The 238,131-nt window shown below is 41.2% G+C and overlaps 12 protein-coding genes, 1 long non-coding RNA gene and 1 other non-coding gene across 32 annotated transcripts; 9 read left to right on the top strand and 5 right to left on the bottom strand.

Moving 5' to 3' along the window:
• The first annotated feature begins 17,268 nt into the window (after nt 1-17,268).
• ccni2 (cyclin I family, member 2) lies at nt 17,269-19,951 on the top strand. Its single transcript, XM_044041439.1, has 5 exons — nt 17,269-17,576; nt 18,379-18,535; nt 18,698-18,832; nt 19,229-19,303; nt 19,407-19,951. The coding sequence occupies exons 2-5, from the start codon at nt 18,422-18,424 to the stop codon at nt 19,554-19,556; spliced, it is 474 nt and encodes a 157-aa protein (XP_043897374.1). The 5' UTR covers nt 17,269-17,576; nt 18,379-18,421; the 3' UTR covers nt 19,557-19,951.
• Nucleotides 19,952-21,289: 1,338 nt separating this feature from the next.
• Nucleotides 21,290-49,787, bottom strand: sept8a (septin 8a). 2 transcript variants are annotated; one of them, XM_044041437.1, is made up of 10 exons: nt 49,596-49,787; nt 41,253-41,367; nt 40,829-41,024; nt 39,727-39,913; nt 35,039-35,200; nt 33,856-33,952; nt 29,964-30,132; nt 29,719-29,851; nt 29,320-29,489; nt 21,290-22,248 (listed from the first exon to the last, which is right to left on the bottom strand). In XM_044041437.1, the coding sequence occupies exons 1-10, from the start codon at nt 49,623-49,625 to the stop codon at nt 22,083-22,085; spliced, it is 1,425 nt and encodes a 474-aa protein (XP_043897372.1). In that variant the 5' UTR covers nt 49,626-49,787; the 3' UTR covers nt 21,290-22,082. The 2 variants fall into 2 exon arrangements, with proteins under 2 accessions (XP_043897372.1, XP_043897373.1); XM_044041438.1 differs by lacking the exon at nt 21,290-22,248 and adding an exon at nt 25,656-26,687 and having other exon boundaries at nt 49,596-49,784.
• A 2,054-nt stretch (nt 49,788-51,841) lies between these two features.
• On the top strand, nt 51,842-54,216 carry LOC122779471 (ankyrin repeat domain-containing protein SOWAHA-like). Its single transcript, XM_044041874.1, has one exon. It carries the CDS (start codon nt 51,967-51,969, stop codon nt 53,383-53,385), a length of 1,419 nt encoding a protein of 472 aa, XP_043897809.1. The 5' UTR covers nt 51,842-51,966; the 3' UTR covers nt 53,386-54,216.
• Nucleotides 54,217-55,413: 1,197 nt separating this feature from the next.
• shroom1 (shroom family member 1) lies at nt 55,414-80,842 on the bottom strand. 6 transcript variants are annotated; one of them, XM_044041868.1, is made up of 10 exons: nt 80,636-80,842; nt 79,859-79,901; nt 62,604-65,491; nt 62,332-62,518; nt 62,050-62,102; nt 61,051-61,677; nt 60,358-60,948; nt 59,893-59,986; nt 59,132-59,404; nt 55,414-57,639 (listed from the first exon to the last, which is right to left on the bottom strand). In XM_044041868.1, the coding sequence occupies exons 3-10, from the start codon at nt 65,267-65,269 to the stop codon at nt 57,385-57,387; spliced, it is 4,746 nt and encodes a 1,581-aa protein (XP_043897803.1). In that variant the 5' UTR covers nt 65,270-65,491; nt 79,859-79,901; nt 80,636-80,842; the 3' UTR covers nt 55,414-57,384. The 6 variants fall into 6 exon arrangements, with proteins under 6 accessions (XP_043897803.1, XP_043897804.1, XP_043897808.1 ...); XM_044041869.1 differs by lacking the exon at nt 79,859-79,901 and having other exon boundaries at nt 80,732-80,842; XM_044041873.1 differs by lacking the exon at nt 79,859-79,901 and having other exon boundaries at nt 60,358-60,945.
• A 1,467-nt stretch (nt 80,843-82,309) lies between these two features.
• On the bottom strand, nt 82,310-112,920 carry aff4 (AF4/FMR2 family, member 4). 8 transcript variants are annotated; one of them, XM_044041665.1, is made up of 22 exons: nt 112,608-112,920; nt 102,820-103,340; nt 97,443-97,572; nt 94,319-95,131; nt 94,028-94,066; nt 93,799-93,885; nt 93,418-93,445; nt 93,249-93,312; nt 92,928-93,020; nt 92,336-92,480; nt 91,450-92,209; nt 91,109-91,257; nt 90,558-90,646; nt 89,998-90,232; nt 89,419-89,516; nt 89,005-89,068; nt 88,260-88,396; nt 87,970-88,041; nt 87,712-87,805; nt 87,499-87,542; nt 87,100-87,320; nt 82,310-86,181 (listed from the first exon to the last, which is right to left on the bottom strand). In XM_044041665.1, the coding sequence occupies exons 3-22, from the start codon at nt 97,566-97,568 to the stop codon at nt 86,051-86,053; spliced, it is 3,489 nt and encodes a 1,162-aa protein (XP_043897600.1). In that variant the 5' UTR covers nt 97,569-97,572; nt 102,820-103,340; nt 112,608-112,920; the 3' UTR covers nt 82,310-86,050. The 8 variants fall into 8 exon arrangements, with proteins under 8 accessions (XP_043897600.1, XP_043897598.1, XP_043897597.1 ...); XM_044041663.1 differs by lacking the exon at nt 102,820-103,340; XM_044041662.1 differs by lacking the exons at nt 102,820-103,340; nt 112,608-112,920 and adding an exon at nt 101,656-101,782.
• A 913-nt stretch (nt 112,921-113,833) lies between these two features.
• zcchc10 (zinc finger, CCHC domain containing 10) lies at nt 113,834-117,803 on the bottom strand. Its single transcript, XM_044041399.1, has 4 exons — nt 117,724-117,803; nt 115,825-115,986; nt 115,674-115,715; nt 113,834-114,580 (listed from the first exon to the last, which is right to left on the bottom strand). The coding sequence occupies exons 1-4, from the start codon at nt 117,762-117,764 to the stop codon at nt 114,349-114,351; spliced, it is 477 nt and encodes a 158-aa protein (XP_043897334.1). The 5' UTR covers nt 117,765-117,803; the 3' UTR covers nt 113,834-114,348.
• Nucleotides 117,804-118,886: 1,083 nt separating this feature from the next.
• camlg (calcium modulating ligand) lies at nt 118,887-122,877 on the top strand. Its single transcript, XM_044041954.1, has 4 exons — nt 118,887-119,222; nt 120,010-120,470; nt 120,673-120,738; nt 121,187-122,877. The coding sequence occupies exons 1-4, from the start codon at nt 119,072-119,074 to the stop codon at nt 121,376-121,378; spliced, it is 870 nt and encodes a 289-aa protein (XP_043897889.1). The 5' UTR covers nt 118,887-119,071; the 3' UTR covers nt 121,379-122,877.
• A 394-nt stretch (nt 122,878-123,271) lies between these two features.
• ddx46 (DEAD (Asp-Glu-Ala-Asp) box polypeptide 46) lies at nt 123,272-151,550 on the top strand. Of its 2 annotated transcripts, XR_006361575.1 has the most exons (24): nt 123,272-123,392; nt 123,572-123,742; nt 124,750-124,875; nt 125,024-125,111; nt 125,207-125,375; nt 125,503-125,744; nt 125,865-125,975; nt 126,716-126,881; nt 127,011-127,131; nt 127,237-127,412; nt 127,507-127,628; nt 127,982-128,060; nt 129,084-129,166; nt 129,671-129,835; nt 129,970-130,132; nt 130,238-130,431; nt 130,521-130,658; nt 130,894-131,043; nt 131,151-131,384; nt 131,477-131,695; nt 131,959-132,103; nt 132,276-132,349; nt 132,465-132,952; nt 151,528-151,550. XR_006361575.1 is itself a non-coding variant. In XM_044041945.1 (23 exons), the coding sequence occupies exons 1-23, from the start codon at nt 123,376-123,378 to the stop codon at nt 132,510-132,512; spliced, it is 3,201 nt and encodes a 1,066-aa protein (XP_043897880.1). In that variant the 5' UTR covers nt 123,272-123,375; the 3' UTR covers nt 132,513-133,207. The 2 variants fall into 2 exon arrangements, 1 of the variants encoding a protein (XP_043897880.1); XM_044041945.1 differs by lacking the exon at nt 151,528-151,550 and having other exon boundaries at nt 132,465-133,207.
• LOC122779512 lies at nt 134,477-145,967 on the top strand. 4 transcript variants are annotated; one of them, XM_044041946.1, is made up of 4 exons: nt 134,477-134,563; nt 135,927-136,386; nt 138,486-138,926; nt 142,705-145,967. In XM_044041946.1, exons 2-4 carry the CDS (start codon nt 135,952-135,954, stop codon nt 143,332-143,334), a joined length of 1,506 nt encoding a protein of 501 aa, XP_043897881.1. In that variant the 5' UTR covers nt 134,477-134,563; nt 135,927-135,951; the 3' UTR covers nt 143,335-145,967. The 4 variants fall into 4 exon arrangements, with proteins under 4 accessions (XP_043897881.1, XP_043897884.1, XP_043897882.1 ...); XM_044041949.1 differs by having other exon boundaries at nt 138,489-138,926; XM_044041947.1 differs by having other exon boundaries at nt 135,946-136,386.
• On the top strand, nt 146,316-149,614 carry txndc15 (thioredoxin domain containing 15). The gene is made up of 6 exons (XM_044041951.1): nt 146,316-146,519; nt 147,068-147,387; nt 147,585-147,722; nt 148,493-148,656; nt 149,004-149,134; nt 149,218-149,614. The coding sequence occupies exons 1-6, from the start codon at nt 146,438-146,440 to the stop codon at nt 149,412-149,414; spliced, it is 1,032 nt and encodes a 343-aa protein (XP_043897886.1). The 5' UTR covers nt 146,316-146,437; the 3' UTR covers nt 149,415-149,614.
• A 7,932-nt stretch (nt 151,551-159,482) lies between the features above and the next one.
• Nucleotides 159,483-161,813, top strand: LOC122779516 (pterin-4-alpha-carbinolamine dehydratase 2-like). Its single transcript, XM_044041957.1, has 2 exons — nt 159,483-159,551; nt 161,666-161,813. Exons 1-2 carry the CDS (start codon nt 159,483-159,485, stop codon nt 161,759-161,761), a joined length of 165 nt encoding a protein of 54 aa, XP_043897892.1. The 3' UTR covers nt 161,762-161,813.
• Nucleotides 161,814-167,761: 5,948 nt separating this feature from the next.
• LOC122779517 lies at nt 167,762-226,954 on the top strand. Its single transcript, XR_006361576.1, has 6 exons — nt 167,762-167,810; nt 169,042-169,132; nt 186,532-186,693; nt 194,615-194,699; nt 195,428-195,482; nt 226,910-226,954. It is a non-coding gene; the product is annotated as an uncharacterized LOC122779517 (long non-coding RNA).
• pitx1 (paired-like homeodomain 1) lies at nt 174,357-185,044 on the bottom strand. 2 transcript variants are annotated; one of them, XM_044041952.1, is made up of 5 exons: nt 184,908-185,044; nt 184,375-184,429; nt 180,120-180,278; nt 178,906-179,108; nt 174,357-175,707 (listed from the first exon to the last, which is right to left on the bottom strand). In XM_044041952.1, exons 2-5 carry the CDS (start codon nt 184,418-184,420, stop codon nt 175,159-175,161), a joined length of 957 nt encoding a protein of 318 aa, XP_043897887.1. In that variant the 5' UTR covers nt 184,421-184,429; nt 184,908-185,044; the 3' UTR covers nt 174,357-175,158. The 2 variants fall into 2 exon arrangements, with proteins under 2 accessions (XP_043897887.1, XP_043897888.1); XM_044041953.1 differs by lacking the exon at nt 180,120-180,278.
• trnal-caa lies at nt 200,241-200,351 on the top strand. The gene is made up of 2 exons: nt 200,241-200,278; nt 200,306-200,351. It is a non-coding gene; the product is annotated as a tRNA-Leu (tRNA).
• Nucleotides 226,955-238,131: the final 11,177 nt, after the last annotated feature.

The following is a 238,131-nucleotide window of genomic DNA, read 5'->3' on the forward strand; positions in this document are numbered from 1 at the left end:
GGTTATGATGCTTTTGAGTGTGTAGACATATGGGAAACTACTGAGCAGCCTCGGTTGAAGTTTGTTTTTGATCTTATTTCCCTATGTGATCACATGGGTCACAGTTCCATTGAAGTGAATGCTTCCCAATTATCCGGAGTGTTCCCTCGTTACTGAAAGGGTGGATTTCATTTATGCCACATGCATTAATCCAGCTTAAAAACTTCTCCCCATTTATTCTCCTATTTTGTCAGCTTCATACTCGAAATAAACACTCATATGTATTCTTATATCGAGACGTTTTAATTATTTAATCCTTAAGTTAACTGATGTTTTTGTATTGTTTGAATATTATATTATTTATATATTATTATATATTTTATTATACATATGCATATATATATCTATATACTGAATGTATATTATTTTTATGATAATTTTATATATTTTACTATGTTGTTAGAAACTGCACAGCGCCTCAGTCACATCTAAAGAGGCTCATATATCTGAGGGTTCCTTAAATGCTTTTTAAGGCTTTGTTAGAGATTACTCACAAACTGTGCTTTTTTGTAAAGGTTTATTGTGTTGGGATGCTGCAATTTACTAAATGCAGTGGCTATTACTTTGCTTAAGTGCTTCTTCGTGAGGATCATATTAGATTGTGAATAAATGACTATAGGAAAAAACTAATAAAAACAACAACAGTAAGATGAAATTCATGGCAGAACATGGTTTTCATTATTTTTGTAAAACGAGATTACCGAAAAGGCAAATTCTGTTTCCCTTCCACGTCGATGGACTTATTCAAATATCTCTGGTGTCTCATTCAACGAGTTACACCTTGTCTTGTTTTCCCTCTTGGAGTCGCTCATTAATCATTTAGGCCACAACAGAGAGGTCTCGCATTAGTTCAGAAACAAAAATGTCTGGTGACTGATGTAACGGAGTGTGTGTTTTAGTACACACACACAAAGTAGACGCACGGACAGCAAAAGTAGAAAAGTGAAATAAAGCCTTAAGGCTGAACACATGTGATCCATACAGAGTGAACTGTTGACACTTCATGGACACTGGAAACTTTCTGTGTGTAAACAGAAAAGAAACCTTGACAGGATTTGTCCAAAGGGCACAAAGTCAATACCAGTGTGATCAATAATCGATCAATTGATAAAGAAGGTGGAAGGAAGGTGTGTTTGTTTATCGTCGGTGTGCATGCACGCATGGGCCATATTTTATTTTATAACTCCCGGTGAAATCCACTCTGTTTGCATGTGGGTGTGTGTGCACATGACGATGACTGTCATCGCCGCACTGTGCATACTAATGAGCACATTTTTCATTTATGAAGTGAAGTCATGCCTCAGGCAAATGCATCAAGCTCCACATTATTTCTCATGTGGGACCGTGTTGCAGTGATTCAGTGGAAAAGGGCAGAGCGTTAAACGCTGCACAGCTCCGACGGGGAGTGACACGGCGGAGCTCTGATGTGAGAGGAACATGAAGAGCGATGACGCAGGTGGGGGATGTGGGAGCAGTAATTGTGCCAGTGAAGTCATATTTGACCTGTTCCTCTGTTTCACTTTGAAACACAAACGTAAACAGATAAATAAATGAAACATACTACATAACTACCCTGCAGGAATATACGTATATCTAGACTGAGCAGAGTGTGTCTTATCACAAGCTCTGTTGTTGAGGAGGAAATAGGAAAACAGCTCTGAGGCAGTTTTTCATTTTCATTTTCAAAATGTGCTTTCCCACAAAACATTGAGAAAAATGTCCTTAAGCATTTCACAATTAGGGTCACAACAGGAGGGAATAAGATTGGACAAATTACTCTATTAATGAATCAAACTCAGATTTTATTGCCCCCACCCCCTTATTTATACATTTTATACACGTATTGTGTCTTTTTATTTTACTTATGTGCAAAAAAGTGGAGTTTTCAGGTCATTTTCACTCATCTTCTACCACTTTATCCTCTATGTGAGGCGTGGCAGGGGACGTTGGTGCCAATTCCAGCTCACACAGGGCGAATATGTACTTACTTATTGATGATCAGTGCTTAAAGTCCCCACACCAATAATCCTGAACTTCTTCAGACAGTACAAGGACTGAGGGAGTGTTATGCACTACAGTTTTCAGACAATGGTTGAGTTCCTGAAATGCTTCTTGGCCCCCTGGGGAAATTTCTTGTGCGGCACCCCAGTTAAAAAAGCAAAGAGCAGAAGAGAGAGAGAAAATATTATCATATTTGTTTTGGATATTAGAGCCCTGTGGTCACATGTGTTCATGAGACAGTGGAGTAAGCAGCTCCAGAGTTTCTCGGGGGACAGTCAGCCTTTCTAACTCGTCCTGCTCAGCATCTTCATCTCAACCTACAGGGTTAAGTCTCTGTTTTGATATTCCTGCCTCCGTGTGGGTGTTGTGGACATGTTTGCGGAGCAGAGTGGGCTGAACCACCTGCAGCGGTAACACCGCGAAGAAAAAGAAGATTGCACTGGACTCCAGAGGACGAGCGCTTCCTTATTCCCTGCATTCATCCGATACAGATGTAGAGGTGGTTGAACTACAAATACCAAGACGTACAATGCCTCTCAGTCCCTGTAGGTCTCTCTGAATAAACACACAAACACCTGTAGCAATAGAGTGAACCAGCATGAAGCTCCAGTGAACACCACAGGAGATTATTCTTCCCAGTGGCCATCAGCAGCTCCTCTCTTAGTGCATGGGTGATAAGGGTTGTTGAACATAAGTGGATGGGAAAGGTGGTGCAGGATGTCGGCCGCAGGGAGGGAAAGCTTGGCCGAGGTTCTGACGGGGTTTCTGTGATTGGCAGGTTCCCTGTGAGGAAACTGGGTTGAAGAAACAAGAACCAACATACAGGCATACAAGGCAGGAACGTGTAGCGTGACCATGCTCCTGAACTGCAGCAGTCATGTAACATGTGGCGTGTTTCCACTGATATAGTACCTGGTACCTGGTCCGACACAGACTTAACAATCCTAAAAAAATCCTAAAAACGTGGGTTAATCTCCAACAATTACAAGGGAAATGTCTAAAATCTCAGAAGTACTGAACAAATAGTTTTAATTAATTGATTCTAATGATTCAGTTACACTGAAAACAACTGCTTTACAAGTCACTAGTCACTCGTTTGTGTGTGTCATAGCAGTTTCATGCGCCCTGTGCGTGCCGTGCCGTGCCGAGCTGGGACCATAGTGGAAAAGAGTATTTTTTTATGTTCTTACAACACTGTTTCATTAATGTGTTGCACAGTTTGCATGACACATTGTTTTATGTCTCCATTTTCTTTTTATATTATCTGTGTGGCACAGAAACTGAAACTTGATCACCGTCAGATTTGATGACCCTTTTGGAGGAAGTCACTGCACGAGTGAGGATCACAGTCAATGCAGTGTTGCTGCTGGCTCTGACCTGTTGATCTGAAACCTGGATTTCCAATCAATAACAATTAACAAGTAAATAAACTGAAAATACAGTGCCACTGTGATCAGTTAAAGGAATAAAAATCTGCAGTTCAAAATCCATGCTGCAATCGTGAGGCTGGAGGCTCTGAGGTACCGTGGTGTTGAGATGATATTAAATACGATGCAGTTCTATGCAAATTTAAACAGGTCATGTTTAATCAAAGCAGCCAAAGGGGCCGCCAATCTTGAGATTATCCTCGTGGTTATTTTTAGGCTGCCACTGTTTTGCAGCTTCCAATTCTGGTAAATGGGAAGTGTGGAATCATGTCTGCAACATGTTTTTCATTAAAATAAATGAAGTCAGAGACCATAGAAAATACAAAATACGAGAACGCAACCTCGTAAATTTGAATAGGAAACAGACTTGGCTTCCTGGCGTGACAGATGATGGCGTTCATAAATCATGGTACAGTAGTTAAAGGTTGTCCTTAAACATTTGGGGCATTTCTGTCCTGCTGGTTTTTAAATGTACAGACATTTATTACGTTCCAAGGACGTTTTTTTTTTTTTCCTTCACGCTTCATTAGTTTTGGGCTGTCAGCCACGGAGCAAACTTCCCCTCCTCCTCAGCAGGTCTCTAGTGTCTCACTCAAGGCATCTTTATAGTAATGTGATGTGGAAAACTTTCACTTCTCCCCAAGGTTTGAGACACACACACACGCACACACACACAGTCACACATGCTCTTAGCCATTATTTATTCAAAGGAGATCATCTATTGTTTAATATTCTAAGAAGTAGCAGACATCTCCTGACTTCTTATTTGCCAGCTTTAATAATGGCGCCGGCGTTGGCAGGTAATGATTTCAAACAAACAATATTATGATTGCTTTCTTTTCTCATTCTCACATTTATCCCAGGTGAGTAATTTTCCGTGTACATCTTCCTTTTAAATGGTTCTGTCAGGTCATTTGAAACATCGCACCGATGGCAAAGTCATGAATACAAATGGCAGCCGCTTCAGAAACAGAGCCGTGCCGGTCAAATGCCGATTGGAGGATGGAGAATTAAATTCCAGCATGACTCGCTTTAAAAAAATCATGTCATGTTTTCATTAAATGGCAGAACAGCATTGTTTCCAGAAAAACACTCGCCGCCAGTAGTGCTTTAGAATCACACAGCGTCTCTGCAGATACTTCACAGTGACCATGGAAACAGGCAGCAGCGCTACTTTAAATCATGGATCACAGGACGCCGGCTGTAGCTGGCCTGCTCAATGTTTTCTAAATCCTGAGCAGTGAAGAGTGAGTGATCATGGCGACAGAGAAGGAAGGAATGAAATGAGTGAATGCTGATCCCGTGGATGATTGTAATTAACAATCCTAATTTACGTTATCAGGCCAAACTTGTGATAACTTGTCTTAAAACCCCCCCATATCCCAAAAGTCATCGTGTATTACGTGCTATGACTTGAATCTCCTGCAATGTCTTTTCCTCACGTTTGCCCGCTCTTCGATGACAAGCAGTCGAAGAGAAGAAGTTTTATTTGAGGATTTATCTGAAGTTTGCAGAGAAACAGGCTCCGGGAGTCGTTAAATATTGAGATTTTGCAGATTAAACCGCTCTTTTACTCCTTTTTACCTCGGCATAGAGTCATACTGACAAAACCCCGAGCACTTCTCCACCTCTTGCTCCACTCGCACAAGATGGATGCCGTGCATGGACGACTGCAGATGTGTCACAAGCACTAAGTGAATAAATCATCAAACAGGATGAGACACCGCTGGCATGAAACGCAGTTTAGCCACTGATGTTGAATAATGTATTCTGAAATTAAAATGATGTTGACCAGTCATGTTTTTCTCCTCTCGCTCCCTCTCAGCGTGAACCATGACCATGAAAGTATTTTCATTCTCCACTCTGACGCATCCTCAGTGCACTGTTGTTTTTAGGGAAAATGTCACCGTTTCATAATCAGATGAACCAGAAACGACCTTCTCTCGTCGAGTAACATTAGATTTTAGGTCTGAACGCTGATTGATATCATATTAATACTGCGACATGAAATATTGATTATATACCACCGTTTTACCACCTTTGTTTAAATTCATTTGCTGACTGGAATATAATGTGTAAATGACCCAGGGAGCAATAAATAAATGTATATTATGCAGTATATAAACATCATTTCTAGGGCTGACCTCCCTCACATGATGCTCAATCCTTGCACAGGCTGTCCTGAACAAATTGTGCTCATTTTATTGAATCCCCCTTGGAAAAGTCTACACATATTGAATCAGCAATGAGGAATTATTTCCTCTATAACAGAAGAAACAGAGAGAGAGACTGGGTCTTTCTGTTCAGGCTAAGATGGAAGCAGAGTCGTGGGTCATCTGAGAACATAAGTTAGTTTCCCACTCACCTCACATGGGGTTAGTGCGAGAGAGAGAAAATACAGCGGGAGAGAACAGGAGGTGAGTTAATGGGCTGGGGAGTCACTGTGAGTTGATTTGCATTTTCTTCAACATGGGCCTGAAACTTTGAGCCAAATGACGAATTAAACTCTAAACCAAAAGGGAGGAGCACGTTTAAACGACCAATCAGTGACGTAAGAGTCGATTCATGTGATTTCTGTGGTGACATTTAATTGCATTAGTCAAATTTTCTCTGAGTGACAAGCACCATTAACACAGATCTGGTTTGCAGGTATAATGAATCAGAATACAAGGCAAACTTTTGGTGCTCAGGGAAGCTCACAGACAGCAAACTAAGACTTCTTGACACGCTGTCACTGAAAACTTTCTATTTTCCGTCTCTCGGCACACATCCCTATTTTTGCCTGCCACGAAACATGGAAGCCTCACGCACACACACACACACACACACACACACACAAAATGTAACTTTTCACCCAGAGTCAGGAAAATGAATCATTAGTCATCACCTCTTCCCCTGGTTTTGGTCAAGTTCACGCCTCCGCATTAGTTATCCGTTTTGCTGACTTGTGGTTAACGCTGCCATGAATGTGAAGAGGTGAATAAAAGTCACGTCACTCCATGTGTTTGACCTGCATCACAGACAAATACACACACAAACTTTTTTATTGTGACACAGGTTTTAAAGCTGCAGTGCCACATTTTTAGATCGATGGCCGGGAGAAATGGCTGAGCCCGTTGTTGTGTCTCATAACACTAAATAAAAAAACCCGACAGGAGACCAATAGGATTTGATGCAGCTCCATGTTTTGCTCTAATGTGGAGGAAACAGAAGTTGTCCTGCATTAACATCACCGTTTGTCTTCGTCTTCTCCTTCGGTCATTTTTTATGTAGCGCCGCCACAGGCGAGGAGGGGAACACGTTATTCAAAAGATTTGGTTTGTTTGGGACCAGCCGAATGTTGCGACTCCCAATTAACTGAGCCCCCAATAGTATAGTCTTTATTGTCATTGTACGGGTATAACGGACGTAAGGGTGCTCCCACAGAGCCACCGTGCACCACAACAAGTCACAAACAATGACAAACAACACAGGAAACATCATAGACAAGTTTAAAAAGAGGCATTTCTCCTAAAATACATCGTAGCGAGTCTGGCGGAGACGATTAGGTGTGAAAACCACCTAAGAAACACAGAGCAGCATTGTGTGAACTCGTTTTGCAATGGTTTGAATGAAACAGACATTTGTTTATGTTTAAAAGTTATTCACTACAATCTTAAGAGTGTCCTGACATTAGGAATACATTTAAATCTTTAATAAAAGCATCTGTTCTGCCTGCAGCTAACGTTTACACGTGAGGTTGTGACTTGTTAATGTATGAATGAGTATTTCTGCAAAACAGAGGCTGATTTTCAAAGGCAGGAGAGGACACTCGGATGATCTCAGCAGTGGATTTAATGTAGTTTTGCACCAACAGAGGTACTTTGTGTCAGGGGTCTCAGGGGGATCAAACCCCCTTCAGTTCTTCTTCACTCAGACCCTTGCTCTCTTTTAGTTTTCCCAGGTTTGAACCAAGTGTTGCCTCATCCATTAATATTTATTCCCCTTTACATCACTTTGATGGTGGAGCCTTTAAATGTTTCATTTGCTTCAGAGCCGTTAAACAGTAATGTCAGTAATACTCTTTTAATTCTAATGTACACATTATGGCAGAGCCTGAAACCGGCTGCATGTCAATAACCCGTATATTCTGCAACGTGGTCTTGATTTCTCTGTTGTGTTTTTGAAGTCCCTTTAATCATAGATGTTTGTTTTTATCTGTATCGCTCCTGCTTAGTAAATCCCTGCAGATTTAAAGTATAGAATCAAAGATATGCATTAGTCAAGTTTGTTTAAGAGCAAAAAGAAAGAAGTATCACAGTAATGTGATTAACCGACTTTTCTCAGTAACAGTCGAAAGTAATTGATGACATAGTTGTTACAGCGTATGTTCCTTTTATAGACTGTATATATATACATATATATGTATATATATGGCACTACTGTAGCTGTCAATCACACTGGGGTTCACTCATATATTACATTTAGCTTAATTGTTGACTTTCCTTTAAACGGGGACATCATTTATGAAATGATCACCATTAAACTTCTCAGGAATATAATTAAGAGTGAGAAGAAGACTGTGCCGTGCTGTGCCGTGCCGAGTTAAGGCACAGCTTGGACCATAGAGGGGAAAAGGGGCCAATAAGCTTCACTTTTCAAACTTGTAGGCGTAACGTAAACTCTTACATACAGGCTACAGTTACTTTGCCTGTTGCTTGTTTGAAAAGCGTACGTTTCTGGCTCCTGTTACAAATGTTCCTGATGCAAAAGTCGCCGTTTTACTCGCCGTTTTACATCTGCTTCAACGGAAAAACCAAAAAATAAAAACCTCATATCAGCGATGATTGATTAAATAGCACAAACACGTTCAATCCGTCAACCATGTTTAAACCCCTTAATGTCCCTTAATTGTCTTGTGCCTTTCTGTGTGTGTGTGTGTGTGTGTGTGGCTCTTTCTGTTCTAAATCCTCCAGGTAATAACATCTGCAGTTTTCACTCTTCACCAGTTAATTCCCCAGCCCATGTGACCACATCAAACACATGTCCCATTACTTCCCCATTAGCCTTGTTCACTCTCAGTCCCATGTCTCTCTCTCTCTCTCTCTCTCTCTCTCCCTGACAACACATCATCTTTTCTATTTATGGATCTCAGTCTTCAGCTCCTCTGTTGAGGTTCAGCATCTCAGAGGCATCAGCTGGTTAAAATGCAGCAGTTTAAGAATTCTGTTTTATGAAATAATATTGAGTTACAGCCGTGATAAAAAAAAAACAACCTTTGAAAGAATTACAAACGGCGCTCATGAAAGCATATAATCCATATTGCATACAATCAGTGTTTTATTACGATTGCAGCATCTAAAATCACCGGCACATGACCTGTGTTTGGTTTGAAGGCATCAGCTGGCTCACGAGCTGAGGATCGTTGTTTGGTAATTGCTGATCTGAAAAATGATTATTATTATTATTATTATTATTTTAAACAGCAGTTTAATGAAACGACAAAAATGTTGTGATACTGTTTAGTTTAAAGGGGCAGTGTCATACGGTTCATAAAGGAATCAGAATCCAACAATAAACTATTATAATTATACTATACGGCTGGGGTTTCTTATTGGAACATACTCTGTCTTTAGGAAAAGTTGAACTACGATTACGCACGGAGAGCGACGCGGTCGATAGCTTCCTTAAACCTGAGTGCAACGTGATAATTAAAGGTATCCAGATTTCCTCCTCATAGCACGTCTTTGTTGTGTCTCATCATGCACAGATCGCTGGGGCAGGTGTGAGTCGACAGCTGTTTAAAACCTGTCCTCGTTTCAAAAATAGGGCAATAATTATTTAAGCTGCCGGAGTAAATAAAGCAGAAAGGGCCCATGAGTGCAGATGTGAGTATTTCTCTCTGTGCTTGTGTGTCTGTCATCTCATTAATGAGCACCTTCAAGGCAGGTTGCTGCGATGACAACTGGTGCTCGCCTCTCCACAGAGAGAAGAGATGGCAGTGGCAGCCCAAAGTCTAATTATAAAGTGGGTCTAACAAACACGCCGGGATTTTCCTGTACTTTTATTTGGGTTTTGTTGTCTTTGGAAAGATGACGGCTGTTGTTGCATTGTTTCTCCTCCTCCTCCTCCTCCTCCACCGACGCTCTTTGATGCCTGATGATCTCTCCACCAGTGAAGAAGTCATGACATCACCAATGGGGTTGTCATGGTGATTAAACTGTAGCGATGATGAGACTTGGAGATTTCCAATCGTTTCCTTAAGGTGCACACGGGAGGCCGTTGAAGTGCTAAAGTATTTTAACACTTTAAAGGACCAGAATGTAGAATTCAGCGTTGTTCACTTGTTGTTTGTTTTTGTGCGTGCGTTCATTTTGTTTTCATGAACAAGCTCCACCCACACATATCTGCATCGAGAGCAGCTAAACAGCCTTGTTTCCCTGGCAGGTTTCAGCAGAGGTTAGTTACCGCAGAAGTGAAATTGGCTTTCCGTGGCCAGGGAGTTGTGAGATGATTGGTTTTCTGCTGGTGTTCAATCTGCAACCTCATGATGAAGCAATCGCTTTAACCTGTACGCTTTACGCAGGGTCATTGTAAGAAAAGAAGAAACTTATAATTCGACCTTCTTTAAATTAGCAACTTACAACTACCCTGGCACTCATAATTTGTCTAGTATATCTTTGTTGAACTTAACCTCACTGGGGCCACAGTCCCTCCCGCAGTTGACTCTTGACCTGACGCCTTTCTCCAAACCAAAGATAAACCTTAACTCTGAGCAGAATGACAGAATTGCGTCCAACTGTTAACATCTCCTTGCTCATGCTTGGCACGTCTCAGTTCTCCGAGGATCTGAGCCGCCTTCACTAAAGCTTTTCAACTCAACTCATCGCTGACTCCAGCCAGACACTCCGTCCTTGGTCGTCTCACCTGATAATCAAAATCCCAGCAGCAGTCGTGACGCTCAGTTAAAGCCAAGAAGGTGTTGCCAACCCCTGCCTTGCAGTGAAGAAGGCAAAAGGGCTTTTTCAGACTTCCCTATTCCCTGCCTGCACTTCCTGGAGACACCCCGACTCCTCTGCCCGAACCAGACGTGTACGGCTCCCAATGGTGAAGTCAGATACTGCAGGACCCTGACGCGCGAGTACACCAGGGTTATACTGTAAATATTCTGGAAACTGTCTATAATGTACATTCTACATTCTATTTTAACTAAAGTCTCAGTGTTAATGTTTTTATATATTGTTTTTTTCTGGTAATGCATGTTTATTATTTATTATCTTTATCTTTACTGTCTTTGCTGCTGTAACTATGTAAATTTCCCCACTGTATACACATAAAGGACTATCTTATCTTACCTTATCTTATCTTATCTTATCTTATCTTATCTTATCTTATTTTATCTTATCTTATCTTATCTTATCTTATCTTATCTTGCCTTACCTTACCTTATCTTATCTTATCTTATCATCTTATCTTATCTTATCTTATCTTATCTTATCTCATCTTACCTTACCTTACCTTACCTTACCGTATCGTATCGTATCGTATCTTACCTTACCTTACCTTACCTTACCTTACCTTACCTTACTTATCTTATCTTATCTTATCTTACCTTATCTTATCTTATCTAATCTTATCTTATCTTATCTGATTTGACATGAAGAGGCCCAGTTCCACTCGGAGCTGCAAACTCTATCACACTAAGGCTGAGCCCAGCCCCTATATGGAAGAAACTTATTAGGGCATAAACATGAATTTAAAAAAAAACAAAAACAAAAACATCACTGAATCCTATCAAATAGCTTGCTGTTCAAAAAGAGTCTTTAATATTTCCTCAGTGACGTGCAGTCGGCTTCATAAAGGGAACATAGATTGTGCAGAGAAACTGCTTTGGGGCCTTGACATGCAGATTTCATACATGAGCAGAGTTTTATTGTTCCGTGCAGATAATGAAAGTGCTAATAATTCACATAATGAGTTAAATTTCCCCCTAGACTCTGGAGAAGTCAGGATAAGTATAAAGCAAGCCCTTGCAGGTATTGCTGCTATAATGATACGTACAACAGTGGACAATTAGCTTTGCAGTAATGATTATTATACACTGGGTGGTTTCCACCGAGCAATCTAACACCATAAATTTTAATTTGTTTAATGCCTGAAGTAAAGCCCTCACTCAATACTGATTAGGCCTAAATTTAATTCTTCACCCAAGGTGCAATACAACAGAGAAGTGATTTAAATGGAAATTTGCTTATTCCATTTTAAGCACTTCTACGAGACCGGTGATTTAAATTTACTTGGAGTCAACAGGTAATTCACAATCGCATGACTCAGCCACAGATTTCCACACACGGATATTTACTGTTTTTTGGTGGTGGGTGCTCTAAAGTACTACTAAAGTACTGCCTATTGACTCCTTCTTTCTTTTTCACTGTATCAGCAAAAGGAGAGTTTGATGCACTTGCGAAGCAGCCCGGACAAGGTTAAATCGAAAGGCAAACATCCAAGGACTACAGAGCAATTACAGAATCAAATGTCAGTGGAGAGAGACGGCAAACACTTGTGATGCTTGTGATGCAGCGCTCTCATTCCAAGCTGTTTTTACACAGCTGTTGAGCACAATGTCACCTATGACTGCTGTGTGATTCAAACTGATTATGTGATTTGTCCGACCACGACGAAGACCAGAGTCTCTTTGTTTGTCTGCATGCAGCTGGAATAAATGAATATTATTATTTCACCTGAAGACAGAGAGCCGGTGGGTGTCTGCTGTGTTTAATATCGAGCAACCCATCTGGGATCCTGTTTTTAGATTAGAGCAGTATTAAGATAGGTTTAATATAAAAAGCAGATGGAGAGCACAATCAGGCACAAAGTCTCACTCAGACAGTGAACGATATTAGTTTCTGGAAATTCCTAGGCAACTACATCTCTGTTTTCCACGGTGATTTTATTATATAATATATTTCTGCCTTTGTACTCAAGAGAGGGCTTTTGTGCAAGCGTATAGTGGATGTGGAGGCTTTTGTGTAACCACACTGCCCCCTGTTGAAACACCAGCGTCACACGCGCTCCTCCGACTGCAGAGCAGGGCAAACAAACAGCTTTCCATCACAGAGTAGTTCATAAAATCCAAATGAATGAAGATGATGGAATGAGAGCAACGATGGAAAGCGTACACAGTTACACTGAGCAAATAAAACAACCTATTATATGACATGTTATGATATAAATGCAGCCTTCTTACTTTGAGAGTGCCTGTTTATCTTCCCTAAATCGTCATTTAATGTCTGTTTTCTGTGCATTTTCTTGCAGAAATGAACGACATGTGCAGTATTTTGATTGATTTGGGATGTCGATGTTCACTGTTTTTATCAGACACATGAAACTGACTGCACTGATGTTTCCTTCCTCTTCAGTGTTTTCTGTTATTCCGATAATGACGGGCAAAGCGTAGCTGGGTGAGCAGTTCAATGTTTAATTTTTGATGATAAAAACATGACTTGGGTAGAGGGGATGCTGTTGAATAATAATAAAGTGTCACTTCTAACATCATGTGAACAGGCCTCTGTCTCCCTCCAGTGGTAGATGGGTATATATACCTATGTTATGTATAGCTCTTTAAAAAAAAATCTGCTGGATATTAATTATTACTGTGTCAGCTGGCAGGAAGTCAGCTGACACGCCTGAGATGATTCCAGCAGCAATTTTTATGGCCAACTTCCAGTCACCCTTCCTGTATCTGCATTAAGGAGTCAATAAGTGCAGAACACACATTCTGCTCCGTCGGCCAGGAAACATCTGCTAATCTGCTTAAATTGTTTTACGGTATTTATGCAACAGATGCTCGCGGCAGAGCTGGAGGCCAAGATATTTAACATAGTCTGGGCCTGCATTGCTGCAGTGTCCCTTAAACATCCTCCTTTATAACAAATGGATTAAAACTGGGTTAGAGGTCAGATGTGTAAGAATTGGCGACATCTAATGGTGCGTCTGCAGAAGGACTCTGATGTAAACTTCTCTGTTCTCTCTCTCTCTCTGCCGTTTAATCCTCCTGTGGGTTAATGTGAGCTTTGCTGTTCTTCAAAACAAGCAACTTAAGATAAGATAAGATAGTATAGTCCTTTACTTGTCCCGCAGTGGGGAATTTTACATTGTTACAGCAGCAAAGTAAAGATAAAGATAATGAATAATAAACATGCATTACCAAAGACAGAAGACGATTGTTAAAATAGAACGTAGAATGTACATTATACACCATAAACAGTATGGACTTGATATTTACAGTATAAATAAACAAAGGTTCAATATGGGAAATTATATAAGTATAAAAGTATGTTGCAAAACAAGCAACTTGATAAAGAACTTATGTAATACTCTGGTTATTTTTTTTATTTTAAAGTACTTTCATTTAAATTAACCGATACCAAAACTGTGCGATAACATTTGACATTTGCAACTTTCTGGAAAAACAAAATTGTTCTAAAAATCAAAAGCAGGGAAAGTCATTAGAACTCAATCCTTGGGAGTTTCGTGGAACTATACTCGAGGACAGTCGAGAGTCTGAAGCAAAGGGATGAAAGACAGACAGATTTGTGGTACGGGTCGCTGTCGTCAGAACACGCCGTCCAAAAGAGAAGATCTCAGCAGATCTCTGTGAACTCATGAGTTCACACACACATGCAAGTTTGTCTGAGCTGGAGACGAGAGGAGAGGAGAGGAGAGGAGAGGAGAGGAGAGGAGAGGAGAGAGGAGAGAGGGGCCTCAAAGGATAAAGAGGACAGAAAAAAACATCTGATTTAGCCCGGAGTGCAGTGATCAAAGTCAGAGATCAGAAGTGACTCTGGAAACATAATGTGCTCAGCCGAGTGAACAAAGCATTCCTGACAGGACAGAGTTGGTTCAGGGTTGACATTGATTTACGGTGCTGCTGTGCAGAGTGTTCTCTGTCGCCATGTTTGTGACTTTGGAACTTTGGAACTTGTCACCCATGGGGAGCGAGGACAGTTTGGGAACGTGAGGACTTTTTTTTTTTGGCTGATCTTCATGTTCTTAAAGACTTGGTTCTATAGGGTCAGGGTTAAAATGAACGTGTGTGTGTGTGTGTGTGTGTCGTTTGATGCTCAAACTACCACTGAAACATCAAACTAAACATGTAGTCCTCCTCTTGAAGTCACTCCACCCCCAGGCTCTGTAGCGTGTTTTTATTCAACTTTGCTCCCTCGTGAACTTACTGTCGTGCTGGCAAATGTCTATACGTGAATTCCTTTTGAATAATTCAGCGTTTAATGGTCTTTATCGTTAGAATTTCATAAAGAAGAAAAACAACATTGATGCAGGATGTTGCTGTGTCACTCTGAAAACTTCTTCACTGTGTGATCTATGATGATTAAAAGGGGGTGGGAATCATGAGGTATCTCATGTTCTGATACGATACGCGATATAATGACATTTGCGATACAACAAATCTTTGATAATCAATATATTGTAAGACAAGCACGATACATCACGATATCTGTCTCACTGAAGAAAACAAAACGTTAACGTTAAAAGTTAGTTCAAGTAAGTTGCAGACACTTTACATGACATAGTTCATGTGTAAGGCACAGTAAGAGTAGTGTAATGTTATTTCCTATTAGCAGTCATCTCTGTTGCCACAAACAGGGGGAGCAAATATTCACAACTGTGCTGTTACATTGCAGAGTTTGGTCTTTTTATGGGATTCACTAAATACAGAGTCGTCAGTAACAAACGTTTCCTTGCTTGAAGAAAACGTTTGGAACCAAAAAGCATTTATAAACCGTTTATTTTTCACCTGGCTCGAGGCAGCGATGTTAAAAACACTGAACCGCAGAAATAACTGATCTGAAACAGATACTTAGTGTTTACTACTGGGCCACCGCTTTACTCCCAAAACCATGAATATCAACAGTTTACGTGCCAGTCAGATTCACAGCCGTGATTGGAGAGCGGTGGAATGTAAATACACGACATTATATATACAAGACATTATAAAAGAAATAAGGAGAGGCAGTGAATGAGCATGATGTTGTGTATCAGACACAGTTCAGATTACAAGGAATCAGACATCTATGCAGAAACCATGAGATGTTCAAGAACAAGGACAGAGATATGAGATGATCTGAGCTTTAGAACGTCTGCTATTAACCCTCACTGAGTACAGTGCGTGATTTCATACATCCCAGCGGCTGTGACACTGTATGCTGTACACGTTATGACCCTGGCTCGCACGCATTAGTCAACAGTTTTATCAGGCAGCTGCATGAGGTGACTCAGGGTGAGGGGAGAGAACACTGCATGTCTGTTGCCTGCGTGGTTTGTAGGAACTGTGTGTCGACTGTACATGTGAGCTGTGCCGTGTGGACGGAGAGAGGCCTGACTAACGCGTCTGTTTTCAGGCAGAATCCAAAAATATCATGGTTTGAACAGAGCGGAGGAGACGCTGCCAGGGATTTTGAACAACAACAACAACAACAACAACAAGGAGCTCTGAGGAACAAATGAAAAACGGCAGAAAACAGAACAGGAAACACGTCAACACTGTTGTGTGATACGTGATAAGTGGATAGAGCAGGACAAACTTGGCAGATGACAAATTTGCTACAGATTATGTTGAGCTAAAAAACAACAAACCACTCATTTCTGAGGGAGGATTGCAACAGTTGCCTGTGTCGTAATCTCACACATGAGGTTTAGATTCATTATCGGTGCAGATGGTTCTGTTTTTAAGGTGTGAAGGATTCACAGAATAAATATTTGTAGCACTCTGCTTTGCCTCTAAATACGAGCCTACATACAGTGTACGCTGTCATTATTTTACATTATTAACTATTAAATGATACTAGCCCCCCAACAGTGTGCTATATCGACCCTCATTTGAAAACCACTGTGTTACAGGAAGCACAACTTAAGGAAAGATCAGTAATAAAACCAAACCTCAGTAATTCTTTATCGTTAATGCTTCAAATGAAAATCTGAATGTAAGTTTCTTGGCTCTCTGCCTGTCGATGGTATCGGCCTGCTTCAGCTGTTCATCCTCTTTTGATGTTATCAATTATTTCTTCATGAACTACTGTTTGATTTGAGCAATTGAAGATTATTTTCAGATTATAATTTTTTTGTTGTTATTTTGTAAGATTGTGTGATGTTGACGTCTAAGTATGTTAGACGTCTGCATACAAAACACATGTTTAAGCATTTCAAGCTGGTTTATTTGCCGCGTACACTGCAGCGACGACCCGCTGCTGGTTCTGAAGATACATGTGTGCAGTGTGTTTATGTTTGCCTGTTTTCTACTTTCACTTTTACTTTGGCTTTTACTACAACATGATGGTCCACCCACTTCTGAACTGACCCGCCCCAACAAAGACATTGCTGCCAATGCCTCTGCCCTGTGGGCAACACAAAACACGTATTATTTGCTTATATTTAAGAGTTGTGCAACAAATGACTGACAAACAGTCACCAGAGGTTGACAAGGAGCAAGTAATGAGTGCACAAAGTCAATAAAAACAGTAAATCAAGACAGACTTCCACATAAAATGCAACTATCACTACAGACACACACTGTTAGGCTGATGAACCAATGAATTAACGCACAGAAGCTTATAAATGTGTGTAAATGAGTGAGTGAATGTGTGATGATGACTGATAATCTTCCATTTCCAGTGAAAGCTCGACCATTTTGTGTGACGGGTCCCGTATGTCTGACCCACTAACACATTTCTATGGATTAGACGCGGGGTGACGTCACGGGGGAGGAGCCGGGGGGCGTTGAAAACAGACGCTGCCTCCAATCCTCTCAGATTTTTTTTTTTTTAGTTTCGTGCTTCCTGTCTCCTTGTTTTGCGCTCAATTCTCTGCCTTTCGCACACTTAACGCAAACACTGCGCGCCTTTTAAAAGCACTCTCGAGTCTTTTGTAGTAGAATGCGGCTTCTTTGCGAATATTCGTCGCAAAACACCTTTTGTTCCGAGCTCGTTTCCTCCGACAGGATCCCGCTGCTCGTTGTTTGTTGTTTTCCAGTAAACATGGATCACGTTTAGGTGAGAAACAGCCGTTTAAATGCCCCTGTCGTCGAGGAGATACACTGCGTTTGAAAACAAAGAGGTAAGACACAGAAAGAAGCCCAGAGGAAGAGGAGAATGTGTTTGTGTGTCTCCTGCACAGTTGTTGCAGCAGCTGCAGCTCGTTATCCCGCTCAGACTCTGTGTCTGTGTTTCACACACACAATCTCACACAACAGTGATTTCAACTTTTGCAGTTTGCATCCACGTCTGCTTTATTTATGTATGTATTTATCTCTGTTGGTGGTGTAAAGTCTGGGAAAATGGCGATGTGTGAGTGTATGCGTCACCAGTTTCCTGCTGCAGAATATTTGGCTCCTGCTTCTGCACACAAGCTGAACAACAACAACTGTGTCTCATATTATTGTTGTTGTTGTTGTTGTTGTTGTTGTTGTTGTACTAGTACTACTACAGGCGCCAAACACCGACCCAGTAAAGAACTGTGAGACCTTTTAGGGAGACGTTGCACTTTCATGATGATGAAATCTGTTTTTATGATTATTTTTCCATGTGAAAGTAAAAGTAAACGATGAGTGGAAGAAATGGGCATAATGTTTTGTTTTTGTCTGAACCTTTGCTTATTGTGGCATCAGAAAAAGGTCTAATCTAATCTAATCCAGCACCCAAGGTTGCTCAGTTTCCCACAGATACACTTACTCTTTCAGCTTATCATTATACCCAGAGGTTGTTATCAAGAGTCCATTGTTTACTTTCTGAATTCTGCTCACAAACACAGCAGAGGTGATAGAATTATGTCATCATGACACTTGGACTTTTTGTCTGAGCTCCAACACAACAATCTGTCTTCACTCCTCCTCCTTCTTCTCCTCCTCCTCCTGCTGCAGGTGTGTGTGCCCTGGGTGCAGCCTGGCCTGTGCTGTGGTTGCGATGAAGAATCCAGGAGCTGCTGGGAGCCGTCGGCTGATCGCCTTGCTGGAGGGCGCCTTGGTCAGAGAGGCCCGCTTCTGGAAGGTGCCGGTCTTCAAGAACGGATGCATCCAGGTGAGACGCGAGTAGAGTAGAGTGGATGGTTGTTTGTCTCTGTGTGTCCCTGTGATGGACTGCCGACCTGTCCAGGATGAATCACTTCAGCCTGGCCATCTCCACAGATCCTTGGTCACTTGTGTTTTAACCGATCTTCCGTCGTTTCCTTTGACCGCTCAGGGCGCTGATATCTCTTCGTCCCAACACCAAGAAATGATCCTCTGGCTGGGAGAAATGAGCAGACTGTTCCAGTTCTGTCCTGAGACGTTTGCACTAGGAGTCTGTGTTCTCAACCGCCTGCTGTCCACTGTGAAGGTAGACGCCCGCTGTCCAGTGTCTTCATTTACCTCTGGGTCTGACTGTAAAGTGCGATTAAAGTCACAGCACTTCCACAACATTATTCTCTGCTATTCTGCTATAGTCTTCTTTTTAAAGGCATAAAGGAGCAGCTGCTTTGTCACAGGGTGAACTCGATTATCGTGGCAGATCTGTTAATCCTCTGCAACCTAGAAAAAAACACAAGCACTATAAATGTCCCATTAAAATCCTATTAATGCAGAGAGATTAAAGCCTTAAATGCGCTTGCTTCCCGAATCCACTTAACGATTCAAGTTAAAATCTGTGAAAGCAGCCAGAAGAAGGCGTCCCTAGATATCAGTTTCTCTGATGTTTGCTCTCAAGTTAGCTTTTCTTTTTTTAATTTCTTAACAGGCCCAACCAAAGTACCTGAAGTGCATCGCTTTTACCTCGCTCGTCCTCGCTGCCAAAATCAATGAAGAAGATGAGGTGAGATCACATTTAAAAAAAGAAAATAAAGAAAGAGCACACTTTGAGTTCAATGCTATTTGAAAACAGTGTGTTTATTTGCGTCCCGTCTGTGTTTGAACAGGTGATCGGTTCTGTCAGAGACCTGGTCGCGCAGAGCGGCTGCAACTTTTCAACGGCGGAGATTCTGCGCATGGAGAGGATCATTCTAGACAAGCTGCACTGGGACCTGTACACCGCGACACCGGTCGACTTCATTCACATAGTAAGTTAGACTTCAGCAGACAGACAGACAGGCAAACATGTTTTTCTTTTTTTAAACTGGACCTGAAGCCTCTGAGATCCTGGTCTTGCCTAAAACACAGTAGTACAAAAGCACACATCATGCTTGCATCAAGGTGGCACACACACATACCCTCGCTCAGCGCTCCTCCCCCTCCCCCCCCTCAGTAAAGAATTGGTCCTAGTAGAGATTGTGCATTTATCCAATTTTGACTCTTTGTGCCCTTTTTAATGATTATAAAATCCAGATTATGTCCAACAGAAAATCACTTCTAATGATAAAATCAAAGATTAGCTGTCGATTTCCATCTGTTGCAGCGTGACTGCTGTTCCTTTCTGCTTGTTTCAGGTCTAATCTAATGGAATAAATAAGAACTTATATTTAAATCTTATGTTTGGAAAGTTACTGCAGATTTGCGTGTAAGGTTTGGCCGTTTCTTTGTGAGTAATTGGAATACGGAGGACGGCGAGGAATGCTAGACGCAAAAAAAGAGACATCTCTGACAGCAGCGCGAAGGAGAACATAACCCTGATAATAACCGCTTTTAGTCATGTCTTAGTCTAAATGCAGTGGTCAAGGTCAGCCCTATTCTCGTAGTCACTTTATTGAAGACCATATTGCGTGAGACAGAGTTATATAATTGGCAAATCGTCTCTATTTGGCATAAAAGCAGCAGACACGACTTCATACAAGGTGTCAATAGAGCTGTACAAGCCATATTAATGCTGCATTTGCAAGCTGCCCAGCAAAATAACAGGTGTGCTGCACGTCAGGCCAAGGCACTTCTAACTGTCACCCGTGGGCCCGCAACGAGACCCAAACCCTGCTGCCACCGGAGGTAACGACGCTATCGAACGTCAACAAATGGACGTTTTTATCCATAAACGTCTGGATTGTGGGGCCCTAACGAAAATCACAAGTTTATGGCACGATATTGTTTCCTGGTGTAACCGTTCACCGTCTCGCCTGTGGCTGCCGTCCACAGAATAAACCGCTAACAGTCACTTCAACCATCTGTGCTGTGTACATAACAACGGGTCAACCACGATGTAATGACTTGAATGTCAGTATTTAAATTCCAAAGGGCTACAGGGGTATGAATGTTCTTTGCAGTGCATCCAAAACAATATTCTCATGTGTAAAGTGTGGTTTTCTGGGTGAAATGTCTTAAAATGAGTTGTAAAAACAAAAGTTTCCATTTGAAAAACTACAAACGAGATGAAAGCGAATGAATGCCGGAGCCATAATGTTGCAGGCCTGCAAATCGGAGGCTTTATGAACGCAGCGCCTGATTTTCCTGACATAAATAACACACTGTAGAAGATATTCTAATCTAATAATAATCCCAGTAGAATTGTGAGAGGCCTTGTTGTAAATCAATAATCTCCCACAGTCCCAGGAGAAATAAATAATAGTTTTTTTATGGCATTGAAAGTGTAGGTTTTTCTTAAAGCCACAAACCATCAATTGTTACCTGAAAGGATTTGGCACATTTAACTGGACTGATTCAGAGGAAAATGGCACTTTTACCTTTTTTTTTAAAGTTTGACTGACACCTATAATTGTCCGAGCACTTCACTATAAGTCGTACAAAAATCCAAGAGTTTTTAAAATAAAGAGACAAAGGTGTATAAATAATAAAAGATATAATAAAATAAAGACTCTCTTTATGTTCTCCAAATAAATACTTTGTCAAATAAATATTCTAACTATACTTTTCTTAATTACACGAGTTCCCCCCTCCTCTGCGTTGCCATTCACAAATAGTAGAATTCTTCATTGTCTATAAAACAGCGATTCACACAGACTCTGCACAATGACACGTTGATATGAATAAACAGGATTTACAGCAACGCCTCGTCACTTGGTCTCAACATCTTATTCTAAAACACCCACGTGAACGAACCTCAGGAACCTTCACCTTTACAGTGTTAAACTCTGAAAATCACTTACCCTGAACTACACGGGGGGAAAAACCAATTGCCACATCGCTGCAACCACCCGGCAGCTTCCACTTCCTTTTTAAAGAAGCCATGGCTTGTGTTTGCTACAGCGTAAGAGATGAACAAAGCAAAAAAAAACAATGCACATTTCATTGTTGAACTGTAACTTAAAGTCAGTTTTAAATGGACTCCCCCTCAGGTTGTGAAGTGTCTTCTCCCTTCATACGGGAACACGGAAAAGCACTGCACGATACGACACGAACAAGATCACAATGATTCCTAATCTGTCGGTCAAAGGAAAGAGAATAATCACAGACTGCTGGTTAGATAAATGTCGTGGTTTACCTAATATGGATATTATGAAATCAATGCAAGGGGTGACGAGACGAAGACATTGTTATGCTAACGTTTTGGTGTCCCCTCTCTCTCTCTTCCTCTCCTCGTTCCTCTGTTCCTAGTTCCACGCCCTGCTCGTCTCTGGCCACCCCCACCTCGTTCCGTCCATCGGGCTCGCCTCCGGCGTGAGCTGGGACGTGGACGCAGACCCCGATCTGCTGTGCGCGGGGCTGGGGCATCAGAAGAGGCCGCCCGGCTTCCAGGTGGCGTTGTGGACCAGGCAGGTGCAGCACTGTATGGCCTGCCACCAGCTCTGGCAGTTCAAGGGCTCCACGTTGGCCTTGGCCATCATCACTTTAGAGCTGGAGGCGCTCACGGCCGACTGGTTCTCCGTCTTCACCGACCTGCTGAAGAAAGCACAGGTGAGAGGAATGCAAGAGGAGGAAGTAACGGTGTACATGACTTATGTTGAATAATAAAGGGTAAGAAACTCCCTTTTAACAGGAAGAAATATCTGACTGACTCTGAGTGTACTCTGCCTTGACCTGTTAGGGTAGGAGAGAGGAGAGGAGGGAAGAGAGGGTTGAAGGAGAGGTGGGTGGGAAGGAGGGGAAGATTGAGGAGACCAGGAACAGTTGTGTAGAACCATAATTATCATTTTCATCATCGCATCCAGTGCGACAGTTCCTCTCGCTCCAACTTCCCGTCATCTGGGATTCGTCCTGACACATGCGACCCTCGGAAAAGGATATGAAGGATGGATGACAATAGTAGTAATAATAATAATAATAATAACGATTTTAATAGTAAAGCAAAGTCTGGATGTTGAAGCCCTGGAATCAGGGACATACCTGTAAAATAAGAACAGAGAAAATAATGGATGTTCATAAGCATAACTAAGCGATGGTTCAGAGGTCACTTAGAGGAAAGTTGAACTTTAAATGCAGGGCAACAATGACAATTTAAGTTTAATGATCTTGCCTAGACGAAGCATGTTGTAACAAATGTTTTGATATGGTTAAAAACATAGAAGGAAAGAGGTTATTTTAATGCAATATGAAACAAAAATGGAGGCCTTGTCATCTCTAGATATGAACATTGACCAAGTACATCCATCTTCCCCTCTCTCTCTCTCTCTCCCGTCTCAAAGGTCGACAGCGTCGAGTTCATCCACTGCAAAGAGATCGTGGACGAGTATCTGCGCAGCCTGGAGTTCTCCCTGCCGGCCAACGCCATCTACATCTTCGACAGCAGCCAGATCCCAGATGGCGAGCGAGTCTGGAGCCCGGCGCGGCAGCTGCGGCAGGCGGCCAGGAGGGGGCGCAGCAGCAACAGCAGGGAGCAGGGAGACTGCGACGAGTATTACGATGGTTTCCGGTGCTTGTACAGTGAAGACGCGAACCCTGAGGCGGGGGGAAGTGACGAGCCCCAGCAAAAAGACTCCTCCCCCTGTCCGCCCCTGCATCCTGCCGTCAACTAGAGGGAGGTTCGTTCACGCTGTCCATCAGCTTTCCCAGGTTTCAGTTAAGATGAAGTTAACTCAGCACATTAATTCTAAGTTTAATAAGTAGCTAAGGTGATAGATACAGTGTAACCCCCTCATGTTACTACTTTCATCGTGGTAAAGTTTTGGTTCTGTGGATCAGTGTACGACTTCGTCTTCTCTCCTGACGCCACGGCAACGGAGGAGAGATCGTCAGGAATCTTTTTGAGCACGACAAGTGAAATGTGAATGTTGGTCCATTTAAGTTCTCGACCTTATCAATGATGCCACTTCTTTCTTTCTTTCTTTTTTAAATCCATCACACTTTGTGTCATAAGTTTGTAAAGGATGAGAATTTTGCAGTCGTGTGTGTTTTTATAAAACGTGAATTTGAGGCCAAGACATTTTTTATGTTTGAAAGTCGATGCTGGTTTTGTTTGCGAGACATTTTTGGTGCTCGGGTTCCCACCAGAGCCAGATAGCACTTTTTTTTTTTAATTCAAATAATTATATATATTTTTATTATTTTAATCTTTTTACTTGTACTTAATAACATTTGTGCTGTGTCAACTAGTTTTATTTACAAAAGCTACAGTTCACCAAATGAAAGCTTTAATTTCTGTGACTAAATGCTGCACATTTCTTTTTTTAAATATCTTTAACGCTTCAGTCTGGAAAGATTTACTTTACATATCAAACACGAGCACCTTTTCGAAAAAGGAGTTCAACGCCAGACTGTGGGACTATCATGAGATTGTCTGTTTACACCTGAAATGTTGACGTGACCCAGCTTTGTCAGATCTGTGGTCACTTTCATTATTACTGAATTCTCACGTGTTTTCATTTTGGCTGATTTCTGGATCCGAGGCTGCTGCAGTCCGTGTTCAGAGGAAGAAATCTGAACCGGTGCTTTTTAATGTGAACTGGGTACTGTCGATTTCTTTTCAAAAGTTAAATATGCTGCGGCTGGTTCAGCCGGCGTCTGAGTGGACACTGCACCAGTTTGTTTTGTTTGTTTTCCATTTTACTCCAAATACTGAGGCAGCTATCTCTTATGTTTTTTGTTTAACACAGAAATAAAGCTACGACTTCAAAAGTCAAAAAGTGTCATGTTCTGGAAGGAGACTCCGTATAAGCCAATCCGATCATTTCTCTCACAATAAATCACTATATTGAACAGTAACGGACATCATTCAGCGTTTAAGGCCAAACATTGAAAGTATTTATACTTTTGTTGCAACAGACTTGTTTTCTAACCCTTTTTTTGGTGACATCTCTGTTTACAAACATACATTGTAACATCTGGTGCAACACATCTCTTGAGGTGTTGCACCAGATGTTGGGTGAGCGCTTACACAGTTACTGACGAGCCTTCACAGTAAAGAGAACATTTGACTCATATTGCATGTTTTTGGACTGGGAGGAAGTCGGACAGGATGCCCACGTACATGCAAACTCCACACAGATAGGCCCTTGCATGAGTTCTGACAATAAATCACAGCAGGCTTAAGACATTTATACTTTTGTTGCAACAAACTTGTTTTCTGACACATTTATTTGGTGATTTTTGTGTTTACAAACTAGATTTTAACATCTGCTGCAAGTATACCCAGATGTTGGGTGAGAGCTTACACGGTTACTCTCTGTTAGCCTTCACAGTAAACAGAAGACTAAGTGAGGATGTCGTCAATACTGTGCTTTCACTTTCTACTCGACACACAAATAATGATCCAGTTTGAAGAAGTCACTGACATCTATGACATAATGATGGTAAAGTTCCCTTTTTTCCCCCGATTGTCAACACAGCTGCTAATAAAAGCCAGTTGAAGGCCTGATACACACTCAAAAATGTTTCCTAGGAAAAACTTGAGTGTAAAACAGCAAGTGAAAGCAATAATCTCAGTTCTTGATAACAGTCAATATTTAAGTGAGCGCATTATGGAATATTAACACAAACACTATCAACAGTTTGTTACAAAGACACGGAGACGGTGCAGAAGTCGCTCTCGGCTGTTCAAATGCAGTCATGTGGTTTCTCAACAACCAGCTGCAGTTTGTGTACTCGCATACTACACACACACACACACGCACACACACAGCTAAGGTCAGCAGTGCCGTGATGAATGCAGAGAGAATTATGTGCAGACTAAGCAAACATTACTCAGCGATGCAGTTGGCAAACACCAAACAGGAAATCCTGTCTCAAGCAGACGACCGCGTGTGTATACGTGTAGAAAACATAAAAACACACGTTAAAAAGGACTTAAATACTGTCAAACAAAACAAATGTAACAGAGACATCAAAGCAGAAGACGGCGGCGACGTTGGTGGTAGTGGGTGGCTGCATTTATTTCCAACAACAGACAGTAAATAGAGCTGCTCTCGTCTGCGCCGTACGAGTGTGAGGCTTGTATGTTTTCCTGGATCTGTGTGTGTCTGTGTGTGTGTGTGTGTGTGTGTGTGTGTGTGTGTGTGTGTGTGTGTACATATACATGTATATACTGGCTTCATGTGTCCGTGTGTGTCCACTGTAACAACGCTCACGTCAAGGTGATCGCTCAATGTTTACAACAGAATGACATCACTGACAACGTCACGTGTGCTTCTTACAAATATCACCGTTAGACAAAATTAGTACATTTTGCATATTAAGCCGCGTAAAGCTCGAGGAAATATTCACATACATTTACTGAGTTAATAGGAAACAGCACCAGAATATTGCATAAGTTTCTATTTATTTAAGACTGGGGTTGTCAGTACCTACGTATATGCAATAATATATACAGTATACAGGTACTCAGTTTTATTGTTATTTATATGTATTATCTGGACTCTTTTCATATAGGGATTTATTCTACTGTTATTTGAAGTCATAAACAAAAAGGTAAACAGACACACCTGCACGACACATCGAGTTATTTAAAAAAAATGTTTTCTTTAAATATACACTGAACTGTTTCAAATATTTGACTGTGGTGCGTCACGCTGTGGTTCTAACCTCTCGTTTCTGTGTCAATAGTCGGAAACAAATCATCTCGGAATCACGACGTTCAAACAAATTGCATATTTATGTCAATATAAAAGTGTCCAAAACAAACAGAATAAAAAGGTCCTGACTGAACATATTTATCTCTCTCACCATCTTTCATTCTTTTCTCCCCCTGTGGCTTCATCATCGTGATCATCATCATCCTCAGTGTCTTTGGTCCATGTGCACAATGTGAGATGGAATGTCAAGAAAAAAAACAACAAAAAAAAACAAGTAAAACAAACACAAAAAAAAGGTGTTGTCGTTGCTATGGTGATGGAAGACAAATCCATGGTCGTGTGTGGGAGGGGCAAACAGCACCCATAAATTAACTGAAAAACAATAAAGAAAAATAAATTAAATGAGTCGACAACAAATGAAATAAATCATACGTTAATAACAAAGACAGATAAAGCAAAGATGAGTCGTGTCACTGTGAGTGTTAGTGAACGGAAAACCTCAGGTCATCTGCGATTAAACAATAAGTTACTTTTTAACGTGTTAAAAAGCAAAGGATAAGTGGGAAAATAACACACAAAATGGAAGATCAGCATTCCTACAGCCTCAATAGTAGAAAGGTCTTTATGTGGCCACAAGGTGGAGCCACAGATCCTCACATAAATCCTTCCTGAGCCTCATACAGTCCAAGAGTAGCGAGTTTCATCAGGAGTGAGACTGTGCTGACTACAAGTCACGTGCAAATCACATCAGGGAAGTTTCATTTAAAGATTCAAGTTCAAGGGACTCCCAACATTCAAGGTCTAACAAACGGCGGCAGATATTTACTGTATTCACAGACTCTGTAAGACCTAAAACAGCTTTACTTCAACAACAACTAAGAGATCATCTTATATCTCGGGTTAAATAAAAACCCAGATCACATACACACGTGTCCTCCTGTGCTACAATGACCTGAAACCAGCACCTAATATCAAATAAAAATTTTGTTATGAAGTGAAATTAGGGCTGAGTAATCGTTTGGTCCATAAAATGTCCGAAAATGTCAAAATATGTCAGTGTTTCTCAAAACCTAGAAAGGACGATGTTCTCAAACGTCTCGTTTTAATGATTTCTTTGTTCTATGGAGCAAAGAAACCAGAAAATATTCACATTCAAGAAGCTGAAAAAAATCAGTAAAACTTATTTTAAGTCCTTAAAAATACTCAAAGCAATGAATCGATTGTCAAATAAAAATTATTTAAAAAAAAGTTTTTTTTCTTTTTTCATGGATCTAATATTTAGTTTCTGGGAACTTTACAGTAGATTAAAGAGACAGAGGTTGTTAGTGTTATATAATATATAATAACTGGTCACTGAAGTTAAGCCCAGATATCTAAACATCGCCATCAGTCACCCTCTGATATCTGTACGCACCATCGGCATAAACCTATTAAAAACAGGCTGTGTTCTGCCCTTTAAAGGGGACATATTATGCAAAATCAACTTTTTAACCATTTCAATACTTATATTTGGGACTCTGGAGGCCCTACCAGTCGCCAAAGTGTGGAAAAAGAATACTCAGTCATGTTTTCGTGGTCCCCCTTAGTGTAAGTATAGGCGATAAAACACTCCATGTTGAATTCCCTGCGCTTATGACGGCAGCATGCGCATTTCACCGCGAATGTTACCGCCCACCAGTAAGTTTACTTGGAGAGCTCCACCTTAGCTCCACCTTGTCCCTGCGAGAGTGCAGGCGAGGGAGGAAGAGCGGTATTATGTCAACGCGGAGGGACAAGTGTGCTGTTGGTGGCTGCACAGTGGAGCACAGTGTTTTACAGAGGATTTTATATATGAAGCTAATGTGCCGGATAAAGTCAGCAAACGTGTGTTCGTGTGTTCGCACCACTTCGCATCAGACTGCGGCCAGCGGTTGCCGTATTTAGTCAGGGGACGTATTTCACCGACGTACAAACACACACATTGTTAAGAAAAGGTCACACAGAGCTCATAACTGACCATTCTGACACGTCCTAATTAAAAATATTTGTTCAGTACGTCCTCCATGACCGGAGCACAGACTCAGTCTGATACAGTCATATACAGCAGCTGTTTATGCAGCTCGCCTCGCGCTGCTGGCGATCAGCGGTGGCGATCAGCGGTGCTGTTCCTAAGTGTTTTTAACTGATTCACAGTTGGACAGTGTTCGGCTCGGTCCTTATGTAGGACGTCTCTTCCTGTGACGGCACTCTCGCTGTTTTTCGCGCACGCTGCCATGTTGATATTGTCAGAGAACTAGTGGAGGGAGGGGGAGACGAATAGAGCTGTAAAGCGCTGTAAAGAGGACAAATCAGAAACCCCCTGGAAGAAGTGGGTGTGTGTTTGCCTGTGTCATATTTGCATATAAAGGGACCATGCACGAAAACCGACTGTTCTGAAAGGGGCGGGCTTAGCAGGGTTATTGAACTGCTATGATGCTTCATCCTTATGGTATTTTGACTAAGGCATGTCACTGACATGTTCATTAGGACACCAGTGAACTATTTTAATTTGGGGAAATAGGGTATAATATGTCCCCTTTAAACAGCAGCAGCCATTACTGAGCCAAGCTTGCCATTGTCTCACAGAGAGGGTTCACTGCCTCCTCCCTGGACATCCTGAATAATTAGAGCGGAGCCAAAGAGAAAAGGGGGAAAGAACAGGAAATGTTAAGCTTGGGCCAGACAGAAAGGGAAGTTTCCTCAGCGCATGCCAGGCCTTTAGAACGGCTGAAATACTTGCGTGTTGGAGATAAGTTGACAAAAAAACCCAGCAGAGCACATTCAACGTAAGGTTCATTAGTGTGAAGCAGAATAAAAAAAAACATGCACCTTAAAGACTCGGAGAAGGAAAAAGACAAAGTTAGAGGAGAGAACTGCATAGAAATAGGGAGAAAGAAATCATTTCAGGATTTAAGTCAAGTGGATTAGTCAGAGAAGGAAAAGAAGAATGAGGTGAGTGTGTGACAGAGAGGAGGGAGCGCCTTACTTTTTCTTGTCCTTGTCCTTTTTGAGGGGCTGAGATAAAGACAGCGTCTCAGCTGCCACCTTCTTCCTGTTGAAGGCGTTCATCTCCTCCTCCAGGTCCCTCCGCTTCTCCTCCACCTTCCTCTTCTCCTCCTGATGCATTCGCTTCAGCTGCTCAAACTTGTCATGCAGCTGCAGAGAGGGAGGAGAGAACAAGACAAAGATATGAGATAACAGATGGACGGCACTGATCCTTTTTTTTTCCCTTCCTCTCTTGAACAATCGCGTGTTATGTAACAGAAGGGTTTGGAGTTTAAAAAGCTCTAAAAACATCAAACATCAGCATGAAGGATCTGCCTAGCAAACGTCTGATTCTGGGTGTTTGGGTGTGTTTACTGCGCAGTCATTTGCCCAGACTCACCTCTCTCTCCTTCTCCTTCAGCTCCGCTTCTGTCTCTTTGACTTTATTGACAAACATTTGTCGCATTTCCTCCTCCTTACGCTGCAGGTCCCCCAGGAACTCTTTCCGCTTGGCCTCATACGTCTCTTGAAGACTGGAGAGAAGAAGAAAGGATGACAAGGATGAAAAGGATGGAATCTAATTTTAATTAGAGCGGGTGCTGTCTCTGTGCACAATAGAAACTCTGTCTCGGTCTCTGTCTCTACCTGAACGGCTGACTGTCAGGATCTGTGTCTTTGAAGCCCATCTCCTCCAGCTTGCAGCGTCGGTACAGCTCGTAGTGGCGGGCGTGGGTCTGCTCCCTCAGATCCTCCATGTTGACCCTGATCAACATTTCCCTGAGCTTCACAAAGTCGCAGTGGCTCTCATTCTCAACTGTGGACAAACAGAAACAGCAGCACAGCTGTTTATTTACAGCACATGACAGACACGACACGAAGTAAAGTTATTCTACACTTTGAGTCAGAGCTAAATGAATTTGTGTTGGGTAAAAGACAGCAAGAGCAGAGCAAGGGAAGCATCATTTCCATTCAGATGAAACCTTCTAAACCACAGGTCACCTCATTTAACTGCACTTAAAATTAAGAGGATGAACATCTTTGTTACGTTTGAGTCCAGAAAAGAGGTCAGTGTGGGGCAATCACATGACCAGAGAATCTGTGCTTGATGAGAAAAATACTTTAAATTGTTGTATTTAACACCGTTTAATATCTGTAGAAACCGGAGCAGTGGAGGATGATGGGATGTTTAGGCTCTGAGAATGTGAAGACAGTAATGAAATGACAATGCTCGGTTATCGTAGCGTTTAGCTTCTCCTCATGGAAAACCACGGTGTGTCAAAACAACTCAAACATCCCATTGAGGGTAATAAGATCATTTTTGTCATTAAATGGAGTCGAAGAAGTTAATTAACTACCAACTCCTCCTCTTCTACTTCCAACATATTTGGACCCAAGCTTTAAACTATAAACATGAAATGATAGCGGTGATGCAGCTGGGTAAAATCACTCTTTTATTTTTATAGCTCCACTTTGCTGGCTAACCACACATCAGTAGAGGGAGAGTTAAAAACAGAAATCCGGGCTGCATGTTCACTTAGCATCAAATTAAGAGTCTCTTTGCATTGTCCCCCTGCTGAGAGCTAAAAAGAGGGCCAGTCCTCTCTCTGACTGCTACGCCCTCAGGAAATCTGAGCGCACACACACACACGAAAAGAAACACAGCTGCCAATCAAATAAAATTATCTCTGAGCATCAGCCCTGCATTGGAATGTTTTGCTTTTTTATGAATTACAATGTTGAATGGAGAGAGAAAAGCTCAATATCTTGAATTACACTTTCAAAGTCAAGATATGTAATAAATGAATGACAAATTCTGCTTATTAATATTGTGGCTTTTGTGAACGTGTTCAGGTATCGTCAAGTTACTGAGAATGATTTTATGGATTCTGAGGACATCTTCATGACTTCACAGACAAGTAAACCAATAAAGGAACTTTGCTGACGTCCACTAAGAGTGTGCAGATTATCTAAATATGTGTTGTTGTATACATCAATTTGTGCAAAGACAACACTGATGTAACTGTAAATTTGACCAAAATGCAGCTAAAACATTTTACTCTTTGGTCCATCGATAGGAGCAACATTGCAACAAAGTGAGGTCAACAGCAAAGCACAACCTTCCAAACATAAATGGCATATTTCTTGCACATAGTCTAAATAGTTTCACATTGTCCATAATTTAAGCTTTGACAGGTGCTTGTTAACTGTCATCTTGTTGTGCCTTCTTCTTCTTAAAGGCAACAAGTCACCACCACAACCTGTTCTGTAAACATGTTTTAAATATTGACATATTCACAGCAGCCTGCAGAGAAGAACCATGGGTTTGCTGATACATCACAGAAATCTTTGAGTTCAGAGAAAACACAGCATTCCTCTTTGGATCTCACCAAAGACGAAAAAGATAAACACCTCCTCCAAACGACTCTGTGTCAGTGCACAGCCCATCCTCTGTCTTCTCTTCAAGTCAATGGAAATTTCCCATGGCTCTTAAGAGAGGTTACCATAACCCATCTCCATGACATTTGGCATCTACAGACTGTTTCCAGCGATACACAACCCTCCTTTCAGTCAGCCGAGTGTCATAACACACAGACACTTCTGTCTTCCTTTGGCCCCCGTCCTCCACACACACTGTGTGCCATCAGTTTGCAAGCGTGCCCGACAATGAGCAAAGCAGTTATCTTGTATTACATCCCATTAGACACTAATATTTGCTACCAAACAGAGGTTCTATTCAATTTGTATTAAGGGGCATTGTGACTTCTCATTTGTTCACATTTGGCTGAAATAGAATTCCTTTATGAACGCGTATTCTTGACGTGCAGCATCAATATTTCTGCCTAACATTTCCCATTTTCTCCACTGCTGTTGAAAAATGATAAACTCAGGAATGTCCCCGTTGCAAATTGAGACAAACCACAGAGAAATGACAGTGAAGTCGAGATAATGTCTTGCAGATTGTTCAATTCACTGTGACACTGGACTGGACTGCAGCATCTTAGTGACTGATGGAGCCCCAGAGGGACGCATCCCCCGATGAGACACACAGCGGCAGACATTATAAATAACTACAGCGTCTTCCGAGGATTGAGGAATGAGAGTGGTCAGAGGACGAGCGAGAGGGAGAGCAGCGAACAAAGAGGGGGAGTTAATGAGAGGCAGAAAGCATCAGTGAGAGTCTAACTCCCATCTGAGCTGTATATATTCTCACGGCACAACTCCAAGCCAGGCTTTATTAAATTAAATGAAACCGTTAACTCTGTTTAATTGACGAAGTGCAGCAGAATGAACCTTGGTAAAACAAAAGGTCCCCAAATCCCTGACACAACAGGTGATCTTTGCAGGGGGAAAGGTGTTTAACAGCATATACTCGGCATCACATGCAGGCCATTTCCTTTAAAAAATAGTCACTCACTCGCCCTTCATTTCAGCGTCACTCCACATGGAGTCACACTCGCAGCTGTGCAGGGTGCTTCACATGGAGAGGGAGGTAAAAATAAACAGGAAAACCAGAGGACGCACTCGCCACTTTGCCAAAAGCAGGAAACATCGCTCACCATGGATACTGACAAAATAGTCATGCATGTATATGTATAAAACAGATCCCACACGTTAGAGCTGAAGCAATTACTCGATTAATCGTTTTGAAGCTTTTTTTTTCAAGATTTCTGATTGTTTCCGCTTCTCAAACGTGAATATTTTCTTTGTTTCTTTGTTTCTTTGCTCCATAAAACAAAGACATCATTAAAAGTCCATCATTTTGGTTTGTTGACAAAAACAAGACAAAATGACAAATACTCATCAACATTTTTTGGATTTCTGATATTTTATAGACCAAGCGATTACTCTAAACTAAACTAAACTAAACTTAAAGCAGGAAGGTGCTACTTTGTCCATTCTCTTGCACGTGTGTTGTCAGGTAAAGTTGAGCAGCATGTGTTTATCAATACAGGTTTTGGTCTTTGGTTCTTCTCAGGGTTACGGGTTATTTACATGATCGACTCACCTCTTGTTTCTTAACCAATTATTTGGATATCTAGTCTTTAAAAATGATATGAATCCTCCACATGAACAGAGAAAACAGAGTCAAGCCCACAGGGGCTGGAGAGACTCTGAGCCATCTATTTCCTCTAAAAATATGACACACCCATGACCGCATGAAATCCCTGAAGAACCCTGATACATGATGCAATCTCATTGTGCATTTGCTGGTTAACAGGCCTCTGGAATAATAATGTGCCATTACCACATAATACCACATTGAAATGTACCAATTAAATTCCCGCCACAGTAGGTTGTAAACAAACTAAAACACCAGAATGAATTATACCAGGGCAACATGACTATAAATCTAAGGATTTGGGGTTCTATAGGCAATGATGATGTCCGACTTATTCCCATTCATTACTGTATCGCTGTTTGATTGAATGGATAACTGTTTTAAACCATTTTTGCGAATTAAACCAGACACATCAGCTGCTTCATGCGCTCACCGTTGCATTTTCCGCGAGTTAATCGTACATCAAACGGTTCTCACCTTGCACAACGCCCCAGGGATACTGCCTGGCCCTCACGGTTTTGTTCCCCACTTTGACCTCTTCCACGCTCCCCACCACAGCAAACGGCAGATGGGCCTGCACAGGGGGGGAAAAAGTGTGGGATAAAAAGTTCACAATGTCGCAGAGGCAAACGGAAGAATCAACAGAAGCTTATATCTGTAAAAACAACAGCGTGAACGTTTCCAACATCCACAGAAATCTGTATTTTTATTCAAACTAAGGGACCGTCGTCTCATTTACAGTGGCTTGTAATTTTCTGGTATCTCTCCCCGTAAAGCACAAACACTGTTTGTTGATGTTTCGATTGGGAGGACCCCCGTAGCGCCTGATATTGCATATTGTGCGCTTGAATCCAAAGGAAAACCTTTTTCCCACCGTGGCCGTTGCCTCTCTTATCTTTGGCAAACAGACCACACCAAGGCGCAGAGTAACCATGCTGACAAATGAGCTGCTGCAGAGCTCTGTTTTTAGTTTAAATGCGGCCGTGTTGTGGCTGTAAGGCCGTTTCTGTTGCAGTGATTAAGCGCGCACACACACACACACACACTTTCTAAATGCACCAGGAGCTATGCCCTGGCGACAGGAGCGAGGCATCGTGAGGGGAAAAAAGTGCCCGACGGGAACCTCAAAAATTAGGTGGTGATTTGGAACCAGCTGGCTGTTTACAGCTCAGAGGAACACGCTGTTGCGTGTGGGCGCTGATGTAACTGACTATGAATAGACGGGGGGGATACTGTACAAGCACTGCCTCTGTAAGAACCAGCATTATCTTTTTTATCCTCGTGAGAATGTAGCTTCTCCATTTATTTACAATATCTGTATGTAATTAGTTTATATTGACAAGGAAAAACATACTATACTGGTATATTTAGACAGAGCTGGTGTATGTATCACATTTGTGTATAATATACTATATCACCAAGCACATGCACATGTTAATTAACAATAATAGTGTTTTTGTCACGTATGCAGTGACAGATTTGTTTGATTTCAAAGTGTCTAAGCAAGAGAAACTTTAACATTTGGGAACATGTGTTAAAAAGCAAATAAAACTGTGTCAACACACGCTGCCATTAACAGATGTTTAACACGTGTGCTGCTACAGACACGACAGTGCAAGTCTACAGACACACAGAGCTCCAACCGCACGTCACGACTCACATTCATGGAGGAGTTGATCTCGCTGACCGCTTCGTCGTCGGTCGGGAACTGATAGATCTGCACGCCGTTGCTCACCAGCTCGCTCATGATCTTTATTTTGAATTTATGGAGCTCGCTCTTGGAGATTGTGTCCGCTTTGGCGATGATGGGAATGATGTTGACCTGAGGAAAAGAAGGCAAAGAATCATTTAGGTGGCTGTCCCCTTATTCCAAACATCAGTCAGAGTCGACTGAGACTCGTCAGATTGAGGATTTGTTTTTCCCCAGATGGAGCTGCAGTAGTTCATTCTACTCTCTAGGAAATAATAGCATGATTGCTTTCTGTCTGCTGGGAGAAGCAGGAGTCTGGACCCAGGGAGTCTGTGAGAGCAAATTAATACCAACTTACGACGATAATACAATTCAGTGGTCTTTATGGCAATTTCAATTAGTGTAGCACAAATTTAATTTGCAGCTACTGAAAGTGAACATTACTGTTCTCTACTATGAAATCAACTATTGGTATGTGATTTTATTGGTCAAAACAAATCCTTAAATGTGTACAGTCGCAAAAGCAAGATCCAATTAAGACCGAATTTACAAATATAAACCAATCATGTCTCAGAAAAGCATACAAGCCCATCTGCAGCGACGCCACACAGCACATGAGCACAGTCAGAACTCCAATAGATAAATCAAACAAACAAACAAACAAACAGTGATTAAGAAAACACACATACAATAAGCAGCAGATGTGCAGAAATAAACAGAAAACAGCTGTGTGGCAGTATGGATTACACAGAAGTGGGGTGGATTCCTGCATATTATCATTTACATACTGCACAAGAGCCACAGCTTGTTAGGAGTCAAATTACAGGCTCATAATGCTTCATTTTTAAACATCAGTTTAGTTCAATGCTGTGTTGCCAGTTTCTTGAAATGGTCAGTGAGGAGGGAGGGGAATATTTGAGTGATATTTGTTATAATTTCCCATAACTGGGTTTTCCCAGCTGGCCGCAGAGAGTATTCTTAAATAGCACAGAGTGTTTGTTCAGTGCGACCAACTTAAAAATGACAGACATGCAGCTGTAACCACATCAGAGCAGCTTATGTGAGATAATCACACAAATAACATTGACATTAACACAACTTTTTGTGTTAATCTTACATTTAATCATAACTGAGGCGAATGGAACTGCAATTCAAACTAAATTCTGTTTGACTACAACTCCAGCCCGATGACCTCTGCAAATCATATGATCAACAAGCAACGGTGAGCTCTTTCTTTAAGAAAAATCTACATTCAAAACAAAGGAGACTTCTTTCAATCTCCTCAACTTTCCTCCACTGCTGGGCCTTCAAAGATCCTCTGTGGGGAGGGGGGGGGGTTGGTGAATCATCCCCAGTTTACAAGAAAAACACCATTGTCTGGCCTTGACAACAAAATCAACAGTCTGCTCCTCCTTGTCAGTTTCCGTGGCTTTTTCCTGTGACAGTGCACTCTGGCAGACAAGGACAGCAGTTCTCCTCATTTATCTCCTGTTTCCAGATTGAGGCTCAGATTTTGGCACATAAATGCTATCATTATCATGGATGTAATTTAGCACAAAACAAAAATATCTGTCTGTGGGACAACCAGTTTGAAAGTGCCACCCCCACAGCAAAGAGACAGATTAGTCGTGACCATTCGCTGGTTTTATATCTCTATTTTTACTGACTAGATGGTCATTTATTAGATAAATGAAAAATAACCACCGTTCTCGTCCACCTGCAGCCATTTAAAGCTCAGACAAACAAGGAAAGAAAGAAAGTGCAAATGCTGATGTGTTGAGCAGCTGCTGCAAATATTCTCTTCCCTTTCTAGAGAAAACCACTGCATTCATCCCATCAAGCCTGTGAAACTAAATATCCACACTGCGGTCACTCAACACTGGCTCGGTTTCTGATGAAACAGTGGTCGCAGTGCACACTGTGGACAGAGCGCTAGGGCAGAGCCACTGAGGTCAGACTGGTGTTTACTGTGGCCACCCACCCGGGCTAAAACTTAGTCCTTTGTTGCACTGACACTTCTGTAAATCCTGAATGTGTTAGAGGAGAAGAGAAGAGCCCGTTTCCAACCTTACTGGAATTTTAGAATCAGCAAACGGTGCAAAGAGGGGGAAAAAAAGTCACCGTGGGGGTTTGGTCCATATGAAAGAATGTGGAAAGCTGCTTTGCTTTCACACATTAGGTGAGACGATCGCATGTAAAGCTGCTGTGTGCCAGCCAAATTAACTGTGCCTCTGTGGTTTATATAAAAAAGGGGAAAGAATATCATATTTAGCACCAGGTAAGCTGCCATGGCTCGGTTCAAAGAAAGGGATAAAGAAAGTTGGCCGGTGTGTGCTGTGGTGATTTGTATGAGGAGACATTTGGTCGACGCAGGGTGGCAGGTTTTGTTTCGCGCTGTTGGCTGGTGAAGACGGTACAGGAGCAACAAACAAAATCCTTGATTCTGGATCCAAGACTTTTCTCTGACGACAGACGGCTATTCTGGTTTTCTCAAGGGGATAATTAAGAGCAGTGGAGGTGTTCCTGTCATTGTTTTCATCTGTGGTTTATGCCTTAAAAACACTGGCCCTGGTGAATGTTTGGTGTTTTGGATGATTGTTCGTCTCCCTGTGTTGGACCCCACCATTCGCCCTATATCAGCTGGGATTGACACCAGTGGTCCCGTGACCCTCATGTGGAGGATAAAGCAGTAGAAGATGGATGGATGGATGGATGGATGGAAGTAGCTATGGTCATTGTTTTGAATCAGGAGACATGTGGCAGAGCTGTGCAGCCGTGCGTTGATGGTTGGCAGAGGAACCTGACCATCTGCTCAGTTTTGGATTTATTATCAAAGCATCGACAGACACAAGCGAGGGCGACTGTGGCCACTTTGTCACTCCCCCACAGCAGTGACATCATTAGTGTTCGTATGCAGTACACTGAGAGAGTGTGGCAGCATTGAACAAGCCCTCAGTGGCAGGGAACAGTAAATCAGCACGAGTAATGGAATTCAATAAGTGAACAGTACAGTTTTATGACTGGATGTAAAAAGAAAAAAGCATACGCACATTAAATCATACAAAGTACAACATGAATCGGTCGAAGCTCCTTGTATATGGAGGGACCGTGTTTGCTCAAAGTGCAAAAATTAGGAAATTGCTGCTAACCCTAACCCTATTACGTCTTTGAATAATAATTCATTGCTTTTATTTGTTTACACATTGGTTGGTCTATGAAGCCAGCAGGTTTATGTCTTACTGAAGTCCAGTTCAGGTCACATGTGTTAACACAAATTATTATTAAGTAGATCTGAAAAGGACAGGAAATGTGGTGAAATTGAAGATATCACTACCTGTGAATGCCTCTGAAATATAACCTGTGCCAGTCCAGTTAGATTTTTTCAGCTGCCCAAACCAATGATGTATCTACAGTCAGTCACACGTCAGTTACTCAGGTTAACACATGCTGAGATGTAAAGGAAAAGGTTTCCTCTTCACGCTGCTTGCTCATTTTAAAAGCTTGTAGAAACTACAACGTGTTGAAATGTTTGCATTTCAGTAAACAATCCCAAATGCTCTTCCATTATTGCCTTAAGCACGTGAATAAAATCATATTTTCACATTTTGAACCGTATCTGCCTCTTCCTCGGCACTTGAGGAACATGTGCTCTCCACATTTTCCACACTTTGACACACGATTGAAGATCAAACGCCACGTTGAACGGTCTCAGCCGTGTTTATCACACCGAGCGATTCTCAACAAAAAAAATAGTTTATCGAAAAACGTCAACATGATAAATTCATTCAAGCGTGTTATGCAGTGGTATAAATACACGACATGTAAACAAATGTGGTGGGTAGCAGCACTCAGCCTTCAACAGAAACATTCAATGTGAAGTCTGGTAAGAACCAAACCATAAAAATGCAAAGTTACTCCAGCTAAATTCCTTTATGTGGTTTCCATGACTCTGTGCTTCTGCATTAACCCTCACCACCTCCTGCCCTTTCCTTCTTTCATGGTCCAAGTGTTGTTGTGCTGAGATTTCCTCCACTAGACGAGCCAGAGATTGTGCCTTTGGCGAGTTGAACTCATTGGATGAGTGGCATAGAAGCACTAACCAATAATCACAAGAGAAATGAAAATATGACACTATTGGATATTGCGTAGCCACGCGTTGACCTATAAACAGCGAGTTTGCTGTGAATGTTCCGTTTCGAAAGCAGTAGTACACATTTTTATTTTATGGAAGAGAATTTAGAAAATGTGACAAGCCTGTTTAAAGTGTTAATCTTTTCATATGCAGGGCTTACGGAAGAATCTGGAACCTCAGACTTTTTTCCACAGAAACAGCCAAAAACAGTACGTTCACGCCAAAAAAATGGCATGTGTCTTGATATCCTATACACTAAAATGGAAACCCTTGCACGTTCACTTCATGGCAGTGTTTTTTTATTCTTTATTCTTTATTCTTTGGAGACACAGAGTCCACACCCGTGCACACAAAGATCGGGGATCTCCTCGTCTCAGAAAGACGGAGGTCAGATTTCAGAAACACTCATATTGTTCACTGACAATGGGAAACGACTGGGAGTGGGAGAGTGGGAGAGTTTTTTGCCAGAGGGGACACATGTCGTCTATATTGTGTTGATGTGTGTTTGTGTGATGACTGGGCGTACCTTGCTGTCCAGTTTCTTCATGGTGACAAGGTCCAGGGACTTGAGGGAGTGTCCCGTTGGAGCGATGAAATAAAGGCAGATGTGAATCCTGGTGTCGTGGTAGTTGAACAGCGAGCGCTTGATCTTCAGCTCTTCCTGGAGATAGTTTTCAAACTGAGTGTCGATGTAGTCGACGATGGGCTTGTAACTGTCAAAACAGAAAGAGAAAGAGACACTTGAGTGACGTGAATGATTAAATGCCCAGATCTCAGCATGGAGTCGTACGACTTAGTGCTGCATGAAATGTGTCTGGTTTATGAGAGTCTGCAAAGCATTTCTGTTCACACTAACAGAGCTGCAATCTTTGAAGGTCGCTTAATGTATTTTAGAAGTACTTCTAAAGCAAATTAGCTTCTCATATAGCTGACTTTGATTAAACATTCAATTAAAAGTCACCTTCCGGAGACTTTCCAGGACTGCTGATTTAGTAAGCTTCACAGTTTGTTTCTTGAACGAACAATCCAGCTGTTTTTCCCACTGCTTTCACTGGTAAGATTCACAAGCACACAGCTAAGTTTTAACGTTCTCTGTGTGATCCAGAACAGTTTAAAAACCAGCAAAGGAAACTAAGCAACTAAGTTATAAATAAACCACACTGCTTACAAGTAAACTCAAGTCAAAACCCGTGTATTCCACATTCTCAGCTCGGACCATGTTTACAGTCATCTGTTCTCTCCCTTCACATCTATCTTCAATCGTCTCTGTGGAATGCACCAACTTTGACCTCTGGAAGCTCGCTCTGTGTGCATTTACAGTCTGCTGCAGGAGTCTGTCCTCCAGCATGTTGGTTTTTGTACGGGCCAAGAGAGAAAGTTGCTATCAAAGGGCGTGAGAGTGCTGCGGAGCACGCCATTCCACAGCTGAATGTCAAAAGGCATCCACTTCCTCTGTATCGCCGTCCCACTTGTCCTATTTTCATCCTACTGAGAAAACTAGAATGTGTGGACGTCTGGAGGGATATCAGTTTGGAGTTTAAGACGTAAAACATCCACAGTGTTTGTTATGTTTCTATGACAAAGCTGAAGACGGGACTAGAGTCGATCTTCATGGTCACTGTGTTTACCTGTCCTCTTTGTTGATCTGATCGCCAAAGCCGACGGTGTCGACGATCGTCAGTTTGAGGTGGACGTTGCTTTCTAGCAAGTCGTAGGTCCGTGGCCGCAGATACACGCCGTTCTGGTAATGGCTGGCCTCTTCGTTTTCAAACATGGTGTTGAAAAGTGTGTTCATTAACGTCGACTTGCCAATACCGGTCTCCCCTGTGGATGGTGGGAGAGACACGACAGACAGGAGACAGTGCAGGAGAGTTAAGTTACTTAATTACTCCAGGTCTCCAGGGAAGTGATTCATCAGCTTTCAGACAGGGCTTTTAACTGCAACACCTGGGAGGCCAGGTCAGGAAAAACATTCATGTGAAAAAATAAAACAAGCAGTAATGACATGGCATATACGCCACTTCATGTACACAATCTGTATTTGGTACTCACCTACACAGAGGATGTTAAAACAAAATCCCTGAGTGACCGATTTACTGACCAGTTGGTCAGGGAGGCTGTCGAATCCAACATGGCCACCCAAACTCAGGTTACGCTTCTCTTCATTCTGAGGGACACAAACAAAACAGACAAATCTAACGTGAGGTAAAGTCATTAGTGAGCGAGGTAGGAAGAGCTGGGTGGCACAGAGGCTGACGTTTTCACATTCCTGCGCAGATGAACATCAAAAGGCCAAGATGTTCAATTTGCAGACGCAAAACTCATTAAACCAACACGAGTGACGGCGTGCGCTTTAAGAACCATTCTTCACAAGCATAGAAGACACTTCCACACACTTTAACAGAACGAGTGAGTCTTAGAAGACTTTCCTTTCTTTATGGTTCCTGCCACAATCACACACTGTAAGAAAATAAATGTGATATAGACATGATAAGAAACCGTTCATCTTCATTTAAATCCAATTGTGTTGTCATCACGCTTTCCAAAACTATCACATCATCGAGTCAAGTGACGAGCGGCACAACACAAATCTGTGAACAATAACGATTGGCAATCACCGCAGCAGCTACTGTCGTTTATTAACACATGGGAGTGGAGACACATAAAGACAACTGATACACAACCAGCCCAACCTTTTATCTCCCTTTACCTCGACTGAATCACAGACAGTCGGTGGGAGGAGACAAAGGGGTGGGGGAGGTAACAGACATCACCTTGAGATGAATGGGGCCACCCGAGCTCGTCTGGCTCAGCCACGAAGGACTGCATATTTGAAGGGTGATGTCACAGAGCGCAGGCAGCCAGAGCTCGGCTGAACGCAGCTCGACCGTGCTCGACTGAGGCTGTGCATGCATCGACGATGAGTTACAAGCCTGAAGTAACTGTATGTGTAGGTGTACAAGCACGAATGTGTGCCCTTTTGTGCGTGATAGAGAAAATGTGATGTGTCAGGCATGAGAGCGGAAGTAATCTGACCTCAGCTGAGACAGGCAATACTCAGATGACCTGAGCAGCAGGGCACTGTCACTGACAGTTCATCAAACTCCATGAACACGTGTCCAATTAAAACAAATCCATACGAGCTGTACGTCTGCTGTAAACGTCACTCAACGTGATGCCGGTTGTAAAACAACCAGCGAAATGAAGAAACGTCCTGAAAGTTCCAAAAACAGTTCTCCGTAGCGACACATGTGGCCATCAATAGACTTCAGCCTCGTCTTTATGTTTGCACTCGCAGGTGCTCACAGCCGCTTATTCCTAAGCAAACAACAACTCACCTGCTTCTCACTGCTTCAGTAACAAAGGCCAGAACGCAGTGGTTGATGTTTACCCCTGAGGGCATCTGGGAGCTCGCGTAACATTACACCTTCTAGATTTTTGGGGAAAAGCTGACCCGACTCTTATAAATCAATCTACCAGGTCATTTTAAGCAATAAAAGGGAGTTGCGTAAGGTCTAACTTTTTAAGACAGGTGATGATCTGTTTGATGCATGAATAATCTTACATGTAGCCCATTTAATGCTAGAAAAATGCTCAAATTCTCCTGATAGCGTCACTAAATTAAGTTGTCTGTCTGTAGCCCTTGTAATATTCTAATAAAAATGGACAAAACAGACAGTTTCTGTGGCGTACCTGTCACTAAACCTTTTTTTTTATACAGGTGATTCAGACAGGATGTAGTCAGTATCAACAAAGCTGTCTGACAGTGAACGTAATGCGTAATTTGAAGGCGGTCGTGGCTTTGACGAGAGGACAGACAGGAATGAATGGAGGACGTATCGGTTCAGACTTCTATTACACTGGATTTTAACTTCTTTTTTCCCCCAAAATAATTTATTGATGTCTATCCAGACATGAAGGGAACTTCACCAAATGGCATAAATAATTCAATTATGGACTGAAGATTAAAATGCATAGATTTAGTGTGGGAATAGGATGGTGGTCACCATTTTTTTGGTTTGCAATTCACTGTGAAACAACCTCAGTGATTCCCTGTGGTATTCAGCTCATGGAGATATTAAGATGGAGTAAGTGAGCTAGGAGGAGGACGAGGAGGAAATGACCTCTTCTATCTTGCCAGGAAGGAAACCAGTGCAATAACACATAAAGAGGTGTTTCAAATAATACAAGTTGACAATTAACATTTGCCCTTGCTTATCCCAGAGAGGATATAAATAAAGAGTGTCATGCTGCTCATTCATCTCCAACACCCTATTTGGTTAGGTGTCCATTTTCACACGCACGCACATTACTGTACTTCTTGCTCGAGGGCAATTTGACAATATATCATGTCTAAGTGGGAAAGTTTGGAAATTTACACTTGAGGTCATGTGCTTCAGTGATGTATGGCTGATGTCAGGGGAAACTGGTGTTATAATCAGTGAAACTTGGATTGTGTGGAAGTTGTTCCTCAATATTATGCTCAAATCCTACTTGATTTTATCAACAACACCCGACATGCAGCTCCTCTTTGTTCCTAATTTGAAAAGAGCACGACAACACCCGTCTGCACATACAGGATGTAAAACCAACAGACAGGAGCAATTAGGGAAACTGCGAGGAATTTGTCAGCCCTCCTACCCGAGCCAGTACAGAAAAAGTGAAGTCTAGCAGCATGAATTATGACAGGAATGACTTGTCTACCCCGCCTTTTGCCCTCCATCAGCTCAGATTGGCACCAGAACGCCCACGACCCTCATGTGGAGCGTAAAGCTGCAGGAAAACGGCCTGGCGCTAAAGTAACAACACAGTCCTCGGGCCACTGTGTCACCACCACACCAACAGGAAACGAAGGCAGTGAGCGAAATGAGGCACAACTCACGTGGGCTGCGTCACAGAGTTGTGTGATGCGGTCCACGTGAGCTGTGGGCTGCTGTCACACAGTTGTGCGACTGTAGCTGGGCCAGAGACAAACCACTGGTCAGCATTCTGTAGATGCAAATAACAATGTTAAAATATAAATCAATGTAGTTGACATCCTTTAGTTCATTCACTGTTATTAGCCGGTATTTGTTTAAAAATTGACACGATTAAAAGCATGCTGAATTAGCCATTAGATTATGCTAGGTTCAGCACAACAATAAACAAAAGGTAAAGCATCCCATAAGGCACCCAGCTGTGACAACATCTCTCCCAAGTTGAAGAGTTAAATAAATACAGCAGCACGTGACACGGGTTTAACCTGACAACTGAGGACAGAAGCAGGATCACTTTATGGAAAGAAACCTTTTACATAAACAATCGTGATATGAGCTGAAAATCTCTCTCAGTGTGGGGAACTCATCTTTCACCACACTGTGGTTGTTAGTCAGTCACCTCTTCAGCTTCTGGCCTCCGTCTCCATCTGACTTGTGTCTGACCTGCATTTGCAGCTTCTGTCTCACTGACTGAGGACTGAGCCTCCACCTCACTCACACACACACACACACCACTGCAGCTGAAGCTTCGGTGCAGGGGACAAACACAAACAGATATTTACAATAACCTGATGTGCACAAAGTGTAGAGTTGGTTTGCTTTGATTTTCCAGATCAAATGCGATGCTGAATTCCATATATTTGAACACTTAAGTCACATACTGTGTATTAATTCATGTATTGTATGATCCTCTATGTGATTTTAAGCTAAAATAGGAGAACTAACTTCCTCCTTTCTCCCAACTTATCATTTTGAAATGAAAATGTTTGTTGTGTCACTGTCTTGATTTGGGTTTTAGCATCCTGAGCTGCAGTCTAGGTCATATTTTTATTAATCTGGCCCTATCTGTTCTATCACACAGCAATGGTGCTAACTTTATTTCCCCATCTTGGACCTGAGTGGACAACAATACAGACTTTAAACAAACTTTAAAGAACGAGGACAAACTAAGAAACGGAGCTCATACTCACTGTGAGCAAAAAACTTTATTTAGTGTCATAAATAAAGAGAACGAGAACATGTTATAACTTAAGTGGTAAACCACATGTGAAGTGGATGATGCTGCTGCTGCTGCTGCTGCTTCCTGTCCAACTGAAAGTGTAAATGTAAATGTAGCTTCATGTCCTCTAAAGTGTCACCGTGTGACGACTGATAAGTCATTGTTTCTGGGGACAAATCGTCCAACAGGATATATGTTTATTTGCAGTATTTACAATCCAACCACACCTAAAGGTGCTGCCCTTATCTGCAGCTACAGCCATTCTCCTGCTGCTACTTGTGCTGGTGGAGGTGTTGCAATGGTAAAAATGTTGACGGTTGAGATGAGGGAGATGTCTGGAAGGAATCCATCAATACTGATGCCACTGATATACATCCATAAAAGTGCATTTATTGCTCTGTGGATTCTCCCACACTCGTGCGCTACAATTGCACGGCCACTTATTGCTCGGCGTGACCACTCGTCTACTGTACGCCAGTCACAACAGACGGAAAAACATGAGTGAAACAAGACAGACGTAGAGACAGGAGCCATTTTACGACAGTTCATCTTCACGTGGGCCTGTGAAAAGTACACCGTTTGTTTACCGCCACTGAAGTGTCAAATAAAAGTCTGATTCCAGTGAACACATTTCAGTCTTCTGTCAGTTATGTGATAAGAAGCCAAAAACTTATTATGGATTAGAGGGGGAAAGTTGCCAGCATGTGGTAAACTGTTCTCTCTCTCTCTCACGTGTGTGTGTGTGTGTGTGTATAAGGCTTTCACGTATGCCAAGAAAAATGAAGAGCATTCTCCTTCTCAGATCGACACTATAGTATTGCACATAATAGAATACTCAGGGCGGTGAACTGCACACACTAAACATGTGAATTCACTTAAACCTGACATACATTTGCCAATTTTTGACACTTGTTTTGACTCAAGGAAACTGTAAACTCAACTCCTAAAACTGTTTTTTTGTATATATATCTTTTTTCTTTCCGTCTTAGTTGGCAACATTTGGCTTTACCAGCTAATGCTGAGTCAGATAAAATGGGTTTTAAATAAATTAGCTCAGACGTGACTTGCAAGGTTTCTTGCATTGCAATATCCATGAGGTTAAAAACATCCAGAATTTAATTAATCAGTCGATTATTTTCTCGATCAATCGAACAACAAATGTCTTGTTTTGTCCATAAACCAGAATGATTCTGATTTCTTTGTTAAATGGAGCAAAAAAAAACAGAAATTATTCTAATTTAAGAAGCAGAAAAATGTGAAAACTAGTTTCATTTAGTAAATCGATTAATCCGGTAATTGTTTCAGCTCAAAAACAACATAAGGGCCCCTTTGAGCTGCTGGTTAATACAAAACATTGAAACAAGCCACATGACTGTGGATGGATTCATTGGGTCTAACTTGTGACCTAAAGAATATGTTAGAGTTTCTCTCACACAGCTGGACATGTGGTTAAAAATACAGCACTAAGATGCAACTTTTTTTGTGTAATGACATCGAAACTCTTCGTTTAGCTTGTGCGAGGACTATTTAAATCAGAGCGCATCACAATTCTGAGCCACACACACACACACTGGCCTTTGAAGGAACGTCGACATATTCTAAAGATGGATATTGACTTATCACCACAGACCACAGCTAAACTGTCATTATACCGGATTTAACAAAGTCGCCTCCAGGCAACTCTGGCCTGCATGTTATTTGTAAAGCTAACAACGCCGATGACACACGGCAGTCAGTGAAAAATCTGACCTAAAAACTGATCAACATGACACAGGCTCTGAGCAATATGGGAAAAGCAGGGATTATGGTTCAAGGATTAGACGAGGGTGTTTTAAGTCACAGGGTGTGTTTAAATATTAAACGCAGGATTATACCGATTTATCTACTGAGAAATCGGTAAGTGCACAGCAAATATATAAATACAGTACTTACAGGATGACATTTTAAGTTCAAGCCTTTAGGAACAATCCCTTTATTTGCAATTGCATGCACTGTAACTTGCCTTTAACACTTTATGACACTCATTTAATTACATGCATGCAGTGGACAATGCTCTTCGGGGTCATTAAGCACTGTACACGCTAAACACAGTATGTTACAGGCAGTGTCATTACATAACCAATCCAACAAGCAGGCCTCCAGCTACACACTCCAGTTCAATCAGTGGGTGAAGGGGAAAAAAACAAAACAATCAAAGCTGTAGGCTGTATCGATCATCTCATGCAGCTCTGGCCTAGATAGTTATCCCAACACTACAGCTTCCACTGGATGAGATTGATGTGGGGCCAACAACGCACCCAACCACACATCCCCATCAATAGCTACACATCATTACCAGCGTTTCCCATTTTACGCAAACTGCCGGACTCTCATGAGCGTGTTCAATGTGGTCTCACTTAGTTCCCAAAGTTAGACAGGAAGTCAGACTGTCAGGCAACTATGCTGCTCCCAACAAACCGGCCTGTTTCACTGCATTCCCCGCATTTTTCTCATTAATCAGCCGTTCCAATTTCGTATTCCAGCGGAGACGTTTTAGAAACCGCTAGGCTGCATTATCCTCTGGAACCTAATTTTCAAAGTCATCTGGCAAATCAATCCTGCATCTCCTTTTTGGCTAATTTTCTTTATGGACATGTGTTGCACCAGTAAGTAGAAGGAGTGGCCTTAATCTCTTTATTCTGACAGATCAGTGCTGGTCACTATCCAACTGTTCCAAAAGGTTTATCACCCCACGGAAATCTCCTGCCGTGCTTTTGCACTGTCGCTATAATATAGATTTTCCATGACATATGCTCCGTTGGGTGACATTTGTGAACTTTTCCACATAAATAGCTAGTACAGGGGGGCGAGACGTGTCGTCTAAGAAACACAAAAGCTTTTGCTTGTGTGCCTCATAGTTTACCTTACAGTAAAGCGTCTGAATGTTTAGCCAGAGTTCAATGTTTCTACACTGTATTTCAGTCAAATCTTTTCATTTTTCCTTGAATGTTAAACTTTACAGAAAATTGCTTTTAATAAAATGTGTAAGCAACAATTATTCACTGAATTATTGACTTTTAAAAAAGGATACCAACTTACTGTTGTTACTGTCCATTTGCCCACATCCCTCACATAATAGCTAGTTATTTCTCTAAGGCTATGTTTAAAGTGAAGGCTAATGGGATTTTCTGTCAAATCAAACTGTCACTGTTAATTTCAAGGGATCAAATTGGATTTGAGTGTCCAGACAAAGCCAACCAATCAGCACGGGTCGTTGGTGAATCATCTTGCACACATGAAAAACTCTTCCCGGCTGCAGTCATGGTCAGTTCCACTGTGCAGCGAGGGAGCAGCACCTACACCACCGGTTTTGACGTCAGTATTGACTGTTGAGTGACGCAAAGGACGACTGGGTATCTGATTTAGGCATCCAGACCATTCCCACTGAGATGAATATGCGGATGTGAATCACATTTCAAAATACCTCTTAAACAGGTTCAAATCTGAGGTTGTTGAATGTTTTCCTGTCCAAACTTTTAAAGTGTAATAACGCAAGATACATGCATCCCAATCTCATCCAGTACCAGTACAGTTATTTCCAGAAACTGCAATCCAACACATGCATCTGGTTATGTTGTGATTAATATATCAAACATTTTGGAAATGGCTGCCTAACATATTAAAAATCATATCAGATGTGACAGCAATAGCACTCAAGTAGTAAGAAACGTTATCTTATGCACAAATTATACTCATGTCATGATTTCTATTGTGAATTAGGACGAAATGACTTGTGTCCAATCTACTGCTATGCTATAATAAATAAAGAAATAAAATAAATGTGTACAAACATCATGTGTAAAGTGCACACATCTTTTGGCATATTGTATGTGGTCTCACATAAAGAACAGTGTGACTGAATCAGTATAAATGAAACTACATGTCAATGAATGTTTTGGACTTCGCGCAGTACACGTTAATTACACTTTTACACAGCAAACGTGCAGTTATTTACACGCGGAGGGAACTGTTGTCTCTGTGACACACGAGCGACTTTATGGCAGACAAACGTTCTGTGTTTACGTTGTTTTACATTTGCTAGCTATGTGCATTCATGTCGCTGCATCCCTGAACTTGGCAACGATTGCATGTTTACAAAATATGTAAAAATGTCACGTGGCACAAATATTTAAACAGCAAACAAGAAGAGCGTTGTCTTCAATTTGTCCAAATGAATCACTCCCACGTCACCTTGACTGAGCCCGTTAAACAGCGGGGATTAGCTACATACCCACGCACAGCAGCAGTGGCGGCTAACACCCCCCCCACACACACACACACACACTTTTACTAATCACAGCCGAGTCTTCCTCCCGGGGTTGAGCCCTCAAAAACGGTGTGAGCAAACATGAGGAGCGCCGTGGCTTTTTTTCCACCTACCGAAAACACGTCCACGTCCGTGGCAGCCATGGTGCGAAATGTGCAGTGTTGAGCGGAGCAGACCGAGCTGAGGTAAAAGAAGGGGTAGCAGCCCGTCCCTCCGTGCTAACCTGCCAAACTGCGCCTGACTGACTGAGCCGCGCTGACGGAGCAGAGACGGAGCAGCAGAGGGACACAAGACGGAAGAGGGCTGCTAGCTGGACGGGGAGGCTAACACGCCTAGCCAGGCGACAAGATGGTTCCCCGATAGCCCGCTGCTCCTTCGTTCGCGGGCTAAACAGTTCCCTTTTCACAGTTTTCACAATAAATTAGCCCTGTTTACTTAACTTGACAAATTACACACGCAAAATTAGTTGAACTACGGTGTTAAAGTGACGCTTAGAGTTGTGTATTAAAATATAGTGAATGAAAAGCTGCCCTGGAGTACGGAGCCCCGGACATGACATGATTAAAAAAAATGTGCCCACGAAATAGCTATAACGTGCGCACGAAATAAGTATAACGTACTATTTCGTGGGTACAATTTATTTTATTTTTTTTACCATGTCATGTCATGTCCGGGGCTCCGTACTAGAGCGCTCATAGCGTTTCCGGATTACAGTTAAACGTCTCCACCCGTAAGATGGGCAACTATCTTGACTCTCTGCTGATGATCTTTGTGCGGGACAGTGAGGTTCCAACATGGCCACATCTCAGGAACTCCCATTCAGTCCAGGAATGTCGCGCTATACTCTGCTGCAAGCCAGGACAGGCGCGAACTATCCGCAGTGTCAAGATGTGATGCGACTTATTTAAACAACAACTTTTATCTTTTTATTTACTTTAAATGTGAAGCCCCTTATAAAGCCAGTGTTTGCATAGTACTGTGGTCCCCACAAATAGTGATTGAGTGTGGTGGTGATAATGAGAGTAAAAACAATTAAGATTATTTTTCTGTGCGTGTGTGTGTGTGTTACAGATAATTTAATTAAAGTTATAAAGAAAAATACATAAAAGCCAGATAAATGAAATGTGTTGGTAATCAAAAGTCAACATTAATATATTTTATCCATATTCCTTATAATTATTTATTCTTTAAAAATTGCCCATTATACCAAGATGTACTGATATATTGCTGTAACCGTCAATGCAGTATATGTGTTTATGACACCTTTGACCAGCTGCATCAAGGAAGTATGGTGGCCTTCTCGTACCAGGAAGGACGTCACTCTTTTTTGTTTGTTTGTTTGTGTAGGAACCTTCTGCTTCAGAACACAAATGGATTCTCTGGCTGGTTTGTAGAAACATGGCGGTGCATGATCATGGTCTACGGGCTTTTTCTAAGGCCAGAAAAACCAAACCCTTTTTATTTGTATTACTTTAAAGTGATGATATACTTATGTAAACAAGTGTGGTACCTTCAGTTTCTAACCAATATACTCTCCTAAATGTTACACACTTGACTTGACATTTAAGAGTGAGACGTGAGACTGTGTAGAAAGAAAGAAAGAAAGAAAGAAAGAAAGAAAGAAAGAAAGAAAGAAAGAAAGGTTAACAACAAATAAACAGAGGACTCATATCAACTTAATACAGTAGTATACTGTATCGGCCCACTGGTGGCTCTTGGCGGTATTGCAGGTAGGCCTCAGACTGATTTATTTATTTATTTATTTTAAAGGGTTCATTCAGGGTTGTTGTTATTATTATAATCTCAATCTCAAATACATTAGTCAGTACAAATACTTTGTTACTGTACTCACAATTCCCATATCTGTACTTTACTTTGTTATTTATATTTCTGGTAACTTGTACTTTTACTCCCCTACATTTAGTCTAACTATCTTTGTTGCTCGTTACTACCAAATAAAATCAGAAGAAGAAGAGTTGGTATTGTGGTCTGTATTTATATAGAGGAATTGAACCCACAACCTTCCCGTTGAAAGACAACTCGCCATATCACTGAGTCACCATGGCTCAACCCTGACTCCTCACTTTTTTAATACTTTCACTTTTACTTCCAAAACGTAAGTACATTTAATGTAAAATTACTTAAGTACAATAAATGTCATATACCTTTACTTACTTATTATATAAGACTTTTACTTCAGTAATATTACCAAAAAAAAGTGACTTCAACTTCCACCTGAGTCATTTTCTGGTAACATGTCTGGTAACAAGTAGTCATCTTTTATTCAAAATGACTCCACGTCTGCAGTTCTTTCCCGGAAAAAGCCTCCTTCAGGTGGGGAGGAGGAGTGAAGGGAGCAGCCATGCAGGTGAAGGAGTAACTCACTGTGACTGAGCTGCGGACACACAACAAAGCAGGAGACACTGAGGGACGGACGCAGCGTCAACGACACACACTACACTTATTCCAATAATACTTAAAATCATGGCTTTGACGCAGCAGTCCGTCTTGTCCTTGCTCTTATCGGAGGGAGGACGAGTGAAGAAGTCCGACCTGGTGAGTCGCTTTAAAGGCGCAGTTGACTGCGTCGACCCCGCACAGAAAGAGCGCAACAGGGAGCTTTTGAAGACTTTCGTCAACAGCGTCGCCTTCGTCAAAGAGATCGACGGTGTCCGCTATGTTGTGATCAAGAAAGTGTACCGACATTTGCTGAAGAATGTCCAGACTGAGGCGGGGACAAGTGAAAGTGAAGAGGGCTCGAGGTCAGGTGAGCAGCAGCGCCCACCTGCGCCAGGTGTGGATCCTGGAGCAGATAGTGGACTGGAGGACACATCTGCTGCTTCTGAACCTGATCCGGATCAGGCAAATGATGGCAGTTATGGAAACCCACTGTCTCCTATACAGCAGGCTCTGCGGAGGAGCCAACAGTCAGACTTTAAAGTGAAGAGGATGCTGAATTTTGAGATTCAGACACCAGAGGACCTTTCAACGAGGGTGAAGGTGACTGCATCCAAACCCTATGCCCTGCCTCTGAGGACGCCGCCCAGCACCACCAGGGTGGAGGTCTGCAAACTGAAGCTGGACCCAGACGATGTTCCTCAGAGTCCCACACAGGATCCATCCAGGAACAAGAAGAGACCTCCTTCAGTGGAGGAGAGGACCAGCATCAGCAGCAGCTCGCCTCAGCTGAGGAGGGCGTTCAAGAGCACCAAGGCGTCGGAGGAGACAGACAGAGACGCCACCATCGTTCCCCTGGAGCAGTCCGAGCACGAGTGGCTGGTGAAGTGTGCTGCCGGTCACTGGAGCCAGGTCTACGGCCTGTTGCTGAGAGACAGTCAGCTGGCCGAGAAGAGGGACTTCATGTCAGGGTTCACCGCCTTGCACTGGGCGGCCAAGTGTGGCAACAGCGACATGCTGGTTAAAATCGTGGCTCTGTCCAGGAAAGGAGGCGTAGATATTGATATTAATGCCAAAACCCACGGTGGATACACTCCCCTGCACATAGCCGCGCTGCACGACCAGGAGTTCATCATGAATCTGCTGGTGATGGAGTACGGCGCCGACGTGAGGCTCAGGGACAACTGTGGGAAGAAGGCCTTCCACTATCTGCACAAAGGCATCTCCAGGGCTGTGCGAGTGATGCTGGGTGAACCTCCAGCAGCCCAGCAGGCCCAGGACCGGGTCCCGCAGCAGGACAAAGAGGAGCTGGACCTCTTCCCAGATCTCTCCAAGGGTTTGCATTCAATCAGCCGCCTCTTCCAGCCTCACACGTCGGCCCACAAGAAGAAGCACAAGCACAGGCTGGGACTTTTCTCCCTGAACGACGAGGACAGGGAGGACAGGGAGGACAGGGAGGACAGCAGCAGCTTCAGACCCAGATTACTGTCTGAGGTTTTTATGTGAAAAGGAAATCTGTGCTGATTTTTAGGTCTTCTTCAACAAAGACTGAAAAAAGAATGACGTGAATCAGTTGCTTATTGAGATGATTCATTTACCTCTGGATTAGTGGAGTTTATTGTTTGTTTGTTTTATGTCAACATGTCTGAAAACCTTTGGTCTTCCTGCTGAATTTGTTCAACATCACATGCTTATGTTTCTGTAAAGTCTTTCAAAAAACCTGCACTGTGAGATAAAACCAGCAGGTAGCAGCACAAGAAAGACGTTTGTCCTCTTTGTCCTATACATCCATAAAATGCTTTATTTTTCCTCTGATGAATCAGTGCGAACAGGAAATTCATTTGCAACAAAGAACTCTTTCTTTGTTCCCGATTAAACAGACGGATTAAGACTTGATATTTGTGTAAGAACTCAACTCGACTCATTCATTCTCGACTCAAAAAGTGTGACTTTCAGCCACTGAAATAACCTGGAAGAAAAAGATGTCTCCCCTCTCTGTCCTCGTTCATTTACCTCAACACGATGCAGAGGATAATAATAGTCGTTATAATGTGTTTAATTATATGTCATCTTTGAGGAGGAGACGTCACAAGGGACTGACAACGACACAACAAAAACAACAATGCAATCAGACAAAGACAAGTCTGAACAAACCATAAACATCAGCGTCACATGACAAAAATAGCCACGTTCAGTAATGGTATGTGTCCTGTGCTCCTCCTCCTCCTCCTCCTCCTCCTCCGTCTTTAATCGTCCTCCCTTCTTCCATTTCTTGCTCTGTGACATTGCCAGCAGCGTATGTTATATTTCTATTTCTATAAAGATGTTTCATCTCCAGGCCTCAGGGTTTCATTAAGAAAAACATGTTTCTGCTGCTGCTGTGAGGGCAAAGGTCAAGATACAGTACATCCTGTTCCTTTGAATTAAAGAGGCAGTGACACCATGTTAGGACTGTAGTATAATCATTAAATATACACTCACCGGCCAATTTATTTATTTTTTAGGTACAGAAGACGACTTTTTGTCAAATTGAATTGATTCTTTTCAATCCCAACTCCGTCTGTTGTTGTTGGAATAAGAGCTGATGATCGAATAACACCTTTATCTCTGGAAATTAGTAAAAAAAAAAACATCTGTGTGTGTGTGTGGGGAGGACAGGCGAGCTGCGATAGAAACATCTGTGGCAATAAATCATGGCGATTCACGGGAAGTGCAGCTTTACAGCTTCTGGCTTTGTCATTGTTTACAGTTGAGGTGTGTGAGTGTGTGTGTGTGTAATAATAAGGTTGGAGGGAGCAAAAGTTCACACTGCAGGTTAGAAAAAAGCCACTAATCTAAACACCTGGCACTGAGCGTCGTGTGCTGCACAGACGCTGTTTATCGTGACAATTCCAACGACGACTGTTTAAAAGGGTTTACTGGCAACAACTGCACATAGAAGTATTTTTTTTGACAGTTTACGTTACAGTTTGGGTGTCTTTCAGCCTTTGATGTGCACTTTTTGATCAGATTTCTACAAAAGCAGAACATCACAAACAAAGACAAACAACATCCTGACCCACATGGGGACAGGGAGGGGCTGAGCGAAGGTCACAAGGTCATATAAACGACATTACCTTAATCCAAACAAGGGAAGACTTCAAATTAGCATCGTCTTAAAACACGTTATATATCTTAATCAGATCATAATGTCCTGTTTGAGTTTCCACAGCAGTTGAAATAAAGCAGCTGTAAGGAGTTTATAGTCAAATACTATGTCAACAGAAGCACTGACAGAGTCTCATAATGATGTTATTCAGTTTAAGTATTGGAATTAGAAAGAATTTACACTCTCTGATGTTAATGTCTCCACTCAGCGTCTCTCTTTGATCCTGCTGCTGCGGATTATTGAACACAAGTGTGTTTATGTGCCGACAGAGAGCAGCAATGAACTCGACAACATACCTAAAACTTGCTCCCTCATTCAGGTTGGATGTGGGAGCTTTAGGGCCGGTTCACTGTGGAACAAAAATAAGAAAAGTATAACACAATAAGGAGAGGGAGAGCTTAATTTATTCACAATATTACAAACATCACAGGAATTTACAACTCCAAACCGGCCCCGGAAAACACAACTCAATATTTCAACAGTAAATAAGTGTGAAGTGTGAAATAAATGAAGAGAAAGTGGATTTTTAGAAATGTGTCTGCTCTCGTGTCGTCAGCAGGGACTCACTCACTCACTGAAACATGGTTTTTTCTTTCTTTTTAAATTGATTCTGTTTGTATCTGTGGTGTCCAACAGCCTTGAGTGTTTGGAACACAATCGCACAACTAGGCAAATATAATCCTACTTAAAAAAAAACTAAAAAAAAAACACTTTTCTGAGACCTTTACCGCTGTGAAATGTTTGCTGTTTTCTGCACAAACACCAACAAGAGAGGAAAAGGGAGCATTTATCCACGAGCCCAAGCCTTTCACTCACATTCTCTCTCTCTTTCCAAAATGGTGGTCCCTCTCTCTCTTGCATACTTGAGGAATTCCAGCACACTGCAGGGCGCGACACAAAGGTCTTTCTAAAGCCTCGGCGTCTGCGTCGGCAACAAAGGCCAAAACAAACATGCATCTGTGAAGTAAACGGAGGAACACAGTCATAAATCTGCAGAGAAATGTCGGTGGTGGCGGCGACGGTGGAGGAAACACGGACGCAAGAGTTTTTCTCTCTGCTTCTTCAACCGCGATTTGTGTTCGTCAATAAATACAGTCAATCCGCACACTGCAGCACTTTAAATATGAGTGTTTTCATAATGTTCTGACTTCATAAGAGCAAACGCACGCACACGCACGCACACACACACACACACACACAGGTTTCTATCAAAAACACTCAGACCGATCAGGGCAATGATGAATAATAACAACACAACTATCAAAAATAATTACAAAAAATAACCAGGGAGCAAAAGACGTGAGATTACTTTTGTTGAGAGTGTGATTTGTGTATGTGCTAAGGGCTTTTTTTTTTATTAGATACTAACATCAATGTTACACACGTGTAAAAGGAGGGGGGGGGTTAGACTGTGGAGGTAGTGAATACAAAATTAGTTTAAGACACCTGAAGTGAAGATTGTGGACTTTCCTCTTATTATTTATTAAAAAAAAAGTATTTCAAGTATCATTTGTCACTTCTGCGACAAAAGGGACAGATTTATAAATTAATAAAGGGCTTTGAAGAGGTTTTTAAGCGCCTCGACGTGAGAGACTGCCTCGACATGAGCTCAAACTTTAGTGTGACATTGATATTTGTACATGTCAAATCAGAGTGGAGTAAGTGAGTAAGTGAGTAAGTAAGTAAGGCTTCTGCTTGAAATTATTGTGAGAAACAAATCAGATGTTTGAAGAAATGTGCATTTATGTATCATTACAAAGTGCGTTCACCTTTTTTTGGTTGTTTTTTAGTGCCTTTCATTTGAAACATTAAAAAATAAGAAAATTAAAAAAAAGATTTTCTACATCTATATGATACAGTACGCTCAGGCCACTCACTTTCACTGAAGCCCTATATAAATCTTAAAGCTTATCATAGTTTCCAGACGTGCAGACACAGCTGGAGCACGACCGTCTTCATGAAATAAGAAGAAGTTCACACTGAATTCTAACAGGGGGACGCGAGGGTTTCCACACGGCGGCTCTAACGGAGAACGTTCCACAACAACAAGGCACACAAATAAACAGACAGATCTGTTTGAAGTCACAGTTAGACTGACGCTGCAGACAGAGGGTGAACCGCCTGGGTTTTCTTCAGTGTACGAGAGCAAAGGCAACAAGCTTCCGTCTCGACAGTCGATGATGAGTTTCTCCTGTAGTGCTGTCAAAATCTTAAAAAAGGGACAAAAGTACCACTTCATTTCCTTATCTTGTGTCTGTATGTGGAAAAGTGACAAACCTCTCCTCCACACATACACATTCACAGCGGGGCTTTTTTCCCCCGTGCCTCTCTCTTCCTCCTCCTCCTCCTCTCCTTCTTCACAGGACGAGGCTGGTGGACAGAGCCTCCAGCTGCTCCTCTCCCAGCCTCTGCTTCTCCTCCAGGTCCTTCTGCTGGATGAGCAGCGACGCCTTGGTCTGCACGAAGCGCCGGTAGTCCTGCAGCTGCGCGCCGGACAGCTGCCGCGACAGGAACGTGGACACCAGGTTCTCTCTCCGGTCCAGGTTGTCCTTCAGGTCTTTGGCGTCCTCCCACTGCTTACACAGCAGACGGTGGCGGCTGTCCAGAGATTGCTGCGTAAAGAAACGCACGGAGAGACAGAGGTGGTGAACGATCGCACTCAAACCTGACTTGTTTTGATAGAAAGTAGAATGTTTTCGAGACAGTTTACAGAAGCCTTGTTAAAGAGAGTTATAAAGTTTTTTGATGGAGAGCTAATACATCACTGGAGTTGTAAAAGTTGTTGGGATCATGTTTCAAACAGCCACGGGTGAGCAGGTGCAGTCTTTCCTTGTGTCAACAGAGGGCAGGGTTGATGCAAAATGTCATCGAAACCCAGGCTTGAGTTTCGGTGAGTCAGTGTAAATACCAGTGTTACTGATAACAGCAGGAAAACAAATGAGCCTCTAACAAGCCCTCAGTGTGCGCCGCGCGTTCAGCAGCCGCGGCTTTTAACAGACGAGCCCATTCATGGATGAATCCAGACGTCTAATGCATCCATGCAAACATAAAATGATGCTGAAGAAAAAACACACCGAGTGATAAAAGGCTTTTAAGAATTTAAAATAAAGACCTATTGGAATGAAACCATTTCAAATGCAGCTCTGTCAAAGTGCACGAGTGTCAGGAATTAAATCTTCCGGCTCAAACGCGGACTAAAGCCAATAATGACCAATTAACCACTCTGATAAACCCCGGCATGCATTTTTTGAATTCCACACAGTAAGAAAAAAACCATGACTCTGTGAAACTTGCCCTTCAACTTTTCCCCAAACGTCTCTGTTTGCTCACTCGCTCTAACTCAAACACAACGAGAGCGCGTCTGAGGGCAGGGGAGCAGCTGTGCGGCTCTAACGCTCACTCGTGGTCCACGGCTCACCTGAAACTAAACGAGCTTGCGCTACATCGTGACGTCTGCATGGCAACGTGAAAGTGCATCGCCCTCGGGGAGCGCATTCACTGGCGCGCGTGTGCATTATAGCATAATATGGAGAGAACATGGTGGTGCATTTGAAAGTGGTTTTATGGACTTTCCGATGATCATTAATCACAGATATCAGTCATAGGGGCTGCAACAACAGCAAGACAAAGTTTTTTTGTTTTTTAATTGACAGATTTCAGATCTCAGATTTTTAGGAAGGAATATATATCTTTGGTTTGTGGATGAAACAACACATTTGGAGGATTGGGAAACAGTGATCAACAGTTTTCACCATTATGTGCTCACTAATTGATTTCTAATTGACAACTCAGTTATATTTAGATATTTTTTTGAGAGATTTTTGGGCATTTACAGCTCTTGTGTTTGTGTTGTTTAAGTGAAAAACACTGCAGACACAGGCCACTCACACAAGAGGAGAGAGAGAAAACACCAACAAACAAAAGTGATAAAAATTGACGTTTTCAAGTCCCCTATTATCAGATAACTACACAAAATTGCAGTGAGGAACTTTTATATTATTGCCATATGTTCCTGGAGATTAGAGAATAATTAACACATGTAGAGGATTAGATTAGATCAGATTAGATTAGATTGGACCCACAGATCTTCTGGTCCCTCCTCACCTTCTCCTCAGCATCTGTGTGCTGGTCCACGGTGCTCAGGGCGTTTTGAACCCTGGCCAGCCGAGCAGAGAGGCACAGCAGCAGGCTCACCACCCTCTCCAGGTCTCCGATGAACAGGTTGTATCTCTCCAGCTCCACTGACTGACAGCACTCTCGGACCAGCAGCTCCAGCGCCTCCCCCCGGCCCGTGTTCCCCTCAATGTCCACCTGGAGGTCGTCTCGCATCTTCTCCAGGGAATGTAAACGCTCCCCGATACGTGACACTAACAGCTGCTGTGAGAAGAAATGTACGTAAGAAAAATGACTTCACTCTAATTTTAGATACTAATTAACATATTATCTAACAGATAATAGTATATGTAATGAAAGGCAATCAGGAGAAAAGGGGAAGGCTATTAGCTCAGGCAAACATTAGACACGTTGGAGACACTGATAAGAGGCAGACAGTACATCATGTGATAAGGAGGCGCAGCAATCTCCGCTTGAACTGAGTCACTTCAGGCCAAACAGCATCCAGATGGTATCCATATAAAACCTATGAGGCCACAACTAAAGCATTTAGTTCACAGTTTGTCTCCTGCTCCGCCTGGTTTATCATTAACCTCCTGTTCATAAAGCTTGCAATATCTTTTTCATTTAAAACCGTATTTCTGTTCTGATTTTAAAAAGAGGAACTTGATAAGGATTTCAATGGTAAAAAAAAAAAGAATACATGTGTGCTGTAAGACACCGTCCATTCTTTTGCATGAGTTAATAATTACCTTCTTCTCAGCGATATCACTTCTGCTTTGCAGGTCTGTGTGCGGACGTTTGTGGCCGTCAGGAGCCGACTCAGCACCGTGGACCACGTCAGGACTGCAAAGACATAAAAGACATGTTTGGGTCAATGTGTCTCCTACTGTGTGTGAAGGATGTACGGTCACATGTCGCTCACGCTGCACAAAAAACCCAGGGTCATTTAGTCATTTCAGAAACAATGCACTGCATTTGCACATTCCTTGTGTATCTGAAGTGTGATTACAGAAGCAGAGTGTGTGTGTGTGTGTGTGTGATTCGACAAAGCTCAGATGATTAGGATTTCACCAGGATCACATTCCACGGTGTTGAAACATTAAAATAAGAATCCTAATCATCATTGTTGCACAAGGACAATGTCAACTGTCTTTTTCTACAAAAAACAACACGTGTAACATTTGAGTTTACTGAGGTGTTTTAAGTTCATGCACCTTTCCGTTGCTCCTCTCTGCTCCTGCTTTTTCTTGTAGTGTTCCTCCATTAGCAGCGTGTCCTCCGACAGCAGCTGCTCCATCAGCATCAGCGCCGTTTTACGATTGGTCAGCGGGTAGAACACTCTGGTCAGCGATTGGTCGGCACTGACCACTGCTTCTACAAGCTCGCCCCACTCAGGTTTCTCACGGGGCTCCTCCACGCTCTCGGTCTCTCCCTCTGGTGCTCCCCTCGCCTCCACCTCCTGGTGTTTTTCTTCCAACTTGTCCTCCTCTGTGTCTGTATTTGTCTCCTCCTCCGCTTGCTGAGAGACGTCTGCGTCAGAGACGGACGTGCGGGGAGACACAGGCGTCTCATTTGTCCGGGTCTGAGGAGCTGAGCCGGTGGACTCGTCTTCAAACATGTCGTCCGTCAGCCCTGCATTCTGGACTTCCTCTTTGATGTCTTCTTCTGGAGGTAGAATCCACAGGGACGGATCTGTGGTGACGCCGCAGCTCAGAGACACTTCTTCATTCGGATCAGGTGGTGGTGGGAAGTCATCGCTGGGTTCATCCACTGACAGCTCTCTCTGTGATGTAGTCCTGACTCTGCTGGAGGACAATCACACGAGTGAAACATCACATTTTCAGTACGCCCAACACACTAACACAAATCATCAATATTCAGTGAATAGTGAGGGAATCTACTCTTACCTGAAGCAAGGCCTGATTTCACAAGGAGGCTTTGTCTGGACCGGGGTGGTGGGAGTGGATTTGATCTCCTCACCGGTGTCCGGACCTCTGGGCGACGGTGTCTCACTGGGCAGTCTGCTGGACCTGGACTCATCTACGACAGGCTCGTGACATCCAGGAGATCCAGAGTGAACTCTGGCCTGGGACGTGGAGGAGGAGGCTGGGGAGGTGGATCTACTTGTACTCACCGTCACATCCACCCCTGGCTCAAAGTTCTGCTTCAGTGGGCTTTTTTTCTGGGTTTGGTTCTGCGTCTGTCCCTGAGTGCTCTTCTGACCAACAATGTCTGGTTCTTTTCCGATTTGCTCTGTCGGATATTGTCTCCTCCGCTCTCTCTCCAGCCCCTGGGCTTCTCTGACTTCAGTAATAAATGAAGAACTCCTCCTGTCCAGGTCTAGGCCTCCTGACCCAGTCGAACGTCTCCACAGTTGATCCAGCTGCTCAGAACTTTTACTTAAAGCCGAGGGTCTTGTTAATTTCAAAGTCCCAAGCTCTTCCATAGACTTCCCCCTCTGTGCGACCACACGCTGCTGGCCGCCCGCTAACATTGGCTTTACCAAGGAATCCTCAGTGATGTTTGTCTGGGGACTGAGACAGACATTCAGCATCAAATATGAGGAAGTAATTCATATAAAAATGGTGAATGAAGAGAAGGAAATGGCACATTTGCGACATTTAATAAGAATATTCTTTAGAGCTAAAAGAAAATTCATAGTTGGGAAACTCCCCAAAAATGTTTCACTCAAATGATTCTTCTGTTCGCAGTCATGCATAATTCTTTTGAGAGGAATGCTGCTTTGCTGGAGCAGGTGGGTGTTGACCTTCCAGTGTCACAGTGAATCAGGCTAAGATTTAAAGTCTGTGCCACAGTCAGTGCACACATCACTGACCTACAGTAATACTCTGCTGGACCTTAAACCAATACAAATGCCCCAATTTGTCTGCTGTGCTGGTACATACCTACAGGTCTCCATATCATAGATTGGTGACGGCTCCTTCTCGTACTTGTGTGCCTGCAGAGCACGAAAAAAAACAAAAACCAAAAAACAAAAAGGTTACACACTTTCAACAGAAGACTATGTAAAAGGATTTGGCAGATCCAAAGAGAATTGTAAGTGACAGCCGTTAGGAGCAATTTGGGATTAAGTGTCTCGTCCAAGGACACATCGGCATGTAAACTCGCAGAATGAAAGATGACCCAACTCCACTTCCGCCCATATTAAGTGTCAAGAAATGTCTTACCTGAAATGCATGTGGCGTGGATGTTGACCTATTCCTGTAGAAATCCGGAGGATCTGGTTGGTCCAAGAGGCTCTCTGCAGAGGCAGACTTCCCCTGACAGGGGCCTTGGCTCTCTCTCCCTCTGGGCTGATTTGCCTGGCCAGCATACTGACCTGAACAAGACTGTGCTGAGAAGAACTGTGCATACCTGTTTGATGAAAATAGAATACTTTACAAGACAAGACAAAAACATAGCATCAAGAGTTTTCTTCATCTTTGTTTCTCTCTCTTACCTGATAGAGCTGTTAGAGGAATCGAGGATGCGACCTGCAGAGTGGGGTCTGTGATGCTTCTTCTTTGTATTTCTGCCTTCAACATTCCCCGATAGAGGCCTGGGGCCCCAGTCGAATGGTTTCTCCCCCAGAGAGTGCCTCTGCCTCGGTGGAGGAGGTACCTGAGGAGCTGGTTGTTGTGGCTCAGCCACTTTCTGGTTCGTCTTACGCTCCATATACTCCACCAAGGCCTTTTGCTGCAGATGTTTCAGGTCCGTTTTTGAGGTGCTCGATGCTGAAAGGGCACGACCTCTTGTCTCAAACAACTTCCTCCGGGCTGCGACAAGTCCCTGCTCTCCCTGCTGCTCAGGTTCCTCTTTTTCACATTCAGCTGCAAAGAGGTTCTCACTTTCATTGCCAAACGAGTGGCAGGCAGAGTGGGCGGGGGTACCACCGAGCAGATTGAGTTTGTCCGGCTCCGAGAAACACATCTTCTTCTGCCCTGGAGTCAATCGCCTCCTGCCACCAATGCGTGGCACTTGTGGCTGAGCGACATTTGTTGGCTTTCCATTTTCCTTTTCGGTCTCGCCGTTTGCCTCCATTTGCTCCTGCCTGTCCTCTTCCTTTATACTCGGCCGCTCCATCTCCTCGGAGATCAGAGAAGGCGTTAGTGTGTCTGTGGATGTCTCAGAGTCCAGTGAAGTGGAGAAAGAGTGAATCACTGTCGGCCTGAACTCAGGTTTTTGCCTGATACGGTGTGGCCATGACAGCTGCAGGTCCCTCCTTTTAAAAGAGGTCTCCCTCAGGACTTTAGACTGGGCATCCTTCAGCTTCTCTTTGTAGTACTTTTTAAAGGAGTCATCAAGTGTGTTACAGGCAACATCCCCTCTATCGTTTTTCCTCATGTCATCTTGTGGAAGTCTCTCATTATCATTTACCAACACATCTCCATGACCTAGTTTGTTGAGAATTGCTTCCTTTCCTTTAACGCCGACATCAGAATCCTTTTTGGGGTGTAGAGCTATCCTGTTAGCTTCAGTGAGGTGATAGAGAAGCGGAGTCGTTTCTTTGTTTATCCTTTCGCTGGCTACATCCCCTAAAGGCTGCCGTTTCCCTCTCTTTGCCCGCTCTTCTCTCTTACAGTAGCCGGGCGGTTCGTTGCTTATTAGTGGGGTGACTTCCTTCGTTTGCACTGCAGAATGTGGGAGGCAGTTTCTATCAGGTCCACAGTAGAAAATGGGGTTGTTGACAGTGTGGCGGCCGACCTCTCTATTCTCGATCATGTTGATTTCGTCTAAGGTGTCAAAGCTTTGAGAGGAACGCACTGAGCTGAAGGACGGTCTGTGATTCTCCTGATCCTGACTTCTGGAGGACATGTCTTTGCCCTCGGACACAGAGGTGAACACCTCTCTCTTGTCGGGAACTGTATCGCTGGACGTGCTAGAACTCTCACGGAGAGGTCTGAACAAATTATCCATAGTGCTGTGGCTTCTTTCTTGATCTCTTATTCGGTGCTTCTCCACCACAGTGGAGCCCTCGCTACCGGCATCAGAGCCGCACACGGACGCACCGTTTGAGTCGGACAGCTTAGACAACCCTGTGACAAAGTAGAACTGACCCTTGTGTTGGATGCTGCTGTTGGTAAAACTATGACCAGCATTCCAGGGGCTCGCAGCACGCGTCGGCTCTGACCCGAGACAATCATGAGCCGAGTGTGCCCTTTTGCGTTGGCTTTCAAAGTTACTATTACTACCACTGGAGAGCCGCGTGGGTTTAATGTGCTCAGACTGGCTTATGCTTCGGGGCGGAGATCCACTTGAAACATTTTTTGATTTGCGCTGCTCAGGGGCAGCTTTGTTATCCATGATGAAAAGGTATTCTGGATTCAGTGGAACTCTCGTCTGATCGTGAGTCTGAAGGTGAGGACGGAAGCCCGGTGGTTGCTGCAGCTGAGGGGCCTTCCAGGCGGCAGATACAGAGTCAGACTTGAATCCTGATTTGCCCGTATCTGAATTAACCTTCTCGTGGCTTTGGGAATTCAAACAATGTTGCTCTGAGTGGAGTCGACTGTAAGGTCTGGACTGTTGTTGCGATTGTACATGCTGGGGTTTAACCTCAGAACTGTTGTGTTGGACCCTGGTGTTCTCCAAGTTTTTTGTGGCTATGAAACTATCCATGCGTGCTGGGACTGGAGGAGGATACACAGGAGGAGGAGGAGGAGGAGGATTCTGGGTCGGAGCCCCCAAAGCTACCTCTTGATTAGAGAGTGCTTTGTTGTTGTTATGGAAACCGTCATTGCTGTTGTGTTGGCTTACATTGGTGGTGGAATTGTTATGATAGTGCTGAGAGATAGCCTCCACAGAGCGATAGAGCTGGTCCATGGTCTTGGAATCAGACTGCAGGACGTGGCCGGGATGGTAAATGGACTTTACATACTTAAGATCCGCATAGTGGCTGAAGGAGCTGGAGTGGAGGTCATCTGGCAGGAAGGGAGGCGGGTAGTCTGGGGCATTGGACCCACCAGAAAAGGAGCTGTATGCAGAGTCTCCTTTGCCGTGTTGGTGGTGGGCGAGTTGCTCGACGATGCTGCTGTTGGACTTGGCTGGGGAGAGCCGGCTGACAGGCAGGCTCAGAGTATGCAGGTCCACGTTGCTCATTCTCTCAAAGTGGAAGTTGCAGGAATCCATGGAGGACCGGGACAGATGGCATGAAGGAAAGGGCAGGGTGTGCACGTGTGGCGCGTGTGTGTGTCCACTGATGCATGAGTGTGCTTTGTTGGTGAAACTGGGTAAAGTACCATCAAAACCTTTTGCACCAGGTTGTCAGTCACACTTGCCACTCATTGGGTCATTTTCCTGCCTCCGTTTTTACTTTTTCAAAGCCTCTTGGTAAAGTCTTCTCAGTCGCTCCTGTGAGATAAAACACAAAAAAGTACAGACTTGTTATCAGCCTGAAAAGTTAGCTCCCATTAACTTTGTACAACCATAAATCTCTCCACACTATCAGTATGTACATAATGTGATTTTTGTATGATAAGACAGACAGAGTAAGAAATTACTTCTTCTACTTGTTAATAAAAAACATCCATGCAAAATAAATAAATAAATAATAAATGAAGGTGCCGGGAGGCAGTAATTCATCAGTGAACAAGATCTTTGTCTGACATTTCTAGGTCAAATTCCTCCCGAGAGAAATGTTTTGTTCACAGTTTTCACATTTTTTCAAGTAACAGGTTCAAATGTTCTGCAGCATGAAGACTTAAAATTCAAGGTTTTTAGTCAACATAGATTGCAGATTAAATTCACAAACATTTAAAGGCTCTTTGAAACGGCATAATGAAAATAATACAACTTTGTGTCAAAATAGTAACAGGTATGAAGGTACCTAGTAAGCCAGCTAGTTTAAAAGCCATCACTGTTCTATAAAATCAGCACTGAGATCATCATTTGCATTTAGAAGATATGAGGTTTTTTTTTCTTCATGTGTGACTGCAGCGTGGCTTTGTGGGTCAGTACAGTTCACCACCTGCTGAAGGGAGTTTGCCATTTTTTGCATCAGCGAGGCCCCTAATGAAGGGCCATGAGGTCAGCGGTGCATGTTGCAGCACACGCGCTAAAAATCTCAGGAATTCCATATGGATCTACCAAAATATGTGAAGATTAGTCATGTGACAGGTACATAATGCCGTGTTACACAGCCCTCTGGCTAATGAAGGATTGTCTACCTTTGCCCCAGGTTCGTCAAGCAAAATAAAGCCATAAAATATTTGCAAACACCACATTATTAAAATATTAAGGCCTCTAATGGATTTGCTGAATCACTCATACTATACAGGACATTCATTTAAAGACTGGAATAAATACATAGATAGATACATGTTTTATGTGTGCTCTCTTCACCTGAGCTCATCAAATATCAGGTGAACCCAAGTCAGTGAGCGGCTGCGAGTTAATGGTAGGTTTAGATTTTACCACGGGCTCTAATGACGGAGCAAATGGCCTCTCTCTTGTGTGACCTGCATGTTGTTTAGTGTCATCGAGTTGAAGCTGCATACCTGTCACGCACACAGAAAGGTCAATGTTGCCAATAAAACAAAGACAAGCCAACCAGTCCATCAACTCTGTGCCTCACCATTGTGTTAATTATCCCTCTTCTCTCTTTCAAAGAATTTCACCAACAAAAAGAAATCCTGACTGACAAAGAAAATGCACTGAAATCTTCTTTATGATTAACTGACCAAAATGTTCCCAGGTTTGTTGAGCAAGCTGAAAACCCCTGACGCAAAGATGATACTGGTGGTCGTTTTGCATACACACAAAAACCCACCTCCCAGGAGCCTTTCAAACTACAGTACTAAGGGGGATTCCATGTGTTTATCACGGGCCTTCTGATCTATGGTGTGTCTGTGTGAGCCTGGCCCTCCTCTTCCCTCAGCGAACAGAGAGGGGTTCTCGAAACAGGGGAGCGCTCAAGTGGAAGTGATGGAGGGGACAGGCAGTGACAAAATGTACAGAGGGGAGCGAGAGGGAGGGAGGGAGGGAGGGAGGGGGGTGAGGCAGAAGGTGACCAGCCCAGACAAATACCCTCATACACAAACCACAACAACAGAAGACAAGAGAACGGAACAATGACAGCAGAAAAGCTGAACACAAAACTGGAGGAGTGAATGAACAGTCAAAACAGAGCGGCTGCTGACTGGGAACCACCTGGTGAAGGAAACTTGCAGAACAGTTTGTAAACTTTAACTAAAGAAAGATAGCAAGAGAAAAAATCAACTGGAAAAACTCACCCAAACTTTGAGGCCAAGTTGCTGACCTTCCTAGTTTCCATAAGAGAAATAAATATGTTTCCCAAGTTTCAACTTAAATGAGGATAAGCCAAATCATTTCCTCCCCCTGTTTCTCTTTTAAAACATCTTTCTTACTCTGAAGAGGGACCAGACTAAGTAACCAGGAGAGCCAGATATTAGAGGGAAGACTTCTACTGAGTCCCTTTCTCCCCCCACAGAGACCCAAGGCTGCAGAAAGGGACCTGCTGATTGGCCAGCCTATGACGTCCGGCTTTCTGATGCACAATGAACCCAGCGGAGGGAATATTTCACTGCCACAGATAGCTGCGAGTGCTGCCGGCAGCCTGATCAACAGAGGGAGAGAGGGGAGAGAGAAAGAGAGAAAAAAAAAAAAGAGGCCTCGCATTCCTGGCCGGCTTCAAAGACGGAGCAGAAACCGGGCGCCATTCATTCCCAAGGCCCTGAGCCGGGCACATGGAGACTAGCCAAGGCAGGAGGGAGAAAAGAGGAGGGGAGGGGGTCGCGGTGGGTGGATGGATGACCTCCCAGCCTAACCCCCCCCTGCAGCCCCTCCCAAAAAAAAGAACAACCATCCCCACCATCACCCTGATTTTTCCTCATTAGTCTCCTCTACTCTACTCATGACCTGACAGTTAAAGTTACTGCTGTATTAAGACTGATGTGATTTATTGCTAAGTATGCTATCAGTGCCAAGTAAACCATAACAAACATTAAAACCCACAATTGCATGGATCCAAACATGCCCTTAATGACCCCATCCACTTTCAGAAGCCCTGTGTGACCGTCTATTGTCAGACAAAGGCTGTCCCTGCCTTCTCTATTGTTTTCTGTTGTGGCTGTCAGAGGTGGAGCTAAGCTACGTAATAGTTTGTTAGTTTTTCCTGTAAGAACATTGTCAAGCAAACTGGTGCAAAGAGCTGTCTACCTGATAAAAACACAACTGTTGTGTATACATCTGCCATGACTCGTGACAGATCTGGACTGAATGAGGTACGAGTTTGATTTATTACAACTTGGAAACACACAAGACACTCCTACTCATACCTGGAGAGGCATTTGTTTATCTTGTGGGCCAATAATGATGTCTGAATACTTTGAGGAATAAATCAGATTTTTAGCTTTAAAATCATTTCCACATGCAATTACACGAGAAGTCCACAGAAGGGATCAACAAACTACAGACAAATCTAAACAAACATAAGCTCATGATGACCACATTCCGCCAGACAACTAAGCTAAAAATTCTACCACGTTGGAAAGAGGGAACTGCAATGTGTCCGGTAAAGTGAGAGCAAGATTGGATTTAGTGAACCAATGAATCAGAGAGGGAGATTATACACAGGGTCGGCCTGATTGAGACGTATGCATGCAGACACGAGACGAGACCAAGAGACATCGGAGAAGCCGAGGGAAGACAAAAACAGAAAGGAAATGACAGAGTGTGGAGGATGACAAAAGCGATGCCACAGAAAGGCAAAATAAGAAACTGGGAAGACAAAAATAATTGAGAGCGAGACAGGGAAAGAATAGTTGTTGACGCTGTGCCAAAACCTATAGTCTTGTTAGCTGCACTGGCACAGCGACCGTACATCTGATGACAACCAAGAGTTGACAAAGCCCTGGGTCTATGAGGAGCTAAATGGATTGGTTGTATCCTTCCTTGAATCTGGTGTAGTAAAACATGAAGAAATGTTTCAGCAAACACGTTTGCCTGTTTAACAAAGTGTAATTAATATGATTACCGATCACTGCATACCAGCTGCTGGCTCGCATGTGAAGGTTTCACAAGAATTTTCATTCAAGCAATGACTAATGACACCTGCCTACCGTGAGCATCAAACAAAAAGAGCAAATAAAGTGTCTTCACTATGATGTGTGACCTGCACAAGCCCGGCTGATGAATCAATCAGTCATTGTACTGAGAGCAGAATTCCTTAGAAGAGATCTTGGCTACATTCATTTTTAAAACAAAGGACATTTGATGCCAGTCCTGGTGTCTGATTTGCCGATTTGCTTAGTGCTATCCAATCCAACTTTATTTATAAATATGAAGCTATGTGCTTCCTGTGCAATACAAAATAAGCAATGTAGCAATGCTTTTTATCCAATTCAAAATGTCTGCTGTGATCCAAGCCTGTAAAGTAATTTAAAAACTTTTTTTTTTTTTACAGAAGACAATCCAGTCATTTCTGTCGTCATTGACAGCACAATGTACCATTGGAGCAAAACAATGCTTTTCTTTTCTGGCTGTATGTAGACAGCATTCCTACTTTGTTAGGTTTAGCCGCAACACAATCGTATTTATGCTTTAAACCACCATAGGGTTAAAATTGTTTCACTAACCTTTTAGCGCAAGACGGCCTTGATTTATCGTCACAATGTACATTTGACATATTGTACAACCTTATTTTTGAGCTGACCTCAACATTCACCTGGTGTCTTCAAATCACAAATGTTTTCAAAGCCTAAAACAGATGGAGGGGCAACAATGCTTAGCTATGACTTTACTTCTGGGGTCAAGTCTCCCACAGGACCTCAAAGACATCATTACCATTGTCTGTGATCCAAAGAGAAACAGAGAGGAAGCCGTTTTTGAAAAGGTGGAAGTGCTCGGGTGTTGATTACAGACAGAGCAGGGCATCGAGTGGCGGGAAAGGGAAAGCTGTGTTGTACTGAATCATCAACGTCTGCGGTGAAATTTCTCTTGCGTGTAGGAGTAGAGAGCTGCTTGTTGCTGGGCACTCACGGCTCAGACCAGTGTCTAAAAATCTCTAGCCGACCACAACCAGCTGTCACAACTCAGTTGAACTGTGTTTCTACACCGACCTGGCCAAACTTGACAACATCAGCATTTGTGTGTCATGTTCCACCAAAACCACACAATACACACGCACCCACACAGCAGTAGCAAGATCAGAGAGAGTATATTAATAATAATTTCCTGGTTAACTATTAACCAGGAAAAGCTGGTGGGCAGCATTCATTTTAAAACTGAACATCGAATGAACTCTGCAAATGATAAACATCTTATTGCCTCCGAGTAGCATCTGAGAAGACAATTATTTTCGTATTAAGGACCCCCCCCCCCAGAGTGCTGCAATATATGATCTAGTTATGGTGATTTTAAATGGATACGGTAGGAAATCCTCCACTCTCAAATAGTAAAAGACTGCAGAACACATTAACCTGGGTCAAAGTCAAATGTGAAATAGTTATACAAGGGCAATCATGGACAACAAGGAACTGTACACCAAATAAAATGCTGTCCAAAAAAAGTTACATCACCTGCACCTTAGTCAAAGAATGACTTGTGTGCAAGGCAGCAAATATTTCCTGATGTAAGGAGGAGGTCGCTATCAGTGTCATTGTAGAGAAGAGAGAGCATCTTACATAATAATCTACAAAAGCAGGAGATTACCTTATTTAGAGCAAACATGAGCTATCGCCAACAACAAGGGACCCACGGTGACAAAGGAGGTCCGTGACAAGGATACATGAGTAGATAAAAACACAGATGAGTGAGAGAAGAAAAAAAAAAGGAGACCTGGCCTGGCAGGAAGCTGTGGACAAACACCACGGGGGAAGAAAATGATCCACTTCCTGTTCAAAAGGTGGGAAAACGCTCGCCGACTTCATCATAATGGAAAAATATCTTGGAGGAAAAACAACAGCTTTTGTTCCTGTGTTCCCAGTGTCTGTTTGAGCACAACTCGTCACAAAACACACGTGTCTGCAGCAGAGGCACCGTCATGTGGAACCGCATCTGTCACTGAAGTTTTAGGCCTGAGTCCAGATGGTCAAGGACTGTCATGTGTTAGTCTCCATTGGCCTCTTGTCTGTGTTGTGAAGAGCTTTGGCAACAGTTTTATAGCTGATTTAACACCAGATCGCTGTGATAATCTCGAGTTAATCAAAGGACGAGAGGATACAGAGAAATGATGAACCACGCAAACAACTCGTAATTCTTTCTTTGTCCACAAGACAAATACAGAGGGCTGACAACACTAAGGCCATAAACCATAAACTGTCAAAATATGGACAGGATTTTCCAATGCCAGCTCAGTGTATAGTGGTGTCTGTCCTGCCCGGCTGCATATACACCACCTCTGTCTTGTTATATAATGAGCTGTGTGGTGTGAGCAGCTGACCACGCACAAGTCAGATGGAGGTATTCACCCGTGGTGGCCCGGCCCCAGAGCTGGTACTGCCACAGCCATGACACACTGCATGAATTCACCAGCAGCAAGACTTCGCACAGAGACACTGACTTCACAGTGCATGCATTGTTCTTCGTTAATATAACCAATTATTAATTAATGTCACAGAAAAACAAAAAAAACACAAGTGAGATTCTCCATATTTGACAACAAGAGCAAACAAAAACAGTGCAACAAGGCAGGATGCATAGCAATGACCGCATGATGGTAAATACCACCATACAAACACATACAGATGATTAGTTTGGGTTTCTTGAAATATTAAAATGACAAACCAAAGTGTATCTTTCTGTCCACAGGCAGCAGAGAACAATGGCGTCTTTGTGCACGCCGCTGTACGTTGACACATCACACGTATTTAACGGTTGCTATTCATGGAAAGCATTAATGCTTGAAAAATGTCATGCAAAAGCTGTTAATAGACTTACACAGTGAGTGCGGTGTCACTCGAAGGCCACATAGAATATGACCTAGTTGTCTGTGTACGTCGTTCTGCTGTTGTCGTTTGCATGATAATAAACAGTAACAGGCATTGTTTGGGGCCTATGTTAGGAGTAAAAAGCAAATATAATAAAACACTGCTATTTGTTAGTGTGCGGTATGAACCTTCTTAGAATCAGTCTCCTCCTTTCATATGCGAGTAATTTCTCTGGACCTCACTCATTGTGTAGTTAGAGTGAAAGGACCAGGTTTCCCCAGGTTTATCCTACAGAAATGTGTCATCAGGTGTTTTCTCTGCAGCCGTGTCGTTTTATTACCCACATAACGTACAGCATGTGCCGCTAATGTACAACTGCTATAAGAAAATAAGAAAGCTAAGATAAGAGTAAAAAAAAAGATCAAGGATGGGAAACAGATCAGATCAGAGATGGGAAACAGGTGACACTTTATGGCAGTGTGGCTGAGGGTTGAGAACCTCGCAAAAGACAGAAAGGAATGTGTTTGGTAAGCAACCAGGGCAGGTAACATCAGGTACAGCAAAGAGGTCATTGTTCTCAGTGTGACAGCGTAATTACGTTATGCAAATGTTATTTAAAGATGGTTGCTTTCAGCTACATAATGTTCTATTTATCCAACACCATCAGACAGCATCATTTCACCCCTGTAGCTGCACCAGATGGGGGTATTTGGGTTATTTATACACATCCCAATCCTTCTGCAGCCATACAAATCCTAAAATCGCCACATCGACACACTATCCTATTCACTTTAAGACACTCTGACTCCATAATGAGAACTGGGTGTTTTCCCATCCAGTAAAGACTGGACCTCCTGGAGTGGTTAAAGTCAGGTTACAGTCACCAAACGAGCCGCTGAGCTCCGAGATAACAGAATTCCTCGTCTGGCCTCATTGCTTCCCTAGAACCATCTCATATGAGGCAATTAAAGCCAGAATATCATATTTTATGCTCTTTTTAAAAAGAATATCGACCTCTGTGTTTGATAACCACCAGACCTGAACTAGAGTAGTGCTCAAATACCAAACAGTGGTGCGTGTACCGAGCTTCCTTTGATGGAAAATCAGAAATACTGTTCTACTCTATATCCTAGGGTATGTGTGTATAGGTAAGTATATATGAGGAAGAGGAGGATGATGAGAGAGCAAATGACCTTATTGGGAGTAAATCTGCTTCCTATGAAAAGTCTGTAGCTGACTTTGCTCGACCTATTTGCAGCACTGTATTTTAACGTTGGCGGTATAAAAACCTTGAGAACCATTACTCTAATAAATAATTACAGAAAACACCTGCGTGGCTGTGCAGACACACACTCTTACACACTCAGACAACATCAGCTAAAAACCCAATGATTTAAGTGGATTTCAAGCATCTAATTCTTACAAAGAGTCCCTGACATGAGAGGTAAAAGCTTGCAATGCTATCAGCAGGAGTCATTCACACGTGGATGCTCTGTTGCGACATGTGCATGTCAGTGACGTCATGTCTGGTAAGGAAGTAAAAAAACAAGATGAAATATGAGGATATAGAGAGAAAACTGGATCATGGTCCACTATTTAATACCTTTAAGGATGCTTTGAAAAGCATACAAAGGACAGATACACAATAAGCAACAAGGAAACATGTGCAACACACATTTGAATTGCAAACTAACCTGCCGGGCACAGAGCGAGGACAGGCAGGTGACATCCGCTCAATGACATCAACATAGTTGCCGGTAAAGTCAACAAATGAACAGAGCTGAATGCACACAAAACTGGGACAAATTACTGACTGATTTTAGAGGTAAGAGACCACTTTAAGTCCAATTTTGGGTCTCTATGAACATACAAACGTTTGTGTTTATCATATAGACTTTAGCTATTTGCACTAATTATAACATTTGTAAAATAAACAAGTAAAATATAAGTGCTGATCGAGAGCAGACCACAGCCAGCATTGCTGACTGCTAGGAAAAAGCCAAAAGCACACACAAACTAAGACAAAAAGTCTCAATACAAGCCTCATAAAAACATTTTTATAAGAGCCAAACATCTGGCAAAGCATTAAATTCACCTCCAGTCTCCTCTTTCACAGTCACACTGCGGAGTTTTCCTTCCTCTTAAACAAACCGAGAATAAATTTGATTTAGTGAAAAGTGCAGTGCCAGAAAAGCAAAAAAAAACTGTACCACAACCATAATAAAGTAGTTTAAAGTGCAAAGATTGTCAAGTTCAACATGCAGCTCAATGACTTCTCCATACACGGACTCTTAGAGTTTTAAAATCACCACCTGATGGTGATTGGCAGTTATTAAAATATCCTCTTTCAGCCGTTCCGTGTAGACATGGAAAACATCTGGCATTAAAAGCGCTCGCTGCTTTCTGATACGTAATTAATCTGTTCCAGGTGAACACTCACACAGTACATTTCTGTCCACAATGAAGTCACGCTCGTCTACGCTGTTCAGCCGTCTCAGTATACGAGCAACAAAGGGGGAATCAAGTGTGTCCGTCGTCTACACAGGTCTGGGTTTCAGTCTATGAACAAGCTGAAAGATCTCTCAAACGGCGGAAAAGTTTGCTTCATGCTGCGGAAAGCGATATCATAGACATTAAAGACAGTTATTATTTCATCAGCAGTCTGGTAGTTCTTTCTTACTTTGCAGCTCATTAACAACACTGACTGTATTTCTTTGACTCCATACCACCAAAAACAGAAAGTGGGAGCACAAATGATGTCCCGATAATTACAGGGATCCTCCTACACCTCAGGTTATACAGGTCTACATGCTGCAGATGATGATCGCCCATTATACGGACGCCTCTGTCGAGATTAGCTTCATAATTGCCTCGCCTCAGAAACAGTAATCAGTAATCTAATAGCACTGATCAACACGCTCAGGAGTCAAGTGATTGCTAATCGCTATTGTATTTCCCCAGAGTCTGCAAACCATGGGTAATTTTGTGAACCAGATCACAAAGGACAAAGTTTCCTACTTCAGTGGAGGGGGAGAACACGAGGGTGGTACATGGCGGTGGTGGTGGTGGTGGTGAGGTGGAGCTTTAGGCTGTAAAATAAATCACACAAAGATTAAACTTCACCAGAAAACAGCGCAACACACTCTGGACTTTGTAACCCAGGAGAGAAGTATGCAGTGTGGTAGTCAGAATGTTGATGTTGCCTGACAAAGCTCTGGTAAGATTATTGACAGGGACCATTTACTATTTCCTGTGACAGAAAACACGCCCTTTTGTACTTGTTCTACTAATATTTTTACTTTTTTCTGTTCCACTGTTTGACTTGGCTCCGTTACGTCTTATTCAAGACTTTTTTGTTTTGGCACGTTCCAGACAGTTGATTATTGGACTCAAAGGTCGTATTTTTTACGACAACAGATTGCAAGTTAAACGTACAAATATGTGCAGACAAGACCAAAAACAAGGCTGAAACCACCAACTGATGATCATTACTGTTGAATGACCTGTAGATTATTTGTTCTAATAAATGTCGTAAATGTCTAGTCCACTAAATGTCAAAAAATAATAGGGGAAAAGGGAATTTCTCAGAGATCAAAACGCCGTCAACTGAAGATATTTACTTTACCCTGAAATAGGACAGAGGAAATGATCAAACTTTTGTAAACTTGTGTAATTTCTTTAAATGGACCGACTCATTGAACTTGGACCAAAAGGTTCCAGTGTAATAAATACAGGTGTCTGGGCCAGATCCCTCTCTGGACACACACAGAGACGCACAAAGACCAAGACATCAAGCCTCTATTTCCAGCCATGTCTGACAGCTGTAAATGCCTCTTTTATTAGACAATATCACCATATTACCGTGTCTGTGGGCAGCTCAGGTCCCGGTGACAACCCCTCACCCACACCTTTTCATCAGGGGCTATGAAATCTGAGCCACCCCGTCCCCCCCGTCCCCTCAGCTTTACTGTTGGCACAGTGGATTATGGTAGTGTAACACACACACACACTAAAGTTTGTCCGTCTTTCTACATTTCCCCCTCAAACACAAACAAAGGATGAATGGAAACAGTAACAGTCTCAAACCACCACATTTACTCATCATTTCTGCCTCTCTGTGTTAGAACATAGATCCCCCGACTGGAGCCCGCCGCGGCCCTTTGGAGTAAATGGGGGTGAAATCAAATTGCTGACTGGATTTTTAAATTGCTTTACTCAAAATATGATGCAAACATTTCCTAAATGGATGTAAAACAAGTAAAAGATAGGTGATTATAAATTCAAATTGATAAATGAATTACCACCGGGTATCTGTTTAGAACCAAAAATGAATTGAAGAGGAGGCATGTTGGAGTTTGGGACGTTGTGGATATGACTTGGAAAGATATTTAGTTTGTTAGTATGGATGCAAAATATTAGACTTTAAGCCAACATGCCGATATATTGGGAGTACTTGGGCTAATAGCTAATAGTCTTTTCTCTGTGCCCAACTGCAGAGGTCATTTAGTTTCTCCTGTAGTGAAATTAACATAATATTTTGCCTACTCAGCGGAGCAAAATACAATAACGTATAGAATTCAAGGAGGTAGCAGCCTATTTAACCTACTATTTCCGATTTTTTAAGCTTCTTTAATGTGAATATTTCCTACATTTCTTTGCTCTGGATAACAAAGAAGTCATTAAAAGTTAATAATTTTTGAGATTTGAGAACATCATCATTTCCAGGTTTGATCAACATTTTTTAAGCTTTTCTGATATTTTATGGATCAAACGATTAATCTATTAGTAATATAATCGCTAGTTACAGCTCTCTTTCTCTCTTTATATGTGTATATATATATATATATATATATGTGTATATGTATATACTGTGTATATATATATATATATATATATATATATATATATATATACATACATATACATATATATATATATATATATATGTATACAACAGGTAGGGTACTACTACACCGACGCTACACACATACACACTACAAATGCCCACACGACATACGACACTGCCGTCTCACAATAAGAGTCCAATACAATAGTAAAGGCGTGGTCCTGACAGATAAACAAAATCTGACAGACAGACAGACAGACGTATACATAACCATACATAACCATTTCCCACCTGCCCTCAGGGGGGTCTCAGGCGCATTAACCACTGATAACCTTTGTCTCCTTCACATCCATCTGCTTTACAGGACTTGAAGAGGCCTTTTCTACTCGTGTGACAAAAGGGGGGAGGATGTGACAATATCTCACTACAGCAGACGAGTGAGTGGTCGAACGTAGAGAGGTAAAAATAAAACGCCCCCGTCTGTGTCTGTGGAAAAAGAGGAAGGAGGTAATGACGGAGAAGACAAAACGAGAAGGTGGTGGAGAGAGTAAAGCGTACCTGAATCAGCACAAACCAGGTGTCATTCAGCAAATGTATTAAGTTGTATTTCTGCTCACTCTCAACTCTGATATTAATGATATTTATCTTCCTACAAACTTCTGAAGGAAATGTGTGGCTCTTTAGATGTTATTGTCCTACTATTTGCTAATGGGCGGGTAGAATACAGTCAACATTTAGACCTTAAACAGTTAGTGTTAAGAGTTATTTTAAACTGAAAAATACACTTTACACACCACAAAACAACAACGTGTCGTATGGTTTCGACTTTCACATAACAAGTAGTAATTTCAGCAATTGCTGTAACCAAAAGGTTAAAAATAACAGCTGTATTTCAAGTGACACTGTCCAAAATACAAATTTTAACTAGTCATTCCAAGTCATGTAAGTCAACACTGAATAGGAATTATATCTAAAAGAGCCTTTGAGCTCTTATTCTTGATAAATTATTCACCATGACCTCGTTATCAGTGTTTGTAGGAACCTTGGAATGATGCCTGGAATGACGCCATACAACAAGAAGTGAACCTAAATACTGGCATGTTGTGATCAACCATGCATTCATCAGAATATGTATATATATTTTAAATAAAAATGAAATTAAATCCTATCGACAAGCTTGATGAATAGCCAAAGTCTATTTAACAGGCACACATGTATCCTTGTTTATTAATAATAAATTACTTTTATGTTCTTTGCTTCTTCAGGTGAACCAATAACCGCAGTTTCTTCATATTTTAAGTCACGTGCCAGTAGTTTATACTTCATTCCATCCACTAATAATCCTTTCTCACATCCGATTACAGACATTGTGAGTCAATCCTTTTTTCTGTTCAAATAAATGACACCATTCTTTTCATTAAACCATTTACTTCATCAGCGCCACAAAGATAAGAGGTACTTATTTTCCTTAAAAACAACAATGCCAGTGAGGGCATCACATGGAGGCGCTCATGTGTCGTGACGACATCACATCACACTATTGTTGCAAGAAAAGGTAAACAACGCAGGTAAGAATAGAAACCGATGATTTATACCTCTGCCACCTTCCTGTTACATCCTCGTCAATTATCTCACTCCGACACGTCACTAAGAGTTCAAAGTGAAACTGTGTAGGATTACTTCAGCTTAGAAAGATGTGTCAACCTTTCAAATTATTGATTCTGAAATGATCTGTACCAGTGAGAACATCATTAACAGTTACCTCATTGTTGCAGAGGTGGGCTGTGCAAACTTCTGCATCAGAGTAATATAGTAATTTTCACTGAAAGATGACAACTCCCAAAGCTAAACAACAAACGAGAGCTGTTACACCAGCCTGACAAAGTCATGTTCACAGGTGCTGCACTACACAAACTAATTCTGCTTTTTCTGCAGGACATTGTCTACAAAACATGTATATATGTGTGTGCACATTCTAGTTTCTTTTCAAGGACAAAGACAGACAGAGACAGAGATCAGTTTACATATGGCCCATGGCTTTGTGACCCTTCTCTATTTTATATCCTGCCCTTCTATTTGCTTCACATCCTTTGTTCTGGCTTCCTTTCCTCTTTAATCTTCACACACACACACACACACACACACACAAAAAGGTTTGCATAGTTATTCTTCCTAGGACAGCCAAAACAAAGCACCCCTAACCCCAGAACCAGTTTATGCCTAACCCTTACCTTACTTCAATTCAAATCTTAGCCCTCAACTTAACCAGTTCCTCCGAAACGATGTTCTGCCTCATCAGGACCAGGTTCCAGTCTCTGTAAGTTGTGTTTGTGCAAGAAAACTAAAATGTATTGCTTATCAGTTTGTGCCTCTCTTTGTCCAAGTACTGTATACATATATACACACACACACACACATATATATATATATATGTATATTATACACGTGCATCGCACCCACATGCACCTCCTCTGCAGTAACATCTGTGTGAGGTTCTGTTTGCAGCCTCCATCTCAGACCCTGTGGGTGTACCGGAGAAGAGTCGGGTCAGCACAGCAGCCGGAGCACGTCAACCAGCAGCAGCAGCAGCAGCACACAGGGAGGCCAGTGTGCTGCTGCTCCTGCTCCCACCATCCGACCGACGCGCCGCATGAGTGCTTCAGTTTCAGCCCCAGCACAAAACACTAGTGTCTGGTTTCCTCCCAAAGCAGCCCTGCCACGGCCGTGGTGCCTTTTGTTCCCAGTTTAAATAAAACATACTCCAATCATTAGGCAGAAAGGCCCCTCCTGTGCATAATTCAGGAGCAGGTATCAAATGGAGGCGAGGAGATGAGGTTAAGGAAGGACACATAAGTGGTCAACAACAATAGACAGTGCATAAGTCATGGGCAACACAAACTGTATGGTAATGTTGTGATAACGCGCAGCGTCTCACACTATCCATTACAGTGCGGCCACAAACAAGCATGTTCATCACTGACTAACCTGTCCATGGTGTTTTCCAGGGCCAAAGGTTTGTTTTGCCACACTGAAAGAGCAACACCCACATATTTAAGGTGAAAAAATGACAGTTTTAGTTTTATTACAATCCAATTTTGCCATTTTATGAAACGAACTATGAACTGATTAACCACCAATTAAAAAAGTTAGTTTCACTGTTTGATTAGATTACCATATATAATGTTCTACTGTTGTCATATGCTTATGCTGCAACTTGTTTTAAATAAATATTAATGAGAATATGTAACTGTAGCTGGACTTAAAAAAGTTACAAATCAAATCTGTATGTCATGTGTTCTTAAGGTGGATCCCAGGAAGAGTAGCAATGCTTTAGGCCACAGCCAATAATGCGGATCTTCATAAATATACAAATAAACAAAAATCGCAGTCAAATTATAATATTTTAACTCATATCGTCCAGCTGTAGCTTAGCCCGCGTACATCATATCAACATAAATGTCATGTTAGTGTGACATTAAGGTGATTTCATAGACGATTGCTTGAATATAATGAAGATGACACATTTTATGGCGATCGACTAAGCGATTAATCGAGACGTCGTTTCACCTCTTTATGCAACAAAACAAGCATTTCAACATCTACTTAACGACCTAGTAAAGTAAGTTTGACACAAAGAACTAGGATTATTTTGACAAAACCGTGTTCTTTGGTGGAAAAGTAAAGAACGGGTTGACAGTTGACGACCGAAACCGAGCTACCACAGCGATACTGGATGCACCTGTTGCTACCGAAGTCTCGTACCTGCTCATTCCCGGAACAATTCTCCGTGTTCAGCCTTCTTTGAATCCTTCTCTCGTCTTCCCGAATGGATGGAAAAACCACACGTAACGTACTCACTTGACTTTTAACTGCTTATGTGTCGTGTCTTGAGAACCTTCCTCGCCGGTAATGAGCTTTTCCTTTCTCCTCCGCTCGCGGTTAGCTTCACCTTACTCCTCCACGGAGCGAGACAAGCGGATGAGAGGTAATGGAGGACCGCGTCGACCAATCAGAGGCGGCGGGAGGCGGGCTCACCGGGGAAACACGACATCCTATTGGTCAATCCGTGTTAGTGGTGTTTTCATGGAGGGAGCAAGTGAAAACACCAATGTGTCCGCTTTTATTCTCATGTTCTGCACTCCATGAGAGAGAGGAGGCAGACGTCTCAACTAACTAAACAGCAGGAGATTTGATATTAAATATTATATTCAAACTAATTTCATATGTTTAAACAGCCTTTATGGGACCCTACACTGAGTTCGATGTGGGGGGCCCCATCCAACCAGTGAGGGTAGTAAAATCACAAAGGTGGCCTCTATTAATCTGCTTGAATTAACCAGTTTAATTACTTTGTTTTTTGAAACTCAGAACAGATGTGCAAATGTGCATTAAATGGGCAAATCTTCAACTACAAAATAAAACCAAGTATCTAATATTTCTGGATTTCTTTAATATGTTAAAATGGCTCCTGTCAGTTGTATTACATTGTTATTATTATTATTATTATTATGTAATAATGTGTAACTGTGTCACTGTTAGTTAAAGTGGAGCTCATTTTAACTATGTTGTGTATTACTGGGTAACTACAAGTTAAATTAAATTGTACTTGATAAATGTATGGGGCTACAAATATATATAAAACAAAAACTATGTGACAATGACGACATATCAGTCCACAAAAGGGTTAATGTTCTCGGGGGCAACACAATGTGGATTGAAAGCAGCTAATCATTTCTAAGAGGCTCTGCAATGCAATGCTATGTCAACTACTTTGAATACCTTTGCTTCTTTGCGCATACAGATTAACAAAGTGACAGGAAGCGGGAGGTCGGCGACAGTAGCTGCTCATAACCACATGGTGGCAATTTATCCACGGGAGGTGTTTTTACTGATTCAAAACAAATGATGTCAACACAAAGTGAAGGGATATGAACACATGATTCTACAGAGGCGGGTCACACGGTTAACAGAGAAATAGAAGATCTTATATCATACTTCTGATCCCCTATATCTCAGATTATATAGCAGCTTTGCAAGGTATTGATTTAAGATTGGAGCCCTTTTTTTTGCACAAACCCTTTTAATTATGTTGAATTTTTCACCTGATATACCTTGAAGTATATCAAGTATTAGTTTTCTGACAAAGCTCGTCTCTTTTTAAACTAAATGCAACTTTAATCAGGTTTTGGTCTCCATGAGGACTACTGGTGCTCTGTTTATAACAGAAAGTTTGCAAAAACAAATACAAGAAAACACATTATGTTGGAGTGGCTTTAACCAGATTTTCAGCATAAAAATCTAAAACGGACGCTCCAGGTAAGAAAACCTAATGACATCACGTTTATCTAAGAACACTAAGAGCCCGAGATTCTCTGAAACTAAAATGCAGCTTTACTTTGGACAGTGATTGGACAGACTGAAGTAAGAACAATCCCATTAAACATATCCATATATATTTTATTCTCAATACGGCAAAATACAAAGAATATTCAGGACAGACTCTCATTAGTCACAATTAATACTCACTTCACAAGAATGCCTTTTAAATTACATAACCTAAGTTTGAAGATCAAACTCAAATGAGTACCTTTAATCATATTGCATCGGTCATATATAGTAACTCTGTCATCAGCTCTCTTAAACTAATCCAATTTCGACTATTGTACATAGTGTCTGCTGCGGGTCTCACTTTAGTGTCGACTCTTAGCAAAAAAGAACGGGTGTCGCACAACACTGTATAAACTGCTATGACAGTTTCGATGTGTAGAGAAATACCTCTGTTGCAAAGGACACGTTTTTGATCAATTGTTCAAAAAGGGACACGTCGTAAATACATCGCTCGTGAGGATGAAACAGACATGGTTTTTACACAACAGACTGTAAACACCATCCATCCATCCACCCATCATCCATCCGTCCATCCAGCCCATAAGATCAACATTATACAGTTCATGAAAAGTACACGTGTCTCCGTATCAAATACAGAGAAGACAAAATATTCGCACTTGGATCTAGAGACATTAATGATTATGTGGCGACATCATACTGAGAGACAGTGAAGCAGAAGACGAGTAAACGAGCACGGTAAGAAAAAGGAGTGAAAAACCAATTTGATATACAGCGTTAGAGAGACCGCGAGGTCATCTGTAACGGCTTGGAAGAAGAGAACAGAAAAAAAAAAAGCCCACAAAAGAAAAACAAAATGTGCATAAAGTATCTCACAAAGGTATTTACAGTATTTTTAAATTTAATAAAAATGTCAACCTGTAGTAGAAATTCACCCTTAAAGAAATGTTATATTTACAATTTATACATTTGTATTTAAATAGAAACATGCAAGCGTTAACATCTTCCTACTGAATGTCAAAAAAATCATCTTACCCTGGATTCTTCAAAGTTAGAATTAATAATAATATAATAATAATAATTACTACTTACAATGAAATCTCATCATGAACAAACCCCCATTACATTTTACATCTTCCTGTTTCAAGAAAATGATAATAGGAAAAAAAAAAAAAGAAGCAAAAAAGGGGCAGAAAAATAAATAAGAGTGAGTAGCAAACAGTTATAAACAATTCTAATGCTAAATTTGTACATTTAAACTACAAGAGGCGCGGATCTGTACTTACAAAGTGTACCAGTGTATGAAGACATTGACCGGGCTGACAAAACCCACAGAAGTATTCCTATGAGAAAAGTGGCCTCCAGCTCTAAGTACAAAATGGTTTAAAAGCCATTCATGTTTGGTTATAAAAACAGATCTATATACACACACATATATATATATATATATACACACATATATAGTACATGTATATAGTACATATATATAGTATATATATACTAAAACCAGTACACAAAATTGCAAAAAGCTAAAGGCATTGGACACTTGAGTTTAACAGGTCTCTCACTGAGGCGGAAACAAAAAAGGAGGTGGGGGAAAAAAATCCCAAGCTTAAAGTTTTATTTCCCACAGAAACAAGACAGTATTTTGTAAAAATCCTGCATAGATTAAAAAATTAATACCTCCTCTGACTTTCACTTGTTTTCAAGTGCAAGAGGAACTAACAGTACCTCCTCCTCACAGAGAGAAACCTGGGCCACATCGTAATGCTAGTTTTTGCTGAGATGAAAATGGTGATCAAAAAAATAACATGAAATAAAATAATTAAAAAAAACAGGTTTTAAAATAGGGAAGAAGTGCAGGAAAGTTAAGGAATATGAATCTTTAACAGTCGGACACTTGAGATTTGGCCTAACTCATCTTTTCTGTTGACAAACAAAACCAAGGGAGAATATTTTCCAAGAATACTTCATGGTCCAGGCTTTCATGTTTCCAGCATGGGAAGTGGATTTGACCATAACAAGAAACTAGACAGTTAGCAACTCAAACATCTGGTTCAAAACCACTGCCATCCTAACATTCTGCTTAAATGCCACACAGTAATTCTGAGTAAGAGGAATATTCCTACATGGAGAGCTGGCTAAAATTAAAAGTTCTCATCTGCAGTCATTGTAATACAGGCATGATGATGGTTTTGAAAATTTTAAATAGCGACAATTACACATTACACATACATTGCATCTTAAAAAAAAACCCAGTTCGACCCTGTTTTTTTTTTACACTTTTCTAAATATTTGACCTCTGCTCGTGGGCAGAAGAAAGAAAGAACTGCTTGGTATATAAATATAATCTATATTGGCCATTAAACTCCTTATCTGAAATATATAATCGTCATAGATTTAAATCTCTGTTCTATAAATGCAACACTGCTAAATCTGCATCACTAATGAGTTTCCGCTTCTCTGGGGATTATCTTTCCGTGCAGATATGTTTCGCTCTCATTGTGGCGCTCACACAGGCCCAGTTTCTTTTTGTGTTTTTGTCGTGGTCGTTTATTTATTCTATAAACTGCAATGTGACTGACTGACTGACTGCACTGTACACAGAATTGGATATGATCTACAATACTTTTGAGACCTTCCCTGCTGTTTCTTAGGGAAAAGGGGGGGACTGAGCAAATGAGAGGGTTAAAAAAATAAATATGGCTGGAAATGACACAGGTTGCCATGAGGGTAGATTAAAAACATTTTCATAGGAAGAGACGCTTGTTCTAGGGGCAGCAAATCTCTTATATATAAAGTATTATTGTACGTGATCACTTGTATTAAGGCCAAGAGCCACATGAGCAGCCCCTAGAGGCCGTGCTGGGCCTCACACCCAACAGGACCAAAGAAGTGATTTGATCAAAAAAATAACCAGCACATCATTTTTTTCCTTGCAAAAATAAAATGACACGGTAAAAAAAACACAAACACACTGATCAATATGTGTGTGTCACAGTTAGCCCATGCAACAGTCCTGTGGGCAGAATCTGAGATCGACCTCTAGTGCCTAGAGACTTGAAGGGAAGATCAATCAAGTTGGTGATTAATGTATTTAAAAGAGGATTTAAAAAGTGTTCAATAAAAACATTGTTGTTGTTGTCTGCTTCCATTCATTATTTGTTGAAACAATAGCTACAGCAAAAATAATAAAATAAAACAAAAAAAGAATTCATTCCGGTTTATGACGAGTGACCGTTTGTTTTCCTGTAGCTCAAAATACAAGGCACAAAAATGATAAAGAGGAACCTTCATTTTAAAGCACCTTTGGTGTTCATGGGAGGTACTTTGGTGAAACAAAGTGAAAGCAAAAAACGGTTAAAAGCCAAAGTAGCCTAGAAACCAAACCTTAGTTTTAGTGTATTGATAATAAATAATTCATCCGGCATTTCCATGCCGAGAAAGATAAAAACATGGCGTTCAAAAACGGTAAGAATGCCGATATATGACGAATGAAGATACACTGTTGTTGTTGTTTTTCCCCCCGTGTAGCTGTTTTTAAATGCGTCTCCCTGTGCGCTGCTGTCGAAGGTGTGAGATGATTCTGAATTGCTCAGTGTTTTTGGCAAGCTGGTGTAGAAAATGGACACAGTGTTGGAGATAAGTCTGAGAAGTTCTTCACCTGTGTGTACATGAAGGACCAGAGGTGGACTGTGTGTGCGCATACAGTTCATATTTGTATGTGTGTGTGTCACTGGGAGGACATGCGTGTGTCTTTGAGCACATGTTGCTGAGGTGGCGAGAGTGTGTGTGTGTGTGGAAGCAGTGGGCTGGGAGAGCCAGTCCTTGCTAGGGAATAAGCTTTGCGTCCAGGCGCAGCCAGTGGAGGCCCTGCCGCGTGTAACGCACCAGTTCTGTCATACTGCTGGTGTTGAAGATCAGAGGACCCATCACCTTGTCCAACTCCAAGAAGAAGTCTGCTAAAACGAAGACAAAGCACGAGGGGGGCAGCGTCAGTTACAAGTGTTCATCATTTCATTAGTTCACTATTCTTCAAGTCATTTCTAATAGAAAGAGTGCAACAAATGCCAATAAAAACATCTTAAAAAGTCAAAAATCAAATGTAAGTCAATTATAAGTGTCACTAAAACATAAAAAATGACAATCGTCACATCTGAGAAGTCATAAACCGAGGGATTTTGCCTGATAAATGGAGTATGGTCCATAAAATGTCAGGAAACGTTGATCAAAACTGGAAGTGATGATGTTCAAGATTCACTTTTTAATGATTTCTTTGTTTTATGGAGCAAAGAAATGAAGAAAATATTCACATTTAAGAAGCTGAATCAATCACAAATCTTGTTTTAATCATGAAAAAGCTTCAAACCGATGAATCAATAACCAAAACAGTTGACGGATTCATTTAGTTATAGATTAGTAATCAATTAATCGAGCAATTGTTTCAGCTCTAATGGAGTATAAAGAGAGATGGTGAGGAGGTTAACACGTTAAAAAATGAAAGCCGAGAAACGTGTTCATAAAAAAAACACCTGACAATGACTTTCAGTCGGAGAAATGCTGATAATTATATGGTGCAAATAATTTTCCTTTCTACATTCTTTGCTTTCCATGGTGACAGACTGACACAACGAAAACAACAACATGCTGCCAAGTTTTAAATCAATCTAACACGGCAAGTTAATAACCACTGCACAGCATTTAAAAACCCTGTAAAAATGTTGCGGTGGCTTTAAAGTTCCAAAACCATTCCTGACAAATCATCATGACAAATAACTAAAGCACAACTGACTTAATGAGGTTATTTCAGTCAATGCAGGATCGATTCTTAGTGTCCAATCTTGCTGCCTGAACTGAAAATAACAAAAAACATGGTTCACCTTTCTGCTCCTTGGATAGTTGCTCGGCTTGTTCCCACACCTCGGTGGCATACAGGAAGTTGGAGGTGACCTGGACGTAGCTGGCAGCCATCTGGTGGATACGCTGAGGTATCGTTACCGACGAGCTGGTGCTGCTGCTGCTGCTACTGACTGACGAGTAGCTGCCGGCTGTTCCCGGGGACAGTTTGGGAGACACTGGAGATGGCATGCCCGCTGCCTTACTGCGGGGCAGGAAACAGAACAACTCGGTTAACTCCAAACTATCTGTGAACTTTATGTGAAATTCTACAAATGGAAACGTATGGGACAACGTTGACAGTCATTTCTCAGCACTGGACACAAATGTCTCCTTTCCAATTACTTTTAACCTCCAAACAGTTATAGAGAGACAGGACTTACTTTCCCATTCCAGGAGAGGGAGCCTGGGTGTTACTCAGTGAATTCTGACAAACACAAAACGAGGGAAAGAACATTATGTACACAGAAAGGAAGCAGGTTACACATTCACAGAGCATAACTACATTCATGGAATTTATATTGCCTCCCTGTGGTAACCAAAGTTTGCCAAGCAAAACTGCATAACGGGGGTTTTGAAAAAAAAAACAAATGTACCTTTAAGTGTTCTGTGAGTGTTTTGGAGTATTTTAGTGCGCTGTCTTTCCTCAGCTTGAATAACCGCAGGTAGAGGAGGGACTGGCACCGTAGGCTGGAAAAACAAATGATGATTATCGATTGCGTATGTAAACTCTCTCTCTCTCTCTCTCTCAATCAAACGGCAAGAGTTTTGAGTACTTTCAATTACATATTTAAGTCAACACGTGTGCCACATCAAACAGAAATCCATCACCTGATGTCAGTCAGCGTACTCACCACAGCACAGCGAGCCTCTTGTCTGCTGACGTAGCATCAGGGGCCATGTAGCTTTTTAACTTCATAGTGTATCTGAGAGCACAAACAGGACAAACATTCCGTTTCTACAAGAACGATTGGTTTCAGCCATTAATAGATACATACTCTACATAAATGAGCTCCTGCACCACACACGACACAACTAAAACACTACCAGTTTCCTTTTTAAACAATTTAAATACTACTTGCATGAGCCTAAGGTACCTCTAAAATGTCATTCTGTGAGAATGCATGAATATGTCTGTCCTTACTTGATGAGCTCCACAGTTTCAGCATACATGGGGAAGGGAGACTTTGCCTCTTGGGCGCTCTTCTCCAGAGCGTTACCACATTCAATAAAAGACACCACCGCGTCCAGGTAGTAAACGGCCTTCTCGAAACGGTCCAACTGTAAAACAAGGAAATATAAAATAATAAATAAAGTCACTGGGGTTTTTACCTGGTGTCACAAAAGCAAGTCAAATATTTTTTTCATGAGAGTGTAACTTTGTTCACTCACATTTAATTGTCGGTATGCATTGTATGAAGTTGACAGCAGCAGCTGATGATTATAGAGTTAGAGAATTGAAAAGCTCGTCTTTGATAGACCTATTGTTATGTTAAATTGTCTTGGCAAATAATTTGAAACAATTTAAACTGGCAAAAACAATGAGTATCACGTAATCTCCAGGTGAGTGACTGATACTGAGCCGGTTAAATACAGCCACCAGCTTATATTACAGCGAGCAGGTGACAAGAACATTCATGTTTTCAGAGGAAAAGGGGGGCGGGGGAATCCCAGATATATTTTACTGCAGTACAATAAACACTGGTCATTTCACCAATAAAAGAAAACATATTGAAACCAGTGTTAAAGCTCTGTGTAAAACCTCACCAGGATGCAGTTTTACATTAAAAGGTCTAGACCGTGTTACACTACACCATCTCCTCTTGTGGCTTTGCATTCAACAACAGCTCAATTACACATGTAAATAGTCTTTGGGTCTTTGCTCTTACCAGTGCATCTGCATTGTGTTTCAGTTTCTTGGCTTCCTGCAAGTAGTGATCAGCTGAATGGACCCTGAAGCAAATTTGAAACAGATCTAATTACTGGAATTGTAAAAAACCAAAACAAAAAAATACATACAATCTTTTTAATAAACACTGCCGCAGCTCACTTGTCAAACTAGAAGAAAATATAAGCAGCAAGGCCGTGCACTTTCTTCACTATCATGAAAAGGATAAGGATTTGCAGCAGATAATCCTTTAAAATGGAAATGCATGTCACCTTGCATAGTCCCATCTATTCATGACATCCCCACCCTCACACAGTCTTTGAGCACGAAAGGCAACGCTGGGCTCCCCACAGCAATTTTTTTCTGCATATCCCCACAGTGGGGGGTTATCCACAGTGGAAAGAGCTCCTCTTACCTGTCCTCAAACACCAGCTTGGATCTCTGAGACTTGGAGCCGTCCATGGAGAGTGGAGGCACGGCCAGCTGGTTATCACAGCCCTTTGAGGATTTTTCCTGCACAGGCAGAAAAGTGAGAGGGGAATGAAGTTTCAAGAGAGAAAGGGCCCAAGTGTTTGAAGTCATAGATAAAATAAGGAAAAGGGCAACTGTGAAAGAACAGCAATGCAGAAACCTAACTCTAAGGACATTGAACATAGCACATATGGGAATAATTCAGTCATTAGCTGCTTGATTGTAACCGTAACCATATCTAAGTGCAACTGAAATTCTGTTCAAACAGGTATATATGTAAATGTAATGTAAATTTTGTGTGTATATTGACTGTATAAGCAGCCAGTGTACACACACGCATCCATCTACGTCCTCCACCTCTTACCCTACAGGCACAATTCTTTTTTTTGCTGGCTTTGTTATTTGAGTTCCTCCAAGGGAGAAATTCTGCACAGTTGGCAAACATGATGAAAGAGTGCACTCATACGTCGCAGTATCCTCAGTTTTTGCCAGCTATTCCCACGTGCGGCAGCCTTCACCCTACCTTGCCGTCGCGTGTGCTCCGTCCCTTGTCCTCCCCTTTTCTGTGTTTGGAGGTTGAGTTGCCTTTGGTGCTATGGCTCCCCTCCTTTCCACTTCCTGTCCCACTGGACAAAGAGGTGGAGGACTGGCTCACTGTCCTCTTTCGACTCGGATGCTCTGCCTTGGGCGTCCGCTGCAGACCTGACATGGATGGAGAAGGCACTGGCTCCTCTTTTTTCTCCAAAGACCTCTTAGACCTGATGGGGATATAAAGTTATACTCACTACACATCTATTTCAATTGACTTGCACTGCAGCAGTAGTTTAATCATAAAGATATTAGGACCAAAGGACAAATTTCTTATCATTCCAAGTCATTAAGACAGAGCAAAGACATAAAGGTCAACATGTTTGCCTTTAATAAAGAGTACGATGTAATAAACAAGCCATGAGGATGAGAGCTCACACTTTCTTTAGAGTTCATATTATCAGTTATACAAATATCCAAGAAGCGCCAAACACTAAAAGTATTTTGTGTGTATTCAGAGGATTTACTGTGAAGGTGGAAAAGAAGAATACTCACTCTTTACTGCTGTTTTTATGATGAGAGACAGTTTTATCCTCAAGCTTGCATCGCTTGCTCTCTGGCTTGGTGCCGCCTTCTTCTTCAGTCTGGAAGATGAAAACATCACAGGACATTTAAGGCAAAGACAAACTTGCATTTGCTGATATGTGTAAAGACCTCCATAGGAACCGATATGAGGACATTTAGCACACTGCATCTCAGCACATTAGATGTTCAGGTGAGTACAATCTCTGTCACTTAAGATAGTAAGTCTTCTTGTCCCATAGTTTCACAGTTGTGATTATTAAGACCATATCATATAATTCCAGGTCTGGATCAGCAAATTTGAATCTGTTGTTCCTTTGTTTAAAGCTTTGATGACACTGTAAGGTCACTGTTGGGCAAACCAGTTAACTCAACTAAAATTAACTTTAAAAAGTAAGGGATTTAGATGATTGTGAGGTGAAAGAGTGTTAAAGTCGCATGGTCTTACATTTTACTCTCTTGAACGCGAGAAATAAAATTAAACAGGACGTACTGGAGAGAAAAGGCACGGAAATTGTCTCTACCTTGTGTTTCCTCTTGGCCTTGCTAGAACTCTTCTCAGTCTGCTTGCTGAAGTCTTTGCTGTCCCTGTCAAGAGAGTCGTCCCTCTCCACTTTTATCTCTGCGGGCTCCTTGTAGGGCCGCCCTGGGATCCTCGACAGCAAACTGAGATCTACAGGAAATGGGAAGGAAAGGGAAGGGATTCAGCTTGGTCCAAAGTAAAGAGAAGCTTCGGCAGTGTGAGCTCCATCCAGGCACATTTGCACAGAAAATTTAAATAATAATAAAAATGATAATAATATTCTTATTCTTATTATTATTATTATTATTAACAATAATAGGCTTGTTCGCCCTTTCAACTCACCTATTTTCACTAATAAAACCTGCTGTTGTGGCTGCCGCGCAGGGTAGCGCTCCTCAGGGTCACTCAGTGGAGACAACAGCTCTTTTTCCTCCATTGGAGAAAACACACACACCGGCGTTCTGATACTCTCTGTGTACTTGGGCGTCTGCGACGACGACGGGATGCTGTCATTCCCCTCAGAGTCTGACGACGACGAGTCCGTGTCGACAAACTCACGAGACTTCTGCTGCGAGGTCTTGGTCGGTGCCTTGGGCTTCCGTTTATCTACAGTGCTGGTGACTGCAGCCGTGGTGGGCCTTGGCGAGGATTTGGGCTCTTTTTTGATACTTGGTTTGCGGGAACCCTTGGTAGCAGCTTTGGGCCGATGGGGGGGTATCTCAGGAGCTGGCTCGCTCTCCACTCGCAAGCCTCCCTTGGGTTCCTCCACCACTGGGGGCTTCTCAGATTTTTTGGGCTGTTTTTTACCCACACGAATGCGCGGATTTGCGCCACCCTCACTCTGGGCGGGGGATTTTTGCCGACCACGTCCTCCCTCTGCACCTTTTTGTGCCGCCCGTAGGTCCCTGCTGGGTGTAGGTGCTACTGAGTCTTTTGACCCGCCTCCCTGGCTGCCATAGCCACGCCCTGAGCCATTGTCCCTGCCCTCTTTCTTGCACTTTGTTGGAACATTATTGTTGTCCACTGGGGAAGCTGGGGAGCACTGCTTGGCTTTCTTGAACCAGTTGTCCAGCTGCCACTTATTGGCCATGGGTTGTTCAGGCTGAATGGGTGCAAGACGAACACAAATATGAAAAACTGTCTTGGCAAGCATCATAAAATTTACATTAACAAATGTATTTAGGGCAGGAGAAAATGTATGGTACAAAGTTAACGGTTAAATCATTACTTCAGGAGAGGCGGGCCGCGGGGGCTCGTTGGCTTCACTGTCTGTCGTGCTGCTTTCGCTCTCGCTGTCTGAGCCCGAGCTGCTCTCTGAGCCGCTGTGGCTGCTGGAGTCGTCCCGTGACTGCTCCGCTCCTTCACTGTTATTGCTGTTGTCGCAGAAGAATGGAGTCAGATAATATTATATCGTGTGCAAAAGGTGCACAGAGAACTATTAAATCACATTTTGATTAGCTCGACAATGAAAGGGCACATTCAATAACAGGGGAAACATTTGTTGAGACACCACACCACTCTGATCAATTTGTACGGTTGTACAGAGGGCAGCGGTGTCTGTAGCACTATATGACTTATTTGAACAGTTTTATGTGGTAAAAGTACACTAAACACTACACTTGACAGAGCAATGCTTTTTTTGTGGTTTGTGCATCATCTTGATGAAAAATAATATATAACCCTTCGATAAAATAAAAGCTAGAATACCACTCCAGCCTCAGAATTTTAATCTGAGTCAACACCTCCCTAACACAGTCACAAGAAAAACTTATTAAAATTCAAGTTTCATAGAAGTACATTCACTATTCTCCAGTCTTTACCTTGCTGACGTGTTCCTTGAGGCATTCTTGGCAGGGTCCTGTTCTACATCACTATCTTCACTGCTGCTCAGCTTCAGGTCATCTTCGAGCATACTGAGATACAATGAAGCATGATTAAGGCTATGTATTTTATTACAGCAGTGTAATCGCTGCAGATTGGGAGTGCTGGATGGGTCTACCTAAGCATGTCTGGTTACTTAAGTTTTCCTAGTTCATTTATAAATATATATTTATTAAGTAAGTATCCTGCTCTCTGGTGTTTTGGAAAACTAGGGAGGTGTGATGAGAAAGGAGTTGAGAGGGAACAGGTGAAAGACTTACGTGGGTTGGTCATCACAAGCTTTGGACTGGTGGCTGCTGGAGCTCTTGGAAGAACTGCCTCGCTCTACAAAACACCAAAAAGTCTCATGATCAATACATAAAACACAGAGTATATGCATTTATATTATATAGTTTCAAAGTTTGGGTGTGAAACAAGTCCAATACTCACTGTGTCCACTTGGAAAAGGATGAGAGTCCTGAAGCGAAAAAAAAACACATTAAGGATATAGAATATTTATATTATAACTAATTTCATCTCAATTGTGCTTCTCGTTGTTTGACTTGATTGACTTGATTACAGGTCGTGAATAAGTTAAATGATTAATTAAGTTTGTGAAAGTTAATGAATGTCAAACACCTATGAAAACGTTACATCAGACTAAAAATGTATCTATAACAAGTCCCGTCTATTTATAGACACCAAAAAAAAGGCTTTGTGTGTTATGGAAGGGCTGTTTGTGGCGTACAAGTCATAAATCATTAAGCCATACAACTCAAAATGCAATCGCTCGAATCTAAGAGTCAACACTGCCACTGATCCAATGCTGACCTTGGTAGGGAATGGAAACTTGGAGGGCTCTGTTTTGCAGGGGGTGTGGATGGCTGTCAGTGGAGGAGGCCAGGACTGAGTCATTTCCTGAAAGAAAGAAAGAAATGTAAAAAAAAAAATGAGTTGGGAGGTGTGAGTAATGTCAAATGTCTTCTCAATGACTCTTGACTTTTCTCTGAATACGAACAATGAAAGAGAGCTTCATTGGGGAATACTATTTTGTCCGTACCTTAAGAATTTCATCGACACAGTTGGCATCGCCGGAGCCCTAGAGAGAGAGAGAGGAACACCGTGCTCAGCACTTATGCTCATAAACAACATGATGTCAGTGCAGCAGGTGAGAGGTGGCTTCCATTTTGAGGAACATGACTCATCCCATAGGTGTTTTATCAGTTGTGCAAGTTCAGTCACAACATGAGTAACATGCAGTGACGCCATTTACTGCATCACTATGTAGAAATGCGCCACATATTTACACTTAGTACACCCTTTAACTGAAGGTCAGGAGATGAAAGCTTACCTCCACAGGCTGAGAAGGGATCTTGAGTTTAGAAAGCGAGGCTTTGCCATTTGACTTCATCTCTCCCATAGTGCTGCTGTGCGACTGGCCGCTGTAGCTCTCTGCTTGTGAACTCTTGGGTTCTGCAGTTTCCTGGCCGTCCATAGGACGCACGTAGGCTGTGGGCTTCTGCAGCATGGAGCCAGGTTTGGACATGAGAGATGGGGGAAAGGCCTGACTCGAGTGCTGTCCACTCGTGAATGAGGGGTGAACCCGCGAGGGTGAGTCCCAGTTGGCCTCTCTGTCTCGTGGAGACTTGGAGCGGTAGCGCTCTTTGCTATGGTGCTGCTCAGCAGACAAGGAGTTTCGTGAGTGGCTGTTGCTGCTGGAGGAACTCAGCGAGCCCTTGGCTGGACTTGACGTGTGTGTCTTTGAGTGGTCAGACCCTCCACTGTGTTTACTCGATTTCTTTTCCCGCACCTCCCCTCCGTGTCTTTGGCTAACGCTGCTGCTGCTGCTACTGCTACTGCCACCGTTGTTCCTCTGGCTGCCGTGCCCACCCTGGAGTCCTGAGCGTTTCTGGGATTGGGATGAAGATCCACCTGCTGCGGGACCAACAGGAGTCCACTTACTGTTCTGGCCACTGCCACCGCTACTGACACCACGCTGGTCCCCGCCAAACAAAGGTGGGCCTGATTTCTCCTCAGAGGAAGACGAGCTGTTAGAAGGTTTACCACCAAGCTTTGGAAGTGTGTCACCAATCGGTTCTTTCATCTCGTCGTAATTGCCCAGCATGCTTTGAATACGGCTGGACAGTTTATCTTCCTTGCTGGACTAAAAGGACAAGCAGAGAATGGAAGGAAAGGAGGTGGGGTAGAGGATAGTGTGGTGATAGAGAAGAGAAAGGGGCAGAGAAGAAGAAAAAAGGAAGGAGAGAAAAGGAACAGAGGGATAGCAGAGAGGGTGGGGAGAGAAAACAGTCACAAGTTCAACACGTATGTTAATTACTTTCCAACAAAAATACTGAAAATGTCAGTCAAATAATCCAAATGAGAATTATTGAAATGCACATTTTCATCCAGCAAAAAGATAAGACAGGACGCCTTTATCGCTCGTCGCGGTTTCTAATTTAAAATAATTGACTGAGGCCTAATCAGCCCATCACAAAGTGTTAGACAGAGTGTTACGCTTGCTCAAATTGTTGCCAGACCAGCCCACACTTATCTGTGAACACAGACAGGCTTCTACTCGTAGTTCCCACACCATGGTTTATCAATCGCTTTTAGGCCACAAGTTCCAACCGCCTTGTTTGCAATGAGCCTGGGACAGAAGTCAGCACAAAGGTTCCAGTTTCACATTCAGACTCAGATGACTGATTCACACAGAAGGTGAAGAAACCGAAGCCGTTAGCTGCTGGCAGGAAGTGTCACTAGCTTGGTCACAATGTGCACTGCACCACTACCCCCTGCCACCACAGTCTGGCTTATGTGTGAAGCTGGTTAAGTGTAGCATGCCCTCATTCTCTTGAGGCCAAGCAATAATGTTGTATTTCAATATGACAAACAAAATACAGACTGTCTGACTGCAGTTTTTTCCCCCCCAAATCAACTTAACTACTAATCTAATTGATCAATGAACAGAGAAAAGTAAGACATCTGTTTTTGAAACGCTGCACTTTGTGATTCTTCTTCTTTAAAGAACTCAGAAATCCAATATTGCGTGGCTCTAATTTTAAACAAATAATGTCACAGTCTACATTTTGTGCAACACAGTTCTAAGTGGGTGAACTCTGCACCATAAAAATGTTACTGCTGGTCTACATCTGGGAGGCCACAGCTGCAGCTGCATGCACACATGGCCTTTAATGCAGAGCACAGTAAACTTCCACTTAGTGGAGCATGACAGAGGAGGGGGGAAAAGTCAAACTGAAGCTTACATAAGACTCAGACAAGAAGGAGACAAGAGATACAAAGTGCAGAAAAGCCAGTGACTTTCACAGTTGTGTTTTTCCACATGCCACCCTCTGTTTTTTCCCTTTTGGACAACAGATGAACAAACGTGTACAACAGAATTTCTGCTGCAAACACATTTGTTCCTTTTGCAAAAGGTCAACGAATTTCTCCTCTTTAAAGTGAGCTTTTACCCTTTCACTTTGTTGTGGTCCAAAACACACAGGCCAGCACTCACTCTCCTCAGCCTCTACCCTTTCGATTACCAACCTGTCAGGACACATTCCTCTTTGCCGCTTTGATGTGTTACTCTGGCCAAGGAGAGATGGCACTTACCTCTGCTCAAATCTGGTTAGTGGCAAAGATTAAACCAGTACAAAGAACTCAATCCTCTTTACAATTATACTGACTGGGGAGGAGCTGTGAGCTGGCTGGCCTACATCTATGCATCTGTGAGCAGAAGATGAAGACACTGAAAACACAGGAGGTGCATTCTTATGTTTCCTTTCCACCACTAAAAACCTAAACATGAACATGTGCTGTCAATTAAAATCGATTGTATTTTTTGCTACGTCAGTCAACAGCTGACAATCGGAGAGAGCCGACAGTAATATATTTCAAGCCACAAATCAGCTAATTACATCTTTAAATTTGTGTGAGATCATCGCGATTAAGTGGAGGAGGAGGAGGAGGAGACCGCCATAATGTGAAAGAATTGTTCAGCCAAGTTAGAGGAAACTTCGCTGTATTTAAAAGCACATCGTGCCCCGTTTAGTTGTATCAACAGTAAACAGAACCCAGGCTGTGCAACGCTGAAGGTCATTGTCAAAAAGAAATAAAAAGATCCTTTCTTTTGCATTAAAACATAAGACAAAGCTTTGGCTCCAGGCTAAATTAATTACAGGAGTTTCTTTAAAACATCTCGCAACACAAAATGTTTTCAGAAATTAAACGCAAACAAATATGACATAAAGCATGCATGCACCAGGAGATAAACAACAAAAGACAGGCTTTTCTTTTCTTACCATAGAGGCCTGAAGCTACACATTCTTTTTTGCCGTTAAAAAAGCAATTCCATATTGACATAAATACTGCTGGTAGAGTGAGACGCTCTCACTTCCTGTCACAGTTACAAATTCCTCTCAACTGACTGAATCAATTACTGTCAACAGTGATCATGAGGTAAATTAACTTACCACTTTGTAGGGTTCAGGGAAGAGAGGGGAATTTGCTGGAAAGGCCTCTCCTCCTCCCTGCTGGATTTCTTGATTTCTCCTTTCTCTTTCTTTCATTCGGAGCACATTCCGGTCCTCACGGTTCATGTTGCTAATAATACAAACACAAAAACACAAAAAGTCAAAACAAAAACTTCTCGAAAATAGATGCACTTTTTACTCATGGAAATCAAGGGTGGGTTTACAGTAACAGAAGTGGTGTTTTGAAGGAGAAACCTGACACCACGGAGAATGTACCTGCTTAACAGCAGTTCTCTTGTTTTTATATAGTTATTACATAATTTGGGAAACAATGCCATGTAGTTCAAGTTTCCAGCTCTTCACAGCAAAGCGTACAGTCATGTTGGTGATTATACACTCTCCATTTTGAATCACAGTTTTTGGGTGAACCACAAATAAGCCTTTAATTAGTGAAACCTCACACATTGTAAACAGGAGGGATCCACAGAGATGACCTGCAGAGAAAGAAGGAGCCTCTAGTAAACCCGGGCTCGTCTAGAGACACGTTGCGCGCCTCTTTATTTCTACTGCAAACAACCCCTCTCCCTCTCCCATCTTAAATTTATCATCGCCATTTTTCCAACGTTGCTGTTCAGTGTCATCTGTAGATAACACAACTGGTAAAGCTGTCAGTTCAGGGAAACCAATAGAAAAGTTTGTTTTAAATAAAGCATCTTTGGAAAGAATCATGGACACCTATCAACACCTCATACAACAATTCTCCAGGGCAAAAACAACTTTTTACAGAAACGGAACCACAGCTTCATGCCCATGCTCATTCTTCGGTAGCTTAACACCCATAATAGCCCTTCTGAGCAAAATGTATGTGCAAAATAAAGGGCAGTGTCCTTTAAAGTGGATGTCTGGATTGTCACGCTGCCTGAGTCTAATCACAAAATTTTGAGGCATCAAACGTAAGGTAAAATGCTCCGCTGGATACCATCTGGAGCATCAAAACACAGGCATTTAATTGTGTGTTTATTGGAGACAATGAACCTGACAATAATGACTGATGTCCACTGTTGTCTCTTAAAACATTGTTTAACAGAGAGCAGCGACAGAGTTTTGTATCCAGAAGGAATCAAATTATCAGCCAGGCGTGTCACCTCTCCCCGGTCGACAGCTTCGGGCTCTGCCAGCAACAACAATGATTTTTAAGGCTGTTGACAGAGTGTGATTATGCTGCAACCACCCGGCCTCCTCCTAGATTATAAACACGACACACAGGGGTGTTCAATTACAATCCTCACCAAGAATGACTGAAAAGATGAAAAGAAGGCAGATAGGAAGCACAGGGATAACAAACTAGTGTGTATACTGTGCATGAAACTACGGGGGGGTTTCCTAGAAGAAGTTGATCTGGCTCAACAATCTCTTGGTAACTTTCAACACTGTTCTTACAGCACTTCACTCAAGAAAAACAAAACCATTTTTAAATCAGCCACAGCATGACTCATTACATGTAACAGACTAAGTGATTTACAAATCGCCTCAAGGAAGCAACCATGGCTACTTTGAAGCAAATAAAACATAGGCAGACGATTCTCAGTCATTCCAGTCATGCATACAGAGGAAATGACAAATCTACTAGATGAGAGATAATTGGAAGAGACACTTCTTCTGTGTTAGCAGATAAGTATGCAGACACAGGCATCTTCTAATGTTTGTGGCGCCATGATCAAATTCACTGGCTGTCACCTGCTTCATGTAATGGGCCGCTCTTTATCCACACAACGTTTCTGGAGCCCTGAAAAGCTATTTCTGGAAAACGGGTCACAGAGTGGGAAAATCTAAATAAACGCCACATTTGTGTTTTCATGTATACAACCAATACTCTACATTGTGAAAATGATAACGTCACAGTCCCACCTATCCGTTGCACAGCATTCGCCATCGTGGTATGTGCGGTCATTGTCTCCCTCTTGTCTTTGAAGATTGTTTGGTCTATTTTGTTTTATGTGAACATGTCTGCCCTTACTTCCCCTGGCTTGGTTAGTGATTGTATACATGTTCATGTATACAATCACCTTTCTGTTTAAAGTTTGTAAACAGTGTGTGTATTGCTTTACGCACATGCTCGTCATGTTTGATCAGGAACATTAATTGGGGTTGCACTCCAGGTTTCTCCAAGAGAAAGGGTCATACTATTGTTCAAGTGGAATGGTATGTCATGCTAAATACTTGGCAGATTCTTTTTTCATGAAAAATTAGCCGTTTTAAAAGTGCATACATGCCGTCTGTATTCTCTGGATATGTTCCAATGACGTGATTGAGAAATAATAATAGTGTGTGATGTCACTTTTGGAGTAGAGGCTGCTTGTGTGAATGGGCTGCTGTTTATCAGAAAACCCCAGGCGAACGACAATTCTCAAGCAATGCTATTGTCAGTTCCACTTAGCTGACTGATCTTTTTTTTTTTTATTAGTTTAATTAGAGGCCACAGACTGACATACTGTGGTGCAGCACTCAAGGGAAACATGAGACAACAAGTTTGGTAGATTACGGTGGTTTCAAGAATACTGGAGCGTTAGTATTAACCAGGTGCAACAACAAAAACTATTCTGAATTGATTATTAAGATGACTCACAATACTATATACTAGTATAAATACTCTAAGACGCTGCACAGATCCCATAATATTCCCGTTATAAAGACACCTTATGATTCCAGCGTTACTTGTTTAAACTGAACTAACAATCCTGCTGCATAACGCCACTCAGTGTGGGATCTCAGGCAGCACCAGCCCGCTGTCAAAATCAAGAGGCACGAGGATTAACACAACAGCGCCTGCATCTGTTCCACCATGCTGGCTCTCTAGTGAGGCAGAATAAAGTAGCAACATTTCTGGATATATAGAAAAGGGGCTACAACCGTAATATGATTAATTATCAACTTATGACTTAAATCAACGAACCTGGATTTGCCACAGTGGACTAACAAAAAGAAATTAACGTGTATTTTTGGGGGTCTGTTTAACGTCGCTGGTTTGACCACACAAACACATGCGTACTGTTTACAACATGGCGGACAAGTGCTTGTGTTTGCATGGGTGGCTGAGCATGTCAAAATAGAAAATGCAATTATTGTGCGAAAGTGTTCTTATGCAAGGAGGAAAGTTTTGGTAACATGACAAAACAAATGCTACAGCACTGCCGATCCGATGAGCTGTCCCTAGTCTTAGACATAATCCATCCATCTTCCACTGGTTTATCCCAAGAATATTCCAATGCAATTTGTACGATAGCCTTTCCAACTTACTTTCAAGTTCAATCTTTAATTTTCTGACATGAATATAGGCCGTGTCCAATTAAGTCGAGCCCACATGCGCATGTTGTTTATTTCTTTCGACGGGCAGTAGCTAAACCTGCGGTTTGTACAAATAAAATGTGGCTCAAAAACCACACTTAACGAGAAGCATTCAATACAACTACAAGCCCTGGTCACGCTCCAATATTGGGACTTTAGGGAAAATATCCAGAACAACCCATAATTTATACTTTTAAGGCACAAATGATAAATGTGCCTTGACCCAAGCAACACAGAGCTCACATTTGTATGGTGTAGTACATGTAGTACGGTAGGCAACGAAGATCAGTTGACAACAAAGAAAAACCTTGCCTCTGCAAATTAGTTCATACATAACGTTATATTAAACTCCATGTATTATAATTGAAGTGGAATAGCTAGCTACATTTATTGCAATCATTCATTGGTGTGCCAGACGGAAAAGGTCACAGTCGGCTGAGTTGAAAAGGCAGTTCACTCTGTACCAAAATTAATCAGCTCATCTGCCTCACACTCGGCCAAAACACAACAACCAGGCCACGTCTTTAACACAAACAAAAAAGGAAGGAGACCTGATGGCTATCTGACCACTATGAATACAGGACTCTGACACAGACTTCATAAGTCAATCAAAACATTTCAATATGACTAGTAAATGCATGTTGTACACACGGACCACTGCAGATAAAGAGAGAGCTACTTAAATGCTCAACCTGACAAAGAAATAAGTAAAGTAGCGTTTTACTACTTACATGTCTTACCCTGACTGAGAGGCCATGGCCCCATTCACTGAAACATTGGAAGGAGGAGGGGAGGAGGACTCAGAGGATCTCCCAGGGATTCAGAGGTATGTTCGTCATGACTTGTAAGCCTAAATTTCAACACCAACCTCATTCCGTGAAGCCAGCCTGGCCTTTCCCTGAGAAGTATCTGTGGGCGTCCAGGTGAAAGAGCATTACGACAGAATCTTCACTACACTCAGTGCTAACTATGTATTTCCTTGGACTGGAGAGAAATCTGACTTAGTAAGGGGAGGGGACTGCTTGTTCTCGGGAGATACCACATGAGGAAACAGAAGGGGTAGTCACATGCTACGCTAAGTCATGAGGCAACCGCTGCTTTTGTTTGTCTGTGTGTGGTGTGTGAATGTGGAGTGAGTGTAAAAGAGGGGAGTCCTATCGTCATGCCTCACATCTTAACAGCAGAAAAAAAACACTCAAGAAGAAGCAGATTCATTTTTAACTTGGCCTCGATACAGACTCTGTTACATACAGTACAATGCTCAACATGAGAGAAAAGCATACATTTGCTGATGTGGCATTTGAAAAGTCTACTCAATGACAACACAGAGAATTGATAACTTCTATCCTACTGTAAAACATGTGATTTTAAATGACAATAACACTTTAAACTTTCCAGTAACAAGAAATCAGAAATAAAAACACATGAAAACATTGGCTATTCGCTGTAAAACGGTCCCATAAAAACTATACACATCATAAATCACCTCAGGTGCAAGATAGCCAGGCTGTGAGACAGCCACAGCAAGCTGTTTTACACAAGTGCATTTTCACATTATCAGTACTGAGTACCTGAGGAGGCAATTTTGATACCAAATTAAATTATTATTAAATACAGCAGCAGCTGAATGAAGACCTGTCCTGCCAACTACCTTATCTGACTTGCAAAAAAAACTTTAATTCAAACACATCAGTGTATTGAATTGTAAATAAAGGCATAATATTGAAATATTGTTGATTTAAAAGATATATGCTTTGTACTATCACTACTAACAACAGAACTTGGAGAAACCAAATTGGGGTTAAATTTAAAGGTATTAAATCAAAGGGACACAACGAGAAAACCTGAGGTTTACGACACCAACACAAAATTAAACTGACAAAAGAGGTTAAAAAAAAAAAGATCAACACAAATGGAATAAATAAGACAGTGTTAGCGCAATGTTAATATACAAATCAGCGTCTGAGGCAATTAGAGAAAAGATCAATTGGAAGGAAAACAAAAGTGAGGAACGTGTAAGAGGGAAATCTACCCTTTCTCTGAGAATGGAACAGCCTGCCTTGTCCCATAGAAGGAGATGTTATTTTACACCACAGGGCCTCTCCTCCAATGTGATGTCACTGCCCTCAGTCAAGTCCAGCCAATCAGAGCCGAGCTCCCCGTCAACATCCTCCCTCCCTCCCCCATTATGCCCTAAGCACAGGGCAAAGCACCAGCAGTCTGTTAAAGGGACAGAGTACAGTTCCCGACGTGCAGTGCAGTGCGTAACAAAGTGGAGACTTTTCATCAGCTACATGATGACACATGCTGACAAATGTGTTATCATCGTCACATGGTACAAAGTCTTTTTGTTTTTTTGTTCTGGTACAAAAACAGCATCCGAAACATTTCTTGCAGTGTTTTGTAGGTTTTCTTTGTCCCAAGGCAGGAGGAGCTACTTTATTTACATTTACATGTAAATGAAGGTTATAGTCACTCACAACTAGTTCTTAACATCCTCTGTGTTTTGGTCATTCTTGAATGCTCCAGTGAACGGCAGAGAGAAAGACTGGCCTTCACAGAAAGAAGAAATGAACAATATCATTCAAAACCACCGTTACACAATTCTCAATACAGACACGCACTCATAGATGTAGTAATAATTGAAAAAAATGACTAACATAACACCCTGTTGACCAACTGATTAATCATTTCTGGTTTAATCACCAGTCATATGAACTTTTGTAATGATTTGACTTGGTCTCACCCAACACCTTTAAGCCCATTTGAAAACTTTGCTTTAAAAAAAATATTATGCTACACTTTTCTTCTCAATATCTTTATCTAGTTTAATATAATTTAATAAAACTTTCTTGTGCTTGTTTTGGAGAACGAATGGTTGCTTTAGTTGGGTAACAGTGGAATCTTTAAACTCAGTTACAATAATACATTAATTAAATATTGAACAGTTATCCAAAAAAACAACTATGATCATTGCATCACAACTTTGCCAGATTGATTGTAAACGTTTCGATGTGCTGCTTTTTTTGTTTCAAGTGAACAAGAGGAAAAACTACCCTGAAAACCAAGTCCTTTAAACTTGGGAAAATACCACTTCACAAATGTCACAATCACTTTTAAATGCACAGCTTGTCTTCAGGGCTGGTGTCCAAGTTATTTGGGTTTCTGAAGAAAAGGAAAAGAAGAAGCAGGCTACTACACTTTGTCTGTAATTCAACTGAATTTGTAACAGCAACACTCTGCTCCACCTGCAATAATCTTAAATTGTCCCCATTTTACATTAACAGCTCAAAAAGGCTTTATACAGTGAAAGTTTGTTAACTGGATATTACAAACTGATGTCTATTTTTGTCAAAACACATAAATACGACAAACCAGAAACTGTCAAGTGTACATATGTGGTTTTCACCATACATCTAAAACAACAGCATGTCAGTAAAGGAGGTGCAGATGGGCAGCCAGTGCCACCACCCCTGGTGCTTTAGAAGCAAACCTGCTGACTGCAGGAATTCCAGAGGGCTTGTCCATTCAAATGCTGTAGAACTGCCTCATTCAAGCAGCTGTTTAATTGTTTGGTTTTTTTAAATCACAAGAAAATTACTTAAATAACAACATAATACATAAATCGACTAGTAATCCATAAGAGCAGGATAATACTTTTAAAACAACAAGAAAAGTATGAATAACACTAATTTTCTCTGTCTTTTGTGTGTATTTAAATCTGTTTAGGATTGTTTGGTTCAGTCTCTAGTAAAAGCCCCTTCAATATTTCTACACAGGCCTCAGATCAACTCCAATTAACATATCAAAACAAGTCTCCCAAGTCTTGATTGACACGCTCCCTAAATACAAGCTTTATATCCTTTCTTTCAGGCAGGTTTGAAGCATTTGAACTGATTAACCGTCTGAAATGCCTCCACTCAGCAGGCATGCATTATCTGAATCAGTGGGAGCTGGTACAATTTACCAATCACAGCTTATTGCTGTGACTGTGCTGCCTTTACACACCAAATTATCGCATTCACTGTTTTTATATGCGATGTCCAGGAAAGCTGTGAGACACATTAAGTACGTTTACATAACATTAGAATGAAAATGTATTATTGTGATAACTCCAACTGAAAGAGGACTTTTAAAATAAACCAAATTACAGTCTGTGGTGTAAAACTTCAGAGATACTCAAACACACGAAGCTTTTGGCTGGAATTTATTTACAGACCAGTTGGTTTCAACAGCTCCACACTGAACAAACGCTGCTCTGCTATCAATCTCATTAATAACCATTTAAGAATGCTTGTGTCCTCCTGATATAAATATATCTTCCTGGTGTGATTTGGCTTTAGTAAGAAGGATAACATGCAGTGAGGAGGGCAATATGGTATGAACTAAGGCTGTGACAATTGCTTAATTATTAAATCAATTACTAAATTAATTTCTAGTTATTTTGGTAATCGATTCACTGGTTTGAGTGTCAAAATAATTATGACTTTTTCAGTTTTTTAAATTGGAATAAGAATAAGACATTTGAGAACATCATCATTTTGAGATATAGTAAAGACAGATCAACATTTTTCAATATTTCAACAAATTAACACAAATAAATCAATTTGTTAGTTGCAGCCCTAAAACAACCCGTCCACTTTTTCATTAATTATTCGAGAGAAATGGGCCTACCACCCCCAGCACTTTCTGTAGGGTATTGCAGTTATTGAACAGTTGCAGGTAATTTACTGAGTTTTCTCCATGAACACAAAACTTCTATGCCAACCAACATACATGATTATTCAAAAATCTGTACTATTGTCCACTTAAGACTGTGGCATCTTTACACGAAGATCATTATAACTAAATATAATGGGCAGTGAAATATCATCTGTAGAGCTGTGGCTTGCAGCTTTGACACAAGTAACACAATGTTCAGGGAGTTTTTTATGTGCCACACATTGTTCGTGGAGCATGACGCATAGCCCTCAATTTTATTGGATGAATCTGGATCGTACAAGTTTGGCAATGAATGCACGCACAATGTTTATTAAGGGGATTTTTCTCCCTTTGCCATAAGATCTTCACTCATGTTATATGAACTATGGGTAAGATTTTAAGTAACGGATAACCCAACCACAGGGCCCCAAGTCAAAACGTATTTAATGTACTGGTATATGATGCAAGTAAAATACAAGGGGTGCTTGGGGCGTCACTTTCACCTGATAAGAATACATCAACCTATATTTCACAAACCAGTTGAGTCCATGATGTCTCCTCCTATAAACAAATGATAATCTGTTGAGCTAATATTAGTAGTGGGAATACAAACACAATTTTTTATGTAAGCAATGGAAAAGTAATACTGGATTACTCTGCTCAAACAGCCAATGTCAGTTGTTTGACTAACGCTTTTATGCAGCTGACAAGGAAATAAATAAGCTTGGCAAGGTAGTAATATCTAGCTACTGTACATGAAACATTGAAATTAAAAATATGTTAATTGCTCCATACACGAATTAACCTGAATTACTTGGTTAGTCATGATACGTTCACCTTCAGCACCCTTTGCCGTTGATAACCCAGATGAAATATGACCTAGGGCATTAAAGAAAATGCAGGCATATGCACATTTGTACTGCACCGAGATTTACTGTACACGATAACACTGGTCAATCATCACCCCAACTTAAAATAGGAGCCAAGAATGCCTTAGGTGGTATATTTGTTATATGTCATTTAAAGCTTATTGAAGTAGTCAGCACTTTATTTGAAACTGTTAGTTTGTGAATAACTGGATGCCTGAAAATAGAAACATGTTGAACTAAAGCTTACTTACTATGTTGAACCTCTAATTAACCTCTTCCTCTAGTGATACTTTCACATGTATACACTGCCAAACATGAAAGTAACAGTAGCAACACCAGTGTCGTCTGACCCCCTTTAGAATGTATGACCTGCTGTAGTTCCGGTTTTATTCATCCGCATCCACCTCACTCTCATTTATGCAACTGATAGCTGCAAAGCACTTCACCTAGTTTGAAAAATGTTCCGCTGATGAATTTCACCGTTGTTTAGATGAACTCCTGTGGCGATAAACTATAGCTGATTGTTATCATTCCCTGGACACTATGATGAAGCAGTATCTCACCGCACGGATCTGTCCAAGGAAGGGGCTTTAATGAGCTTTACATCGACAAGACAACATAGAAACATGAACCAGCCAAATTCACATCCTAGAGAACAAAAGCTGAAGAACAGACGCGTGAGGTCAGGACACAGTGAGAATAATGTTCTGCTGTGTGAGCAACAGTACTGTGGGATAAAAAGAAGAGCTGCTGATGTCCGATTAGATTCAGGCTAATTAAACTGGCAGACTCAGCAAGAACCTCCAACAACCCTGTTTTACAAGGTTCTCTTGGTAAAGGAAATCATATTTGATTATAAATTTAGAGATAAAGCTGAGGACATTTCTTCTTCTTAGGTTGACGAGAGTTAGAAAAAGATATAGAATAAATGAATGAGACTGGTGCAGTATACAGGTGCAACTACTGAAAGATACCTGTATAATTATTAACAACCACAGGACTGGTGATTCGCTTTTGACTTTACTTATGAATATCGAAAGTTATCAGAAAGAGCTGAAGACAAATGCAATGAGTGGAGATAAAAATGTATATCATGGTGTTTTTCAAAAGTTCAACAGCTTCATGGCATTAAATGGTAGTTTTTCAGGCATGACTGAGTGTTCCAGCGAGAGAGAGGCGCAGGTGAGTGTGCGCTAGTACTGACCAAGAGAGGGAGCGGTGCAGTTGTGTGGCCGTTAACATAACTGCACACATTCTTGGTACTCAAAGGCATGTTTTCTGCAATTTGGTGGAGTTAATTGTTCATTGTTGCAATTACTTCCACAGTTATTTCTTCAGCTCAGCATTCAGTTTTTCATATACCGGTCTTCTTTTCGGAATGAACCAGTAAACCACCCAACACTAATTACAAGCACAATATACAATAGATGTGTCAAAGCCAGAGAAAACAAGCACCCACTCCAATGTCTGGACTGGACAAACAAGTGCCCTTTGCTCTGCGACATAAGAAACAGTTATACTAAAAGCCACAGTGCAAAACCAAAACAGGAAATGAAGAGGATTTCAAAGCAAGCTGCTGCGTCACAGGGAGCACAAGACAGAGAGCAGAAACCTTTTATCTGCTGTAACCATTCAAGTCGATGGCCATAACGCACTGACCATGTTAGTGTGAATATAGTCATTTGCTATAAATAACATCAGTATTTCCCAAATGTGCTCATCTAATTTTTCTACTCAAGAATTCCAATTGTGGTTTGGTGCTACACCCAACTCAAAGCTACCCTTCTCTATTTATTCAAATTTTACCATTTCTAAATTACTTTGGTCTCCTTTTCTACATTGTGCTGTGTACAAGTTTTCAAACTGACACTGATAAAAATATAGATGCGATGGGTTACTTACTATGTACTGATAAAATCGGATGATCAATATATACACTGGATTTCAAATGTTACCGCTTACATGATGACCCACAACTTTGGAATTAATTACTGGTTTTACAATTGAGGCAGATGTGTTTACTACTTTATAAGTATTCAATCCATAAAGATATGTACAATTACTGAATATCTAAAATAAATAGAAACCTTTAATGTTGGGGCTGATCGGTGTATATGGGTCAATGACATATAAGGTTTTTTAACAGGTGAATTTAAAAATATGATAAATATGAATTTCTATTGCAATTGGTCAAAGCTTTACAATGTCATGTGTACATGCATACATGTTAAAATTTTGAATTACGATATTTTGGTGGTTTTTCACGTAAATTAATTGGTCGTTTCCCTCCAAAATGTCATGTGGTGCGACCATCAATCATCTTAAAAATGTATTTATTTAATCAACATATTTACCCTTTTTTCACAAGTTCTTAGTAAAATGATGTGTCTAGAAACTAATTATTTGGATTTCTGTTGAATTGTCATACATACTGATATAATCCTCATTCCTCTAAAGTCACGGTCACCGTTTTGCATGTAGTTTGCGTGCTAATTTTTCCTGTAAAATGCATAAAAATAATGAAAATGTAAACAAAATCCCACTAACTTCATCTTACCCCATCAGTGAATAAGTTTCTGCCACAGAAAGAAGGTATCACTTTTTTTATTTTGCTACAGTTATTGCTATTAATGGTCGCGCCACATGATGGGTGGTCGCACCACAATGATGAAACCAGCTTAAATCTCTTACAAATCAATAGAATAAGAGACAATCATTTGTTTAAAACAGATTTTATTAATTTAAATATTGAAGACAAACATCTCTTTTCAACATTTTTCATTTAATTTCATTTTGGTTAACACATTAACTTTCATTGCCATTCTTTTACAAACACTGTGTTGAAGTGAATTTTTGTAAACATTTCACAAATCAGTAAGGAACAAGATGAACTCAGACACATCAAACTTGAAGACATCTAACTATTCATACCATCATCCTCATTCTTATATGAATGTTGGAGATATGGTTTAGGTATTTCCTTAACCCCAGGAACTTTTAAACTTGTTCCAGTCTTGGCTTCTCAATTTAGAACAGCGCTCAGGTTCAGAGATGACTGCTATGACATCTTTCTTATAGTAGAATATGGAATCTGGAGTTTGTGGCTGCGTGAATAAGTTCTTACTCCCTGACTGTAAAACCTTCCAGCAGGCAAAACTGTAACTCTATTTATCTATTTATTGTTATAGTTGGTATCAAAGCACTGTTGTCATCAAAGTGCATCATCAAAGCTCTTTTGTTATATGTTAACCTTCGTATGTGTCTTTGTAAAGCTACTGTAAAACTACTGATCAACAGGATCTGTACGCATAGCATTGACCCTGATATGTTCTCCCACAACCTCAAGAACTTGGCCTACATATGGAAGTTCATCGTATGTTACAATCACAAAACATAAACCCTGATCACTTTCCCCCTTCTGTGACTGTGAGGTTGAGGCCTCCTCCATGTTGGATGTGGTGTTCTGCATGTCAACTTTTACAGGCTGGTAACATGAGCATATTTTCATTTTGGCTTGTTTGCAAAAGCATGATACCTCCCTACATAAGGAATCTTTAACTGCTGCTTTCTTCTCTGGTAGCTGAAACAAATTTAGTATTGTGTCAAGCTACAGTGTATACAGTTTGGCTTTTTTTCAGATACAGCAGACTGACATTTCAATTAAAATGTGTATTGTATTTTAAATCCCCTCCACACAATATAACTTCATGTAATTCAAGTTGCTTTTCAATACAAAGGTTTTTTTAGCTTTTACATAAACCTTTCTCTTCTTGCGAGGTACTCAGGGTCAGAGTTCACACGGCCTGTGGCGCACAGTCTTCAGTGCTTGAGAGCGGCATCTGATGAAATGGATTTTTAAAAAAAACTTTAGAAAGACATAATGGCAACATGACATGTTACAAATATTTGTTCTTTATTTTTTTTTTCAATATTATCAATAAGGATTTAACATAAAGCATTGCTTCTGAATTGTATGAAAAATTAAGAAAAAGCACAATTTTATCTTTTAAATAAAATAACAATTTACTACCTTTTAAATATATAAACCATCAAAATGATATTAAAACACAAAAACTTCCTTTAAAATAAGTCTACAACTCATTGAAAGCTAGCTGCAATGGTCGCACCACATGATATTTGGTCGCACCACATGATATTTGGTCGCACCACAAGATATTTGGTGGCACCACGTGATATTTTCATATTCAATCAAAATGTACAGGCATATACCTAAACAAAAGTTGCTATCAAATTATGAATTTGTGAAAATAAATCAATATTTATTGTGTTTTTGAGGTCATACCACATGACATCCATATTTGGAAACTATCTACCAGCCATTTTAAAAGCAGTTATTTTAAAAGATGAGAGAGAGTTACAAACCTGCTAACTGATTCTGTGGGTCCTCTGCAAAGTTGTTTGTGATGTAACTTCCTGTCTTGGGGTGGCTTTGAAAATGAAAGCTCCAAAATGGTGGTTTCTTCATGGTCGCACCACATGATATTTCATAAAATGGACATACTCGGACAAAGTTTACTTGCGTAAATAAGAGGGAAATATCATTACAAGATCACTGTAATTTCACATGAGGTTACAAAACACTTTAGAATTTATGCCAAATAGGGCAGAAAATAAATTTGAATAGATTAAGATTCATTTTAAATAAATGTCCAAAACTGGATTCATGACTGGACGGTCACACCGCATGATATTTTTACACTTTCAGTAGCAATACAAATGAAATGCCTAATGATTTTTGAAAAAAGAAAGTGGTTACACATAAAGGATAGTGACTAAATATATATGGTGTATTTAAGTTTTCTAGAATATATTTTTAACAAGAAAAAATGCAGTTGGACAGTATAATTAGCCGTCATGTCATTGGCCCATATGCAAGCACATGGACCGTGAAACAATAAGGTTGACTTGTGTCATAAAATTCTGTGAGTCCTTATAAAGAGTTAAAATAAAACTCAGTAAAGTAGTCTGCATGTTCTGTGTCAAGGAAAGAGTGAATATGAAGCAGATCTGACAACCTGTATCCATATTTCAAAGTCGGACTGGACTTTTATCCATGAGTTACTTCGGAAAAAATGTAACCCTCCCTCCCTCCCTCCCTCCCTGTAAACACAGTCGTTTGGGTTACTGTCTGAAAGGGGAGGGAGGTGTTCTCACATTTTAACAATCATTCCTGTATGTCCACATAAACTCATCTACGCAAAGTGTAAACTGTAAACAACTACACCCACAACTCCAACATCCTAAATACTTCAACTAGCATGTGAGTACAGAGGTGGTGCCACTTCACAGCTACCTGCCCTAAAAGAGTTCATGACCTTAGGCCTCCCCCACCATGACGTGTCACCCAAGATAAACAAGTCGATTGCTCCGTCCTTGTGTCTTGCTCGGTGTAGTGATAACTGCTGCGACTTACTCTGGACTTATGATGCATTTTCTGGCCCTTCCCCCTCGACTGTGGCAAGTAAAATGGCTTCCTAGAAAAGCACATCAGCTGTCCCCTTTGCCTAACCATAGCTTAACACGTAAGGTACTCTGTTACCTTCGTTTGGAGGAGGTCATGATTTTTAGGTAAATCGTTGGGGCTTTAAACTTGGTACAGCACAGAGAGGCACTGGATTGTCTCGTGTACATGGCATACGATGCACTAGACACGACAGGTCAAACAAAACAAAGTTTCTGCTAGTCACTGCGAGCAAAGTGACAACAGTTGTGGGCCACGGATTAACGAAATGATGCGGTTCGGGCTAAAACTATTGTCCGCATGTGCCTGGGTCTGTGGCACTTGTTCGTAAACTTCGGCGTGTAGATTATGACAACGAAGGCTAAATAAAGAAAACATAAACATCCGACGTCATGACCTGTTCGTTAACATTACAGGGGAACACAAACAGCGACGCTTTGCGTTACCTTTCTACAAAAGTCTGCCTCTACCCAAACATGTTAACATTCCAAAAATCAATATAGGCTTCTGCCATTGGAACTCAAAAGAACGAGGACGAGCCATTTAAAAACAACTCGAACTCGTTATCAACAAGACTACCTGCCTTTTCACTGAGCATAACGTTGGCTAGCCGAATAGCGTACTGGGGCTAGGGTAGCGGCTAGGCTAGCCCCGAAAACAGAGAAAATTTCCACCGAAAATCAAATTAACAGTCGCTCCAAATGTCAGACAACCACCAAGTGTAGTTAATCGCCAAATAGCATGCGCTATGACATTCGGCATCCTTACCTCTTGTCTTCCCTTTAGGCCCAAACCATTCTAGCTATTGGAAAGCTCCTTTCTCTTTGTCTTTTTCCACTTCCAGTTACACGCAAAATGGACTCGGCAAGACGCCGTAACAGCTAAAATACTAAAACTAGGTGGACGGTCTCCGTGTTTTGCTTGAAACGCGACTGCAAGTCAGGCGGAGAGCAAAAGGGGATCATTTTTTGTCTATCGTTCATTTAATTAATCCGTAACAGAAGTGACTGATAGGTAAGGCAGCTAGCTAAGTTAAGTAGCCAGCAGGTACCACAGACAGGACTGGATGCATGGACGGCAGTAAGCGGTGCTGCCTTCACTTGCCATCGGACATATTTCAAACCACCCACCTAAAACTCGTAAACACGATGGAGAAGTTAATCTCTCCTAAACGTCCATGACTGATTTCTTCCTTTCGCTTGGGAAAAAACGATCGATAGATGATTTAAAAAGAAACATTGAACTTTCTTTTAGAGATGGCAGTTTTTCACAACTTAAAAAAAATAATCTGTATACGCAATTTATAAATATTCCAAACTCCGCTCATCAATATTCCAAAATCACTTGTCAGAAAGTCAAACCCAAGTATCGTGAATCATTTGCACGTCAGTGATGGCCTGACCCTTTGTCAGTCACAGCGAGAGTTTAATGATTGTAATAATTCCTACGTCCTCTGAATGCAACATTTCTCTGACGCACAGGTTGTTCAGACCTTCAGACTACAGCGGAAATCACAAACGACCATTCAGTGTTTCCTCTTGTAGATGATTATTTCATCACACACATTACATACACACAGTAAAGTCAATTTAGCTGATAAATAGTTCAATTTTAAACATTTAATCACAATACATTGTATTTTACACAAGGATCACGACTTAGTGTTGACCTAGAGGCATCAGGATTCATATTTATAACAGAATCTCTTGTTTTATTATTACATATGTACTATTACATATCATCTTAAGAATGCTTAAACCTTTCAAAACAAAACTTGCATAGCACTTGTTTAATGGTTATTTTTTTATTATTATGCATTCTAAAAACTGTAAATAACAGAAAAATAATTCCAAAACATTTATCCTAGGAGACAACAGCATGTGTAACTTTATGAACGAGGATGAGACGCAGTTAATAGAAAACATCCTATGTGTAAAAATGGTTTATTGCAGTTGGTTTCTCTTTTTTTTTGGAGAACAAACACAAACAAGTCCTCAAGCAAAAACAAGCCGTTTATTTAACGATTAAACTTCCATCACAAGACCCCTTTCGCTTTAAACCATTTTCAACATCAACAAAGCAATTCTTCCCCAGTACCCTTTTAAAATGTTTTATACTAATGTCTTTTTATCATGTGATGGTCCTATATTAAAGGTCTTAAGCTGTACACATTCAGTTTGACTAAAAATATACTTTAGTAAAAAAATCACAAGATTCAACATGAATAAGCACACTAGTTTTCTCAGATCTTTTCAACACACTTATACTTTATATATATATATAATTACTGTTCAGTACAATCTGGAGAAAATATGTTTGTAGAAGTAACCGGGAAACGTGTTGTGAAAACAAAACACAACACAACAGCCAACTCAAAATAATCTCCTATTCTCAGCTCATCCTCGTCCATTTCTGCTAATAAAACTGTACACGTTCCTGCAACTCTGGAATTCACAACCACTAAAATGTACACGTTAAGGGAAAACGACCAGAAAACCCATCGAGTTGTTTATTTCTTCTTTTTCTTCTTCTTTGGAGGTCCTTGATCTGAATCGCTGCTGCTTCCCGAGTCGGAGCTGTCTGAAGAGGAGGAGGACGAAGACGAGGAGGAGCTGTCGTCGTCGCTGTCACTGCTGCTGTCGCTGTCGTCTGAAGAGGAGCTGGAGTCGTCGCTGCTGTCTGACGACGAGTCACTGGAGGAGCTGTCATCCTCGCTGCTACTGCCGCTGGAGTCTTTGGTCCTAAGAGGTGAAGTGCGATGACACGCAAACAGAAATCAGAGCAGAGCTTGTTGTTGTGAGATGCTGCATGGGCTGTTTTAGTGTGATGGAGCCAAGGAGAAGCATGGCAGTTAAATTGAAATTTGAGACACCAATCTTTTGTGAAATAATTATGATATGGCATGAGGCTAAAAAAGTATAGGATGTTTTCAGTGTTTTCAGTTTCATTTGAATGCTCCCTTTGTGAGAGGCTCTATAAATTTAGCACTCATGAACATTGAGTAGGCAAAGCTTGAAAAATCCATTTTATTTTCTCCTAGACCTTTCATCAATTATTATTATTATATTATTATGGACATCCTTCAGGCTTTAAAAAATGTGTTATTGAGACAAAGTTAGGATTCATTTTAAATCACATTTTTAGTAGTGATATAACATAGCAATAATTGTGCAGAATTTACAAAAAAAATTCAGAATTTTCTTTTTTGTTCATAAAAACGAGCCATGTGAACTTTGAACACTGTGACATATTTCCAAATTTCACCTCACTTCAATTTTGAGTACTTATTGCTCAGGTCTGTTTATGTAGTTGGTGAAAATTATTTTTATAGCCTGTTCTAAGTGCTCTAGGGGTTAAAAACAGTCTGTTGTACATGTTATGTAGCACTGCCTCACTGTCATGTGATGTGCATTGATTTTTAACATCTCTGGTCAACAATAAGATAACTACTGCTTTTGCAGTTTTCACTGATCATTTAGTGGCTCACAGCCTCCACTAGAGGGCGTGTTTTTGCACCAAGTCAAATCCAGATCGAATGTGACAGTGTGCCAACATCTCCATAAAATAGAACCGAAAAAACTCGTTGGAGGACTGGTGTAACTTCTCAATCTTTTACAAATTTGTGCGTTACATGATTCTTTGTGGAACAAGAGAATAACTCGTCTTCAGGCATATGTTTAATTTCCACTTTGCATAAGCATTGCTGCTTACTTTTTGCTTGCTTATACCTATATAGTTTTATTGACATTAATATGAAGTGGATTAGTAATGTATATAAAGACACATGACATACAGTATATTGTGTGGTGGCAAAATATCAAATTATTCACTTACTTCTTTTTAACTTTCTTCTCAGTGGTTCCTTCACTTCCTGGTCTATAAAGTGAAAACAAAAACAAATAACATGAGTTTTACTGTGTGGAGGTTTTTAATGTTTCATTTCATGTAAATAACATGCTGTAATGTATGTGAGACACCATCTTACCCAGTGATGCTGAGGGGCTGGTTTTCAACCTCCTTGAGTTTCTTTTTCATCTCAACTGTTCTCGTCGGTCTGTGCACGTATTTCCGTTTCCCTGTGCATTCGTAGGTCCAGTGTCCCATCTCCAAACACTTCTGGCAGCGCACATGTTGTTTATTCGCCTCACTGCATGTGATAAAACACAAACAAGTCTGAATGTGTTGCCTTCATGATGATAACAAGTCAATAAAACTGGAAAGAGAAGACATATTGCCACTGCTGTTTCCTTGTTGTCCGTTATTTTCTCCTCTATGCCATCGCTGTTGCAGGTGAATTAAAACATTTTGAAAGTAAAACTTTGACTTCATGGTCGCAAATTCAACGCTGGCAGGTTGTACTCAATTCCCTTGTAAGTCGCTTTGAATAAAAGCGTCTGCTAAATGACATGTAATGTAATGTCCTTATTTACTAGATTCAGAAACTTAATCTACTTTGTTTAAGACTTAAGTAATTGTTGACTTTCTGAAAACATCACAGTAGGAGGGAACTGACTACAAAGAAAGCAGAATTGAATTTAAAGTATAGTGTCCATGCCTCCAACCACATGGATCTCAACAAACTTTGTAGCTTTTCAATGAGCCAGGTCGTTGTAAAGTTCTGATAAGATTCAGATAAAATAAAACATTGATCTCATTATAGTTTGATTTTGTATACATGTTTCTTTTGTTAAAGAGCACTGCATCTAAAACAGAAACTAATCATATAGAAGATTAATGAAGATATTGACTAAGTAATTAAATGGTTGAATCCATGCATGACAATTTACCATAAGCAGGATAGCTATACAATCAGCTGTGCTTATTTGTTGTCTGTCCATTCGTGAGAAGCATAACTCAAATGGCAAAGGACTTTTTTGATGGGATTTGTTATGGGATACGCTATGTCCAAAGGAAAAAATTATAAGACGTTGGAAGTGATTCGAATTCAGAATTGTGTTGTTAACCATGGCAGGGTCTGCACTCTTTGAGTTCTTTCTCCAGTTTTATCAGAAAGGTCAGGAGAGGAAGCATCTACCCAGAGAATCAGTCTTTATCGTCATCTTACTATCGTGCAAAACATTTTACCTATGTACAAATTAAATAGTAGAAAAAAAGAGAATTTCTAATAAATATGCTGTGCTTCTATAATATGCTTTTAGACGAGAGATGCACATTTAGCAGCGACACTTATTGCGTTATATTGCACAATTAAAAATTTGATTGCACCATATATTATTGTTCACAGGTGGATTATCACACGGGTTAGTGGAAAAGAGGCAAAGTTACTCTTCACTGTTTACCCGTTCAATATTATGCTACAGCCCTGGGATATGTGCCGTTTTTGGCTTTTATTTTCCTGTACTGCCTTCCTGATGGTAACAGCTGAACCAGGTGTTACTTCCAAAAATGTACCGCCCTCTCTCAACAATATAAGAACATGTTATGATTTTGATTACTTCGCCTGATCGAGCTCAAGACTTATATTTCATATTCAGGGGAGGAAAACAGAGATAAACCCATCCTTTCCCCATTTTGTTTCAACTCAATAGAAAACTAATAATTACACAACGTGATAATTACCCTGTTAGTGTTATCCACACATTCATATACATATCACCAATAACAAACGCTAATCTCCAGTCTTGTAAAACGTTGCTCATGATTTCAGAGGTTTGTATCGTCGCAAATTTGTTAAAAACCAAACAAAGTAATTCATTTTTGTTGTGAAACAAAGGGGCGCATCGGTGATGCCATTCAGCCCAGCAGCGGTTGTTATTCGGCTCATATCTGACCCGAAGTGTCGCAGCTGTTTCAAAAAGTGTTAAATTCACCAAACAAAGAGAGAAAAGGCAGATTTGATCACATTTAACACTGTTATACTCACGCTTGTCTCCTCGCTATCAGTCTGTGCATGGGAGTCGCCATGTTGCAGTTTACTTTTTCACTTCTCCTTCGTTGATTACTGAGCAGCCTGTATTTCCGGCGGGTTTAATGTAACTAGCGCCCCCGTCTGGTGAATATGGTATACTGCAAGTGTATGTGTGTTTCTTCACAAAAAGTTCTACTCAATTAAAAGTACCACTATGTTTGAGAACATTTTACTTAAGTACAAGTAAAAGTACTGGTCTAAAAATGTACTAAATTTAAAGTAAAAAAGAGCTTGTTTAAAATGTACTGACAGTAAAAGTTGGGGTTTTTGTGTTGTGCAAAAAGGACAAGGGTACACAAATGTAATTCATTTCCTCTGGTGGAGGGAGATTTATTTTGAGTCCCCAAGCAAAGTTGCTGAATTTTCCCAACCTTTTAGTTTAGATATTTGTGTATTTTATTTAAATGACATGCATACAATGTACAACTGCGGTAGTTAACTCAGAGGTCAGGCTACATTACATTACATGTCATTTAGCAGACGCTTTTATCCAAAGCGACTTACAATGGAATCAAGTACAATTAGCCAGGGGTGGAATTAGAACTTGCGACCATGATGTCTTTTGGTACACAAGGCAGGGTCTTAACCACTGAGCCACTCCACCCCTGTCATTATTATGATTGTAAATTTTACATGTGGCTCTAAACCTCTTCCATATGTAAATGATGTGATCGCCAATTGAAAATGGTATTAGGTCTTACGAATTTAGCTGTAAATGATGCTCTTGTCACAGTAAAAATACTGTGATATGGGTAATAACAATAATAATAGTTTGACATCCTTACAGAGTGTAGCACCTCACACTGTCACCTTTGATCTGTCGTCTCCTTTTATTATCCATAATAGAACTTTTAAGGAAAAATTATATTAAAAACTATAGAAACATTGAATACATCTAAAATAAAAAAATCATTTTACTTTTGTAAGGAAATGCAATAGATAGATAGGTAGAAATGTAGTTAGACTCCCTGTAAGTCACTAAAGAGGTAGAAATGTAGTTAGACTCCCTGTAAGTCACTGAAGAGGTGGAAATGTAGTTAGACTCCCTGTAAGTCACCGAAGAGGGCTGAAAAAATCAAAATATTCATCCATCAAACCTCTTTGTCATGCTCTTTGCTGACGTCATCTCCGTGCGACCGCGCGCTAGCTTTCGTCATCTCATTTCACTCACACACCGCTATGTTCGGTGTCACCGTAGCCTTTGTATTTTTCGCACCAGGCTGTTGAATCTTGGTTTGTTTTGTGTGTGCGCACCTTGAATTGTGTTCGCAAAGCACACTTGTGTGTGTGTGTTTTGACCACCATGGAGTCCGTAGAGTCCACCGAGGAGAATACGGGCGCTCTGTCTGCGGCGCAGAGGAGAGCAGAGATCCGCAGGAGGAAACTGCTCATGAATTCGGAGGACAGGATGAAAAGGATCGTGGGCTTCGCCAAAAACGAGCCCGAAAACAACGGTATGGAACGACGAAGACGCCGACGTTGTTTGTGCGACAGTGTCTCCTCCCTCCCTCACTCACTCACTCACTCACACACACAGCTTCGTTAGCTTTGCCTGCAGACAACACCTTAGTTTTGATCTCAAGCAGCATTCAAACATATTCATGTTCAGTACTATATTGTCAGTCATTTGTAGATCTGTTTCATTAAGTTAAGTGGTATCAGACACAAATGTATGGAAAAACCATTGCTTACCAGTAACCAGTAGTAAATGACCGTAAATGAGCTCATTTCTGGTTTGTTAAATGTGTTTTGTGACATTTCACACCACAGTAGACGTTAGCAGTCAGAGAGAAAGCACTTAGGATGTGTATACTCTCATTAAGGTATGATAGTATTGCTTGACAGTTCACTCAGTTTATGTTCACAAAGTCCAAACAGGCAGAATAGTAGGGCACTACTTGGTGTTTGAAACACCAAGTATCAATTTCTGTAGCATATAATTTTTTTAACTAACGTTACAAATAAACATTAAACATTTTCAGTCAAGTGCTCACTCTCACTGGAGCTGTTGTGTGAGTACATCACAATTTGGCGGTAATATCGAATCGTGACATAAATACCGTGATAATATGTCATGTCTCTGGTTCCCACCCCCACAGAGTAGTAACGTCAACAACAGCAAAAATCATCAGGAGAGATACACACTGTGGCTTCAAATTACATTTATTGATAAGTAAATAATTAACAATTTGTAGATCTATTGTTTGTGATATCACTGATGTTGTTTTACTTCTTCAACAGGTGCGTCTCGGCGACCCACAGAACCCCGCTTCCACCTCGATCTTGACCGGACTGAGCAGTGGTCCTCATCCTCTTCTTCACCGAGACCATCTCCTTTCCTGCCTGAGGCTTCAGTGTTTGGCAGCCGCTCCCACAGCGCCACCCCAGAGAGACGGGGTTCTCCCCTGCCGGGCTGCAGCGACTCACCCGCAGGCTCTCACGACGACGACGTCGGAGGAGTCCGGCAACGACCCAGGGGGGAGCGGGCGTCGGACGACATCAGCGGCTCCCCGAGGCGAGGCCTCCAGAAGTACTTGTCACGGTTCGATGATGCTATGAAATTGCGGGGTCAGCTGGCAAATGAGAAGCAGCCTCAGGATGGAGGGTGCGACACAGAGGAGTTTGATCCCTTCAGAGTCTTCAGGCTCATCGGCAGCATCCTCCTTGCTGTTTTCGTCAGGGTTTTTGTTTGCAAGTATCTGGTGAGTCTGCTGTCTGTAGACGCTTTGTTACTGTGATAACTGAGAGATCAACGGCAGTAGATAACGCTCATCATCTTAACAGTTGAAAAGGGTGCACAGAGATATGAATACTTGTGGTCTGTGTTGGTATCAGATACATATTACAGTTATTGTACTGAAGTGATAACTGTAATGATTTGAGTCTTATTCCATTTCATTCCAGTCTATATTTGCTCCCTTTCTGACCCTTGAACTGGCCTACATGGGATTGTCCAAGTACTTTCCAAAGGTAAGTTTGCACTTGGTGTTTGTATATTTTTTTGCAGTGTTTGACACACACGCAGCAGACAGTATAATTTAGATGCAATTTCTTCTGTAAAATCATGACTAAAACAAAAGTAATGATAAATGTTATGACTTCAGAGCTTCAGTAGTATTTGTCTGTTTTATTTTGTGAACTTCAGACACAGCAAGGCTCTTAAATGGCCGCCCTGCTCCCAGTACATAATTGACCACAATGCAAAGGCTTAAGTTTAATTGTTCTATTATCTATGGAGATATAAAGGTAATGTGACATCAGTGGATTATAATCTGTTACACAGTGAAAACTGAGCTGAATTTTGGCTTTAAAAGTCAGATTGCAATCGCAAAATTGGATATTTTCCCCCGGTTGTTCAGCCCCATTTCTCAGTCACGGTGTTTTTTGCATTATACTTCTGCATTATATGTTTCTGCAGGTAGAGAAGAAATCGCAGACCACTGTGCTAACTGCCGCCCTGCTGCTGTCTGGCATCCCTGGTGAGGTCATCAACCGCTCCATGGACACCTACAGGAGAATGGGCGACGTCTTCGCTGACCTCTGCGCCTACTTCTTCACTTTCATCCTCTCTAATGAGATACTGCTCTTCGTCGGCTCAGAGACTCCCTGACAGAGCAGGAGGACCTCAGTAACCCAGCGCTTCTTCATGTTGACCCCCCCCATCTCCCATAGCAACAAAGCATGCTCATTTACACCTCTTGATAATTGTCAAGAGTCTGCAAAACAAATATGATCAGGGTTTGTGTTTAAACTGGACGAGTTCTTGTCTTGTCCAGCAGGTCAGAGTCTCACTCAGGCTAAACAACAACATGTAACCAGAGAGTCCAGTGTTTGTTACAGTTAGTTTTTGCTCTGTGCGGGAACAGTGTTGTGTTTGTGTGTGAAGAATGTAAAGGTACTTGCAATGTGGGGTGATATTTATTTTAAGAAATTGGAAAATATTATACCCAAGTGAACATCAATGCAGTTTTAATACACTGGGAAGTCACAGATTTGAGAAATTGTGGACCACTAATTCTATATTGTATGATTTTCTTTTCGCAAACAACAGTATAAATGTTTTTTTCTTTATTCAAGGAGGAGTTTGTTAATTTTCATTTCATTCACAGTCTGTAAACTTCACAGACCTCTTAGTGTTCAAATGTACTGGGTTCCTGGTGTTTTGATACAGTCCGGTTCCCCTAATGACTTGCATTCAAATGAATTGAACTCAACCTTTGAGTGAAGAGGTTTACTGACGTTCTTGCTCTCATGACTGAGGGTTGACGACTGACTTTAGTGCAGGGCTTAACACAGTGTCATAAGAACTGGTGGTGAACAGGTGGTTTATTTATTTATTTTTTACTCAAAAGTTGAAGAGCATTTAAAGTGTCATATGAGATTATTTCCAAGACTCTGAACTTTTTGATTTCACTCTCAGGATTCTGATAAAATCATTTAATTATTTTCTCTGGAACATTATGTAATTAAATTTGCCATCTTGCTTGAGCAGAGTCGTTAGCTCCTGATGGTTTTAATTGGTGGCTCAGGAACTTGAACTTTCCTTCAATTGGTGGATATGAGTCTAATGTATATGCTGTTGCAGATTTCCCACAACAACTGCAACTGTACAGTTGCTCAAGTTATGCTTTTTTTTGCAAACCTTCACATTGAATAACGATATGATCTGAGTTATGATATGATGTTGTGATGTGGCTGATGGGGATGTTAGGGGTTTTACAGAAGAGTGCGGTCACTGCTCTGCCAGATAATGGGACGTAATACACTTACTGTATGTGTGCTTAGTAATTACAGTGATGTGTCCTGCTTTGCTTTCTTCGGGCCTTGTTCATACAAACATCAACACTATACTATAATCTGTGTCTTAGCCGTTAGTTTACTTATTACGTAGTTTTGTCATCCAAATTAATTTATTAATTCTGATGTTACTTTCATGTGAAATATTTTTTGGTGTGTGTGTCATACAAATGGTCTGACCTACTTGATTGTTTTTGACAGTGTTTACATCATAACTGTTTTTCATGGCTCTTGCATATTTGGTGTTGAGGAGCAAATTCAGTGTTGACATAATGTAAACATTTTCTGCGTTAAATAAAAAATACATATGAATGAGTAGTTGGACAGTGTTTACCACAAGTACCTGTGAGGTACAGGGACATCGGAAATGTACTTTAAATTTAAACCTGGTGGAGGTGGAGATTGCAGCCAAGAAGTGGTGGATATAGATATAATAATAATCATAACTGGAGCATTTGCATAATGATAATGGGCGCCCAGAATTTATTTACTATTTGAGGACAATTGCTTCAATATTTTAACATTTGTGTTTCATTATATTGTGCTCATATTAGATCCAGTCGCGATTTATATCGTGTATTAGGTTGCTTTATTTTGGGAAGCTCTTCCGCTATAGTGGATTATACTGATGTGCTCTGACCTCCCACCACAAGGGGCGCACTACGATATTAAGTTGTGACTTGGACTGTCGCGGTTTGCTTACGCGCAGGTTCAAAGATACAAACAACCATTCTCGCACTGCACTCGTCATAAACAGACTGTGAACTCATTTCACTTTTTTTTATCAAGTCCGGACTTTGTTGAACAGCGATGGGACGTGAGTCGAGGTAAGTTAGTGTCACCGGGTCAGTTTAATAGATTTTCCTCGGTTGCTGTTTAAAATGTGGCTGTTTAAATTACGTTGGCTAACATTAGCATGCTAGCTGTTGCGTCCAAATTGGTGCGCATTAGCCAGCGTAATCTCACACAGCCGAAACTTAGTATTATTGTGCTCTTGTGCCTATAGACACTACAGGAAGCGCTCCTCGTCTCGTGGACGGTCAGGTAGCCGATCGAAGAGTCGCTCACCGGACAAACGTTCCAAGAAAGACGACCGCGACCGAGACAGAAGCCGGAGAGAGAGGTCACGGAGCCGGGACCGCCGCAAGTCCCGCTCCCGAGACAGAAAACGACCAAGGTGGGTGCTTCACGTAATTACACCAAACACCATGTCAGAGAGGCGTATGTTCCATTGTGTTGTGTCATCTCTGACCGTTTAATTTCCACTAACACTCACAAGAGACGTAACCGTTGAGAAGGTATCGAGCACTCACTATACGATAATACCGTTGTAACAAAAATGCAATACTTTAATGTTGGAGGTAGTCCATAACCTGTCCCTGTACTAGTAAAGTCGTTAACATGGTATAGTATTATCTGGTATTGCCTGTGTTACTCTTGTGTTGAATCTATAAAACAGTAATTATTGAACTAAAGCATGACTTTAAAAGTTATATTGCAAATTGCATCGCAATTGCAATATTTTACTTTCATTTTACTTAAAATTGTTCAGTCCTTCACTGTACTTTGTTTGGCAATAATGTGATAGTATTCACAGTACAGGATGCATTGGTGTATCGGGATACTCTCCAGAATCAGAATCAGAATCAGAACAATATTAATTATGAACTGGTGATGGTATCTTTGGTTACAAAATGTAGTGTTTATATCTGTGATTAGTAGTGTGGCTCATGGAATCCACCAATCTGTAGTGAGTGAGCTGCATACTGTTTGCTTGAGGCTCTGTGTAAGTTTAGCTTTTGTTTCTGCAGTGTGTTTTCTAACCCTTGGAATCCTTTGTTTTCTACTTTAAAATAAGGCCACACTACTCCTGATCTTGTTCAGTGATCTTGTGGATATTTTAGGTTGTAAATGTTCCCTCTACAGTCTTTTAGCCTATCTGGGTGTTTTTCTCACATGTTTTTGGGGTGGCAGTTTGTCAGTTTACTTCTCATTACTCACATTCCCATGTAGGTCACCAAAGCCTGGCAGTGCTTGCAAGTTGTTTTTGTTTGTCACTCCCTCACCTTTTCTCCTTTTTTTTTTAATTTCTTGACATTGGGAAACTGAAATGCTTCCACACATCAGACTTAAAAGACCTGTAGTTTTAAACTCTTCACCAGAAATATGCCTTCTGTTGAACAGGCGGTCCAGGAGTAGAGACAGAAGGAGGTCATCCAGGAGCAGAGACAGACGGAGGTCAAGGAGCAGAAGCAGAACCCGTAGGTCTCGATCCAACAGCCCCAACAAGAGCAGAAAAACAGATGAAAAGTAAAGCTTCATACACGAAATCTTTTTTTTTTTTTTTTTTAGATATATTACATGCACATTCTTTACATGTTTTGGTAAAGTTAATAGTTATAAGGGTTATGTTCACTTTTGTTGCCTTAATTCCCTTTATTTGGCATGTTTCATACAGATCAAGGAGCAAAGAAAAAGACAACATCGATCCTTTATCTGACAAGAAAAAAGCTAAAGAGGAGAAAGAGGATGAGAAGGTTGAGGATGTAAGTGCTTTGATTCAGTTCTTACCAACCATCAAAACATGACTACATATTAGCTGGGGGAAAAAAAATCAGATCTTTTTTTTGTCTCGTTGCAGCAAGACTTTGACCAGAACAAACTGGAGGAGGAGATGAGGAAGAGGAAGGAGCGAGTTGAGAAGTGGAGGGAAGAGCAGAGGAAGAAGGCCATCGAAAACATTGGCGAGATCAAGAAAGAGCTGGAGGAGATGAAGCAGGGCAAGAAGTGGAGCTTGGAGGATGATGATGGTGAGAAAGAATAGCAACATTTTTGTGTAACCTGTTAGAAATAATACACCAGTTGTATAATTTATGATACTGTATCTAATTGTGAATGATAGTAGTGCAGTCCCACATAATTGACTCTCCATTTCAGACGACGACGACGACGGTTCAGCACCAATAGAGGGAGATGATGACGAAGATTTGGAAGGGAAAGAGGAGAGAAACGAAAGTGAGATAAAAGAGGAGAAGAAAGAAGAGGGAGAGAAAGAGATGGAGACTCCTGAGTTACAGGAGGCCGAGGAGGATGACGTCGATCCTCTGGACGCTTACATGGAGGAGGTGAAGCAAGAGGTGAAGAAGTTCAACATGGGAGGAATGAAGGGAAACGATAAAGTGAGTGCAAGAGCCAAATCCAAAAAATAATTAACAATATAAAATGCCTACAATAATATTAAATACATCTGTTTGTTTTGTCAGATGATAATGAGTGTATTCTTTTTATCCTTTTAACAGAAAGGAGCTATGACCGTAACCAAAGTGGTGACTGTTGTTAAAACAAAGAAAGGACCCCACACTCACAAGAAGAAGGGTGAGCTGATGGAGAATGATCAGGACGCCATGGAGGTGAGTTTTTCCTTGTGTTAAAGTTGACAAGAAGGTCACACATTTGTGATTAAACCTGAATATACTTTTTTTTAAATTTATGAAATGGTAATTACATTTCCCTGGAGGGTCATGGTTGAAATTGCGTAATGCACACTATTATAGGCACAATATTTGGATCAGACGGTGGCTTTAAAATGTATTATCACCTCTGCAATTGGGCACAGGGAAAATTTAGATATATCCAGATATATCAAATGTCTGCAAAAGCCGTGTTTCCATCATGTTACAGTACAGTATGGTTTAGAACGGTAAAGCCCTGGGTCAGGCTTGTGTTTCGACTGAGAACAGTACTTGGTAGACGAGGTGTGCGCTGTGTCCAATGGCCGTGTCGGTGAGATACGACATCGAATACAACGCGGACAACGACAGGACATCCAGCAGCTCTTTCTTTTCTGCTCAGTTTGTTGTCTGTCTCAACAAAACGTCATGTTTTGTATGAGAATAGACTGCCATCAGTCGCAAGGGAGTGACGCTTTTCTGTCGCCCAATCAGCTGACTGTCATGGGTCTAGCTCCACCCATACTGTACCTTACCATTACTCTGGTACTGAAAAATGGAAGAGATGCAAATGTCTGCATAGTTATAGTACAGTATGACGCTATTGTGTAATTCCGTCCTGTATTTAAAAATGTATTGGTGTGAATTAAGAACTTTATATTACCAAGCCAGCCAATAGATTCTCCTCATGTGTTTGACAGTACTCATCCGAGGAGGAGGAGGTGGATCTGCAAACGGCTCTGACAGGTTTCCAGACCAAACAGAGGAAAGTATTGGAGCCTGTCGATCACGGGAAGATCCAGTACGAGCCGTACCGCAAAAACTTCTATGTGGAGGTGCCTGAGCTGATGAGGATGACTCAGGAAGGTCAGTAAACTGAAAATTGTGAATACACAATTAACTCTAATGCCACCGCAGACATTTTTCTGATATGACAGCAGTCAGACATCTACTCAACTGTTATTTGTCTGCTTTTTAAAAAAAAAATCTATGTAGATGTGAACGCATACAGGTTGGACCTGGAAGGCATTACTGTCAAAGGGAAGGGCTGCCCTAAACCAATCAAAACCTGGGTGCAGTGCGGGGTCTCTATGAAGATCCTCAATGCTATGAAGAAGTAAGTCGGACTTATTATGGTCCTTTGGAGGACAATGTGATCCGCTGTGACCAAACAATAACACACACACACTTTGTTAAAATTCTTTCTCCCAATTGTACCCAGGCACAGCTATGAGAAGCCCACCCCAATCCAGGCCCAGGCCATTCCTGCCATCATGTCTGGCCGAGACCTCATTGGCATCGCCAAGACTGGCAGTGGAAAAACCATAGCCTTCCTGTTACCCATGTTCAGACACATCATGGACCAGAGGCCCCTGGAAGAAGCAGAGGGACCGATCTGTAAGAAAAAGGATGATCTTTTTTGCTCTTCTTGAGCATAAACTGATAATAACTCCATTTCTAATATGAAGCCCTTTTCCTCTCCCTCCCACAGCTGTAATAATGACTCCGACAAGAGAGTTGGCGCTGCAGATCACCAAGGAGTGTAAGAAGTTCTCTAAACCGCTGGGACTCAGGGTGGTGTGTGTTTATGGTGGCACTGGTATCAGCGAACAGGTAAACACACTCAAGTTTACTTTCAAATAATTTCAAAAGAAGTAGAAGTAGTTAACACTCCAGAATAATGCACTATGTCACTGTCATAGTGTAAAACATATGTAATAACTTAGACTCTGCAATGCACCCATTATGTGTGTCAAAAAGGGGTCATAAAGCTACATTAGATTAAATTGTTGCACCAATTAAAGTGGCCACAAAGTTCTTTTTTGGCCCTCGTTGCTTTTTGAGAAAACACAGATTTTAACACACTTTTAAAAAAACAACACCATGTTATGCAACACCATGCCGCTCTGTGATAAAGACAAATACTGAACAGTTCTGATAGTTATGTTAATGTAATCCCCTTGCAGATTGCTGAGCTGAAGAGAGGAGCGGAGATCATTGTGTGCACACCAGGGAGAATGATTGACATGCTGGGGGCCAACAGTGGTGAGTTTAGATGCATGAAAACTCTTCATTCTGGTGGCATGGACATTTATGTAAAGACCCCCTGATGCTGATGTGAACTTTCCAGTAGTTAGCCTGCATGGAATGAATGATGAAGTACATAATGAACCAAGTCCAAAGCACTTACTAAACTGTCAACATTATTTGACCACCTCTGGAATCAGTCACATCTACGAGACAGTGATGTGTTTCCTGAAGAGCAGGGCGAGTGCAGGTAGGTGAACCTGGTGCTGCCTCCACGGTTCCTCTGCCTCCAAGTCAAAGACAACCATAATGTTCAATAACTGCATTATAATATGAAAATAAGGTCACAATCTATTTTTTTACGTTTTTTTAATGACCTTAGTCTGAATGCTCAACCAGGGTTCTGTGGTTGTGTTGTTTACATACATTTTATACCTCTATGAATATGTTAAAACCCCTTTTAGTGGAGATATGTGTACATAAGCACCTTGATAGACCAAGCACACAATTTTCCACTCAATTTTCACTCCATAATTTGTGTTTTCTGAGAACGACTAATATCCTAGAGCCCTGTAAAACACTGAGCATTCACATTGGAAAGAAAATACTGTTGCATTATAATAATCTGTTTTGGGTCGTTGTAAAGAACAAGGTGGTATTTGTGGTTTCCACACATGCGCGGTAATCTGTAATATGTTTCCCTTGTAGGTGAAAAGGCGCTTGGTCAGATAATGCTTGATGATGATGGGCTCCATCTCATGTTTTGTATCTTGAGGCTGTTTTCTGACTTTTACAGGTCCCTCATGCCCATGAGATGGTACGCAAGACCAGAGTAAAGCAGGAAAACATTACATTTAAATGCAAATGAAAATGAAACAAACATCCTGACCACTGGAAACTAGACTAGTATAATTTTCTGTATTTCTTTTTGTTTAGTTTAATGTGTTGTGGAGAAGGCAGGGTGTGTGTGTGAGTGTGAAGATGGACTTTTAAGTTTGAAGTTAATGTTTTTTCCTAATGCCTGTCTCCTTTGGTGTGCAGGTCGAGTTACCAACCTGCGCAGAGTAACCTATGTGGTGCTGGATGAAGCAGACAGAATGTTTGACATGGGCTTTGAGCCGCAGGTGAGTGTTGCCATCATTTATACACTTACCCCTCTCAGTGTCCACAGATTATCGCTGCGCATGGTCGTACGTGGCCATGTTTGCAATCGGAATGAAATGATTTTGCACTCATTTCATTTTTCTATCCTTGTATTCTTTGCATAATGGCTTGTATGTGTAATACTGGTGGTCCTCGAGCGAGCATCCAAGATTACCATCCTCTTCATTGTCTCTCTTGACCAAAACAAGAGTGTGCTTCCAGCTACATCAGAAATAATGTGCTACATTGAGATTGTGTGGTCTCTTCAGTCACGAGTAATTTGTCCACATGCACCGCCTTGAGCATATGACATCATTTACAAGACACTTGAACAAGAAAAGTATAACACTGGCCCGAAGCAAACATCCATTTTTCGCCCCCTGCTGCAGTCGTCAAACTTGTATGCTGTTGGCACCTGAAGGAAACCAGAGGCTCTTGCCTCCCTGATTTCATAAAATCCTAACCCTAACTTTGTCCTCTACCAGGTGATGCGTATTGTGGACAACGTGCGTCCTGACCGTCAAACAGTCATGTTTTCAGCTACCTTCCCCAGAGCCATGGAGGCCCTGGCTCGCAGGATCCTGGCTAAACCTATTGAGGTCCAGGTGGGGGGCCGCAGCGTTGTGTGCTCTGATGTGGAACAACATGTGGTAAATCATCTGCATTTTATCTCACAATCCATAACTCTTAGGTTATTTGCTCAGTGCCTAAACAGACTCTACTGCAAGCTTACCAGATTTCTAGTTTAACTGTCCACGACCTTCTTTTCCTTTTGTGTTTGTAGCTGGTGATTGACGAGGACAAGAAGTTCCTGAAGCTCCTGGAGATTCTGGGTCACTACCAGGAGAAGGGTTCAGTGATTATCTTTGTGGACAAACAGGAGCATGCAGACGCACTGCTAAAAGACCTGATGAAAGCCTCATACCCATGCATGTCACTCCATGGAGGTAAGTTCACCATTGAGTGATACATGGGTGTTTTTCAGGCTCTAAAGAAGCAGATTCCCATACAAAAATATGTAATTATATTTATATACCCGTGCCTGTGCTTAGGAATCGACCAGTATGACAGAGACAGCATCATCAATGACTTCAAGAATGGAGCTTGTCGTCTGATGGTGGCCACCTCCGTGGCTGCTCGAGGCCTGGACGTCAAGCAGCTGATCTTGGTGGTCAACTACAACTGTCCCAACCACTACGAGGACTACGTCCACAGAGCCGGGCGCACGGGCCGAGCGGGTAATAAGGTCAGTCACTTTAATGGCAGCTCAATGTTCTGCATCCGTGTCTGGCCACAGGTACAGAGTTGTATAACTATGGTGTCTCGGACTCTCAGGGATACGCCTACACCTTCATCACAGAAGACCAGGTCCGCTATGCCGGTGACATCATCAAAGCCTTGGAGCTGTCGGGGTCTCCTGTCCCACCAGAGCTGGAGCAGCTTTGGGCCTCGTTCAAAGACCAACAGAAAGCGGTACGATGAAATGACTGCGGTGTTCTGTTCATGTCCAAAAACACTCTTCTAATCGTTGTTTAAAAATAACTTGGGAACAGAACAGCACAGTTTGAGCATGTTTCCTGTTTGGTTGTGGTTGCCAGAGGCATACAACATTGAGGTGCTAATTCTAGTTCAGTCTTCATTTATTTATCTATCACTGGCTTTGTATTAAAACTTTTTTCTCCCTGTGTACTTCCGTTGTTTGATGTAGGAGGGTAAGACCATTAAAAGCAGCAGTGGCTTCTCAGGGAAAGGCTTCAAGTTCGATGAGACGGAACATGCTCTGGCCAATGAGAGGAAGAAGCTGCAGAAAGCTGCTCTCGGGCTGCAGGACTCTGATGATGAGGACGGTGCGCTGGATGTGAGTGACCTTGAAGTTGAATGATTTTTAACTTTGTCTTTTTTGCGATCCTTCTTTTGTAAGTAACCCCTCTCTTTTGTCTCCCTTACTTCCCTCCCCTTCCACAGATTGAAGAGCAAATCGAGAGCATGTTCAACTCCAAGAAGAGAGTGAAGGATCTGTCTGCTCCTGGCGCGGCCTCCGGGGCCTCCGGCGCTGTTGCCACCTCCACATCGGCCACCTCAGGAGGAGGACTGCCAGGTCTGGGACCCACATCTGCGGGAAACATCCAGAAACTGGAGATGGCCAAGAGGCTGGCGCTCAAGATCAACGCTCAGAAAAATCTGGGAGCGGAGGCTCAGGTACGTGAAGAACTTATTAGTGCAGCTCCCTCTGGCACTGGTTGGCACTGAATTATCAAAATGACCTTTTGTGTTTTTCACTTTATGCACAGGACGTGATGCAACAGGCCACGAATGCCGTCCTGCGCGGCGGCACCATCATGACGCCCTCGGTGTCTGCCAAAACCATCGCGGAGCAGCTGGCTGAGAAGATCAATGCCAAGCTGAACTACACCCCCGTGGAGAAGCTGGAAGAGGAGCGGCAGGCAGCTGAACAGGCAGAGACTGTCAGGAGATACGAAGAGGAGCTAGAGATAAACGACTTCCCTCAGGTCAGCGGCTCGCAGCCCCGAGCGGTGCTAAAATATTCAGTAGATTACCGTTTTTACATTTGATCTTTTTAGGTTTTTAATTGCCATGATTTCATTACTCTTGTGAGAAACAACTGTAGTTGAGACCTGCACGTGATATTTTTGCTTTAATCTTACTTGAAACCGCAGCTATCATCGGTTTTTCATCAGTTTTCTACTTTGAGAGAAACTCTTTTGCAAATGGAAACCAAAAAAGTAGTGTTTCTTATCGTGTTCTTCCCCAGACTGCCAGATGGAAGGTTACATCTAAAGAAGCTCTGCAGAGGATTGGTGAATACTCTGAAGCTGCAATCACCATCAGAGGAACCTATTTCCCTCCAGGCAAAGAGCCAAAGGAAGGAGAACGCAAGATCTACCTGGCAATAGAGAGTATGTGTCACAGAATTTAATCACATCTCCATGAGAGATTTTCACACGTTCTAAATGCAGCTCCCACTCGTCCTTTTTACAGCCATTTATTTACTCTAATCTGAGTGCACCACTTTTCTTGTGTTTGATAAATCTGTGTTCTACTGCGACTAATGTTGTGTTTGTTTTCCAGGCGCTAACGAACTGGCTGTGCAGAAAGCCAAAACAGAGATTACGAGGTTAATCAAGGAAGAACTTATCAGATTAGTAAGTATCTCCTGTTTCTTAAAATCAGTAACCGGTAGTGAATATTTGCAGGGTTGTTTCCTAAGTAAGTGTCAAGGAAATGTCTCTGATTTACTTTCTTTTTCTCCCTTTTTAGCAAAATTCCTACCAGCCAACGAGCAAAGGTCGGTACAAAGTGCTGTAGAGGAGAAACCAAGGCTCACTGGAGGAGTTTCCATTTCTCATCTTCTTGTCTCCTGTCATTTATCTCACATGTTCAATCTGTATTGGTTTAAAAATATGTTAGTCTATATTTTTAATAATGGGTACAAAAAACAAAAAGCCCTTTTCTAATTATTCTCATTTTGTTTGAGTTTGTATGTTGACAAAATACCAAAATCATCAAACCATCACTTCTTCAATAAGTTAAATACAATGTGTCTTTAAATAGAAGACATATTTTCTTTGGTGTTGAGACATTTTTTGGGGGTGGGAGGGGTCAAATGTCAGTACTGTGTAAAAGTCTTAGGCCATAGCAACATGTATGCAGTTGTAAAAAGTTTTGTTTGTCCTGACGAATATCTGATGGGAAAAAGTTCTACGACACCACATTTAAGTTTGAGTGTCTCTCTCACACACACACACGTGTGTTGTATGAGTTAAACTCATACAGCCTGCTTATATATAAGACTCACTTTCAAATGCCAGTGATCACAGAATGTGAAATTCAAACAACAAAGCTGTTTAATTAAATCCCATAAAGACTTTTGCACAGTGCTGTCTGTTGTATGTAAAAGCCACAAACCAGCCATTGTCTTTATAATGAAACCCTCACATTAAAGATGTGTTTTTTTACTTTCCCTCAGAATAAAACAACTATGATGTTGAATGTGAAAACAATTGTGTTATCTTTCAGACTGTTTTAATTATGCAGAAGCTTTTTGTTTGTTTATTTTATTAACCGCCGCTCTGTTTGGTCAGCAGTGCAACTGGGTTAATGGGTCAATTTTGAGCTCCAGCTGCTCGGCAAGTGTCCTCGTCCCAGTATACAAGCACTAGTGGGTAGTCAATGTCAAGTGTGTCCACCTCCGCTCTCCTAGAGGACATTTGTGTCTCACTGTTGACAAAACCATGCTTAAATCAGGTCCTTGTTCTCCCGTCTCCCTCTTTCAACGGACCATATTTGTCTAAAACTGTATAACTATTGGTAAACGCAAAACCTTTTTATATTTAATCTTTGTGTGAGGGCAGCTACAAAACTCAGCTGTTGTGTGATTGTGATTGTGATTTTCTTACTGTGACCTGTCAAAGTCTTTTGGGAAAATTAAACATAGAAATATACTTCTAGGAGCACAAAAGGGAACATTTACATCGGATCAGAATTAAATCGCAATTGTACAATGTGTTAAATGAACAAACCCTGTCCCAGCCAACAAGTTTGGGTTCCCAGAACATTCCCTGAACTTTTGGGTGCACATTTGGTTTCCCAGAACGTTCCTTTTCTACGACCTTTAGAGAATATTCTCCAGAACGTTCCCCTAACCTCACTTTTCTACAACCTTTAGAGAAGGTTCTTCAGAATGTTCCCCCAGCGTTCTTTTCTACAAGGTTTAGAGAATATTCTCCAGAACATTTCCCTAACCTAACTTTTCTACAACCTTTAGAGAATATTCTCCAGAACGTTCCCTTAACCTAACTTTTCTACAACCTTTAGTGAAGGTTCTTCAGAAGGTTCCCCCAGCGTTCTTTTCTACAAGGTTTAGGGAACGTTCTCCAGGATGCTCCCTTAACGATACTTTTCTACAATATGGTCCTCTAACGCTATTGTGGAGAACCGAAAGAGCCAAACTTAAATAAATAAATACACCATTAAATAATTAATTAAATGTGTCATAAATTAATGACACATTTAATTAATTAATTACACATTTAATTATTTAATGACACATTTCATTCATTATTTAATAGTGTATTTATTTATTTATGTAGTCCATAGGCTATACTTAGTGCCCCATATATCATTACCTCCGAAAACCTGCACTATCCCTTTAAGGCTCATTATTGGGACTACAACACGCACGCACAAAGATTCGCGTCCACATTTTGTTAATTAAAGAGTGAAAACAGCGTTTGGATGTAGGACAGGTTTTTTTTAGGACATATTTGGGAACATGGATGGACTCGCGCTTTGAGGGATGAAAGGTCATTTTTCTCTTGAACCCTTTCCGCTGCTTTTGTGATCTGCGAACAATCGAGGTACGTTGGCGTGTGAGTGCTAACGCTGGCGGTGGCAGGAGGATGGTGTGTTTATGGTCAATGGAGAGGCACTAAATCCAGATTATAATCCGCTGTTTTGATCTCCATTTAAAACTTCTTTTTTCTGCCTTTAAAACCGTTATTCAGGCCAAAAGCGAAGGCTCGTGTTGTGAGGTTACACACGAGCAAAGTGACAATGTTTTGGTGTTTTTTTTTGTCTTTTGCACCGTGTGTGTGTGTTTGTGAATGAGAATTACTACAGACTGTGTTGTGTTGTGTGTCTGAGGCAGTCAGTCAGGTCCACACCTCCCTGTCTCCTCTGTCCTGAGGAGAAGACAGCAGCAGCAGTCTCTCACTACTGTGCTTTGTTCAAGTGTTTACAGCCACATATGCGAGTATGATGTCAAATAAAAGTGTAATCACTGAAATGAATAGCTATTAATGGTTAGTATATATATACAAATATTACTCACTAATCCTCTGTGGATTCATAAAAAAGCTATTTTGTGTCATCATGACACTTTATTTGTGTCGGTTTGATCACCTGTGAGGCTAAATGTCTGGTTTACAACACAATATTTGTTATTTTACCAAAGTTCTTCATTTAAAAAAGCAAAACAAAACAACAGAGAACTGTGTGCATCATAGTGACTTAAAGTGAATGAAAAACTAAACAAGTGAAATTTATTACATTTCATAAAAGAAGGTAAGTTACAAAAAATAAACATTCATAGAAGGACGAGAAGCAAGGCAACAGGATAAATTGTACTGTTCTGAGAGTGAAGTAAAAGCTGCAGAGAACAAACAAAGTGCAGTCTTTAACTCTGACCTTAACTCTTTGACCTCTGGTTTCACGTGACACGGTCAGATCTGAGTGCTCGACTGGGCTGACACGCCTTTACACATTATCTGATATATATATCTATATATATATAGACTTTCTTTAGGCTATGGCGGTGTGTAAAACTCTGGACACATGGTGGACTTCACCTACATTAGCGTCTCAGGCTCAGGGCTGAGTAAAGGTCCAGTGTGCAAGTTAGAAAGTAGATCGTAATACTATAAATTGAAGATTATTACTCAACTGCTGCTGATTATAAAGTGATTATAAGGTGTAGGATTAAAAAACTATGTGGAAATAGTAAATATTTGCATATAAAATGTGCAGTGTAACAAAAACCCTTGTGTTTTCATAGAGAAATAACCATAAATAACACCACTGTCCTCCATGTTAGCGCCTTTAAAGAGATTATACTATATACTATTCTGCCTTTAAACCTTGTGAAATGTTATACACTGGCCCTTTAAGTGTGTCCAGGTTTTCTCCAGAGTGTAAATATATTATTTTATCTTTGTGAAACAGCTGATTTTCAACTCCCCAGCAGGCGATGATGCGCCAGGTGACCAGCAGTGACCTCTGCATGAGCGACAGGCCGTCGTGCCTGGTGGAGGACGAACACCACACCACCGCCCACTTTGACCTGTGCACCTCACAGGCCAACGAGTTCTACCCTCCTCCGCCACCGATGTCCCCTCAGAGGACACTGACGCCCATGGCCTTGCCCAGCCAGGACGTGCTCGGGGGCGACCCGCACGCACCGGGGAAATTACCCGGCGTCAAAGTTGAAGATCAAGCGCCGGACGAGCCCAAGAAGAAGAAGAAGACGGCAGGGAAGACGGGCAGACGCGGGAGGCCTTTAGGGACCACAAAGCTGGCCGGGTATGGAATCAGCACGGGACGACCCCTCGGTACCACCAGAGCCGCCGGGTTCAAGGCGAGTCCCGGACGACCTGTGGGTTCGACCAGAGCCGCGGGCTACAAGGTGAGTCCAGAGTCCAGGTTGTAAAAATCTGGATTTGTCCTCCTGACAAATATTTGCTGTGAAAAAGGTCGACGACACCACATTTATTTAAGTCTGAGTGTCACACAAACACACACACACACACACGTGTGTGTTGTATGAGTTAAACTCATACAGCCTGCTTATATATAAGACTCACTTTCAAATGCCAGTGGTCACAGAATGTGAAATTCAAACAACAAAGCTGTTTAATTGAATCCCATAAAGACATAAATTGAAGATTATTACTCAACTGCTGTTGATTATAAAGTCATTATAAGGTGTAGGATTAAAAAAAATATGTGGAAATAGTAAATACAAGACTGAGGGAGCAGAATGCTGCCTTTAATTCAGGTGAAGCAGTGGCACTCAGAACAGCGAGGGCCAATCTGAACCGGGCCATCAAGGTAGCAAAACGTGCCCACAGCCAGAGTCTGCCACGATCATCCCAGTGCCCAAGAAACCAACCATCACATGCCTTAATGACTTTCACCCTGTTGCACTAACATGAAGTGCTTCGAGCGGGTGGTTAAGGACCACATCATTTCCATACTGCCTCCATCATACGACCCGCTCCAGTTTGCACACCAACCCAACCGCTCCACTGAGGACGCCATCTCCACTGCTCTCCATCTGAGCCTGGAGCACCTGGAGGACAAGAAAACCCACGTGTGGATGCTGTTTCTGGACTTCAGCTCAGCATTCAACACGATCATCCCCCAGGACCTGGTACACAAACTGGGCCCCCTGGGCCTCAACACCCCCCTGTGCAACTGGCTGCTGGACTTCCTCACCGACAGAACCCAGTCTGTCCGTGTGGGTAACAACACCTCAAGTGTCATCTCCCTGAGCACCGGTTCCCCACAGGGCTGCGTCCTGAGTCCCCTGCTGTTCACCCTGATGACCCACGACTGTCGTCCCAGGTACAACACCAACCGCATCCTAAAATATGCGGACGACACAGCAGTTGTGGGCCTCATTCAGAACAACAACGAACTGGCCTACAGCGAGGAAGTGCGACATCTGGTGGACTGGTGCAGGGTGAACAACCTGCTCCTGAATGTTGACAAGACAAAAGAGATCATCGTCGACTTCAGAAGATCCCGACCCAGCCATACACCACTCCTCATCAATGGCACAACGTGGAGGTCGTCAGCAGTACTAAGTTCCTGGGGGTTCACATCACAGACAACCTCAGCTGGACACTTCACACCACCTGCCTGGTGAAGAAAGCCCAGCAGCGCCTACACTTCCTGCGACGGATGAGAAGGGTGTCTCTCCCCCCTCCCATCCTCTCCATTTTCTACAGAGGGACCATTGAGAGCCTGCTGACCAGTGGCATCTCCGTCTGGTCTGGGAGCTGCAAGGCCTCCGACTAGAAGTCTCTGCAGTGGGTGGTGAGAACAGCGGAGAAGATCATTGGGACTCCACTCCCACCCATCCAGGACATTGCACACAGGCGCTGCCTAACCAGGGCTCACCAGATCCTCACTGACCACACCCACCCCCATCATGGACTGTTCTCCCTGCTGTAGTCTGGCAGGAGGTTCCACAGCATCCGCTGCGCAACAAACAGACTCAAGAATAGTTACTTTCCGCTGGCCATCAGACTGCTAAACTCCAAATACAGTTTTCATTCCTGTTTTACTTTTTGCACTACTTTTATATATATTTATATACATAAAACACTTTCTTATTTATTCTTTTATTAATCATAGTACACAATAATCTACCTCAAAATTCAATGCTATGTGTTGGTTCTTATCTGCTTGCCAAGCAACGAAATTTCGTTGCCAGTTTTCACTGCTGTGTTTTCTGTGCAATGACAATAAAAGGAAGTCTAAATATTTGCATACAAAATGTGCAGTGTAACAAAAACCCTTGTGTTTTCATAGAGAAATAACCATAAATAACACCACTGTCCTCCATGTTAGCGCCTTTAAAGAGATTATACTATATACTATTCTGCCTTTAAACCTTGTGAAATGTTATACACTGGCCCTTTAAGTGTGTCCAGGTTTTCTCCAGAGTGTAAATATATTATTTTATCTTTGTGAAACAGCTGATTTTCAACTCCCCAGCAGGCGATGATGCGCCAGGTGACCAGCAGTGACCTCTGCATGAGCGACAGGCCGTCGTGCCTGGTGGAGGACGAACACCACACCACCGCCCACTTTGACCTGTGCACCTCACAGGCCAACGAGTTCTACCCTCCTCCGCCACCGATGTCCCCTCAGAGGACACTGACACCCATGGCCTTGCCCAGCCAGGACGTGCTCGGGGGCGACCCGCACACACCGGGGAAATTACCGGGTGTCAAAGTTGAAGATCAAGCGCCGGACGAGCCCAAGAAGAAGAAGAAGACGACAGGGAAGACGGGCAGACGCGGGAGGCCTTTGGGGACCACAAAGCTGGCCGGGTACGGAATCAGCACGGGACGACCCCTCGGTACCACCAGAGCCGCCGGGTTCAAGGCGAGTCCTGGACGACCTGTGGGTTCGACCAGAGCCGCGGGCTACAAGGTGAGTCCAGAGTCCAGGTTGTAAAAATCTGGGTTTGTCCTCCTGACAAATATCTGCTGTGAAAAAGGTCGACGACACCACATTTATTTAAGTTTGAGTGTCAATCACACACACACACACACACACACACACACACACGTGTGTTGTATGAGTTAAACTCATACAGCCTGCTTATATATAAGACTCACTTTCAAATGCCAGTGATCACAGAATGTGAAATTCAAACAACAAAGCTGTTTAATTAAATCCCATAAAGACTTTTGCACAGTGCTGTCTGTTGTATGTAAAAGCCACAAACCAGCCATTGTCTTTATAATGAAACCCTCACATTAAAGATGTGTTTTTTTACTTTCCCTCAGAATAAAACAACTATGATGTTGAATGTGACTGTTTTAATTATTCAGAAGCTTTTTGTTTGTTTATTTTATTAACCGCCGCTCTGTTTGGTCAGCAGTGCAACTGGGTTAATGGGTCAATTTTGAGCTCCAGCTGCTCGGCTACTGTCCTCGTCCCAGTATACAAGCACGAGTGGGTAGTCAATGTCAAGTGTGTCCACCTCCTCTCTCCTAGGGGACATTTGTGTCTCACTGTTGACAAAACCATGCTTCTCCCTCTTTCAACGGACCATATTTGTCTAAAACTGTAAAACTCTTAGTAAGACATAACCTTTTTATATTTAATCTTTGTGTGAGGGCAGCTACAAAACTCAGCTGTTGTGTGATTGTGATTGTGATTTTCCTACTGTGACCTGTCAAAGTTTTATGGGAAAAGTAAACAGAAATATACTTCTAGGAGCACAAAAGGGAACATTTACATCGGATCAGAATTTAATCAGAACTAGAATAAAATAAAATAAGATAAAAATGAACTATGCTATATATATAAACATATATATATATATATATATATATATATATATATATATATATATAAACACATATATATACATACACACATATACATGTATACCCACACACCTACAGTTACCCCATATTGCCCAGGGTTTTATTGCACATGTTATTATGAGTTTTTGTTGTGGTTATTGCACATTTCTGTGAGTTGTGATTATGGACAGTTGTTTGTTTAGTTCGTACTGTTTGTTTTGTTTGCCCTCCTCCCCCCCCCAGTGAGGAGTAAGCGGTAAATGGTGGATGGATGAACATTAGTAGACATACTTAGGCAAACTTGATAGAATTAAAAGTTGTACTTTCACAATGGCCAGATTTTGCTATCTTTTCAGCAGTTGCAACAGCAGTTTGGTTTATTTAATCGTGGTGACATCTACAGATATCTACAAATGAGAAACTTCATAGTTAAAGACACCTAATAACACCACTTCATGGGTGGAGGAGGCCCTGTCTCTACGGATTAATAAGAAACGCATTACTGTTTTTTTACAAAGCTCTGAATTCTGTTTCTCCTCTTACTCACAAACCACCAAGCAAGCTTGGGAGCGAGACCTCGGGGTTGTTATATATGATGATGACTGGCAGGAGGTTTGGTCTCAGGCCATGAACATTTCTGTATGTAACCGTGCCAAATCCATACAGTTCAGAATTGTACATCGCACACATATAACACCTGTTGTCAAGAACAAAATGGACGCTAATGTTTCCCCGCTTTGCTGGAAATGCAATTCTGAGACTGGTAGTTATATTCACGGCCTCTGGTCACGTGTTGAACTTCAAAAGTACTGCTCTAGTATCGTGAATGATCTGACTGCTATCTTTGGTGTCCCAACACGGGTGGACCCTTTGTGCTTGATACTTGGTCTTCCGGATGGTCGAATCACTGATAGTAAACACAGGAGACTTTTTTACTTGTTACTTTTTGACTAATTTACTTGTTACTTTTTCATCATGTTTTCTGATTGCTGTACCCACATGCTCTTTCTCTGTTGTGTCTGAGCAGTTTTGTGTTAAGAGGAATAAAATGTAAAAAAAAATATTTTGTATTATGTTGTACTTTCAATTAACCCAAATATAGATAAGAATATAATTAACTGAAAATAGAAAAAAAAACTCTAAATAAAAAGTATGTTAGTGCTCCACTGCCTCAGAAAACCTGCACTATCCCTTTAAGGCTCATTATCGGGACTACAACACACACACACACAAAGATTCACGTCCACATTTTGTTTATTAAAGACTGAAAACAGCGTTTGGATGTCGAACAGTTTTTTTTTTATGGGGGGGGGGAGAAGTCGGCTGTGCGCGTGCGCAGACTGCGCTCCCTGTCTTATTAATTTTTAATGGAAAATGGCTGCGTTTCTAATCCAAACCTCTGGAGCAGGGAAATAAAAAAGCCGTCGAACTGGAATTAAAAAAAGCCCTCATCGCGTCTCATTCACGTCCACAGTGTGTCCGTGTGTCTGTCTGTCCCCACGTTCGCGCACCGATGTCCTGTGGCGAGGACATATTTGGGAACATGGATGGACTCGCGCTTTGAGGGATGAAAGATCATTTTTCTCTTTAACCCTTTCCGCTGCTTTTGTGATCTGCGAACAATCGAGGTACAGTGTGAGTGCTAACGCTGGCAGGAGGAGGGTGTGTTTATGGTCAATGTAAAGCCACTTCGTCCAGATTATAATCCGCTGTTTTAATCTCCATTTCAAACCTTACCCTTTTCTTTTTTTTTGCCTTTAAAACCGTTATTCAGGCCAAAAGCGAAGGCTCGTGTTGTGAGGTTACACAAGAGCAAAGTGACAATGGTTGTTTTTTTTGTCTTGTTTTTACCGTGTGTGTGTGTGTGTTTGTGAATGAGAATTACTACAGACTGTGTTGTGTTGTGTGTCTGAGGCAGTCAGTCAGGTCCACACCTCCCTGTCTCCTCTGTCCTGAGGAGAAGACAGCAGCAGCAGTCTCTCACTACTGTGCTTTGTTCAAGTGTTTACAGCCACATATGCGAGTATGATGTCAAATAAAAGTGTAATCACTGAAATGAATAGCTATTAATGGTTAGTATATATTACTCACTAATCCTCTGTGGATTCATAAAAAAGCTATTTTGTGTCGGTTTGATCACCTGTGAGGCTAAATGACAAAACAAGTGAAATTTATTATATTTCATAAAAGAAGCACACATAAAACATATTATTCCAAGGGGTAAGTTACAAAAAATAAACATTCATAGAAGGACGAGAAGCAAGGCAACAGGATAAATTGTACAGTTCTGAGAGTGAAGTAAAAGCTGCAGAGAACAAACAAAGTGCAGTCTTTAACTCTGACCTTAACTCTTTGACCTCTGGTTTCATCGCGACACGGTCAGTGCTCGACTGGGCTGACACGCCTTTACACATTATCTGATATATATATCTATATATATATAGACTTTCTTTAGGCTATGGCGGTGTGTAAAACTCTGGACACATGGTGGACTTCACCTACATTAGCGTCTCAGGCTCAGGGCTGAGTAAAGGTCCAGTGTGCAAGTTAGAAAGTAGATCGTAATACTGTAAATTGAAGATTATTACTCAACTGCTGCTGATTATAAAGTGATTATAAGGTGTAGGATTAAAAAAACTATGTGGAAATAGTAAATATTTGCATACAAAATGTGCAGTGTAACAAAAACCCTTGTGTTTTCATAGAGAAATAACCATAAATAACACCACTGTCCTCCATGTTAGCGCCTTTAAAGAGATTATACTATATACTATTCTGCCTTTAAACCTTGTGAAATGTTATACACTGGCCCTTTAAGTGTGTCCAGGTTTTCTCCAGAGTGTAAATATATTATTTTATCTTTGTGAAACAGCTGATTTTCAACTCCCCAGCAGACGATGATGCGCCAGGTGACCAGCAGTGACTTCTGCATGAGCGGCAGGCCATCGTGCCTGGCGGAGGACGGACACCACACCACCGCCCACTTTGACCTGTGCACCTCGCAGGCCAACAAGTTCTACCCTCCTCCGCCGCCGACCTCCCTTCAGATGACACTGACGCCCATGGCCTTGCCCAGCCAGAGCCACAAGTCCATGGTGTGTCAGAGACAGGACGTGCTCGGGGGCGACCCGCGCGCACCGGGGAAAATACCTGGTGTCAAAGATGCCGATCAAGCGCCGGACGACCCCAAGAAGAAGAACAAGGGGACGGGGAAGACGGGCAGACGTGGGAGGCCTTTGGGGACCACAAAGCTGGCCGGGTATAGAACCAGCACGGGGCGACCCCTCGGTACCACCAGAGCCGCCGGGTTCAAGACAAGTCCCGGACGACCTCTGGGTACGACCAGAGCCGCGGGCTACAAGGTGAGTCCAGGGCGGCCCCCGGGCAGCATCAAGGGCCTCTCTCGCCTCAACAAACTGGCTTACGGTAGCACCTGCAGTGGAGCCGCTTTCCCATATCCACTGCCACCACACAAAGAAATTCTCTGTGAACCTTCCTGCAAAGAGAAGACGACTAATGAGTGAAGGCGCCCCCCCCCCATTTCTACTCGCCCCTCCGTACTGTATGTGGAATAAGAGATGCATGTGTACGAGTTTCCTGCCAGATACTTGGAAGGTTTGTTGACTGTAATCTTTTCCAGTCTCCCCCCGAGAGGAGATGATTTTCTATGAATCGTGTTGGTGTCATCTGTGTGCCTGCCACCTGATATAATACTGTTACATTTTCAGAGCTACTGCTGGAGATCTATAGTCTGTGAAGAGTTCAGCGACTCACTGCTGTGTTGTTGTCTTTGGGGGGCGTGTGTGTGTGTGTGTGGGGGGGAAATGTTCATCACTGAGCAAGGGGCTTTGATCTTAGTTCGACATTTAAATTTGCATTTTTGAAACATTCCTTTCACCGAACATTGTTGCGATGCGTCACACGTGTCAACTGGGATGTGGAACTGCTTTTGAGATTTTAGGGGAACACCTGGGGGGGGGGTTCAGTGCCTTGCTCAGTGGCACGTCTCTAATAGATGTAAAGATAACCAGAAATCTTGACATGTCTAATCCTGACAAACTCTGGCTCTAAAGGTCACCTGACAAAAATGTCCACATGTGATTTGCACGCAAATGTTTTATCAAAAGCGGCAGAAATTCAACCTGACCTAAAAAATATTGCCCAAAAATGCACATAAATAATTTTTCAAGAAACTGTGGAAAAGTTCAAAGCCTCTACTCACTGATGGACTTGACATTAAAACGGGGGGAATCTGTTCTTCAGTTAGTACAAAACAATGACACATATTATTGTCCATCCCTGTTTGTACCACACATTTGTTTTTCAAATCACACGGTAATTGATATATGATCAGCCAAAATAATAAGACGACAAATCTAAGATAGAAAACCTTTGTTTTATTTGATTTGATTAAAAGTATTGAAGGTCAACCCAATCATCCTCAAATATGACTTGAAATCTTTTGTTATGCTTATTATTTAATTATATTTGTTTGAAGACACCAACATCAGGTCACTTTGTACTCTTGTCTGCAGTTTACGGCGTCGTAATCTTGCTCCGTCCAAACCACTACTTCCGCTCATACAGAACACTCGTAAAAGTCCTGTTTTTCTCTCTGGTAATGTTATTTATTCTATGACATGTTGTTTTTTGCCATGTCTGGGGACCACTGCTCCTTTAGATGAATCAGAAGCAAAGATGATTTTCATCCTGTTCTTGTCAAAATAGACGACACAAGGGAAATACTTTTTTACGACCACAAATCATCATTTGTCATTAATCAATTTGTCAAAATGACATGCCTTGTGTTACAATTGTTTTCAAGATTTCTATTTATTATTATAATAATTATTATTTTTATTATTTTAAAGTACATACATTTGGCTTTTTGGGAACCTGTTGTTTCTGTGAAATGTTGATGTAACTTGAAATGATTTAAGTTAAGTTTAAGAAAGAGTTGAACAAACCTTTTGAACCCGTCATAAAAGCATCATCTTTACTACTGTATTATATTTAATTTTTCAAATTAAACAGTGTTAAATTTGCCTCCACAGAACATTTGAGGGAGTACAGACCCAGAAGGTGAAGACATGTTGTTGACATTTGGTGCAATAATCTGTTTGTGTCTCTTGTATTGTGGAAAACTTTGATACTATCACTTTTTATTATCGTAGTATTTTGATACTGGTGTATTTAGGCCTTTTATGACTCGTTCTGTTGATGTATGTGGTGTGAACACAGGTCACTGAAATGTCACATTAAAAATATTCACCTTTAACCAAAGAATAAGACGTTATCTAACTTTTAGATATTTGTTCTATTTGATTTTAACAAAAAAATCTCACAAAAATTTTTGGAGACCACTGTCGCATAGAAAAAGGTCGTATGATTGTTTTGGATTAATGAAAACCTGTGAATTCATTATTGCATCTTTATTGTAAATTGTAAACATTGACGATGATCCATCTCTTATTCTATATTTTAAAAAAAACAACAACATTATTGTAGCTACTTTTTTTTAAGTTGATCTGATCATTTTTTCTTCTGACATCCATGTTTTATTTTAATTAGTAAGTTAAGTATCATCGAGCCTAAATGGGAAAAACATGCTGGGAGGATAGATAACAGTTTATGGTGGTTTAATTCTATTTAGTTGCTTCACATTAGGTCCTGGTTGTGCATACAACACTTTTAGAACTAATCTGCTGTGAATTTTCTTTTCTGTATCGTCTTTATTTTTGTTCATTTGCTGAAAGACATCACAGTAAACGATAAAAGGATTTCAAACATTTTTTTCAACACAAAGACTCACTTTGGTTTAATTATTTATTTTTATTTCACGTTATCAAGTTAAACTGTAGTATTTCAAGTTAAATCAACAACAGTTACAAAAGCACAGTTATTAATTGTTTATTTTCTCTCACCGTCTTCAGTGAAAACATCTGATGTCTGTAGATGATGATTTAAAAAAAAAAGAAAATATTACCTCACATTTTGTGTGTTTTTGAGACGATGTGAAAAGCTCAGTTATTCCAAACGTGTGACTGGCGAAAACCCTGTAAAGATTTGTATAATTATTATTATTGTTATTATTATGTTATTCCTGCATGATTGTTGTGGAATGTTCAAAAGTGTCATAATAAATCTGAAAGTTAAACAGCCTGGATTTGTTTTCCAAAGCAGTTACAATTTCAGGTAAAACAAAACCAACATTACAATAAGTTGAAACTAACACAGTTAAAAGAGGAAAAGACAATCAAAACATTATGTTTATTTTTTTTGTTTTTTGTTTTCCATCCAAAAATACTACCCAGCCATTTTAAAGACTACAAAAAGCCCTAGTATGTTATTTTCTTAATTTAATCGAAGCTACGTATGTGTTTTGTTTAAACTCGTAATATATTGTGTATTCTCTGTTTCTTTGATAAAAATTTAATATATTTGAGTAACGTTCCTTTAAAATAAATAAATAAATAAAAATCCCGGAAGTAATGTGGGATGTTCATTTTGTTCCGGACCGCCACCTCAACTCGAAACATCGGTTCCTATTAGCTAAACATGTACTCGCATCTCACCATGTCGTGAAAACAGTTTATATTCGTGTGCAAGATATTTGAAAAAAAAAATATGACGATGTTTTTGAGAAATCTTTACATTTTGTATTTTTTACTATTTATTTTTCTGGGGTGTTCGTCAGTGATCGCACAAGGTAAGAGACGACTGCCTGTTAGCTACACGGAGCTAGCACAACACTGATAACTGACCAGTTATTTGTTTATGTCAACGAGCCTTGTGTCGTAATTTCATACGCATGATTAGAATAATCGACTAAATGAGGGTGTGTGTAACGATTAACCGGTTTACGCTGTTTATGAGACTAAACAGCGTAAATATCACACGCTGCTAATTCCAGGTTTAAATGCACGAATGAATGCATTGTAAAGGCTCGTAAAGGCCCCATCTTAAAAATAAATCGTATTTATTAAAAATGCATTGGTAATAATTGAAAACGTACATTAACAAATATAACTATGGCACCATTTTGAAACATGTCAATGAAAACAGAAATTTGAAAACTTTTGATAAAGTCCATTCTGTGTAGAGCTTAGAGGTCTTGTGGAGTCATTTAAGACTATCCCTGAGTTTTGTCTGCTCCTTTGATACGAGGATTGTTCTCCTTTTTATATTCGTAGACAGATAATCAAACAAGTTTAGGACATTTTGAACCCACTTTGTGTTGTGATGAAACCTTTTCAGAGAACGATGGATCACTGGAGCTCACGCTGCCTGAGGATGCAGTTTCCGACATGGAGAACAGCCCCATGTTTGTGGAATCAGAAGACAAAGAAACTCTGCCAAAGAGACAGTTTAAGACCGCTGAGATTGCCGATGCTGTGATGGGCACCGACGCCCCCATCGATCCATCTGACATCGAGTCTCTCTTCCCAAAAAATGTGAAAGACTTCCAGTCAGGCTTCTCTCCGCCCTGTGATGAGAACAGTGCCCAGTGCATTACAGCTGTTGCAGCTGATAAAGAAGTTCCACTAGAAGAGTTGACCACTGAACAGTCACAGCAGGTTGGTGAAAGAGGGGAGATATGAATAAGAAGTGCTGCAAATGGCAACTTAAAGAAGGAATGTGGCCTTGTTGTAGGCAATGCAATAATGGCAAAGAGTAGAGTTTTCCAGTTCTGTTCCTTTAAAATTTGCTCTGCTTTTGATTTTCATATTGTCTCTTCAGTCTGATAACCTTCTCCACGATTGTTCACCTCCAGGTCACTCTTGACATGGTGCACGTAGCCCCCGAGGAGCAAAACGCCACAGAAATCACCAAGACGTACAAGGTGAACTGTGACAAGAGGAAAATCACAGGACTGGACAGTTTTACTGTTCACGTCCTCAACGCTTCACAGGTATTCATGCTGCTTTGCAACCGTTAGCCTAATAAGAAGTAATAATTATGGTAGTAATATTAACAAAGATAATACATTTTTGTTGTATTTTAAACCTTATTAACTATATGTATATGTATGTTTATATATATATATATATATATATATATATATATATATATATATATACATATATATACATATATATGTGTGTGTGTATACATATTGCATGAATTTTACTTCCCTCCTAGTAATGCTTGTGTAATGATCCTAGTGTAGCTTGGCACCCAATTTCACTCAACTAATGAGCCAGACATGGGAACTGCATTTTACTGATTACTTTAAACCATATTAAGGTCATACCTATTATAAGTGAGTTTTCACAGCAGTGAATATAATGTGGATGTGACATGTTAACAGGAATATGTTCTTTGATCATCTAATCAGAATCAGAATCAGAAGAATCAGAAGAGCTTTTATTGCCAAGTATGATTTGCACATACAAAGAATTTGTTCTGGTGTCATAGGTGCATAACAAGCATACAAAATTTAAAAAAAAAAAAAAAAAAAAATTGAATTGGTACATTGTTATCAAATCAATACCTTATAAGGTCAGAATAAAGTCATCAATAGTTCTGTGTACAAGTCGTAGGGCAAAAATGTCCAAGAGGTGTCTGTTTTTATCCATCCCATGATAAAAAAAATGCCACATTAGAAGATCATCCATTTCCTCCCTGAGAGGAAAACAAATTCATCGTTTTTTTTCACTTTCCCTGTCTGTCATCTCCCAGGACCTGATGGAGTTCCTGAATGTGAATAGCACAGAATGCTCTGTGGTGCTGTTCTTTACCGCCTGGTGCCAGTTCTCTGCCGGCCTGGCGCCTCACTTCAACGCCCTGCCCAGAGTCTTCCCCAGCATGCACTTCCTGGCACTTGATGCCTCGCAACACAGCAGGTAAACACTTTTCCCAAAGTTAAGTCCATCTTCAATTCTCATATTTTGGCATTGCCATTTAAAGGGTCATCATTTTAGCTGTAGTATTTTAAACATTAACAATTGTCTGGCACATTCAGACCATTGTCAAATGAGCTCACACAATGCTGATTAAGCACTGAATGATGAATTTTACGTCATGACTGGCAGAAGGAAGGCAGAATCATAACGGCCATGCTCGTAAAGTGAGATGGAAACTGACTTTAGATTAAGGAATAACGTAAAACAGATGTTGAAAGAGAACTTTAGTGATTATTTAAAACTGAATCATCCTTTGTTGTTCTCGTGTCTTGTCCTGCTCCCTCCAGCCTCTCCACGAGGTTCGGGACCGTGGCTGTGCCCAACATTCTTTTGTTCCAGGGAGCCAAACCCATGGCTCGCTTCAACCACACGGACAGAACGCTGGAGACTCTCACCTCATTCATTGCCAACCAGACAGGTACAGATGACAAAGAAACAGGGTAAAATAAATAATGAGGTATCAGATATGCTGTGTTTCTTAAGAGATGATGTCTGTTCTAGGGTTCGAAGCTGGACCTGACAGAAATGTGACTGAGGCGGACCAATTGGGCCCCCTCCCCAGCGTCCCAGTGAAGAGCATCGACTGGCTGCTGGTCTTCTCCATCCTCTTCATCACAGGCTTCACTTTCTATGCCATTCTGCGGACAGACAGCATCCGATGGCTAATACCAGGACAGGAGCACGAGCATCAGGACTGAAAACAAACACACTGCAAATGACTAGATGTAAATTATTTTACCAATTTGATAAACTGTGTAGTTTATTATCAACATGTACAGTTGCTAATCTCCTTCTAATGTAAGTGTTGTGTGTTTAATAATGTAAGTAATAAAAAAATACAATGATTTTTCAGTGTTAACACCTGACAGTGTTAACACCTGACAGGTCAAATCTAAAATTGTTATTGTTTTCAGTGTATTATCATACGTTTTCGGACACTTCTGTGAGCAGCTTTTCTGGGGATGTTGTGGTTTAAGGAGGAGATATTAGATTTCAATGGGGTTTTTTCTTCTATTTTGATGCAAATTCAGCCATTTCATGCACTTTGCGATGCACCCGAGATGACAGATGCGTTTATTTTATTTATTTGAAATAGTTACAGCTAATAATGTGCACGAAGGACAGGTACGACCAAAACAGTTATTTTATTATATTTTTAATGCACTTTTTGATGTACTTAATTACTTGGTTTGAAAATGTGGCTCAACTGAGTTTGTAATTGAGTAGTCCTGATTAAGCATTAATAAGCTACTTTAAAAGACTTGTAATTGCTTTACTCTGCTCCTGTATAACTTGTGTGATTTTTAATCAGGCATTGCTATGAACAGCTATGGTGGAGTGTAAAGCAGCGGAGAGGAGAGGAGACAGTGGAGAGAAGGAGACCAGCAGCAGCTAAACTGCTGCTTATGTCTGGGTTAATGTTTAGTGTGTTTGGTGTGTTTAGTGTGAGGACATGGCCCCGGGGCTGCAGGAGTCTGTCCCGGCTGAGCAGTCTGCTACTGTCGCCGCACTCCAGGAGCTACTCGTCGAAAATGGTAAGAGCTAACAGTGACTGTATGGTCTGCTAGCATTACGAGGCAGGTGGTTGTTAAATACTGGTTAACTGGTTAATCTAATGAGACAAGCCGAGTACGAGTAGGCGGTGAAATAACAACTGTTGATAAACTATCTGACGCTGAATTATAACGCCCTCCGTACAAAGGCGTTTACGGTAAAGAAAAACGGTTTGAGTCGTAAGTACATTAACATCCGGTTTTCAAAATAAGACAGAAATGCACCGTGTCTCCGAGTGCACTTTTTAAAACACACCTTTGAATTGGAAAAATAATGAAAATCATCACAGCTATGTTTTAGAGACCTTGCCATAGATGTCCTGAAGCCCTTTTCATTCTTTTTCCTATTCAACAATGTGCTTATTTGTTTTGAAAACCGGATTTCGATGTTCTTACATATTAGCTTGACGCTTTTACCGTAAAAACCTTTGTAAGGAGGGCGTTAAAATTCAGCAACGCAACAGAGCCTCGCCAAACGTCATTCAAACAACTCCAAATTAAACGTCTCCCAGTGTGTCTGTGAACTGTCACGCGTATTTTGCAGAATTTAGTCACAAATATCGGTTGCATCGAAATTGTTCTTCAGGTCGGCAGTTTGATGGATATATTTATTATTTCTAAAATAACCTGAAATGTATTCTATTAATGCTTCATTCTGCTAACTTTAGCGTGGTATTTACATGTGTGCAGACCAAGTACACACGAAGGTTTAACACTCAGTATCTGTAAAGGTAAATATTAGCATATCACGTGTGGTTGTTGCTTTCTGGTTGATAATTAAGCCAGTGTCACTCACTATAGGTACCAGGCTGCCACCTTGTGGACGCAATGTTAATAACACTCAGGAAAACTGCTACAACTGTATTTGCAACGCATAAATAAAAACATAGATTGGATTTGACTAAGGTCCATAATAAAAATACCCACACAGAATAACAGTTACTACATAGTTTAATGTAAATGAGGAAAAACTAAGTAAACAAAACAATGTCATGTCATATGTGTTTGTGTGTGTGATTGTCTCCAGTCATCAGACTCCCACTGGCTCTCGCCTGCAGACCGGGACGAGCAGGTGATGGAACTCAGGGCCACTGGTTGGATGGAGGTGGACGACCGCGATGCCATCTTCAAAGAGCTTCACTTTAAAAACTTCAATCAGGTGTGTGTGTGTGTGTGTGTACGTGTACTTATGTCAATTATCTTTCTTGGACTGTTGACTGTGTGTGTATGTTGGGATATATTCTGAAAGAGAGCGCAGACACACACACACACACACACGCAGTTGACTTCTGCTTTTGTGTTTGTTATTCCAGACAGTCGATAGAGTCTGTCATTATTTTTAAAAGAGTTGTTGCAGCGGTGGAAGTTCTGTCCTCGGGGAGCTGTTGTGTTTGGTCGGGGGTTTGTTTGATGGGGACGTGAACGCAGACCGCCAGACACTTGACCAGCTTGCTAAACATCGGAAACACACAAATTCATGTTGGATTGGTTGCAGGTGTAGCAGGGGGGGGTGCAGTGTTTTTGGTCATCTCTTAAATCATTGAAAGGGTCACATATGATGCTTCATATGCAGCCTGTGCATTATTTTGAATTAAACACAATTGTGAACATGCCCGAGTGATCAGATAATATCTCAACAGTACCCAACAGTACATCACAGACACCGCATCCTTCATGGGAACTGACACCACTCCTGATATTTCTGGGGGGTAAAAGAGAAGCTTAAATAAACGTGTTTTGGCAGTGTACTGGTGTCTCACTACTGTACCGGGGCAACAAAAAGTAAACTGCAACAACTCAAGGCCACTTAGCGGACTTCCTCTAATCCTGTCATTAGTTGTTTTAGCCCCTAAAATAGTCTGTTTTTACACTTTCCCCACGTTTGAAGTTCGGGAGTGAGCGCTGACCACCTCCTCCCCCCATCTGCTCGTCACAGCTCCAAAGACTCTCCTCTTACCCCGACACGTCAGGCTGCATTACGCTGACACACGGCAGGCGGCCAGTTGGCAGCAATTGGGGTTTCGATCAGAATGATTTCTTTAACAAACAATCAAATTGGTTAAAACTTTTCATCTGGTTCGCAAACCACTAACAACCCCATCATTCCCTCTGGTAGATGTGCCTCGCTCTCTCTTTTTTTCGTTGCCACCCTCCTCTGTCTCTCTATCTTTGTCTGTGTCTCATTCCCATGCTTTGCCCCCATGTTGTTGGGAACTGAGCTCATGCTGTTCCAATTTTATATGTTGGCATCTCTCTCGGTCTGTCTCCCCGTCCTTCTTTTTCACTCTCTTTTATGCTCTCTCGGGCCAACCCTCCCTAATTCTCTGATGTCGTTTTTGCAAACTTTCTATCGGGGTTTTCTCTGTGGCTGCTCTTAAAGGGCTTTTTTTTACCAGAGGGGAGTGTAGGTGAGGAGCGACATGCTGGCTGATTTCCATTCCATGCCACTTATCTGCAAATGATGGGCTTGAGGAAATCAGATCCCTGAGAGTTTATAATGAGAGTAGCAAATCCCCCCTCTGGTTGTGTGAGCTGAGACACCGTCTCCTGTGCTCTGTAGGGGGCGACAGAGCGGTGCCCTCCTGTGATGACTCTGTAAATCCTCAGTGACAGGCTGCTGAAGTGGAGCTGAACACATCAGGCTCCAAATCTGCACCACTCATCGCTGCAAATGAAGTTAAAGAGAGTAAAACGGAAAGTCTCCCCTTTGATTACGAGTGGAAAGTGTTATGATGACGTTGTAGCCGGCGCGGTAATTTATCTGCGGCTCTTCTGTGTGTGTTAGTGGCAGTAGTCTGAGAAGTTATTTTCCCTGTCAAATGAGGGACATTTAATCGGGTTTGAGAGGTGAAATCCACTTTCAGGCGTCTCATTGGTCGGTGATAATCCCTTCAATTATTCATGGAAATACATATATGTGTGTGTGTGTGTGCTTAATGCTGTAAATTTTGGTTGGAATTGCCTGCAATATCAGTTGCAGACACTGATATTGTTTACGCATCGGGTTTTACGTCACGAGTGTTTACGCAGACGATGGTCTGCTTTACATTTCTGCGGACCAAGTGGAAACATCCAAGTGAACATGGGGCCGATGCCGTCTGCGGAGGAGAGGTGAGCTGTGCATGCTCAGCTGTTGTGTGATGTTAGCTGATGTTGACAACGACGGCATTCCTGCTTTCCCCACAACGTTGAAAAGCTGCGTACGGACGGAAAGAAATGGCTGTTTGTTGTTTTGGAGTCGCTCTCGCAGAGCGAACACACCACTCCCTGACTCAGGGGCACAAACATGGTGCCTGGTAAATGTCAGAGTTCTCTTGTCTATTTTATATTCAGGGGGGAGGAGGGAAAAATGAGGATGAGGAGTCTCTCCATGAGAAAATCATTCGTAAATATACATTTTTAAAGACTCTCAAGGTGTATTCACCTCTGAGTCCAGTTTATTTTATCATCAGTGCAAGCTCGCGCCAAATACATGCACATTATTTTTGTTTAAGACAGAATTACAGTGCGTTTTAGACATTTTATTCACAGTGGATTGATATGAACAATTTCACTGCAAAAAAATTTATTTAAAATTTGACTAACTGGACTTAATTATTGGATGTTTACTCTTACTTTACCTTAAACTAATTAGTGGGATGTCCGTCTTAGCAACAGATTAATCATTTAATTTCTATTTGGAATGTCACCTGAGTTCAAACTGCACATTCAATGACCATCATGTGTTATATACACCTTATCTACACAAATATTAGTATTATAAATTCAGTGATATCTGATGCACTTTGATGGTCTTTGAATCTTTTGTAGATAAAAAGATGGGAAGTATATGTTTTAAAAGGCCATGAGTTCTGATGCTCACAGCTGCTTTTTTTTCTGATCTCCGTTCTGTGTCAAGCAGTTTGTTGGAACACAGACGTGAAGTGAACTTGCAATCACACTGGAATCGTAGAGTCCTGTTGGTGCATCGAAAAAAACGAAAAGAAGTATGACACAAACATATGAGACAAACGGCACACCAAAGCTGCGGTTGACCACAGACAATAACCACATTAAAAGCAGCGGAAAACAGCGTCCACGCCCACAGAGCTTCTGGACGCAAGTTCCAGTTGTGTGTCTGAAGAGGAAGGCCGTGTTTCGCTCTCTCTGCTGTGTTCTTAGACCTTTTGTTATCTTCAGTCAGGAGCTGTTTGTCATCATGGGCCTTGCTCTGCTTGCTCTGCTTGTGTTGAATCTGTAGTTTTACAACCAAACTCTCACCAAACTCGTTTAACACACTCGTCATTACATACTGAAAACTTCAAGGTCAAGGTCTAAGTGAAGTGCTGCCTGCGTACGCTTAAGTAAAGTTAATAATAGCAACAGTAAAAAAAAATGCTATAAGGTAAGCATTGTAAATAACCAGCTGTATAATTAAATTATGGGATGTTGCTCAGAGTTTCCCTGCCCTCACTAACATGGACTGGGCGTGGTCAACTTGTTGAGAGCAACTAACCCTCAAACAATCTGTGACTTCCACCCCTGATTTTTTTTTATTTTTATTGAATAATCTGTAGAAACTCTCACTGTTTGCTTTTCTCAGAGTGTGTGGCGCGTTGTCACCTCCTGTCTACAAAGGGTGAACTTTTCCTGGGAACTGGGAGGCGTCCTGCATTCAGAGGATCTCGTGGAAATGGCTGCGGGGAAGCTGCAAAGGTGTGGCGCCCGAGAGGATGTGGTTAGATAATCTGGCTATCGGTTCTTGGGTAAGCTAAGATGGCTCTGCTGTCTTTTGACGAGCCCACTGTCTTTTTAAGCCCCTCACGGTTACCCTGCAGTTAATGGAGGGGTTGGTGGGTGGGGGCGTTAACAGCACCGTGCTTGAACATCACACGACACAGATTTGTTCCATGTGATGTTAGCGAGTGTTTGCAGCACACCGATGAAGCTCCTCCACTTAATGATTGTTCATTTGAGAAGATTAATCCCGTCGATGTTTCACATGCCAGAGTTTACGACTACGACATGAAAGAGCCTCAGAAGTTGGCAAACGCGGCCGCGTAATTATTCCATATTTCACTTGAAGTTACATGTCAACTTTGTGGGAAGCAAAGTTTCTTTCTCTTTCTCTTTCTTTTTCTTTTTTTGTCCCGGGCCAGCTGGAAGCTTTGTGAGGAGAAGCGAAATGAGACATAAGAGGTGTGGTCATCATCATCATCATCATCATCATCATCATCATGTACCACCGTGCAATTCACAGTGTTCTTGCCTTTCACTGCAGAGGAGTGAAGGTTTTCCAGCAGGCTGACGCTGACGCTGACACGGGTGATGATGGGCTCGCAGGGTAATCATCGGGTCGTCACGGCGGTGTCTGATGGACGAGATGGAATTGTGCACACATACATGCAGCAGTGTGTGTCTGTCTGTCTGTCTGTCTCAGGGCTCGTGTAGTATCGTAGGCACAATCTGCATGCACTTAGTCCTGGCAAGGCAGAGCAGGCGCGTCTAAGCCCCCGGACCGCGCGGCAGTGGAAAACCCGATCTGTAAATAACAGACACATGTGTTTGAAACCCACTCCTTTCCTTCCAGCCCCACGGCCGCAACGAGAGAGCGAACACCACTCCGCTCCGACGTCAAATTGTCTCATCCAGTGTTGTATGACAATCACGCCGTAATAGCAGCGAAAATGACTCCTCCAAAGTGGGGGCACAGTGTGTGTGTGTCTGTGTGTGTGTGTGTGTGTGTGTGGGGTCTGACTCTGGGTGTTTCTGATGATTTGAGACGGGGGGCCTGCATAATGTCACGTCAAATTATTTGCCTCTGACAGCTACAGCTTGTTGAGCCAGTTGGGGAAAGGAGAGGCAGGCCGGGGGAAGGAAAGGATGGAGGGGGGAGAGTCGAGAGTGACTGGGCTGACGTGTTGACTGGAGAAGTGTGGCCCGTGCAACACAAACACGGTAAACAAAGCGTTCCGGGACCTTTGAGAGTCCTTGACCTCTGTTGACATCCAACCTCAGCCGGGAGTTGAGCGCTGGGTTTATTTTCTTGTTTGAGATGACCCACAGGTGACAGACAGACGTGTAGCACCACCACTGCACCACCAGTATTGTCTGCTGCTGCTCTGCTTTCTGCCCCTGAGGGACTTCCACCTGTGAGTGGGCCCTTTTTTCAGGATATCACTTTTCCTTTTTCATAGTTTTTCTGTATTCTTATTGAGACACGAGGAGTAGTTTCTCACGTTGCACAGAGTAGACGCCAAACTGCTCGTCTTCTGTGTCACACAGGAGGACATTTTGTCCTGTGGTTGCTTTTTTAAATGTAATGGTTTTTTTTTTCCCCCCTGACTCTCAGGTCACGTTTAGTGCGGCACTTTGAAGTTAACGTTGAAAAAATGCTCTGGTTTGGGTCGGTGTCACTTGTCAGCCCAACTGATTTAACATGAAGAACGTGAAATACACTTATCTGGACACTAATGCCGCATTTGTTCTTCATCAGTGAGGAGCTTGGTTCTGCGTGTGCTGGCTTTGGGGAAGAGAAAAAAATCTACTTCTTGAATTAAAATTGAAGTGAAGAGACCAATTATGTTGGCGCAGACGACTGAAAGAGCCGCTCGTCTGCCAAGTTTGGAAACGTGTGGAAATGCATCTCACAGATGTGACTGCAGATGTTTGCAGTTACAGAGCAGCCGTGAAATACCAGGGAATCTACAACTGTTATTTTGACAGTTGCTTTAGAGTGGTGTGACCCAGTTGGCAGATAATGTGGTGTTTAAAAAAAAAATAAATAAAAAAGGGATCCTTTCTGTATTAAACAGGGAAGGACATGCTTTATTTTCACATGCTTGATCAAGGACGGGAGCTGGTAACAGATCCTGTGCCTGCGCTCAGGCTCATCTTCACTTTCTGTGTTGAACATTATTGTCATTTATTTGGCGTGTGATGGTAACAGTATGTGCATGAATGAAACTTCTCATCTTTTCTTCTCTCTTTCTCTTCATCTCCGTTTCACTTATCTTGTCCAAGTTAAGAGGCTGATATCAGGTTCTGCAGTTCACTAGTAAGTCAGTCTCTGTTTCGGCGCGGCACGGTACGGCACGGTTATTTTGCATTTCCACCTGCAATAGTACCTGGTACTTTAGTACCTGCTCTGCTCTGGCTAGATCAGTTAAAAATTAACGTAACAATCCTAAACACGTGGGTTAATCTCCAACAATTACCGGGGAAATCTCAATATTTTACAGAGGAGTCTGGTGTATTTATTTTGTAGTGGAAAACCAACCTGTGCCGTGCCGTGCCGAGGCGAGCTGGGACCATAGGTGGAAAAGGGGCTGTTGAGGTGGGAGGCACTGGGTTTTATTTTAAAACACAATAAAAGTAAAATAAATTAAAGTTGGACTGATTTAATGAGTCCAATCTCATTTTCACATTGTCTGATTGTTTTCACACTTTAATCTGTCAGTTATTATTATTGTTATTATCGTTATTATTATTATTATTATTATAATAACAAAATGAACACAGAGACAAACTAATACTGGATTTCCGAGGCAGGATAATGCAGATCATGTACACACAGAGAGTTTTTGCAGGAAGCTGGTGTTTGAAAGTGGGACCAAGAGCCATTAAGTGTTCACACCGAATCCTTTTACCTGTCACTCAAAGTTCCTCATCAGCAGATTAGAGAGACAGAGACGGAGAGAGCGGACATGTTTGGACAACACCTGACATGACAGCCTTCTTAACCGTGCCCATTAGAGCCAATGAGGAGTGAGAAAAAGCAGACCGCCTTAGTCTCCAAATTGGTGCCACCGGGGTCAAGTTGCAGGAATATGCCAATTACTTAAATTGATCAGGAGACGTTTTTTTTTTTTTTCCTTGATAACCAATTTTATCGAGCTGCCGATCGTGTTACACGCACTGAAACAGGACGTCTACAAAATTGGTTACAATGGGATGGAAAAAAAAAAGAAGGGCTAAATGCAATTTCCTCTGCAGGAGTAATTCTGTTTTTGTCGTGTCAGGTGGCGGCTGCGGCCGAGGCCGCGTGTAAACAATGGACTTTCAGTTGATTTAATTAGACAGGGAGGAAGTATTTAGGGGCTTAATTGAGATTGCAGTGGGAAATTGCTCTGAAATGGGTCGACCTGATTTTTTTCTTTCTCTTTACTCTCGTTAACCGTGGGCATGTCGAGGGATTTCACTCTGCTCTTTGTAGATAATTAGAATAACCATAATCACCCTCTGTGATTGTGGACGGCCACATGCCATACTTACAATATGAAGTGTGTATGTTTCTGAGTGTGTGTGTGTGTGTGTGTGTGTGTGTGTGTGTGTGTGTACACACGTGCAGTCAGGAGGGGTTTCTACATCTGCTCGTCTGTGCCTCAGGTGGCAGCATTGCTCCTTTTGTTAGAGTGTGTGTGTGTGTGTGTGTGTGTGTGTGTGTGTGTGTGTGTGTGTGTGTGTGTGTGTGTGTGTGTGTCCGTACATGTCTGTCTATTTCTGTCACTCTGCTTGTTTAAATTCTCTTAATCCTCTGTTCATTCACTCACACCTTGTTTTTATAAGAAAAAGTCCATTCAGTGTTTCCAGACATTTCTCTCTTCTTTTTCAATTAGAGCTGCAACTGACGATTTTTTTCGTAAATCGATCAATTGGTCGATTGTTTTCTCGATTAATCAAGTCACCGTTGGCGTTCTTGAACGTCAATGATTCAATGATTCACTTGAGAAAATATTCACACGTAAGAAGCTGAAACAATCATGAAATCTTGTTTTTAATCATTATTAAAAATTAAATTAATTTAGTCGTCGATCAATAATTAACTAATTGTTTCAGCTCTACTTTCAAATTAAGTTAATTGTTGTATATGTATATTTTAACAACATGACTGTACATATGTTATTCCTAGATATTTTTTATCACACACAGTCATAGGTTAATAACACATCATAAATTGTTAATTTTACTTAATTATAATACAGGAAATCAGTTGCAATCCACTTCTTTAAGTAGGCTATGTAAATATAATTTAAAGTAAGTCTAACATTAATCTTTAATGTTAGACTTACTCTTACTACGTTTATGAGGTCTCTGTACTAAGTCAGTCAAATAAATGCATTATTTAATTATATTTTTGCTTCACAGGTAATGTTTCCACTTCACTTTATTATTGTTGTTGTTGTTTTTGTTATTAACAGCTGATTGGTTCTTTCTTCCCAGGCCTTTGGCTTCATGTCTCGCGTGGCTCTGCTGGCAGAGAAGATGAACCATCACCCGGAATGGTTCAACGTTTATAACAAGGTAATAACTTTGTCTTTGTAGCGGTGATATAACTCATAGATACAGGTCACTGTGTTGAAATCACGTTTTTCAGATTGTGTAAAAACAAAGGACTGTCCGACGGAGATCAGTCAGGTTTTTATTTCTCTCCACTTGAGAGAGTCAGAAACACGCTTCATTTGTCAGAGTCCCAAGAAATGCAGTAGCTTCACGCTGTAATCCCATCGTTTTTCTTGTGAAAAGCCCTGCAGATATGATTGCCGCCTCCTCCTCCTCCACAACCCCAACACTCTCACACTCTCACACTCACTCACTCTGCCTCAGAAATAAAGTAATGTTTGATATGACAAAGCCAGTCCCCTGGAAATCTCTCAGCATTACAGCGCAGCAGCCGCCGCTGAGTGACTGTGTGGTGGAGCAGGCCGCTCTGACAGGAATGCGACTCCTAATCCACTCTTTATTAAAGTGGCTGTAGAACAGTGCCACAGGTCTGCGGGCCCCACAGCACTTTTCCACCAGACACTTACACATAAATCCCACAATGACTGAGGTTCAGCCTTGACTAAATAGGTGCTGTGTGTGTGTGTGTGTGTGTGCGTGCGTGTGTACGGAGCTACAGCTAATAGTCTATTCATAGTCTATTAAAATATTCACTGTTTTGAGTGAGAGATCAAACTCATGTGGGTTTGATTGAGCCAATAGAGTCTGAAGGATCAGTTGGAGGTACACACAGAAAGAGTATGCACTTTATTTAGGTACAGGATATGTTATTAAGTCACAGGAGTGGCAGCCCGTGTGGTCTCCCGCTGCTTCACCTCATCTGCGTCAGTGTTACCTGTTGTCGGTCTTCTGCTTACTAATGGAACACTCTGGTCATTCCCCTCTGACCTCTGGCATCAACAAAGCATTTTTTTTTTTTTAGCCCAGAGATTATTTTCTGACCATTCTCTGTGAACCTCTTAAGACGCTTGTGTGTATAAATCCCAGTAGAGCAGGCCCAGCCACGTTCAGCGTCACTTAAATCACCTTTTTTTCTGCCATTCTGATGCTCAGTTTGGGCGCTGCAACCTCTGTGTCCCCCTCTCCACCCAAATAAAATGAACGTGGAGCCAAAGAATGAAGATAAGAACACGTATTAAGAGTTTTGTACAGATATACTATATATATATATTTATGGTAACACTTATTAACATGCATATAAGTAGCATACTAGCCCTTTATTAGTCATTATTAAGCACCTTATTTAGGAAAAATCTTAATACGTGCTTAATAATGACTAATAAAGGGCTATGCTAATTATATACGTTAGTAAGCATGTAGTTAATGGTGAATATGTGTTCCCAAATATAAAGTGTTACCATATTTATATGTAGAACAATACTGTGTCACATTTATGAAATTTTAAGAACTACAAAAAGCTTTTTATACCCAAATAAAACACAGAATTATTAAATTTATTAAATTATTAAATTAATGCAATTAAAGTGAACCGTCTTTCAAATAAATGAAGCAATATTTGTATTGTATGACGTTCATGCTTGAGAAAACCTGGCATAGATCTGTGGATGGACAGGACTTAACAAAATCACAGTTCACTTCACAAGAAAACAATAAATTAAAAACAAACAAACTCCTTTTTTCCCCAAAGCTACTTGGAGCTACAGCAGAGGAGCTGACGAGCCACATGCAGGTTGCAGACCCCTGGTTTAGGCCACGTCTACATGCCTGAGCGCATTGAATGGCTGATTTAGATATTTGCGTTAGCGATCAGTTAAACATGGGTACATGTACAGTAGAGCTGCAACTATAATGTTGATCGGTGTTTGTCAAACCTGGACATGATACCAAAACAATTATGTTTTTAATGATTTCTTTGTTATCTGGAGCAAATAAACTAGAAAATATTCACATTTAAGAAGCTGAAACGATCAGAAATCTTGTTTTTATCATGAAAAAAGCTTCAAACAGATTCATCGATTATCAAAATAGTTGACGGTTACTTAAGAAATCGATTAATAATCGATGAATCGAGCAATTGTTTTAGCTCTAATGTACAATATACATTAAAATTGAGATTGCAGTCACTGAAATAACAGACTTTAATGTTAATTTACTGACTTCTTATGTGCTCACAGGTCCAGGTAACGTTGACGACACATGATTGCGGCGGGCTGTCGAAGCGTGACGTCAAGATGGCCAAGTTTATCGACAAAATCTCCCTCTCGATGTAATTATTTTCCTCTTTAATGTCATGTGTTTTTCCAATTAAAGCTGTAAAAGTTAGATCTTTGTTTACTGTGTATTTTCTTTTAAGAATAAACCCAGAACCAGCGTTGTTTTTACAACCCAGTGTATGATAGCGCAGCACTGACTCTGACTGTGGAATAAATGAAATGTTTTAAGGCTTTGTAGAGAACTTTTCTGGCAGATTACGCGTGATTGTGTGTGTCACTGTGCGGTTTTCTTGTTTTCACTGTAGTGTTTGTTTTCACACGTGGAATTAGAATGGAGCGTAATTGCTCCCAACACTTGATCCAGACTGGGATAGTCTTCCCCCGTCGTCCGGTCCTGCACCAGACCACATGTTCTGCTTTTTGGCCTCGCTGAGTGAAGCCAAATGAGGAAGGAGGTCAGAGTCGGTAGGAAGGAGGGGATTTATTTGATTTACGGTTTGGTTTTGAGGATGAGTCAAACAGGACTGCTGGGTTTTACTGACTGAGTCGCCATCGCGACGAGATCATTAAAGAGAGACAGAGGGAACGGGAAATTAAAGCCAATTCAGTGTGACTGTATTCACGTGCTGCCAGTTTTCTTATTTCTGTGTGGTCAGCGTGAAACTCCGGCTAGTAGCAAGGAGATGCTACCAGTTTAGCAACAGTGTGATTCACACGGGTGGAATAATGACCTCACAGTCAGTTTTCTATTTACGGTGCAGTGTTTAAAATGATGTGACGATGCTGTTGGAGGTGAGGTCATGGATGTGTGGTGTGATGACTCACAGGTGAGGTCAGGTGAGGTCAGGTGTCTCCACCAGAATCATCACTGAGGGCAGAGAGAGAGAAAAAGGCCACATTTAGGCTAAAATGTTGACCATAACAACACGGAGAGATAAACTGAAATATATCCCACGGTCACAATTTTACAGTTTCACAAATTTGCCTCGATCGCAGTTCTGTTCAAACTCATGAAATCCAACACTGCTGAAGTTCAGACTGTTGAGTCACGTTGGTTCTCTTTGTTACGCTGAAGGACGTCACGTTAAATCACTCGCATGCATCGCTGAAATGGGATGTTCTGTGTATCTCATCACTGCGGTCATCGTCATCATCATCATCATGTTCTGACCAAAATCCCACAGCTGCTGTATCTGAAGTGTCTGAAATGACTTCAGGTTGATGCAGTTACTTCTCCAGTTCTTTTTCTATAGGACACATGACTGTGTTTCCCACGTGATGAGACCTTTACCTGCAGCAGCTTTGATCGTGGGATGTTCTCAGGTTCTAAGGAACCTTGTTGATGGTTGAAGAAGTTCTTACAGGACCTATTTGGAGTAAAATGGAAACAATAAACAAACTATACTCACCCCCAAAACAATTAAAAATGCAGACAAAATAAAGTTGGTTAAAGCTCCATATATCTATTTAATTCCTGCTCTTACAATTAATAAGTGGGTTTATAAAGATATTAATGTATTTAATTTGTCTCTTCACTGAAGTCTAAAACTGATAGAAATCCTCCTGAAAAACTCCATATACTTATTAGGATTAAGTCTATCATGATTGTTTTAATTTAAAATTATAATCCTTGTGATGATCACTCAATTTTTTATCATTCAAAAATGTCATTTTGCTTCAATAACAGTCATTTATACACATAAAATACAGGAACCAATCAATGTTTGGCATTTTAAAAAATGATTGTTGATTCATTCATTTCTGTCACTTCAAGTCCAAGCCAGACCAGACCAGACCAGGCCAGACCAAAACCAGACCAGGCCAGATGTGGCCCCTTCAGATAATTGGCCTCAGCTGATGTGCTGCAGAAGCTGCAGGCGGTCGAGTTGGTTCCTCCCCATTACTGAACTCCCTGGATCCTGGCCCCTTAATCCGTTTTCAGCTTCTAATTCTCCACCACCAGCAGTCTGACCCACACACACGCGCACACACACACACACACACACATACAGGAATGGGGAAGAGAGAGAAGAAGAAGAGAATGGAGGGAAGATGGAGGAGTGACAGCCTGTGAGGAAAGAAGTGAGTGGGACAGGTAGAGATGGAAAAATAATAATTCTCCCCAACATAAATGTCTCGGCCTGAAAGCAACGTGTGTGAAAGCAAAGAGACACACACACACAAAACCTGTTTATATATCTTAGTGAGGACACATCCGAGACATAATGCATTCCCTAGCCCAGGGCTCTGCAACCTTTAGTATGAAAAGACCTATTTCACTCTTAAAATTAAGATGATATCATATGTAAGTTGTTTATACAGATACACTATATGCAAAATAATGGTAGTTTGTTGCATTAATCTGCATAAGTGGAGAAAAAAACTACTTTGAAATGAAACACAGAATTTTTATGTCGACCTCGTCCTTGTGTTGTTTGTGGAAATTAATGACAATAAAATGAGCCCACGTTGAAATAAATAAAGCAATATTTGGATTTCATGTCTTTCATGCTTGAGGAAACCTGTATAAATATGTGGATCCAAAGACGGACAGGACCGGTTTTGACTGGTTTGGAGTTTGGGTTCAGTTTCACACTTGACGTAGAGACTTTGGATGCGATGCACAACATATTAAAAGACTTTTATTTATCACGTTGATCTCTGAATGGGAGGCGTTCACTTTGATTCAAAGCTACGAGGAGCCACTGCAGAAGGCAGTGGAGAGCCCTAACCCTAAAACCAGGTCCTGAAACCTGAAAAAGCCCTTTAAAGTTGTAGAGACCGGTCAAAAAGTCCTCACAAAGATACAAATACAAACACACACACAGACCACAAACTTTCTGGGCTTTTCTCCACAGAGCTGCAGCGTGTGATGACATCCCATATTTCTTCTGCAGTGTGTGAATTGCAATTACACGCCTCGGGCTGTTAGAGAATGGACTCGGGGGGGAAATGGTAGTTGCTATTATACACAGTACATGCTGCCAAATAGAGATAACAATGTCATAGAAAGTCAATCTTCAGTCTCGCTGCAGGAGTTTGTACATTTGTATGGAATGTGTTATTTTGATCAAACGCACGCTGTTTGTGAGCGATCGCACTCGTCTCTCTGAACAGAAACAGACTGTTGTCTGTGTTTGCTGATAAACGGCAGTTTCATGCTGTCGTCTCCCATTTAAAAGACATGTTGTCAGTGCTGGGATTTTTCATCTGTTAATGAATGTCATGTTCGCTCCAGAGTGAAGTGAAGCAACAGATGAAAATCCAACACATGCAGTATTTCAGAGTCCTTTTTAAACCCATGTACTGGCTTTTGTAACTTTGCTTCTATAGCTTGGTTTTCTGAAGATATAAAATATGTAAAATCACTATGTAGAGAAGCCTGGTTTTTATTTGTGGCTGTTTTTTTTTAAGATTTTGAGAGACTTTACTGTATTCAAATGGCGGCTCGTGGGCCACATGCAGCCCGTAGCCAGCTTCATAGTGGCCCAGCCTGTGGTTCCACCACAAAACTGTGGAGAGACACTTTTCACTGTGTCTCACAGATTGTGATGAGGTTTGATAGCAGTGTTAGCTCTTTAGTACTCTGTTAAAGGCACTTGTGAGGTGTGTGTGTGGGTCGTATATGACGTATTAATTACCTTCTTTCAATATTGTGCACCTTTTTGATTTCCTGCACTTTGAGATGACAAACAAACACGTTTATTCTTTATATGGTGTGAAAGTTCATTATGTCTACGGGTTGAACTTAGCAGGTCACGCCTCCGTAACAACAGCTGATAAGGCACGCCGCCACCTACTGTAACATCAGGTGACTGTTTTGAGGAAGGTGGAAGATACACGGCACTTTTAATGCACTTTGAGGTGTACGAAGGACAGGTACGACCTAAATAATAGTAATCCTAGTTCTTTTATTACATTTTTAATGCACTTTTTGATGTATTTTTTTAAATGTGTCCTAAACTGCTGCTTACTGGCTGCAGGAACTGAGTTTATAATTGAAAGGTCCTGCTTTATAGTGACAGTGGCTGCATACGAATGTGTTCAATATCCAAATGTTTAGAAACCAAATTAAAATGCTGACTTTTGAAGGTCGTTGTCTCAATTTTAATGGGAATTAAATCACAGAATGCAGTCATGCAACATAACATATGTGTGTAAAATAAAATGTATATGATATTTAATACAGTATTTTATTACTACTTTAAATATTAGGTGAAATGTTTTGATGTCGCTGCTTTATGACATCCCTACTTATTTCCTCCATGTGTGCGTGTGTGTGTGTGTGTGTGTTTCAAAGAGAGAGCGACAGTTAAGCTGAAGGATTTTTGTGTTTTTTTTTGTTTTTTTTTCATCTTTGTCTCCTGAAATGACAGGAAGTGACACTGCTACTATAACACATGATGTTGTGATGAGTTAAGAAGTCAGATGACTGGGCTCACTTTAAGATAAATAAAGTATGTCAAAGTGGATCCAGTGAGTTATCGTTCTTTACTCAGCCACCCACAGCTCTCACACACACACACACACACACACACACACACACAAGTCACTGCAGAACTCCACATAGTCCCTAATCCCAAAATGACTGTCATGTGTCAGCTCTGTCAGAGTCACTGTGGTACAGAAATACACAGAGTCTCAGGTGGTAATTACACGATTTTCTCAGGACACGTGTAATTACAGTCATTTACGCTGTTGTACTTGGGCTTGCAGCAGCACGCTGCACACGGCCAAACGCTCATTTCACTGTGAGAACCAGTGCTTTAGCTCCTTAAATCAAAAAGAATCTCTCTCTCTCTCTCTCTCTCTACACAGCACAGAGTAAATGTTGGTTTTCGAAGCATCAGGTTCACTTTTACCTCGAAATAGATGAATACAGATCATTTATTTTCAGGTCACGTGGAACAAAGAGCTGGCCACATTTAGACGCTATGAGTAATGTTAGTTTTTGGAAATCCGTGAAGAATTGTAAGATAAACGGAATTAAAAAATACTGGGCTGTGGCCAGAATGACACACACACACACACACACACACCACTAAACTTTCCTTTCATGCTCTTTTTATTTCAGTCACACTGTAGTGGATTAAAAAAATCTTCACTCTACAACACTGAATCTCCATGAAGTAAAATAGATAGAAAAGGTGTAATAGATGTAAAAATGTTTAAGATGATAGAAATAGAATAATATATACAATGTTGAGAGTATGTAATCAGAATATATATGTGCAGAGTAGACAGTGTTTGCCTTCATGTATTAAACCAGCAGGTTTATGCTACAGCTGCCCTCAAATCACAGCATTGGTAATTATCTATATACTTTTTTTATGTGTCTGTAAAGGTTAATTCACCAGTATGTATAAGTTGTATTCTATTTTTAATGCTAAAATATAAAATTATTGTTATTTATCCCAGAAATAGTGAAGCACATTATTTTTTTTTTATTAAGATGTTAAATTATAGTTCATGTTATTCTTCACAGATGCTTTTAACCCAGAATGAGTTGTTTCTTATGTGTGTTTTAGATTATTTTCTTATTTTTCTTTTATATTACTGTTAAATTAAATTAAATGCTTCTTTTATTGGCTTGTATGTGTATGTCTGTTAGCTCATCATTAGCCCCCTCATTGCTGTGCTTTATAAATGAAATTGGACTGGATTGGATTCTCGCTGAGTCTCAGAGAAGAAGTGCAGTGGTCCGGCTCACATCTGGGCATAAAACAGGTGAATTATAGTTTGTTATAATTTGCCAAATGAATGACAATAACACATTTTTGAAAGATTTCTATCTCGACTCCTGCAGCAGGATCCGCCCTTTCATTTACCCACTGATTGGACACACCTGTCGTAGAAGAGCGTGCTAAAGTAAAAACAGTGTCTGTGTCCAAATACAAAACTAGTTAAGAGAAATCATGAAGTAAAACATAAATGCAACAACCAGTTTAATAAAAAACAAACAAACAAACATTTCATCTAAATTTAATCTAGACACCCCTCCCACTTCAGAAAGATGGTACAACCAGGAAGTAGAAAAAGGGCGGGATAGCTGCTGGAGGAAATGCTTTTGCTGGAGGAAAATCTGCAGACAAGTTTATACACAGAGGTAAAAACAAGGCCTTTAAAGTTCCAGCTGCTCTTTATGTCTTATTATCATGAAACATGAAATTGTTGATTGTTGTGGTAGAAGCACTGCTCATTGTTTTTGTTTGTTTGTTTGTTTCACGCTAATTTCACAGGCATGTTAATCCCTGTTAATCCCACTACATCAGCAATTGTCTGCACAGACAATTTAAGTGAAACTATCTTTACAGTTAAGTTGTTGTGAGGTTAACATTGTTTTACTACCACATGTCTTTTATTAATATATTATATATATATTAATATATGTAACTTTCATCATGGATTCATTTGGTGATTGTTTGGTTCATGAAATGTCACAAAATGGAGAAAAAAAAACAACAACCCATCTTTGTAAAACGTCAAAAAAGGCTTCTGTTCAAGCCAGCCTATTCAAATGGGGGCCCGTATGCCACAGTTGGCCCTTAGCTAACTTTGTTGTGGCCCAGCCTGTGGTTAAAAAACGAGAGAGACTTTCCACTGTCCCTCAAAGATCCCTGCAGTCGTCTGATAGCTTTGATAGCAGTGTTTGTTCTTTTGTGTTCTGTTAAAGACACTGAGATGTTTGTGGCTCGTGTATATAACCGTGGTTCCACTGCCCTGCTCCGACACACCTGATCCACATGAGCAGCTCGTTATCGGGCGTCTGCAGAGCTTTGATGACGAGCTGTTCATCTGGATCAGGTGTGTTAAACCATGTCAAAATGCTTTCATAGCTGATGCAATACTAATGTACGGTGGCCTGGAAGTGCAAACCAGTTTTACAAAACACTTTAAATAAATTAACAATTTAATTTTTGTAAACACATTTAAATGTGACCTAAAAGTGATAAAAGATAAGACACATTCAAACTGCCAAGACAACAGTTGAATGAACAGTGAAGGTTATGGCAAAGGTTTCATACAAGATGTAGTAAAAAAGCAGAAGTCTGTTGCTCTTATTTTGAAAGCCAGGTTGAAAGGAAGTGGTGCTATATAAGATTGGCTGATTGGTTTGAACTTCCAGGCCACTGTAGTTTAGCAGTGATACCACTGACTAATAAATGTATAGATATCCAAAAATATGGCTCGTTAAATTGGCTGAAAATAGATTTTGTGCTACTCATTGTTTGTATTTGCCGGTTTGTTAATCCACATTAAATGACCAGATTTTCGCTATCATTTTTCCCAGTGCGCTGTCAAAGTGTCTCCTCAGTTTCATTTTATTTCATTCACAGGAGGGATTCTGCAGAGACTCTCTCTGTACATGTGGTGCCGTGACCGAAGACGTGGCAACATCTGTCAACATTTACTGCTGGAGATAAAAAGGTACATTTTCTTTGGCGTATTGATAGGATTTAATTTTTCTCAATCCTTTAACACATAATCCTCATAATGTCCATATCATTTTAACCATGAAAGGACCAGAAATGGTCCCGTAACTAAGTGCTTTTGCCCATTTTTCCAGAATAACTTTCAATATCCAGCAGTTTTTTACAACTAACTGCATGTTAATTGAGTGTTTTTAACAATTTAAAATGAAGATATTTAGGGAGAAAAACACTGCAGTTGAACACAAACGACAGATGTGTGTTTTACATTTGAATTTTGAACAGCATAAAACATATTTACAATCAAAAAAATGTGCATAAACAGGCCAGGTTTTTGTAACTCTCTCCTCTCTGGCGACATTCTCCAGCTTCCTGTGTGAAATTACCGTAATAACACATGTTGTGCAACTTCTTAGCTCTCAGAAAGCGTTGGAACAAAAACCGTCGCCTAATTATGGTAATGCAAAGTTATGATTTAACGACTAAAATGACTTTAAATGTTCCCTTCACTTGTATAGTGAGTTTAAATGCCGCTTCATGTCATTGTGAACACTATATAGAGAGTAAATTAGGCTTCAACTCTCATGTGAACCCTGGACATTAAAGTGCTGCTATAACCATAACCATGGAGGAAGACCTCAGACGACCACGGCAGGTGGTTTTAGTGAAAAGTTCCACTTCATTTTAAAGGTGTGGTGGATTTTTGAGGTCATGGCTCCGTGTTCTGTATATTGTCCTGTTGTTCAAACTGTTCCTATAACTGTGGAAGCAGCTAACTATATTCCTCAAAATGTGAGTGCACGTTGTGCATCATTTCCCCCCAAAAGAGGAACCAAAGAGGCTTAGAGTGCTTTTTTTTCTTACTGTCCTTCTTTATTCATTATACGGTTAATTAACGGCTCATTTGTCACAATAGTTAAAGTGAGATTTTGCATTTCTTGAGCAGCAAAAACCTGCAGCTCAAGGATAAACTGTCTTAGAGTCAGTCACCTGTAGCCGGTGACTGTATCTCTTTGTGCTTTGGTTACGACACCTCTGAAAAGTGAGATAAAATAACGCCATGTGCATTTTTGAAGCAAGCAAAAGCAAAACCGTCTTATTTGTGATCAGAGTGTCATGTCATCAGTAATCCAAAGGTAATCTAATGTCAGCAGCAGCAGTTCAGGATGTTCAGATGTTGTCTGAGAGTTTCAGAACATGTTTATACTCCTGCAAAATGCTGACCATTCAGCAACCTTTTAATAAATCATTCACATTTAATAGCCAAAGCATACCTGAGTTTTTGGACTGAAAGCACATTTTCCATTTTCCGTTTGCTGCCATTTATTTCAGTCTGGTATCAAAATCAACCTGCAGAGACTTGAACGACTGGAACGATGTGTCTTAAAAAAACCAACAATATATCACAGTGTCTGCTTTTCTGTTCCCGGTGATTGTTGTGTCATCATTTTTTTGTTTATTGTGATGCACGACGTGCCTTGTTCTTGTTTAAACTTTCTTTGCATGAATGGAAACTAATGGCTTCATGGAAGATTTGTTAAAAATATTCATAACGTGTTCAGTCAGCACGTCGCTGTCTCTCGGTGTTTGCCTCACACCCAGAGGAAGATATAAACACGAGGAGAAGATGAAGGCCCGGTGCTGCCATTTTGTCCTAATCGTCCCCCGATGATTGGCCTTTGATCACAGAGTCCTGTATTGTTACGCGACAGAGTCTCGCCTGTGCTTCTGGATAAACTGCAGATTAAGATGTAAACAGGGACTCTGGTGTGTTTATCGAGCGCCGCAGCTGTAGCCCAGACTTCAGGTTCACGACGAGCAGCTCCTGAGGTTCTGTGGCAGCGGTCGCTGCAGCGGCAGGAGACGAACAGAAGCTGCAGTCATCGCTGAGCGAAGGCCACTGTTTTTGCCCGGCTTGTTTTGTGGATTAGGGACGGATCACGTGGGGGGGGGCAGGGAGGGGAGACGGAGAGAGACTGCTCAGATGTCACTCGCATGCAAAATGCATGTCGTACAGCTTTGAGTGTTTATTTTTAAAGTTGTGGTGGTATTTGTTGATTTAATCGCGTGCCTCTTTGAAGAGACTTGCATTTAACCTACTTTATATGGAAATAATTGGTCTTATTTATTTGTGTCTTAGTCTAATAACCTCATCTGTGGTTATATTTAACTCTACTCATAATGATAATGAAGAAAATATGGGAGCCCGATGTCATGACATCACCCAGAGGAATCTGTTTTGAAGCCTCAAGATTCAGTTTGGCTGCTGGTGCCATGTTGATGTTTTAGTTGCCTACATTTATTGTATGATGGCAGCAGTTAAGTCACAATAAATCATCTATTTTCCTCTAAAAATGAGACCATTAACTCCTCAGGTAAACGTTTACTGACATTATAAATCAAGAGAGAAGTTCTCATTTTCCCATAGGCAGTCCTTTTTTGCCCCCTCTAGTGGCCGTTCCATATATTCATATTTCCTGCTTGTCTTCAGGACATGGTTTTTACACTCTTGGCACCAGGACATTATGTCCTTGCAGCAGCTGGAAAACCAAGAAACTCGGCCCTATAGGTTTTATTTTATGCTAAAGATAAATATTTAAAAGTATATTCACCGTGTGAGTACAAAAAGTCCATACAATCAAAGTAGTAGTATTAAGATGATGTTACTCGTCATTGTTGGGACTTTTTTGAACATTATTTGGACGAGTGTGTGACATGTGTAAATGTACAGCAGGAAAGTCAATGTTGTCTTTTGAAGTATGTGGTGATTGTAGTGTCTCCTTCATGTGCTCTTAAAACATATTATTGCATTTTAATCTGCAGTGTAAAGGAAACGCTGGAACACTTTCAGAGTCCTGTTTGGTGACAGGAAGTTGTTTGTCTGCAAACATAGTTTTTCAGTCAGTGTGAAAAAGAACATCAAACATATTTCTTCATTAATCTCTTAATCTAACTTCCTCACATATTTCTATTCTATTCTGTGTTGTAAATCTATGGACTCCTTACCGAGGAAACTCTAGTTCAAATATTTACCAGCTATAAAGTGCTTTTGTTGAACTTTGCCCTCAGGATCAGGCGCGTGCACGCCCGGCCTAATGGGGAACAATAATTATAGGTAACATTTACTGCGCGTGCTTTTCTTTTCGTTTCGAACCGCGGGTGACTTTTGTTTCCACGTCAAAATAATAAACTATTTTAAAAAAATCAATCAAAAGTATGAAGCTGCCGTTATGACACCCAGTGCGCATGCCCCGTACTGAGTAAACTCGCCGTGCACGCGGGCGCGCCCAAGGAAAGAATTTGAAGCCGCGCGCTGCTGATGTTACTGTTGTGACTTGTTACAAATGACAAAAAAGGAGCCTGAGTGATCACGTGACGCCGTGAAGGAAACAAAGAGCTGCAGGAATAGAAACAGCACGTGTTATAAATAGACTTATTATTATTAGTGTGGAATTTACGTCACAAAGGTTTTTATCCTCATCCAAACGCGTCCTGACTCACTTTTAACCAATAAAACTCAGACTTTTTTAAATCATGGAAGGCATATAATCACCAAAATGCTCCCTGTAATTATCCACGCGCTTTAAGCTAGAATTATTATTGAGCCTGTGTTGATAAATGAACTATAAACAACCGCTCAAAAAACCTCCAGATAAATAAGACTTTGTTGTAGAATGACATATGAATGTCAGGCACACATATGGACAAATATGGAATAAAATGTGACATGAAAGCACTTCAACCTGTGATAAAACGTTAAATACTAATAAGAGCATGTAAAAGGCAAATGGTCAAATATTTGGGCCTGTAGGACACACAATACCCATTAAATGAAAATAAATAATGTATTTTAGGATGTGGAATAAAGAAAATAGTATAGAAAAATAAAATGGCAAAAAGAAACAACCAACTAGTCATATATTACAGTATATAAAGGGATTAAAACTGCATATCACTGTCATATTTAACATATGTAATAGTCCTTCAGGTTTTATTAGTAATGCGTCTGTTTATGTGTGAATGGTTTATTAAAGTGCCTCCATAATCCAAACTCTGCCCTCACTTATCAGTTAAACACACAATCACCGCCGCCTCATGTTCCTCGCGCGCTAATATCAGTCTAATGTGAGTAATATAGATATGAGGATTTCTGCAGGTGTCAGAAAACAAGATATGGTATTGATTGATTTTTGTGTGTGAACAAACACGCGCGAGACTTTTGCCAGCAGAAGTGTTCTCTTCTTCCTTGACACTTTTTCTTGCAGACACTGAAGTCTGTGTTTTTAGTATTTAAACTTGTTTATTCTGCTTTTTTTTAGTCTGTCAATAACCTATAAATATACAAGTTGGCCTGCACCTCCAAGTTGAGACACTAAAACAGTGTGTGTTTCTAAAGTAAAGAGCCCAATTTAACCCTTAGGACTAGGTCTAATATCCACTAAGCACACAAAAAGCTTTTCAAAAACAACCTATGCAAAAATATTATACGTTATTGTACCCTTTTCACCTAAATCTGACCTATTGTGTTGAATTATTACAACCAGGATGTCAATGATTAGCAGCGACACTTATCACAGTGCCATCTAGTGGAAATAGATTTTTTTTCAATCTGAGAGTAGTAAAAATGATAAATTCCGAGACAAAAGCCCAAGATTGACAGCAGATATAATAAAATGCATGCATTATGCTTCAAATTTACAGTTTGAATGGGTTTTTAATGGGACATTTTTTGCGCTTAACGGTGCGAGAGTAACACTTGTTTGTACACAATGATTTTTAGCATCACTGTAGGAGCTTAGCCGGAAATAACAAGATCAAATAAGAATACACAAACTGCCAACAGTCATCCATGCCATATACATGACCACAGCCAAATTTATCCAAAAAAAAGAAAAGAATGGAATGTGCGTAAAATACACACAACACCCTCTAAGGATTAAATCATGCATGTGCCTAATTAAGAGCATTTTTTAGTTGTAAATTATTTTGGACACTATATCTAAATATGGGCCTGAATAAGACGATTTCAAAGGAACATATCATTTGATGTTTCTAGGGGAAAAAAACAAACTTCAAATAATAATAAAAAGCCGCGAAATTCACATTAAAATATTAGAAAATGTCACTGTTTTCGATGTAATCTCTATTAGATTGAGTGGATCGTGTGGATCTTTTTTTTTACTCCACAAATAGTCGTCTAAAACATGTCATTGAAATAAACCTCTTTTCCTGCAGTTTATTCAAACAAACACGTTGCCATAAACACACGAGGACTGCATGGGAATCACCTTTGTATACAGCTGAGGCGAAAGCACTCACTTCTGCAGAGTCTTCACAAAAAAACACGTTGCACTCAAATCAAACACGACTTCTTTTTTTTCCTTTTTCTCCTTTTTGATGAAAACAAATGTTAAAAATAAGCCATGGTGTTTAAAGTGAAGTGAACGGGACGCGTCATTTCCTGTAGAGACGGTAAATACAAAGCACACATAAGCAAGTATAAAATATGTACAAGACAGAGTAGATTTCTTCTTTTTTTTTGTTTGTTCCTCTCTGAGTTTGGACTCAAACAGGCTCGACACTTTTATTACACTTATTTGTCAGGTTACGCAAATCCTCATTTTTTTGGTCGAGAAAAGTCCCAAGAAAAGTCTTCAAAAGCAAGCAAAAATCAAAAATCAAAAATCCCACGGTGTGTTATGTAAAGCCTGTATATATTTACATTTATAAATGTACAATGCAGCAACGGTACACTTCATCTTCATCATTTTTTAAAAAGGATATTTCTATTGCTGTGCAAGTTCACTGGTAATCACATAAAACCCGCATAATCCATGTTTTTTCTCTTTTTTTTATGAAAATGATTGCAACTCTTCCAGTTGTCTTTGTTTTTTTTTGTTGTTTTTTTTAGTTTTCTCCAAAGCGCAGGTACAGCCTCTCTATAAGCTCCGCTCCTCACATATATATATATATATTTATATTTATTCATATTTATAAAAAAGTGAAGGCCCCGCGTTGGTCCCGTCAGCTGTTGTACTGACAGGCGTTCAGGCTGGAACCAGGACTCTGCAGGCCGCTGTATCCAAACGTCGGATGCTGCTTGGATTTGAGTCTGAGCGTCGCCAGACTGGAGTTGCACGTGTCCCGGTAAACGCTGTACGGAGAGCCGGGAGGCCCGTACGGACACGCGGACGAGGACATGGCGGAGTTGATGCCGGAGGTGCCGATCCCGTTCAGATTGCTGATGTTGTTGAGGCCCGGCGTGGGCATCCCCGGCACGGCGGAGTGGCCCATGCCGGACGCCATGGTCATGGAGGAGATGGAGTTGGGCGCGGAGAACATGGACTGCGACGTGAGCGGACTCATGGAGTTGAAGAAGGTGAAGTTCTTGGTGGACAGCGGCGCCGGGGTGAGGCCCTTGTTGGTCCAGTTGTTGTAGGTGTAGGCCGGGTACATGTCGTCGTAGGGCTGCATGAGGCCGCTGAACTGCGGCAGGTAGCTGTTCTTGCACAGGTCCATCTGCTGGTTCCGCTCCCGCTTCCTCCACTTGGCGCGGCGGTTCTTGAACCAGACCTGCGGGAGACGCACAGCGTTAGAACTGCGGAGGTGGAGCCGAGGTCAACTGACCGACCTCGTGACCTTCATGTTCACTGACCAGATAATTCAATTAATTATTAACTCTCAAATATTTACTAATTCAATTTAGTTCTAATCCTTAGCACACACACACGCACACATACTGTTACATAGTTTTATTACACTTAATAAAATGGTACAATTATAGTTTTATTACCCTGTAGTTTCTTTATTGTTGGACTACACTTTTGTATATTCACGATTAGTATGCAGTTTTTTTTTCGTAATTATAAGATTGATTATTTATTGCCATTTAATCCTGCAACTCTTAAATGTCCACGTGACTTAGGGATGTTTATCTTTTATTATATTTATTAAAGCATCAATTCTAAGATAAAAGTGCTGAAAAATATAGTATATTCATTTTAGTTTTTTATATATACAGTTATTTTGTACAAACGTGTTGAACAGGCATTATTTATATATAATTAAAATAAATATGTAACTATAAGCACAATCTTTCTTAATTAATAATTATTTTTATTATTGACCACCTCCCCCTGAAATGTCTGCACACGCCACTGTCTCAGGGTCTAAATTGAAAACTTATCAGTGTAATTATGTCATTTTAAAAATTGCTAATAACCTACACTCTCTCGAAGCTCACGTGGCACTAATGAAACACACAAAAAAGTAACTTTTCACGAACGCAGTGCTGCGGCTGCTCTCAAAATCTCTGTCATTTCTTTAAAATAGAAACAAATAAATAAAAACAATCGTGATGGTTCTATTTGATTAGACTCAGTTTTTTTTGGTGGTAAATATTTGAGGCACAATCAGGATGGTGAAGCTGCAGGACCAGATTCATTAAATTCAACATTTGCTTAATGTTTGTAAACACACAGACACACACACACTTATTTATTTATGCTCACACAAAAATGTGTTTGATCCAAGTGAAATGTTTCCATGAGCTCGTTTAATTCTTTCCCCCCTCCAAATGTGAACACTTTAAATGATCTTAATTGTCTGAAAATCCACGCAGTCATTGCGCTGTGCAGAGATGAGCAGCTCCTTCAGCCTCTCATATATTTATATAAATATAATATACAGACCTTCACTTGTTCATTGTGTTTAAATGAACAGCAGCAGCAAACCTAATCCTAACAGCTATATCCCTTTCAAACTTCTGCTTTTCTAGTTTTATTTTCAATTTCAATAAATGAGCTGTGGAAGTTAAAATAAATTATATATAAATGGCCTTATAATAAAGTTATAAAAAGTGATTCATAAATAACACATTCTTAGTTGAGCTAGAGTTGAATAAACAAACATTTCTATAACTCTTGCATAACAATAAAATGATGCCTTCACTTGTGTGTATGTAGGTCACGCTGCCTAAAATAAGAGCACCTCGTATACAGCGCGAGTCAAACACACGCGCACTGTGGATGGATGTAATATGAATCAGAAGAGTGTCTCTGGATTCCCTCCGCGCTTATCGAATCCTGACAAAAGAGGCGTTAGTGCACGCGCTCTCTCCCTCCGCGAGTCATTTTTAATTCATAGTAGTAACAGTTTACAAGTGGTATCATCACATACGGCGCGCAGAAGCTATTTATAGCCGCACAGGGAACGCGGTGCTGCGGACAAATTGTCCACAAAGACGAGGGGGAAAAAACACGCAGAGTGTGTGTCATAGCAACGCGCGCATTCCACTTTCTGGAGCGAGCAGAAAGCGTGAAAATCCCCACAAAATTCATCACCTTTTTGTGTTTTTAATGTCACATTAACGAGCCAATTATTCTCATAACGCAATCTCATGGTATTTGTCCGTCAGGATGTCCTGATTAAAATAACTCACGAGATTAAGATCAAGTACAAACACTTTGAAATGTCTAAATAATCCACATGAATGGATCATTAAATCTGCGCGCGCTGTGTCAATCTCTTTTTTAATCTTTTATTTTTTAATCCCACAACAATAAAAGGCAGTGTTGTAATACACACCCTTTTTGGATTAAAGAAGGGAAAATAATCCAGCTCTCCAAACTTCTGGATCTGGGTTTTTTTTCCCTTTTACTTAAAAACAAACAAACAAAAAAAAAACATGCATGCATTTTTTTATGCAATCTGAGACTGGATTACGTGAGGTTCGACATTTCATGCTACCTTTTTATCCAGGCCCTGACTGTGTATGTTTAATCTCCGATTATTAAACATTTAAAAGTACAACTTGTGAGTGCATGTTGCGGATATATAACTATAACTGCGGTTCTGTTCAACACACACACACAGACACACATGCAGCCGCAGGTAAATCTGGCGACCATGCAGAAGAGAAGCGTTTACTCCACGGAGAGTTTTTCTGGGTTAAGACTGATGATGAGGTCATTAGCAGACAAATCCTCCTTCACTGGTTCCATTAGCAGCGTAAAAAGGAAGCATTTGTCTTCTCTAACAGGAAGACAGCTTCCTGTCTACAAAAGAAAATATAAACGTGTTTAAATGTTGATTGTGTTCAAATTATTATATGAATAAAAATAAAAGACATTCTGCTTTATTAAACTGTGTTTCGGCAAACAATGCTTTAAACCAATTTTTAAATACTACATTCACATTTAAATTTACTGCACCATCAAATTGGAGGAGAGAAATTTTTTTTCTAGGAGATTTGTATTTTTTTCCAGAAAACGCAAAATTAACATTAAAGTTTGTCCATTTCGTCATGGCCAGCACCGTTGTTTCACATATTGCGTGGGGTTTCTCCTCCGGGTTCTCCGGTTTCCTCCCAGAATCCAAAAACATGCCAGAGGTTAATTAGACACTCTAGATTCATGACCGTGGGTGTGAATGTGATAGTGAATGTTGTTCGTGTCTGTGTTGTTGGGGCGACTGACATGGCGACCTGTCCAGATTGTAACCTCAGATTGAGCCTCGTGTGGAGGATAAAGCGGTAAACGAGAAGGAGTGAGAGTTTGGTAAAATTGCAATAATGAATTTATGAATAATTGTGTTATTCCTTATTTATTTTCTTTCGTATTAATTTAGTCTAGGGTTAATTTAATTTGCTTTGGTGATTGCGTAAGAATGTTCTACCGCTCGTATTTGCTCCAAATCATTTGCAAGATTTTCATTACGCACGTATTACGCACACTTTACGCACGGACGGCGGTCAGCCTGCTGGCCTCTTACCCGGACTCTGGCCTCGGTCAGGTTTGTCCACACAGCGATCTCCTCCCTGGTGCTCATGTCCGGGTAGCGGTTCCTCTGAAAAGTGGCCTCCAGCTCCTGCAGCTGCTGGCTGGTGAAGTGAGTCCGCTGCCGTCGCTGCTTCTTCTTCTTGGGGTCGTCCGCGTTGCCGTCATCGCTCCTGTGCTCGGCACTCCTCTCCTTCTCTGTGGACCATAAATCAGACTGATATCACAGCTGAATTCTACTTAAAATAACATCTAAATAACGAATGAAAATCAAGAGCTTTCCGTGTGAAAACATCTGAAAATGACGCGTAAGCAAAGTAAAGCTGTAAACAAATATTTTACTATGCACTTCATTAAAGAAAAAGCACACGCTTGAGCTGGGAAGTGAGAGTTTAAAACCAAATATTTATAAAGCTGTGTAGTAGTTGTGTCTCGCTGCTGTTGAACACACTTGGTTCTGCCTTCAGTCAATAAGACTTTCTTTATGACAAGGTCTCATCACTCTTATCTCTGCTATCTGCTGTTCGTGTCCTAACAAGATTGCCTCATTAAACTGAAGCATCAACACGTGCAAAGGTTAATCACTTAAAAAAAAGAAATGCCCAGTTTTTGAATGTTTGCCAAAAAATAAAAAAGCCTAAAATGAAATGTTTTTAATTCAGTGAACAAAGACCAGAACAAAGGAGGAAAAAAAACCTCCAAGAATTATTATACGAAGCTGCTTTGAGTTAACATTGTCTCTTAGTCCAGATTTGATGGACCTAATATTTATAGCTTGTGTTAATGCATTTACTAAAAGCAGGCCAGGCTGTTGTGCACATTTTTCCCTGACAGGCCTCTGGATCCTGCCAAGCACTGAGTCCAGCCAGCGCAATAAACAAAAACGAGGGTGTAACTGCTCCAAGAAACAGACTATCACCGATATTCTGTTGTGTTTATGCGCGTTAAGCTCCAACGAGAGCAGAACTAAGATTAACTGAGTGTATCTGTGAGGATTTCATACATATCTTTGCAGTGAGATTAAGTAAACAGTGGGACAAAGAGCTCTAAATGGCGTCTTTTTTCCGTATAGCGACATTAACGTGGCTTAACTTGACGTTTGTGTGTCAGTTCAGCGCACACCTGCACACGAGGAGACGTACAAAAGGAAAAGTTATTGCACTTGTAAAGAAGGAATCGAGTTGCTGAAAGCACTCTGGGACTGTGTACCTGCCAACTCTGTGTCTGAAGACTCGCTGCTTGAGTTCTCTAAAGTGTCTCGACTGCTGTTTGACGTTCTCGGTAAATGAAACGCGGGGGCCACGTCGCGGGAAGACGGCGGCGGCGGCGCTCTCACTGCCTCTGCGATTCTGTCCAAATTCATCACACCTTGAAGAGAAGGATGCGTATAGAGAGGAAACGAGGTGAATCCTGGAGTTGCACAAGGCTTTCCTCAAAGCAGCAGCGCTGCACAAAAGTCAAAACTCCTCCCGCTGCCAGACGCACACCACGACATGGGAGGATGGACCATGCAGGGAGAATTTCCACCAGAGTTCTTCAACCCAACTAAGACAAAATAACGTCCCACTTGTCAAGCTCTCGTGCAGCAGTGTCGGCCCAGTGCGCTCTCCTTCTACCGCTGCAGGAAAAAGCTTGTGCCCGCTGTGAGCGAGAGGAAGCTCCAGCTCTCCAACCCACACACGAGATCCACCCATCGGCTCAGTTTAACCTCCCCAAAATGAGCAGTCCCCACCCACATGTCCACTGCAAGAAAACCCGTCCACCCAAACAACACGCCACTGACGTCTGACGTCACACTGGAGCCAATGGTGAGAATAAAAGACGACTTTAATTAGTTTAACTATGAAGGAAAACGTCTTAATTTGGTTGACGAACACGTGAAGTGATTAATAACAGTCATAATTCTTAACTCGTGAGTCCACCGCAGTGGCAGGGACAACGTTGGGTTCTAGCGTCATTTTTTGCAGCGTTTACCTGACATTTTTCTGGCGTCGGGAGCGCGCATTGTAACGCGCTGCTCAGAGTAAAATGGGCCTTTTATTCACGCTGGCATGTTTGAATGTGAGCAGTGAAACGCAGCCACACACGCACACACGCAGTATATCCACTGCAGTGAATAAACATTTGCTGTCACGGCCCTGTTGAGTCTCTGTGGAATTAGAGGTGCCCACAGTGATAAGGAGATTGATGTTGGTGTTGGTGACTGAGCGCTAAAATAAAAACCCCGAGAAGCCACGATGGAACACAGGATGTGTTTCAGCTCGTGTTTTCTGTGCCAGGACTTTACACTGACACTCATTTCTGCCGAAAAATGTCGGTGAATAATTTTCTGTTGACAGAACATCTGTCTTCGAACTTCAAGCCAAACAAAAGTGTTCACTGATGTTCCGGTTCTATAATCTAGATAATCTAAATCACCTACGAACTATATCTCTGTGGACGGCTCGTGTGAAGTGAGAGGAAACCTTGGTGTCACCAATCACTTAATTGGTTACTAGCGTGTTACTATTTATAGGCTTATCTGTCTGTCCACAATGGGGACTGCAACTATTTGGGGAATTTGGAACTTGAATCCCATTCAGCCACGTGGGGTAATTTAGATAAAAGTGTCATTGAGCCACAAGGGAATTTAACCTATAGAAGATAAATTGTTCTTTATATTGTTTATAAGTTGCAGTGTCAGTGTGTTTTCTGGTCATTGCGCGCAAAAACGAAGCAGCCAGGTCAAAAAAACTCAGACGAAAGTTGAGGTTATACTTCTACACTACAAGAAATTACATTTATTTTATTTAGTTCAATACAAGTAGTGATGCCTATTATATTTTTTTTTTAGCTTCCTGATCACTTAGTTTTCTCACCTGGGCCCTCGATGAAGCGCATGGGCCAATATTCGCGTAATACACCAACAAACTCTTGGACATGTTATTGTAGTTTCCGTAAACTTGGCACAGAGAAAAACAAATGTGATATCACAGGTTTTTGTCAAATTGTAGAGGCAGCACTTTCTGATACTATGGAGAACAAATGCAATCCAAGTCATTGCACACTTAACTCCAACTCTATAGCCTCATCGCTTTAGACTCGGACTATCACCGGCGCCAGTCTTGAGTATTTTCGGCCATTGTGTGACAGGAGATCCCGGTCCGACCAGAAAACTCCCCTGAAGGCCCCTTCAAAAAGACAATTGTGTGTAAGCTCTCAGCAAGCAGCAGGCTTTTCTCTGTAATATTTGCTCAGCGAGTCCCTGCACAGACCATGTTCGAGAGAGAGAGCGAGACACACACACACACACACACACACACACACACACACACACTCACACACGCGCGGACCCTGTGTTTCATTTCCACACATTACAGGTCAGACGTGATTTAAATGAATGGAAAAAAAATCCATTCTTTCCAAAGTTGATTTAAAAAGCAGATTCCAGCTCCTTGTGTGCAGTCATGGTCTGCAACAAAGTCCAAGCCTCACATGTCTCATGTGTTTCACTGATTAAGTTTTGATTAAGACTAAAAACACACTGGGAAAGTGTTTGAATTAAACATTTAATGTTAAAATAACAGTAAATTTGACTTTACTCCAGTGCGTAAAGCAGATTGTATCAATAACCCCATTTACGCAGCGTAAATCTTTAAGTCTTTGAATATTAAAGTGACAGTTGATGAGTTTATTTAACACAGCTCCATTGCTTAGACTGTTTAAAGATATAGAGTTAAATTTAACACCGTTCCAAAGTGTAAATAAACTATCTTAATGTTGCTTTAACACCACAATATTTAACTGAACTGCCTCTGGTCAGGAAAACTTTCTCTCGACTCATTGTGCCACATTGTCACGTGCGTAAAAATGGTTATTTTGGGGATTCAGCTGCAGGATTTGACCCAAACACAAGAGTATAAGCGGAAAAGCAGCAGCAGTAGCAGTAGATGATGCATTATGTAATTATGTGACCTGGCCGTCGTGGTCACCCATGTCGTGTCAGCAGGTGGTTTTTACTATGCAGGCTGCCAGGGTTGAATGGCGACGTGTTCGCTGGAAGTTACTGGGTTTACGCATCGCTGTTGGCTGCGCGGGATTTGTTTTAGCAGAGTTGTGACCTTTTAGAATCTCCCCCCAAAAATCACTGTAGCATAAATAAACAACAAAAGTGTTCTCTGTGGAAAGTCTCAGGTCTTTTCATCATGATTTTGTTTAAAAAACTCAAATCCAACTGTCCACACTGTGGGATAATAAAGGATTCTCCAGCCTCTCTGTGCCACAGCAGGGATATTACCGGCTGATAGATGGTGAGAGGACATTCTAAAGAGTCCTCATCCCTGCCCGCGTCCCGCTCCTCCTCTGCTGTGGAGGGCACTTGCGTGTGATGGATGATTTAAAAAGCCTTTCCATCCGGCAGGACAGGTTAAAGGCCAGTGGCAAAGCAAACACTCATATTTTTTACTCCCACGAGTGAAAATAAACTCGGCGTTAATCACACGCCAAACACGCATTAAAGTGGCGCACCTTTTTTTTTATCTAAATGAATAGACTTTGAAGAGAAGGTGAGAGCGCTGCCAACAAACAAAAGCATATAGAAAATTAAAGTAGAGGGGGAGAAGAGTGAAGGCCAGGTGTAACTGGACACGGTGCGTAACTGGAGAAGGACAGGGCTGATTATTGCCTTGGTGATGGCTTCACTGCTCGGTCCAAGGCCTGTTTGACCTGGAGCCTGACAACCAACAAACAACCTGACCGAGAGGACGCAGGTGTAAATAAAACAATTGACCTTCAGTGCGGGACCACCTGCAGGAGACAAATGTCTTAAAAATAAAACCTTTTACACTCTTTGATAGAGCTTACATCTGTGCATATATTCACCACAGCCTTTGGTTCAATATAACACAAAATACAGTTTGGTTTGAGTGGGAATGAGTTGTAAGTTTTTGTCCAAACACGAGTAAAATTAAGCTTCGTTTTAACAAAAGCTGCCAAAAACAAATCAATGTATTTCATAGAATTCGCCTGCTTTAAATGTGTATCTTACATCTCCATGTACTTGGTCTGTAATTACATCAAGACTTAGAGAAAAAAAACCTTTTTATTTCATCATCTAAATCCGCATTTATGGCAATAAAACAAAAGTCTGTTCATTCTCATTCAACTTCTTTTTTTTGTTCTCCATCTGGTTCGATTTTTTAAACAAAGGCAAAAAAAAAAAAAGATGCCAGTGCATCGTCATCATGTAACCAGCAACAAAAACAACTGCTTTCTTCTTATTTGTGCACGCGGATTCTCACCGTTTGCATCTCATTATATTATTCCCACACATCCGAGTGTCATAAATGCCCCGAGCCTGAATTCATCACACTTAAATGCCATGGAAACACAGACCAATAGAAGGCCAAGACTTTATCAGTCTGTAGTTTTGTCACAGGTGATGGATGTAAAACAAAAAAACTTTATTATGAATCGAAAATCATACCTGGGTCCCCGCAAGAAATCACATTCTTCGACAGATTCATTTCCATTCCAGTTTCCTAAAAAAAAATCAAATAACAGTCAATATCACATTTAAAATGAAGATGCACTTTAATGCTTTTAAGGATAAATCTGAGGCAGTTACATATATATGATTTACACACACACACACACGGATCTAAAGGAATCCCTTTGCTGTTTAATGACCTCAGTAAATCTCTGGTTAACGTTACATCACAGTCATCTTCATGCTGACACTAACAAGCGGTTCAAATCCAGAAATGGTCGCTTTTTTTTTTTACTCCTCAGACTTCGGTCACTGCAGCCTCTTTGACCCCAGCTCAGATGAACCGGATTGATTTGAACCTTCGACATTTTCTCCAGCACGGCTCACATTAGCCACACACACACACACACACACACACACACACAACGCTCCCAAACTTAATCTGAGCGACTCCACAAAAAAAATAATCACAAATTCAGAGACCACGCAACCAAAATGTGCATGTGTGTGTTTTTTTTGTTTAAACTCACCAGTTGTTTCCCAGCAGAGACAGACGCGACACACACACACACACACACGCAGATAATAATAAAAAAGGAGGAATAAAGCCTCAGAGTTTCTCCATGCAGGTGTCCAAGTAAATCCACCGTGCGCGTAAACGCTGCGTCCGCGGTAATCAGCGCTTTGCTTGCTTATCTGCGGCGCTGCCTTGGTTTTCTTTGCCGGCGCTCCGCAGCACGCCTTGTGGTGACGTCACGACACCGCAACCACCACCAGCAGCAGCCAGCACCCGCACCACCACGCTCCCTCCCTCCCCCCACACCCCCAACAGACGCCGCCATCACCTCATCTCCACATCTTCATCCTCATGCAGATAGAGTTCCATTCTTCATCCTCCACTTCTGCTGGTTTCTTGACCTTCATTATAAACATTTGTCATCTTTCCTCAGTTTCTACATTCCTACATCTGTCCACATTCTTACCCTCATTTAAGAGCACGTGAAGGAAAAAAGAAACATATATTAAAAGTGTTATTTATTATAACAATTGTATTATATTTTTCTTTTTTCCTCAGTCAAAATAAGGAATATCATTTAATTTTAAAACGATTATTTCCTCGTTAATCTCTGAATGTGTGAACTGTGACGCAGACGCTGCGAAGAAAAACTGTTTCGGTGTGGAACGTTTTTGAGGATTAAGGGATTTTCTGATGTACATTAAGAGAACCTTAAAGAATCTTCTTTGTGTCAAAAGTTCCTTAAATGAACAAACCCCTGATTTATCTTAAACTGAAAACGGCGAGATCCTGATATGTTCATGTTTACTGAGGTACATAAATATATAATATATAATTAAATGTACATTTATTTGAATATTTCCAACTTCATCACTGTACATTATGTATATGATCATTTGTTTGTGCAGCACGAAAAAGCACAGTATTAGTATTGAGTTCATCTCCAGATTCAGTCCTTCATTAATATTACATTTTATTCGATTATTATAAAACAAATTTTAACGATGACAAATCATTAGTCACTAATATTTGCATTGTACACAATTAATTACAGAACATTTTTGAATGATGTCCTTATTGTATTTATTCTGCGGTTTAAATCCTTTAAAATCTTTTTTTATTAATACATTGTTAAACTGCATCACATGGGGTCATTGAGACTGTAAAACACAAGTTATTTGTTACTCTTATTATTATTATATTATTATTATTATTATTATTGGACAAAAGGCCTAAAAAGGTGAAGGCGCACACTGGGTCACAAGAAACCGAGATTACAGGAGATTGAGGTTAAACGGGGAAGGATTAAAACATGTAATAATGGTCATAATAAAATACGAGTTAAATCTAAATCACATAGTTAATAAAATAAAATATCAATGCCAGTTTCCTTGTTGCGTGATTGATAATTGAGACAAAACCTCTTTTTTGGGCTAGATTTTTCAGCCTTGACTGTGGAGTGCGTTCCTCTCTGTGTCTGTGACACACAACAGTTCCAGCTCCGCATTCTTTGCTGCACAAGCTCCTTCTTTTGGCCTGAGACATGAGAGAAAGTGTGAAATGTGTCCCACCCTTTACAACTCTCTCTCTCTCTCTCTCTAACCCTTTCTTTCTTTCTTTTTTTTAACTCGGCCCAGAGCTGCGCACGAAGCAAGGCCCGGCTCTGAGAGAGGAACCGCGGGGTGATTAAAGTGGAGCTGCGGGGCCTCTTCCTCCAGGACACGGTCAAAGCTTTTTCTTCTTCTTCTGATGCCTCTGCACACGGAGGAGAGGACTCTCTCACCTGTCCTTAAATACACGTAAGCACTTTTTTGTCCCCCATTTTAATTCTCAGGAGGAAACAGGAACTGACAAATGATCCTTCAGACTTTACAAAGTTCACATTTGTATAATTCTCAATAGACCGTTATTGTTCTTGTGGTGTGTGATATGAGTGTAAACAATAAAAAAAACAGCATAAAAACAAACATTATCTGCAAAAAAACAAACTGAAACACCAAAAATGAAATATCCTGACTGGTATGTGCCGAGAAATCCAGTCTGGAAGCCTGAGTTTCCTCCAGAGCACGTTTTCCTCATCTGTTTAAATAATTTTCAGCATAATTTGCATTAAATAATAATAATAATGATAATAACCAGCTAAAAGGGTGCTTGTTCCACACTTAAGTTTACAGTATATTGATTGCATGTATATCCCTGCATTAGTCTGCACATGCTTTTAAACCTGAATGTCACCATGTAGTTTGAAGTTTGAAGATATAAATGTGTGTGTGAGGCCTCGGTATATGATGATTCTGCCTATGGGCTCGTTAGCAGGCAACTGTATCCACAGAATAGCAGTAATAGTCAGTATCAGCCTGTGTAATTGTCTACCTGTGAGGCCTGCATTGCTAAATAATGAGTCCCCCACACACACACACACACACACACACACACATTTTCTATAATTAGGCAGTAGGCAGGCAGGTATAGGAGAATGCTGTGATTACTCAACGAGTGACTCGAGGAGTTAAGTAGTACCCTGAAGGTGAGGCCGTGGCCTCATCTCTCCTGTGCAAATAGGTGGAGGGATTATTCAGCCCCGTTTTGAGTGAGTGTGTGTGTGTGTGTGTGAAGGGGATGTAGTGTGTGTGTGTGTGTGTGTCTGTGTCTGATGGTCACCTCAGCAGCGTAAATAGTTATTCCTAAATAACAGAAGGGCTTGGTCCATGCTGCTGCGTGTGTGTGTGTGTGTGTGTGTGGAAAACAAGCTCACACCCTGTCACAAGGACGAGGCAAAAGTGTTTGGTCCAGGTCTCTGGCACCAGGATGAAGGGACGCAGGGGCAGCTTTTTTTCATACTATAAAATCAGAATCAGCTTTATTGTATTGTATTATATCTATAGTATGAGTGCACATACAAGGAATTAGTCTTATGTCCATGTCTATACTTATAATATACACACTTACGTGCAGCTATAGGAGGTAGAGAAGTGTGAAATGTAGAAGCTCCAGACTCAAGAACTCTTTCTTTCCCACTCCTAAACAGCTGATAGGAGTTATAATAATAGACATGTATCACTGACCTCATGACCCGTACTATCATTTTGCACGTTAAGTTTCTTGTGCACATCTTCAGTTTGCACATCTATACATATAATTGTCATCGTTTCATAATTCATTGTCTATAACAGACATATTATGTTATTTTATTACTTTAAATACTTATTCTTTATTTATCAAGTTTTAAGTTTAAACCACAAAAAATGTACAATATATGTACATTTTTCAATATACACAATATGCACAATATACAACAAAAGAAACGGAACAAAACAAACTGCCAGCCCACAAAAGTATAAACATGGAAAAATTACAGTTATAAATGTCAGTCCATCACTTCAAATGTTCTCAATAAAAGGTCCCCAAACTTCCAGGAACTTGTAGTGAGTGTGTGACAGAGTATATTGAATTTCTTCCAGATAAATACAGGAAACCATATAATCAATATTTTTAAAACAAGTAGGAGAAACTGATTTCCAATCTCTAAGAAGAGCTCTTTTTTTGCTACGACCACAAACATAAGGGCTTGTTGTTGTGACAAGGGAAGAATATTATCAGAAGACTGTCAGGGATCAACTGTTTACTGCATATAACACAAGTGGGAAAATGTTAAAGCTTAGGGCAACTACTTATCTTTTTTTAAAAAATATTTATCTATTTCTTTTGACTTTTAATAACGCAGCATTTGTGTGCACGTCAAAGAATTTCCTTGTGCCCAGAAACATGTTATCATAAACTCTTTGAGTCTAGGACATGACAGTTTAAACAAAGTGTTATCCCTAACTTTAACCATAACTAGTTAATACCTAATCTGCATATACACACACACACACACAGTGTTTACAATTGGAACAAGGAATTGAGTAAATGATACTGTAAATAAACCTCTTGTCTGTTCCTTCTCGTCACTCAAACCCTTGGACTTCAGCTCGCTCCTCGTCCAGGACAATCATAATAAAGCAGAGCTGGTGGCATTAGTGTGTAAGGCCTGTTTCCGCTGAGTGGAGTGAGAGGAGCTTTTGAACCGCGTGTCAACCAGACTCTGTAGAATCAATCAGCAGGGGTTGCATGGGCAGCTCCACAGAGATGGAAAGCCCTTTGTGGAGCCGTGTCGCCGTGTCTCTCACTCTTGAGCTTGAGCCCGAGAGGCTGCCCGCTCACCCACGAGCCAAACACCCGACAACCGACCTGCACAGCACAGCGTGCATTAAGTTTCCACTATACTATGGATATTCACTTCAAACACATGTGACCAGTTGAGGATGAAGTCATCCTCTCATCACTGGTGCTATTATGAGGAATAGATGCTTCCCATTTTCCCCTTTCCCCCATTTTTTTCCTTTTCAAACCCATTGAAATATATGCTGAAAACACACATGTCACAGACTCCAATCAGCAGTGAAATTAGTGATGTTTTGATTACGCGCAGGACTCAGAGATTACTAATGTAAACAGCACTCGTGCATAATCATCATTTCGAGAAGGGGGCATCATCCCTTTTTTTCCACGTTCTCCAAACTCGGCGGGCCTCGTCGGGCTTAGTGCTGATGAGAGTCGGACGTCCAACTTCCACTTTCTCATCTGAGCATGAACCTCGTGCCCACGCGGCTAAAGTGACATTTCCTTTCTGAGGGAACGTTGAAACGAGCGACCACCAGAAAGTGCCCGCCCTCTCCACCGCGTATGGATAAAAATGTCTTTCTTTAGGGCAAGATTATCCATTATCGTTGGCTGCTGCGCTGAAACAGATAATTCATTGTTTGGATAAAGATTGACAGCAGTTTATTCACGAATATCAAACTTTTCAAACTGCTGACTCCTCAGAAGGAGCAGTGCTTTAACTTTAACCTTTAACCCCTTGAGAATGGCACACTCTGCAACCACAAGCTCTATTTGAATACTTTGGGTGTCACAGTAAAAGGGAACACTTGTGTGATTTGTTAAGATGTGTAAATATCTGTACATGTAAGAGTATCTCTTTGAAATGATGCAGACAAAGCTCTAAAATTCAATCCAATCAAAGTACAAGTTTGACTTTGATCAAGTGAAGCAAAACAAAATTAGAGCATTTTTTAAGAGGCACCAAATTAACTAAAACACCAAAACATGAGTGTTTTCTTGATATAATCTGGGGTGTAAAGTTAATGGACACTGGATTAGGGATGAAATTATAAATACCCTTATCATATCTGCAAAATCATGTTTTTACTCACATTTTAATTTAGCTGATGCTTTCTAATCCGAGAAGCAATTTGCTCGACTGGATTTTGCCAAAAATACAAAAATCTGAACAATTGGAGATTTTCTATTGCAATCACGGAATAATAAATCAAAGATGGCTGACACAGGGCGGCAAGGAGTTTCCTGTTTGAACTTCAGTACCCCAAAATCTGTCATTTTATGTCTTATCTCTTTTTAACATGAATATGTTTAAACGTAAAGTTTATACAGAGGCTATAAGAAAGTTTCTTATATCCATTTTTTTGTGAAAACAACACATTTCCACCAACTATAAAAACACACCGCAGCAAGAAAAGTACTCAAAATCAAACACGGTCTAATTTTGTGACTTCTGCACAATTATTGCTACTTTATATCACTACTGAAAATGCAATATAAAATTAATCATAACTTTGAATCAACAACCCATGAGAAGGTTTTTTTAAAGCCTGAATATGTGACTTATAAACATACACTCACACACATGCACGCACAGGATGTCCATATAAGGAGTTGTGTATTATTCCCATGGCAAATTACTATGGGTGCACCAGCGGCACTCATCTCTGCCACGTGAGAACTAAGGGTTAAACTTGGATAATGAGCTTAGACCATAGCATTCATGAGCCAAAGAAGTCTTCTTTCTCTGTGTTACCGCAGTGTTTGTTGTCGTTGTGTTTTGTGTTGTTTTGTTATCAAACTATCAAAGGAAAGCGGACCAGTGGCTCCGTGGTCTACGGGCAAACCAATTAGCTCCTTGAGGATTGGGTCCAACGTGTACTCCTGCAGGCCAGCAGGAGTTCATGTCCAGAGGCAAAGGTCTTAAAAGCAAACCATCACAGTGCTCTGCACGATTAGGCTCTAAGCCATGGATATTTATTCCACAATGAGAATCTCCATATCTGTTTATCCCCTCAATCCACCTGCATCTATAAATGATAAAAGCTAATCCAGAGGCGCAGGCCTGCTTAGTATTCAGAAACACCAGCAGCTACATGAAGCAAACGCTGCTATAACATCTGCGTCGTCCCAAATGGGATTAAAGTACTGATTTCACTCAATGAGAGTGTGATGTGTGTGTGTGTGTGTGTGGTTGGAGCTCTTTATTCCTCACAACCTCATTGATTATCAGTCTTTATAGAAAAAAATTTTTTTTTCCTGCTTCAGTTTTTGATAGATTGTTTTATTTACCGTCTTCCTCCAACATCTGGATTGTGGCCTCTGCCGCGGCACGCAGCGCTGAACAAGCTTGGCTGTGGCTCAGTGAGCTTGGAGATTTATGGCGGAGGCTTATAGCACTCTGCTGTGTTAGGGATAGCATTGCCCTGCAGTCCCACTGCGATTGCTGTGCTCTCTCCCTTCATCATTTTTGCTCTCAGTCCATCCAGCCTCTGGCTCATCAGGGGGGGAAACTGTCCACCCCCTGCTTCCCCTCTCAGTCTGCATCTGTCACCAGTGAGCGACAATAAAAACGGGAGGATTTTGGCCCAAACATGCTGCTTTACATTTGAGTCATTTTAAGAGCAGATTATCTGAGGCAGGATTATGGGATTATATCTGTTTTTAGACGGCGCTGCCAAAAGTTGCAACAGATGAAAGAAAGAAATCATTTGCATAATTTTTTGGGGGCTTTGCCCGTTTCTGCTAAAGGTGCAGTCCATGTGTCAGAGTGAAATAAGATTGGACCTTATCCATTTCAAATGTTCCTCGTCTGAGTGAGTTATGCTTGTACCTGTTGCTGGAGGTCATTGTGACATGACTGCTCGTGAAGATCCAGTACCTGTTCTCTGGCTGCCTGTAGCAAATAGTTACTGCTCAACGTCTTTTTGACTTTTTAGACAAAAGCAGCTTGTCCAATTCTTTTCCCAAATATCTTGCCTGGAGTATAATGTAACGTGTTGTACATGAGGGTGGATTTCATGATGAGTTGCTTTTGGCACGGGCCGCGTGAAGCTTACTCGGCATTTGGTTTTTTTGGCACTTGCCGCTGTTTGACATGTCTTTAGATTATGATAAGAGTGTTTATAACACACGGATGTTGCTGCATGTTGCAGATTCTCTCTGCACCTTCCCGAGGCTGTGAAAGTAGCAGGTCCTTTAGGGCACGTGAACCGCCGAAGGTTGCTCAGAGGAAGGCCTCTGCACTTGAAACATGTCTGCATAAACCTACTGACAGCAAGCTGGAAAAACAACCCGGTAGAGAGAGAATTGAAAGTAGAGTAGAGAGTAAACGCAGGAAAGAGCAAAGAGAGAGTGTCCAATCTGACCCACCCAAGTTTCGACCTATAGCTCCCTTTGTATTCCCCTGACACTAAGATTTATTATGCAAACATTACCGTTCCCAAAAATACATATTGAAACAATTTTTGGACAAACACAGCAGACAAATTGAGCGTCCTGCGCTGTCACGGGACGCTGCAGCTCAGGGCGAGCCACCGAGCAGGCGAACAGAGCCGCGAGTGCATGAGTAGTCTCGCTTCAGGAGCCCTGAAAAGGTAAGCAGGTCGGGGCGGTGGTGTGAGCCGTCACACGAGCAAAGCACTGTCAAAGGAGAGACAAAAAGCAGGGAGAGATGATTAAGAAGCTGCCACCGCCGCCTCCGTCCCTGCTGGTGTTACCTGCCTGCTCAGTGGAACCAGGCCGGCTCAGCAAAGGCTTGAACCCGGAGAGTGTAAACACTTATAAACTCACGCACACACGTGCATGTGCAGTATATGTTAACTGCACATTTAAGAAGCATTGTAGTGCATGTTTCACAGATGTGGTGGTGGCCGTTAAGGTATTGCATCAGGACAACCATCAAGGCCCTGGAAAGAGGCCCTGAGTTGAATTGAGATAGAATTTGAGGATTAATGAGATTAATTTTTGTTTTTTCTTCCCAACACCACTGTGATTGTTCTGCACGGGGAGAATAATGCAAGAAAATGAATTTGAGTGTGAGTTCAGGGCAGGGCAGTCTGACTTTGAAACTGTGCACTCACCTAATTCTTGTTTTAGGGTAATTTGCTATTGTTTAACGTCACAAATTCATCCATCCATGCATCCATTTTCTACCGCTTTGTCCTCCACAGGAGAGTGGCGAGTGGGGGGGGGTACTGTGCCAATCTCAGCTGACATAGCGCGATAGGCGGGGTCACACCCTGGACAGTTCGCCAGTCCATCGCAGATACACATAGAGACAAACAACCTAAGGAAGCTGGAGAAAACCCACTCACACACGGGGAGAACATGCAAATGCAAACTCCCCGTAGAAAGACCCTTGTTCTGGTCTTCTTGCTGCAAAGGCAAAGAGCGCCAACAACTACTGTCACAAATTCATGTCAGAATTCCATAATCTTATGTTTTTCCAGTAGTTTTTTTTTGCCATCATTACCACTGAGAGCAAAATAAACACTGCAATAATGCAGTGGACACACACACACACACACACACAACACTACTACACACATTTGTGCAGGATTTATCCTCAAGTGTTTATCCTGTCAAACTGCTGCTGAATGAAACCTCTGAAACTTTTCCTCTGTGTTTTCAGTCAAACTCCAAATTGGTGTCACGTCCATCCGTCTTGACATGAAAGATAATCACTTCCTGTCTGCGGCGCGACAATCTCGCCGGGTTACGCTACACGAGAGTCTTAATCAGCGTTTTGTGAACTCTTTTGACAAATAGTTTGGACGTCTCGTGTAGAACACGTGTTTATATTTAAAAGTTCCGCACTAGAGTTTTAACGTGGAGACTGAAAGCAGCTGCGTGCTCGGGCCTTCATCGTGTGAAATCCTCTCCAGAAATCAAAGTGTAAAAAAAATGCGATTTCATGGATGGTTGACTCCCTGTCACGACAAATAAACATTTCATTCACTCGTTCACTCGCGCCTCGGGAGTGTTGCTGCTGTGTTTGATTGAGAGACAAAATGTTTGTGCATCAATAATAAAGGAAAGTTATGACGATGGAGAAAGCAGCAATAGTGTCGGAGTAAACTTGAGGACCTTTTATTTACTTCAGCTGTCCAGCTCCTCCCACGACGAGTCTGCGAGTCATGAACAATGTCAAATATATAACTCAGAGCGTTGACTTGCATCTGCTGACAGCACACCCTGAAATGACCACAGAGAAACACCTGTGTGTTTTATTTCTCCCTGAAAGGTCAATACATCAAAACAGCATCCTGTTATTGATCAAGTGAAACCGCAAAGGCTGAATGAGCCTCGTCTACATATTTGCTCTGCAGCCTCCGCCGTGTTTGTCCATCAGCCGCATGTTTAATCTCCCACAAAGCACCACACTCCCTATTGATTCATCCTGGATATGGTTGGGAAAATGTATGCACGCGCGCATATAAACGCTGCTCCACCTCGGCCTAATATCCTCCCCTTGAAAAACTTAAAGTGATGTATGTGTTTTTCGGGGAATCACACGGAGGAGAAACTCAACATGCTCTCTCTCTCTCTTTCTCTCAGAGTGAAAGGTATTCAGGAGGGAGCGGACGACGTCGCCCCCGCCGGACAATTTACTGCCCGTCTCTGGGAATTCCACATGATCCAGGTATGGGAATGGAGAGTGGGAAAAGCCTGAGCGGTGAACTAACCCTGGCAGTTTTATCTCAATTGTCAGATAAAAAACCCCGTATCTGCGGCCCTAAAAAAAACCACATGACATACATGAGAGTCTTTAACAAGGAGCACTTTAGCTCCTTCTCACGTTCTTGTTTCTGATAGAAATCGCACAAACATAGTGTCATTAGCAAGGCCAATAAAAGGGTACCGAGGCCTGGAGCTTCTTCTGAAGACTCCTCTCTCTTCTTTCTCTCTCTCTCTCTCAAGTAGCAGCACTTGTGTAGGAATAAAAACCTTTTTCCTCCAAGTTCATCAATCAAGATTTGTGTAAAAGTGACACTCATTAGGCCGCTCTCTCTCTCTCTCTGTAAAGTGTCTTGGTTTGAATAGAATCACTGCATCCTAATGTAAGATTAGGGAGAGCGAGCTGTCCACTCTCAAAGATTTAGGACTATCCTGATAATGGTATGATAAAAAAGGCAATAAAACTTGATCTATGATGGCGTTGCTGCCAGATGCTTATTCTTTTCCAGAGTGCAAAAAACTGAAGAAACTGAAACTCTTTGACTGAAACAACACAAAAAAAAGCAAAACGATTGTGGACTGATTAACATTTTTTTCCACACGTGTCACACACTGGACGACGTGACGCCTTTTTAATGTTGGCCCTTGAAGCTGGAGGCTAAAACTCACTTCCTCATTCTCTCCATTTTCTAGTTCTCGTTGTTTCCCATGGCGAGCCAGACACCCAGACACAGGTGGATTAACACAGGTATACACAAACACATGTACACACAGTAGCCTGACCCAGCACGCTGGGTTAAAGAGGAGGTGAGGAGGAGGTGAGGAGGAGGACGGAGCGCTGGGACTCTGGTTATCCTCAGTGAGGTTATGCTCAGTGTTTTCCCACAGTAAAGTTCTGCACACACACACACTAGCTTCACTAGCTTCACTAGCTTCACATGGGTTGACGTGCATCGCGGCGCTCACCTCTCAGCTCCTCTGTCTTTACTGCTCTCCCCTCTGTCACTCCTTTACCTGCTGATGTAAAACTATAACACATGAACTCTCCCACAGTCAGAATTTCGGATTCTACATTCACCTCGTATCTAACAGCTTTAGCTTCATCCTCGTTGACATTATCTAACTTTGTTTTTCAACATTTAAACGCTGGAAAAACAAGCTCTGGTTAAAGTTTGATTTAAGCTCAAAATACGCTGGATCTCAGAGTTATTACTTTGTTAAAGTTAGAGCAGATTTGTTGTTGTGTTGCAGTGATTTAGGTCCGTAAACGACGAGGGTTATTATGGTTTAGAGAAACCAATGTTCTTAGTGGGCTCCTGTGTAAGACTTTATATCTTTTATAATAATGTCACCACACGTCCTCCTTTGTTTCTGACAAATATGACTCTCACGCTTCAGAGAGAAAGAGAGTGAGATGAATTCATTGTTAGGCTGTGCACGTTATTGACATGTGAAATACCTTCTTTCTTAAAGTGAGTCAGTGTGCAGACTCCACACAGGAAGGCCAACCCTTCCCGATGTGAGGCAACAGTGTTAGCCACACGACCGCCGTGTGGCCTGAGTCACAATTATGTTAAATACAAACATGTTTCCACAATATTTATCTAAAGTCTGTTGAGTGAAACCCTGTGTGTTGTTTTTAAATGTCTTACGTCTTCATTCTGCGTCGCCCCAAAAAGAAATGTTTCTATTTCTGCTCGTAAAACATCCATGACAATCTCCTCAGCGTCCAAACTTCTTCTCCTTCTTCTTTGTACTTTGTTCATTCACTTTTTGTTGGCTCCTCTTCTGCTTCTGTCTCTCTCTCTTCTTCCTCCTCCTCCTCCTCCTCTTCCTTCCCCGTGATTATGATCTTCCACCGTCTGACATCTGCTGCACAGGACGAACAAACTGGTTCCCAATGTTTAGTTGGAGGGGGAAACACTTGAAATGGGCTCCAGTGATGAAGCAGGTGTGGGTGGTTTTTGTTAGACCCTTGTCTTACGCTGCAAGACTTTATCCCCAAATGTTTTGAATTGTTTAGAAAGCCTGAAGTTGGCGAGGATTCACTCCATCACACTGTGACTGTGTGTGTGTGTGAGTGAGCGAGAGTTATCAGACTAAATATCTTTGGGCTAATGCGCTGATAATTTAGCTTTGACCAATATTTATTTATACAGATGACACAAAATCCTTTTAAAAACGTCCTCTACACATTCTACAGTAAATTAAAGATGTACCACTTCTGAAAGTTGAGCTTATAACAAATATATCCCATCTTTTTAAATGAATTGAACCACAACTGAACTTCAAATCACTTTGTTTGACATCTGTGTTTGATTCTGCCAGAAAAAATGGTGAAAACATTTCAGTCTTGTTTTGTCTTTAAGAAAAATGTAATTTCCTGTTCATTTCAGCTTGTGTTTATTTATTAGCCTTTATTTAACCAGATCAGTGCCATAGAGATGAATGGAGACGTGGCCAATACACAAAACTCTTCACCAAAGCTTTAAACTGGTTCAGGGTTTATTTTGTTGAAGTTGCAGATCAGACTGTAAATTATTCCAAGCATCAGGGGCCAAACATTCAGTTTGAACTTTAGAAAACTGAACAACACAAAGTCTTCCAGGTTCCTCCTGAAGCCAAAAAGGAAGTGAAAATATTTAAGCTTACCACCAGGGGGAGACTCCACTGGTTTCACGTCTAAAGAACTTACTTTCCAATTGATTTTTTAATGTCACTTAACCTTTTTTCTGAGGAGTTAATGGTCTTCAGGTCTTCATAAGGTATGACACACAGATTCTTGTGGGTTACCACTTGGAGCGTTGTATAAAGAGCCGAGAAGATTATGACTTCAGTTTTAAAAGAGAACATTAGCACACACACATAGTGATTATTTCATTTTAGAATAAAGTACAGTGCTGATGACTGTCGGTACCTGGTGGAAAACTATCCAGCATGTGAAGATGATGAGCAGAGGCAGAGTCAATAAGAAGTAAGTCATTAGGAATGTAAAGAGTTTAAATTTGAACTAAAGCTGTTGTTGACTTGTTTGACCTACAAGAGTCAGGCTTCTTTTTTTTTTTTGCTCCATCTCGGCCGTCTCCGTGTTTCTGTTCAGACTTGTGAGAGGGAGCAACAAACGTTTAAACGTTGCACATTTGAGACTGGGCAGGAATGACGACCAGGAAACACACGTAGGAACGCCGCAGACTGGAGCTGGTGATGGCGAGAGCGAGGCGGGACGAGGGTGTGTCGGGTGAGGCTGAGAAAGGGTGAGAGTCTTTCTCAGCTCGTTCTGCCCAAACATGACAGCTTGTTTACCTGTCAGGCTGCTGCTTTTGTCAGGGCCTCCCACGACAGACAAAGGAGATGGAGCTTTAGCTCTTCTCCAAGCAGGACCACCAGTGTAGTGTGCGTGTGCGCGTGTGTGTGTGTGTTGCTCAGAAAAAGTGCTCAGGTTTGTCTTCACGTGTGCTCATTTCAACTTAAACAACTTCCCATTTTCCGTACGTGTCGTTATGCATGAATGTAAGAATGGATTTGTGTGTGTGTGTTTGTGCACATGCGTGTTTGCCCCTGAATGCCTGTTGTGTGTGTGTGTGTGTGTGTTGCTGGGCGGGTTTGTGTACGAATGCAAATATGTGTGACTAATTCATTTTCGGCAGCAGCAGACAATGTATGTAGTCGATGGCTGAAGAACAGGGTTTTTAGGGTTAGGGATGTGTGTTTGTGGGTGTGTGCGTGTTTACAAGGGTGTGTGTGTTTCTTTGTCTCTTGATGTATGTCAGGGGATGCATGTGTTGTAATTTGAGCATTCAAAGAAGACGTTTTTAAGCTAAAGTCGTCCCTCGGACTCACTGTCGCTATCAAAAATGGATAATAACAATTTTAAAAGCTTTTAGGCTCTTTTGTGACCTGGAAAAAACCACATTTGATACCACGTATGGAGAAAAGAGCGCAAACTGAGATCACTACAGGCAACATATACGACCGGCTATTGTTACATGACCACTTCCATAATAATGGAAATGAAGGAAAAGTCACAAGATGTGGTTGAAATTATCTGGAAGCGACAATTAAGTTTGAGTGTTTATGTTGAGATTTTAGCAGCTCATGTCTGTTTAGGTTCCTTCAACTTTTATCTTATTTTCTTTTAAATGTAAATACATTCACGGATAAGTGGTTTAAATATTAAAAATCAGTTGAAGTTAATAAAAGGGGAGAATAAATAAGAACATTTGAGTACCAAAGACGGTACCAAAACAATTTGATAGTTCTTTATTTGGCCTAATTTATATGAGAGATTATTCCTTACTATAGTAAAAGAAAAGCAGCAAAGAAAGTGGTGAGAATTTACAGAATTTAGCCATCAGAAATTATATATATAAAAAAGTAAGCTTTCACCAAATACAACCACTAAGCTCTTACTGGCTGGAGCTAAACTGAACCAGGTTTTCTTAGGACACAAATGTTGTGGCTAAACTGCACCAATTTCAGTCCAGTGTTGAGCCCATGGTTTAGAAATGCACACTCTGAAGTAACACACACACCTCTTTCTCAAACTTTGCACAGTCATGGAAACACAGTTGCACAATGTTTCTCATGAGAGTCCAGAAAAGAATGTTGAATTATTCACAGAAAGGACAAATTGTCCGTCAGTCAAACCAAAACTTCAGATACATTTTTATGCTAAAAGTAAAACATCTGTTGAAAAATGATGACGTCAGAAGCAGATTTTGCACTAATTGTATATTTGTAAAGCTTTAGCCGCTGCTGTGTGTGTGTGTGTGTGTGTGTGTGTCCCTGTATGCGTTGAATGTTGTGTTTGACACGACCGTCTACCTGTGTGGCGGTGGATAAGCCCAGTAATCTCTGTTTGTCTCAGTCTGAGAACTATAATGCTGTGACTCATTCTTAGGACAGGAGCGCTAAAACCCCAAAGCACTCAATCTATCATAGAAATCAACAGTCGGCGCTGTAATATACGACGCTAATCCTCAAATGCCAAATCAATATGTTAAGTATAGGTGTGATTAAATGATATGAAAGAGGCCTGTAGACGCCGAGTGTTTGGCGAGTGCTCTCATCTGTAGCGTGAATGAGCGCGAGTTTAATGTGCTAATCCCCGAGACCTCCGTCTCTGAGTTTGTTTGCGACGACGACGACAAAGCGTCTCCTTCCATGGGATTTTTTTGTCGATTTCTGGAGGTGGCGCTGTTCTCGGGCAACTCTTGTTAACAATGTAGTTTTGTTTTAGTCTTGACAAAGTGCTCGCCTTGCTGTTTGCGGAAGAGGACGGAGGAGCTAAATCTTCCGTCTTATCTCCGTCAGTAATCTTTCGGGCCACTTATGTTCTTGTGCTCGGATTTCTGAGCTTTGTGAGTGCGCACAAATGTGTCCTCTGTCTTTTCTATGAACAATGAAGTGACCACAGGTGTAAAGACGGTAAAAGCTTCAGCCAGTTGGCGTATCATCCTCTGAGGAAAGGTTTTTAATATCTTTGTTGGTTCTCTTTTTAAACCGTGTCAGGATGGCCGAGTGGTCTAAGGCGCCAGACTCAAGGATAAGCTCCTTCCGCTTGAACGGGACTTCTGGTCTCCGAATGGAGGCGTGGGTTCGAATCCCACTTCTGACACATACCTTTGCAGCCTGTGGCCAAGGGGAAAGGGAACTTGACTTGTAACCGGAGGGTCGCCGGTTCAAATCCCCACCCAGCCAAAAAGGGCTGGGGTACCCCTGAGCAAGGTACCCAACCCCCAATGCTCCCCGGGCGCCACTCAGTGTGGCAGCCCACTGCTCCTAATTCTAGGATGGGTCAAAATGCAGAGGAATACTTTCCCTAAGGGGATTAATAAAAAACTAACTAACTTTAACTTTAAATGTACGCAAGCTAAAAAATGACGGTCAGTGTTGGCGTTTCTCTACAAAACTGGAAACATAATCTTCTTCCAAAAAGGAAAGTAGTTTGAGGCAGAGCGCGAGTAAATAGACAAACAGCAGCTGTGTCTGAAGCTCAAGTTACAATATTTAAGGTTAAATGATAATCTTCAGTCTTACTAACTGAACATATAAGTGTTTCGATTCAAATTTAGAGTTTACATAAATGACATGACAAGAATATTTCTAATTCTGATTATGTATAAACATGATCTGCATAGCAACTACCGTGTGGTTAAAGGTCCAGTGTCTAACATTTTTATGAGGACTTATTGGCAGACATTTTTTAGGCTTAGAAAAAGTACTTTAGGCAAAGTTCCTGCTTTAACACAATCTGCCGTGCCCAAAAGAAAAAAAAAAAACCCAGCCAAAGCGAACAAGCATTTCATTGGTGTTCTCAAGTGAGGGCTTAACCGCGCAAACAAAGAGGGAATTGTTCGCTATCTTACGTAACAATGTCCTTTTATTTATTAAGTTTTACAAACTTGCCAAAAGGAACATCTGCATCTATGGGAACCTCATCCGCTGACGGACAACTCCACATACCTGTTGACAACGACATCCTTTCATAGTACGTCAAGCCGACGTTCCCTGCTGTGTTTCCTGTCAATGAGTGTAATCGATAAAAAAGCAGCCGTATCGTTACTGTTTATTGTTTACCAGGACACATTACGTGCTGAGTTGGCTCTGAGTGTTGTCGTGTTGTGATGGACGGAATTTTCAGAGGAAAATCTGCCCTCAAACTGCCCTCCCTTTCATCCTCTCTCCCCTGTTTCTCTTGTCTCCTTTTCTCTGTATCTCTTTTTTCCATCTACCTGCTTAACACTCCCCATTTCCCCCCTCATCCTTCCCTCGCTTCCTCCTGTTGTGTAAAACCAGCTGCTCGGCTTTCTCTCTCTCTCTCTCTCTCTCTATCTCCGGTGTTGCCGGGGCTGAGTGCTGACTAGATAGAAGCAAAACCCAGCTGGACATATTTCATGGGAACAGACACAGGAGTAGAACTGGGTGAGGTAGTGAAAGAGAGATCTGTGGACAGAGTATATACAGTACAGTATAAGGTGAGGAGCTAAGAAAACAGGGCAAATACAAAAGACGAGGGAAAGAAAGAGGCACGGAGGCCCAGAGACATATTTCAGGCTGTGGTGGGGGTCTGCTCCGCTTGTCAGGCTTTGATCTGACCTGCACATTGTGTGTGAGTGTGTTTTAAGTGTGTATTTGTGTGTGTCTGGCTTGTGAGAGGAGCTGATTGCCAGAGGCCAGGGATGCAGGATTAGGGCGCAGCTCTCTGCTTCTGGCAAAAAAAACCCCTATTTCACCTACTTTTTACACTTGTTTGCTTCTTTCATCTCAAAGTGCAGGGACGACAACAAGTGAGTGGAACTCAAACACTCAATAATGTGTTAAAAGGTTCAGTACAAAACCTGCATTGTCAGATACAAGCAATGATCATAATTTGGATTTGAAAATGGAAAAGGAGTTTCCCATATCCACTTTTTTTTTGTCAAGCCATCTGGAGTTTTTTGTTTTTTTTTATGTGAACACAGTCTTTTTATTGTTGTACTGTTTGAAAAATGGATTTACATTTAAAAACCAAAAAAAAACCTCAATGCTACTTTACCTAAAAAAGTCTCTTTTTGCCTCTGGAGGAGCTCTCTCAAGAATAAGATTGGTCGCATTAAGGCAAATCCAGGATTCACTGGCTTTAGCAGGTGTCGTTGCCAAACTAGACTCTGTATTTGAGGAATACTGTATAGCAGTGTTGTGTCTTTAGAGAGCTCAGATCTGTGGAACCCTCTGCAGGCTCACCTGAGGAGTGAGGCCTCTTTACACTTGGCATTAAAATGCGTTCACAGCAACAAAACTGCACAGTCTCTTCCGCTTCGGTCGGTTTTCCGCTTGCTTTGAAAAGCAAAGAAGAGGCAAATTCCCGTGCAGCTAACACAGGAGGTGACGCTAGAGTCTGCTGCTGGAAATCTTTGCAGAAGAATACAGGGAGGTGATGTAAGGGAAGTGATCGTGATCGGATCTTCATGTGGACATCAGAGACGCATGATAATACCAGGATCTCTGATCACAGAAGGCAGATAGAGACTCTGATGCCAGCTGTTATGGTCTGTCACTTTGTTTTTACTTCCAGCTGCTTGTTTTTGAGCTTTACGTCATAACCACAGAGGAACATGTGACCGGGGGCTAATGCTGTGTTCACACCAGACGCGTGACACGTGAATTTGTTGCGCGACAACTTTACGCACAGTCAACGCACGATGCTCAACGTCAGAGTTCATGGCCAATCAGCGCCGAGATTCTCCGAATGACGTCACGTACTTGCCAGAGGTCAGACTCTGACAGACTCTGTGGACGCTCGGAGCTGTGCGACACTTACTCTGTTGTGGAAACGTCTGCGGAGAAGAAACCGTCGTCTCGTGTGGTTTTGGCAACAGAAGTGACACACTGGCGCTTTTAAACATGAAAAGCAAAAGTGTGAGCCTGTAGAGTGACGGACTACGCGATTGTCTCAAAGTTATGGAGAGGTGTCGAGGGTAAACACGATAGATTAGTTTGTTTTCCTGCCTCTGTCGCTCTAACCTTTGCTCTATTTTCATCAGGTAAAGTTGTTTGTATAATCCACTGTTGCTGGATACTTGGTACTTGTATTTGTTCCCTCATCAGGACCTAAACACTGACCTTGTCAGGACCAGCAGTCCTCACGAAGACCCAAACCTGGTTCTCGTGAGGCTGTACCTCATTCCTGTTTGGTGCTCAGATTTGAACGGTGGTTAGATTAAGGTTAGGGTTAGGCATGAACTGGTTATGGTCGTGGTAAACGATAATCCTTTGTTTAGCCAAATGAAGGGAAGTCAGTGTCGTGTCCTCAGAAGAATAGCTACGTGAAGCCCGGTGTGTGTTTCTGTGTGAGTGTGTCTGCTTGTCAGACTGAGGTCTTGATGTCAAAGGTCAGATAAACACAGCTGGCACTCTCCTCCTGGCTGCTTCAGAAAAGCTGTTTCTTCTCTCTGCTCCTCCCTCTCTCCTCTGCCTTTATCTCCTCCTCCCTCGTCTGTCTGTATCCGTCCCATTCCACCTCTCCTCCGTCTCCCTTGTGATCTTCATCTCTCCATTTTCCTTCACTTATTTTCTGCCATTTTCGTTGCGTAGTCCCTCTCTCTCTCTCTCTCGTCAGTCAGTTTTTATCTGAGCTCCATTTTTGACTTTTCTTGTCGTCATCTGACGTCAATCTTCTTAAAACATCTCCCGGCTCATTCTTGCTGGTCAGTCTGCCGTTTATTTGCTGTTATTTTCTCTCCTTATCTTTACTCCCGTGTCCCCGCATGCACCAGCATCCCTCCATTGCATCTGGTCCGGGGAAGGAATGCTCCCCTCAACGTCCAGATCCATCACGTCTTCTCATTGTTGCCAATAAATCAGCCTCTTCGCTCTTTCTGTCTCTTTTGTTTTTCCTGCCTCATCTTAGAGCCCAACCTTTCATCTGTGACCCTGTCAAAGGTCTGTTTGACCAAAAGCATGTGGACGCCCAAACTTTACGCTCATGTGTCTCATCTCAGTCAAACCGATGGACTTTCCACGTGATATAACCTTGAGAGGTTTGGTGATGTTGGCTCACAGTCATTACACGGTGTGTGTATGTATACACAGTGAAGACATTTCCTCTGCAGTGGCTTAACAGCCTTGTACACATAGAGAGCAGTGACAGATATCTATACTTTGTCGTCCTCATTGGGAGAATATTGGAGGAGTGCATCATAAATGCACTGAAGACTGCATCTCTGTTTGGGAAAACAGTGAAAACTGTAAAAACCTAGAGGTTTGCAAAAGACCCAAACCTGGAAAACCATCACTGCCTCACTTTATACTCTGATTTTGTCCATGATGATCTGATTTTCTTGTCGTGTTTGTCTTGTAAAATGTTGCAACAAGACAACACAAGCGTTTCCTTTCTGTTGGCCTCTCTGTTCCCCTTTAACTGAAGGTGACTCTGACACCATCTCCTCTTTAAACCAGATATAATCTCGTACCCACCAAAAAGGTAAAAGACATTATTTGGTTTGCCCAGTTTTAACCGACCTGATGTAGAAGTTGAGGGTTAAGAAGTGGACTTGACCAAAGTTTGGGATCTTCCATCTGGCAACCAGTCATAATGTCACCCACTATAATCCAAACTCTTTCTCTGAAGCCTCAAAATTGTTGATTTGACCCGAGCCATGTTGAGGTTTTTCTAACTGGAAATTCACAGACGTCACCTGAATGGTATCAGCTGTCAATCATACTGGTGTGGTCTCTTCATATGTGCTGAAACTTATCTTCTGTTTCCCGCGAAATGAGAACATCAGAAAATCGAGATGCTAATCTCTTGAAGAAGAGATGAAACTCATGATCGAGACCCCAGACAATGGTGGACAATGGAAGACAGTGAAGACACAGCTGGACGGTCTTCATTAAGCTCATGGTTCTCCAGCATCAGCTAAACCACAGGGCTTAAAGTCAAAACTGCTAGGATTGTTATGAGCAGCCTTTGTCGTGCTTGAGAATCCAGAGAGATCAGCATAGCCACACAATTGTGTATCTCCAACTCCACGCTTTATCATCACTTCCTTTCACCTTGGCCTTCAGAATAAGACAACGTCCTGTATACAGGAACCTTTGAATCCAGTGTATTCATCTTATAGTGTACTGTATATCAATACATAACAAAACAAAAAGCTTTTATTTGTATCTCATAATTTATGGCATGATTTCCTAACATGGTGCAGATGAGACACACGGACGAGTTGGACCTGAAAGAATAAGGAGAGGCAGAGACGTTGGTTCGTTGACGGCTTATAGCTTTGTTAGAAGCAAAGGGCCCAAGTAAGAAAGTAAATAGTGAAGTAAGGAGTCGCCCCCTCAGTAGCTATTCAGTCCATTTTTACTTACGGCTGGGCCTCAACTGCCAAACTGGGAAACTACGTCCGCCTTTTTCCATACGACCTATGATGGAGCCATGTCGTTTAACTGTATAAATGTTGAGACAGGGCGTCTCTGAATAAATACAGGTTAATGCAAGGTGGTGTTTTCTGCCTGTTTGTGCTCTGTATGGTCTAATGGACTTAAATACACATGGATGTAGACATTGTTTTCAGAAACATTGCTATGTGAGGTGTGCACTGTTTCTTCCTCTGGGCTGAATTCACCATTAGTTGTAATGAATTACTTCTCCTTTGTCAGCTATCTAAACACAGGATGTGTCACTTTGGTCTTTTCTTTTTTTTGCCTCAGGAGGCCGTGCCTTGTCTTTGGCACTGCCAGTAGCTTTGGGGCATCTTTCAGATCTGCACTTTTGTGTTTTCTACCTCCCCGTCGATACTGTTCAGAAGCACAGATGGAATCATTTACAACAACAGGTCTTTATTTCTGACCTACAACCAGCTCTACCTGCTTCATATGAATACTGTCCCCGCTGTGAGGTTGCACTGCGATGTCCGCATTTCATGCAAAGGAGTTGGTCGGCTCCTGACACAAGGGCCGCAACTGCCAAACGAGAGACAGCTTCATCATTGTGTTCACGTTACAGATGGATGGCAGCGCTGACAGACAGGCGGAATAAATTGGCAGGGATATCAAGGAGAGACGAGCTTACATTTCAGGGCTTCTCTTCTCTCTCTCTCTGTCTCTCTGTTGCGTTTGTTCTCTCAGCGTTAAGGTGCAGATTTACTCAAATGCCGAGAGTGGATGAGACGCACGGACATGGTGAACGTGTGTTTTATTTTTGTTCATTTTGTTATAAAAGGTTACAAGGTCAGATTTTATGCAAAACGTGAGCCTGGATCTGTTGCTTGTGCATAGAATAGACAACTGGGCTGTGTTTAGGAAAAGAAAGGGTGTGCACGGCATGAATGAAACGAGTTGCACGCGGTTTTGTACGTACAACGTCACCCTCTTTGTTTCAGACGGTTCTGTCTGTGAGCTGTTTTCAGTGTCGGAGCAGAAGAATTGAGAGTATCTGAAGACGCTCTAAAACAGCGGGGGTTCACATCATCGCCTGTAGATCATAACTTTATTCAAAAGTTATACTGCGTGACGGCTTTTAGAACTTGATCTCTCTGCAAACTGAATTTGAAAACTACGGACATAAACGTCTCAGAAAATAAGCGTCGACTGTCATCGCACTTTTTATTCCGTAGCTTACTTACACTTAATATAATAAATATTGTAATATACTCTTTTAATATTCTCTTTTATTGTTTGAGTCAGTTGAACACAAACAGTTACCCCCAACATTCTCCAGTTGTAAGAAAATTCACTGCAAAAAATGCCTCTAAGAGCAGAATTATCTGAAATCAAGTGCAGCAAGAAAATGGCAAAATATACCTTGTAACAAGTCAAATAATCTTAAGCATCTTCAGCCTTAATAAGCAAATAATAACCAAAAACGCTGTGATTAGATAAATGCACTGAATTCAAGTCAATTACACATATTTACATATTTTACAGTGTATTGTGTGCTGATCTTTTTTTAATTTCATCTTTAACTTTGCTGTTCTTTCTCTGTGAATTGGCCACTAGTGTCTGTGACCTGATCACCTAAACCCACAAACTGACAGTAATCAATCAATATCGTCACATACAAATAAATGTACAGAATGCTATTTCATTACAACATTGTATATGAACCTAAATATGAGTTTAAAACAAGCATGCATTTGTGTTTGAATGCATTAAACCCAACATGTTTTTGCCTGTACCGTCAATTCCTTATTTTGTTTTGCTACCACATCACACTTCACTGAAACACAGTTTTACTTTTTATGTGTCAGTTTCTTGACCAAACACCTTCACCGGTGAATTACGCTCCTCGCGTCAGGGAGTGGGGTCTGTTAAGGTACTCGGGAGAAAAGTGCAAGCAGTATATTAAGTCCAATTTCCATAAGCCAGGCTTTAACTTTGACATTTGCTTTAAGTGAAACCTGAAGGTAGCAGAGGCCAGAGTGGAGCCACAGAGATCAGGGAGATATATGGTGACATCAAAGCTGCTCTGCACCCCAGCGAAACCTCGGCAGCATGAGGAGAATCCACACATGAGAAATCAGTTTCTCCCCCTTTTGCTACATCATTATTTGGATTTTTTATTTTGTGCATAGTTGAAACCGTAAGAGACACCGAATTAGTCATGTTTGTTCTCTCGGTGTGTGTGTGTGTGTGTGTGTGTGTGTACTGTATATGACCATACAGTTTAATTATTGGAACACGTCCAGAGAATATAGGAAACATGTAAGCAGCTTTAAAAGATAAAACGCTTCTACAGATTAAAGTGACAAGAATTTAACGCAACATACCCTTAAAGTTGAACAATAGCACAATCAGGATTCTCTTAAAAGTGGAACACTTAACCTGTGTTTGTCCTATTTCATGTGTTCACATATCTGCCGTGGCAAAGGTTTTTACACCAGGTTTACGCAAGATTTACCAGTGATCACAGAATTTGACAGACACGTGCTGCCCTGTGGTGGAAAATGTCGTTTTAAACAGTGTAATTCCCGTTTATTCTCTATAGATTATAGGCTGCAAAAATACAGATTGAGATTTTAGATTTAACATCAGTGAAATCACTTTATAAATATATGATTCAACCATTACCCATGCAAAGCTGATCAAGTACTGAAGGTTAGGACATAAATCTTTAACAATAAATCTTCCTAATGATACGTAAAAGAAGTTTTAGTGTGTAAGGTTCCACACGGGGCTTTGGCTACTTTTGAAATTATTATTTGTTCAACAACACACAATAGTGGTGTTATAAAAATAGATCATCTACCATTGTGTATCGAAAATCCAATCCAACTTTATTTATAAAGCAATTTAAAAAACAACAGCTGAAACAAAGTGCTGTACATCAGAGATAAATAAAACAAATGAAATATAAAAACGTGTGACCTAATAGACCTAAGAACAAACAATAAAATACTGTAGAAAGTATAAACAACACAAATGAACAAGTCATACAATAAAACTATAAAAAAGGATATATACATGGGGAATTATCCAATTTTTTTTTATTTTGTTTTGCGACCAAAAGCAATATTTAATTCACTTTAATTCACTTATTTAAATTCAACCTGTGTTCCCAGAAGTTGAATTACTGTGTTTGTTCCTCCAGTTTAGAGGCCAGAGTTTGAACTTTGTAATAAACTTTTCTGTTGAGCCGTTTGGTAAAAAAACTACACGTATTTAACAGCATGTGCCAAACCTCTGCCAGCATGTGGTTTGTGGCTTTGTGACCGGTTTGGTTAGAAAAAGATTCATCATCCAGGAAGTTGTGAGCCGTTTTGGGATTAATATTGTGTGTGTGTGTCAGAATAACCACTTTGCTTTCTTCACAACTTCCAAAAATCAGAACAAGTTCTTCTGTCCCTCATGAATGAATGAATTTGTCAGAAGATGGGTGTGATTTTGGTCTTTTTGAATTACAGGAAGGATAACCTCAAACCTGTTTAAGGTTATCCTGAACCTGAAAAGTATGAAGAGGTTACAGCTGACTTTGATTTCCAAAGCCAACACTGGCAGCCTCAGTGCCATATAATTAAAAGTGATTACACACGTGTATCACGCCGTCTGTCTGACTTGTTGTTTTTGCTTTGCTCGTTCACTCTGGAAGGTTTTCACACAACCACAAATGTGACTTGATTTTTGCTTTGGTTGCTTTTCTCATGCGTCTCATTTTGAGCTTTAATCGAGAACAGAAACGATTCTAAAATAGATTGCACAACTTCGAGATAATGTCTGCGTATTGCAGCGTGTACACACCTGCCCCGTTCACACCGGAGATTCATCAACACAAGTTGAAACAAAGTGAAATTAGATTTTTTGTGTGTGTCATTCTGTGAAGAGATGACACGTTCAGGGTGTGTTAAGACCGTGGTGGAAAATCAGGTGCAAGCTTCTGTCAGTGTTGTAGTTTACTACAGTTATGAGTTATTATATTCATCTGGGTTCTTATCACGTGGGAGCCAATGGAGCTGAGAAGGAAGTACAAAAAACATTTTAACTATGGTTATTTCATTATTTTAAGCATAAACAATGCAGATTTGAAATATAAAGGTATAAATTACATGACTGTGTTTTTGCAATCCACTCGATATGTGTGATATTTAGTATATGGAATGGTTAATAGTTACATGAATGCATCACAGTGTTAGTGTTTTCAGTTTTAATACTGTAATGACACTTAAATGCAGGCAAAAAAAGACAAACTAAGTACATTACTACTACATATACATATATATTTTAATATAATATAATACCATATACAAAAGTTGTGTCACTAAAGTCTTTTTTTCTCCTGCTTCTCATTAACAGTCAGAAAATGTTGTGACAGAATAATTGCGCAGCAAATCCAAGGAGAATGCCCGCTAACGAAAGCGATACTATTGTTTTGACAGCGTTTTTAAGGTAAAGTCCCTCGTGAATTATTCAGACGTCGCGGCAACTGAAGTCATCTCACACACATATCAGCCCTTTGTGAGCCCTGACCAGAGAGGGAGAGAGGGAGGGAGGAAAAGATAGAATAATTCATGAAAAAAGGGACGTGAAGAAAAAAAAAGCAGAGAAAAGAGTCAGAAAGAGAAGATGGTGAGAGAGCAAGGACTTACTGCGGACTTACTGTAAGTCCTCCCCCTGTCACTCTGCTCTCTCGGCCTAATGCCGACACCTAAGTGGCCCTCATTTAGTCCGTTAGGAGCCACCGTAGTCAGCATGTGCGAGTGAGGTGTAAACGGATACAGCAGACGAGGGGATGTGGAGGTTAAAGTGGGGATTGGGTGGATTTGGTGCAGCGTAAAAATGTAAACCTGTCCTCTCCGCCGCTTGAGATTCGACCTCTGTTTATGAACCCGTGTGCCGAGATTTTCCTCGCAAACCCAGAGACGCTGCATCTTTCTGTGTGTGTGTGTGTGTGTGTGTGACACCAATTTACATCCGTGTCTCCAGATGCTTCTCTGAGGGGGAAACAACCGGCCCCTGTTTTCTGGTTTCTTGTCTGCTCAGCTGAAGGTTCTCTGACTCTTGTGTTTAAGTCACAGCTTCAGTGTCTTTAGCAGACTTCACACACTAAGTGCAGACAAAAGCCCGAGCTTACACCTGCAAATGTGCCTCGCTGGAAGCGGCCTGTTGTAATCCCGTGAGCCTCCGCAATCCGCCGGCACAAAGGGAATTGATGATGGGGTATTAAAGCGCTATAGTAAATATGTCTCACCTTTTTCAGAAGAGCCTGAGATGATATGTGAACACTGTTTCCCCCTCTGTGTGCGATTGTGTCAACACTGAGCTGCTTTTTAGTTTGTAATTAGGGCGAGGATTTTTCTATCAGTCTCTCAGATGCGGTTCTTTGTTTACGTTTGAACAGGTTAATAAGGAATAATGAGCAGTTATCGCAGGACTCCACTGATTCAGTGTCATTATGTGGCATTAGTTTTTAAGACGGGCTTAAAACGCAGTGTAATAAAGCCACTATTATACTGTCATACTCACTCTTCACGGCCTGTGAAGAAGAACTTGTCATAAAAGCGTTAAAATACATAAAATCTGAAACATAGTGGTGAATTTATCTTATAGACAAACACACATGTATATAATATGTGCGTATATGATTGTTTTAGCTTTAGCTTTAGAGTAAACCTCCGTGAAAATCTTTGTTCCTTCGACAAGGGCGTTGCTTTACAAAGGTCACAGTGCTCGGAGAAACCAGACGGCGTGCACTTACGACACAATCACAGAAGAAAACAAAAATCCTTTGTGGTACGTGAAGGCCACCGTAGTTACCCTGACGCACGTGGGGAAAGGGAGCGGCAAGTGGCGTCGTCCATTTGTTACAGTCTCACCTTTTTAGCAGAGGTGTATAAAGCAACTAAGTCAAAGTTAATGTCACCCATAAGAAAATCACTTGACTAAACGTCTTAAAGTCGCTCACATTACATGTACTCAAGTATCAAAAGTACAAGTAACATACAAAGTATTTATAGTACGCATAAACAGAAGCAAAACAACCAAAGATGGTTGGATGGAGAGTTGTTAAACGCCTTTATCTCGTGGCACTATATTCTGTATGCTTTAGGGTTTTCCTCCATCCCAAGGTAAACATTGTTGCCAGGTATGATCACAGGTGACTGTCGTCAGTGTGGTGGCGTTTTCCGTGTCTTCCACATCAGCGCTAACTGCGGTGGTGGCCATGTTTATCTCCGCCTCTCCCTCCCTCCCTCCGCGCATCCCGCCCTTATACTTCTGATCTTCATGAGTACCGTCCCTTTCCAGATAATCCCAGATTAATTTCTATTTTAATTTGTAATGAGTGACGAGGTGGCAAACGTCAAAGTAACGTAGTAAAAGTATATTTTTTAACTTTGAAATCTCGTAGAGGAAAAGTGACGTACAGATCCTCAAAAAACAACTTAAGTAGTTTAATGATCTACTTCGTTACGATCATCCACCTCCGCCTTTTAGATTAGATCACACTTTTTACTCTCTGATATTATGATAATAGGGACTATTTTAATATTACATCCATGATTACGTCGTCCCTATGCTACATAACATGAGTTTATACAATAAATGCTCACACGAGGATCAAACATGCTTCTCCTCCGCTGTTCTCCTCACTGTCACAGACAGTGAAAGATAACTGATAACTGTGAGCATGTCGCAGCTCCCGTTACAGAACAGTATCTCAGCAGAGCTCTGGGTTTTTGGTTTCGCGAGGAGCCACAAAATCTTAACAATGCGCTCTTCTTATCCCGTCATCGCCTCCATGACCGACATGGCCACGGTCGCTCGTCCTCTCTCCTCTCCTTCTGCTGCATCTCTTGTGTCAAACTGCTGACATCCAACTCGCTGTTGTTGAGGTTATTATGGGGAAACGGGCTCATTTAAGGCTGCCAGTGAGGGTTTTTTAAATTGCCACCTTCAGTGAACCACATTGCACTTACATTTCAAGGCTGTATTATCACTGAATTCACATTATCTTTCTCTATGTCCAAGCATAAATGCACGTTTTCTGTTCAGGGGAGACGTATTTGTATGTCGTTGCTTCCTGTCATGGCTAATCCAGACTCTGTGGTGCATTCAGTGTCACACTGACACACATTGGCCAGTGTGTGTGTGTGTGTGTGAGTTGTAGCCTCATGGCCTCGCACTTTAAGGCTTATAGAAAGTAAGAATGGATTTACTGGAGATCAAAAATGTAGCCACCAGTCACTGTCGCCGTCATGTTACTCATTCTCCTTCTTCACTCCAGGTCTGACAGTTTACTCACAGAGTGAAAACACACAAACAAATAACTGGACACAAGCAGCAGAATTCAGTAAAAAGTAACCGTGACATCAAACAAATTGTGAAGCTTCTTTGTTTGTATCGGCAAAGCTCATCCGCCGTCCAACAACAACAGGCAGTGATAACTGTTTAGGACGAGGTAAATCCGGAGTTACACAAAAACAAAAGACGCCTCACACACTCGCATCGCGGCCTCGAGTCGCACACTGTCACACGAACACACACGGAGTCTGTGATGACACATCACGTTCACACAGAAACAAAAAAGAACCCAGAATACACACATGAACGTACATGCTCTCTCGCTCTGTGTCTCTCTCTCTCTCTCTGTCTCTCTCTATGTCTCTGTGTCTCTCTCTCTCTCTGTGTCTCCCTCTCTCTCTCTCTTTGTCTCTCTGTGTCTCTGTGTCTCCCTCTCTCTCTGTCTCTCTGTGTCTCTGTGTCTCCCCTCTCTCTCTCTGTCTCTCTGTGTCTCTGTGTCTCCCTCTCTCTCTGTGTGTGTCTCTCTCTCTGTGTGTCTCTCGCTCTCTCTCTGTCTCTCTCTCTGTGTGTCTCTCGCTCTCTCTCTGTGTCTCTCTCTCTCTCTGTGTCTCTCTCTCTGTGTGTCTCTCTCTCGTTCCGTCACAATAGGAGTGTCAAAGTGTCAGAGGAGCATTTGAAAAGCTGCAGTAATAACAGTTAAGGCAGGGCATCAGTGCGTTGCAACACTGACACTCTTAACCTGCCTCCATCAACACACATGAACTGCCTCACTGGCAGATCAACAATTCTCTCACGGCACTAGTCAAAACAAAGTGCACTGTTCACACACACACACACACACTGTGCAGCGGCCAGTAAAAGCTCTGCTGCCCTGCACACAATGCCTGTTTGTTGTCTCCTTCACATGGGCGCACACACACACACACACACACACACACACACACAAAAACTACACGCTGTTCTCATGGAATCAAAAGACTCCGTGAAATCCAGGTGAAAGCCCTCACTTCCTGTTGATCTCACCTGGTAAATCCACTTCCAGCGCGGAAGGGAAGCAGAAGGAACGCAACGTTTACCAAAGGATTTTAAAAGTAGATTTGGACGGAAAGTACAGAGTGGTTTGTGAATTCACTGGTGAGCCGAGTTTAGAGGAAAAGTTGAGGATGAAAATGGACTTTTTGTCTCAAGGAATCTTAGGAAATGTATGAAGCTATTTTAGTTTATTTATTTCTTTTTATTCACAAAACCTTCTTAGTCCTACTCCAGTCTGGCTAAGTTAGTAATTGGATTATGAATCGCATTATCCAGCTATTTTAGTCCAATTAAGACTAGCTCGACTTTAGTCTGACTAGTCTAGTTTAGTTTATCTCATTTCATTTCATTTCATTCACAAATAAAAAACCAAAACCCTTCTACTTCCGGGTCAAAGTCCGACTCAAAGTCTGACTAAGCTTATACATGCAGGAGTATTATCCAGCTATGTTAGCCCAACTAAGACCAGCTCGATTTTAGTCGGACTAGTTTATTTTAGTCTAGTTTAGTTTATTTCATTTCATTCACAAATAAAAAACAAAACTATTTAATATAATGACACAAAAATTGTCCAAGTCTTGAATGAAAAGGAGCAGAAAGAAGAATAATCTTATTTACGCTGCCACTTTTATTCCAACTAATCAATCAAGCAAAAGTAAATAAAAAATGAAGTGTAAAAACTAAATGATTGCAGAACAGAGTTTTCCACTTCAACGAATTGAAATGAGAGCTCTCTTGAGTTCAGTCATAACAGCGGAGTCTGAGCTTGAATCCTGTCACTGCGCTTCATAAACGGCAAAGATTTATGACTTTATAATCGCTGTGGCAACTCTTGTTTTGTGGTTTGCCTCAATCAGCCACCATCTTGTCTTCTCACACTTCAAAACAAAGCATGTTTTATAAAAAAAACAAACAAACAAACACACAAACAAACAAACCAAAAAGAGAACATCTTCCCCACAGGCAGTGCGCATCATTTCCACTCTGAAAGATTCATGTGGACATTTTACACCCTCATTATGTTTACAGTGTCGGTGAATGTTTTATGAATCTTCATCCCTCTGCTGAGCTGAACGCGGTAAAGTACACGCTGCAAGGATGTAATGAGGGGATGATGATGATGATGATGATAGCCTCGACATGTTAGAGGATGCTAATGAGGTCTGGCACCGGTGCGACGGGCGTGCTCATGTGAGACTCAGCCAAATTTAATTGACACCGCTGAATGTAACTGTTGAGTGAAATGTGTCATGTAAATGAATGTGCTTGGCTGACTTTTAGTTTCTACTGTGCGTGATTCTTAGGTGTCGAAACTCTTTAACACCGAGCGGATCGACGCGTTGACGTTATTACCGTAAATACGCAGAGGTTTGTGCTATTGGAGAAAAATTCCTACGGATTTGAAAGCAGAGAAGTTGCACGTTAAGGCCGACGTGTGGTTATTACGGTAGTTAAATACAACATGCTGTGGATTGTAAATAACTGGAAAAATGAGCAAAAGCACTTCCTCACAGGACATTTTCTGGTCCTTTTTATGGTTAAAATAAGCAAAAAGCAAAAAGTCCAGACAGACATTTTGAGGCTTCGGTGTTAAAGGGTTAAAAATAACCAAAGTGAAGTTGATCTATTTAAGCTTTTAAAAAGTCATTGTGCATCTTGAAAACAAGTTCAGGAAAATCACCACAAGGTTTGCTTTGCAGCATTTAATAATGAAATTACACGACGCTCCTTATTTCCCCCTGAAAACATTGCCTTAAAGGCTGAATTTTACACTATATATTCACACTTTTCTCATTAAACCAGATCAAAACCAACCGGTTACTTCATATTTATGTGTTAATTTATATCAAGTTGGAAACGTGCGCTTAATCTATTTAAAACAATATAATAATAGTAATATATTTTATTTGTTGCTTTACTTAAAACACACAATTTAATATGAAATAAAACTGACAAATTAGTGAGTTAAAGGTAAAAAGGTTTGAATGTAGAGTTTATTCCAGAGCATGAGGAGTTTTTACTCTGCAGGAGAGAAAAGCTAATTTGTGAATTGAACTGTTGAAGTCTTAACTCTGAGAAAATGCTTCCTGTTGAGCCACAGAAAAGATTTTGGTGTAATAATCACCCTCCAGCCTTCTTCGCAGACTCTCTCTCTCTCTGTCTGCAGAATGCCTCACAGCTTCACCTGTCAATCACTGCGGTGACAGCAGCATGTAGAAATCTGTGTTTGTGCCTTTGTTTCAGTCAAATTAAACGTGAATGTATATATTTTTTACTGCAGCTTTTCACTTTGAACCCTTTGTGTGTGTTTTTTTGCACAACATCAGAAATTAACGCCACCCATGACTGACTCATCATAAAGGAAACGGCAAATGATCTTTTGATCATCAGCTGCTGCCGCAGGCGTCCACAGGAAGCCGGCGACACAGTGAAGTGAAGCCACCTCATCTTTACCTGTTAGGCCAAAGAAACACTGGACGCCGGCGTTTTGATTTGATTTGCATTTTATTCAAACGGCAACATCTGATGATGTTTTGTTTTAAAGGAAGTGTTGCTAAGGAGTAATGATTCACTTGGATGCAATGATTCATAAACCGGGTAATTACACATCACACATACCTTATATTAGTGTCATCCAGTTAAAAAAAAAACCTTTAATTTAAGCAGCAAATTTGACCTGAAAGACTTTCTCATATAATAACTGTCAAATATCATCATCCTGGATTGATCCGAGTGCACGACACCAAACTATTTGACGTAACCCATGGTCTCTCACGACGGTCAGACTCTTCGTCAGTGCACTGTCTCCGCTGTCTCTGCCCTGCAGGTTATTCTTCACTCAGTCTCTGCTTCTCGTGTCTCTCTCTCCTGCCTGCTGTGACACTGACATGAGCCTGTGAGCTATAAACACAGACGCCACGTACACTTCGTCAGACAGACAGATTCTTGTAGTAAATCCTCTCAAATATCATACTTTTGTTTTTACATGACACACTGCTTACTTACAAAGCTTTAGCTCCAGCAGTTGTGGGTCTAAGCCTGGTAGCCTTTGTGTTATAGCCGACATACAGACGGAGGTGGGTGGGTTTTGATTCCTCAAGGATACGTCCCATTGTTTTAGCTTTATTTAAATACTGACGGACACACGACGATACATGGTTGTTGAGAAAGGTGTTGTGTTTGCAGTAAACAGGTATGGGTGCAGAACAGAACAGGCACAGTCTCTCCCGTTGCCCTCCTTTTGTTATATAAATGGTTTGCTTCAGTCCTCTGAGTAACTCTCAGCTCTAATGGTATCACACTCCTTCATGACTCATACGTCTGTCAATACGAATTGTCAACTTTAGGGAGTTAACAGCTGGTATGTTGTAAAGGTCACCCTGCAAAAACATCTCTTGAATTTAGTCCAGTTCAAAATACTTTATTTGTCTTTTATCGAAAAACAAACACAGAGACCGCTCATTCCGAGAGTGTGAAGTGTGTTGAATGCAACTCGTATTTCACCCCCATCACACACGAGGTCGAAAAGGTGAAAAGCTTTTAAATGCTGATCTTAAAGAGATTCTGTTGCTGTCAAAAACCACGAAATATGGCCGTGCAATCCACTCGCAGGGAGGTTGTCTGTCAGTCAACTGCATTTCAAGTTCAGCCGCCTGAGGCCACAGAGACATGAGGCGCGGAAACGTGACAGTTTTTGCACAGAGCTGAATCGACACCTGTGGATTCACAGATATCAAAACATTTATTTAAAGGTGAATCATGGGCCCATGAAAGTGTACATTTGTTCTTGATGAGTTACATCTGCATGCATTTTTCCTCCTTTGTCTTCCCAGCTGTTGTTTATTCACTCTTGACCTGAATCAAGCGCCAGACAAACAACACTTCTGACGCTGGATTAAAGTCATCGCTTTACTCTCTGACGTTTTGCGTTCTAGAGTTTGGATTTCCTTTTATGTGTTTGCAGCGTCCGTGAATGTGCAATGATAATTTAAAAAGGACACTGTCAGTCAACGCTCCTTTGTGTCATGCTATCTGATACGGTATGACAACGTCAAAACAACTCACCTGTTCCTTATCGGCTGAAATGTATTTTTAGAAGATGCAACTAAAGTGTGAAATGACTCTTTTAGTCTAGTATGGCGTGTTTCCACCGACTCGACAAGGTTTTGTTGCGTTTCCACGAGCATAGTACCTGGTACCAGATACCTTTTTTAGTGCCTGCTTCCTGTCACAGGAAGAGACGTGTGACACAAGAATCAAGCCGAACAATGCCGAGCTGTAGATCAGTTGAAAAGACTTAACAATCTGGAGTCTGGTGTATTTAGCAAAGCACTGCTGATTGCGAGCGGTGAGTGGCATCACAAGTCATTCAGTTACACAGAAAACAACTGCTTGAGTAGATACCTGTGCCGTGCCGTGCCGTGCCGTGCCATCTCGTGGCGAGTGGAGGCGAGCTGGGACCATAGTGGAAAAGTGCCATATGTTGTGCCACAGCTCATACAACAGTGTTATGTGCATTGCACCATTTGCAGCATTTAAAACTGATATAAAATAACATGATTCGCAGTCTAAATGTCCAGAGGTGGAAATGGAGGCCGCTGCTCTGACGTCTGTGTCAACATCGTCAAAACCTGGAAGTCCAACAACTAAAGAAAAAAACAAAAGCCAAACAAACTTCTCACCTTAACAACTTCTCCACTTGACATTCACGTCCACGTCTCTGGTGTCAAACTTGTCCTTTAATTTCGTGGAGAAATATACGTGTCTGCAGTCTATGCATCTTTTCACCCTTAAAAAAGTTCCCGTCTCCTCTCTAATTGACTCGTCGAGAAAATGGGCTGTCATGTCTGTCTCTGCCTAACAATCGCATCCACACTTCAGCCGCTGTAGGATAATGGCTGGGAGGAAAGGTGCCTTTAGGTGCCTCAGAGCTCTCTCTGATTAAAACAACGGGGGGAACACACTTGTGCTACTTGACCCAAACGGTCTATTGTACCAAATTGCTTTTGTTAGGTGTAGCCACCGATGCGCCCGGCCTGCCCATCAGCCTGTGTCTGGGGAGGATTTGAGATGCATATACATGAGCGCTGCAGGCTGGGAGGGGAGTCAGGTGGAGGCCAATTTAGGCCTGGTGGAAGAGGTGAGGAGGACAAAGGAGGAACGGGGAAGAGGGCAGGAGGTGAACCTAATAGAGCTCTGTGCTAACAAGCCCCCATCTCTGGGCTTTAAGTCACCACATCTTCTCCTCTTCCTCCTGCAGGAATGCTCACTGTTTGCCTCTGCATAATTTCCCCCACATTCATTGTGTTGCACTGTTACGCCGCTCCCTCACCCTCTCCCGCTCTCTCTCTCTCGCTCCTTTCACAGCAATTTGGACGAGCAGCAGTGAGTTAAAGACTTTGCTCTCTCTGCCTCATTTGTGGAGGCATTGAACAGAGCAGGCTGTGGTGTTTGTTTGCATGTTTTTATGTGTGTTGTCGATCCGTCTCTGTCAGACAGGTGCTTTGTTAAGCTGCTGCAAATCATTGTCTGGTTTGTCTTCCCTCCTCGGGGGCCGAGGGTGAGAGGGTGAGAGTGTGCACCGTCTGCGGGGCGTAATCGAAAAGCAGCAGACGAGTTCAGCAGAGAAGATTACATCTTCACTTTTTAGACATTTTTCATGCGTCCCACACTCCAGACAGACAGCGGAGAGTTCATTAAGATGCACTTCCATGGCGGTGCTTCAGGCCTGGTATAGGTAACAGGTCAAAAAGTTTCCCCCAAAGGCTGTGAGCTGAAGTTAAGACTTTTTTTTTGTCAGTTTTTCATACAGGAGTCACATTTCTTCCAGGAAAGAAAGTACGTTTGTTAGCTGTCAGTCGTCGTAATCGTACAAAGATGATTTATCGCGTCAACAGCTTGAAAACAATTGCTAGTTCCATCAGTTCCTGCTGTCTTGTCTGCTGCCTTCAAATGAAATCAAGTGATGTCACTGGGCCTTCGAGCCTTGGTTTGGATTTGGAACAAACTTTTGTTAAGGCTGCTCGATTTCCCACAATATCACGTCATCCTCTTGGAGTTGAGGGTTAGCAATTGTGTTAATAATCCAGGATTTGGACCACGACTGAAATCTAACCATTTCTTCCTTGGGTGATAATCTGACATGACTTTGTCAGATTAGTGTCAGGGTTAACCACTGATCTGTGCCACTGGTGCACCCATGGTAATTTGCCATGGTCACATCTTCAGGCTTTAAAAAATGTTTTTTCATCTTATGTGTTGTCGAGTCAAAGTGAAAAAGTTGATTTCAAGTAGAGATAATTGTGCATTTGTCACAAAATTAGATGAGTTTTTCTTTATTTTTTATTCATAAAAAAGAGCTTTTAACTGTGACGTATTTCAAATTTGTGAGTACTTTATGTTCAGAAAAAAAGAATCTAAGACATTCTATATTACATTATAATCTAAGCGCCTCTGTATAAACTGTATGTTTAAACATCGTAATGGAAAAAAATCAGTCAAAAATGCTTTGTCCTGCCAAGAACCACGGCGTGCATGCAGCCTCCTGACAGAACCTCTCGAACACCGACAGTCGTGCGGCCGCGTTATCATTCAGGACATGTTCAGTAAGACGTGGAGGGTTAAACTGAGAGCTTGTCTCCTTGTCAATCAAAGAAGCGGCATGAGATGAACATCTCAAATATCAACCTCCTCCTCCTCCTCCTCCTCCTCCTCTCGCTCGCTTTGACATCTGTGTTAAACAAGGTCTCCGGGAAATCCTCCCTCTGCAGGCTTAGAGCCGTTACCTGGGGAAATCACAGCCGTCTGGGTGTGAGATTGGCGTCGTATGCATGTGTCATACATATCCATAATGCCACTGCTCCCTCTGCCAGCCAGCACGCAGGAGACGACGCATACGTGTGTATGTCAGCAGCAGCGTTTCAGATGCTTGTGTGTGTATCGACTCCTGGGGTAATTGACAGACTCGGGCTCCCCTTGTTTAGGCCGCGTCTCGGGGGAGGCAGTTAGGTTTGCCTCCACTCATGGAGAATGCATACAGGCATCTCTGGTGAATCCACGGATTAACCGCACAGTGAAGGGAACGGGGGGGGAGGCAGGTTAAGTTATTTGTCAAGTGTGTATTTGTTGTATTTGTGAATCACAATTGACAATTTAATAATCGTCAAACATTTCCTTTTGTGAAGGGCCGACAGTTAATGTTGTGATGGAGTCTTTTACGTATTATTAGCAAAAGTTTATTACTCACTTTAGGTCTCATGCAGCCCGGTAACGTGTCCTCGCTGCACACAGAAAGTGATTTGTTTTATGTCCAGACAACAGAAACAAGTGGTGACTGAAAACAACAGGATCTCCACCGGCTTCTGTACTCTCTCAGTCAAGTCTGATAGTTTTGCTGAACTGAGCCCATTTTCAAATGAGGCAAAACAAATAATGTTGCATCGTGTAACTTCACAGTTATGATAGGATCATTATTTTTGGGTGAGTTTTCAACTTCATGTGCACAATCAGACTCACTGGCTTTGGAAATCTTTTATTATTAAAGTCTTATTTTACGACTTTATTCTCGTAAATTAAGACTTTATTCTCAAATTCTGTCAATATTTTTTTTCTCAATGTGGCCCTAATACTCAGTAGTAATAATCTGAACATTATTGAGTGTGTTTTTTTTTATAAACCAGACTTTACCAGAGCGAACTGTCTGATGACTGAAGTGACCTTTTATGGGACACTGCACCTGACCTTTGACCTTCTTTGCTTTCTTTATTATAGATAATATATACTACATAGAAACAGTATCAGTGGCAGCAGTAGCTTCAATGATGATGACCCTGTAACGTGCCGTCTTTCCAAGTGTTCTTCCATGAGTGACATTTGGCGCCCACAGAGAGCCAGGCGTGCTTGAGCAGCCTGTGTCAGATCTGACCATGTGGGTCTTATCCAGCGAGTGTTGGGGATGATCATTTATGTTTGATAACTCCAGCACAGGGACTTCTCAGCGGGACCGTTTTATTTTCACAACACGGCGCGTGATCTGCCGTCAGGTGCAGGACTCGTTTACACAGCCTGGACGTTGTTGTTGTAGTAATAACACAATTCCAGACAACACAAACAAAAAAAACTAAAGCAGCAACAGCCAATTTAAATATTGTTATGTCTGACTCTGACATATTGGTGTGTCGTTAATGCAGTGACTCATGTTGACGCCAGTTTTCCATAATGGTCTATTAGTACTCACAACTACTGATGGGATCATACACTGTATGGAAGTGGACGAAGTCTTCAGGTTGCGATTACGTTTCGTCCCATTTTGAAGCCTCAGATTCACAGTTTGTTTGGTGCTTTGTCATCTGTTTATCTTCAAAATGGGAAGATAATTCACAGTATTGAAATGATGTGCTGTTGGAGAAGAACTAAAACTAGCAATTCAGCAATTTTTGCAACCAGTTAAGTTGGCCGATGGCTTTTTTTTGCCGTTGGTCAATGTCATATTTGCTGGGCTTCACTTTTCAAACAAAACCAAAACTTTTATATCCCCAAATACATGTCAGGCTCACTGTATGTATATAGTATGATGGAGGTATTTTAAGGTTTCTGCAGAGTCACAGTGACAGTGAAGCCCTTTAGGAGTCATGAAAATGACTTTGTTTTACACAAACGAGTGACTTGTAAAGCGCTTGTTCTCAGTGTAACTGAATCACTAGAATCAGTTCATGAAAAACAGATTTGTTCACACACTCCAGACTGTTAAATATTGAGATTTTGAGACATTTCCCTGGTAATTGTTGGAGATGAACCCACGTTTATAATCACTTTTTGGTGGTGATTATATTTACTGGAACTAGACCACGATTTTTATATCCTCGCATACATGTTTTTCATGCAGTTTGAAATTCATGCATCCATTTATATAAAGTCACTGTAAGTATAGTATGATGTAGGTCTTTTACGTGTCTTGTTTGCATTAGCTGCTGAGTCACGGTGACACTTCCACTTCACAGTGAGCCCTGAAAACCTCTTCCTCACCTCCCTTTTTGCGTCTTTTTCTCTGCGCAGACCTCACACGGTGATTTTCCTTCAGCCAAAGAGACACGCAACACAATTAACTCTTCATAAAAATAGCAACTGTGCTCGCAGAAACCTCACCTGACCTGCTGACGCAGCAGCAGCAGCAGCAGAAATAGAGACACATCCTCACAAGTGCTTTACTGGATTCCACAAAACTCTCCAGTGATTGTGTGAATTTCTGTGTGTTGTCAGTGATGTTAACCGGGCGTGAGAGATCACACAGGAGGTGCTTATTTTCTCTGCCTGAGCCTGACAGTCACGCCTGGCTTTGCTGAAGCTCCTCAAGCGGAACACGCTCTCATTAGCCGGCCGTGATGAATTGATTAGGATCTGACAGCACGTGGATCCGCAAAGACAACTGAAAGTTGTGCGCGGGTGAGTCATCGTCTGACGGGAGGCGATGGAGTAAACGCAGGCTTTTGAAGTTTTGTTGTACGTTGTATTTTTTTTGGCTGTTCACGCGAGGTGCGGCGGTGTAGAAAAATGGGAAGCATTTGGGTTGACATTTATATCGGGGTTCAAACATCGACACTGATGGTGAGCAGAGTTCACAGTCACTTTGTTTTTGTTCACTTCGATGCTTCTTTAAGCTCATGTGCAACAACCACGAGTGAGATACACTATCAGTCCTTCTCCAGCTGATACAGGATGTGACGTGATGCACGTATCCAGTTACTTACAAGTCTCTTTTTTGTCATGTTTGTCATTTTGCATCACTAGTATTGACCATGATCTTATCTTTCTTACTCTCTGACATCTTTTATTCACAAGATTAGAAGAGTAAAATGGCTAGATTGCATTTGACTTAATTGTAAAACATGAATATATGATGTGTTTAAATTGTCCACACATTAACCAATTACTAAATATTGAATTGAACAAGTATTAGTACTCTACTATACACAGTGCAGCATTGTTAACTATTAAAATAATGTTTTTATGTTTCTGTTATGGTCAATACACCAGTATGTAGAAGCTCTTTAACCAAAACCCTATTGAAAGTCAAAGGATTATTATTATTATTAGGACTCGAGCCACGAATGCCAGGGGCCAGAGTGGCTCCTGGTACGAATTCATGCCAGGAGCCTATCGTTATCCTTCAGATTATTATTCTATCTGTGGCTTCAAGGGCTCTATAGCGCCCCCTTAAGGTGAAAAATTCACTGAAACTTGGTGGGAAGATGTTATAGACCAAGACGAACAAAAGTCCACGGTAACCATGGCCTCAACTCAACAGGAAGTTGGCCATTTTGAATTTTGGCAATTTGCACCCTATGTTTGTCGTAGCGACGTAAAACATGCGGCAATTTGTAGTCGTTATTATTGTTATCCATGAATTTTCTAATTTACTGTTTTACAAAAACCCTGAAAAACAGTATTAGTATTATTATTTCTTGATTATAGTTATTTACTTTATTTTTTTTTTTCATTTCTAACAAGTTTTTGATGGATTTCTGAAACATTTGTTTTCTTGTTTTTATGATAGGTGCTCAAAGAAATGTGTTAACCGCTGTATTTACATTGGGGAATATTTGTTTTCTGAGATGTTGGAGGCAGAAGGTTACATTCTGCTCTTCATAAATGACAGTGGTGTGATCAGGTCTCTGCGGTCTGAACTTTACCATCACTTCTGTTTGGGCTTGGCTCCTCTCTTTTCTTCTCTGGGGGTAAACAAAGACTTAATCTCCCTCCGAGGTTCTGCGTGTCATTAATCTTTTTTTTGATTGTACACTGTGACACTGTAATGACAAACACCGTGCGGTTGTGTCTGTTTGAGGCCACATCCTGCTAAGCCGCTTCCAAGGTGTGGCCGCCTGGTGCGGTTACCTCTGCCACAGACGGCTGTTTGGTCGCTGTGTTGGCATTTTGACGGCGTGATTGATGGTTTGGTGCGGGCTGGTTTTGTTGTCTGCTGAGCAGAGCTACTTTTTTATTTATTTATTTATTTATTTATTTTCCTGCTGGCGGAGGTGGTTTTGTGGTCACCTGACTGCTTATCAGTGTGATGCTCCCATAGCTCAGCCATAGACTTTATTAATATTAGAATAATATATGTTACTTAAGATACTTTTGTAGTTGTTACATGGTTTAAGTATCTAATTTTTCTCCCTCTAATGACTAATTCTCTGTGTTTTTACCAATAAATGCGTCAGATATCATATACATAATTTCAAATTACAAATTTATATTGCGTAAAGTCAAGCATCTACACTTGCATTTGAAAGATTATTTAACATTTAAACTCATTTATTTGACTGTACAGCAGCAGTTATTGGACCCACAGACGCTGCTTGTAAAGATGTGTAATATGAGAAGCATGTTTTGGTTGTTTAAGTCTGAAGCTTAGGTCCTAATTATCTTTATAACCTAAACTAAAATGCATCAGAAAATATGTTTTGATTGACATATTGTGACATGTCTGATTTTTAAAGCATTATATTTTACATTTAAATGATCACAGCACTAGTTTAGTGTCATATTTAATATAAATGTGATACTCGTTCATCACAATTTTACTAAAATGCTGTCATAAAAAAGTGCTTTATGAATTTATTTTATTAAAAGAAAACTAAAAAATAATGTGTTACTTTTAATATTTAATATATTAATGTCTCATCATTTCAGGTAGAAATGTGATTTTATGTCACTTTTATTTATTTAGTTATTTCGATATTTTGTGTCTTGAATTGTGTGACTTTGTGACTTTAGGGTGTTGTTTCTCTCCCTCTCAATTTTTGACTTGGCTTCAAAAAAGGATTCTTTTTGCTGACTCAGTTTGGATTCTCTCCTCCTCACCGACTGAATACTTATTGTGAAAAAGCAACACAACTTCTTTGCAGGGAAGCACTCGTGCATGAAGCCACATCTGCTCGTACACAGGCCGAGCAGAATCGTACACAAACTGGCTCATTTGTAATCTCCGTCCCCTCTGTCCTCGTACACATGGAGACGGGCAGAAGACGAAGATCGTGGCTTATGATCTGACAACATTTTGGTTTGTGTGTCTCATCAGAGAGAGAGGGAGAGGGTGAGGAGGCAAAGGGAAGACAGATGTTGTTTAAAAAGAGTAATCCTTGGGTCTGTGACGGGACGTGTGTCTCTGCTGTGTGTCTCGGCTCAGGCTGTAACAGCGTATGGCAGCGTCAGTGAGCCTCAGCCACAGGCATCAGGCTTTTTTAATTCTTTGTTCTTCTGACTTTGTTGCTCGTTTGTGTCGCCGTCGCTGAGTAAGAACACAAACAAGACTTAGCTGAGACTGCAGCAGCATGTACACGACTGTAATAATAGAAATTCCTCTTTGTGTGTGGGAGGAGATTAAATATAATATTTGACCTTTTAATGGACGTTTGTTTGGGGGAATTAAAATAAATCTATTTCCTTTTGTTTACCTTTTTCTTTTCCTTAATTTCTGACACAAATGAACTGTTATTCTGTTTCCAAACGTCTGCACAACAGCGTTCACACAGTATTAATCTTGTTTTTCATTCAGGGTTGAAGTTTGAGGATGAAATCTCCTGTTCTTACGACGTCTGGCAACAACGACAACGACCAAGTTATATTAGAAACATTAACGTTGTCTCCTGTGTCTGTAACATCAACACTGTACACTAGATACATTATGGTAACATCAACATGTGGTTACATACACACAACAGACAGAAATGTACACCCCTTCATGTGTTTACACAAATGTAAAAGCTAAATTTAAAAGCTAAACGTAATGAAATCACACTCGTCACTCACACGCTCACACCAGAGAATGGATAATGACTAAGTCTTTACTAAAATCACACTCCGTTGATACGTGTCATCACTTCATCTGATAACAAACACCATGTTGTTCTGTGTTTGAATTCCCAGGTTCGCTTCTCTGCCGACGCCGACGTCCACGTTTTCACCGCACAGGCGAGTATCAGCGAAAACTGACTTTAAAAAGAAAAGACGAACTATCACTTGTGACTTATCGTAGTATAAGCCCGACTTTCATGGATGATCGGCAGCCTCTTTAGTTGATCCAACATCAGTCATGACGTTCATGGGTGGGTTGTTGTCCGTCGCCACCGTCGTGAAGCTGTAGAAGAAAAACAAATGCAACCATGTGAAGGTTTATTTGACCAAAACACTTCTGCTTTGAAACCTAATGCATGTGCAGATAATACTCAAATACAATTTTTATCAAAATAGTGGTACTCGTCTAAAAGTACTCGTCTAAAAATGTACTCAAGTTAAAGTAAGAAAGTAGCTTGTTTTAAAACATGAGTAAAAGTTACTTAATTACTTTTGTAACAAGGTTGTTTTTAATTAAACGTTACAAATTAAAGTGCTGACAAAATAAAATATGTAAACGCATAATGTGTCAGTCAACATGGGTCAAAGGTCACAGATGTCACTCACTCAGGGACCTTAATAAGCGCCAATTCACCTGTCCTTATCATTCCCCTGTCATCATCATTCATTCACCTGTCCTCATCATTCACCTGTTCTCATATCATTCACCTGTCCTCATCATTCATTCACCTGTCATCCTTATATCATTCACTCTCATTCACCTGTCCTCATCATTCATTCACCTGTCATCCTTATATCATTCACCTGTTCTCATATCATTCACCTGTCATCCTCATATCATTCATCTGTCCTCATCATTTCTCTGTCATCATTCACACATCCTCGTCATTCATTCACCTGTCCTCATTATTCATTCACCTGTTCTCATATTATTCACCTGTCCTCATCATTCATTCACCTGTCCTCATCATTCACCTGTCCTCATCATTCATTCACCTCTCCTCAGCATTCACCTGTCCTCATATTATTCACCTGTCCTCATCATTCACCTGTCCTCATCATTCATTTACCTCTCATCATTCATTCACCTCTCATCATTCACCTCTCCTCATATATTCATTCACTGTCCTCATCATTCATTCACCTCCCTCATCATTCATTCACCTCTCCTCATCATTCACCTCTCATATTATTCACCTGTCCTCATCATTCATTCACCTGTCCTCATCATTTACTGCCAAAGTTTCTAGTGCATGAATTTTTATTTAATTTGTTTTAAATTTTAAGATTTTACTGACTAACGTAGTGAAGTACAGTAACTTCTAAACAAAGATACTAAAAGTAAAAGTAAAATTACATATTTTAAAAGGACACAACAAAGCTACATTACATGTCATTACATGTCATTTAAACTGTAACTGAGCGTTACTACTCAGTTACAGTCATGCGAGTAAATGTAATTCATCACTTTCCACCTCTGCTTGTAATCAAGTTCATCAGGAAATCTCAGTACAAATGAAACAGACTCTTTAGAAATATTTTCACACAAACTCACTGTTGTGTTGTCGTTTTTTTGCCTGCATGTAACAAACGAGTGTCTTCACAGAGAACTCAGTGTCTGAGTGAGCGCGGGTTTATTCTGCAGTTATTGTCCAACATTTCTCTGTTGGCATTGAACAAACAGTTCATGCATTAATCTCAGTGTTCTCACTCGAGTGTTTGTACAGACAGAATACAGATGATGAAGGTGTGTGTGTGTGTGAGCCGAGTGTTATTTCCTGTCCCTATTGTGTGTTGTCACACAGCGACGTGGTGGGAACTCTCTTGAGTGTTTGTCTGTGTCTCTGTGTCTCGCTTTGATTTCTCACACAAACTAGTTCCTGCCTGCCTCACGGCGACATCTGAGGCTGTGTGTGTGTGAAGATTGGCGTATGAATCCTGAGAGCAGGTTTAAATCCCTGAGTTTAAAGGAAGGGGGGTGGGGGGGTGTAACTTTTAATTATAGCGTTAACGCTGATGGATTCAGGATATTGATACTAATGTTGCGTGCACCGTCCGTGTCCCGCTCACACAGACGAGTCACATGCTTCGTTAGTAATTTGCATTTCAGGAATAGAGACGTGCGTTATATAAATGGGCGAGAGACAAGATTAAGTGATGAGTTGTCATGGCTGCAGGGAGGAGGAGGAGGGGTTAAAGACGGAGTTGGTGGTTGCCACGGTAACGCGGGCCTATATTGTTTAAGGTGCAAGGGAGAGGCTGGAGGCAGACAGGTTAATCCTCTCTGGGCAACCAATTACAGACTTCCATCTCCCATCCTTCCTCCCCCGTATAATCTCACTGACTCACTCTACACTCCCTTCCCTTCCCTTCTCTCTCGACCTGACTCTTATCCAAATCTGTGTTGTTTTCTCCACCTCCTTTTCTTCTTCTTCTTCTTCTTCTTCTCACAGAGACGTTTTTTTTTTGTCCACACCGGACGATTCTGCACCTCACAGCTTGACGAGGTTTAGGGTGTGGGCGATAATGTGTCAGATTGTCAGGGAGGAATTAGAAAGCACTTTCCTCTCCGACATGAATGCTGAAAATATGTGCCACACACACACACACACACACACACACAGATTATTGCACAAAATAACATGCGTGAACATATTCAAGAGGTTTGATTAAGTTTTCAACATCGGCTTTGTGTGTCAAATTAGCTGTTGTGACTGAATCTGAATCAGAAACACAAATACTCTATTTATTGATCCCTGCGGGGGGAATTAACTTTTGTTACAGCTTCTCCAAACAAACAAGAACAGGAAGGAATCCAGATTATTTACAATAAAATATGCACGTCTTTGTTAAATATACACAAACTGGATAAATAATATACATTTTATATATAATAATACATATAATATACATTTAAGTGTTAGTAAAAATAGGAACATTTTTGTCACCTCAGGTTTCACAAAGACAGATTTTTTTATGTTCTATGTCAACTTCAGTTCAGTATTACTGCTGTACATCAGAGATAAATAAAACAAATATAATAGACCTTAGAACAAACAATAAAACATACAATAAAATACTGTAGAAAGTAGAAAAACAACACAAATAAACAAGTCGTACAATAAAACCATAAAGAAGATAAAACCAAACGTCTCGGACTGGGTCAAAAGCCAAAATTGTAAAGATGGGTTTTAAAAGTGGGCGATGAAGGGGGCGTGTCTAACATGCTGTTAAAACTTGACTTATAAATATACATATATATATATATATATATATATACATATATATATATATATATATATATATATATATATATATATATATATATATATATATATATATATATCACAACACAAATCACAATAGATGTCAGAAGAACGGCAATGAGGTGTTTACGATCGTGTAAATGAAACTAATGAGGATGAATTCACTTAGTAAAGTGAACATGAGCTGATCAACAAAATCTTAACATCAGTGTCAGTAATGTTGATTTGAACACTGATTTCTTGATTTCTTGTGTTTTTTTTTTTACTTGATTTCTGCACAGATGATAAACCGGCGACGGACTGAAGCAGACGAGAAACTCTGAGACTTTGATCTGTGCAGCAGCAGAAAAACCATCTAATCCTTTAATGGGTGGATGCTGAGTCATGCTGATGTCCGTCACACCATCTGTCACACACACACACACACACACACACACACAGGCTGTGAGCTACATGTGCTGAGAAGAGCGTAAAGTAAGTTCAGAGTATGTAAAAAAGATTTTCATTAGCTGTACTTCTTAAACTCTTTTTTCACTGTGATCTGCAGGAAAAGTTCCACTCTTGGTTTGTTGACTTTTCCTTCTGTCGCTGTTAATTATCCTGTTAAAGTGCCACAAATTACACAGTCACGCATTCATGGCTTCTTAACTCAACCGTGTTTGTATTTAAACATTTATAAAAACTCTTCACTCTCATGAGACACAGACTCCAAACACAATAAGCTTTACAGAAAACCAACACACACACACACACACACATATGCTGCCAGTTGTTTTTTTAATTGTGGGTTTTAATGTGTAACGTTTGATTTTGTCAGACATTATCTTCTCATCAGTCTATGTAGTGAAACAGTAAGGTTTAATGACCCAAATGTGCAAATATTGTACACATGTAATATTGGAAATGTGTAATTTAATGTAAAAAAACATTAGTTTTGCACAATTATTTGTTTCGACTGCCAGAAATTGTGAAGGATTCCAAAAATATCTGATCTTTCCTGGCCTCCTGTATTTCTGATCCAATCCAAATTTTATTTATAAAGCCATTTTTAAACCACAGGCTATAAGAAGGCTGATGAGGCCTAAAAGGCACACACATGTATAGAAGAAGCATTTCAAAACAATAATACAGAAGAAAAATAAGAAAATAAGATAAAACTCCCGTATAAGAAACAACTCGTTCTGGGTTAAAAGTTAACGAGCCACATATTTAGAGTTAGTAACACAGTCAAAGTAAAACAACGTGTTCAGAAGAAAATGAACGACTTTGTTAAATCCATGTTCGTCTGAAATGTACTGTTACATGTTCTTCATCTGTTCAGTCAGACTGAAACGGGACGGCCTGGGTTCTCTGGGTTCTCTGGGTTCTCTGCGTTCTCTGCGTTTGCTCCACATGAACTTTGACCTGGAAATAACGGAGGCAGCCGGGACACAGAAGAAGAAGAAGAAGAAGAAGAAAACAGCAAATACACACTTGACATTTTTGGACTGACGAGGTGAGAAAATGTTGTAATTTTTGTGAATCAGCTCAATTATTTTTTTAAGCTAACATGCAGGAAGACTCGCAATGGACAAGCTGAAAGGGGCATATCGCCACCTAGTGTAGTGGAGGTCAACACACTTCATAAATCTATTCTGTGTTTATTTATTTAGTAATATTTTTTTTTAGGTATTTACCACTATCTTTTTAACCAGGGGCAGTTTTTATTCTCTGTATTTATTTGAATCTTGTTTTTAGCCCAGACAGTGCCCAGAATTGTGTTTTTAATATGGTGCAGAGTACGATCTCTCACACATGCACTCTGGATTTTTGCCCAAAGAGGATAAATAAAGTTGTCTGTATCTAATCTGTGCACGGAAAGATGGTCGATGCCTCACTGTTGTCACACGAGCCAGATTACTGTGGCCGTTATAATCCGTACCATGGAGAACTGAACTGAACGACACTGCACCCCCAGCTTTTAAAGAGCACTTCTCCTTGTGCTGATGCAGGAACAGATGTCGTGTGCTGCATGTGCAGCTTAGAAAAAGAACTGTGGCTGCATGGCTCCCAATTAGGCCCCTGCTCCTGGTTTGAGAGGCCCCCAGGGAGGCCCTCACCCTGGACTACAACCCCCCCGCCCCTCCAAATCCCTGCACAGGGATTAAAGATGGCTGGGCTCCAGAAAAAGATGATGCTCTTTTTTGTGAGCGGGGGAGGGAGGGGAAGATAGGTGTGTGTGTCCATGTGCGTGTGTGTGTGCGTGCGTATGTGTGTGTGTGTGTGTGTGTGTGTGTGTGTGTGTGTGTGTGTGTGTGTGTGTGTATGTGTGTGTGTGTGTGGCACAAGCCTAGAAGAACAAATTACTTCACTGTATTAAGCTGCCATTTTAGAACCTCAAACCCATTGTTCACTAATAACTGCAGGCAACACACACACACACACGCACACACACATACACACACATGCACGCACACACACACGCACACAAACTTCAACACTGAAAACAAGTTTTTAGTGATGTTTGTTTTATTTTTTTTAGATTAAAATCAAAAGTCTGGTGTGAGAGTGTAAATCTCTCCACCGCACAGATGTGGACAGTTTGTCCTCGTCTTCCTCTCCAGCTCGGTCAGATCAGTTGGAAAGTGTCTCTGAGCGTCGTCCACCTTCACTGTTGTCCTCCTGAACTCTCCACCAGTATTATTAGTGCTCCGTGTGCTTCTCTGGCCTCAGGAGCATCTTTGTATTTAGCTCCATTCCCTTCATTCTCACCAGTCTGCTGCTGAGAAACACCTCCACAGCTTGATGTTGCTTTGCTGTAGCAAGGGTTTTATAGGTGTTGCGGTTTCTAGTGTTTGGAGTTTTGCCTTAAATGTGTGCAGCTCCACACGGGCTGGTCTGAACGTGGACTTCTGAAGCTCACGCTCCTGCCTTTGTGCTTAGTTCCTCTGAGTTCTTGGTGCTGGTGGTTCTTAACTCTTCTCTTTAGAACACTGAACGCTTTTGAAATAATTATAAACTATTTCCCGTCTGTTTGGCTTCCGTGTGGGTTTAAATCAACGACACTTGCACATTAAGGTTCTGCATGCTTTTGTAAAAGTAAGATATTTGTGTCATTTTGTCATCGAAGAGACAAAATGATGAGATTTGCTCCAGTTATCAGTGGATTTATTCACATATCTGCAAAACTGGGATTTTTATTCATTTAAAAACTTAAGATGTCTTAAGAACCATTTTCAATTTTCAAATGTTTATAAATATTATTAACATGCACTGTTTGGACCACACACACACACACACACACACACACACACTCTTTTTAGACCGTGTCAGTGAAAGGAAAAAAAAAACCCTGAATAACCAGAAAAGGGGCAAAAAAAGAAAGAGAGGAAAAGAAAAAGAAAAAAAAAAAATCATGTACCTTTTTAAAGTGCAGTGGAATGTTGACACGGCCGATCAAATCACATGACATGGAGCCAGAGTGGGCGGGGCCAGGCTGGGCACACAGCAATGATGATGCTAATGCAGCCAATTAGAGCGCGGCCAAGCCACACTCTCTGTTTTCCCTCCTCCACGATGTCAGTGGCAACTTTTATCCCCCAATAAAAGCGCCCTGATCTCAGGAACCTGAGCTCTGCCAGCTCCTTTCTGCTCCTACAAATTTGTCTTGATTGTACAGCGTTTGGAGCGTTCGAGGCTTCCAGCGATGATGATTACCGAGCTTGCATTACAATTTTCTTTTTTGGATTGAAATACTAAAGAAATGAAAGAGCAGGGTGTTTTCTCGTCAAACACACACACACACACATTTAAAATGTAAAAACCGGACATCTGAGGTCGTAGCTGAGTTTGTCATGTTTAACACCAGCTGCAACTCCAAGTGCATGAAATCAAATATTAGCAACAGCATTAGTTTCTCTGCTGGGCAACAAAGAGGTCGGCGAGGGGCCACATGTGGTCCACGGGCCACCATTTGAACAGGCTTGGCCCAAACTAAGCAACTATCCCTTAACCTTAACCAGCTCACCTTTAACCTATAGATAACCACAACTCAAGCCTTATAGCCGACATCACCAGTTCCTCAGAGACAAGGTTTCGTCTCGTTAGGACCAGGTTTTTGGTCTCCATGTGGACGAGGTTGATGCCAGAAAAGAACACACACACACACACACACATAAAGAACAGTCAACAAACAATGGAGTGAAAAGGAAGTTAAATCTTTTTAATTGTAATAAGAAAAGTTTGAAAATGTTAAATCTCCTAATCCCTAATCTCCTTATCAAATTTAGAAAGCACAGTTTCTTATATTATTATCATTGATATTATAATTTGTACAGAACATAATAACGCTGCTTCCTGTTCACACTGTCTCCAGCTGTGTTCTTTACACCTTTTTCACTTTATATTGCAGATTCTTCCATAAAGACGAGGTTTTCCTCTTCACTCTCCAGCAGTGATTTCTCACCTCTGCTCAGTCATTAGCAGCAGGTCTGTCTGTTTGTCCTGTGGCTCTGCAGCAGCAGCAGCAGCAGCAGCAGCAGCAGCAGTGATCTTTCTTCACTCTGTCAGTCAGCAGCAGGTATAAGAACTTTATATAAAACATACAAACACAGTTCAGACAAGAAATCATAACATTTTAAAGTGCTGTTTTTTTGTAGCTCAGTCACAATTTTCAAAAACCCTCGTCTTTTTAAACTAATAACTAATTAACTAATGTGGTAACGATGCGAGGCCTAATGTAAGAATCTGACCCTGCAGCTCTGACCTCACATCTGCTGCTGCACACTGTGTGTGTGTGTGTGTGTGTGTGTGAGAGAGGCCTTTTCTGGGTTAAGACCTGGTTTTAGGTTTAGAGTTAAAATTAGGTTAGGTTAAGGGCTTGGGTAAGGCATTAAGTTTTCAAGGCAAGGTAAGGGGTTATGGAATGCCTGTGTGTGTGTGTGTGTGTGCGTGTGTGTGTGGGTAACACTGGTGTGTGATCTTGTAAATTCTTATGTTTATTTGCTTTTTGTTTTTCCATCTCCTGATGATTAACTGTGTTTTTTTTCCGGTTATTTATGGAATTATTAGGATTATTTTTTAATAAGTGAAGATGAGATACAGAGTTACACTGTAGCAGCAGATACTTTAATCAAAAGTAAAGGTAAAAGATAATAAAAACATACATTTTTAACATCTACGAGTATATAGCATAGATAAATATTTGCATATTAATATAATACAGACAGTACATGCAGTGGGCTAAGACTTTATTTATTATTTATTGTAATCCGGGTTTTTTTTAGGTGGGATTTTAAACTATGTCAGTGGCAGCTCAGTTAATGAAAATTATGTTTTTCCTTCATCAATAAAAACAAAACAATTTCCTTTTCTCATATTAAGAGTATTAATAGAGATATTTACACTCGGGTGTAAACCTCTTCAGAAATGATCGCGCGCGTGGACGCGCACGAACGCACGCACGCACGCACACGCGCGCGGTGGGAGGTTCCGGGATGATTCATGTCTGTCAGGCTCCTCTCATGGAGACAGGGGTCTGAAGGCTGGGGAAACTGATCCGTGTCCATCAGATCAGGTTTTCTTCCTCCTCTGCTGCTGTCAGATGATCACTTGTGATAATTTTTCACTCTTTCTTATCTTCCTTGTTTTTCTGGCCTCGTGTTTTCTTTTCCCACCGGAAAATCTGTCCCTCTCTAAATAATGTTGTTATTCTGTTATTATCTTCATTATTCTGCTTGTTCTGATGATTATGTTCGATCTTGGTTAAAGTATTAAATATATTATTATGTTATATGTTCCTTATATTTTCATGTCTTGTGTTCTGTTTGTTTCTGAATTTTCTGTCGTTTTAAACTCTGGTCTTTCTCGTTTTATTTCTTTATTATTGTCATATTCTGTGATATTTTTTCTGTCTTTCTTTTTCCTGTTGCTCGTTGTCTTTCCTGAGGACCACACTGAAAATACGTGTATAATTATTATAATAATATTAACTTTGTGTTATCATGGGTTGACGGCAGCTTTAAATCACATCAGGAGTTTTTATCTCTCTGAGGCTCAAGTGTGGAACAATAAGGAGGTAAATTCTCTTCCCCAGAGAGAGCAAATAAAAAGAGCTGAACTTCCATACTTTCGTAATAATAATAATAATAACACTTATTATAATAATAATAATGATAATGATAATAAGAATAATGATACATTCAATTTTCGATTTCAAATTATTTTTTAAACATCACATTTTTATAAATTTGTTATTACTATTTTAACTTTTATTTAAAAAAATAAATCTGTTCAGATTTAACATGAATAAAAAATACAGAAATTAACGAACCATCAAAACATATTTAATTATTTTAAGGACAAAATTGGCCAAATTCACCTTTAATATTAATTTTTGTTGCAGTTTTTTCAAAGGTTTGTTTTCCCATTCCTAGCTTTTATTTTACGCAACACTAAGATTATCTTTTTATATATAATTAATAAACTTTTTTTACGCATCAAGTCTGAACATTTTTAACACGTGCGATTTTGTTGAAGTGATGAAATTAAACGTGTTACGATGTTAATTAAAGGAGAAGAAGACACGCGCTCTCAGCTCTGAGCTGTGACTTTAAACACAGACTAATAACCAGGATTAAAACATAACCAGGATTAAAACACTCGGGGCCGTTTTTAATTCTAAAGAGGATTAAAACATAAGACTCAAACTTGCAGTGTTTTTATTCAAGACACAGGTCATTAAAAAAAAACATTTTATTTTCCAAAATTCCACTTCACCATGTGTTATTAAAAAGCTATATTTGGAAGTTTAAAATTTAAATAATGGAAGTGATGTTAAATCTCTGGTCACCTGACTGCAGCTTTGTTTTCCATGTTTTTCATGTGAGTTTTTCTCTTCTTCATCTCCTGAAAGGTGATAAATTCTGCTTCTCTCTTTCTCACCTCTACTATTATTATTATTTTTAACCAAATGTCTGCTTTTGATTAGGCCTAAAGGTCAACCTTGGACTTTTATCTCCTGACTTTATTTAAATCAAGCCTCTAAACTCTCTCTCTCCTTGTGGAAGCTTAAGTGCTCTCATGTCTGTAATGACTCTGTGTACAGCAGTGAATTTACACTAAGCTACAACAGGGTGATAATAAAGTGGCTGCTATGACGGCTCATGGTGGAGAATTAGCACCGGTTTGTTAGACATTTTATTCAAAAAGAGAATTGACAGTAGCCTGATTTGAAAATTGCTGTGGTCACTGTGGACTCACTGTAAGATTTCAACGTCATCAGGGAGAAAACGTGCTGTGATTAATGCACAAGAGACTTTAGTTGGATGCTTTTGCTTTTGTCTGCAGATGAACTGCTTTCATTTCACGCTGTAAAAACTAACTATGAAGCAGTCACTGGCTTAAAATGTAGTGAAAACATTTAAGTCAGAAAACAGCAAACGTGCTGACATTAAAATGAAAATCATTATCAAAGCATATATTTTTTATATATGCTTAATTATATAATTACTTTAGATTTTTTATCTTAGTTCCTCAGAAAAAAAAGTGACCTCAAAGACAAACAGCTTAGTAAATAAAGGCAAATTCATATTTTGCTGACAAATTATTCCATAAAAAGCTTAGATTATCTTTTTAATCTGAGCTTTGTCATACCCGCGAGAAACAAGCATGTGATTGTGTTTTCTCTATTTGACTTTATATTTGTTTGTGATCCATCAAACAACAAGATTTATATCTCATTTTCTTTGCATCAGTTATTAATCAAAGTTAAACTTTTGGGCTCATTCACGTCTCCCCGGTGTCTCTATATGTGAATATAGGTGTGGTGAGTCCGTCTGCCGTGGAGATGAATTAGTTTTGGGGCTTTTTAATGTTCCATGTTGTTGCTGAGGCGACAAGGAAAAAGAAAACCTTTACTTTTGTGGCTTTCAACTTAAGTTAATTTAAGAAAATGTATTTCTTAAATAAAGGCATGTTGGACTCACTGGGTCAAAAAAATAATAAATGTATTATTTATAAAGAAAATTATTTATGAATTTTAGTTTTTTG

This window comes from Solea senegalensis, linkage group LG13 (assembly GCF_019176455.1).
Source record: "Solea senegalensis isolate Sse05_10M linkage group LG13, IFAPA_SoseM_1, whole genome shotgun sequence".
NCBI classification, from domain to species: domain Eukaryota; kingdom Metazoa; phylum Chordata; class Actinopteri; order Pleuronectiformes; family Soleidae; genus Solea; species Solea senegalensis.

Excerpts from the sequence above, each read along its gene's own strand:
- pitx1 (XM_044041952.1), bottom strand. The coding sequence starts at position 184,420 with ATGGAAATGAATCTGTCGAAGAATGTGATTTCTTGCGGGGACCCAG. Across the intron at positions 180,279-184,374 it reads GATTTCTTGCGGGGACCCAG|GTGTGATGAATTTGGACAGA; the intron begins GTATGATTTTCG and ends CTTCTCTTCAAG. Across the intron at positions 175,708-178,905 it reads TGACCGAGGCCAGAGTCCGG|GTCTGGTTCAAGAACCGCCG; the intron begins GTAAGAGGCCAG and ends CGTCTCCCGCAG.
- zcchc10 (XM_044041399.1), bottom strand. The coding sequence starts at position 117,764 with ATGGCGACTCCCATGCACAGACTGATAGCGAGGAGACAAGC. Across the intron at positions 115,987-117,723 it reads CTGATAGCGAGGAGACAAGC|TGAGGCGAATAAACAACATG; the intron begins GTGAGTATAACA and ends TATCACATGCAG. Across the intron at positions 115,716-115,824 it reads CAGCCCCTCAGCATCACTGG|ACCAGGAAGTGAAGGAACCA; the intron begins GTAAGATGGTGT and ends TTCACTTTATAG.
- camlg (XM_044041954.1), top strand. The coding sequence starts at position 119,072 with ATGGAGTCCGTAGAGTCCACCGAGGAGAATACGGGCGCTCTGTCTGCG. Across the intron at positions 120,471-120,672 it reads TTTTTGTTTGCAAGTATCTG|TCTATATTTGCTCCCTTTCT; the intron begins GTGAGTCTGCTG and ends ATTTCATTCCAG. Across the intron at positions 120,739-121,186 it reads TGTCCAAGTACTTTCCAAAG|GTAGAGAAGAAATCGCAGAC; the intron begins GTAAGTTTGCAC and ends ATGTTTCTGCAG.
- aff4 (XM_044041660.1), bottom strand. Across the intron at positions 92,210-92,335 it reads CGCGGCCCGCCTCTCCTGAA|CCTGAACAACCCATGGCCAA; the intron begins GTAATGATTTAA and ends GCACCCATTCAG. Across the intron at positions 88,042-88,259 it reads GAAACTGTGGAGCTCATCAA|ATACACTATGAAGTTAAAAA; the intron begins GTAAGGACAGAC and ends TTGTGCTCTCAG.
- ccni2 (XM_044041439.1), top strand. The coding sequence starts at position 18,422 with ATGAAGAATCCAGGAGCTGCTGGGAGCCGTCGGCTGATCGCCTTGCTG. Across the intron at positions 18,833-19,228 it reads GCCTGCTGTCCACTGTGAAG|GCCCAACCAAAGTACCTGAA; the intron begins GTAGACGCCCGC and ends ATTTCTTAACAG. Across the intron at positions 19,304-19,406 it reads AAATCAATGAAGAAGATGAG|GTGATCGGTTCTGTCAGAGA; the intron begins GTGAGATCACAT and ends GTGTTTGAACAG.
- LOC122779471 (XM_044041874.1), top strand. The coding sequence starts at position 51,967 with ATGGCTTTGACGCAGCAGTCCGTCTTGTCCTTGCTCTTATCGGAGGGA.
- shroom1 (XM_044041869.1), bottom strand. The coding sequence starts at position 65,269 with ATGGATTCCTGCAACTTCCACTTTGAGAGAATGAGCAACGTGGACCTG. Across the intron at positions 61,678-62,049 it reads TATGATATGGAGACCTGTAG|TCCCCAGACAAACATCACTG; the intron begins GTATGTACCAGC and ends TGTCTGTCTCAG. Across the intron at positions 59,987-60,357 it reads CAGAGAGGAGCAACGGAAAG|TCCTGACGTGGTCCACGGTG; the intron begins GTGCATGAACTT and ends ATGTCTTTGCAG.
- ddx46 (XM_044041945.1), top strand. Across the intron at positions 131,044-131,150 it reads ATGAGGACGGTGCGCTGGAT|ATTGAAGAGCAAATCGAGAG; the intron begins GTGAGTGACCTT and ends CCCCTTCCACAG. Across the intron at positions 131,385-131,476 it reads ATCTGGGAGCGGAGGCTCAG|GACGTGATGCAACAGGCCAC; the intron begins GTACGTGAAGAA and ends CTTTATGCACAG.
- LOC122779516 (XM_044041957.1), top strand. The coding sequence starts at position 159,483 with ATGTCTCGCGTGGCTCTGCTGGCAGAGAAGATGAACCATCACCCGGAA. Across the intron at positions 159,552-161,665 it reads GGTTCAACGTTTATAACAAG|GTCCAGGTAACGTTGACGAC; the intron begins GTAATAACTTTG and ends ATGTGCTCACAG.
- txndc15 (XM_044041951.1), top strand. The coding sequence starts at position 146,438 with ATGACGATGTTTTTGAGAAATCTTTACATTTTGTATTTTTTACTATTT. Across the intron at positions 146,520-147,067 it reads TTCGTCAGTGATCGCACAAG|AGAACGATGGATCACTGGAG; the intron begins GTAAGAGACGAC and ends AAACCTTTTCAG. Across the intron at positions 149,135-149,217 it reads ATTCATTGCCAACCAGACAG|GGTTCGAAGCTGGACCTGAC; the intron begins GTACAGATGACA and ends TGTCTGTTCTAG.
- LOC122779512 (XM_044041946.1), top strand. The coding sequence starts at position 135,952 with ATGATGCGCCAGGTGACCAGCAGTGACCTCTGCATGAGCGACAGGCCG. Across the intron at positions 136,387-138,485 it reads CCAGAGCCGCGGGCTACAAG|CAGGCGATGATGCGCCAGGT; the intron begins GTGAGTCCAGAG and ends TCAACTCCCCAG. Across the intron at positions 138,927-142,704 it reads CCAGAGCCGCGGGCTACAAG|ACGATGATGCGCCAGGTGAC; the intron begins GTGAGTCCAGAG and ends ACTCCCCAGCAG.
- sept8a (XM_044041437.1), bottom strand. The coding sequence starts at position 49,625 with ATGGCTGCCACGGACGTGGACGTGTTTTCG. Across the intron at positions 30,133-33,855 it reads TCCCTGGGGCGTTGTGCAAG|TTGAGAATGAGAGCCACTGC; the intron begins GTGAGAACCGTT and ends GTTTGTCCACAG. Across the intron at positions 29,490-29,718 it reads TGAAGGAGAAGGAGAGAGAG|CTGCATGACAAGTTTGAGCA; the intron begins GTGAGTCTGGGC and ends CCCTCTCTGCAG.